Source organism: Oryctolagus cuniculus, chromosome 13 (genome assembly GCF_964237555.1).
Source record: "Oryctolagus cuniculus chromosome 13, mOryCun1.1, whole genome shotgun sequence".
NCBI lineage: Eukaryota > Metazoa > Chordata > Mammalia > Lagomorpha > Leporidae > Oryctolagus > Oryctolagus cuniculus.
This window is the reverse complement of record NC_091444.1, coordinates 103,729,909-104,014,559: the sequence shown is the minus strand read 5'-3', so window position 1 is coordinate 104,014,559 and position 284,651 is coordinate 103,729,909. Positions and strand designations below refer to the sequence as shown.

Here is a 284,651-nt window from a genome sequence, read left to right as displayed (position 1 = left end):
ATCCTGTCCTTTAAGCCAGTATTTTTAATATGATATCCCCAACTGAATAAGACAATTTTCCAAGACAAAGAGTCTCCAACTTAGGATGGTTTGAACTGTGATTTTCCAATTTGACGGTGGTATGAAGGCACTATGCATTTGGTAGAAACTGTGCCTTGAATTTGGAATTTTGAATTTTGATTTTTTCCCGGGCTAGTGTTAAGCTGTCTGATCTTCTCTCCTGATGCAGGCAGAAGTAATCAGGGCAGCTCCTGGTCAGCCTCTGAGTCCTCAGGACAAACAACTGGGACTCCACAGGTGTGTGTTGCTAAGCTAAGGTTACCCTAGGTTAAGTGGGTTCAATGCATCTTCAACGTGGCATATTTTCAATTTGCAGTGGTTTTAGGAGGACACAACCCCATCATAAGTCAGGGAGCACTGGTACTTACGTCATTTTTCTTCTCTATCACATTCAGTATATTTCTAAGACAACACTAAGAGAGCAGTGAATTATCCCTGATAAATTTTCTCTTAACATAGTGTTTTATAATTTTAACATAGTTAATGTTTTTATAATTTTAACAGAATGCTTACAATTAGTTTTTTTAAAAAAATGTTTATTTGTTCATCTTGAAAAGCAGAGTGACAGAGACTAAGCAAGAGATAGATAGATAGATAGATAGATAGATAGATAGATAGAAAAAGGGAGAGGGAGTGAGAAGTCTTCCACCCACCGGTTCTCTCCCCAAATGTTGACAACAGCCAGGAATGGGTCAGGCCAAAACCAGAAGGCTGGAACTCCATCTGGTCTCCCATGTTTGTGACAAGGGCTCAAGCCTGGAGTCATCATCTGCTGCCTCCCCAAATGCATCAGCAAGAAGCTGTATTGGAAGCAGAGTAGCCAGGGCTGCATCCCAGGCATTGTGATATGGGTTGCATGCTCTCCAACCAGCGGCTTAACCCACGGCGCCACATCACCCATCCCTAGCTTGCATACGTCCCTATGATAATGTTTGGGGGCTACTTCTACTTCTTTTATTTTTATTCTTTTGAGGTATTTCATTAGGACTGGTTGTCACTGGGTTTATGGTCCACCCTGATAATCTCAAAGATTACCTATATCCACAAAGACCTTTTTGTCCAAATAAAGTCACAGTCACAGGCTCTGGGGGTCAGGACCTGGACGTGTGTTTTTGGAGACTAGTTCCTAATGCAATCATTTTAGCATGCTTTTATAAAATGTATGTTTTTAGACTAACATAATTAAAAATATTAACTAGTCAACATATTTTACTGTTTACTTTGCCATGTTTAATTTGCTTGTATTTTATTTGGCGTCTTTACCTCAATATTTATGAGTAAGATGGGAATACAGTATTTTTTTGTGTTTGTTCTATCAAGGTGAAATAGTTGCAAAATAATTTGTTGATCCTTTAATACTTTCATGTGCCTTAGAAAAACTTGAATAACAGGAGTTCTTATTCCTTGTAAAATTCAAAATTTAAAAGCTCCATGGAGCCATTTGGAGCTGGTGTCCTTTTTATTAGAAAATTTAAATAGAGATCACATGATTTTAAAACAAGAAAATGCCACGGACTCATGTAAAGCCATGAGCACAAAACAGCATCTTAAATCCTCAGCTCCATCACCTGTAAAATGGGCATAATAGCAGTTACATGGTGTGACCAGGTAGTTGGTTTAGGTTTGAGTGACCTGGAAGTCCCTGCAAACCCAATGTGCCACGCAATCCCTCCACCTGTCAATCAAAAGACCACTTTTCTGGGGTGCAGCTATTTAATAAGGGACTTAGATTTCATCAGGGACTGAAAATATGGATGTTGAGCTCCACATGAAATTTATAGTGGTGTCATAAAATTCCCAGGTGGCTTCATCCACGTGGAGGCACCACCCCTTACCTTATAAAAGAAGCCAACACCCAACAACCAGGGGCGCTTGCTTTCTCTCCCTCTCTGCTCTCTCTGTCTCTCCGCAGGCAGTTCCAAGGCCCACTCAGCAATGCAGTGCAGAAAACTCAGCTGCTGCGGCCGCTAGGTCTATGTCACCATCAGCAGTGCTCGCCAGCCTCCAATGCCATGACAGACGCCAGTCCAGGACCAAGTTGTAGGCGCCCAGGGCAAGCTAAACTGCGTTTGTGTTAACCAGAGTCAGCCGGGAATGGCCTCCAGCCAGCACTGCGATGTTTCCTACGGGAGTGGGTATTTGGCACAGTGGTAAAGACACCAGTCGGAGTGCTAGGGCTCCGGTCCTGGCTCTGCGTCTGACTCCAGCTGCCTGCTAATGGATACCCTGGGAAGCAGCAGGTGATGGTCAAGTACTGGGACCCTGACACTCACGTGGGAGAGCCAGATTCAGTTCTCAGTGCCCGGCTTTGGCTGTTGAGAGCATGTGGGGAGTGAATCGGTGGATGGGAGCTCTGTGTCTGCCTCTCTCTCTCTCTCAGATGAAATCAGCAAATGATTTGTCTGTGATAGATCCTTTTTTTTTTTTTTTTTTTCAGCACTGGGTGCAGAGAGCTAAGTTTCCTCCCTATGCATGCCGTTGATACTTTCTCTGTCTAAAGCTGACAGGTGACTGATGCTGCTGGTAATTATCTCTGCATGTTAAGGGCTGTAGTCATAGTTTTCTAAAAATAAAGTTATTGTTCATGAGAGGTAAAAGTGCAGTTCCCTACTGAAAGTATTCTAGATTTCCAGGGCATTTGCAAAACCCCCAGCTCTGCTGTTTGTTAGCCTGTTTGACCTTAGGTGAATTATATAATCCCTCAGTCCTCATCTGTAGATTATGGCTAATAATAATTTTTATCTCATAGAAACATCATGAAAATGAAATGAGATGATGCATTTTAAGTGCTTAATAGCCACACTGTGTGGCCATGGAAAACACTGAATTAAAGCTTACTGTTATTATTTTAGAACACAAGTCTCCCTCTTTGAAATTGGTTATAAATCGAATTCCCAGGCCAAGTTATCTTTTTAGATGAAGTCTGCCTGTCCGTAACATTATTTTGTTATAAAATTCAGAATGGAAAGGTGTCTTGGTCTTTTGGTGTACCTTGAAAGATTCTCCTGGAAGTAGGATTGCTTCCACCTGGGGCTGGGCGATTGGCCAGGGTTCAGTTGCCAATTCTGATGCCCATGTCCCATTTCAGAGCACCTGAGTTTGACACCTGGCTCTGCTCCTGACACCAGCTTCCTGCTAATGCTCACCCTGGGAGGCAGCAGGTGATGGCTCAAGTAGTTGGGTCCCTGCCACCCACACGGGAGACCTGGATTGGGATCCTGGCTCCCAGCTGTGGCTATTGGTGCTTGTGGGCATTTGGAAAGTGGACCAGTAATTGGGGTGGAAGTCTCTGTTTCTGTCTCTCTCTCTCTCTCTCTCTCTGCTCATCAAAAAAAATTTTTTGAAAAAATAGATTTGGCCAAACCCAGACCTTCTGTTGGTGGTATAATTTAATGTGGCTAAAATGCATGTCTAGTTATATTCATCCTACAAGTTTCTGGCTCAAACTATTTTATGCCTGGCAGTGAAATGGAATTATAGGAGATGTATCTATTAGCCACCCCCTTGCTGTCTCCTTGGTTGCCATCCTTGGATGCTACTTGACTCATGGTTGATTGTGGGGAGCAACTCGGACTAGACTAAGTTACTGGAATTAAGACTTATTCTATGCATCTGCTCTCCCACAATATGGCACTGGGAGAGGAGGAAACAGCTTCTATGCAGCTGCCTCTTGCCAATTTGAGTGATGACCTCCAGGAGCTGATCCTGCTCCTGATTGGAGGAGAGCAGCGTACTCGGCGTGTGGGTAGCAGAGTTGGGATTGGTGGAAGAGGACTATAAAGGAGGAGAGAGACAACATGCACCGGGAACATCCACCTGAGGAACACCTGTGCAGCCCTCGAGAGAGCCGGCCGGCGGTGTGCCGCTCCCCCGCGGAAGTGGGGAAAGTGGCAGGGGGAACCGCCCTTCCACGGAGGTGGAAGGGACGGTAGCCAACCCGGGAAGAACCAGCAGCAAACCTGGGAAGGGCCGAGCAGACGAAAGAACAGTGCAGGGTCCTGTGTCCTTCCTCCACGAAGACGGGGAGCTGCATAATGGTGCCGTGACTCGGATATGAAGCCTAGGCAGGGCTTAGTGTCGTTCCTCCACGAAGAGGGGGAGCGACAGTTGATGATTCTCAAGGAAAGCAAAAAAAGAGCTTTTTTCCCAAATGCTTCCTAAAGAACCCAATCTACTGCTTTCTGCCCTTTAAATGGTTAAACACTAAACACCACGTGCAAGGCAGGAGGCTTACACATGTCCCTAAATCCAGAGTTTGGTGGAGAGGTCGACCCCTCAGCCATACTTGTGTGACTCCATTGGAGTTTTTTTTTTAAACCTATTGTGGGTTATTGTGGTGCCATGAACCCTAATAAGGGCCTTAATAGGAAAAGCCATGGAATGAATTGTAATAATCTCCTGTGTGTGCTGCACTCTCCTCACTCTGGGGCTGATACAGAAACCCATGTTGGAACCTACAACCAACAACAGTGTAATGTTCTCAGGTTGTTCACAAACACTGTGAATAGAATCTGTTCTAGTTCCCTTTTTATCCTGACTGAGAATGAGGGAATGGGCACTGGCTGCCCACTGCCATCTACTGCTCTCCTTCCCAGCACGGAGGGCTACACCGTGTGCCTCTCTTGTGGGTGGAGGAGTCCTGAGACTAGTTCACGAGAATAAGCAGAATGAACTGACCCAGAGCTTGTATTTGCTACGACAGAGCCCTTCAACACTCTTTCCCAATGTCCCAGTGACAGCATGAATGACAAGGACTGTACAGAAACTATAACCTGAAAAGAAATTAATAGAATTGATCCTAATTAACGTAAATATGCACAGCTAACTATCCAGTCCATCATAGAAGGACAGGCAGTGGTTATTTTAAACATTTTTTTTCATCTAATTTCTTTGTAGGTGTGTTTCATCCTTATGCTGCAATCATTCAACACAGTGTAATGTTTCCAGTGGCGCTCTATGCTATACATTCTTGCAAACTGCTTTTGAGAAGAGGGGCGAGATAAAATGGTAAGATAACGGATTCGTAGAAATGCTAGAGGAAAGCAAGCGTGTGAGTTGGCTGTGCAAGATGGGGTGTGATTGTAAGCACAGCTGCTCTGGAAATTCTCCAGGTGCAAGATGAGATGTTTACAGAAGCCTGGGTCAGTCTGCATTCCCAGAGGGAAGCGCAAGGGGGTGCCGGGAATTCAGAGTCTGCAAGGGGATGCAGCCCAAGAATGCTACCAAGAGTTTTTGTTTGCCTGTTTTCTCACATTCAAAATGTCAGAAAATCATACGGACTGACTTTCCCTGCGTGCAAAGTTGCTCTTGAGAGAAAGGACTTCAAAAAACTGAAGTCAGCCAGTCTGTCTCATTAATTCACTAGAAATTTTTCTAAATGAAGGGCATCCTGATGGGGTGCTATGGTTTGGTTGTGGTTAACACCCCCAAGGTTTAGGTGTTAGAAGTGTGAGCCCCAGAATGGCCAGATTGAGAGGTGGGGGAACCCTTGAAATGTGGGGCCTGGTGAGAGGGGATTCAGCGGGGACCACCCTGCGGGAGTGGCTGGCACTGGATGAGGTCTGGAAGAAAAGCTATTGCAACAAAGCAAGCCTGACCCTCACCATCTCTAGTTTTCCCCCTGCCATGTGATCTCTCTCCCCCCCTCCCCCTCCCCCTTCCCTCCCCCTCCGCCTCCTTCCCTCTCCCCTTCCTTCCCCCTCCCCCTCCCCCTCCCCCTGCCCCTCTCTCTCTCAAGTTCTCCATCTATGTGGTACCATCCTTCATTTTCTGATTGAGCCAAGAGTCCTCATTGAGGCCAGAAAGATGTGGCTTCCAATCTTGGATGTTCAGTCTCCAACACTGTGACCCAGAGATTCCTCTTTTTTTTTAAGACAGCCCCAACCTCAGGCATTTTGCTTTAGCAACACAAAGCGGACTGAGACAGGGGAGTTTATGGAGTCTCTGCTCACAAGGGAATTTTCTCTCAATGTAGGCTTCTACCTGCATTTGCCCATTGGAAGGCAGCTATGCTCACCGCTATACACCAATGCTAAGTTTGCTCCTTGCTCTTCAGTTGTCTCTGACCTCTTCACTCAAAACAAGTAAGTCTTGTGTGCCATTGCCTGGGAGGGTCTGCTAGGGGGCCAGTTTGTTGACCTAATGATCTCCTTTGAGACGAAGTGTCCATGACTGGCGGTCTCTCAGTTATGAGCTGTGCCAGCTGTCCGGGTAGGATCATTATTTTGACTGGCTGTATCTTCCCCATCAGAACAAGGCCGCAGGGCTAAGTGTGGGGGTACCATTGGGCTTTCAGGAGTCAATCTCATAATCAGCTTCTTAGGTCTAATTCTGAGGACTCATGGCGACTCATCCATCACCCAAGCCAACAGTTGCACTCTAAGTAGAAGTATTACTCAAATACCATGTTAAATAGCAATAAACTTTTTTTAAAAGTCTATTTGTAGATTCTGTCAATTTCCTTTTCTTTGTTTAAAGATTATTTATTTGAAAGGAAGAGTTACAGAGAGGCAAAGGCAGGGGCAGAGAGAGAGAGAGAGAGAGGTCTTCCATCTGCGGGTTCACTCCCCAAATGGCCACAATGGCCAGAGCTGAGCCAATCTGAAGCCAGGAGCCAGGAGCTTCTTCTGGGTCTCCCTCGTGGGTGCAGAGGCCCAAGGACTTGGGCCATCTTCCACTGCCTTCCCAGGCCATAGCAGAGAGCTGGATCAGAAGTGGAGCAGCTGGGTCTCAAACTAGTGCCCATATGGGATGTGGGTACTGCAGGCGGAGGTTTTACCCACTATGCCATAACACCATCCCCACAATAAACTTTTTATAGAGGAATTTTATTATTTATGTTTGCAGTTTGAAAAAAATGCTTCTGGAGTTTTGGTATGTTATGACATGTTTTTGTGGTTGATGGAATCTTTGATAACAGTAGCAGCAAGTGGATACAGTATTGAAATGCATCTGTTAATCTCCAAATATTCTGTCAGTCCAAGCTTTAATCTTCTGTCATTGGGGAAAATGAGATAAATGAGAGAACAAGGATTTTAGCGTCAATCAAATCTAAACTTAATTCCAGGCTACCATATTATCCTGAGTTTTATTACTCAATTATAAAATGAGAATAACAATATGCATTTCAAGGGTTTGGGGAAAGGGGCAGGTGTTTGGCCTGGTGAGCAGGATGCCACTGTCCCACATTGAAGCATCAGGGTCTGACTCCTGGCTCCAGCTCCTGATCCAGCTTCCTGCTAATGCAGAATCTGGGAGGCAGCAGTGGTAGCTCAAGTAACTTCCTGCCACATTCCTGGTAGAACTCAACTGAGTTTCCAACTCCCAGCTACATCTAGGCCCAGCCCCAGCCAAGACAGGCATCTGGGGAGTGAGCCAATGAAGAGGAGCACTCTCTCTCTCTCTCTCTCTCTCATTGTCTCTCTCTCCTTCTTTCTGGCTCCCAAATAAATACATTTTTTACATCCTAGAAATGATTTTGGGGAAGCCTTGTATGTTATGAAGATACTTGGAATGCCAAGCAAAACGTTTCGTTTTCCCAGCAGATCTTTTGTCAGACGTGAGTTGTGAGCGTGCGTGTTTATTTCACACGCATGTCTGTTGGACAGAGGGAAGGTCTCAATTCTCGCTGGCACTGGTGGAGTACAGCGCTGATGGAGGGTGCTAGCAGAGCAGGTCTGGGCTTGAGGTTAGAACCTTTGAAGAATGAGAACCTGACGGTCCAGCCCTGCAGGTGCGATGGTCGATGGGGAGCACTCAGGTGACAGCCTCCCAGCCCCTCACCTGTGCCTTCACACTTTACACCTCACTTTCCACACGAAAAGAGATGAACATTGAGACAAGGTAAACAATAGAGTTAACATCCCTGTGATGCTGAGATGTAATTTCAGATTCTTTTTTCTTTATGAATCGGTCTTTTTGATGCAATAATCAACTGTTTTGAAGAAATATTCAGCTTTAGAGATACCTCTCAGGTCATGTATTATATTAGTGATTGCTAGAACAACTGTATAGCATGCCTAAATTAAATTCGTTAAGCTATCTTTTTCAAAAAACCAAATTAAGTTCAACCTGCTATTTTTAACTAATCAAGAGCCTCTAAAAAATGTGTGTGTGTGTGTGTGTATGTGTGTGTATAGAAAAGTTCCTATTGTAAGTGCCTGTAATAGAATCTGCCTTTTAGGAAAAAATTATTACTATAGAGAATGATCATGGAAATGCCAGGAATTCTAACAGTGATTTAGACCTCCCTCCCATCTGCAGAGTGACCACGAAGGGAAGCAGAAGCTTGTGTGGGATCCCTGCTCCTCCACACCTGAATTTTGTGGCATTCCAGCTTGATTATTGTCAGCCTTTCTACACATCTGTCTGGTTAGTTTCCTGTGGCCGTCCCCGACTGGACTGGGGGAGAGAGTGGCTCTGGAGCTTCCACCCTGGATCTGAAAATCTTTCTGAGAGAAGCAGGCTCTTCTCCCTCACCAACAAGCAGCCCTGACCAAGGGATTAATTTCCACAACCATCTTATTATGACAGTCTTGTGAACCAGGGATGGTAGTCCTAACTGATTAAAACACAACCATCAATGTCTACTCTCTCTTGGGTTTCACCTTAATGTATGATTTCATGCATCTCCAATTCAGTCAGTTAGCTTCCAATAGCTCAATCGTGAGCCTTTCTTTGTTAATTTGGGTCATTTTGAATCATGTACAAGGGTATTTCAAAAGAGCTATAGAAAATGGAATTTAAAAAAAAAGAAAATGGAATTAAATGGTACGTTTATTTTGGTGCTAAAATAAATCTCTACATATGAGGGATCCTCAAAAAAAAGTTCATGGAATATGCATGGATGTCAAAATTTGTTTGCAACAAAATAAACATCATTTAATTCCATTTTCCAGAACTTTTGGAAGTACCCTCATTTGTGTTATTTTTTATAGATTTATTTATTTATTCGAAAGTCAGAGTTACTCAGAGAGAGGAAAGTCAGTGAGAGAGAGAGGTCTCCCATTCAATGGTTCACTCCCCAGTTGGCCGCAATGGCCGCAGCTGGGCCAATCCAAAGCCAGGAAACAGGAGCCTCCTCTGGGTCTCCCACATGGGTGCAGGGGCCCAAGGACTTGGGCCATCTTCTACTGCTTTCCCAGGCCATAGCAGAGAGCTGGATCGGAAGAGGAGCAGCCGAGACTAGAACCGGCGCCCGCATGGGATGCCGGTGCTTCAGGCCAGGGCTTTAACCTGCTGTGCCATAGCGCCGGCCCCCATATGTGTGTTATTTAATAAGGTTGAAGGAAGCTGTTTCAGAGAGAACTCCATCCCACTCTGCTAACTTCCTGTTTTAATTTTTGCTGAGGGACTGGAACGCTGGATTGCCCCTACCTTACTGTCGAACCCAGAGGGCCGAATGTTGCAGAGAAACTGATGAGAGGAAGCAGGCTGGTGTCTCGGAGTCAAACACAACAGTAAGAGAAGGGAAGCATTTGCTTTCTTTGAGTAGGAAACAGATAGTTTTGTAAAATAAAATAAATAAACCAAAATAAGCTTATCTTTTAATCTCATGTCCCCACAAACTTTTTGAAGTAAGGTGAGATTTATCAAAATCATACCAAAAAGAAACGAAGCATGATATCGAGACAGTGGTGTATAATTCGAGCAAATGTGTATTCATTTTTCATTTTCCACACGCAATGGCAGCACTGAATGGAGGAGTTTCAAGGTATAGTTTCAAGCAATCTGTATTTTCTTCTCTTTTTGGGTTCCTGAATTACATAAAGATTGTTACATGTCTGGGGCATACTGATTTAGGAGAGAAAAAAAAAATACTCTTCACCATCACGCTAATTTCGTCTTCCTTTGTCGCTACCCACCTGCCTGATTTCATTATGGTAGAAAGCTCCTGGGCTTGGCATTTTAGGCTGCGACACAGCAACATCTAAGTATGGGATCTCAAGCAGGCAGCCCCATCTGCTTGGCTGCTCATTTAACCAGAGGGAGGAGAGGCACCAGCTCCGGTCATCTTTCCGGGATGCTGGGAAGCTACTCCTGAGCTCCTGCCTCGACTTTTCTTCTACTTCGCTGAGGAGGTGAGTTACAGAGCTGACCTTTATGTTTGGAAGAGCAAGCCGGAATTCCTAGACATTCCAGAGCGAAGCGTGCCGCGGGGCTTATGTCCCAAGAGATGGGACTTGTTGTTTGGAGGGGACTTCGGGAAGCTCAGAGAATATTAAAGTGAATGTGATCTCACGCCACCGTCACAGGCCTGGGACATGCGAGCCACACAGGCAAGATGTCACTTAATGTACGTGGCACTCGGGTGGGAGAGGAAAGCTCATCTTCAAATTACAGGAGAGGAAGCTGGGATGCGGCCAGGTCAGTGTCTTATTGCAGATCACAGCAGGGGAAGGGCAGAGCTGAAGTCTGATCGGCAACGTCTCAGCGTGGTCTTCATTCAGACTCCTGTGCTTCCGAAAGCCCCTTTCTGTCTGGAATATCGAGATACCGCCTTGTTAAAACAGGAGTGCCACACTTGCTGGTACTCGGGCTTGCTGTTGGCACTTGAGGCACAACACTTGGTCATCGCTTATCCCTCCTAAGCCATACACCCCTCAAAGGCAGTACACCCCTCAAAGCTGTACACTCACTTACATCATAAGTGCTCCAACGAGAACTTTTCCCATCAAATGTTTGCTGAATGACTTGTGGGTAGGAATGAGGAAATGAAGGAAGGAAGGAATGTATAATTGTAAAAGCGTGAGTCTTTTTTTTTTTTTAAAGGATTTATTTAATTATTTGAAAGGCAGAGTTACAGAGAGAGAGGGAGAGACAGAGAAAGAGATCCTTCATGTGCTGGTTCACTCCACAAACAGCCAGGGCTGGGCCAGGCCAGATTCAGGACCCTAGAACTCCATCCGGGTCCCCCATGTGGATGGCAGGGACCCAAGCACTTGGGGCATCTTCCACTGCCTTCCCGTACACATTAGCAGGGAGTTGTATGGGAAGTGGAGCAGCCAGGACACGAAGCAGCACTCATACTGAATCCCAGCATGGCAGGTGACAGCTTAACCCACTGAGCCACAAAACTGGAACCCGTGCTATTATGTATTTATTTATTGTATGTTTTATTATTTGTTTTCTTTATGGTTATTATGTTATTCTTATTATGTTATTCTTTACTTTATGGTTTTTTTTTTTCTGTTTTTTGCTAGTGGATAGATCATTATTGGTTCTATATTTTTCTCCATTTGTTGGGAAATTGTGAATTCCAAATCCTCACATTTCTAACATGTATTTTTCTATTATGCATCTCACCATCTAAATCCACCTGCAGGGCAAGAACACTGCACACTTTTAACTTCTTCCAACTGCAGCTTGTTTTCTGAGACAGACTCCTTGTCCACTTCCGTGTGTTGATATCTTTCTGTAGTCCTCCTGCCCCTTGAGGCTCCGTCCTGATGCATTAGGTTGTGAGCCGATGGGGAGGAATGCAAGGTGCAGCAGTCCAAGAACCACCCTGAAGAGCACCACAGCTCCTCTCCTGCTCCTTGTGTTTCCATGAGCTGATCCTTCCTGGATGGCGTGTTTGATGAGCTGGGATTTCCATCAGCCGCATTTCCACATAGATCTGATCCCCGTTGGTTTTATATCCAGGACTCTCCCAAATTTCTGGTCCACTGATGAGACTCTTTGTATCCCTGTGCTTTTCAGGGGATAATTGTGATGGGAGGACATCACATGTGCTTGGGCTGCCCTGTTATCCCATCTTCATTTCACTTTGTGTCTCGTATTCTATAGCCAACCCTTATGAACACAAGTGTTTTGATTTTTTGCCCTTCGAGCTTGTTTATTCTATAGCTATTCTTGCTGAACATTTCTTTTACAATTTCTTTGTCTGTTTTGAAGACTTTCTGTTCCCTGAAGACTTACCTTGTCTGCACGTCTAAATACTAATATTCTCCTCCAGTGAATCCTTATGGTCCTTAACTTGACTCTATTATGAATAAGTCATAGCATAAATGAGAATTTAATATCTATGCATTTAGACCTTTTCAGAGCAGGATAACTTTGTATCTTCTTGTTATTTATTTATTTTTATTTGAAAGGCAGAGCAAGAGAGATAGAGAGATCTTCCATCTTGTTGGCACTCCCCAAATGCTTGCAACAACCAGGGTTGGGCCAGGCTGAAGCCAGCAGCCCAGAACCCCATCGTGATCTCCCACGTGAGTGATAGGGCATCAAGTACTTGAGCGGCCACCTGCTGCCTCCCAGGCAGGAAGCTGGATCAGAATCAGAGGTGAGCTTGATCCAGGCAGTCTGACATGGGATGTTGGTGTCCCAAGTGCTGGCTTAACCCTCAACATAGCATCCACCCCTAGCAATGCCTTCCATATAATAGGCAGAACATCTGTAGCTGGAAGTAAATTGATTTGAATTTTTGACCAATTCCTATCAATTAGGGACAGTTCATCTGTACAGAGTGCTTGGACTGATAGTTCCACGATCAGTTTATTAACTTTAGGTAGTGTTTTTTTTAGACCATCAAATATTTATCGAGAAGCACAAGAAAAAAAAAATTTTGCTTGTGACTTACTTTCATCCTTAAATTATACTGATGTCTTTGTCATACTCCCCACTTTTATGTTAAGAAGCCGAGAAGACTCTTAAAATAGTTCTCCTTTGCTCATCACCTATGGACATCAGCTAAGATCAGATATCTTCTTAAACAATGGCATCTACCCAGCACAGCACACACCCGCCTGCATCTCTCGCAGACAGCGCTGTGCTGACAAATTGCTGATTTATCACAGAGCTGCACCCTGATCTTTCACACTGCTCAACCTCATCAGGCGTCTTTCCATCAAAGTGTGTTTCCATGGTGACACACACCCCATCTGGCCATTGGGTGACTGTAACACAAAGGTCACGTGAAGGTTTATGACATTTGGATTTTGGATCACGTTTCCAAAACTACAAATTCTGCATGCTTGTGACATTTGGTTGCACTCAATTAATGTTTTCCCTGGCTGTACATGTTTGTGTCCAGTTGGATTATATTTGTCTATCGGAAACAAAAGTACCCAATGTAGCTGATTTTAATAAGATTCACAATTTTTTCTTCATTACACTTCTTTCCAGGAAATATTTTGTGTTTAAAAGGTGCCATAAAAGAAAATCATTGTGAATTGTATATCATTGAGATTGCTAAAAATATCTCAAACTGCCAAGACCAGAAAATTAATTATTGATTATGTTATAATGTTCTTTCACTTCAAAGAATAATTGTGCTTTGAATTTATATTTAAGTGGGATAACAATTTGTCAGCATGAACTGTTACCTTTTTATATTCACAAGTATTTGATGTGTGGGAGGCAGGAACAAATGTATTTACATTGAAATACAATCATTTGCATCTGAATCGGAGACTGTCTAAAAAGGAAAACCTTAAGCTTTTAAGAAAATGTTTAAAACTTTAGAGTCTTACAAAAAGAATTTTAAATATAATAAAAAACATAGCTGTTTCAGATAATAAGACTCAATATCTTAGAGTCCATCCTTTCCAAATATATCTATTTAAAATAATAACTAACATTACTGAGTACTTCCATGTGCCTGATTCTATTCTAAATAATAATATTCTAAGTATTAACTCATTTAATCCTCACAGCCACCCTAAGGAGTCTATGCTATATCTTAATATTACAAACTGATACACAGAGACTGGTAACTTGCCCAGTTACTGTTTAACTTTGAAACAGTTACAAGGTACAACCAGGACTTCTTTTTTTTTTTAAGACTTTTTTATTTTATTTGAAAGGCAGAGTTACAAAGAGAGGGAGAGACAAATGAGGAGTTGGGGGTTGGGAGGGGTGGTCTCCTATCCACTGTATCACTCTCCAGATGGTCTCAATGGCTGGGTCTGGGCCAGGCTGAGCCTGGAGCTAGGAGATTCATCTGGTCTCCCGCATGAGTGACAGGGTCCCAGGTGCTTGAGCCATCTTCTGCTGCCTTCCAAGGTGTGTTAGCAGGGAGCTGGATCAGAAGTGGAGCAGATAGGACTCTAACTGTTGCCCATATGGGATGCTGGCTTAACCCACTACACCACAACACTGGTCCCACGACCAGGATTCTAACCCAGGTGATCTGGCTCCAGAGCCTACATGAAATGGCCTGCTGCTCTCCTTATTAAGGAGATTCCAATCAAAACTCCAATGAGATTAGTTCTTCAGATTGAAGCTAAAAATTAGACTTCATTTGAAGGAATAAGTAATGCAAAGTAGCCATAAAAAGTCTCCAAAAAGAAGAAGAATAACTTCTCAGATATTTTTAAAAAATAGAAATGAATTTAAACTGCTACTTTCAAAATTATGAATTTATTTTTCACAATTTTCTTAAAAAGAAACCTAGGGACAGGTGTTGTGGTGCTGCAGGGTAAGCCAATATTGGGACTTCCAATCCAGCTTCCTGCTAACATGCAGCAGGTGATGGCTCAAATAGTTGGGTGCCTGCCACTCACATGGGATATCTATATGCAGTTTCAGGCTTTTGGCTTTGGCCTGGCTCAGCCCTGGCTGTTTAGGGAGTAAACCAGAATATGGAAGATCCCTTTCTGTCTTTCTGTCTATGTCTCTTTGTTAAATAAATTGAAAAATAAATAAGCAACATTTAGAATAGGGGATTGGTGTTGTGGCATAGCAGTTTAAACCACCACTTATGATGCTGGCATCCCATACGGGTGCTGGGTCAAGTCCTTGCTCTTCCACTTTTGAAATAGCTCCCTGCTAATGTACCTGGGAAAGCAGCAGAGGATGGCCCAAGTGCTTGGGCCCCTGCACCCATGTGGGAGATCATGAAGAAACTCTATGCTCCTGGTTTTGGCCTGGCCTGGCCCTGCCATTGTGGCCATTTGGGAAGTGAACCAGCAGATAGAATCTCTCTCTCTCTCTCTCTCTAACTCTGCCTTTCAAATAATAATAATAATAATAATAATAATAAAGTTTATCCAATGTTAAGTTGTTTTCAGTGCAGTGTCAATTACTCATCACACGGATGCAGAAGCAGGTGTGCTCTCTGTGTGTCCTCTTGACTGCTTAGGTCACACTCTATGACCCTCAGAAAGGACTGTTTCTCACTTGTGGGCTATATTTAATGCTTCCTTCTTAAGTCAGTTGCTTGAACAATAAAACACAGTTCTCAAAGGAAGCTCATTGAACGTTAGCTAACTTACCAGAGATTTTAATCAGAATTATTAATACTGAGTTGGTAGGGAAGTGTTCAAAGAATCCAGGCATACCAGGGGTCTCCAAAAAGTTGATGGAAGATGCAGACTATGAAAAACCTATGCATGGGTTTCAAAAATTTTTACACCCAAATCAACATGCTTTAAATTCTGTTTTCCATGAACTTTGTGAAATATTCTTGTACAGTAAAAATATTCTAGTAATAAATACAATTATGAGAATTTACCATAAATTTTAATTCAGTGTCAGTGTAGGGTTGTTTTGGGGTGGTGCTTTTGTTTTTGCTTGTGCTTTGCTTTTTTTGCTGTTTTAAGTGCTTTTAAACATGTCTCTTGGGGCAGATATTTGGCCTAGTGGTTAACATGTTGGTTAAGAAGCCCTCATCTCGTAGTAGGATGCCTGTGTTCAAGCCCCAGCTCCTTTCCCAATTTCAATGTCCTGCTGATGATGCACACCCTCGGAGCAGCAGTGATGGCTCAGGTAGTAGCGTCCCTGCTGTCCAATTGGGAGGCCTGGATTGAGTTTTTTGGTTCTAGCCACGGCCTCAGCCCAGCCCTGACCATAGACCATAGTGGGCATTTGGAGAGAGACCAACAGATGGAAGGCTTTCTCTCTCTCTCTCTCTGTCTCTCTCTCTCTCCTTCTCAACTAAACCAATGAACATTCTAAAGTCACCTCTCTAGCTATGGCTAGCTCCAGGAAATGAAGGTGTTAACTCTCCTGTAGAAGAAATAATAAAATGATTCAATCAGTAGCCAAAAACAACAAAATGCTGGCCTGGATAACATCCTTCCTCCATCTCTCTTAACTTGGATCCACAGTCAGAAAGATCAGGTGACTCCATTGGTAACAGCCAGCTAGAAAGTGCTGTTCTCTAGACAGATTTCCTGAACTGATCAGCACTACAGCAGCAGGTGTTAGGAGGGAGGTCAGCCATGCTGAAAGAGCCCCGTTTCCAGAGCCCATGGAAGCAGACACGAGGCAGCCTGTGTGTAGCTGACATGGGCACAGGCAAGGGGGAGTCTGCACAGGGAATTTCAAAGTGGGTGGTGTTTAGAGTCATAGTGGAAAATAGCACCGGCGCCGCGGCTCACTAGGCTAATCCTCCACCTAGCGGCGCCGGCACACCAGGTTCTAGTCCCGGTCGGGGCGCTGGATTCTGTCCCGGTTGCCCCTCTTCCAGGCCAGCTCTCTGCTGTGGCCAGGGAGTGCAGTGGAGGGTGGCCCAGGTGCTTGGGCCCTGCACCCCATGGGAGACCAGGAGAAGCACCTGGCTTCTGCCATCGGATCAGCGCGGTGCGCTGGCCGCGGCGGCCATTGGAGGGTGAACCAACGGCAAAGGAAGACCTTTCTCTCTGTCTCTCTCTCTCACTGTCCACTCTGCCTGTCAAAAAAATAAAAAAATAAATAAATAAGAAAATAGCAGGGACTGAAAGATTCAGAGTAGGGGGGCTCTTGAGACAAGACCAGGAACAGCAATGCAAGTCGTATTTCTAGAAGGACAATGGGAGTGGGATAGGAACCAGGAAGAAACAGAAGATGTGCGTGGAACAGGACCCGGGGTCAGGCTGAGCTCCTCCAGCCCATTCAGGTCCCTGTCCAGGTTGATCTTTGAGACATTTCTGATGATGAGCTCCACGAAGGGAGGCGAGGGACAGAGATATTAAGAGAAAAAGACGACAGTGGGTGATGGGAATCCTGGGAGGACCCAGAACCACCACCTGCCTGTCATGCGCTCAAATGTCTCATCATCAGACTACTTTTGGGGCAATTTTAGAAGACCTGTCAAAATAAACAGTATTTCCAGAGAAGTGCTTTATCGAGCCCCTATGAAGACAGCCATTAGCTTAGTTGATCAGATGAGCTGTTAGTTTCCAACAGAGAGAGTAAACTCCTGAGGGAATGAAATTCAAACATTTGAATTTAAAGAAGAGTGAGTTGCCGCACAGGCACTCTCATACAGACTGCAGATCAGAGAAAAGGCTACCTTGCATTGTCCATTTGTGTTGTCCTCTAGCCTGTGTACTTTGAGAATGCACTGCTTCCAAAGCATTTTTTTTTTTTTGGACAGGCAGAGTGGACAGTGAGAGAGAGAGACAGAGAGAAAGGTCTTCCTTTGCCATTGGTTCACCCTCCAATGGCCGCTGCGGCCGGCGCACCGTGCTGATCCGAAGGCAGGAGCCAGGTGCTTCTCCTGGTCTCCCATGGGGTGCAGGGCCCAAGCACTTGGGCCATCCTCCACTGCCTTCCCGGGCCACAGCAGAGAGCTGGCCTGGAAGAGGGGCAACCGGGACAGAATCTGGCGCCCCGACCGGGACTAGAACCTGGTGTGCCGGCACCGCAGGTGGAGGATTAGCCTGTTGAGCTGCGGCGCTGGCCTTCCAAAGCATTTTTAAGTGTATTATTTTATTTCACCCTCTAGTCCTATGGGCATATTTTATCATTTCTGTTTTAGAAATGGGGATGCTAAGATTTTAAATAATCCCCTTGCCCCCAAAGTAATGGACCTTGTACATGGCAGAACCAGAACTCAGACTCATCTGCATCTGATGATTCAAGGATTCTTCCAGGATTGTCTTCCGAAGTCCAAGAGGTGCTGATGGCTTCACTAGGGACGGTGTCTCTGGGAATGATGGGGGTGAGGGTGGGAAAATGCTTCATGCAGACAGATCAATGGCCAACCATTGTTTGGTGTGTGCCAGCCCTTATCGGAGTGCCGTCACAGACCCTGATGTAGCTTAGACTTTATGGGACTTGCAGCCTAGCATAAAAAAGACATTCAACCAGTAATGATAAAGAAAAGACACAAATAAGTATAACTTTACAGAGGATTGGAGATCAGGTACCAGATGGTGGCTACCATTGATGGAATGCAGACTTGTGCTTTGGGAACTGTCACATTTACTAAAGGAAGAAATAAAAAAATGATAGCGAGAGTGAAAGAGCATGTGGATAGGAAATTCAAGTGGAAGTACAGATTGGAAGGAGTGGGAAAATGTACTTAGCTGGGTTTATGAGCTGGGGCGTTCAGGGTAAGTTTGAATACCCAGGGAGAATTATCCACATAACAACCTGAGATACAGGTCATGTTAGGAAACTGGCGCAGTTGGCCGCTTGGCCCAGCTACCTGAGCCAGGCTCCACCCCCATCCTAATGGGATTGGCTGCTCCTGCTTCCCTGCCCGCCCTCAGGCAAAGTTTTAAAAGGGCCTGTTCCTGAACACGTGCTCTCTCAGTCCTTATCTCCTGCTCTCTTTTGGTTCCTCTCTCCAGCCTCCCCCTCTGGTCTCTTGGCTCTTGGCTCTTCTCTCTTGGCCCTTCTGTCCTGCTCTCTCTCGGTTCCTCTCTCTAGCCTCCTCCTCTGGTCTCTTGGCTCTGCTCTCCTCTCTCCTCTTCTCTGCTCTCTCTTCTCTCCTTGCTAGCTCCTCTCCTCTCTGTTTCTCTCTCTTATACTCTCTTTCCCTTCTTTCCTTCGCCGCCCCTTCACTCAGGTCTGTAGGTTGTTCCCCAATAAACCTTTCCCTTACTCCGGTGTCCGGTGTGCTTTGCGACGGCTAACATTAAGATATAACAGGTCAGGTGCCAGGAGCCAGAGAAAGAACCCCCGTCATGAGCCCGGGTGATAAGATAGATTAGCTAGGGGCCGGCGCTGTGGCTCACTTGGTTCCGCCTGTGGCACCAGCATCCCATATGGGCGCCGGATTCTGTCCCGGTTGCTCCTCTTCCAGTCCAGCTCTCTGCTATGGCCCGGGAGTGCAGTGGAGGATGGCCCAAGTGCTTGGGCCCTGCACCCGCATGGGAGACCAGGAGGAAATGCCTGGCTCCTGGCTTCAGATCAGTGCAACTCCAGCCATGGCAACCATTTGGGGGGTGAGCCAACGGAAGGAAGACCTTTCTCTCTGTCTCTCTCTCTCACTGTCTGACTCTACCTGTCAAATAAAAAAAAATTTAAAAAAAGATAGATTAGCTAAAGCAAAGGGTTCAAGGGCTCTCCTAGACGTGGTCTTCAATCTGCATGCACATCTCAGGCTGGCCTTAAAGGGCAGGAGAGCTCATGAGGGACAAACAAAGTAGGTAGCAGTACCTTGTGCGGGAAAAACTCAGCCCCCATTAAAAGCTACGGTCCCTCTTTTTGAAGGAAGAATAACAGCTAACATCCATTTGTTGATCCTGCGCCTGAGTCTATCTAGTTTAGTTCCCCTAATGACACTGTGAAGCAAGCACTTGAGGTCTGAGGAGGTCAATCAATTCTGAAGGCCATTTCCAAGGTCCAGACTCAGGTGAGGGCTTTAATGACCACCGCAGATGGAAGGAGGAGGAACAAAAAGGCATTTTCGGTTCCGCAATTCCTGGCACCCAGGGGGAGAATCAAGTTCCTTATTTTCTCTTGCAAAGACCAAATGTGTAACTTTATAGCCCAATGCTGTTGGAGGGGAAATGACATTAGTATATCTATCAGAGTCCACAGTGTTTTAAATGCATTTTGTCGGACTGAAAAATTAATTTATTTTGAAAGGCAGAGATTCAGAGAGAGATATCCCATGTGCTGGTTCACTCCCCAAATGCCCCCCAATAGCCAATGCTGGGCCAGGTCAAGGCCAGGAGCCTGGAACTCCACCGGGTCTCCCACATGCATGGAAGGGGCCCCAGTACTTGAGCCATCACCTGGTAGTCACCATTAGCAGGAAGCTGGAATTAGAAGCAGAGCTGGGACTCAAACCCACACACTCCACAAAGGGACTTGACTCATGAGCTCAGTGCCTGCCTCAACACCCTGATATTCTGAAAGTCATCTCATCTTCTCATCTTTGCACTTGGAGGTGCTCCATCTACTAAACTCCTCTCTGTGTTGTTCCCCTGATAGATTTGAAGATGGGGAGGAAAGAGGTTAGTATGCAAAAGGAGGCATCAGAAGATATCCAATACTGGAAACACTAGGCTTATCAAAAAAGGCTCTGGACGTATCTTTGAAGCCCGTGGGGAGTTGTGCCAGGACAACCAAATTCAGAAGGCAGAGCCGACTCTTCCCAGCACTTGCTCAAGTGGAGCATAACATAGGGCAGGGGCATTAACCTCTGCCCTCTCAGCTGTGGGACAGGAATAATCGGAATGTCATGGGCCTCGTGAGGATTTAACGAGACAACGCCTATGTGCTGCTCCCCAAACAGTGTGCGATGCTGAGTAAGGCCTCCAAACATGTTAGCCTCTAGAAAAAATGAAGTCCTGTCTACGAGAGCATTTTATAAGCCCCCAGTACCATATAAATGTGACTTATTTTTAGAGGCAGAAAAAAGGAAGTTGGCTCAGCATTGGATTATGAGTATGAAGGCACCGGGAGTCTCTTTCTAACTGAGATGTTGATATTGCTGTTTCTCTGTCATGCCTTTTCTATTCCATCATGCTTAAGGTAATAGTATCCAAAAGGCATTTCGTGTTTCCTGTGCAAATGTACCGCTGCAGATCTGGAGAATACAAGTTGTGTCGCAGAGAACAAAAGGGAACCTTTAAACATCAGAAAACCAGGAATCTCTCTGGCTTTGTGCCTCGTTATCTCCCGACTTTGTCAGTTTTCATTGTCAGTGCTGTTTCAGATGACAGTGGCTTCTGGACCCTTGCCTGCTGGCCACTTGAGAGATTAGGGGCCTCATTTTTTTTTTTTTAAGTCCACCGCTGTGTTGATTCCCAGCTATACAGTTACCATTTGTAAATCAGTGGAGCAAGAAATTAAGGACACCCTGGCAGCCCTGCCTATGGAACACCAGTAGCGATAGAGGTCTAGCATTGCCTTGCTACTGCCTCCCATCCGTCCAGCTCACGCACAAATAAGCATAATTATCTTAATCACCCTGAGGAAGTAATGAGGCGCGGCAGCAAGCAGATTAGGAGAGATGAAAGACAATCCCTGCACTCTAGAATACAAAAATGGAGACCTGCTCCTAATGCCTTAGTTTTGGGTTTTAGTTCTTAGGTTCATTTCTATTTTAATTTCTTTGCTGTCTGTGGTGATGCGCTGGCTTTGCTTTCCGGTGCAAGTTGTTTTGCCCAAATGACACAAGCTCAATAGGCACCAGAAGAGGTGGGGTAAGGAAGTCGGTGCGTAGTATCACAACTGAGCAAGCTTAGTTCTCCTCTGTGAATGGAAGGACCCAAATCCATCTTCTCTGTTAGTGAGAAATGTCCCCGCAGACACTCTGGGGATGTGTTCACTTGCTAGGGAGCCACCAACGTGCCTGTCTCCTGCCAGCAGGCCACAGCAGTCACTTACTGCCCCCTTTCAAGAATCCAGGGTGAGCAAAAACAGCCATGTGTGTAAGAAAATGTAGGGCCTTGGCACAATACCCCCAGGCTGACTCCAAATAGGTTCTTCAGTTGTGGGGCAGTCCATCCACGTGTTCTGGGAGCATTGACATGGAAGGTTTCTGATGTTGGGAAGTTATCTTAACAGGCATTCGAACCTGATGGAATGCTACAATGACGAAAACCTGAGGGCTGTGGGAAAACAAATGACAGACAGAATGGATAGCCCTGAAACCCTAGTACATGAAAATCTATTTTAAAATAGAATGTGGGTAGCGCAAGTATGTATCATTCCACAAGTTATGCTGCAGTGGTAGACCACTGGCTTGGCACTTGCGTTGTCTGCATCCCATACGTCCTACTCAGTTTTACTCCTGACTCCAGCTTCCTGTTCATGCAGACCCGGGAGATAGTGATGATGGCTCAAGGGCTTGGGTTCTTGCTGCTCACATAAGATAACTGAATTGGGTTCCTGGCTCTTAGCTTTGGTCCTGGGGCCACTGTAGGCATTTAAGGAGTGCACAAATGGATGGGAACTTTATTCCTATCTGTATCTCTCTTTCTTTGTCTTTCAAATTAAATTATGAAAAAATTATATTGGAAATTAGCTAATTACTTGGGACAACAAGCAAGAATTTCAGTTTATAACACATTCCAAATAAATTCCAAATGTGGAACTAAGCACAATTTTAAAAACCCAATAGAAACAAGAAGAAAATGATGTACAATAGTTTGATGAACAAGGACTTTCTGACATAAAAAATAACAGAAGATCATAAATTTTAGAGATTATAGATTGCAGAAATACATACATAAAGATGCTCCCAACAAATAGGTAGCTATAGGGACAAATGTTGGTCTGAACGTGTGTGTCTAAACAACTCCCCTTCTGTCAGTTTTATTTATGGAGAGTTTAAAAAAAATTTTTTTGAGAGGCAGAATTACAGAGAGAGAAAGGGAGAGAGAGAGAGAGAAAGAGAGAGAGAGAGAGAGAGAGAGAGAGAGAGAGAGGTATCTTCCATTCTCTGATTCACTCCCCAGGTGGCAGCAATGGTCAGGGCTAGACCAAGCAGAAGCCAGGAGCCAGGAGCTTCATCCAGGTCTCCCATGTGGGTGCAGGGACCCAAGCATTGAGCCATCTTCTGCTTTTCCCAAGTGCATTAGCAGGGAGCTAGATGGGAAGTGGAGCAGCCAGGAATCAAACCAGCACCCACGTGGGATGCCAGCACTGCATGTTAGGGATTGTCTTGCCGTGCGTCAGGCAAGTGAACAAAGCCTTGGGGGTTCTGTAGCAACTTTCCCAAGGAGTTTGCGGGTTCTTCTGCGACACACCTCCTCCTTGTTCTCTTTGGTCTTCTGCTGGTTGAATACATCTAAATATTGTGTTCCTATCATAATCAACCTTTGCTGTTCCTGATACAAAGGTCTAGTCTTCCCTGTACAAACTGAAGTCTCAACCATGAGGGGAATTGTTATGCTATACCTATATCCTAGAACATTATACATGTTTTTGTTTTGACAAGCAGATAACAACATGAGACGATTCTTATGGTATTATATTGCTTTAAAATAAGAATAAAGAGGTCATATAAGATGACAAGATTAATTTGGTTCTATATATGCATTTATAATTTGAAGGAAATAACATTTTAACCATGGTTATATCTTAGTAGTGTAATTATGGGTGATTTATTTTTAGTTTTCTTTCGATATCATGTCCCAATTTCCTATAACAATTGCTCATTTTTAATAATAAAACATTGAAATGGTAGCAGTAATCATATAAAATGATGTGGAGAGGAAAAAGTAGTTGGCTAAGGAGGAAGTCACCGAGGACATGAAACTCTGCTGGATGTTTTATAGAAGTGGGAGTGGGCAGAAGGCTGAGGGCAAGACTGCAAAGGAAGCTTTTTGCCTGGGACAGAGACCCTCAGCTGTGATTCTACTAAAATACAGCTTCAAGTCTCAAATGCCCTAATGGTGAACACCAGAAGAACTCTGGGTGACTGGGACAGATCTTCCTGCTGTCAACCTGGGTTTCTTCTTCCACAGTTGGGCACGAAGTTCAGAGACTGAGTGTGAAGCCCTAGCATGGTTGCTGGCACCCAATGCTTCCTGGCTGGTGATCTGCTTTGGCCACACCTCTGCAGGTGCAGGGACACCTGTGCAGCCTGAGATGCACAGAGCAGTTATGCCAGGATGTGGTCCCCCCCCCCCCCGCCCCCAGACCTGCTTTTATGCACACAAGTAGCCAGGAGCAGCTTGCAAGCCTTAGACTGCTATCAAGAAGGGGCAACAGATGTTAGCAGAAATCTGTGAAATCCAAATACTCAAGTTTCCTAAAAACAGAATTATTCACATCCTCAAACCAAAAGGATCTGTTCTTCAGAAAAATCCGTGCATCTAAGTGCCTTTTGCATGAATAAAAACTATGTGGAGAAATCCTACAAAACAATGTTCAGCATTGTGGACTTGGTAAGTCATTACGCTCTCTGTTCAAGGCCCAGCTTCAGCATATGTGGAAACATATTGGAGGCTCTGTTGATACCAAATATTTGCAGATTTTGGCTGACGGATGCTAAAGCAGTCATATGGCAGATGGTAAAGAAGTGTTCGCTGAAAGTACCCCGTGATGCGTGAGGATTGCGAGGGAAATAAGTTTCTCTGCAGAGAAATATTTTAATGTGTCGTAAAAACAGTAAAACAAAATGCCATCTCAAGAGGCTTGCATTGATTTAGCACATAGAAAAACTGTGTCAGCTGTGGAGTCAGGCTGTTTGCATTCAAAACCCAACAGATAGATCCCAGCAGAAGGTTTCATGGGACTTTGGACACTTAACTTAAACTCTGCAGACTTTGGTTTCCACAACCAAAAAAAGTAGTGATGGCCTCTTGGGGCTACAGTGAAGATTAAGTGAGATAATGTATGTCTAACATCTAACATAGCCCCTGGTCTACATGGACAATCTTTGACGAAAGTTAGCATCATCATTATTGTTGTTTTTAATATTGTTAATATAAGCGGTGGGTTCCATACAATTAATCTCTACCTGCTGTGAGAGTCTGTATAAATGTGCAGATTGAGAGGACAGAAGATGGAAAGAAAGATCAGAAGGTAAATGCTGGAGTCACTTCCCCTGCCACTGCTACCCAAGCCTCTTTTCTGTCCCAGCCTCCCCCACCCCAGTGACTGGAACGTTAACTGCTCTTTTACGCTAGCCGAATTGTCAGAGGTACTCAGAAAAGCTCCTCTCCCTTGCTGGTTGCCCAGCCCCTACCTAATCCTGCCATCATCTCCCCCTGGGTGTTGACAACAGCTGCTTACATCTTCTCCCTGCTATCACTCACAGTCCACACTAGCTCACAGTCCACACTAGCTCACGGTCCACACAACACCAGAGCCATCATGTCTCTCTCTGCCACTGGAAAACCTTCACCGATTTCCACCGTCCTACAGAGAACATGCAGGCCACCTTGCCAGGACCTCCAAGACCCTGTAGTCTGGCTGCTGATTACTGCATCATGCCTCTTCCAATCCCTCCCTTCCTCACTGCATTTCCTTCCTTGAACAAAACATGTTCCTAGTGGCTCCCAGCCTTTGCATGGATTACACTGCCTGCCTTTGACATGTCCACTTCTGCATAAGTACCTGGTCCTTTCCTGACCTTCAAGCCATAGCTTCAAGGTCACCTCTTCAGCCAGGTGACCTTCTCGCCTCATATTTTTCCCTAGGTGGTCACCCTGTCTTCAGTGTGCATAAAATAACTTGTGAGTAATTGACCTCACTTGTTTAGTTTTTTCTTTGTTGTTGTCTGCCTCTCACAAAGACTTTAAACTGAAGCTTGGGGTCATATTTGTCTTTTTCTTTTTTAAAAAAATTAATTTTAACAAGATACAGAGAGAGAAGGAGAGAGAGAGATTATCTTCTATCTACTGGTTTACTCTCCACTGCAACAGCCGGGGTGGGCCAGGTTGAAGTCAGGAGCCAAAACTCCATCTGAGTCTCCCTCGTGGGTGCAGGGGCCCAAGCACTTGGCCATTTCCCACTGCTTTTCCAGGCCATTAGCCAAGAGCTGGATCAGAAGAAGAGCACCTAGAACATGAACCAGTGCCCACGAGATGCCAGCACTGCAGGTGGAGGCTTAACCTTCTACGCCAAAGTGTTGGCCCCATATTTGTCTTTTTCATGTTTACACTTGCAATGCTTAGCTTCATGCACTATGCTGGGCACAGAGAAGATGTTTAGTACATGTGCGGCAGGGAAAAACAGGGAGACTATCTCGGGGATGTCTGTGGGGAGTGAACCAGCAGATGGTAGACCTCTCTCTCTCTCTCTCTGCCTCTTCTTCTCTCTTTGTGTCACTCTTTCAAGTAAATAAATAAATCTCAAAAAAAAGGAAAGTGGGGATGGCACAGCAGACCTAGCCTGAAACCCTAACTATCATCCACCTTCCTGCCCCACTCTATGATGTCTTCCCAGAGCTGAGAAAAAGGTAAAATAAACCACTTCTTGCTGATTAATTAATCATAGACTCAACACAACATTTGCATGTGCCTGAATGCAATTATTTTAAAGTATGTGTTAGTGGATGCAGTAAGCCTAATACACACGTCAAAGTTTCAACTTTATTTTTTAAAGTTGATTTATTTATTTGAAAGAGGGAAAGAGAGGGGGAGGAGGGAGAGAGAGAGAGAGAGAGAGAGAGAGCAAGCAAGCGCTTCCATGTGTTGGCTCACTCCCCAAATTCCCACAACAGCTGGGGCTAAGCCAGGCCAACGCCAGGAGATGAGAACTCAGTCTGAGTCTCCCACATGGGTGGCAGGGGCTAAGTACCTGAGCCATCACCTGCTGCCTCCCAGGATGCATATTAGTAGAAACCAAAACTTGAATCCAGGCCCCCCAATATGGGAGGTGGGCATCCCCAAGCGGTGGCTTAACCAGCTGGAATTCACTCCTGCCCCTGAAGTCTCAACCTTAGATGCGAGAATTGGGCTTACTTGGAGACAGAGTTTTTAACAAGATAATTAGGTCAACAGGAGGCTGTGTGGTAGGGCCCTGATATAATACCAGTGGTATGCTTATAAAAAGAGGGCAGTGGGACACGGATTCACCCAGAAGGAAGACCAACGAGAAGACCTGGAGAGAAGAGCGGCACCTGTGGGTCATGGATCGAGGCCTCAGAAGAAACCAGCACTGACCACACCTCGATTTCAGAGTTTTGGGAGACTCGGCATCTGTGCTCCATAATGGAAGTCTTAGTCAGCCGACACAGCAGACAATCATAAAACCTGGCAAAGCCTGGGGCACATCTTGGGAGGCCAGACAGAGGCATCTGCAGGACTCAGCAATATCTCCAGGCTGTAGGAAATCTCCCTGTGTGCCCCAGATTCTCTTCCCTATCTTCATTTCTGCTGTGTGGTACCTTGAGTTGATGGGTAGATTAAAAAAAAAAAAAAGATTTGCTTATTTGTTTGAAAGGCAGAGAGAGAGAGAGAGAGAGAGAGAGAGAGAGAGAGAATCTTTCATCCACTGGTCCACTCTCCGAATGGCAGCGATGGCCAAGGCTAGTCCAGGATGAAGCCAGGAGCCAGGAACCCCATCTGGGTCTCCCATGTGAGTGCAGGGGCCCAAGAGCTCCGGCCGTCTTCCTCCACTTCCCCAGGTACATTAGCAGGGAGCTGGATTGGAATTGGAACAACTGGAACTCAGACTAGCACTCATATGGGATGCCCAGTTCACAGTCAGTGGCTTAATCTGCTGTGCCACAATGCTGACCCCATGGTGGTTAGATTTTAGAGTATATCTCCTTTCATTTTGATGTTCTTTTCAGACTGCTCCCTTCTCCTATACCCCAAGGCCTAAGAAAATCTCTTGGCCAACCTCCCACTAACGGAGTCATCTAGCCCTTCCTGCAAGGGTAGACAGTTGGATGTCAGAAGAGCTGCACATGGCTTAGAAGACCTGAGTTACTAACTAGGGATTCATCACACTGTTTTTGTCCTGATTCTCCACTGACAAATTTAGCAATTAGCTTTTAGTGGGCTGATTCATACTTCCTTTCAGTGTAAAGCATTTGACTATAAGGTACCAAATATATTGAATTAACAAACGGAAAATATATGCACACATAGAGTTAAAAGATGTTTATTTCCCACAAAAAATTTTTAAATCTACATATAGTCATTTTTTAAAGATTTATTTATTTATTTAATTATTTGAAAGTCAGAGTTACACAGAGAGAGGAGAGGCAGAGAGAGAGAGAGAGAGAGAGAGAGAGGTCTTCCATCCAATGGTTCACTCCCCAGTTGGCCACAACAGCTGGAGCTGGGCCAATCCAAAGCCAGGAGCCAGGAGCTTCCTCCAGGTCTCCCATGCGGGTGCAGGGGCCCAAGGTCTTGGGACATCTTGTACTGCTTTCCCAGGCCACAGCAGAGAGCTGGATGGGAAGTGGAGCAGCTGGGTCTCGAACGGGCATCCATATGGGATGCCGGCTCTTCAGGCCGGGGCATTAACCCACTGCACCACAACGCTGGCCCCAACATACATATAGTCATTTTTAATACACATTTCCATGGACTTTTTCTATGGAAAAAAACATGCATGGATTCCAAACATTTTCGTACCTAAATAGACAAACTTTTTTTTCAAGGCTTTATTTATTTGAAAGGCAGAGTAACACAAAGAAAAGAAGAGACAGAAAGAGATCTTGCATCTGCTGGTTCTCTCCCCAAATGCCCACAACAGTCAGGGGTGGGCTAGGCTGAAGCCAGGAACTCCTTCCAAGTCTCAAACATGGGTGGCAGGGACCCAAGTACTTGAGGCCTCATCTGCTGCTCTCCCAGGCACATTAGCAGGGAGCTGGATCAGAAGCAGAGCAGCCAGTACTCGAATGGGCTCTCCAGTATGGGCTGTAGGCATTGCAGGCACAGCCTATGGTCCATCACGGTAAGTGACACCTCCCATGGTCTCAGCAACCCTTCACGGAACGCGGTAGAGCCTCCATCCGGTCTTTTCCAGGTGCTCTGATGATCGGGTCATTTCTGGGAACCTCCGAGGCTTCGGCCATCCCATTCCTGGATCCCTAAGGCAGCTTCGGGCAAGTGGGGGTCCGAGTCTCCTTGTACCAGGATGGTCACACAGCAGCTCGTCTGTGCTGCCTTGCAGCAAAGCACAGCTCCTGCTCCAGCAGCTCTCTGTGGCTTCTTGCCTCTTCTTGGACTCAGCCAAGGTCCAGGACGTGGTTGAATGACAGATTCCGCTCTGTGCTCCCCTCTGATGACTAAGGCTTGTTTCTGGGTCAAGCTTGTCACGACTCCCTTTTCCCTTAGGGGAAGCTGTCTCCCAGCTCCTGGTGAGAGGCTGTCCTGCAGGCTCCCCAGATTTCTGGATAGGAGCTGCAGGACCAGCCAGGGGCTTCCTGCCTCCATCCCCTCTCCCCACAGCCCTCATCCCAGCTTTATGGAGAGGGAGCTCCCAGAGAAACTGAAGGAAACTAGGCTGGTCCGTTAGGAAGAAGCTGAAAGCCAGCGTTACCGTCCTCTGGGTATCCTATGTTGCCTTTACCCCCGCTGTCTGATCTGATATAGGTCATCCAACCCCCGCCCTGTTCTTATCTCAGATTCTATCACTGTGGTTACTCTGTGGGAGAATGGCCCTGACACATCCTAGTTCTGCCATCAAAATACTCTCTACTCCTGAGGATTTTACGTCAGTTGGGTCTTCCCCTCAAAATCTGTGTTGCTCTCTTCTAACCCCTACCCAACTTCACTCAGCGCACCTTCGCATGGGGCGGGGGGGGGGGGGTGTTGAGAGCTCTTTAAAGTAGCAATAATCTATTTCCGTGCAGACCCGAAATAAAAAATGAACACTCATGACTGTTTTTAAATAAAATTTTTAAAAATATTTATTTATTTGACAGGTAGAGTGGTGGGGGGCAGGGCAAGGTGGGAGAGACAGAGTCTGTCTTCCATCTGCTGGTCCACTCCCTAAATGGCCAATGTAGGGATAGAGTCCCTAGCTTGCTAAATAAGCTCTCCTGGAATGTATGACCTTCTACACGCCACCAGCTCCCCTGGAATTTATGGCCCACTGCTTCCCACCAGTGACTCCCCACTCCCCGTGCCATCTCCTTTGTGTGGCGCTTCCCTCCAGTGCCTCCCTGTGCCATCCCCTTTGTGTGGCCTTCCCGACACATAACGTATACAGCCTATACGTTTAAATGAACCAATGAACATGTTAGGTCCCAATACCTTGCCATATAGAGAGTAAGAAGGTAACCTACGTAGGAGAAGACCTGCACCCTTGTAAGTGTGAGGCTATAAAAACCTCTCTTATGTAAACGAGAGGGCCTTTTGCCTGCGCACTGCTAAAGAGCTGTGTGCAGGTAGGGAGTCCCAGCCGGCTGGTAACAAATGCTTTTGCATCTGGGACTGTGCCTTGTGCATTGATTGGGAAATTCGGACACAACAGCCACGATGACCAAACAAAAGCCAGGAGCCAGGGACTCCATCTGGGTCTCCCAAGTGAGTGGCAGGGGCCCAGGCACTGGAGCCATAATTTGCTTCACCCCGAGATGCATATTAGCAAGAAGCTGGATCGGAAGCAAAAGAACCAGGACTTGAGCCAGGCACAGTAGCATGGAGCTGGTTCAACAGTGGAGCAGCCAGCATTCAAAGCCGCATTCCAACATGGGATAGTTGCATCACAAGTGACAAATTAAACCAATGTACCACAATGCTAACCCCTTACTGTTACTGTTTTGTATTTACAGGAGAAGGCTAAAGAGAGAGAGAGTTCCCTTTTGCTGGTTCATACCCCAAATGTCCACAATGGCTAGGGCTGGGCTGCGGCCAGAACCAGAACCAGAAACATGGTACTTAACCCAGATTTCCCGTTGGCAGCAGGATCCCAACTACTTGAGCCATCGCTGCTGCCTCACTGCTGGCGTTCAGGGTCTGCGTTAGCAGGAACCTGGAGTCAGGTTTTAAGCATTTACCCACCTACCTGGCAGTTGACAAAAGAAGGATCTGTTATGTATGACAGTTTCACAAAAACCTCTACAGTGGAGTGCAAAGGAGACGCGCACATGGCTAGGCCATTGGAGGAAGAAGAAGGACACAGCTTTTCCTTAAGGAGGTGGAAGCAGCGCGTTCTACCTGCTCTCAAGGTGTATCTTTTGTTTTACAAAGATGAAGAAGCCTTGATTGATCAGAACTTCTCAGGAATTAGTGTAGATTACATTAAGTCAAATCTCTACATGAGTAAGTGTTCCACAAGCTCATAAACTAGCTATAGCAAAGGCAAATTTAGGCAGTAGTTCATTAGGGCTTGTCTTTTAAGATTAGAAAAAAAGCTTTTGGCTAATAGTAAGTCTGTGTCATTTTTTTAAAAAGATTTATTTTATTTATTTGAGAGACAGAGTTACAGAGAGAGGTAGAGACAGAGAGAGAGGTCTTCCATCTGCTGGTTCACTTCCCAGATGGCTGCAATGGCCGGAGCTGCGCCAATCCGAAGCCAGGAGCCAGGAGCTTCCTCCATGTCTCCTATGTGAGTGCCGGGGCCTAAGGACTTGGGCTATTTTCTACTGCTTTTCCAGGCCATAGCAGAGAGCTGTATCGGAAGAGGAGCGGCCAGGACTAGAACCAGCACCCATATGGGATGCCGGTGCTTCAGGCCAGGGTTTTAACCCACTGTACCACAGTGCTGGCCCCAAGTCTGTCTCCTTTTAAAGGCCAAGTTGAAGTTTGTCAAGTTAGTATGTGGGCCTGGTCCTTCTAGGATATTTTGGAAAGTGTGTTCTTAATAAATAACTAAACTGAGGGCCGGTGCTGTAGTGTAGTGGGCTGAGCCTCCGCCTGTGGTGCCAGCATCCCATATGGGCACTGGTTCAAGTCCCGGCTGCTCCACTTCTGATCCAGCTCTCTGCTATGGCCTAGAAAAGCAGTTAAAATGTGGCCCAAGTGCTTGGGCCCCTGCACCCATGTGGGAGGCCCAAGAGAAGCTTCGGATCAGCCGAGTTCCGGCTGTGGCGGCCATTTGGGGAGTAAACCAGTGGATGGCAGACTTTTCTCTCCGTAACTATCAAATAAATAAATAAAATCTTTAAAAACAAATGGATAAATAAATAACCAAATTGAGAAGTGTAAAGATTTCCATTTCTTTAGAATAGCTGGAAAATTAATTAATCAATTAATCTGGGTTATCTGCATATAAATGTAGGTTGATGTGATCAAATAACAATTTTAAAGTTTTAATAGCACCTTTCTAAACATGTGTTATTAATTCTTGAGTAGAATAATATATTTGAAGTTATGTTTGATTTATTCCTAGAATTTCTTATACCTGGTTCTATTTTCCTGATTAAGACATTAATTAAAGAGCTCATTGCTCGCTTTGTACGAACACAGAAAAAAAGGGGCCTGATTGGGTGAGGGTGGATAGTAGACTTCCTACACAAATCTAGGGACTGGGTCAGGCTTGTATGCCCTGTCTTGGATAGCTATTGAGCAGGTGCTGGATCCCAGAACATCGGTAGCTGTGTGACACCGTCTCAGCATTCCTTCATGCCCAGGGCTCAGGAGAGGCAGCATAAATAAGCCCAAGGCCGTGGGGGGGGTCATGGGAATTGACGGATTAAAAGAAGGAGAAAGACCTGAAACCTTAAGATCAGAAATGGAGACCAGGAGCAGGTACTTAGCCTAGTGGTTAGGGTGCTGGTTAAGAAGCTCGTGTGCCATCCTGGTTTAAATGTCCAGTCCTGACTGCTGACCAGATTCCTGACCGTGCAAACCTTGGGAGGCAGCAGGAACGGCACAAGTAGTGGGGATCCTGGATTGAGTTCCCAGTTCCTGGCTTCGGCCTGGCCCAGCCTCGGCTGTTGCAGACATCTGGGGAGTGAACCAGCAGATGGAAACTCTTTCTGTCTCTGTCTCTCAAATAAAATTTAAAAAATAGTAACAGTAAAAATTTCAAAATGAAAAACAGCTCCACAATGACTGTGTGATGATATGGGTACTATTATGAAGCGTGAACTGGAGTTAATCAGCCGAGGCCATACAAGGACAAGATAGGGAATCCTAATTTATGCCCAAGTAGAACCCTTCAAAGTTATCCAGTTGCATTGGCACATGGATTAAGGGGAGAGCAATGGCACAGAACCGCAAGCCAGGAAATAAATTTTACTGCACTTCCTATCAGTAGGGAAAGGATGGAGGCTTTATGAAAGCTGCCTGGACAATTCACCAATATGAAAAAAAGAAATGAAAGGAGACTCCTTCCTCAAGTCATATCTAAAAATCAATTCCAAATGTGAATGACAAGGTTATAACAGTTTTAGAACATGTAGGGAAACATCAGAAATAGTTTCCAAATCAATGTGATATTTGTTATCTATCCCCATCTGACCAGACCCCTCATTTTCTCTATTTATAATGACAGTGGATGCAGAAAGTGTTCTTTTTAAAAAAAAAAAAAAACAGATTTTATTTATTTGTTTGAGAAGTAGAGTTACAGAGAGAAAGGGAGAGTCAGAGAGAAAGGTCTGCCATTCACTGGTTCATTCCCCAAATGGCCACAATGGCTAGAGCCAGTCTTCCCGGTCTCCCACGTGGGTGCAGGGGCTCAAGGACTTGGGCCATCTTCCACTGTTTTCCAAGGCCATAGCAGAGAGCTGGATGGGAAACAGAGCAGCGGGACACATACTGGTGCCCAAATGGGATGCCGGCACTGCAGGCAGAAGCTTAGCCTACAACACGGCAGCACCGGTCCCAGAAACTGTTCTTAAACACAATAAAAATCACCCACAAAGGTCAAGATTCATTATTAATAAGATTACAACTGTAATTTCAATTATCTAAAGATTTATAGAAAGAGTAGGATCGAACTCAACAAACTGGAAGAAGAGTGCAACACATGTAAGGACCATAAGATTTATACCCAAAATATATAAGGAATAGTTATAAAAAATGAAGATGATAAGCAAGCCTGTAAACAAATGGGAAAAGATATGAAAACACATTTGAGAGAATTGTGTCACAATCTGTCTCATATGCAGAAGATAAAACCAACTGCTGCAAATCAGCAATAGAAAAATAAATAATTCCATAGGAACACAGGCACAAGAAACGAACACCACTAGGTCCAAGTTTTGAAAAGCATAGGAAAATATATTCAACCTTATCGGCAATCATCACAATTCATGTTAAGAGCACGGTGACATTTTATCTCACTAATTTGGCAAAAGCTTTTTAAAAACCTGGTGATACTTGTGAAGATGATGATCATGAGAATAAGAGAAGTCTACTCTGCTGGTAGCTTGTAAAATGACACAATCATTTTGGAAAACAAATTTACATTTTCTTGGAACATTGAATAAGCCTACAGTTAAAGAACCAGAAATTCATCCTCTAAGCCTGTGCAGAATGGCGGATCCACAAAATGACAGAGCATTATTTGCAATGTGACATAATGGTGCAGTGACACACTACACAGCAGCTACGTAGATCACCATGGATGAATTTCACAAACATAATACAGTCACACACACACACACACACACACACACACACACATCACAGAAAGTATGAAAAAGCTTGGGAAAGTGGACTTCATCCAGATCCGAGAAACTAAAATGAAAAGCAAGCCATTGATAAGTCCCAAATTTGCTATAATGGTTAGTCAAGGTTGAGGTGACCTGGGAGGGAGGACTGAAATTAGCACATATAGGACACCCTGTGCCTTGAGGTGTTTTTCTTTTTGTTTTGTTTCCAAAGGTGTATTTCTTTTATTTGAAAGGCAGAGTTACAGAAAGAGGAAGGGGGAGGGAGAGAGAGGGAGGGAGGGAAGGAGGGAGAGAGAGAGAGAGATGCAGAGAGACGTTCTACCCATTGGTTCACGCTCCAAATGGTCACAACAGCTGGGATTGGGCCAGGCTGAAGTCAGCAAGCCAGAAGCTTCTTCCAGGTCTCCCATGTTGATGTAGCGGCCAAAGCACTTGGGACATCCTCTGTTGCTTTTCCAAGAGCATTAGCAGGGAGCTGGATTGGAAGTAGAGCAGCGAGGACTAGATCCTGCGCCCATATGGGATGCTGTTGTCATAGGTGGTGGCTTTACTTGCTATGCCACAGCACCAGTCCCCTCAGGGGTGTTTAAGATATTCTGCTTTTGGCCGGCGCCGTGGCTCACTAGGCTAATCCTCCGCCTTGCGGCGCCGGCACACCGGGTTCTAGTCCCGGTTGGGGCGCCGAATTCTGTCCTGGCTGCCCTCTTCCAGGCCAGCTCTCTGCTGTGGCCCGGGAGTGCAGTGGAGGATGGCCCAGGTGCTTGGGCCCTGCACCCCATGGGAGACCAGGAGAAGCACCTGGCTCCTGGCTCCTGCCATCGGATCAGCGCAGTGCGCTGGCTGCGGCGGCCATTGGAGGGTGAACCAACGGCAAAGGAAGACCTTTCTCCCTGTCTCTCTCTCTCACTGTCCACTCTGCCTGTCAAAAAAAAAAAAAAAAAAAAAAAAAAAGATATTCTGCTTTTTAAGCTTGGTAAGATATGAGTGTTGACTTAAAACTTTGCGCGCTCTCTCTTATTCATAGACATGTGTATAAATATAATTTTAAAGAAAGAAAAAACAAATTGGCAGTTTTTTGGCAGTAAAATTTTGAATAAACAGCTATACACTGAACAACTCTACATACAAAATACCTTCCATTGCATGGATATCACAGCATAAAAGTTAAGGGCCCACTCACCTGCTCCTACATTTTTTATGAATGATACAATTGGAACACTCTGGCCCAGACAGGCCATGGACTCAATGCACTGATAAGCACAAACTAACAACAGCTACATAGTCATCCATAAGATAGGAGTTTGAGAAGATTTCAACCTGAAATAGTCCTTTTTTAAAAAGAAAAGTTATCTGAGAGGCAGGAAGAGACTGACTTCAGGGAAAGAATTCCCATTCACTGTTTCCTAAATGCTTGCAACAGCCAGGGAGGGCCAGGCATTTCCTCCCTTCTACAGGCTTTTCCAAATTCACACGGAAGGAAGCCTGGGGACCACAGACCCATAGTGGTGGCCAGGCCACGGTGACCTGTGGCATGCCCCGTGAGTTAGCCTCCACTTGCTTTGCCCCTATGCAGCCTGTAGTTTGGGTTAAGACTAGCAGATTCTGTGGCCCAAGCAGACTCCTGAGGGTAAGACATGATTGGAAAACTGAACATCTAGTAGTTGAATTCTGGCCACTTCTAGAAAAGAGCAAGAGACAGCATTTGCAGCCGTGGCTGGTCAGGAGAAGATGCCCCAGTCAGAGAGAGCTCTGGGTCTGCTCTGGTCCACTCTGCTCTCCCATCTCTCTAGACTGAATCCCACGGGCCATTGGCTTGGCGCCACCCTGACCTTGTTTCCTTCCTTGACTTTGCGTGCCTTTCGTCTTATTGCATATCTTTTCTCAATCTTAAAGATGTTTTGTTTGTATTTGTTTAGTTATTTACTTATTTGAAAGGCAGAGTGACAGAGACAGGGAATATCTCTCATTTGCTGGTTCACTCCCAGAATGGCCACAAAAGCCAGAGCTGGGTCAGGCTAAAGCCAGGAACCAGGAACTCCATCTGGGTCTCCTGCATGGGTAGCAGGGGCCCAAGTACTTGGTCAATCTTCTTCTGCTTTTCCAGGTGCCTTAACAGGCAGCTGGATCAGAAGCAGAGCAGCCAAGACTGGAACTGGCCCCTGGTAGGAGGCTGCTGGTGTGGCAAGTGGTGGCTTAACGGGCTGCACCACAATGCCGGTCCTCTTTTCTTTTCTCATTTTTTTTAAAAATATTTATTCATTTATCTGGAAGGCAGAGTTAGAGGAAGAGAGAGAGAGAGAGAGAAAGAGAGAGAGAGAGAGAGAGAGAGATCTTCCATCTTCTGGTTTACTCCCCAAATGGCCACAACAGCACAACAGCTAGGGCTGAGCCAGGCTGAGGTCCGGAGTCTGGATGCTGGCATTGAGGTGGTGGCTTGACCCACTGTGCCACAGCTGCCCTCCTCCCCGCTTTATCATTCTTGCATTGCCAGATAGTGTGAGAGGAAGATTTTAAGCCCAGGGATCGAGTTTACTCCAGTTACTGCCCCATCATAGTTCCTCCCAGGCACCCATGTTACAAGCCCCTCTCTTCTCTAGCAGACCTTGTCCTGTGCACACCCATGCTCACATACACACTCTCTTACTGTACTGAGCGGTGCTGCATTGGACAGGCCAACGTTTACTTTATCCAAATACAAGGGTTTTAAATGGCAAGTCGAAATGGCATTAAAAGCTAAGTTTATTTTGGTGCAATGAATTTCAAAATCCACGCACTTTTTTTTCATAATATGCATTTTCTGTGAACTTTTAGAAGATCCCACTTATGCACGGATTTCGAAAATTTCTTGCACTAAAATAAGCCTAGCTTTTAATGTCATTCTCCAGAACTTAATTTTTTAATTGTTGTTTTTTGTTTTAGTCACTTTTAAAGGCATAGAGAAAGACAAAGAATCTTCCATCTGCTAGTCTACTACCCAAATGCTCACAACAGTACGAGTTGGACCAAGCCAAAGCCAAAAGCCTGGAACTCAATCCTGATCTCCAACGTGGATGTTAGGGACCAAAGTACTTGAGTCATCACCCGCTGCCTCCCAAGGTGGACAATAGCAGGGGCTGGAATCAGACGTGGAGCTGGCACTGGAACCCAAGTACTCTGTACCCAGTGGTGACATCCCTACTGTGCCAAGCACCCACTCCCATTCTCTAGAACCTTCTGAGGCATCCTGATAGTTACTCTCTAGATCTTTTGCCTGAGTCTCTGAAGACTGACAGCCTCTGTGCCCATGTGTGTGTTCCTGAGCCTGCCCCCTTTGCCATGTCCTGGGGCCCACTCTGGCTTCTCGCTTTGTCTTTTCATCCAGCTATTAACTCACTCAGCAAACAGAACTTTTTCCTGCGTTAAAGCACCCTGGACACAAAAATGAGCAAATGATGGCCTCTGCTTATTCTTTTTTTTTTTTTTTTTTTTTTGACAGGTAGAGTGGACAGTGAGAGAGAGAGAGACAGAGAGAAAGGTCTTCCTTTTGCCATTGGTTCACCCTCCAATGGCCGCCGCGGCCAGCGCACTGCGCTGATCCAATGGCAGGAGCCAGGTGCTTTTCCTGGTCTCCCATGGGGTGCTGGGCCCAAGCACCTGGGCCATCCTCCACTGCACTCCCTGGCCACAGCAGAGAGCTGGCCTGGAAGAGGGGCAACCGGGACAGAATCCTGCGCCCCGACCGGGACTAGAACCTGGTGTGCCGGCGCCACAAGGCGGAGGGTTAGCCTAGTGAGCCGCGGCGCCGGCCGGCCTCTGCTTATTCTAAGAATTTTGTGACCTTGAACGAAATAAGAATCATTGCTGTATTTATATGTACACACACAATTAAATTTATTTTATAAGCAGATTCTTTAGGATTGCCTATATTTGTGGATGTATGAGTATCATTTTAGAGCTATTTGAGGCGCACTGAGGAAAGCATTCCTGTTCTGGTTTTCAGGGCTAATTGGTAGAGATGTCAAACTTTCTAGGGTTGTCATTAGCCAGAATCAATCCCTTGGGAGTGATCAAAGTCGCATCTTAACTTCCAAGACTGGCTTAGAATTGGATCTCTCTCCTTGAGCCAGAGAGTCAGGTAACACTCGCTGAAGCACCTGTGCAGGTGAGTATATGGAACCATGGAAATAATCTTCCATATCACACTCATCAAAAGCGATAGTATCCCTTTTTACTTAAAGAATTTATCTTAGGCTTCAATCTTGATGTTTTGTGTCACCTAATTCACAATCTTAAAATAAATGCATGATCTAATTGATGATGTGTTATCCCTGCAGAGAGAGTACAACTCTGTTAATTAGTTTGGTTTTAAAATAATATTTAGAAGTCACATTGAATGCATGAATTACAGTCACCACATATACACTTTGATATAAACTAAGAAACAGTCTGAAGCAGGTAAGGCCTGTGAAGAAAATATTTTGAGTAGAAACTGCAGGTTACATTAGATTACTCTAAAGCTGAGTCCCACACTCATTTCTACATGTATTTTATTTCTTAATGCTTCTAATTCAGTCTCATGTTGACACATTATTCTTCCACTCTTCTGAATTATTTAATTAACAAAGTCCATTACTAAATGGTTCTCCATATTTTTCTTAATTAGAAGGTATTTTCAGATTGTTTATTTTATTTATTCATTTGTTTGTTGAGAGACAGAGAGACAAACAGCACTCTCATCAGTTAGCTAGCCCCATAAGTGCCTACAGTGGCCAGGGCTGGGCCACGGTGGAAGCCAGGAACTCCAAAGTCAATTCAAGTCTCCTGTCTGGGTGGCAGAGACTCAACTACCAGCTGCCTCCAGGGTCTGCACTGGCAGGAAGTTGGAACTGGGAGCCAGAGCTGGGACTTGAAACCAGTAATTCAGATTTGAGGTTTCTGAGATATGGGTGCACCAACCATGAGGCCAGACACCCACCCCTGGTTATCAATATTTAAAAATTCTCTTAGTGTCAGTTGATCAGACAATACACAAATGAACGGGACAATAATGTCTGATCATTTCATGTCTCACCATCTAGCCTATCTCTGAACACTGGTTTTGAAGTGATTTTTAAAGCTGATTTATCAGCATCTCAGGCATTACTAAAAGCAAATATTTTTTTAGGTGAATAACATTCATCCTCATTCCAGAGCTGCATCAGTTTCTGAAAGGGAGTGGAAGGCTCTCATATGCAGAGTTTCATTTTAAACATGCAAGTTTCATGCTGAACACAAAAAGAAAGATTGATTATCATTGTCATTTTCAGAGTTCAGTCCAAGAAATAAAATGTGGGGAGCATTTTGCTCTGAGAAGTTTTGAAAATGTGACAGATGTGAATGCTTTGGTTTCTCCTAGAGAGAAGATTGTGACCTCCATTTTCCAGGTGCCAGATCGAGAGGGAGAGAAAAAATTATGCCGCATTTCTCCAGCCCTGACAGTAGCAAATTCCTAGGGGGCAAAAGTCACCTTCGGCAAAATCATGAACTAGATTACATTTGTACCCAAACTTCCTCCATTTCTTGCATGAGTCTTTCTTGCAATTTCCCTGACTTTGGGATCTAGGATCCCTCACTTGAATTCATTGCTGGCTTCTACATCTTTAACCATTTTACTCCCAACCCCACTATGAAAACTGAGCATGGGGCAAACACTGGGCACCGTGTTTAAGACACTGCTTGGGATGCCCACGTGCCATAGCAGAGTGCTTGCAGTCAGGTGCTGGCTCCACCTCTGATTCCAGCTTCCTGCTAATGTGCACCCTTGACACTGATGATTCAAGGAGTTGGTTCCCTGGATTGAATTCTTGCCTTGTGGCTTGTACCCTGGCTTTGCCCCAGCTGCGCACGCATTTGGGAAGTGGATAGGAGCTCTGTCTCTCTACCTTTCTCTCTACAAACTACAACAAGAAGAACAAAAACACTAAGTGGTCTCCTATTCTCTCAGCACCTTCTCTCTGTCAATCAATTCAATAATTTTTAATCAGTGAAAACACCTTCCTCCTATAACACTGCAGCGCCTGGTGCTGTGGGAATAATCCAGGACTCTGAGCCACAGCATCTGTTTGAATCTTCTAGCCCTTGAGTAACCCACACCTGAGTTCCCTCACCTGTAACACAGGGATAACAAGATGGACCTCACAGAGATGGTGTAAAGTTAAACACTACATGGAAAGAATTACATAAATGATCTTATTAATCACTGATGTGCATTCAATCAAAGGCCTTCGATGACACACATGACAAAGGATTACAGAGTCTGTGATAAGCAAGTGAGAAAATATTTTGTGATATCTACAAAGTTCTCTACATTTCTATGCAGAGGTAAATTTATGCATTAAACAGTAATCCACTCTGCCACACATCTATTAGGACAGATACTGTAAAAAAGTAAAAATAGAAACAGCAAATGTTGGTGAGGAGGAAGAGAAACTGGAATCCTTGTACACCATCAGTGGGAATGTAAAATGCGTGTAGCCATTATGGAAAATAGTGTGATCATCCCTCAAAAGCTTAAAAATAGAATTACTATTCAACTTAGCCATCCCATTCCTGGGTATATACCCACAAGAACTGAAAACAGAGATGCAAAGAAAAACTGGTACCGCTGGAGTTAACAGCAGCATTTTTTTTTTTTTTCTTTGACAGGCAGAGTGGACAGTGAGAGAGAGAGACAGAGAGAAAGGTCTTCCTTTGCTGTTGGTTCACCCTCCAATGGCCGCTGCGGCCGGCGCACCGCGCTGATCCGATGGCAGGAGCCAGGAGCCAGGTGCTTTTCCTGGTCTCCCATGGGGTGCAGGGCCCAAGCACCTGGGCCATCCTCCACTGCACTCCCTGGCCACAGCAGAGGGCTGGCCTGGAAGAGGGGCAACCGGGACAGAATCCGGCGCCCCGACCGGGACTAGAACCTGGTGTGCCGGCGCCGCTAGGCGGAGGATTAGCCTAGTGAGCCACGGCGCCGGCTCTAACAGCAGCATTCTTTACAATAGCCAAAAGTGAAGGCAACCTGAGTGCCAGGCATGGATGCCTGGGCAAAGTATGGATTTTGATTTGCACTTGAATGTGTGTATATAATTGAATCTCACTGAGTCTTTAGGAGATTCTGACACACTCTACAACATGCATGAACTTGAAAGATCTTGAAATAAGCTAGTCACCAAAGAACAAGTACAGTAAGATTCTACTTCTATGAGGTCCCTAGAGTGGTCCAACTCCTGGAGACAGGTAGTAGCATGAGGGTGGCCAGGGGCTGGGTGGGGGTGGGGAGAATGGGAGTTTCTGTTCATTGGGTAGAGTTTCAGTCTTACCAGGAGAAACGAGTTCCCTGGATGGATGAAGTGCTTACTGACATTACACTGTAAATTTAAAAATTGTTAAAGTGCTAAATTTTACTACCATAATTTTTAAAGATTTATTTATTTATTTGAGAGGCAGGGTTACAGAGAGAGGGAGAAAGAGAGAATCTTCCATACGCTGATTCACTTCCCAGATGGCTGCAACAGCTAGGACCGAGCCAAGAGCCAGGAGCTTTTTCCGGGTCTCCCACACGGTGCAGGGGCCCAAACACTTGAGGCATCTTCCACTGCCTTCCCAGGAGCCTTAGCAGGGAGCTGGATTGGAAGTGGGGCAGCCTGGACACCAACCGGTGCCTGCATGAGATGCTGGTTCCGCAGGTGGAGGTTTTACTATGCCAAAGCACCGGCCCCTACTACAATATTTTTTAAAAGGCATTCAACCAATATGGCATATCAATGTCCTCCATTTCTTGTCTGAACAATTGTCTGTAAAGAAAGTATCTAAAAAACAAAAGAATGTCATCAGAGCCACCACTGTGGCGTAGTGGGTAAAGCCGCCAGCCACCTGCAGCGCCAGCATCCCATTTGGGTCGGGATCGAGTCCCGGCTGCTCCACTTCTGATCCAGCTCTCTGCTATGGTCTGGGAAAGCAGTGGAAGATGGCCCAAGTCCTTGGGCCCCTGCACCTGTGTGGGAAGACCTGGAAGAAGCTCCTGGCTCCTGGTCAGTCCCTGCCGTTGTGGCCAGCAGGGGAGTGAACCAGCAGATGGAAGTCCTCTCTCTCTCTCTCTGCCTCTCCTTCTCTCTCTATGTAACTCTGAGTTTAAATACGTAAATAAAATCTTTTTTTTAAAAAAAAGAATGTCATTAGAATTTGTTGGTAGGCAACATTTTTAATAAGGCAAGTCTTCTACACACCCTGTGCTCTACATAGTATAACTGCCTATAAATTGCTTCCACTCCCTGATCCACTACCTCGAAGAAGCGCAACCTTGGGTTAGCTCCTTAACCTCCTTTAGCCTTTGTGAACTCATCCGTAAAGTGAAAATGTAAATGTCTTTCTCATAGGGTTCTGCCAAGGATTAAATTAAACGCAGCACAAGCAGGGTCTGGCAGATGTATGACATGGCATCAGTGCTCACTCAATATGTCTATTTCCTTCTACAGAGAAGCTCATTGCAATGACAACCAATGGTAGCTATATCCATACCAGAAGGATAGATATAGATGGATGGGAGAAGGGTGGTCTCACTCTTTCTTTAGAGGGTGATAAGGACTTTGTAGCATACGTGTGTCCATTACAGAATCCTCTTCTTTTTGGTGCTACCAGAAGCAGTAGTTCCTGGGGCCAGGATTGTGGTTCAGCGGGATAAGCCGCCACTTGCAATTCCCATATCCCACATAGGAGAACAGCTTTGAGTCTTGGCTGCTCAGCTTCTGATCCAGCTCCCTGTTAATGCACCTAGGGAAGCAGCAGAAGACGGCCCTAGTACTTAGGCCCCTGTCATATGGGAGACCCAGATGGAGTCCTAGGATTCTGTCTTGTCTGGACCAGCCCCAGTTATTACAGCCATTTTGGGAGTGAACCAGTTGATGGAAGAGCTCTTTCTCTCGCCCTCTCTCTGGGTCACTCTGCCATTTAAATAAATAAAATAAATCTTAGCAAGAACAACAACAACGAAGATGAAGCAGCAGCAGTAGTCTTCAGTTTATCCAATCAGTGTGGTCCCTGCCCAGCACCAGCAGCTGAGCGAGACCCTACAGTGAGTCATTCAAACTACTTGCCCTGATTTGCTCAGCCTGAAAGATGGCTCTTCATATATTTTTTTAAAATAGCACCATAGATGAAACACTCCAGGGGGTGAAAAACCACATTCTTGATGGAGTTGGGTGGGAAAAAAATATGTTATGTCTTTGGAAAGATTCTCTAACTTCTCTATGGCACTGTATTTTGTTCCTTTTTGTGACATTGACTTAGCTGGTTTTCCTGCTTTTCAAAGCTATCTTGTACAGAATCTACTGCTCCCATTACACTAACCGGCAATGTAAATATTTCAACAAACTCTGGGGGATCACTTTACTCCAGCCTTAGGTAAATGTATAATTTAACACCACCAAGACAACTCACATCACCTCAACATTCGATGCCTCTCAGCAAATTAATTACATGGCAAAGAATTTTGCAAGATTTCAAAATCAGAAATTAGTTTTTGGTGCAATAGGCAAAGCTTTAACTTCATCCCAACCCTACGGACGCTCAAAAAATAACACACCTTGGGATTTTTAAGGGTAGGTAATTGCTTAAATTGAAAGCAAGGCAATTCTTCCACAGATGTACAAGTTCTGAATGCTGAGCCTATTAGTTAACTATTATAATAAGAGGAAAGGCTAATTGGGAAGATTCACCCTGAACCATGTTTGCCCTAAAAAGTCTATTTCAAGGTCTTTGACACTTAAAGAGTCCTTCCACATCCTTTTCATGGTGTCAAAGGAAGTTCACTCTGGAGTGAGATATGCAAAAGTCATTTTCTCTGTTACAGATTTTTCTCTCTCCTCCTTTTCCTTTTCTTCTCTCTCCCGTCCCTATCACCCCAAAAGTGCAGTATGTGTGAAAGTCTCTGACACACAAATAAGTTTTCACAGTAAAGAGCTGACCAGCAAACAAAGCAAGCATGCAAATGCTTCATTAAAATGATTGCTACAATTTGTCCTACAATTCACCTGTAATTGTCCAGCGTATTGCTCATTAGGACAGGGGGATCGGGTTTGAAAGCTGGGGCTCCAGTCTGCCTTTCAGCTTAGGGTCACAGGAAATGTGACACAGCGGGTGTCCTGCGTGGCAGCCCTCTCACCTGCTTGGGTCAAACTCAAGTAGGAGAGGTTCTCCAATGACAGAACCAGTCTCCAACGTGTGTTGGCATTGAGAAGGAACCAGACAATGGCTGCATGTGTCTTATTTTTGTACATTCAGTCATCTACCCCAGGAGGATCAGATTCACTGACACACTCAAGATCTTCCTGCAGGAAAAGGATATGGTTAGCATAAGGCAGTAAGTTCTCAGAACCCACAGACAAACCTGTAATTAGATTTCTGAAGAATGCTTAATGCTGGACCATGAAAGCATGAGGCATTCTACTTGTAAGTGGTATTTCTGAAGGGAGAATTTCCTATCAGTCTTGACTCTGGCTGCTTCTGTTTGCAAACGTACGCACAGTTTTAAGGTTTTCATGAAAGGGACAAACAGCTAAAACTAGTAGTTTCCATTTATTAAGTCAACAAGTGCCAGGACCTTACATACAATCTTGGCTGTGACCTTAATATCCTTTAATCCTCTGTGAAGGAATTAATCACATAGATCATTAATTGTACAAAGGATAAACGTCAAGGTTCTGAGAAATTAAAAGAATTATGTGAGGGGCCGGTGTTGTGAAATAGTGGGTAAAGCCGCCGCCTTCGGTGCCGGTTCGAGTCCCGGCTGCTCCACTTCCCAATTCAGCTCTCTGCTATGGCCTGGGAAAGCATTAGAAGACGGCCCAAGTCCTTGGGCCCCTGCACCCACGTGGGAGACCGGAAGAAGCTCCTGGCTCCTGGCTTTGGATCGGTGTACCTCGGGCCTTTGTGGCCATCTAGGGAGTGAACCAGCAGATGGAAGACTTCTCCCTTTCTCTCTCTCTCCCTCTCTGCCTCTGTAACTCTGCCTTTCAAATAGGTAATAAATTAGTATTTTAAAAAAAGAAATATGTGAAATTCAGCATGGGAATTGTGGTGTAGTGGGTTAAGCTGCTACTCCTGTGTCTCATACAGGAGTTCCGGGGATCAAGTCTGATCCAGCCTCCTGCTAATGCAGATCCTGCGAGGCAGCAGTGATGGCTGAGAACATGAATCCCTGGCACACATCTGGGAGATCCAGATTGAGTTTCGTGCTCCTGGCTTCAGCCTGTCCCAGCCCTGGTTGGTGCTAGCATTTGGGGAGCAAACCAGAAGATGGAACCATCTTTCTCACTGTCACTCTGCTTTTCAAATGAGTAAATACACTTTACAAAAAAAAAAAAAAAAAGAACTGTGCAGAACTCCTACATCCAGTGATAGAATGAATCTCAGTGATAAAAAAGGCCAACCTCTTTCTACGGAGCTATCAATTTTCCTGCCTGAAATAATTAGTATATTGAAAATGCCAGGAAAAGAGTTTTCCAATAAGAACACTGAAATCTTTGTATGAGAGGTTGATGATAATTATAACAATAATACAATTGCAATAATTAAAGCTAATATATGCTAATTATGTGTTATATACATGTAATATCCTGAGTCCTTATGTGAGAATTTTATTTAATCCTCAAAATAAATAATAATGTAGACAAAATTCTTATTCACCATTTTCTAGAGTGGTGTATTGAGGTACAGTAATAACACATATTATATGTTATTACATTATGCATTATAACATAATTATATAGCACATATAATTATATATTATATTATGTTCTAATAATCTCACTATGTTTAGAATTATTATATATCATATATTATATATTATGCAGATTATGTAGCTGATAGGTGTGATATATTATATATTTAGCATTTAATACTTGATATTGTATATTCAATGATGTTATTAAATATATTTCTAATTTGTATTATATTATATTGTATACTGAATATATTGTATATTCAATAAGATGCTCCTAAACATATATTTAGCATCTAATAGTTAATATATTCAATAAGATACTCTTTGTAACATAGTTACTAAACTGAGAGGGCAGTGGACCATATATTAAACTACATGTGTGCAGTGAATCCTATTTTTCTTTCTAAGTTGAGTTTTGTGTGAACTGGGCTAGGCAACAGGATGCCCAGATAGATGGTGAAGATGACTCCAGGTGTGGTGCTGAGTGCTTCTGGACGAGATTAGCATTTGCAGCAGCAGACTGCGTGAAGAAGCCCTGCCCTCTCCAATGTGGTCAGGCATCACCCATCCTGCTGAGGGTCCAGAGGGAATAGAAGGTGAGGTCCAGCTCTCTGAGTCGGAGCACCCACTCTGCTCAGATCTTAGTCCCTCAGATCTCACCTCCACTGATTCTTGGGCCTTCACACTCAGTCAGGGACTTAACACCTTTGCTCCCCTGGTTCTCCTGCTTTTGGGCTTGGTGAGAACTGCACCACTGGTTTTCCTGGGCCTCCAGCTTAAGGTGGCCACTATGGGACTTCTCAGGCTCTATAAACGCATGTGCCAATCCTTAATAAACCCCATGTTGTGTATATATATGTATATATAATATATGTGTGTGTGTGTGTGTGTGTGTGTATAGTGTATATGTGTATATATATACTGGTTCCCTGACTGTGGAGAGCCCTAACTCACAGAGGTGTTATAGGGGAAAACTCTATCCAAGTCAACTAAATTAAATATAGAATGGAATGACGTGGAAAGGAGTAGATAATTAAACCTTGCAGAGTTTTGCATTACAGAGAGTGGCTTTGAAGTGCTCTCACACATTTGTAGCACTGTTACAACTTTTCCTTCTATTTTGCTTCCTTACATATACTTCATCCTGAACATTTCCCACACCTGCAGCATCCTATTTGCTTGCCTGATTTTGCCTAACTATGTTGAGGAATCCCTAGAGATTATCTACAACATCACACTGTCAGTAGCATGCAAGAAACCAGGTGCCTGTTGGCTTCATAATTCCTTATACCCTTTGGACACAAGCATCTGATGCAGAGGATAAACCACTGCTTGGGATGCCCACGATTCACATCGGTGTGTCTAGGTTTGAGTTTTGACTTTGTTTCTGATCCAGCATCCTGCTAAGGCAGACCCTGGGAGGCAACAGGTAATGGCTCAAGTACTTGAGTCTCTGCCATCCAAGTGGGAGGCCTAGATTGAGTGCCTGGCTCCTGGCTTCAGTACAATAGCCCTGGCTATTGTGGGGATTTAGGAAGTAAACCAGTGGATGAGAGATCTCTCCCTGTGCATCTGTTTCTCTGCCTTTCAAATAAATAACATAAGTCAATAAATTTTGTAAAAATGTCTCACACTCTAGTATCTGATCACACATGGTCGGTGAATGTGTTGATAGTTCCATAGAGTTTAAAACACTCCAGACAACTGAATGGAAGCAAGAACTTTGCTCTGTGTTTTCAGGTCATTTCCTTCCAAAGCTGTTTCTACTCCATCTCCACTCCAACACATTGCATGTGTGTCTGACCAGTCCTCGGAGCAAATGTAGTTAATTATCCTGAGGGAGTTACAGAGGGATGTGTGGGGAGGGGACATCCAGGGGAGCAGGGTAGATACTAGGTTGTATAAATTCAAAATTGCTGTTGGTGAACTGCCTGCTCTTAGTGCCTCCTTCCTACACCTCTTCCATTTAGTGTAAGTGCTCAAACATTTTAAATCTGTGAACTCTTGGGGCTGGCATTGTGGTGCAGTAGGTCATGTTGCTGCTTCAGATACCCACATCCCTTATTAGAGTGCCTGGAATAAAACCCCACCTCCTCTTCCAACCCAGCTTCCTGCTAATGCACCCTGGGAGGCATAAGGTGATGACTCAAGTACTTGGGTCCCTGCCAACCACATGGGAGACCTGGATGGAGTTCTTGGTTCTTGGCTTTAGCCTGGCCCAGACCTGGCTATTGTAGGCATTTGGGTGAGAACCAGCATACAAAAGATTGATCTCTCTCTCTCGATCTCTCTCTCTTTTCATCCTGCCTTTCAAATAAATAACATTAAAAAAAAAATTGTGAACTCCCAGGGACAGTTCTGGAGAGAAGGTAAACCCTCAGGCTAACCATACCTTCCACTCAAGGGATGCAGGGGATTTGCTGTTTTGGAAGAGACACTGATCTTCCATGGAGTCTCAGTGTCTCTGTGCGAGTCTCAGTGTCTCTGTGCTCCATAGGCTCCAGCCGCCAGCTTAGCCCTGTGCTATAATTGCTATAGGGCCCAAGTGTCACCTTCTCAGTTGGCCCCGCCCTCACCATCCTACTTAAAATAGCAGCTTCCATTCCCCACCATCCTTCTTCCCTACTTGATTTATCTTTAGGTTTATCATCACCTGAAATGCAACATATTATATATTTTATTTCATCTCCACAACCAGACACGCTCTCCACAAGGGGGCAGGAGTTTTTGACAACTCTTATATTGTCATACCTCTTACATCTAGAACAACATCTGGTGTGGGGAGCAACTGAGACTAGACTAAGTTACTGGAATTAAGACTTATTCTATGCATCTGCTCTCCCACAATATGGCGCTGAGAGGAGCAAACAACTACGCAGCTGCCTCATCAGTTTGATAAGCTGCAGGTGCTGATCCTGCTCCTGATTGGAGGAGAGCAGCGTGCTCGGCGTGTGGGCAGCAGAGTTGGGATTGGCGGAAGAGGACTATAAAGGAGAAGAGAGACAACATGCACCAGGAACATCTGAAGGAACACCTGAGGAACACCTGAGCAGCCCCTGAGAGAGCCGGCCGGCGGTGTGCCGCTCCCCCACGGAAGTGGGGAAAGTGGCGGGAGGGGGCGGGGAGCGGGGGGAGTGCCGCCCCTCCACGGAGGTGGAGGGGCCGGCAGCTAACCCGGGATGGCGTCGTTCCTCCGCGAGTGGGGGAAGGGCAGCTTACCCGGGAAGGGCCGAGCAGACAAAAGAACAGCGCAGGGTCCTGTGTCCTTCCTCCGCGAATGGGGGAGCGACAATCTGGTTTACTGGAAACCCTTTATCGATATTTTCGAAAGAATTAAGTAACAGATAATTTCTTTCTTTCTTTTACTGAGGGAGGGTCAGAGAGAGAAATGGATCTTCCACCTGCTGGTTCAATCCCTAAATGGCTACAACAGCAGGGGCTAGTCCGGGCCAAAGCCAGGAGCCTGGGACTCCGTCTGGGTTTCCCACATGTGTGGCAGGGGCCCAGGTACCTGGGCCATCTTCTGCTGCTTTCCCAGGCACATTAGCAGGGAGCTGGAACAGAAGTGGAGCAGCCAGGACTTGAACCAGTGCTCATATGGGATGGTGGTGCTGCTGGCAGAGGCTTAATCTCTGTGCCACAACACAGGCTCCAGACAACTTATTTTTTAATTTCCTTTATGTGTACTGACTATAGGAGTAGGGCACATGGCTTTGGCATAAGGACATCTATCTTTATTTCCTGTAGAAATGGAATTGGGGTGTCCATGATTATAATTTTTAACAAAGATGATCACAATTTGTATTATTCGTGCAGCACTCATGAGTACCTTCCCAGCCGAATTCCCTGGAACCCCAAACCCACCCTAGAACTCACCAGGTAGTGAGTGGAATGTCCTGGTGGAACATGTACAAAGGGAAAAGGTCAGGGCCCTACCCTGGACTGTGCTACTAACTTGATATATGACCACCGGCAAGTAAATTAACCCAAATTTCCTACTCCATAAAAATACAGAGTTGAAGTACATGATGTTTAAATAACCTTTCACTTCTATTACACCTGCCATCCTCCAACCCAATTGATTTCACCAAGGCAAATGTCCAATTATAACCACAAGTATTGCCTCAATCCGGAGAGGGCTTAGAGACAAACATACACCCCCTCCCCCCCCCCCAAAAAAAAACCAGGAAAACCTCACAATAGATTTCAAATTTTTAAAAAGGCATTTTAGTTGTAAAATTTTATAAGATGGATGTCTGATAACTTTTTCCACTTTCTACAGAGGTTTTACCCACTATTTTTGTCCTCAAATTCTTGTCACTTTTCTTGACTCCCCCAAAATGAGCCCTATAAGCTTCTCTGTATTAAATTTTCCTGGAAAACATATCCTGAAAACAAAGCTTTTTAAAACTATGGCTTTAGTTTCAATTAAGAATCCAAACCAAACATTCTTAATCTGATAGTAATTATTTGGAATGTTATATTTCCCATTATGAGATCCAGTGGAAGTATCTGATATTAAATAAATTTAAGTTGAGGTAAGAAAAAAATACAAAAAAAGACTTACCATGTAACAATTAAGATATACTGCTCCGTTCTATTCATTCTATTGGTTCCTGAAACATAAACAGTAGGAAAATAAAGCATGTTTAATAGATACAAAAGGAGACAGTTAGTATCTACTTTATGAAAGTTCAACTTTCAATTAAATTACATAGTGAACCTTCACAGCTCCTTCTTCCCACACAATATAATGATGAGAGTTCAAAACTCATAGAGAAACAACAAGTTGGAAGACGTGAACAAGATCTTCAAATACAGTGTATTTTACAAACAACAATGCAAATCAGATCTTGGACTCCCTCTGCCCAGCAAATTTAAATAAAAGGATAAAGTTGTCTTTCAATAAGTCCATGGAAAATGAATATTATGAACAATAAACCTGCACGGGTTTTCACTTTTCTTTTTTGAATGGAGGGATTGATTTACTTATTAAAAACCAGAGTGACACACAAATAGAGAAGGGGAGAGAGAGAGAGAGAGAGAGAGAGAGATTTCCCATCTGCTAGTCCACTCCCCAAATGGCCACAACAGCCAGGGCTGGTTCAGGTCGAAGCCAGGAACCTGGAACTCCATCCAGGTCTCCCACATTGGCGATAGGGAACCAAGCCCTTCAATCGTCTTCTTCTGTCTTCCTAGGCATATTAGCAGGGAGCTGGATCAGAACCAGAGCAGCAAGGACTTGAACCAGTGCTCTGACGTGGGATGCCAGCATCATAAGCAATGGCTTAGCCCACAATGCCACAACACCAGTCCCTGAACTTTTTCATCAAAATAAACTTATCTTTTAATTCAGTCCTCCACAAGATTCCAGAAATCTCCTCATATGTGTAAATATGTAAGTCAGATCCTTTATAGGTCCTTAGGTTTGAGAAACTGGCAGAGATGGGGCAACCAGCCCAAAGTACCCCCCAAAATGATCAAGAAAACAGGAAGTCTACCTGTTCTAATAAGTTAGGAATGCAGACAATAGCTTAGATGATTTAGATAAGGTTAGTGATGGAAGAGCATGTGAATTTCAACTCGCTATCATTTACTTGTATATTGGTAATTTTCCATTTTGGAGTATAAACTCATATAGAAGGCAATTCTGCTAACTTTTTGCAATCATATATAGCAGAGGTTTTTTGTTTTAATTTTTATTTATTTATTTGAAAGGGAGAGAGAGACAGAGAGAGAGAGAGAGATTTTCAATTTGCTGGTTCACTTCCCAAATGCTCACAACACCCAGGGCTGGGCCAGGCAGAAGTTAGGAACTGTGAACTTCATCCAGGTCGCCCATGTGAGTGCAAGGACCCAAGTACTTGAGCCATCACCTGCTGCCACCCAGGGTGTGTTTTAGTAGGAAGCTGGAATCAGAAGTGGAACCAAGCCAGCAACCAGCCACTCTGACATGGCATTTTAACCATTGCACCAAATACCCCCCTGCAAAGAAGGGCTTTTCAATTAAATGCATTTGAACAGTTCTAGCACCCACAAGTACTCAGTGACTATTCATTGAGGGATGAATAAAAATGGAGAGACGGAATTCCTAAAATGTGCCTACTATAAAATGTCCAAGTGTATATCACACTGATTCTGGCGGTTGCTCTCTCCTAAGAAAGGAACCATCAAGTGTATCCCAACTGAGATTATAACAGAAGGGAGTGGGCTTTCAGCATAGACAGAGTAGGGAGAGAAAGTACAAGACAGTCCTTTGGGCCACGTGAAGTCTAAGCTCATTGTTTTTGGCCGATCACCAAGAAGCCAGGACATGGTGCTCCGATCATTTGAAGCTGTGTAGTTTCATCCTTGATTCCCCAAAGAGGATCATGCTCTGATTCTAACATTTACCAAAGTGGCAGCTTTTAGAATTTATGGTCTTAAAGAGGCAATTACTAAGATCGTGACCTTTGTGAAGTCATTTTTGATTCTGGGCTTCGGTTTCCTTATTAGTAGAGACTCATATATTTCAGGCATTTTCATTAAAGAGGAGTGTTGTGCATACAAGTGAGATCACAGAATGGAAGACAGAGAACTGTCAGATCCATAGGTACTGTCTCTTCTTACCTGAGAAGGTCACCACCCAGGTGTACCGTAAATAAATAAAGGAGTCTTCCTATAAAGCTTGAGGAATGCATACAACGATTTCTCTTACATCAAGTTGGGAGAGCAAAGTAGGGGAAACATGAGGAAAAAGTTAAAATACTTTAGGATGGAGAAGACCTAAGTTAAGGCAATACCAGTGGAATAGAGGAATTAGGATAAATGTGAGAACTGATTTCATGGGGCTGAAGTTCACGTACAGATATTTGCAGGGTGGGTTTTCTGAGGTGCAGAAAGCAAGAACTGGTGCTGTTCCTTCCCTTGTTTTGTCCTGGATCCTGGTTCCAGGTTAGGGTTAGGGTTAGGCTCAGGCTCTACAAGGGATTACAAGGTGCTGTTGGCCTACAATGTATGGTCTGATTCCGGACAAGTTCCTTCAGTTCTCTGAGTCCTTCGCGCAGGATTAGGTGGATGGGTTAACACTGGAAAACAGATGAGAGGCCTGAGCTGTTACTCAATCCCAATTGATTTTATTAAGATTTATTTATTTATTTGAAACTCAGAGTTACAGAGAGAGAGGGAGAGATCTCCCATATGCTGATTCTCTCCCCAGATGGCTGCAACAGCCAGAACTGAACCAAGCTGAAGCCAGGAGCTCCTGCTAATGTGCCTAGGAAACAGTGGAAGGTCATCCAAGTGCTTGGCCCTCTGCACCCATGTGGGAGGCCTGGATGAAGCTGCTGGCTCTTGGCTTTAGCCTGGCCCAGCCCTGGCTTTTGTGGCCATTTGGGGAGTGAACCAGCAGATGGAAGATCTCTCTCTCTCTCTCTCTGCCTCTGCCTCACCCTCTCTCTAACTCTGACTTTCAAATAAAGTAAAATAAATCTTAAAAAAAAAAGTTGCTTTTTTTGTGTGCAGACACTGGCTATTCTATTATTACTTCTTAAATTTTCCTAAATATGTCCTAAGTAGTCAGAATTACATTCAATAATATATTGATTCAGATTTGTTTTTATAAAAATAACTTGAACATTTGAAGTTATTTATATAATTGTAAGCTACTCAGTGTTTTTCATATTAAAAATTCACTGTTCAATTTCTAGATTTTAAAGATATTTTGTGAGGAAGGGCTTTGAATATGCTGAATGACCTTTTGACACTTATTCAAATAATCACTTTCTTTTTTTTTTAAACAGAGGCATTGAGAGGACTTGATGACTTCTGTTAGTTAATCTCTTCCATAACTCTTTTCCCATAAAGAACATCACGCTTGCTATACCCATCTAGATTATAAACGGAACTAAAGGACATTTGGAGATTCTCACAAATTTTTGAAAAAAAAAAAAAAAGTTTTATTTGAAATGCAGAGAGAAGCAGAGGTAGAAGAGAGAAAGGCAAGATACAGATATTGATCCGCCATCCCGGATTCCCTCCCCAAACGCCTGCATCAGCCAGGGCTACTCCAGGCTGAAGCCAGGAGCCAGGAACCCAACCCGGGTCTCCCACGTGGGTGGCAGGTGCAGAGCCTGGACTGGAACCCAGGGACCCAAAAATGGGATGGCTGTCCCAAGTGGCTTCTCGGCCGTTGGGCCAAAGGCTCCCCTCTGTGGGCCGCACCTTTGGAGGGGAAGCTGGCACAAGCCCTTGAGGTCCTTGGAGGCTGCTCCTGGGAATGCGGCCCACAGGGACCCACCCCCGGCAGCCCCCAGCAGGCCCGGGAGAGGCTCCCACTGAGGGCCCAAGCCCCGGCCTTGGCCTTGGGCCTTCTCAGCAGGCTGCCAGCCGGCCTTGGTCCCTGGGGGCGCTCTCACTACCCCCTTACCTCTCCGGCCTCAAACCCGCCCATCCTTTGGGGGGGCTGCGGGGGGCACTAAGCAGAGCCGGAGTCCCGGAACCTCCACGGCGGGCGCCGCGCCCCCTTCCCTCGGAGCGCGCACGGGCCAGGGCGGGACCCTGCGGGGAGCCGCGCGGTGACCCCCGGGGGCTGGACTGAAGGAGGAAGACTCCCCAGTCAGACCCCGGCCCGGAGCAGAGCCGGGACCCCGGACTGCCGGGCCCGCCCCCGCCGAGGCCACGCCCCCTCGGGCCACGCCCCCTCGGGCCACGCCCCCTCCGGCCGGCCGCGGCGTCCCCGGGGAGGGCGGTGAGGAGGAGGTGCCCCGGCTTCCCGCCCAGGTGAGGGTCGTCCCGGCGCCGCGGGACCCTCCGGGGGCGCAGCGGGCGCTTGTGGCCCGGGGAGGGCGCGGGAAGCTGAGGGGAACCGCAGCGAGAAGTTGAGCGGTGGGCGTGCGGCGGCGACCTGTGGCGCGGGCCGGAGCAGGTGGCGGGGCTGGGGGTCCCCGCGAGCCCGGAAGGCTCCTGTGAGGGGGGTTTCCCTATTTAGGGAGCGAGAACGCAGACGGGAGACGTGCGGGCGACCGGAGGGGCGGTCACGCGTACCTGCTCACCGAGCGCCCTGTGCTGTTCGCACCTGGCTGGCTAAAAAGTCTGTTCTTGCTAGGGTGGGGATTGGCCCTGAGCCTTGAGACGGTGGTGGAAACCCTAAAAAAAATAAAAACTCCATGGGTTTGGTTTGGGCAGTTTTTCGGGAGAATTACCTGGTTGTTGCAGCTGCTCCGAAAGTCTCGCACCGATCCTACAGCTGGGGGGTGGTTTCCGGCGGCGCGGGGCGTGCGGGATTGTGTGTTGCCTGCAAGGTGTGTTTGTGAAAGTGGGACCTCTGGCCCCAGACCCTGCCCTAAGACGCCCTGACATTTGTGGTGTTGCAGGCCCGGGCCGGCAGCTGCAGCCTGGACGCGGGTTCTGGGTCTCCGTGTCTTTGCAAGCTTTGCTAAAGGTAGGTGATCAGATTGGCAAGTTTTTTTTTGGATGGGCCAGGGCCCACATGCCAGGGTTTGACAGATAAATGAGGGTGCGTGTTACTCATGCTGTATTGATTTGGATTCCCTTATAAAAGATAATTGTTTTAAAATGGGAAAATGGAGAGATGAATAAGCTTTCGAAGATAACTTGGGCCTTATGAATATACTGATGTACTGCCTAGCGTGTGAAAAATTGCACTCATTTGTCTTGGTCCCTTTATAATATTATTGTCGGGGACAAAAAGAAATGCAATGTAAAAGATTCAATTTGGTGATCTGTAATACTAGTTTAGTATATCTGTCTATTAGCAGAGATTTTGGTCACATCATGCAGTGGAGAACCATCCTCCTGCACTTCTTTTTTCAACCATATCTTTTTTTTTTTTTTTTTTTTTGACAGGCAGAGTGGACAGTGAGAGAGAGAGACAGAGAGAAAGGTCTTCCTTTACCATTGGTTGACCCTCCAATGGCTGCTGCGGCCGGCGCACCGCGCTGATCCGATGGCAGGAGCCAGGTACTTATCCTGGTCTCCCATGGGGTGCAGGGCCCAAGCACTTGGGCCATCCTCCACTGCACTCCCTGGCCACAGCAGAGAGCTGGCCTGGAAGAGGAGAAACCGGGACAGAATCCGGTGTGCCGGCGGCACAAGGCGGAGGATTAGCCTAGTGAGCCGCGGCGCCGGCCCAACCATATCTTTATGTCTAATTTTTTGGGCATATATTCTTTGAAAAGTCACTTTTGTTTGTCCAGTCTAAAATATCTGAAGGTCTGTTAATGGCCACAGATAATTTTGGTTAAATAAATAAATATTGGGAAGTATAATTCTTTTGTGTAAATTTTATACATTTTTGATTTAAGGTATTTATCGTTCTAGTAATTTCTGCAATTTCATTTCCAACTTTTTATCTTTTTACAAATTAAAATCCTTTCATTCATTTTTTTCTGTGTATGGGGAGCTTAGCAAACTCCCTTTCCCAAGTCCCAGGAAACAAACTCGTTGTCCATCAAAGAGTAACTACAAGATGTCCAGTGGGCTTTCAGGTTAATTCACAGGAACGAGCTTGTCCCTTGGGGGACACGTGTGAGGATCTTCACACTGGGAAGCATAAACGTTTTGAATTGAAATCATCTATCATGGAACATCTAATTTTTGCCATGGACCGTGACTGGCGTGTTAAGCATTAGGACCTTCAATACTTGCTAATCCTTAATCTTCTGTTCTGAACATAGAGGTCACAGTAAGGCCTTGTGAGAAGTTTTTATTTTTCTTTCTGAGTATTGAGTGATAGAATGCATGCACAACTGTAAGCACAAGCCGAAGCCTGTAAGAATCCCAGACTGTGTGGACAGGCTTATATCTACTCGCCATTTCTTGGTAAAGAACGTAAGATTTTACGTAGAAGTCAAACACAGTCTGCAGGTTCAATTTGGCCTTCAGATGCATTTATTTGGGTCAACTCAGTTCTTTAAAACCATTGACTGTTTACCAACACTTCCAGGAGTTTAACTTTTGCATAATCCCCAGAGTCCTAGTTTTCCTGAAACACTGGAGGGCTGGCTGCAGCCAGAATGGGGCTGCCCACTTTGGATGGAGCCTACGCTGTAGGCACCAAGCGGCTACGCTCTGCTTATACTTCTTCAAGGCTGGCTGTACTCGTGCATTTTACCTCCCTCAAAGGCCCCTGTGGACGTCTGAGTTTCTGATTTCTGCCTGACCACATGCTGTACTAACTGTCACAGTTAATTGTGTGCCCCAAACTAACCAGTTTTCATCCTTAAAAAAATGGAGAGTAATCTTGTGTTACAACTAACAGTGCACTTCCTGTTAAGCCTAGGGTGATACATCAATGATGACAGTTCATACGCACTGGCACTTTTGACATTGATCCAGAGGCTTATCCTAGAGCTTACAGTGGTGTCTAGTAGTTGACAGGTTTTTGGCAGGGGTGGGTGGGGGAGGAGAGGAAGGTGTTAATAATGCCACTCTTTAAAGATTGATACGCTTTCTAGGAAAAGATAGCCTTTTTTTTCAGTCCCATTTATTTTATGTATCTATTTTTAGAAAAACAGATTTTTTTAAAAAAGATTTATTTATTTGACAGAGTTACAGAGAGAAATAGAGACAGAGAGAGGTCTTCCATCTTCTGGTTCACTCCCTAAATGGCCTCAATGGCCAGGGCTGGGATAGGCCAAAGCCAGGAGCCAGGAGCTTCTTACCAGTCTCCCATGTGGGTGCAGTGGCCCAAGGACTTGGACCATCTTCCACTGCTTTCCCAGGCACATTAGCAGGCAGATGGATTGGAAGTAGAGCAGCTGGGACTCGAACCAGCACCCATATGAGATGCCGGGCGCTGCAGGCAGGAGCTTTAACCTGCTGTACCACAGCGCCGGCCCCTATTTTAAACAAATACTTGTTTCCCATAATTACACAGGGAGAAATGGATGGCATAGAGCAGAATATATATATAAAGGCACATAAGTAGACTTTTTTCCTTCTCTAGTGAATATTTTTAAACAAATGGTCGGGAACAAAACATTGGCTTTGGCTCATTCAAAGTAGAGCCCACCTGCAACTGGGAAGGGCTTGTTTGCATTATGCTTTATTGGCTGTTACTGGAAAACCGGGAGGGAGGCATGTCTAGTCCACCTGCTCTGTAGTTTAACCAGATCAGAGATCGCTACAAATCTGTGTTTTCTGTGAGAAATGGGAGAAACTTGTCTGGGGACTCAACCTTGTAAAGCAAATTCCAATTTTTGTAGCCTTGTCTTGAGAAGGCTTGAGTTTCTTATGTTCATAATCACACCAGGAGAATATCTGTGCAGTTAATGAAAATGAGGGATGCCTTCCTGACAGGTGCAGCCGTATGTATGGTCCCGAGACCTGACTCTGTGTGAGAGCAGCACAAGCCAGTGTTTTAGGGGCCTACGGGCAGAGACGACAGCAGGTCCTGCAGATCAAAAGGGCTCCCTGTGTTCTTATCAGGAGGGAGCTGGAGCTGAAGTTACGGAGTGATGACAGAGAACGCGGAGTGAGTTTAGGGAGGTCAGAAATAGCCCCACCATTCATGGTCTGTAGCATGGGGTCAGGAAAATCAGATGATTTCTGTGTGAGATCATTGTTGCTACAGAGACCAGTTTTTTTGTGGTTGTTGTTGTTGTTGTTGTTGTTTTTTTTTTTTTTTTTTTTTTTTTTTTTTTTTTGACAGGCAGAGTTAGTGAGAGAGACAAAGAGAAAGGTCTTCCTTCCATTGGTTCACTCCCCAAATGGCCGCTACGGGTGAAGCCAGGAGCCAGGTGCTTCCTCCTGGTCTCACATGCAGGTGCAGGCGCCCAAGCACCTGGGCCATCCTCCACTGCACTCCCGGGCCACAGCAGAGAGCTGGACTGGAAGAGGAGCAACTGGGACTAGAACCCAGGGTACTGGCGCCGCAGGCAGAGGATTAGCCCAGTGAGCCACGGCGCCAGCCAAGACCAGTTCTGTAGCCCGTCTGCTGACATCCCAGTGTCTCTTCCTCAAAAGCAGGACTTGTTTGAATCCAGCGGTAAACTTCCTGCGATATATTTTCAGCAGGTGGAAGCAGGTGTGTTGCCAGAGTCTTCTAATAAGAGTCTACAGAAAATATAGGATGAGCGTTTATAAAAGTGAGAATCATGGTATTCAAATATTATTTGGTTATGAGTAAGACCCTCCGAAGCTTTCTCAGAGTGCTCCATATTATGGTGTACCTTACCTTACAAGGTGACTGAAAATGGTCTTCTCTGAATATGCTTTGCAAAAGTTAATAATTGATTGGTATTTGCATTATATTAGAAAGTGAAATATGCTTCTGTTCTTATATGAAGCAATTATCCATAAATGGTTTTTCTAGAACCTCCCATTGATAAATTTGGTCATTGCATATAAAAGTATTATAAGACACTTGGAGAGTGAGTTTTTGGTATTAACTTATGACTTATGTACTCTTCTTGAAGGTTATATAAGTTAGAAGTGTGGAGTTAGAGCATGAAAGCCTACTAATGCAACCAGTTCAAGAAAAATAACCTCTATTTTTTATTTTTCCCTACTGAATTATTCTAGGAAGTTTTCCACTTAACCTTTTCCACTTAACCTAATTTTATTGATGTACAGTTATTTTTTTACTCTGTTCTTATTAGTCTTTTCATCCTTAATACTGTTCATTTGTACCTTTTCTCTGGTATTTTTCTTGCTCAGTCTTGAAAAGAATTTGTCTATTTTCTAAAAAATTCTCTTTGAAGAGCTATTGTATTAATCAGTCCTCTAATATTATTGGTTCTCTATAATGTCTTTTTTAAAAGTTTTTCTACCCTTATCTTCCTTTTTTCTACTTTCTTTGGTTTTATTCTATGGTTATATAATTTTTTGCCTTTCTGTCTTTACTCTGGGTACTGATTTAGCTACATGCCATGCTTTTTAAAAAAATTATTTATTTATTTGAAAGGCAGAGTTACAGGGAAGGAGGGAGGGAGGGGGAGAAATAGAGAGAGAGAGAGAGAGATATCTTCCATCCACTGGTTCACTCCCCAAATGACCTCAACGGCTGGAGCTGGGCCGATCCAAAGCCAGGAGCCAGGAGCTTCTTCTGGGTCACCCTTGTGGGTGCCCAAACACTTGAGCCATCTTCTGCTGCTTCCTCAGGTGCATTAGCAGGGAGCTGGATCAGAAGTAGAGCAGCCGGGACTTGAACCAGCATCCATATGGGATGCCGGCATTGCAGGCTGTAGCTTTACATGCTACACTACAGTGCCGGCCCCCATGCTGTGCTTTTTGATGAGCTGTATTTTCATTATTATTTGGTTCTAGGTCTATTTTAATATATTCATTATATGTCCTCATTGTTGAATTGTTGAATAGTATCTTTTTAAATCATACAATCATATAGACTTTTGAAAATTATCTTTTAGTAATTCATTTCTTAATTTCATTTCAGTCGTAACATGCTCAGGAAGAATAACTTTTGTGTGTGTGGGGGATTCCAGAGGTATTCCAATACATCCACTCTAGCTTCTTGATGTTTATCTATCCTTAAAACCTTTTTTTTTTTTTTAAAGATTTATTTATTTACTTATTTGAAAGGCAGAGTTAGAGAGAGAGAGAGAGAGAGAGAGATCGATCTTCCATTCGTTGGTTCACTCCCCAAATGGCCACAATGCCGAAGCTGGGCCCATCCGAAGCTAGTAGCCAGGAGCTTCTTCCAGGTCTTCCACTGGGTGCAAGATCCAAGGGTTTGGGCCATCCCCCACTGCCTTCCCAAGTGCATTAGCAGAGAGCTGGATCAGAAGTGTAGTAGCCAGGACTTGAACTGGTGCCCATATCTGATGTTGGCTCTGCAGGCCTCTAAAGATTCCTTCTTTATCTTATGACATCCTGATTAAAATGTGCCTTGGTATGAGTTTCTTTGGGTTTACTTTGCAATTCCTTGAGCATCTTGGATTTGTAGATCCATGTCTTTCCTTAAATTTGTGAAGTTTTTAGCAGTTAATTCTTCAGATAGGATCTGTTCCCTGTTTTCTCTTTCTTCTCCTTCTTTAACTCCCAGAATGTATGTATCTGTCTTGTTGATGGTGTTCCATCTGTTCATTTTTCTTCATTTTTTTCACATAACAGTTGCAAATGAGTTGCCTTCAAGTTTACTGAATTTTACTTCTCCATGTTTTAAGTCTGCTACGGAACTCCTATCTGTTCAATACTCAGCAAATATATGGATCACCTTCTCTGCTCCAGTAACGGTTTTATAGAATTTGGGATACATTATTGAACAAATTGGACAGAAATTTCAACCCTCATGAGGCTTGCATTTTAGTAGTGGAGAAAATAAAGTAGACATAATAAACAGGAGATTATTTAGTATGTTAAGAGATAATAAGGGCTATCAAAGCAGGAGAAAGAGAATCATAATTGAGGATTGGGAGGCAGGACTGAGTAGAGAAGGGCAGCTTAAGATTTTAAAAAGGATGGCCTGAATACATACAACTAAAATATTAATAAAAAGAAATAAGTAAATATAAAAACTTTAAAAAGGTATTATACCATCTTTAAATATTTCAGAGAATTCACCTGTGGAAAAATCAGAAACCTGAATTTTTTGTGAGAACTTTTTAGAAACATTTGTGTATTTGAAAAGTAGAATTACAGAAACAGAGAGAGGGACAGAGAGAGAGAGAGAGAGGGATATCCTTCATGTGCTGGGTCTCTCACCCGAATGCCCACCACAGCCAGGACTAGACAAGGCGGAAGCCAGGAGCCAGGGACTCAGCCGAGTCTCCCACATGCGTGGCAGGAATCCAAGCACCTGGACCATCACCTGCTGTCTCCCAGGCACATTAGCGGAAAGTTGGATTGGAGGTGCAGAGTAGTCAGGACTCATGCCAGTGTGAGATGCTGGTGTCCCAAGTGGCAGCTTAGACCTGTTGTGCCACAACAGCGGGCTCCTTGTAAGAAATTAAAAATTAAATTAAAAATTAAATTTTTCTAAAAGGAAAAGTTAGTAATAAAAAACATGAGCAGGATGACTACAGTGGGCCATAGTGAGAAGGTGATGGCTGATGTATGTGGCTATGGGAAGAAAGCACTGCGGACAGAGGGGACAGACAGCCCAATGGAGGAAGAGCCTGCCATGTCTTGGAATGTCACAGGCCAATTTGGTTCTGTTAGGAAGAATTAAGTTCAGGCCTCCAAACACAAGCAGAGTAATTGCTGAGATAAATGTTAAGATCCTGAAGTAAAATGCTTTTATTTTTTATGGTATTATGACCTTTTTTCTATCTTAAAAAAAACATAGCTTAACTTTTAATAAATCATTTAGAAATGATGTCTTCTCTTTTAAAATGTAGCTTTGAAGTAGCTTTTCAAAATTATGATAAATATACATCTATCAAAACACATTAAATATGTATGTTGAAGATAATTGTTTGGCTTATATGATTGTATAATTAATAACTTACTTATGTTTTTAATTTGAGGGTCTAGGGGATTATATTCTGTGAATGCTAAAAGACTTGAAAAATATATGAACAGTCATTATCATATAATTATTATAGTCACTAAGTAATTAGTTATTTTTAGTTGCCAACAACTGTGACATATTGGTATTTAAAAAATTTTTTTTTCTCTTATTTGAAAGGCAGATAGATAGCCAGAGAAAAAGATCTTGCATCTGCTGGTTTACTCCCCGAATGCCCACAACAACCAGGACTGGGCCAGGCTGAAGCCGGGAGCCAAGAACTCCATCTAGGTCTCCCACATGGGTGCTAGGGTTACATAGACTTCAGCCATCACCTGCTGCCTCCCAGGGTGTACGTTAGCAGGAAGCTGGATTTGGAAGCAGAGCCAGGACTCAAAGGCACTCTGATGTGGGATGTGGGTCTGCTAAGCAGCATCTTAATCATGGCACCAAACGACTGTCACTGTTCTTAAACAATACAGAATCTTGTAGTGGAAAATGGGCAGAAGACTTTCTTGTAGTTAGTTCTAGGATTTCCTTACTGTATGATCTTAAAGAAGTCATTGTAAGTGGCTTCATTTTACCTACTAGTTGGGAATATTCATTGTTTTCTTCCACGTGGGATTTGGCAAGATCTCTTCTGATTCCAAAATGACTGTGATTATTGTTTTATAATGCACAGTGTAGTGATACACCGCCTTCAATATTTGTCTGACAGAGGAGTGACAAAGGGAAAATGGCATTTTAGACAAGCTCCTGCTCATTCTTAATTCTGCGGTTCTCTGTTCTGCTATTAAGAAGATGCCTCCTCCCCACTCGTTTGTTGTTTTCTGCTGTTTGTTCTGTTTGTTTGAACTGCTTCTTCCCTACACCTTTGCCTGATCACTTCAGATTTAACTGCTCTTCACCTGGGCTCCTAATCAGACTGTATGCATGCTTCTGTTGTCTATCAGTTTCCATAATATGCTAGTTACATATTTATTTATCTATGTGCTTTCTATCTTTGTGTTGCCATACCTCATCTAACTAGTGCACATTTGGTGTTCAGTTATATTTTTATTGAGTTCTTATGCCTATATTGAAAAGCCAAGTTAATCCCTGATAGTTAGTATATTAGAGATGAAATTTGTGTTCAATAGCATTACTGCTTGGAAGGCAGTATTCCATGTAATGAGTGCTTCTCCTGGATGAAAATTCCTGTTTCAGACATTTAACAAGATATAATTGGTCTTTTGCTGTAACATTTATTTTGTGTAGATGGCACCAATGCCGATTTGCAAGACTCAAGGAGATAGATGTAAGAGGTAGTTATCTTGTCACTGATTACGAAGTCATTACAGAGGATAATTATTACTGATTACTTCTTTGCATTTTGGATCAAAGGCACAAATTTTATAAAGAGTAAGTGTTCAAAAACCATTTAGAAGTGTTTTTATGTAGTGATAGAATTTTTAGGAGGCATGCATAGCCCTATACTGTGTGGTATGCCCTTAAATACAGTGAATCAGAATATGATTCTTTTAAAAAAAAAAACTTATTTATTTATTTGAGAGGCAAAGTGAGCAAGGGAGGTAGGTAATAAGAGAGAGAAAAAAGAGAAAGAGAGAGAGAGAGAAATATTCTGTCCTCTGGCCCACTCCCCAAATGGTCCCAATAGCCAGACCTGAACCAGGCCAGAGACAGAAGCCTGGAGCCCCATCTGAGTCTCCCCATAAATGGCAGAGAGCTGGATCAGAAGCAGAGTTGCCAGGATTCAAATGGACACTGATAAGGACTGCTGGTGTAATCAACAGTGGCTTAATCTGCTGCACCACAATGCCAGCTCCTAGAATATGATCATTTGTCTGGAGTTTTCATATCCTTTTCAGTTCTCTCTCATCATTGTTTGTCTCTTACTTTAAAGTACTTTTTTTAAAAAGAAAAATATTTATTTACTTATTCAGTGGATATGAATTTAACATCAGTTATAGGCCAAGCAAACAGTTAAGCATTATTAGGTTTGGAGGAGAACAACAGAGGTGTGATCTCTGTTGTCAGAATTAATGGATGAACAGACATTTGTCCATCTAGTCTGTGTTTGCTGATCGCCTACCATGTTCTGGACACTGTTCTGAGAATTGCAGATGCAGTGTGAAAATAGCGATGTCTGTACCCTCTTCCCTACCCTCATGAAGTTTACATTCTAATGGGCACATAACAGAGTAAGTGAGGAAGCCACATAAGGTGACTCAGGAAAGGCCTTTGTAAGAAGTGATAGCTGAGCAGACTAAAGGCTGAGAAATAACCAAAGAAAAGACACATGGAGGCCAAATGGCAATTGCCAAGGATAGGAATGAATGTACTCTGATGTGCATTGGTTTGTAGTGGTTTTATTTTTATTTTTTGGCTAAATTTATTTGAGAGGCAGAAAAGAGGGACAGTGAGAGCAAAAGGGAGAGTGAGAATGAGAGAGCGAGCGAGTGAGCGAGCAAGCATGTGTGTTCCCCTATCCACTGATTCATCCCCCCGATGTCTGCAATGACCAGGGCTGGGCTGTGCTGAAGTGCGAAGCCAGATACTTAATCTGGGTCTTGTGTGTGGGTGGCAGGAGCCCAATTACTAGAGCCAGCTCCTGCTGCCTACCAGGGTCTGTGTTAGCAGGAAGCTGGAGTCAGGAACCAGAGCCTGGAATTGAATCCAGGCACTCTGATGTGGGATCTTGGGCATCTTAATCAGCAGGCTAACTGTTCCAGTTTGTAGCTTCTGAAAGTGAGATGATTCAGAAATTTATTTCTGCTTCCTTTTTTTTCAATTAAAAAGTGAGGGCATCAACTGTGAAGTTTTATGAGAGGGGTTGGGCACTCAAGAGGCAACCATTGAAGAAAGAACATTGTGAGGAGAGAGATCACTGTGAAAACAGTTACTTCCAAGAACTGGGAACATACGCACCAGGCAGGTGCAGTTGGGTGCTTGGCAGTGTTGAAGGTCTCCTTGCAGATTTGCTGTCCTGAATTTCTCCAGCTGTGGGTGCAGGTGTGAAGACAGTAGAGGCCTTAACCAGATTTTTTTTTGTCTAGGAAAATGAGTGTTGAGGATATTTGAAACAATTCAAGTCATAGAATCCAGGCTAGGGACAGGAAAGGGAGCAGGAGGTTGAGGCTGAAGAGGGTTGATGAACGTCCAGAAAGTTGGGGATCAATGGATCAGTGCTGTGGGTAGAGTTGAAAGTTGTGTGATCACACAAGTGGATTTCATGGGCCAATAGCGTGGAATATTAATACATTTTTAGTAATATGTGCTTCTGTGTATGTGTAAACACATGCTAACACAGTGGCAATCACATTTTTAACTTAAAAGCAGTTTAGGGGCAGGTGTTGTGGCTTAGCAGGTAAAGCCACCACCTGCAGTGCCAGCATCCCATATGGGCACCAGTTTGAGTCTCAGCTGCCCCACTTCCAATCCAGCTCTCTGCTGTGGCCTGGGAAAGCAGTAGAAGATGGCCCAAGTCCTTGGGCCCCTGCACCTGCCTGGGAGATCTGGAAAAGGCTCCTGGCTCCCGGCTTCGGATCGACACAGCACTGGCTATTGTGGCCATTTAGGGAGTGAATAAATGAATGGAAGGCCTCGCTCTCTCTCTTCCTCTGCCTCTCTGTAACTCTGCCTTTCAAATAAATATATAAATCTTTAAAAAACAAAAAAGCCAGAGTGTCTTGGCTTTCCATGCCTGAAATACTCTCATGGGCTCTTCAGCCAGATCTGAATGCCTTAAGGGCTGATTCTGAGGCCAGAGTGCTGTTTAGGGCATCCGCCATTCTATGGGTCTGCTGTGTATCCCGTTTCCCATGTTGGATCGTTCTCTTCTTTTTAATTAGTATTAGCAGACACTAGTCTTGTTTATGTGATTCCTTTGACTCTTAATCCTTTCATTATGAGCAATTGTGAACTGAAACTGATCACTTTGACTAGTGAGATGGCATTGAAATGCCACCTTGATGGGATTGAATTGGAATCCCCTGGTATGTTTCTAACTCTACCGTTTGGGGCAAGTCATCTTGAGCATGTCCAAAATTAATTGATTTACTTGTTATTTTGGCACTATGGAGGTGCAGTGCAGACATTGATAATATCAGATACATAAGTGATACCTGATACCATTACAAATACAGTAATGATATCAAATGCTGATATTATTCCTAGTGATGTCCAAACCGACCTTGTTGATTGTGTTCTTATAATTGATCAATAATTTCAGCACTGTATCAGGTAATGGTGTTGAGTAGCTGCAGTACTGAGTGTTGTTGGAGTACAGAGGTGGGGCATGCAACCCGGAGTGGGGAGTGGTCACATTTGCAGGAAGTGACAGCTAAGCTGAGACCTGAAAGACAAGTAGGTGTGTGTTAGACTTTAGCAAAGACACCACAAGCAGAGGAGAGAAGGGTTGGTTGATATTAAGACCTTTATGCAAAAGGGGCCGGCGCTGTGGCGCAGTGTGTTAAAGCCCTGACCTGAAGCACCGGCATCCCACATGGGCGCAGGTTCGAGTCCTGGCTGCTCCACTTCCAATCCAGCTCTCTGCTATGGTCTGGGAAAGCAGTAGAAGATGGCCCAAGTCCTTGGGCCCCTGCACCCACATGGGAGACCTGGAAGAAGCTCCTGGCTCCTGGCTTCGGATTGGCGCAGCTCCAGCCATTGCAGCCATCTGAGAAGTGAACCAGCGGATGGAAGACCTCTCTCTCTGTCTCTACCTCTATTTGTAACTCTGTCTTTCAAATAAATAAAATAAATCTTTAAAAAAAAAAAAAAGACCTTTATGGAAGAAGAAAATGACCTGATGGAGCCAGGGTGGCTGGATCATAGTGGATGAGAGAAGAGGTGTTAAGAAACGAGGGTAGTAAATTAACAAAGCCATATTTTAAAGGAGCTGGTAGTTTATACTAAGGAAATGTTGTCCTAAAACTAAGAGAGAATGTGTTGATGAGTTTTGCTAAGAGAAGCAATGCAAAGCATGGTCTCTATTTAACAAGTGTGGGGATTGCTTAAATGAAGTTGAATTTATCATCTCTACGGTTCATTCTGAAATTCTTTGTCATGCTGAAATATGAAGAAGTCAATCAAAATGATATAAATATGGCTCTTAATCTGAAGGGAATTACTAGCATTTAATGTGGACTGTGTGAAACACAAAGCCCTGTTTATAAGGCATTGTGAGACTCATATTAATCTGTTTACCAAGAATTATTTATGACTCTGGAGTACTTCTGGTTGCCTTTGTCTGTCTCCTATTGTGTCTATGAAAATATGAGTGAATTGCCCGTGACTTCCTGTGTGCCATGTGGTATGCACAGTCAAATGCAGAGGCCGCTCTACCTTTTCTCTCCAGTGATGTAAGCCTTGGAGATGTTTCCGCTAATTGGGAAGACAATCGTATTTGATAACTTTCCTGATCCTTCTGATACCTGGGAAATCACTGAAACAATTGGCAAAGGCACTTATGGGAAAGTTTTTAAAGTACTGAATAAGAAAAATGGCCAAAAAGCAGCAGTCAAAATTCTGGATCCAGTTCATGTAAGTCATTTCCCCCTCACCTCCACCATTTTATTTTTAAAGTCTATGAGTGTCTTTGTTATTTATTCATGAAAGTGTCATTCTAAAACAAGTTAAAATTTGAAAAAAAAGGTAAAATCTGATTTGCTTAATTTTCCTGTTTATATGATTGTCATATATAATAAAGCACAATACTTGATGAATGAATGAATCCATCTACACATAAATAAATGCATGTCTCAACAGTTCAAGAATTGATTCGATATTACTTTAGCTTTTTAAAAAATTCCCCGTGTGTATCAGTTTTTCTGCAAATAGAGAGTTTTATCAAACCTTGTTTTAAATCTGTCAAACAAATTGTTAAGAATGATGTACTACTTGGTTTAATGATCTGTGACTATTTTAAAATTTGTTGTATATGAGTAAAATAGATACCTTTTCATTTGATTATTGTATATAGCCCTTGCCCATATTCCTATTGGACAATGGTCCTTTTGCTTTTTATTTGTTGCACTCGTTAATTAGTGGAGCATTAAGCTTTTGACTATAATACAACTTAAAAATACATTATCTCAAGAATTTTTTAAAAAATGAGAAAAATCTTAAACACCATAACCACATGGTCTAGACTAACCCTGAAATGTCGTCTTCACCAGTCATCCTTTTCTTCTTGTGTTTACTTAGGCTTCCAGCTGAATTTCTCTTAAGGCAGCCTGAAGAGGATTGTGTTTTAAATTCAGTTTCTTTCACAGAGGGGAATTGATTTCCAGGTTTTCTTCCAAGTTTCCAAAGCAGAAATGCTGTGGATTTACAATCAGGAAGGGTTCCTCCTTGTGTAGAATTAGACTTTGTGCCCAGTCCTACTGGTCTCTGCTTATGTGGGGCCCTCGTAGGGCCCCCACTGCTTTTTGGGGAGCAGTAGGTCTGAGAGAGGAAATGCCAGGCCTTTTCCCTGAGGAGATGACTGAGATTCTGGTTTCTGGGAATGCGAGCGGGCAGTGTGGGGTATCTTCATATCCCCACCTCTGTCTTAGCTCGTGGCTGAGCCATCAGGAGTTCAGTCATTGCACACTCTCCCGAATTCTACAGACAGGCTCCCGCCCGGGTGGTCCTGATGCAGGGGCGAATGGCTGCCAGGGGGACATCAGGGCCCTCTGGATCCTTGTCCCAGGGTGTTCACTGACAAGCTGCAGGATCCTGTGAGGCATGTCTGGGCTTGCTTGTTCCTCTTAGGATTGCTTTGACTTTGTTAATTTCTGCTAAACCCTTTGGAACAACAGTGATCCATATTTTTTGAGCGGAGGACAAAGGGCAGAGGAGATTTATTTATTTTTTTTATTTCATTTAATTGTTTTTCATTTTCTTTGAAAGGGAGATAGGAAAGACAGAGAGAGCGACACACAGACAGAGAGAGAGAGAGAAAGAAAGAGAGAGAGAAGGAAAGAGAGAGAGAATCTCTTCTGTCCAGTGCTTTCCTCCTCAAATGCCCACAAGAGCCAAGGCTGGGCCAGGCCAAAACCAGGAGGTTGGAACTCAATTCAGGTCTCCCACAAGGGTGGTAGGGACCAGTACTTGAGCCATCACTGCTGCCTACATTAGTAGGAAAGTGGAATCAACAGCGGGCACTCCCATATATGGGATGTGGGCATCCCAAGTGGCTTCTTAACCCATATGCCAAATGCCTTCCCCAAGGGAGGGTTTATTTTAAAGAAATAATTTATATACACTTGAGGGAAAAAAATGAAAAGGCTTAACTGATGTCAAAAGCCTTCATATCGGCCGGCACCGTGGCTCAATAGGCTAATCCTCTGCCTGTGGTGCCAGCACACCGGGTTCTAGTCCCAGTCGGGGCGCCGGATTCTGTCCCGGTTGCTTCTCTTCTAGTGCAGCTCTCTGCTGTGGCCTGGGAGTGCAGTGGAGGATGGCCCAGGTGCTTGGGCCCTGCACCCCATGGGAAACCAGGAGAAGCACCTGGCTCCTGGCTTCAGATCAGCGATGTGCTGGCCACAGCGCGCCAGCTGTGGCTGCCATTGCGGGGGTGAACCAACAGCAAAGGAAGACCTTTCTCTCTGTCTCTCTCTCTCTCACTGTCCACTCTGCCTGTCAAAAAAAAAAAAAAAAAAAAAAAAAAGCCTTCATATCCATCTTTTTGAAAATTTCCTACCATTTAAACTGAGGGAGGAGAGATTCAAGTTATATCAAGGTACCTGTCCTCTTTCCTCTAACCTTGCTCTTAGAGGCCCCAAGAAAAAGGACTTCTAATCCCCACTGTCTGGCCCATAATGAGTGTATCTCTCCCATTCCTTCCATTCTTGTTGGAGGAAAGAAGTGATTGTAATGAATATAGCCCCTATTCGTTCATTACTTACTTGTGTATAAGTAGGGTATACTTATCTTACAGATATTTATACTTACAAATCATTATAGTACTGTTACTGTAATGAAACATATGGATTTATAACTACAGTATGGGGGTGGGGAACCTGTTTTCTGCCAAGGGCCATTTGGATACTTATAACGTCATTTGTGGGCCACACTAAAGTATCAACTTAAAAGTCAGCCTGCTACAGGTTTATTGGATTTTGAGTCCCACTGGCGGTTGCCTTTGTAGGGCCAGACCAAATGATTTTTTTGAGCCTTGTATGGTCCATGGGGCGGACGTTCCCTCCCCTGCTATATAGTACCTTACTTGTTCCTTTGCTTTTATTCTTGTCACAGTACATATATGTCTAGCTAAGGATTATTAACTCTTCATTCATCATGTCACAAATGAAATTAAAATGTTTATAACTAAAAGATTATAATCTTAAATAAATCTAAATGTATCCAAGTATTTTTGCAATGATTAACTTTTTTTTTTTTTTATTAAAGCAGCCTTACTGTTATGCATCAGTAATTTTCTTTCCAATAAAGGGATCAAATACGCAAGGTAGTAGACTTGGAGTCTAGGCCTGGATTTCATACTAACCACCTCTGATTCTAAATTATCTGAGCTTGAGTTGGTTCCTTTACATTTAAAGCTCTGGTCTAAATTACTTTCTACTTCTGTGATTCCGTGGTTCTATGGAATAAACATAGACTTTAAATGTCACTCTAAGAGCAATATTTGTAAGGCTCCTGGTTTTGATTATTCTGTGAGTTGTTTCATAGATATGTGATTTTCTAGAAGTGTGACTACGTGGCTACCTGGCATTTTCACTGATAAAGTAGCAGCCTGCTGTACCTCCAGTGAATGAACCTTGAGTTAACATAGGGTTATATGCCATCTTTTATAATTTAGATTTTTCATTTCACTTTTTGAGAAAATTTATCACCTGTAGAACTGGTTTTTCATAGCTTCAAAATGTGCTTATATTCTAAAGAAACAAAATGAACCAATTCTAGTCCTAGATATTTTTATTTCAAATCCACAGCTTTGCTATTGTGATATAGCTAATAGAAGGAAGGAAAGAAAACCGGGAATAGTTTTTCTGATATATTTCATCCTAGTTGCATACGAAACAATGTACATGAGTCATTTCAATACAGAGTACCAGACACAGAACTATCATGATGTGCCTTTGACAGAATTAGATTCTATGTCAGGAATCAATACTGTTTCTTTGACATTTTTCATGTTGTCTCGTGTTTCTCTTTTCAAAACTAGGACATTGATGAAGAGATTGAAGCGGAGTATAACATCTTGAAAGCACTTTCTGACCATCCCAATGTGGTCAAATTCTACGGGATTTACTTTAAGAAGGATAAAGTCAACGGAGATAAACTCTGGCTGGTCCTGGAGGTGAGTTTCTGCACTGTTTGTGTGGGTGCAATGCTTGCCTGGGTGTGTCTGCAGCAGGGACAGCATGAACAGGTCCTCCTGTTTTCCTCCCCAGCCATGTCCTCAGGACAGTGCCATGCCTAGTTCTGGCCTTGTCACCTTAAAGTCATATCAAGAAATTAAGGAAAAACCATAAGGATTCTTAAAAATGTAAGGAAATAACTCCATAATAAGAACTAAAGAAACAGAGACTATTTTTCCTGCAAAATGCCAAGTGTAAGAGGGATTTCACTATAATATTTACTTATTCTCTTGTATTTTGTGCAGTTAACTTGAACCAAGGCCCTGTGCAGGTGCTGAGACAGCAGAGCTATAATTTATTTTTAAAGATTTATTTATGTATTTGAAAGAGTTACAGAGAGAGAGAGGGAGAGGTAGAGAGAGAGAGAGAAAGAGAAGTCTTCCATCTGCTGGTTCATTCCCCAGTAGGCTGCAACGGCTGGAGCTGCGCCAATCTGAAGCCAGGAGCCAGGAGCTTCCTCCAGGTCTTCCCACGTGGGTGCAGGGGCCCAAGGACTTGGGCTATCTTCTACTGCTTTCCCAGACCATAGCAGAGAGCTGGATTGGAAGTGGAGCAGCTAGGACTTGAACCGGCGCCCATATGGAATGCTGGCACTGCAGGCAGCGGTTTTACCCACTATGCCACAGCACTGGCCCCTATAATTTTTTTAAAGAGAGATCTTTGATCCACTGTTTCACTCCCCAAATGCCCACAGCAGCCAGGGCTGGGCCAGGATGCACCCACCACATGGGTGGCAGGGGCCCTAGTCCATGAGCCATGCACTTGCCGCCTCTCAGGGTGCACATTAGCCAGAAGCTGAGATAAAAAGTGGAGGGGCCAAGACTTGAAATAGGCATTCTGATGCAGGATGTGGGTGTCCCAAGCAGCGGCTTAACCACTGCACCAAATGCCCATCCCCATGGTTTTCTTCTTCTGTCCTTATTGGATGCTCATGACTTAACTACAGAGCCAGGTGGTTACATTTGTAGGGATCTTGGATTTACAGAATGGCGAGAAATTTCTGTTCCTTGTAAGTTATTCAGTCTATGTGTTTTTTGTTGTAGCACCACTAACAATCTAAGACAGTGCCACTTCAGGAAAAGAAATCAGTCAAAAAAATTAATCAAACGCTGTGAACACTGTAGCCAAGTAAACATATTTATTATCCCTGAGTTTGGGTAGTTGCTAAGTAGGAGGTGAGGAGTGTGCCTTTTTACCTTCTGAATGAGTGTAGCTTTGAACATTTGGATAACTCTCCCTGATGCAGGACTTCTAGAAGGCGCCCTGCTAAGGTGACTGCCTGTCCTCGGTGAATTCAATTTTTCTGGTTTTCATTGAACCTATATATTACTCAAGTGAGGTAATCATTCATTCTAATAAAATCAATTAGAACTTTCAAAAGCTGTGTTTTCCAAACTCAGTGACAGCAAATACCTTTATTTGACTCCTGTCACAGCATAGATTGGTTACATTCACTATTTTTTTTTTTTTTTTTTTTTTAGCATTAGATTGTTTCCTGTCTTTGGAATGTTCCATTGCTTTTCCTGAGAAGTGGCACTGTCTTGATCTGCTCGTGCTGCAATAATAACAAATCGCAGACTGAGTGATTCATAAAGAACAGAAATTTACTTTTCAAGGGTCTGGGGCCAGAGGGTTACCTGGTGTCTGGTGAGGTCTGGCTGCTCTCTGCCTCCGCCATGGTGTGGTGCGCTGCATAGTGCTCACATCGTGGAAGGCAGAAGGGCAGGGAGCCTCCTCCTGGGGGAAAGCCCTTTTTTATCAGGACCTCGTCCCATTCACAAGCACCTTCAGGGGTACCTGAGTAAGTCCTAGTTTCCTGAATCCTTCTACCTTTTAATGCTATCACATTGACCATTATCATTCAAACCATGGCAGCCATAGAAATCAGGTTCACACTGTACCATTTACATACTTTGTGTTCATGTTTTCAGATGTAGACTTTAAACGATTCTACAAATAATGGATATTGTTGCAGAAAAGATTTGAAACTATCAAAACCAATTTTCACGTTTAACATATGTACTTCACTTGTTTTTTATGTTTTTATTCCTGTGTTATCCTATTTTTATACCTAATGCAGATGAACTTAATCTGTTTTTATTTTTTCAAAATTAAATACATTTTCTTGGTTAATAGAATGTGGGTAATAGTACAAGGCTGATTGTAGGAAGTAAATAGAAAGGTGGATCCAGGGGCCAGTGTTGTGGCAAAGCAGGAAATGCCACTGCCTGCATCACTGGCATCCCAGATGGGTGCTGGTTCAAGTCCTGGCTGCTCCATTTCCCGTCCAGCTCCCTGCTAACGGCCTGAGAAAAGCAGTGGAAGATGGCCCAAGAGCTTGGACCCCTGACACCCATCTGGAGATCTGGAAGAAGCTCCTGGCTCCTGGCATTGGCCTGGCTTAGCCCAGGCTGTTATAGCCACTTGGGGAGTGTACCAGCAGATGGAAGATCTCTCTTTTTCTCTCTCTCTCTCTCTCTGTCTCTCTCTCTCTTTAACTCTGAGTTTTAAATAAATAAATATCTGAAAGAAAGAAAGAAAGATCCAGTGCCATGCCACCTTCTCTTGATGGATCCCTGCTTTTGATGTGCTGTGACTGCTGAACTAGGGAAAGTGTGGCTGAACTTCACCACTGTCTCAGCTAGTGACCATGCCCTTGATCTTGGCGAGACTGTCAACTGCACTTCTTTTTTTTTTTTTTTTTTTTTTTTTGTAACATGATAATGGTGGTTTATGGCATAACAATTAGTACAACATCACAATAGTTTATATGGCATAAGAATTGCTTATGATATCACAATAACAGTTTATGGTACCACAAACTGATTATGACTTTATATGTATGACATCCCATTGGTTATTTTTTTGTTAATTGATTATGAGATCACAATGATAGGTATATGATATAACAATGGTGGGTTATCAATCCTAGTTGATTGAGAAATTACAAAGATTTTTATGAAATTGCAATTAATTAAAACATAGCTTTATGTTATTTATAAAATTACTTTTTATTTCATAATAATTGTTGACTTTAAAGTGGTTTCAGTTTTATCATATTTGATTATAGCATCATATTGGTAGCTTTATGAATCACATGGAGGCTTATGATATAAAAGTATTGATTCATCATTTCAGAATTGATGATGACACCACAATGAAATTTCATGTCCACACAGTGGTCATTTTTGGAATCATGAATACACATATATTTTCATCATGAATATACTTCTGGAACCATCCATCCCCCTGTTGTAGTCTGGAGGTTGGCCATGCACCTGAGCTCTTTGGTATCTCTGCTGCTCACCTGGGTGGCGTCCTATTTCCTGGACCCTGTGGCCTTCTCTTTTCAAGTTTCCTTCTCCAATGTCTGCATCACGTTGTTGTGCGTGCTTCACTCCCACAACCAGCCCTGCTGATGTGCCCAGCCCATGAGTCCTTTCTGTTTAGTTTCTGTAGGGAACACACTGCCTCCTCCTGGTCCCTTCCCTGAGTGTGTGTGGGAGGCCTGCGCAGGGGCCTCCTGGATGCCGTTGTCTGAGAGGCGCCACGTCCTGATCACAGACCCGGGTTATCCCTTGTTTTCTCCCCTCCCTTCCCGGCTGTGTCTCTGCCTCCACTGTTCACTGGCCCTGTGAGGGCAGCTGTGCAGGTGGCTCCCAAACGGCCTCACTGAGGGCTGTACTGTGTGGCTCGCCCTGCATTGCCTGCCCAAGAAGCTCCCACCCTGCTCGCTGCCTCTCCCTGCTGCAAAAGTCCGTTAACATCTCATGCCCACCACTCTGCTTTTTTCTGTCCTCTTTTTCTCTGTGGTTTATACTTTTTTATTCCATCACTAATATGTTAGCGGAGATTCAGGGGCAGCAAGAGAAAAGAAACGTATGCTTCAGCTGCCACTTTTAATTGCAGAGCATCTCAAAATGTAAAATAGATTTTCATGACCCTTTTCATCATCTAAAGCTGCGTATTACTATTTTTTTTTTTTTGACAGGCAGAGTGGACAGTGAGAGAGACAGAGACAGAGAGAAAGGTCTTCCTTTGCCGTTGGTTCACCCTCCAATAGCTGCCACGGCTGGCGCACTGCGGCCGGCGCACCACGCTGATCCGATGGCAGGAGCCAGGTGCTTCTCCTGGTCTCCCATGGGGTGCAGGGCCCAAGCACTTGGGCCATCCTCCACTGCACTCCCGGGCCACAGCAGAGAGCTGGCCTGGAAGAGGGGCAACCGGGACAGAATCCGGCGCCCCGACCGGGACTAGAACCCGGTGTGCCAGTGCTGCTAGGTGGAGGATTAGCCTAGTGAGCCACAGCGCTGGCCGCTGCATATTATTTTTTAAAGCCCTAATTTTTAAATAACCACTTATAGCCTTTAAAAATCAGACAATTTACTTATGATTTCAAAATTCTATATCTGCAGTTTTAAAACAGTTTTTTTTTAGTTGAATCACATACAAAAACAAAATTAAACTTTTATTCATCTAAACTTGGTTACTCCAAATAATAAAATATTAATTAAGAACTTAAACTACATACCTTTCCTTAGTGAAGGATTTTAAAGATTTTATTGCATTGTTTGCAGTTGTATTTGAGATATGATGCTGTACAAATTCTTTATGTAGTCTTGAATGAAATTGTGCATATTCTTCAAAATGTTTTCTGTAATGCATTTTAATTTTTCTTCCATGGAGAGTAATTGGTGGATTAGCATTTAGATGAAGGTTTGGGTATTCTGTCTAATGTAGGCCTAACTGGGCAAGGAAATAAGGTATAAATCTTTGCCCAGAGCTTAAAAATATTGAGCGATTTATTATTGTCTTTTATTCCTGTCAAATCCCTCCACTAATTATACTGGAATTTCTTGGCAAAATCAATTGGAGTTGGGTGAGAAATGGAACTATTGGTCACGGTTAAAAACCTTTGTTTTTGTTTTTGTTTTGTTTGTTTTTTGAGCCAGGGCAGAAAAGGTAAATTCAGATGGTTTTGGAACATCCAGTACAGTGAAGCTGCACACACATGTAAGGAATATGTGGAGTCTTCATCGCTTCTTTGAGCTTTGTCCTGGTATTTCATTATCAGATGGAAATATTGGAAATATCCCCAGATTGCAAAAAAAAAAGTGTAGTTCAATAAAATATCAGAAACTTAATTTATCTGAATGTGTAAAAGGGAGGGTGTATAATTTATTGGCATATGTAAATTAGACTAATTACATATGCACATAAGTGGCTAGCTGCACAATTACCTGATTTATAAACATGAATAGTGCAGGTGCTGTGTTAGAGGCACTTTCAGAAAATTGGCATGTGGCGTCAATACTTTGTCCTACAAAATGACTGCTAATTATACCTTTTATCATAATGAAGCCCAAATAAATGATTTCGCATGAGGATACAGAAAGAATGGCCACAGAGCGGGTGATGTCACAGAGGGGGTGAGCCTTGCTCACAGGCTGGCCTGCTGCTGTGAATCCGCACAAGTAAGTGTACATACAGGATGCAATGTGCTGAGCAATGAGTGCAAGACCTCGTTAGGAGCCTGGCTAGTCAGGGAGGCTCTGCCAGTCAGCCACTTTTCACTGTGAAAAGTCATTTTACGTGTCTGAGGCCAACAGTAAATGGAAAACACATACTATGAAAAAACTATGCCTGGATTTCAATTTTTTTTGCACCAAATTAATCTTATAATTCCATTTTTGCATGCCTGTTTTGAAATACTCCTCTATTTCAATCCAAAGCGAAATCCTAGGAATAATGTTTTCCCAGATCTTGCACGACAGTCTGTTTGCTCTAGTTGTGATTTCGGATTTTTTTTTTCACTTTCTTTGTACAATCTTTTCTCTCTTGTGTTTTTCCTTCATTTTGTTAATCTGCAAGTGTCTGAGTATGACTGATGCACTAGACCCTGTTCGAGAATTATTTCCTTCGTAAGTGTATGTGTGTGTTCATCTTAGACTCTAGGTGCTGCCTGGGGCTTAGTACAAGAGCTGACCCTCTGGAATTCCCATTACAAGCCTGCATGAAACTGCTTCTGTGGTGGGAACTGCTCTTTTACAGAGTATCAGTGGGGGTTTGTAATGTCACTCAATGTTTCAGATGTTACTAATGTTACTGACATAAAGAGAAAACCAGTGCTTTTTGCTTGTTTGTTTTTGCTTATGCCTCCTTTCTAAATACCCCGCCCCGCTTTACTCCTTTCTGTGCGCTGCCACCACATCTCTTGGCTGAGCTTAGGAAGATGTGGGTGTGCTGCCTGATTCTGCGTGCCTGTAACTCCTGGTGTCTACTGTTGAGAATCCAGGATGGGGGAGGGCCCGGGAAGGTGAGAGGAGACTAAGTCTCTGTCTAGGCGTCTCACCCGAGACCATAAAACAGTGGAAACTGAGTACAGTTAGCCTCGCCTGGAGCGTTTGCTGCTGATGAACACAAAGGAAGACCTGAGATTTCCCCACAATTTCCGCTTTCCTGGGAGTATGAAGTGCTGAAGGAAATCTTGTCTTCTCCCCTAGGAGCGATTTGCTTAGTGTGCTTTCAGCCATAATGGAACCCCAGATCAGAGTTAGGACATTTCTCTGTTAAAAAAGCCTTTCTTTATCATCCAATCTTAGCTGTAATTGCGCCTTTCACGGTGGTGCTGCACACTGCCTTCCATTATTCATTTGAATTGGTCCTGATTTGTTCATTCTTAATAATGGCATTGCTTTCTCTCATTGCTTTCCAATTATAGCAATTTTTCTCTTTGAAATTATATCCCTTTCAGGAGATCAAAGACTGGCAATTACAGGTGGTATTTGAAAGCACAAAAAAATCCAGTAAATAGTCTTAAAGCCTCCCAAAGGCACATTGTAGGTCATCAAAGTAGTTTGCATAAACATAAAATACTACTTTCATATGTCATGAGTTACTGGCTTGTTCTTTTTTTTAAAGATTTATTTATTTGAAAGGCAGAGAAGACAGTGAGGGAGGGAGAAAGGAGATGGGAGAGGAGAGAGAGAAGTCTTCCATCCACCCATTCATTGCCCAAATGCCTAGAACAGTCAGGGCTGGGTCAAGCCGAAGGCCGGAGCCAGTGACTTCATCCAGGTGTCCCACGTGGGTGGTGGAGGCCCAGGTACTTGAGCAGCACTGCTGCCTCCCAGGATATGCAGTAGCAGGAAGCTCGACAGGAAGCAGAGGAGGCTGGACTTGACACTCTGACGTGGGGTCCTGGCGTGGCAAGCGGCGGCTTAACCCCCTGTACCACAATGCCTGCTTCCAGGGTGTTCCTCTTGTTCTGCTTCCATCCAGTTAGGAATGCTGAGGTCTGTTGCGAGGAAAGAAAACATACAATGATAGAAAGAAGGTGAGTTCAAATGAACCTGCCGTTTCTCATGGATCCATTAAGGTAATAACCAGTCCACAGAGGGGGACGTGATGCCCTTATGGACCTGAGTGTGTGTGAGGGGACTCGGGAAGCAGGGCAGGTGTGGGAACCCTGGCCTGTGAGTGTCTCTGATAGCACCACCTGCCCCTCCTCCCTTTGGCGATGCACCATTGCAGTAGAGACCAGCAGTGCGACTCCTTCTGTGTCCTTAAGCCTGGAACAGCCATTCCTAGCTCTCATACAAAAGGTTGTTATTTGGTGAATTTGTAACAGAACAGATAGCGTTCACTAAGATGCGTTTCATTTTATTTAAAGAGCAGGATGGAAAGGCAGTCTAAATATACTGCTTTGTAGTTTCCTCACCTACGAAATAAGCCATACATAGCTCTTCTGTGAGTATAGTAACTCTTTGTGCTTGCATAAAACAGCGACAAGTGCAAGTTTATAGTAAGTCTGCAGGGGAAAACACAGGATGACCACAGATGTCCTGCTACCTGATAAACTCATAGAATTTTGCTGTATACATTAAATATTTCTTCTGCTAAGTTACTTTCTCTTTGTTATAGATTTCTGGTTGATAAAATTACCAGTGTGTCATGTTGTTTTCCCAAGGATTTTAGTCTTTTAGGGTGCCTGAAAAGTTCTGTATTTTGGTTTAGTGATTGGTTGCCTGATTGTATACAATTGCCTAAGTGCGTGAAACGGTATTTAAGAAAATCAATTTTATGGCAGCAATACCTTAAAAATACTGCTTCTAGGCCGGCGCCGTGGCTCACTAGGCTAATCCTCCGCCCAGCGGCGCCGGCACACCAGGTTCTAGTCCCAGTCGGGGCGCTGGATTCTGTCCCAGTTGCCCCTCTTCCAGGCCAGCTCTCTGCTGTGGCCCACGAGTGCAGTGGAATATGGCCCAAGTGCTTGGGCCCTGCACCCCATGGGAGACCAGGAGAAGCACCTGGCTCCTGCCTTCGGATCAGCGCGGTGCGCCAGCCGCGGCAGCCATTGGAAGGTGAACCAATGGCAAAGGAAAACCTTTCTCTCTGTCTCTGTCTCTCTCACTGTCCACTCTGCCTGTCAAAAAATAAAAATAAAAAAAAAAATACTGCCTCTAGTTTACACATTAGAAAAGTAATCTGGATGGGCTGGCATTGTGGCATAGCTGGTAAAGCTGTTGCCTGCAACGCTGGCATCCCATATGGGTACTGGTTTGTGTCCCGGCAGCTCTACTTCCAATCCAGCTCCCTGCTAATGGCCTGGGCGGAACAGTGGAGGATGGCCCAAGTGTTTGGGTTGCTGCACCCATGAGGGAGACCTGGATGAAGCTCTTGGCTTCTGCATGGTCCAATGGTATCTGTTGTGGCCATCTGGAAAGTGAACCAGTACATGGAAAATATTCTCTCTCTCTCTCTCTCTCTCTCTCTCCCCCCCAACTCTGTCTCTCCCTCTCTCTTTGTAACTCTGACTTTCAAACAAAAAAATCGTCAAAAGAGAGTAGTGTGGAAATTTTATGCATTAGAAAATGTCTGTTAGGTGAAGGTACCAGTTTTCATTCAAGTTATCAGGATTTGTTGGAATCTAAAATTTAGGACATTAATATATGTTACTAAAATATTTAAGTTGATCACATCACATTTGGAAGAAGTGCCTTCTAGACCTTATGAAAAGATGACTTGTCATTGTATAAGCATCTGTGTATGTGCGTGCATAAGTTTACAAAAGTTAAGATTATCCATGGGTCACTGATTCTATAACTAGCAATCTCTTACTTTAGGCCAGCCATTTTAGTAGGTTCTGGGCATTCAGCAGGGAATACGGCAAGCTGCATCATTTACAGAGCTTACAGTCTAGTGGTGGGGAAAGATAATTTAGAACTAATATGCTAATTAAGTATACATATTTTTATTAGTGCTATGAAAAATCCAAATGGGTATGTCAGTAGACCTTTTGGGAAAATAACAGTCAACAGGGTCTATTGGAGAAGGGAATGTTTTAATCTGTTACCTGAAAAGCAAGCAGAAAAAAGAATAGTTTTAGTACCTTTATTTGAAACATCCTCCAAACTACTCTGGTGTTAAGAATAACACTGTCTTGAGCACACTGAAACAAAAACTCTAAGAATGGGGTCTTAGAAACAGTATTTTTATTTTTTAATTATTTACTTTTTTAAAAGATTGGCAGAGAGATACACAGAGAGAGAAACAGGAGAGAGAGAGAGAGAGAGAGAATCTTCCATATGTTCGTTCACTCCATAAATGGCTGCAATAGCCAGGCTGGGCCAGGCTGAAGCCAGGAGCCAGGAACTCCGTCTAGGTCTCATATAGGTGGCAGGAACTCAATTACTAGAGCCGTTATCCACTGCTTGCCAGGTGCGTTAGCAGGGGACTAGATCAGAAGTGGAGAAGCCAGGACTCAAATCAGTGCTCAGATATGGGACATGGGCATCCCAAACAGCAGCCTAACCCATTGTTCCACAGTGCCAACCCCCCAGAAATTATATTTTTAAAGTAAGTTCTGAAATCAGTCTTATCAAAGGGAAGTTTAGAAAAAAATGTCAGAGGTTCTCAAACTTCTATATGCATAAAAAACTCATCTGGGACTTCTGCCTCTGGCCAAGATAGGACAAGTATCAACAACTAGAAAAGTGGACAAAATGCATTTTTTAAAAATAACACTTTTCTTGGGCTGGCACCGTGGTGCAGTAGGTTTATCCTCCACCTGTGATGCCTGCATCCTTTATGGGTGCCAGTTCTAGTCCCGGCTGCTCCTCTTCCAATCCAACTCTCTGTTGTGGCCTGGGAAAGCAATAGAAGATGGCCCAAGTCCTTGGGCCCCTGCACCCACATGGGAGACCTGGAAGAAGCACCTGGCTCCTAGCTTCGGATCAGCACAGCTCCAGCTGTTGCGGCCAACTGAGTAGTTAACTAACAGACAGAAGACCTTTCTCTCTGTCTCTCCCTCTCAAATAAATAAATAAAATCTTTAAAAAACAAATAACACTTGGGGCCGGCGCTGTGGTGCAGTAGGTTAATCCACCCACTGCGGCGCCAGCATCCCATATGGATGCCCATTCTAGTCCCAGCTGCTTCTCTTCCAATCCAGCTCTCTGCTATGGCGTGGAAAAGCAGTAGAAGATGGCCCAAGTGCTTGGGCCCCTGTCCCCGAGTGGGAAACCAGGAAGAAGCTCCTGGCTCCTGGCTTTGGATCAGTGCAGCTCTGGTCATTGTGGCCAACTGGGGAGTGAACCAACGGAAGGAAGACCTTTCTCTCTGCCTCTTCCTCTCACTGTAACTCTACCTCTCAAATAAATAAATAAAGTCTTAAAAAATAATAACACTTTTCAAACACTGGAAGAGCACAGGCTAGGACTGTGACATTGAGAAAAGAAAGCAAGTGAAATAAATGCTATAATCCCTTCATCTTTATTCTTAGAGGCAGTTTCCAGTACACAGGCACAAAGGGGGCATTCCCAAGATGAAAGCTATCTTCCTCGACTGAAAAAGACTAGAAAGGCAGAGGTGGCTGGAATTAGCATAGAAGAGGGAGGTATGCAGGGAGAGATTTCTGAGAATTTATACACATAATCTAAATTAATGAAGGTCTGTGAGTGACACCCAAGTCATAGTACATAGTACATAGTACATAGTATGAGACTTCATGCAGCTGAGCAAAGAGCGCCCAGAGGAAGGATCGCTCGAGGGCAGTGATGTGCACAGCTGCTGGAGTTCAGGACTGGGAGATGCGTGTTACCATCAGCCAAAATGGGGACACTTTGTTTGATATGTGAAGCATTCAGCAGAGACTCCCAGGAAGGCACTGTAGTAGGGAAAGGGCTAAACTAGCGCTTGAATAGAATCTGTCTGAAAAGTTCACATTGACCCACAAGTAAATTAACTACCGACCAGAGCAAAAGTCAGCATTCACTCAGAGGACACTGGGTGATGTGACATGAGCAATCTCCAGCTCCAGTAGTAAACAACTGGATGTGTGAGGAAGCAGGAAGAGGTGACCCAGTATCAGAGGAAAAGTTGGTCAGTGGAGACGGAAACAGAAGTGACTGGTGCTGTCTGTAGCCGGTGAGGGCTTTAAGAACATTATGAATATGTTCAAAGATTTAAAGTAAACATATAATATACATATATAAGGAAAATATATAATGTGGAAAGAAATGTGAACTATCAACAAGAACTAAATGGAACTTCTAGAACTGACAAAAATATACTATCTACATCAAAAATAAACAATAAGTGAGTTGAATGGCAGATGAGACGTAGATGGAAAGATCAGTGAACTTGGAGACAGGAAAATTAAAGCTGTCCAAAATGAATCATAGTTATAAATATATATATATGTATATAAAATAAATGGGACAAGAGGTCTCTAAGAGCAATGAGACATTACCTTGTATTTTTTTAAAGATTTATTTTAAATAAATCTTTTATAAATACAATAAATATTTTATAAATAAATAAAATATTTTATTTTTTAAAGATTTATTTTATATGAAAGGCAGAGTTACAGAGAGGCAGAGACAGAGAGAGTGAGAGAGACAAACAGAGAGAAAGGTCTTCCATCCTCTGGTTGACTCCCCAGATGGCTGTAACAGCTGGAGCTGTGCAGATCTGAAGCCAGGAGCCAGGAGATTTTTGAGGGTCTCGCACATGGGTGCAGGGCCCAAGGACTTGGGCCATCTTCCACTACGTTCCCAGGCCATAGCAGAGAGCTGGATCGGAAATGGAGCAGCCCGGACTTGAACCGGCGCCCATATGGGATGGCGGCACTGCAGGTGGCAGCTTTACCCGTGATGCCACAGCACCAGCCCCATTATCTTGTATTCTAACATACGTGTAACTGCGAAATGAGAATGGTGGGGTGGAGGGTGGAAAATAAACACTGAAATAAAAAATGGCTGAAATGTTTCTGTATTTGATGAACACTGAAAAGCTGCAGACCTAAAAAACTGAAAAATCCCTCAAGTATGGTAAAGAAACCACAGTAAGATATTTCATAATTCAAATCCTAAAAACTAATCATGAGAGTTATAAGAGCAACGGGAGAGAAAAACAGTACATGTGAGGGTAATGGGTAAGAGTGGCCACTGATCTGTCATCAAATGCAGGGGCCTGACATCTTTCCAGAATGGAAAGAAAAGTGCTCCCAACTTAGCATTCTGTATCCAGGGGAGCTGTTATTCATAAACAAAAGCAAAATAAAGACGTTTTTATCAAGCAAGAAAAACTTATCACCGGAGATCTGCACTACAAAGAAGAGTTAAAGGACACCTTCCAGGCTGAAGGCAGTTGGCTCCTGCAAAAAAGGTGTAAGGGATACCAGCAGTGGTAAATGTAAGGCAGAATGCAAGCTTGATGCTGTGTTTTTCTTTCTTAAAAGACAGATCACTTTTACAACCAAATTTTAACTGGATATTATGGGGAAATAATGTACATAAAACTAAAATGTGACAGTAAGAGCAAAGGTACAGGAGAGGGAAGTTGAAAGTACACAGGTTGAAGTGTCTTACATTGTGTGTGAAGTGCTATAATATTATTAGAAGGTAGACTATGATCAGTTAAAGACGAATTTTATAAATTCTAACCACTCAAAGATGAAAAAATAAAGCTAACAAGCTAGTGGAGGACAAAATGGAATACTAAAAATATCCAATCCATATTAAAGTAGTAAAATAGGATAAAAAGAACAAAGAACACATACAGTAGATAGAAAACAAATAGCAAGATAGTAGATTTGAACCATATCATACTTAAGTTTAGATTAAATGAAAATGGTCTAGATTCTATAAAGGCAGGTGATGAAAAGCAAGATCCAATATAAACATATATGATACATGTAAAGATACAGATAGATTAAAGGGGAAAGATGGAAAACTGTACCTTGCCAACATTAGTTCTGAAGCCCTTTCCATGAAGAAAATGCCGGGTCCAGTATGTTCCCTGGTGAATTCTGTCACTTACTATTTCTGAGAGATGCAGAAATGTTGCATAGCTCTATCCCCTCCTCCCCATTTTTCATGTTATTGCTACACACAATGCATTAGTAAATAGTAGAACACATTTTCATCACTTTCTGTACTTTTATATATTTTAAAGCAACAAGAGAAAGAGCAAATACGGAATTTGTTATCTTAATGTCTTTATTTAACATTTCTGGCTCTTTTCCTGTGTTCTGATGAATTAACATCTGATGTCATTATTTAGATACAGCTTTGTTGTTGTCAAATACATTTACATGTATTGTAGAACCAACAGAGTATATTATTATAAACATACTGTATTCTGTATACATATTATTTACACATGTATAATCTTTATATCCACTTGACAAGAAAGAAATACACATTTAACAGTATGTCCTCATTCGCTTGTAATCAAGTAAGTACCTTTACTAGTGCTCTCTGTCTTTGTGTGAATTCATACTGCTCTCAGTGGTCCCCTACATTCATTCTAAAGAATTTCCTGTAGTGTTTTTGATAAGGTGGATCTACTAGCAAAAAATTCTCTGAGTTTACTTACAGGTGTCTTATTCCCCTTCACTTTTTGCAAGACAGTTTCTCTGATTGTCAGAGTCTAAGTATTTTGTCCTTGGGTACATCACTCCTCTGCCTTCTGGCCTACATTCTTTCTTCTTTTAAGTATGTATTTATTCCTTTAAATGGCAGAGCTACAGAGAGAGAGAGATCTTCCATCTGCTGGTTCACTTCCCAGATGGCTATCACAGCTGAGGCTGGGCCAGGCCAAAGCTAGGAACTTCGTCTAGGTCTCCCACATGCGTGCAGTGGCCCAAGTTCTTGGTTCATCTGCTGCTGCTTTCACAGGCCACCAGCATGGAAGTGGAGCAGCCAGGACTTGAACTGGAGCTCTGGTGAGATGCCTGTGTCCCAGAGGGTGGCTTAACTCACTGTGTCACAATGTCAGCATTTGCCCGACGTTGTTTCTGATGATAAATCAATTGTAAATCTAATTGGGGTTCCCTTGTATACATAAATTCATTTTTCTCTGACTATTTCAACTACTTTAAGATTTTATTTCTTACACTGTCAGCATTTTTATTATTATGTCACTGTGGACTTCTTCAGTTCATTGAGAACATCTTAGATTCATAGAATAATGTTTTTCATAAAATTTGGGGGATTTATACCTTTAATTTTTTTAAAGATTTATTTATTTGAAAGTCAGAGTTGCACAGAGAGAGGAGAGGCAGAGAGAGAGAGAGAGGTCTTCCATCCGATGGTTCATTCCCCAATTGGCTGCAATGGCCGGAGCTGCACCGATCCGTAGCCAGAAGCCAGGAGCTTCCTTCTGGTCTCCCATGGGGGTGCAGGGACCCAAGCACTTGGGCCATCTTCTAATGCTTTCCCAGGCCATAGCAGAGAGCTGGGTCGGATGTTGAGCAGCCGGGTTTCAAACAAGCGTCCATATGGGATGCCGGCGCCTCAGGTCAGGGTATTAACCCACTGCGCCACCACAGCACAGGCCCCTATATCTTTAATTTTTTTTCTGAGTATTCTCACTCCCTTTTTCTGGTACTGCCATGATAGAGATAATAGTCACCCTCATTTTTCTGAGACTATTCATCCGTCTTCATTCTTCTCTTTTCTTATGTTTATAATATTTATCAATCTGTCTTTAAGTTCACTGGTACTTTGTTCAGCCAGCTGGAATTTACTGTTGAACTCCTCTGGTAATGTTTTCAAGTTATTTTATAATGTATAAAAAATTGCCATATTCACTTCAAATGTAGACATTATGTACATACAAATGTATATTATTTTTCTTGAAGATATTAATATCACAGAGGAAGGAATTCATGACAATGATCATAACATGGCAAAAGAAGAATGTGTTATTTATATGGCATGACTCATTGAAGCCATATTTATAACTACATACAAAATGATATGACACCACACAACTTTTATTCTCTCTCCAGATATACATATATATATATAAAATATGTATATATACATGTCTATTTATATATAAACTTCCATAAATGAGGTAACATATGTGATATTTGTCTTTCCGGGTCTGGTTTATTTCCCTTAGCATAATTATCTCCAGTTCCATCTGTTTTTTTGCAAATGTCAGGATTTCATTCTTTTTTATGACACAGTAATTATATATATTATCTATATAATATTCTTTATCCATTCATCAGCTGATGGACACATCTAGGCTGATTTCATCTCTTTGACAATGTGAGTTGAGCTGCTATAAACATGGGAGTGCAGGTAACTCTTTCATATGCTGATTGCATTTCCTTTAGATATATTCTCAATATTTGAATAGCCGGGTCATATGGTAGATCTATTTTTAGTTTTCTGAGGCATCTCCATACTGTTTTCCATAATGGTTGTACCAATTTGCATTCCTACCAACAATGTATTGCCAGTATTTGTTATTTTTTAATTTTTGGAAAATAGCCATTCTAACTGGAGTCGAGTGATACCTCATTGTGTTTTTTATTTGTATTTCTCTGATATCTAGTGATCCTGAACATTTTTTCATTTTTTTTTTTTGGCCATTTGTGTTTCATCCTTTGAAAAATGCCTGTTCATATCCTTTGCCTATTTTTCAATGGGGTTATTTATTATGTTGCTGTTGAATTTCTTGAGCTCCTTATATATTCTGAATATTAATCCTTTATTGGATGCTTATTTTGCACATATTTTCTCCCATTCTGTCGGTTGTCTCTCCACTTTGTTAACTATTTCTTTGCTGTGCAGACACTTCTTGGCTTGATGTAATCCCCTTTGTCTATTTTTGCTTTTGTTGCCTATGCTTCTGGGGTGTTATCCAAGAAGTCTTTACCTTGGCCAATATCTTGTGACATTTCCCCCATTTTCCTCCAGTAATTTGATAGTTTCAAGACTTAAGTTTAGACGGTTGGTCGATTGTGAGTTGATTTTTGAGTAGAATGAAAGGTAGGAGTCTTGTTTCATACTTCTGCATGTGGAAATCCAATTTTGCCAGCATCATTTATTGAAGAGACTGACCATTTTCCAGGGAGTGATTTTAGCTCATTTGTCAAAAGATTAGTTGGTTGTAGATGCATGGATTAGTTTCTGGAGTTTCTGTTCTGTTCCGTTGGTCTGTACTGGCTGATTATAACAGCCCTGTAGTATGTCTTGAAATCTGGTATTGTGATGTCCCCAGCTTTGTTTTTATTTTTTAAGATTGCCTTGGCTGTTCAGATCTGGTCTTCTGTATTTCAACATGAATTTTATGATTGTTTTTTCCAGAAAACATCTTTGGAATTTTCAGTGGGATCACATTGAATCTGTAAATTGTCTGGGTAGTATGGACATTTTGATGATATTAATTCTTCCATTAATCCATGAATAACAAACACTTTTTCATTTTTTTGGTGTCTTGTTTTCTTTCATTACTGTTTTGTAATTTTCATCGTAGAGATCTTTCACATCCTTAGTTAAATTTATCGAGGTATTTACATTTTTTGCAGCTATTGTGTTTGGGACTGATTTATAAGTTCTTTCTCAGCCAGAACAGTGTTGGTATACAAGAATATCATTGATTTTTGTGTGTGTGTTTTATATCCTGCAAGTTGGCCAGTTTCTTTTAGGAGTTCTAAAAGGTTGTTAGTGGAATGTTTTGGTTCTCTATGTAAAAGGATCAAGTCATATGCAAACAGGGATAGTTTGACTTCCCCCTTTCTAATCAAAATCTCTTTGAATTCTTTTTATTGCCTGATGGTTCTGGTGAAAATTTCTAGAACTGTATTGAACAATAATGAGAGTGGGCATCCTTGACTAGTTCTGGATCTTAGTGAAAATGCTTTTAACTTTTCTCCGTTCAGTATGATGCTGGCTGTGGGTTTCTCATATATTGCGTTGATTGTATTGAAGTATATTCCTTCTATACCCAGTTTTTAAAAGGTTTTATGAGGAAAGGAAAGTAATATTTATCCTCTTTAGTATTCACTTTGCTTAATTTGTTTATATGTACATTTGTAAAAATGTATGCAAATTGAATGCTGTATAAGTATCATTTATTTCCATGTTCCTATTATTTATTATTTCAATGTATTATTTTTGGGCCTCAAGTTTGTTAAATTATGTGTTCAGAAATCTACCCATTTATTCTAGATTTTCCAAGTGATTGGCATATTGTTATTTGTAGTGATTCTTGATGATCTGATGATTATTTTTATTTCTATTGTGTTCATCATAACATTTTTCAACTCTGATTTTATTAATTTGAGGTTTCTCACTTTTTTTTTTTAGTTTGAGCCAATGGTATATCAGGTTTTTTTTTTTTTTTTTTTTTTTTTGTAGTTTTCAAAAATCTAGCTCCTCATTTCATTGGTCTTTTTTATCTTTTTCATTTCAATTTTGCTTATTGCTTCATTAATTTTTGTTATTTCCTTCTACTAATTTTGAGTTTGGTATGTTCTTGTTTTTCTAGGTCTTTAAGTTGTATTATTAAATAATTTATTTAATGCCTTTACAATTTATTGGTGTAGGCACCAATTGCTATAAAGTTTCTTCCTTGACATTGTTTTTGCTGTATCCTATAAGTTTTGATATGTTGTGTTGTTAACTTCATTTCTTTCAAGAAATTTTTTTATTTCTTCTATGACTCATTGTTGATCCAAGAGCATGTAATTTAGTCTTCATGTGTTAAATGTTTTCTAGAGTTTTTTATATTGTTAATTTCCAGTTTGATTCCATTGTAGTCAAAAAAGATACATGATATGATTTAATTTTTTTGAATTTGTTGAGATTTGTTTTATGGCCTAGCATATTGTCTAGCCTAGATAATGTCCCATGCACTGATGAAAAAATGTGTATTCTGCAGCTGTGGGATGATACTCTGTAGATATTGAAGTGTAGATTAGCTTTTTTGCTTCTTTGTTGATTTTTTTGTCTAGTTGATCTGTCCATTGATGAAAGAGGGACACTGAAGTCTTTTAATGTTATTGTATTGAAGCATATGTCTCCCTTTAGGTTCATTAACAGATATTTTGAATAGCTAGATGCCCAAGCAATGAGTGTATATACATTTACTATAGTCACATCTCCCTATTGAACTGATCCCTTAATCATTACATAGTGACCTTCCTTGTCTCTTTTAATAGATTTTGTCTTAAAGTCTATTTTGTCTGATATGGAAATAGCTTCTCCTGTTCATTATTTATTTCCATTTGTGTGGAATATCTTTTTCCATCCTTTCACTTTCAGTCTGTGTGTATATTTGCCGTTGAAGTATTTTTCTTGTATGCAGCAAATAGATGGGTCCTCTTTTTTAACAGTCAGTCTGTATCTTTTAATTGGAGAATTTAGTCCATTTACATTCTAGGTTATAATTGATAAATAATGGTTTGGTCCTGCCATTTTTCTGTGAATATTTCTTTTGTTTGTTCTGGATCTCTTTTATACTATTACAAGGAGGCTTTCTGCCATCTTATTCTTTCATTATACTGATTATCTGTCCCTGCTTCTGTGTGTAGTATATCAGTGTATAATATCATTTGTAAGGCTGGTAAGAAATTCTTTCAGATTTTATTTTTTGTCCTGGAAGGTTGTTATTTTATCTTCATTTCTTAATGGGAGCTTTGCTGGGTACAGTATTCTGGGTTGACAGTTTTTTCTTTAAGGACTTAAACTGTAACTCTCCATTGTCTCCTAACCTGTAGGGTTTCTGATGAGAAATATGTTATCAGTCTAATTGGAGATCCTTTATAAGTAACCTGGTGTTTCTTGCACATTATAGGGTCTTTTTTTCTTTATGTTTTACTTTTGAAAGTTTGACTAGAATGTCAATGGTGAAGATCTTCTCTGATCATGTCTATTTGGAGTTCTATGTACCTCCTGTACTTGGATGTTCATGTCTTTCTCCAAATTAGGAAAATTTTCTGCTGTTATTTCACTGAGCAAGTTTTCTAATCTATTCTATTCATCCATTCCTTCAGGAACTCCTAAGGCACATATATTTGGTCATTTGATGGTGTCTCATAAACCATGAACATGGTTTTTGGTTTTTCTTTTTTTTTTTTTAATCTATGTCAAAAGATTTGTCTTCTAGCTCAGATATTCTTGCTTCTGCCTCACCAAGTCTTTTGTTAAGACTTTCCATTGTATTTTTGTATTTAACATATTGAATTCTTCATTTCTAATATTTATGTTTGATATTTCCTTAATATATCTGTATCCCTGCAGAATTTTGCACACGTCATGTATGAATTTTCTTAATTCATGTGATTACTTCTCTGTGTTTTTGAATAATCCTACAGTCATTCTTTTGAATTCTTATTCAGGAATTTTGTCAATCATCTCTTTTTCACATTCTAAAATTTGAATATTTTTATGTTCTTTTTAGTGAGTCCTATTGTCTTCTTTGTTCATGTTGTATTTCTATGCTTATTTTTTTTTCAGGTTGAAGTTTATTTTTTTAATTTTATGAATATAAATTTCCAAAGTACAGAATATGGATTACAATGGCTTCCCCCCCATAACGTCCCTCCAACCCGCAACCCTCCCCTTATCCACTCCCTCTCCCCTTCCATTCACATCAAGATTCATTTTCTATTCTCTTTATATACAGAAGATCAGTTTAGCATATATTAAGTAAAGATTTCAACAGTTTGCTCCCACACAGAAACATAAAGTGAAAAATACTGTTTGAGTACTAGTTATAGCATTAAATCTCAATGTACAGCACACTAAGGACAAAGATCCTACATGAGGAGTAAGTGCACAGTGACTCCTGTTGTTGACTTAACAAATTGACACTCTTGTTTATGGCATCAGTAATCACCCTAGGCTCTTGTCATGAGCTGCCAAGGCTATGGAAGCACCCTGAGTTCACTGACTCTGATCATATTTAGACAAGGCCATGGTCAAAGTGGAAGTTCTCTCTTCCCTTCAGAGAAAGGTACCTCCTTCTTTGATGACCCGTTCTTTCCACTGGGATCTCACTCGTGGAGATCTTTCATTTAGGTTTTTTTTTTCCCCCCAGAGTGTCTTGGCTTTCCATGCCTGAAATACTCTCATGGGCATTTCAGCCGGATCCGCATGCCTTAAGGGCTGATTATGAGGCCAGAGTGCTGTTAGGACATTTGCCATTCTATGGGTCTGCTGTGTATCTCACTTCCCATGTTGGACCATTCTCTCCCTTTTTGATTCTATCAGCTAGTATTTGCAGACACTATTCTTGTTTATGTGATCCCTTTGGTTCGTAGTCCTATCATTATGATCAATTGTGAACAGAAATTGATCACTGGGACTAGTGAGATGGCATTGGTACATGCCACCTCGATGGGATTGAATTCGAATCCCCTGGTATGTTTCTAACTCCACCGTTTGAGGCAAGTCAGCTTGAGCATGTCCCAAATTGCACATCTCTTCCCTCTCTTATTCCCACTCTTATATTTAGCAGCGATCACTTTTCAGTTAAGTTTCAGCACTTAAGAAGAATTGTGTATTGATTACAGTATTCAACCAAAAGTATTAAGTAGAACAAACAAAAAAAATACTAAGAGGGATAACATATTAAGCTGCTCATCAACAGTCAGGGTGAGGGCTGATCAAGTCACCGTTTCTCATAGTGTTCATTTCACTTTAACAGGTTTCCTTTTTGGTGCTCAGTTAGTTGTCACCTATCAAGGAGAACAAGTGGTATTTGTCCCTTTGGGATTGGCTTATTTCACTCAACATGATGTTTTCCAAATTCCTAACAGGGATCACTTTTCAGTTAAAATTTAAACACCTAAGAACAATTGTGTGTTAATTACAGAGTTTAACCAATGGTACTAGAACAAAAAAAAATACTAAAATGGATAAAGTATTACATTGTACATCAACCGTCAGGACAAGAGCTGATCAAGTCACTGTTTCTCACAGTGTCCATTTCACTTCAAAAAGTTTCCCCTTTGGTGCTCAGTTAGTTGTCACCAATCAGGGAGAACATATGATATTTGTCCCTTTGGGACTGGCTTAATTCACTCAGCATGATGTTTTCCAAATCCCTCCATCTTGTTGCAAATGACTGGGTGTCGTTGTTTTTGACTGCTGTATAGTAGTCAATAGAGTACATGTCCCATAATTTCTTTATCCAGTCTACTGTTGATGGGCATTTGGGTTGGTTCCAGGCCTTAGCTATTGTGAATTGAGCTGCAATAAACATTAATGTGCAGACTGCTTTTTTGTTTGCCAATTTCATTTCCTTTGGGTAAATTCCAAGGAGTGGGATGGCTGGGTTGAATGGTAGGGTTATATGCAGGTTTCTGAGGAATCTCCAGACTGACTTCCATAGTGGCTTAACCAGTTTGCATTCCCACCAACAGTGGGTTAGTGTCCCTTTTTCCCCACATCCTCTCCAGCATCTATTGTTGGTAGATTTCTGAATGTGAGCCATTCTAACTGGGGTGAGGTGGAACCTCATTGTGGCTTTGATTTGCATTTCCCTGATTGCTAGTGATCTTGAACCTTTTTTCATGTGTCTGTTGACCATTTGGATTTTCTTTTGAAAAATGTCTATTGAGGTCCTTTGCCCATCTCTTAAGTGGGTTGTTTGTTTTGATCTTGTGGAGTTTCTTGATTTCTTTGTAGATTCTTGTTATCAACCCTTTATCAGTTGCATAGTTTGCAAATATATTTTCCCATTCTGCCGGTTGTCTCTTCACTTTCCTGACTGTTTCTTTTGCAGTACAGAAACTTCTCAATTTGATGCAATCCCAAATGTTAATTTTGGCTTTGACTGCCTGTGCTTCTGGGGTGTTTTCCAAGAAGTCATTGCCGGTACCTATATCTTGCAGGGTTTTTCCAATGCTCTCTAATAATTTGATGGTGTCAGGTCGTAGATTTAAGTCTTTAATCCATGTTGAGTGGATTTTTGTGTAAGGTGAAAGGTAGGGGTCTTGCTTCATGATTCTGCACGTGGAAATCCAATTTTCCCAGCACCATTTATTGAATACACTGTCCTTACTCCAGGGATTGGTTTTGGATCCTTGATCAAATATGAGTTGGCTGTACATGTTTGAATTGATTTCTGGTGTTTCTATTCTGTTCCATTGGTCTATCCATCTGTTTCTGTACCAGTACCATGCTGTTTTGATTACAACTGCCCTGTAGTATGTCCTGAAATCTGGTATTGTGATGCCTCCAGCTTTGTTTTTGTTGTACAAGATTGCTTTAGCTATTCGAGGTCTCCTGTGTCTCCATATAAATTTCAGCACCATTTTTTCCAGATCTGAGAAGAATGTCTTTGGTATCCTGATTGGAATTGCATTGAATCTATAAATTGCTTTTGGGAGAATGAACATTTTGATGATGTTGATTCTTCCAATCCATGAGCATGGAAGATTTTTCCATTTCTTGGTATCCTCTTCTATTTCTTTCTTTAAGGTTTTGTAATTTTCATCGTAGAGATCTTTAACGTCCTTGGTTAAGTTTATTCCAAGGTATTTGATTGTTTTTGTAGCTATTGTGAATGGGATTGATCTTAGAAGTTCTTCCTCAGCCATGGAATTGTCTGTGTATACAAAGGCTGTTGATTTTTGTGCATTGATTTTATACCCTGCTACTTTACCAAACTCTTCTATGAATTCCAATAGTCTCTTAGTAGAGTTCTTTGGGTCCCTTCAATAAAGAATCATATCATCTGCAAAGAGGGATAGTTTGAGTTCTTTCTTCCCAATTTGTATCCCTTTAATTTCTTTTTCTTGCCTAATAGCTCTGGCTAGAACTTCCAGATCTATATTGAATAGCAGTGGTGAGAGTGGGCATCCCTGTCTGGTTCCAGATCTCAGTGGAAATGCTTACAACTTTTCCCCATTCAATAAGAATTTGGCTGTGGGTTTTTCATAGATTGCTTTGACTGTATTGAGGAATGTTCCTTCCATACCCAGTTTGCTTAGAGTTTTCATCATGAACGGGTGTATTTTATCAAATGCTTTCTCGGCATCTATTGAGATAATCATATGGTTTTTCTTCTGCAGTCTGTTAATGTGGTGTATCACATTGATTGTTTTGCGCACATTAAACCATCCCTGCATACCAGGGATAAATCCCACTTGGTCTGGGTGGATGATCTTTCTGATGTGTTGTTGCATTCTATTGGCGAGAATTTTATTGAGGATTTTTGCATCTTTGTTCATCAGGGATATTGGTCTGTAATTCTCTTTCAATGCTGCATCTTTTTCCGGCTTAGGAATTAAGGTGATGCTGGCTTCATAGAAAGAATTTGGGAGGACTCCCTCTTTTTCGATTGTTCTGAATAGTTTGAGAAGAATTGGAGTCAGTTCTTCTTTAAATGTCTGGTAGAATTCAGCAGTGAATCCATCTGGTCCTGGGCTTTTCTTTGTTGGGAGGCCCTTTATTACTGTTTCAATTTCTGTCTCAGTTATGGGTCTGTTTAGGTTTTCTATGTCTTCCTGGTTCAATTTAGGTAAGTTGCATGTGTCCAGGAATCTATCCATTTCTGATAGGTTTCCCTGTTTTCTGGCATACAACTCTTTGTAGTAATTTCTGATGATTCTTTTTATTTCTGTGGTGTCTGTTGTTATGTTTCCTTTTTCATCTCTGATTTTATGGATTTGGGTCTTTTCTCTTCTTTTTTTAGTTAGTTGGGCCAATGGGATGTAAATTTTGTTTATTTTTTCAAAAAACCAGCTCCTCGTTCGGCTGATTTTTTGTAATTTTTTTTTATTCAATCCTGTTGATTTCTTCTCTGATTTTAATTATTTCTCTTCTCCTACTAGATTTGGGTCTGGTTTGCTGCAGTTTTTCTAGGTCCTTGAGATGTGCTGAAAGCTCATTTATTTGGTGCCTTTCCAATTTCTTGATGTAGGCACCTATTGATATAAACTTTCCTCTTAACACTGCTTTTGCTGCGTCCCCTAAGTTTTGGTATGTTGTGCCGTTATCCTCATTTACTTCCAGAAAATTTTTGATTTCTCTTTTAATTTCTTCTATGACCCATTGTTAATTCAGGAGCATGTTGTTCAATCTCCATGTGTTCGCATATGCGCTCGGGATTCCTGAGTTGCTAATTTCCAACTTCATTCCTTTATGGTCTGAGAAGCTGCATGGTAGGATTCTAATTCTTTTGAATTTGCTCAGACTTGCTTTATGGCCTAGTATGTGGTCAATCCTAGAGAAGGTTCCATGTACTGCTGAGAAGAATGTAAAATCTTTAGCTGTAGGATTGAAAGTTCTGTATATATCTGTTAGATCCATTTGGGCTATAGTGTTGTTTAAATCTACTGTATCCTTGTTGATCTTCTGTCCTATTGATCTGTCTATTTCTGAGAGTGGAGTATTGAAGTCCCCCAGTACTATTGTATTGGAGTCTAAGTCTCCCTTTAAGTCCCTTAACAAATCTTTTAGGTAAACCAGTGCCCTGTAGTTAGGTGCATATACATTGATAATTATTATATCTTCTTGTTGTATTGATCCCTTAATCATTATATAGTGTGTCTCTTAACAGTTTTTGTGGTAAAGTTTATGTTGTCTGATATTAAGATGGCTATGCCCGCTCTTTTTTCATTTCTGTTGGCATGGTATATCTTCTTCCAGCCTTTCACTTTCAGTCTGTATGGATCTTTGTTGGAAAGATGTGTTTCTTGTAAGCAGCAAATAGATGGGTTTTGTTCCTTAACCCAATCAGCCAATCTGTGTCTTTTAACTGGACAGTTCAGGCCATTAACGTTCAATGTGACTAATGATAAGTGGTAACTTTGCCCTGCCATTTGCCAAAGTTAAGTTCTAATATATGCTTTGAATTCCCTGTGATCTTTTGCTGTGAATTTTCCTTCCTTTACCTTCTTTCATATTGATGACCGTGTTTCTGTGTGTAACACATCTTTAAGCATCTTTTGCAGGGTTGGACGAGTGGCGACAAATTCTTTCAATTTCTGTTTGCTATGAAAAGTCTTTATTTTACCTTCATTCACAAATGATAGCTTTGCAGGATATAATATTCTGGGCTGGAAGTTTTTCTCTCTTAGTACCTGGGCTATATCTCGCCATTCCCTTCTAGTTAGCCTGGTGAACTCCCCCCCCCCCCCCACCGGGGGTCATTCCCTCTATTCTCCTCTTTCCACTTGCCTGCCAGTGTCTCGGGTTACTGAGGTTCGGCTCACCTCGCGTTCCAGCGCTGGTGTGTTGATTCTGCCGCTGGTGTCCCGAACTGTGGGCTCCCACGCTCTCCACGCAGGTCCACTGTGAATCACGCATTCTGGAAGAGTTTCTTCTGCTGTTTCTTCCCCTACTCTTCCTTGAACCTGCAGTATCTCAACTTTTATTAAACTGTCTCTCCCCGGACTATCAATGTGCTCCCTTCCTATTCCGCCATCTTGCCTCCTCCTCTATGCTTATTTTTACACATCTGGGGAAACACTTGTTGGTATCTCCTCTGGAGGCCTTGGTCTTGGGAATGTGCTTCTATGCCTTAGTGGAATGCCTGCACTTTCAGCTCCTGATTCCAGCTTCTTGCAAATGCAGACACTGGAAAGCAACAAGTGATGGCTCAAATTCATGGATCCCTGCCTCTCACAGTGAAGACTCAGAATGAGTTCCCATCTCTTGGCTTCAGCCTGGTCTATCCTTGGCTGATGTAGGGATTTGGGCAATGAACTAGCAGATGGAAAGCCACCATCTGTCAGTTTGTCTGTCTCTGCCTTCAATATAAGTAGAATTTTACAAATTTTTTAAATACATAAGCAAAATTTACAATTTACAACAATGTGATATGTTTAGTCTTTGGAGAAATTAAAGCCAATAATATATACTATTATATATCTACTTAAATGGGTAAAATTAAAAATTAATGAGATTGTTGGCCAAATTGAACTCTTACAGTATTGCTTATGGCAAGAGAAATGTGTAGCAGTGTTCTGTAATGTTACACCTGACATATGATTCAGAAGTTTCTCTTGTAGATATTTGCGTTAAATCAGTGTGCACCAAAAGAGTCAAACATGAATGTTGCTAGTATGTACATAAAATGAACCAGATTGAGAATTAAAAAGTGAATGTTTCTGCCTCTGTAGCTTCACACAGAATATTGCCAGACTAAGCTGAGGCCTTAGAACGTCCTTAAGGAAGCAAAACACAATGGAAGAACAGCAAATGTTAGAAGTTCTCACTACAAAAATAGCAGTTCTTTATCAGAAACTAGAGTAAAAAATGTTCTGTTTTTTCCCAGCATAGTAAAGATATTCAGAGAACTTATGAAGGCTCTGTTTGGAAGTGAGCAGCAATGCTGTGTTTATAGAATATTATCCCTTTTGATTTAAGTTTCATTTCTTTCATGTTTGATGGCAGTCAGGGTAGAGAATTCATTTTTAGTGCTGTGCTGTCATTTAATTAGTGTAGTTCTTGGTTAGGAAAATTGTACTTCAATTTTGTTTGATTAAGGAACATTAAGGGTCTGTTTTAGCATTGTGTTGCAGAGCTATGCACAAGGGTTCTTCAGGCTCTTATTATAAATTCCATTTTTAGTCTATCTTGGTGATTTAAAAACCCAAAGGCTGAGTGTGACATAATGTATTCACCCACTTGCAATTCTTTTAAAAGGAAAATGTACATTCATTTTCATTTTTAATGATCTATTGCCTAATTCAAGAATCCTTGCATTTCATTATATATATTTTAATCATTTGTATTCATTAAAAACAAATTCACACTTAAGGTTTAACATTATCTTATTACTTTTCTTTATATAGTAAAGGCATTTTGCTGTGCATACATTGTATCCAAGACTGTATTTGAGATTTTGCCAATTCTACATGAGCAATTATAGAGTCTGTGATCATGCTTGGAGGTTCTTTAGGAAGATTCTCAGCCACAAAAGAGTAGTGTGTAGTGTGTTCATATTCAGTGCCTACAGCCTGTTTTATAATTTTTGTGTTTGTTGTGCTCATCCTCTCCTCCCATTTCTTTTCCACTTTAGCTTCTCTTCTTGAAATTTCATTCAGAAAACCCTTTCTCTTCTGAACGTTAAGGCATGTGTCCTGCTTAGACAACACTCAGAAAAAAACATTCTCCACATGGGACAGGTGCAGGAAGGTGATGCAGGATGGAGGAAGAGGATCCTTAAGAACTTGATTCCTCCCAGGCAAGGAATACCTAGGGCCCCACCCTTGATGCCTCCTAACAGTAGATGCAACCACTATCAAGCAGACAAACCAATGCACATTCAATAGGGAAAAAAAGAACACAAAAAAAAGGCCATTTGTGATTTGTTACTAGTATCTTAGTAATTAAAATAATTGGGGGGTATTTTTTGCTCAGCGTAAATTAACAAATGAATGAAACATGTGAATTGGTCATATAAAATGTGGATTTTGTAGCTTTGAAGGGCAAGAGTCTAGATTTACACTGAGCCAGGAGTATTTTTAAAATCGTGGATATGTGTTCTTAACAAAATAGGTGCACGTCACTGCTTATTCCAGAGGGGAAGCAGGCCTCTAGCCAAAACCCTACACAAGGGAGCCCTTGTGGTTGCAGGACACAGAATCAAGCATCTGTCTCTAATTTCAGTTGTTGCGATCTCTTTGAAATTTGTTATGTTTTTGAGGGTTTTTTTGCTCTCCAATTTCTGGTTTCTAATTTGTGAGTCACCTTTCCTAATATGTAGCTAACAGAGTAGAAAGCACAGAGGAAATCAGGCTTCTGATATTTTCAAATATACTGTGTCATCTATAAGTAAAATTTCAATACACCTGACTTTCATAACTTATTCCATACAATTCATATGCTAAGTATATTTAATGATTTTGTTTGTTTTTCAATGCAGATTTTATCTTGAAAAAGGAAATGGCTTGGGCTTATTGGGAATATGAATGATGTTATATGGCTCCTAAGATTGTACTTTATTTGTAGGAGATAGGCAATATAAATTAGAACTTAAGTCAATTAGAGATCATATGTAGAAAATGGCCATCTTATTTGAATTGCTCATGTAACTAATAGCTTCTTAAGGAAATTTGTCAGGTGAAATTCAAGCAACAAAATGTAAATGTGGTGGAGACAGGTTGCTTGCTTTAGGTTTCTGTATTTATGTGTTCAGCTAAGTGAGTGTAGTCATCCCTTTAAGATACCCTTACTGTTCATAACTGTGGTTAGTAATTTTGATGTGTGCGGTCTGTTACTGTGGTTTCTTGCTGCTATTTTATTCCCTGAAAATGTCTCCCTGTAATTTTTTTCTGTGTAGCCTGCTTATATCTGTAACCTAGAGGATTATGAAATCACACTTTTCACAGGGTTCTTGGAGAATGGGCCTTCGCGTCTTTCCCCTCACCCTCAGTGCGACTTTAATTGATCTTTCTCTCTAAAGACAGCGTCTCCATCCTTGCATCATTGGAAACCCCATTTCCCCGCACCACCCGTCCTGAGGCTGTGCCTCCTGCTTCAGGAGCCAGCTCCGTGGCTCCTGTCAGATTAGAGTCCAGCGTCACTGCTTAAAATAATAATAATAATACAATCCTGCTTTGGCTGAAATAGATGTATTGGTTGTGAAAAAAAAAATCTAGTTAGCCTAAGTCTTCGTAGGAAAATGACTAAATCACTATCTTGTGAAGTTCACAAAATATTATCTCAGTTTGGAGAAAAGCCTTTCTTTGGAGTCCCACCCAACAAAGAAAAACCAGTGAGCATGGAGGAAGAACACATTCCCATTTGGATTATCTGTCCCTCCGCCACCCCACGCTTCTGTGTGGCTGAACACGCCGCACCCAAAGTAAATGCAGCAAAGCAACCTGGAGGAAAATGCCGGCCTGCATGACAGCGGATCCCAACCGCTCTGTTTTGTTTCTCTTCCAGCTCAGCATTACCAGTAGCTAGCTCTGTGAAGCTCTGCAGTACTTGGCTCAGAATTCTTTCATTTTCACATAATGAACTGCAGGGATAACCTACAAGCCAGGTCATTGCTGCTGGCCCCTCCACGGAGGGACATTGCTGACAATTTGCCCCGAATGGGTCTCTGCTGGAGCTTTCCTCTGCACTTGAGGATTTGTAGCAGCAACCCTGGCCTCTACATGCTGGCAGCAGCAGCCCTCAGCCCCTGGCAGAAGAAACATCTCCTCGCTGGGCATAGTTCCCCACCCCCCATCCCCCACAGCAACAGACTGACTGTCTTTGAAGATGCCTGGTGGCAGCAGCTGTCATTGTATGACACACCTTCTTGGCCATTTGCCTGTGCTATCAAGTCCATGAAGATTTACTGAATAGAAAGAAATAAATCGTGATTCTTCTAAAACCAATTCCCTTAACGAAAAGTACTATTAGGAAGGACACTTGCACTATACAAGTATCATAAAAAGAATATTTTCTGCATGGCAGGTCTTGGGTGCAGCAGTTTAGATGCCAGTTGGCATGCTTGCTTCTCATGCTGAAATGTCTGTTTTTTGGGGGGGACAGGTAGAGTTATAGACAGTGAGAGCGAGACAGTGAGAAAGGTCTTCCTTCCATTGGTTCACTCCCCAAATAGCTGCTACGACCGGCGCATCACGCTGATCTGAAGCCAGGAGCCAGGTGCTTCCTCCTGGTCTCCCATGCGGGTGCAGGGCCCAAGGACTTGGGCCATCCTCCACTGCCCTCCCTGACCACAGCAGAGAGCTGGACTGGAAGAGCAACCGGGACTAGAACGCAGCACCCATATGGGATGCTGGCACCACAGGCTGAGGATTAACCAAGTGAGCCAGGGCACCGGACCTTTTTTTTTTTTTTTTTTCTTTAAGATTGATTTATTTGGAAGGCAGAGTTACAAAAAGGAAGAGAGAGAGAGAGAGAGAGAGAGAGAGAGATTGAGATTGGTTCTTCGATCTACTGTTTCATTCCCCAAATGACTGCAATGGCCTGAGCTGGGCTGATTTGAAGCCAGGAGCCAGGAGTTTCTTCCAGGTCTCCCATATGGGTGCAGGGGCCCAAGGACCTGAGCCATCTTCTGTTGCTTTCCCAGGCCATAGTAGAGAGTTAAATCGGAAGTGGAGCAGCCAAGACTCGAACCAGTGTCCTTATGGGATGTCAGCACTGCCAGGTGGCAGCTTTACCCACTATGCCACAGTACTGGCTCCGGAAATATTTGAGTTCGAGTCCAAACTCCACTCCTGACTCCCATTTCCTGCTAATAGGCACCCTTGGAGGCAGCAGTGACAGATCAAGAACTTGGGTCCCTGCCACCCACATGGGAGATCTGGACTGAATTTCAGGCTTCCGACCTCAGGCCAGCCCATCCCTGCAGATCGCAGGCATTTGAGGAGCAAACCAGCAGATGGAAGATCTCAGTCAGCCTGTCTCCATTTCCCTTCCTATCTCTGCCTTTCAAATAAATGAAAGGAAATAAAACCTTTTAAAATAGAATATTTGAGTGTTAGAACCTCACTTATGTAAATATATGTTAGGTAAAAAATTCATCCATGAGTAGAATAATCAGATCATTCTGAGAGCATACTATAGAGGACCTTTGTTTGTACTGACTTGGATTAATGTTGTATGCACCTTCATTTTTATTTCAGGTCCTTTTTGTATATTCTTGACACTGACAAATAGGTTTTTAGAGAGTATAAACTTTATTTTTTAAAAAGTGAGATTTACAGAAAAATTGAGTAGAAACTACAGATAGCTCAGTCAACCTATTCCCCCATCCCACCCCTGTTTCACTTGTGACTACCTCCTTGCAGTAGTGTTGTACATTTGTTGCAGTTAATGAACCAATAATCATGCATTATGGTTCGCCAAAGCCCATAGTTTACATTAGGGCTCACTGTTGCTATTGTGTTTTTATGGCTTTGGACAAATGTGTAAATCCACCATTGCTACATTATACAGACTAGTTTCTCTGCCCTAGAATTTCTCTGTGGGGTGGACTTTTGGCTCAGCGGTTAAGACACCACTTGAGACACCCCCTTCCTATTTGGAGTGCCTGGAGCCAGGTCCCAGCTCCATGCTTGATATCAGTTTCCTGCACCCTGGGAGGCAGCAGGTGATGGCTCAAGATCTTGGGTCCCTGCCTCCCATGTAAGGGAATGGGTTAAGAGTCCCTGGTCCCTGGCTTCAGCCTGCTCCAGCCCTGGGGAGTGAACCAGTGGATGGAAGATTCTCTCTTTCTCTCTATGAAATAAATAAAAATCAGAAAAATAAATAAAAATCCCCTATGCTCTGCTCCCTACCCCAAATCCAATGCAACCACTGATTTTTTCACTGTCAGCAGTTTCCCCTTTTCCAGAATATAATTGTAGAAGTACAGTTTTTATGCTTTTCACATTACCTCTTTAACTTAGCAATATATATTTTGAATTCTCATTTTCTTGGTGACGGTAACTAGACTTTAATCTTAATTCAGTGTTTATCTTCTGTTTTTCGGACCTTGTGATTCAAGAAAATTTGCTACAATTGGACAATCATGTGCATCCCATCCCTCACACCATGGACAAACTGGATCACAGGCCTACCTGTGTTTAAAACTAAAAAACTGTAAAACTTAATAAATTACAGGAGGAAATTTTGATGACCTTGGATTAGACAAAGATTTATTAGATATGACACAAAGGGAATATTCCACAAAATTTTTTTAAGATGATACATTGTTCTTCAAAATACACTTAAAATAAAGGCAAGCCACAGACTTAGAGGAAGTATTTTTGAAACATCAACCCAATAAAGGACTTGTATCAGAATATATAAACACTCTCAAAACTCAGTAATAAGAAAGCAACCAATTAAAAAAGAACAAAAAATGTGGACATTTCACCAAAGAATAGATACAGATGGCCAGTAAGTACATGAAAAATAGTTAACACCATTAGTCTATAGGAAAATCCACATTAAAACCACAACATCATCTTTAGTCCTTAGAAAATTTCGCATTCAAACCACAGTGAGATACCACTATCATTTAGAATGGCTTTTTAAAAATCACCTTACAGTAAATCAAATGCTGGTAGGATGATGTGGAGCCATGGGAATTTTCACACACTGCTCGTGGGAATGTAGGATGGTGCGGCCCCTGTGGGAAACACTTATGTAGAAGCAGAGACAGTAGATGTAGGACCCCTAAGATGTAGCAGTTTTCACCCTTAGCTGTTTACCTAAGAGAAATGAAAACTTCTATTTCTGCTAAAACCTATATGTAAATGTTTGCAGTGGTTTTACTTGTAATTGCCCCAAACTGGAAGGAACTCATTTGTCTTTTCATTAGTAAGTAGACAGACAGACAATGTTTCCCCTATTCAGTGGGACACTAAAGAATCACCATTAACACAGCATTGACAAAAGAATGTGCAACCCCATATGACTCTGAAATTTGTTTTGCTCTCGACTCTTTCATTGACCAGTCAGTCGTCTGTAGAAAGTGTAGCCAAAGAGAGGCCACACTTTGCAGAAACAGGAAAAGGAATGTATTCTCTCTGCAGTGATTTTTAGGAATTTTAAAATTAGTTCTAAAACTTAGGCTCTGGGGCTGGCATTAGGGTAGTGTACAGGTTCAGCCACCACCTGCAGTGTAGGCATCCATCCATATGGGAACCAGTTCGAGTCCTGGCTACTCCACTTCCAATCCAGCTCCCTGCTGATGTGCCTGGGAAAACAATGGAAGATGGCCCAAGTGCTTGAGCCCCTGCATCCATGTGAGAGAACCCACAGAAGCTCCTATCTCCTGGCTTTGTCCTGGCCCAGCCGTGGCCATTGAGGTCATTTGGGGCTGACAGCAGGTAGAAGCTTGCTCTCTCTCTCTCTCTCTCTCTCTAACTCTGCCTTTAAGATAAGATAAGATAAGATGAGATAAGATAAGATAAGATGAGACGAGATAAGATAAAATTTAGGTTCTTTTAAGTCAGTGGCTTGTCTTTGAAAGAACCCCAATTTCTTTTCAGTCAACTGTGAGTGACTTGGGAGCCCCGATGCTAGGCCTCAGTAGAGGCCTTGGTTTCTGGCCTTGGGTTCTGTTTCAAGACGGCAATACTCATTTACGCAGTGAAAAGAGTGGCCCTCTGATACAGAAAGAAATGGGGATGTTGGAATGCTGGGCTGTACGTGTATCCTTATAGGAGGAAAGCAGTTTTCTTTGTAGAAAGACACCAGTTATAAATGTGCCTTGGTTTCCTCATCTTTAGTGTGGTAGCGATAATACTACCTCAAAGAGGGGCTGGCACCATGGTTCACTTGGCTAATCCTCTGCCTGCGGCGCCTGCATCCCATATGGGCACTGGGTTCTAGTCCCGGTTCCTCCTCTTCCAGTCCAGCTCTCTGCTGTGGCCCGGGAGGGCAGTGGAAGATGGCCCAAGTCCTTGGGCCCTGCACCCTCATGGGAGACCAGGAGGAAGCACCTGGCTCCTGGCTTCGGATCGGTGCAGCGCCGGCTATGGCGGCCATTTGGGGAGTGAACCAATGGAAGAAAGACCTTTCTCACGGTCTCTCTCTCTCTCACTGCCTAAGTCTATCTGTCAAATAAAAAAAAATACTACTTCAAAGAGGAGCAAGGTTTCACAGTGACTCATATAAATGGATTAAAAATGTACCAAACACAAAGTAGGTGCTCCCTACTTCTAGCTAATTATTATCTAATCCACAGTGTACCAGAGGAGTTCAGTTATCCCGTGAAATCTAATTACCCTATTAGAAAAAGCTTATTCCGTATTTCAAACTAGGATGCCAAGAACATACATGCTGTCACCTGTGTTTTCTGCCTTGAGTTAGAAGAGGGCCAAGAACTGATGACTGCTTTAGTTCTCAGGAACTAGTAGGTGCCAGCAGCAAGTGGGAAAGAAAGTCTGATGGCTCAGAGAGGAGAGAGACCACAGTCAGGAGCCCTAGGAGGAGGGCAAGCCTGAAAGCCAAGGCCAAGGATCAGGCCTCAGAGAATCAAGGACTCGTGGAGTCAAAGCCTCATTGGAACTTTCTTTTGGTCCAGGGCCACTTACCCAGCTTACATTCTCTGCTCACATTGGTGTTTCTCTGTTCTGCAAACCTGCAGCTCCTTGGAGGGTTTCTCGTGGGACTTAATGCTACCTGACTTTGGAGAACCCAGATGTGAACAACTCCCATAACTGTGATCCTTCCACTTTGTGTTCTATGTAAAGTCTTCTTGCTTTTAGGGGGTGAGGAAGAGGATGCTAAAAAGCTCAGAAAACATGGTATTTGAAAGAGTGTTCCAAAATATTATTGGTAATCTTTAATACACTCTGAGATTTTGTCAAAAAGGAAGAGGCACATTTCAAAATTAATGCACGTGTATCTAGGAATAGCTATGTACTGAGGTCATGGACTCCATTATGCTAGTAAATAAACTGTCAGAGATCCATAAAGCTTTAAGCTTTGGTTCCCAATTTTGGAATAATTACTTGTGTTCCCGAAGCTAGAAATCAAGACCATGCTTCTTCAAATCCTCTTCTAAAATGCAATTCATTTAAAAACTATGTGACTATAATTAACTGCAAGCAGGTACAAGTTTATGTCTTCATTTCATTTATGAAACCATAAAAAGCAAAAGATTAATTGTTCGAAACAGAAAATTGAAACAATTTCTTGGGAAGACCTTTTATACCAAAGACTTCAAGCGTTGTCCATTGTAACGTCTACCTTGAATGTTCTTTCCCAGCTGTGCAGCGGAGGGTCAGTGACTGATCTTGTGAAAGGACTCCTGAAGCGAGGGGAGAGGCTGAGCGAGCCTGTCATTGCGTATATTTTACATGAGGCACTCATGGTAAGGCCATCTCACTTGTTTGTGCGTTAATTATGAGGCTAGTCAAATAGAAAATACGGGTCCCTTTTTAGAAAAATAGCACTAATATGTATTTATTGACACAAGAGTAAATGCGAAATCTGAGATGTGTAGCATAGCCACTTCCTTTTCTCCCATTAGGAATCTATTCTCTTTGTATCAACAGGATGCTGAATTCTGCTCTGTATTTCTGAGATTGTAATAGCAATGAAAGCAGAAAATGTGGACTTTTTACTGTTAGTTAGGCTTTTATTTATCATTTTCTTAAGTATATAGAATGGTTTCTTCTATTGGGATCAATACATTTTTAAATAAAATATTTGGTAAAAGCTAAGGAGCATGCTGTGGTTTTGTGAATTTGTATTTAATCCAAAGTGAAAATGATACACTTTGATATGACTAATTCAATGTGAAACAAGTAAGAGTGTTTGAATGCTAATTTCACGTGGCTAATGGTGTTTCCTATTTATTTTGTACAAATGCATCATCTGAAAAATATTTTTTGTCTGATGCTTTAAGAGTCATTGTGTATTCCTCACCTTCTAGGGACTTCAGCATTTGCATAAGAACAAAACCATCCACCGTGATGTAAAAGGAAATAACATTCTACTGACCACAGAAGGAGGGGTTAAACTAGTCGATTTTGGTAAGTTTTGTTTAAAATGCATGAACTTGAACTGCATAACTACTTAGTATTATACAATTTGATCATTTTCCCACTTCCTTGCATTCAAATAGAGAAAAATGGTAAGCATTGAAAATAGAGAAAAATCTGTGTTCCATTCAAATGCAGAGCTAATTCACCAAATGAGAGATTCTCAGAAGAGTGACTTCTTCCATATCAGCTAACATGTGCCCATATAACACTAATGTGGCATGAGTAATTGACCTTCTCGAATGGACACCATCCCAAGTCACGGCTCTAAACCACTAGTGGTGTTCCCGTGGCCCTGGTTAGCTATTGCTTTCAGAGTGAGCACTTGTCCAAATCAGAGTTTTGATAAGTGAGCGGAAATCTTCGAGAGTCGTTTGCTCCCTCCAAGGATGGAGACACCAGGAAAGATGGGCTTTTTCTTCCTTGGGGCCCTATGTGTCTCCTTGTGATGCTGAACCTGTCCTGAGTGGAAAGGCCACTCAGAGAAAGACAGCTCCAGGGGGTCCTTGAGTACATGCGTGAACCGCTAAGTCCGTCAGCTTTGGCGCTCGCACCATCTCTGGGTCTTTTGTCACGTGAGCTGCTACATTTCTGTACTTACTATGCCGGTGTAGGTCCTTGTGTTACAAAAAGCACCCTAGCTGATAGCACTATTCTTTGTTGTAGCACTTATTGTCTCCTAGAGGTGGTGCTCTCTGTGCCTTCTGTCCTTGGATCCCTCCAACACTAAGTCCGTGGGAGTTTTCCAGGATATCTCAGGGCTTGGGTCAGTTGGCTCTGGCCTTCTCTTGCTCTACAGCTAGGTGAGGTGCTTCTCTGTATCTGTCTTGTGTGTTGTTTTTGCATTTTCCACCCAGTGTTATCATTCTCTGGTTTCTATAGATAGAGACTGATGGACAGACAGGGTCTTTGAGAAGTGGCACTGTCTGAGTTTATTTAGGTAGATTTAATGCTTTGGGTATAGCAATTCATTGACTGTGGCTGAGTGGACAAGTCATTCTTTAGTTTTCATTTCAGAAACTGATGCTAAGGGAAGGTTCGTTGATTGATTTTAGAAATTATTTTTTTGGCTAATCCTCCGCCTAGCGGCGCCAGCACACCGGGTTCTAGTCCCGGTCGGGGCGCCGGATTCTGTCCCGGTCGCCCCTCTTCCAGGCCAGCCCTCTGCTGTGGCCAGGGAGTGCAGTGGAGGACGGCCCAGGTGCTTGGGCCCTGCACCCCATGGGAGACCAGGAAAAGCACCTGGCTCTTGGCTCCTGCCATCGGATCAGCGCGGTGCGCCGGCCGCAGCACGCCGGCCGCGGCAGCCATTGGAGGGTGAACCAACGGCAAAGGAAGACCTTTCTCTCTATCTCTCTCTCTCACTGTCCACTCTGCCTGTCAAAAAAAAAAAAAAAAAAAAAGAAAAGAAATTTTTTTTTAATATCCAGATACATGGAAGGATTTCAAAAAGTTTGTAGAAAAATCGAAATAAAAGATATATTTCCTTTGATGCAAAAAAATTGAAATCCACCATAATTGCATTTTCCGTGAACCTGTTTTGAAGAGCCCTCGTACAGCTCTCTAGTGTTTGGCTTTGCCCAAGGACGGATAGAACATCTGCGAGGGCTGGAGAATTGGCACATGGTTTGAACACCTCAGCTGCGTTGTTTTCACCACCTGAGCTTTTTAGAACTGTTGAGCCGCAGTGATGCTGACGGTGAATACCTGATTAGTAACTGGGGTAGCCATTCGTTGCTCTGTGAGCTCAGAGCCAGGTATTTGCTTGTCTGACTGGGTTAAGGTGCTAACATGGACTTCTTGAAATTAAAAAAAAGTACTTTTCAATGCTCTGGCAGCAGGGCAGTTATTCCCTCTCAGAAAACAGTATTGGCTCTGCTCCAAAACAGACCAAATGAGAACTTGAACGTCAACTTGACATCTTCTAATTCCCTGGCTCTAAAAGGTGGGATGATAAACATGACTGAGATTGAAAATTATTAAAACAGGTATAAGTAAATATTTGATAAAGAGAAAGTTGGTAAACCAACAGCTCTGAGCGCTGTAACTACCCGGGGTATCCTTCAAATCAAACTACATTAAAAACATGCATTTAGATAATAAGGTGACCTTTTTATGTGACATTATTATAAAGTAGTCACAAGTTGGAGAGCTAATGAAATGAGGGCTTTGATTTTAGATGATTTGGTTTGTAGACTTGCCTGCCAGCAATAATTAGAAAAGGTTATTCACCTACTAGAGTATTTCTGATGTCTGATACTAAAACACTCTATGGTTTTATGTAAGATAGTGCTTATATTTCTGTTTTCCATAAGAGAACACAAATTCAGCTGGTCCAGAATTATTTGTAGGTTTTTATTTGAAATAAAACCTGAAAATGGTAGGGATATGCCTGTAGAGTGAAACTTTTAGAGGACAGAAAATAAATATATGGCAAACCATGAACTGCCGAGTCAAACTAGAAATCAGTTTTCTCATTTTCTGTTTAAATTGAATTTTCAGAGAAGGCCACAGCTGGGAGTAAAGGATTTTAGAATAGATTTTCTTTGAATTTCTCACTTCACAAAATACACTATATGCTCATGAGTGGATATTGAAAATCCTAGAGGAGTGGCAGGCACTCTGTCCTCAATGTGTCCAAAACAGAACAAAATACTCCACCTTCCTGGAATTCTGCTTTGAGACAACTGTACCTGCTCAATGCTCATGCCAGCTATCTCAGGCTCTCCCCTCGGTCTTCCTGTTCTTCACCTGCCACGTCTGAAACTACAGATGCTCCTTGACTTAGGGTGGGGTTGCATCCTGATGAGCCCACTGTAAGTTTAAAATGTCAAATAAAAAGGGCATTTGATGTATCTTACCTACAGGGGGCCGGCATTGTGCTAGAGCAGGTAAAGCCACTGCCTGCGATGTTGGATCCCATATGGTTGCTGGTTCATATCCCAGCTGCTCCATTTCCAATCCAGCTCCCTGCTAATGGGCTGAGAAAAGCAGCGAAAGATGGCCCAGGTGTTTGGGCCCCTGCCACCTACATGGGAGACCTGGAAGAGGCTCCTGGCTTTAGTTTGGCCAAGTCTTAGACATTGCAGGCATCTGTTGAATGAACCCACAGATGGAAGAGCTCTCTCTCTCTCTCTCTCTTTCTCCCCCATCTCTGCCTCTCTCTTTGTGATTCTTTAAATAAATAAAAAAATTATATATATATATATATATATATATATATATATATATCTGACCTACATATCATAGAGCAGCCTAGCTTACCATAAATATGGGTGAAGCCTCCCAACACAGAGCCTATTTTATAATAAAAGTTGACCATCTCATGGACATGCACAGGCGGGCATTCTGTAGACTTATGGGATGTGAAGACACAAAACATAGTATACAAAAGATGCTGGCAGCATACATGCACTGTGGAGCATCCGTTGCTCCTCCTCAGGGTCAAGGCGGGCTAACAGAGCTGCAGCCTCTGCTGGACCCCATCACTGCTGCAAAATAGCAGACCACGTATTGCCAGCCTGTGAAAAGACTCGATTTCAAAATTTGAGGAACAGTTCCTATCTCACGCATATGGCTTTTGTACCATCGTAGAGTCGAAAATTCACAAGTCACATCATCACAAGTCAGGGACCAACTATCTGTAAACATAAAACTTTGTTAAATATCCCCAGACTCCTCCCTTACTGCCCCTAGCCCAGTGCTAGCCCTCATCTATCATCTGGGCTGCTCTAGTTAGGTTTTCTGAACTCCGTGCGTTGAGTCTCATTCCTTTCCTTCCAGTCCTTTCTCTACACTGCGGCCAGAAGGACCCACATCAGATCCTGCCACCCCTGTGCTCAGAATTCCACGCGGTGGCCAGCGGAAGCCACTTAAGGAGGGCTTTTCTGCAGTCCTGCATGCTGGCACCTGCTGATCGCTGTCCTTCTTTCTAAACCTCTGTGTTCCTCAGGCATTACCCGCCCCAACCCCCATTCCTAACACCTGTTAGCCAGGCCACCCAGAGCCTTTTAGTACCTTCCATGCGCCACGGTCTTCCTCAGCCAGGGCTCTTGCACACACTCCTGGGGAAGAAGTGTGAAATTTATTATCATGCTTCTCTCTGTTGCCTGTCCAAGAACGTGATCTTCAGCCTGATGTGCCTGAGACACCCCCTGTCTGGAGGGAATTGAGATTTATTCCTGAAGGCATGCCAGAAAGTGAGTGAGGTCATATTCAGCTTTTAACCTCCAAAAAATAGGAATATGTAGCAGGGTTCAGACTATCTCCTGAGAAAAGTCTGTCTATATTGCTGTGCCTTCTCTTTAGCATATGACAGTGTCTCCAGGGATACACCTGAGAGTTTCATGGAAGACAGGATAGAAACATGAGGGAAGACTTTCCCATTTGTAGAGTAATTGTGGAAAGATGGGACAGAATGAGGCAGGAGAATGAGATGAGCTTTTTTTAAAAATTTTATCTAAAAGATAGAGAGTTGGAGACAGAAAGAAATCTACCATCTACTGGTTCACTCCCAAATGCCCACAACAGCTAAGATTGAGCCAGGCTGAAGCCAGAAGGCAGAAACTCAGTCTGGGTCTCCCATGTGGGTGGTGGGAAAGCAACTGCTTGAGCCATCACCTGCTGCCTCCCAGGGTCTACATTAGCAGGAAGATACAATAAGGGGCAGAGCTGGGGCTTGAACCCAGGACTCTGATCTATGACACTGGTGTCCCAGGCAGCGTCTTAACCACTGTACCAAATGCCTGACGATGAGGGCAGAGCAGCTCCCACCCTTGCTCCTTATACCACACTTGTTCCACCTTCCAGAAGCTTCCGAAGCTGCTGTAGTCTAGCCTGGGGCGAGCCCCCACCTTGTTCCTTGGAGATGCACAGTGATGAGGCAGATGAGGAACCCAGGTCAGCTTCCTCAGACCCTGCCATTCAAGTCCAGAAGCCCAAAAGTAACAGGGAATCGGGAGCGTTTCTCGAGGGGAGTTTCTCAGGGAACAGAGGTGTTGGACTGGGAGGCACAGAGCAGGTCACTGGGTCAGACCTAAATGGGAGCCACAGTCAGAACTCAGCATGTTCTCAGCAACAGCTAGGGCCAACCTGATCCTTAATCTGCAAGGAGGAACTACAAGAAGCCCTGCCTGTGAGAAGAACAGACCTCAGGAGCGCAAGCGCAGACACTGGTATGGGAGGCCACAGGGCCCCTGGCTGCCACGCCAGCCAAAGCCCTTGAGTCTGAGACTAGAGACCCACACTTGAGCACCTTGTCTCTTCTTCCTGCCACGGGGGCTTAGAAGCAGGAAGGAGGACTCCATCTGAGAGATGGAGCTAGCCCTCCATCTGAGAGATTGTATAGAGAGTGTATAGAGTAAATGAGTGGGCATTTGGCCCAGCCATTAAGACACTGCTTGGGACACCCACTTCCCATATTGGGATGCCTGGGTTCAAGTCCTAGCTCTGCTTCTGATTTCAGCTTCCCACTAATGTGCACCTTGGTAGGCAGCAATATTGGTTCAAGTACTTGGATCCCTGACACTCATGTGGGAGATCTAGATTGCGTTCGCTGCTTCTGGATTTGGTCTGGTCCATTCCCCAAGAATTGTAGGCATTTCTGGAATGAACCCACAGATGGGACCACTCTCCTTGTCTCTTGTTGCTATCTCTGTCTCTTTGCCTTTCAGATAAATAAAATTTTTCAGAGTTAACAGTAAATGTAATGGGAGAAGTAAACTACTTAGTGTAATTACTGACACTTTCTGATTCTGAAAATCTTTCTTGTGAAATAATAATCCCAGCTCATCTTTACTCAGTGCTATACAGATGGTAGGTGCTTAATCAATAGTTGCTAAATAATGAAAATTGGAGTTCCCAAACGGGTGCCTCTTTCTGTTTCAAAAAACACAAGTCCCTCACTGGAGTCAATGCAATGTTACTCTAAATGTCAAGTGACTTAATTACAATACATGTAAGATTTAGTTTGCTAACATTCACGATGAATGCAAGCTTTAAAATACCCTTTGTTCTTTTGTTAAGTGGAATACACCTTTGTAGAAAACCTCCAGACACCGCAGAGAGCAAAAGGGCGACTGAGCTTGCAAACATTATTAATGAAAAGCATTAGCAGACCCTGGTATATAATCAATCAATAAATAATATGACCTCCCAGGAGATAAACCTCCTTAAACAAGTCAACTAATGTCTGGAAAACAGTCTATACCTTGAATAAAGAAATGAAACAGCCTAAATTTAAAGGGCAGTTCTCGCTTCTCATTTCTGTGGGCTTCTCTCTGGAGACACTGGCTTCTAACAGGACACTTAACATTTCATTACAAAAGAACAGGAAGTACTTTTGGTGATTTATTCAGACATCATTCCGATGACAGAATATTTTATGGCTTTAAATCTGTTGCCCACATGCCCAATTTTAGACCAAGTCCCCAGTGCATGATGTAGGGTAAAGGAAGGTTGTGATTTATTGATTAAAGATATGTATTCTACCTACCTGCCTGCCTGCCTGCCTGCCTTCCTGCCTTTTGGAATAATTCAGAGCAAGAGCTAAACAAGTGTGGGGTAGGGGTGGAGCTTGGCCAGCATGGGGTGTGGGTCCCCGGGTGGCCCAGCAAGGGCATCCACATAGGGTGATGGTGGGTGACCCAGAGTGGGTTTTCAGAACGAAGTGAAGAAAGTGTCTGCACAGGGCCAGGGTGAAGACAAGATCGGTTCCTTGCCAACAAGGAAATATACTAAGGATGCTGAGAGCCAGGTTTCTTACTGCTAGTGAAGAGCATTACAAATAGGAAAAGGGAGAAAACTGAGTCCAATGGTGTTGGACTGGAATTGAAGTCATCTGTGTAGACCCCTGGTTGCCTATCTATATACAAACATAAAAATCCTGTGTGGTGTGGATGCTACATATGTGTGTGTGCACATTGGTATTACCTAGCAGTGTCCACCACTAGGGCCTGCAAGCCACAATGCACCTAGCTCTCAGTTTTTAAACAATTCTCAACCAACAGGGAACAGGGGGTCTTGGAGATAGGCTGATTTTATGGCTATTTAAAGTGAGCCTGGGCCTTACTAAGCCCCCAAAGAAAGGGAATACTCAGAAGACTGATGTAGAAGCCAACTCGAAGTAGTGCCCACTGACCAGATCCTGGAGAGTCTGAGCAGCAGAAGAATGAGGAATGCTGTGGTAAGGACAGTGATCCGTGGGGTAAACAGTTCACCGGTGGTGCTGGCGCTGTGGCAGAACTTGTTGAGCCACTGTCTGCAGTGCTGACATCCCATATGACTACTTACTCAAGTCCTAGCTGCTCCACTTCTGATCCCGCTCACTGCTGTTGTGTCTGGGAAAGCAGCGGAAGAGGACTTGAGTGCTTGGGGCCCTGCTACTCACATGAGAGACCTGGATGAAGTTCCAGGCTCCTGGCATCTCTCTAGCCCTGTTCTGACCATTGCAGCTGTTTAGGTAGTGAACCAGCAGATGGAAGTTTTCCCCTGCCTCTGCATTTCAAATAAATAAATACATCTTAAAGATTAATATTAAATTTACAGAGAGAAAGAGAGAGAATTATCCATCTGCTGGTTTACTCCCCAAATGGCTGCAATGGCAGAGGCTGGCCAAGTCAAAAACAGGAGCTTGAAACTCCATCTGGGCCTCCCATTTGGGTGGCAGGGGCCCAAGTACTTGGGCCATTATTTGCTGCTTCCCAAGCCCATTAGCAGGTACCTGGATCAGAAGTGGAGCAGCTAGAACTCAAACCAATGCCCCTTATGGAATACTGGCATTGCAGGCAGAGGATTAACCTGCTGTGCCACAATACCAGTCCCAAATAAATAAATCTTTATTTAAAAAAAAAAAGTCCATTGGTCCCTACTAGCGTACATAAGCATATGAATACATGGACACAAAGAAGCAAATGCTTCTGCTTACAGAATAATGCCAGTGAGAAGAGTAGCAGGAGTAATGAAACTAGTGGGTTCAGTTTTGATTAGAAATGAGATAGTTTCGGGGCCAGCGCAGTGGCACAGTGGGTTAAAGCCCCAGCCTGAAGTCCTGCCATCTCATATGGGTGATGGTTCTAGTCCTGGCTGCTCCACTTCCGATCCAGATTTCTGCTATGGCCTGGGAAAGCAGTAGAAGATGGCCCAAGTCCTTGGGCCCCTGAACCCACGTGGGAGACCTGGAGGAAGCTCCTGGATCCTGGCTTCAGATCAGCGCAGCCCCGGCTGCTGCGACCATATGGGGATTGAGCCAGCGGATGGAAGACCTCTCTCTCTGTCTCTACCTCTCTCTGTAACTCTGTCTTTCAAATAAATAAAATAAATCTTTAGAAAAAAAAAAAGAAATTAGGTAGTTTCATAGTCTGAAAATACCTCTGCATCAAATACTTGTTTTCTTATGTGAAAGGAAAAGGACAAGTTTGCAGAGAAGAATCCTGTCGTATACAACCATGAACCAAGTGATCAAAATGAACATAACTGGTCATGGTCAAATGAAAATAACACTCCACCAGAGAGGATGCAGGACATAGACTCAGCATCCCTTCTATGTACTCCTGCCAAACATAACACAAGGGACTATCCAGTAAGTTGAAATTTGAAAACATTCTATAAAATAAATGGCATAAAATCTTTTAAAACTGAAAGTCATGCCAATTCAAGGGAATATTGAGGGACTCCTCCAGATTGTAGGAGGTCAAGGAGAAATGACAACTAAATGCTGAACATGATCTTTTTGTTGTAAAAGTCCTAGTTGGACAGTTGATGGAATTTGAGTGAGGTGTGTGGATGAGTTGATGGGTCTACTTGATGTTGTTGGTTGTGTAGGGAGAATGTCCTTGTTTGCAGTACTAAAGTACTCAGATGAAGGGCCATCATGTAACCCATTTAGTCTCAAATGATTCATGAAAAATAGTACTTTGTTTTTTCTTTTGCTAACTTTTGTCTAAGATTGAAATTATGTCAAAATGAAAAATAGGGGTCAGCACTGAGGTGCAGTGGGTTTGGCTATTGCATGTGATGTCGGCATCCCATATGAATGCCAGCTCAAGTCCTGGCTTCTCCATTTCTGATCCAGTCCACTGCTAATGCATCTGGGAAAGCAGCAGAGGATGACCCAGGTACTTGGGTCCCTGCTCCCCATGTGGGAGACCTGGATGGAGTTCCAGGCTCCTGTCTCCAGCCTGACCTAGCCCCAACTGGTCTGTCTGTCTGCCTCTCTCTCTCTCTTTCTCTCTCTCTCTCCTCTTCAAATAAATAAAATAATCTGTTTTTAAAAATGAAAAATAAAACTATGGAGTACAGTTAGAGGCTTAGCATGGAATATAAAGTTATATATTACTTGAATATTATGAATTTTGAAAATGTAGGGCTAGTACTTTATAGAATAGTATAGTATGTTGAAAAAAGACTAGAGGGAAAATAATTTTTTAAAGTTTGCAGAGCTTTAGAATTTTCATACCATACAAGAAAATTGTCGCTCCCCGTCTTCGTGGAGGAACGACACAGGACCCTGCGCTATTCTTTTGTCTGCTCGGCCCTCCCCGGGTTTGCTGCTATTCTTCCCGGGTTGGCTACCATCCCTTCCACCTCCGTGGAAGGGCGGTTCCCCCTGCCACTTTCCCCACTTCCGCGGGGGAGCGGCACACCGCCGGCCGGCTCTCTCGGGGGCTGCACAGGTGTTCCTTCAGATAGATGTTCCCCTTAGATGTTCCTGGTGCATGTTGTCTCTCTCCTCCTTTATAGTCCTCTTCCACCAATCCCAACTCTGCTACCCACACGCTGAGTACGCTGCTCTCCTCCAATCAGGAACAGGTCCTACAGTTTATTGGTTGAACTGGAGGCAGCTGTGTGGAAGCTGTTTACTTCTCTCCCAGCGCCATATTGTGGGAGAGCAGATGCATAGAATAAGTCTTAATTCCAGTAACTTAGTCTAGTCCGAGTTGCTCCCCACAGAAAATGAGTACTTTGCTCAGTTAGAATATACTTTTGTACTTTGGGGAGGTGACTCTTACCTTGTTTGAAAATAAAGCCACTTAAAATTCTTTTTTTATATAAAACTGAACTTTGAATAAGTAGACTCCTTTAGAATTTTATGATCTCTCTGAACGTGTGGGCTCATGTGTTTTGAACTGAGCATGTTCCAAATTTGAATTAAGCTATTTAACACAGTAGATAATGATGTATTTTTAGTCAAAGGTTTTTGGTTGTAAGGACTAAGGAAGAATAAGATCCAATAGGCAACCTCATAAATAAGAACAGCGTTCAGGGGTCTGCAATGGGGACAGGAAAATGAAGGGCAACCAAGACTTCTGCTATCTCTTGCTTCTTGCTCTGCTCATCAGCCTCCCTGCCTGCCCACCAGCCTTTGGGAACTTCATGTAGCTCTTTAAGTCTACCCCCAAATAACAGCCTCAGCCTCCCCAGGCCATAGGCATATGGATCTTGTGCTAAGAACTAACCAACCTGGACTTTCAGCACCAAATGAAAGGAATTTCAGTAGTCCACACTGGGTCCAATGCCCACTCTGCATTCAATCAGTCAAGACTAGGCAGTAGATTCAGGCAAGACATTCTTTTTAACTTACTAGCAGGTGAAAGAAAAGAAAGCTTTTTATCTAGGGATTTTTTATATATATATATATATATATATATATGGGGGGGGCAACTCGGACTAGACTAAGTTACTGGAATTAAGACTTATTCTATGCATCTGCTCTCCCACAATATGGCGCTGGGAGAGGAGGAAACAGCTTCTACACAGCTGCCTCCAGTTCAACCAATAAACAGCAGGAGCTGATCCTGATTGGAGGAGAGCAGCGTACTCGGCATGTGGGTAGCAGAGTTGGGATTGGTGGAAGAGGACTATAAAGGAGGAGAGAGACAACATGCACCAGGAACATCTATCTGAAGGAACACCTGAGCAGCCCCCGAGAGAGCCGGCCGGCGGTGTGCCGTTCCCCGCGGAAGTGGGGAAAGTGGCAGGGGGAACCGCCCTTCCACGGAGGTGGAAGGGATGGTAGCCAACCCGGGAAGAACCAGCAGCAAACCCAGGGAGGGCCGAGCAGACAAAAGAACAGCGCAGGGTCCTGTGTCGTTCCTCCGCGAAGAGGGGGAGCGACAGTGTGTGTGTGTGTGTGTGTGTGTGTGTGTATAAACACACATATATATAATCAGATATATAGATATATATCATAGAAATTAAAATTTTGGAGCTATAGACTGATATCATTTAGTGCTACTTCCAAAGACAATGAGAAAAACTGACAGGCAAAGGAACAGTTTTTGAAACTAGAAGGGAAGGGGTAGACATTTGGCCTAGTGGTTAAGCTGCTGCTTGGGAACACCAGAATCCCATCTTGGAGTGCCGAGGTTCAAGTCCTGGCTCTGCCCCTGATTCCAGCTTCCTGCTAATGCACACCCTGGGAGGCAGCAGGTGATGGGTCAAATACTTGGCCCCCTGTACTCATTTGAGAGTCCTGGGTTGAGATCCAGGCTTCTGGCTTCAGCCTAGCCTAGCCCTGGCCATTGTAGCCATTTGGGGTGTGTGAACCAGTGGGTAGAAGGTCTCTCTCTGTTTCTCCTTCTCTTTCTGTAACTCTGCCTTTCAAATAAATAAGTCTTTAAAAAAAAAAAAAAGAACTATGATGTGTGCTCGGCTCCATGCAATACTGTACATATGTGTACCTGTCCATAGACATATAGAACTGAGTACTTGGACAGCTCTAGTTGCATCATTTGTTGTCCAAAGCCAAGGAGGGTACTGCAAGCAGTGGGATCTTGATGGCTTTAAAGAAAGCATCACACCTTCTCTACTAGACAACAGGTAAGACCTATCCAAAGGGCCCAATGTAGAGTCTGGTGGACTGGAGAGAAGGCAGATTTTTCAAGGGAAATCACGTGGGCACTGATAGAAGAGGTGTTTGGAATGAGCCAGTCAGCTACCTTGAGTCATCTTAACCTTGTCTACCATTTGCAGAAACATCAGAATTTTGATCCTCTTTAAATGCAAAATGTTGTGTAAAAGTGAATTTCCTAGTGGGAAGCAATATAGCCCTCATGAGATTTATTCAATAAATGTTGACACAAAAATCACAATCATTCTCAAAAACTATTTTGAGAAGAGTTGTGTATGTGAGGTAGTAGTCTTTTTTCTATGTCCACTGTAGAATATTCTATTTAATTTAATAGTTTATGTTTTAGTAAAATGCAAACAACATAAAATTTATTCTTTTAACCATTTTAAATGTACAATTAAATGTTGTTAACTATATTCATGTTATTAGCTGCCATCACTAACATTTTTCTGTAGAACTGTTTATCTTGCAAATCTGATTTTAAATACATTAAACAGTAACTCCTCTTCTCCCCTCCTCCAGTCCTTGGAGACCACCAATTTGCTTTCCGTGCCTGCAGTTTTTATTATTCTAAGTGCTTCCTATAAGTGGAATCATACATTACTTGTCTTTTTGTGCAGGCCTATTTCACTCAACATAATGTCCTCAACATTCATCCATGTGGTGTGTGTCAAAATTGCCTTCCATTTTGTGCTACAATACTATTCCTTTGTATTTATATAGCACACTTGGCTTATCCTTCCAATTATGGATGGCAAATTAGGTTGCCTAAACCTTTTGGCCATTATAAATAATGCTGCTATGAATGTGCGTGTACAAACATTTCGAGTTCATTAATTGTTCTTTTTAGCATATACTCAAAAGTGGAATTACTGAATCCAATGTTAATTCTGTTTTTAGTTTTCTGAGGAATCATTGTCTTCCACAATAGCTGTACCATTTACATTTTTACAAACAGTGCATAGAGTTCTGCTTTTTTTTTCCATCTTTGCCAACACTTCCTAGTGTTTGATTTTCCTAGTGTTTGATTTTCTTGATGATAGCCATCCTAAAGGCTATGAGTTGATATCTCTTTGTGTTTTTTTTTAAGATTATTTTTTATTTATTTGAAAGACAGAGTTACACAGAGAGGTAGAGCCAGAGAGAGAGAGGGGCCTTCCATCTACTTGTTCTCTCCCCAAATGGCCAGACCTGAGCTAATCTGAAGCCAGGAACCAGGAGCTTCTTCCAGGTCTCCCATGCAGATGCGGGGGCCCAAGCTCTTGGACCATCTTCTACTGCTTTCCCAGGCCATAGCAGAGAGCTGGATGGGAAGCGGAGTAGCCAGGACTGGAACAGGTGTCTGTATGGGACTTTAATCTACTGCGCCAGCCCCTTTCGTTGTGATATTGATTTGCATTTCCCTAACTGTAACTGAAGTCGAACATCTTTTCATGTGCTTAATACCCACTTAAATATTTTCTTTGAGAAATATCTTTTCAGATGTTTTGCCCATTGTTTAATCAAGTTGTCTGTTCTTTTGTTATTGAGTTTTAGAAGTTCTCTATATATTCTAAGTAGTAATGCCTTATCAGAATATGATTTGTGAATGCTTTTTCAACATTTTAAATGCTTTCTCAACACACAATTCTATGTGTTGCTTTTTTACTCTGCTAATAGTGTCTTTTTATGTCCTAAAGTTTTTACTTTCATAAAGTCTAGTTTGTCCACTTTTTTATTGTTATGACTTTGGTATTATATCCAAGAAACCATTGTGAAATCCAACATCTCCTATGTTTTCTTCAAGAGTTTTGTGGCTTTAGCTCTTATGTTTAGGTATTTGAGCCATTTTGAGCTCGTTTTTGTTGATGGGGTTAGACAAGATTTTGACTTCAATTTTTGCATTTGGCTAACCAGTTTTCCAGAACCATTGGTTGATTAAATTGTCATTTTTCTTAGGCTTTGGAATCAGGAAGTCTGAGTCTTCCAACTGTGTTCTTCTTTGTTAAGAACTTGCGGCTATTCACAGTCCCTTGATATTCCTAGGATTGGTTTTTCAATTTCTTTCTTTCTTTCTTTCTTTCTTTCTTTCTTTTTTTTTTTTTTTTTTTTTTTTTGACAGGCAAAGTGGACAGGAGAGAGAGACAGAGAGAAAGGTCTTCCTTTGCCATTGGTTCACCCTCCAATGGCCGCCGCGGCCGGCGTGCTGCGGCCGGTGCACTGCGCTGATCCGATGGTAGGAGCCAGGTACTTCTCCTGGTCTCCCATGGGGTACAGGGCCCAAGTACTTGGGCCATCCTCCACTGCACTCCCTGGCCACAACAGAGAGCTGGAGACGTTGTTTGGATTTCGATAGGAGTTGCCTGAAGCGCCGGCATCCCATACAGGCGCCGATTCTAGTCCCGGTTGCTACTCTTCTGATACAGCTCTCTGCTGTGGCCTGGGAAAGTAGTAGAAGATGGCCCAAGTTCTTGGGCCCCTGCACCCACATGGGAGACCCCGAGGAGGCTCCTGGCTCCTGGCTTTGGATTGGTGCAGCTTCAGCCATTGCGGCCATCTGGGGAGTGAACCACTGGATGGAAGAACGCTCTCTCTGTCGTTATCTCTCTCTGTAACTCTGTCTTTCAAATAAATAAAATAAATCTTTAAAAAAATATTAAGGTTTTCAACTCATTAACAAGATGCCTTTCTGTTTATTTGTATCTTTTTAAATTTTTTTTAAAGATTTATTTATCTATTTGCGATGCAGAGTTACAGAGAGAGGGAGAGACAGAGAGGTCTTCCATCTGTTGGTTCACTCCCCAAATGGCTGCAATGGCCAGAGCTTAGCCTATCTGAAACCAGAAGCCAGGAGCTCCATCCAGGTCTCCCATGTGGGTGCAGGGGTCCGAGCACTTGGGCCATCATCCACTGCTCTCCCAGGCCCCTAGTAGGGAGCTGGATCAGAAGTGGAGCAGCTGGCACCCATATGGTGCCACATCTGTAGCTGGAGGCCTATGCCAGCTATGCCACATTGCCAGTCTCCCTTTTTAAATTTCTTTCAGTAATATTTTGTAATATTGAGGGTATAAGTTTTTTTATATATAAGATTATATCACTTGTGAACAGATAACGTTTTCCTTCTAGTTCGGATGCTTTTGTGTCTCTTTCTGGCCTAATTGCTCTGAGGAGTCTAATATCATGTTTGAACAGGTGTGGCAGTGGAGGAGGGAGATCCTTGCATTACTGATCTGAGAGGAAACATTTGAAACTTTCACCACTGAGTGGTATGCTCACTGTGGCTATTCCTATGTGATTTTTATTGTACTGCAGTAGTTTTCTTTTATTCTTAGTTTGTTGAGTGTATTGTTTTTATCATGGGAAGGTGTTGAATTTTGTCAAATCCTTTCTCTACATCCATTAAAATGATCATATGACTTGTTTCTCTTCATTCTGTTAATGTGGTGTGGTGTGTTACATTTGTTGATTTTCATATATATTGGGCCTTCCTTGCATTTCACCTGGTCATAAGTAATCCTGTCATGTGCTGTTGAATTTGGTTTGCTAATATTTTGTCAAAGATTTTTGTATCCATGTTTGTAAGGAATATTGGTCTGTACTTATCCTTTTTTTGTAGTGTATTCATGTGGCTTTGGTATGCAGACAATGCTGAACTTATAGCAAAAGTTGGCACTTGTTCTCTCCTTTTTTATTTCTGGATGTTTGAGAAGGATTTGTTTTAGTTATTATTCAAATAGTCACTGGCCAAAGACTTGTCTTTTTGTGGAGATCTTTGGTTACTGAATCTGTCTCCTTACTAGTTATAGGTTTATGTATGACTAGTATTTCATTATGATTCAGTCTTGGTAGGTTGCATATTTCTAGAAATGTCTTCATTTCATCCGCATTATCTGATGTGTTCTCAAGAGCTGTTCCTACTACTGGCTTATCATCTTTTTATTCATACAACTTCAGTAGTAATGTCCCCACTTTCACTTCTGCTCCTAATAGCCTGAGTCTTCTGGTTTTTCCTTAGTGGACTGAAAGGTTTGTTAATTTTTTTTATCTTTTTGGAGAACTAATTTTATTTTTTAAAGGTTTTATTTATTTATTTGAGAGAGAGAGAGAGAGTTACAGACAGTAAGAGGGAGAGACAGAGAGAAAGGTCTTCCTTCCGTTGGTTCACTCCACAACAGCTGGAGCTGCACTGATCCGAAGCCAGGAGTCAGGTGCTTCTTCCTGGTCTCCCATGTGAGTGCAGGGGCCCAAGCACTTGCGCCGTCTTCTACTGTTTTCCCAGGCCATAGCAGAGAGCTGGATTGAAAGAGGGCAGCCGAGACTTGAACCGGCGCTCATATGGGATGCCGGTGTCAACAGGCAGAAGATTAACTTACTGCGCCACAGTGCCAGCCCCAGAGAACTAATTTTAGTTTCATTGATTTTCTCTATTGTTTTTTCCTAATCTCTATTTCAGCCATATCTTCTTTAATTTTTATTGTTTCCTTTCTTCTACTAATTTTGGGCTTAGTTGTTCTTTTACTAGTTCCTTAAGTTGTGAAGTTAGATTGTTGACCTGAGAGTTTTTTTTATCTTTTTTACTGTAAGCATTTGTAAATATAAATTTACCCCTTAGCATCATTTCATGGATGTACTATGAGTTGGTATGTTGTTGTTGTTTTTGTTTGTCTCAAGATATTTTATAATTCCTCTTGTGATTTCTTCTTGATCCACTGGTTATTTAAGAATGTGTTTTTTAAGCTCCACAGATTTGTGAATTTGCCAACTTCCCTTCTTTTAAATTGATTTTTAACTTCATCTGTGGTCAGAGAAGATAATTTGCATAATATCTATCTCTTAAATCGATTGAGACTAATTTGTGGTCTAACATATGGCCTTTTCTGGAAAAATGTTTCATGAGCATTGGAGAAGATGGTATGTTCTGTTACCGATGAGTGGAGTGTACTTTGTTAGATTTTGTGTTCTGTTACCGTTGGTGTGCTGAGTGTGTCTGTTAGATCTGCTTGGTTTATTATGTTTCTCAGGACTTCTGTTTCCTTACTTATCGTCTATCTGATTGTTTTATTTGTGATTGGGAGTGGAGTTATTAAATTCTCCACCAATTACTGCAGAATAATTGTCTGTTTTTCCTTCTTTTCTGTCTTTTCTTAATATGTTTTGTTGGTCTGTTGTTATTATATATATATAATTATTTATAAATATTAGATCTTCTGGCTGTACTGAACCCTTCATTAATATATAATGTCTTTCTTTGTTTTTTTTTTTTTTATAATTTTTTAAAAATGACACCTGTTCCCTGTTGCTCCTCTTCCAGTCCAGCTCTCTGCTGTGGCCCGGGAGGGCAGTGGTGGATGGCCCAAGTGCTTGGGTCCCTGCACCCGCTTGGGAGACCAGGAGGGGGCACCTGGCTCCTGGCTTCAGATCGGCGCAGCGCTGGCCATGACAGCCATCTGGGGGGTGAACCAATGGAAGGAAGACCTCTCTCTGTCTTTTTCTCTCTCTAACTCTATCAAATAAATAAAGAAAAAATTAAATTAAAAACGACACCTGATTTACCTGATATTAGTTTAGATACCTCTGCTCTCTTTTCATTGCATTTCCCTTGTTTGTGTCCTAAATCTAAAGTGAGCATCTTGTAGATCGTAGCATATGGTTGGATTGAGTGTTTTATACATGCGTGCTGCCAACCTTTTTTTTTTTATTTACATTTAAAGTTATTATTAATAAGGAAGACTTACTTGTGACATTTGGATATTTGTTTTCTATAAACCTTATAGCTTTTCCCCTCATTTCTTACATTATTGTCTTTTGTGTTTGGTTGATTCTTTTTGAAGTAAAACCTTAGCTCCCTTCTCATTTCCATTTACATACATTCTATAGCTATTTTCTTTATGGTTACAATGGAGAGTATATCTAATAGACTGAAGTCGTAACACTATGATTTTAATTTAGAACAGCTTAACTTCAGTTATGTACAAAAACTGCTCCAAACAGCCCTGTATCTATGCCCTTTCAGTTATTGATGTTACAAAATTACATTTTACATAATGTATATCTAAAACCATAAACTCATTTTATGTATTAATATCCTAAATTATGTAGGAAATAAAATGTGATATTCCAAACCAAATTGAAATAATGCTAGTTTTTTCAGGTAGTAAACGTTTAAATGTGTATCATCTCTTAAATTGCATAGGTAACAAAAATGGAGTTAAAGCCATAGTTAAAATAATACTAGCTTATACAATTGTCTGTATATTTACCTTTCATGAGATTTTTATGTCTTCATGCAGCTTCCAGGTCCTTTAATTTCAACCTACAGGACTCCTTTTATCATTTCTTGCAGGCCAGCTCCAGAGGTGGTAAACTCCACCAGCTTTTATTGACCTGGAATGTCTTAGTATCTCCCTCACTGTGGAAGGACCCTTTTACTGGCTATAGGTGTTTGACCGCTTTTTTTCTTTCCGCACTTTGAATACATCAGCCCACTGCCATCTGGCTTCCCAAGTTTCTGATGGGAAATCTGCTGATAATATTGAGAATCCTTTGTGTGTGTCACCTCTATGTTGCTGCTTTCAAATTTCACTCTGGGGTAGTTTGATTACTGTGTGTCTTGGTGTTGTGTATCTTTGAGTTTCATCTTACTCAGAGTTCATTATGCTTCTTGGGTGTTCATATTCCTGTCTTTCCTCAGATTTGGGACTCTTTAACCATTATTTTTTTGAATAATCTCTCTGCCCTCTTTTTCTCTTCTTCTGGGACTCCCCAATGCTGTGTCTGTGTGCTTGATAGTGTCTCATAGATCCATTAGGCTCTGTTGATTTTCCTTCAGTCTTTTTTTTCTTTCTGTACTACAGATTTTCAGTTGATAATTTCAATTGTAATATCTTGATCATTTCAATTGTGCTGTCTTATAATTTGCTGATTTTTTTCTTCTGTCTGCCTAACTCTGTTTTTCAATCCCTCTAATGTTTTTTTTTTCATTTCAGTTATTGTATTTTTCACCTCCAAAATCTACTTTTTGGTTTCTTTTTAGGTTTTCTGTCTTTATATTCATGTTTCTATTTTGTTCATACTTCATTCCCTAACCGTTTCCATATCGTCCTCCAGTTCTTTCTTTGTCTAGCAAGTCCATTCTCTGGTCTTTCTCAGGCATGATTTCTGTTAGTTTATTTTTCTCCTTTGAGCTGTCTATCCAATGTTCCTGTTTCTTTGTATGTTTTGTGATTTGTTGTTGAAAACTGAACATTTGAATCTAAAATATCGTTGTGGAAACTGATGTTTTTGTTGAAGTGTAAATTTAAGATCTACTTAGGCCTCATTAAAAATTGTATTTATTTATTATTATTTATTTATTCATTTGAAAGTCAGAATTACAGAAAGAGGGAGGGAGGGAAGGAAGGAGAGAGGGAAGGAAGAAGGGAGGGAGGCAGGAAGAGAGACAGACAGACAGACAGACATCTTCTATCTGCTGGTTCACGCTCCCAGATGGCCACAACGGACAGGACTGGGCCAGGCTGAAGCTAAGAGACAGGAGCTCCATCTAGGTCTCCCTTGCGGGTGGCAGGGACCCAAGCACTTGGGCCATCTTCTGCTGCTTTTCCCAGGCCATTAACAGAGAGGGGGATTGGAAGTGGAGCAGCCAGGACGCAAGCAGCACCCATAAGGGACGCCAGCGTCGTGGGCAGTGGCTTTACCTGCTGTGCCACAATGCTGGCCTCTTTTGAGCCTGCACCTTTCCCTCAGTGTGTATGGTGTACAGTGACTTTCTAAATTCTCTTAAATATGTGGTTGCTTTTAAATACTGTAGACATTGATTCCCCAGTGTAAAAGACAATAATGCAGGTAAGTGGGATTGGGGGAGGAGAAAAGAAACAAAGTAATTCCAGCCCTTTAAACCTCTAGTAGTTGCTGTAGCTGTAGTGCTAATTAAATAATTATGTCAGATGTGTCTGATCAGGTCGTAAGCAGTCTAGTTCATTATAGTTTTGAAGTAATCATCCTAAGAGTTCTTATTATACAAAACCATGCAAAAATTTTGTGTAGGATTTTCCAGAAAAACAAAACCAACAGGATGTGTATGAGTGTAGGGGAGTATTTATTTTAAAGAACTGTGGCTTGGTGATTCCAAAATCTTCTGCCTGGACAGCAAGGAAGAGTTTCCGTGTAAGCATGGAGGGTCCGTGGCAGACTTCCTTCCTGCTAGGGAAGGAAGAGCCATCTTTGTTCTAAGAAAGCCTCCAACTGATTGGATATGACCCTCTGACATTATTGAAGGTCATCTACTCTACTCACAACTCACAGAGGTAAATGTTAGTATAATTGAAAAAACAGCTCCACAGAGTCATCTACAAGAATATTTGGCCAATATCAGGGACCACTGTTAGCCCGCCTGCTGGTTCATTTCAACCCTCATGCTATCTTAACCCTCATCAACAAAACGACAACAGTAGATGATGTAAATGCACTTTATGTCTGCTTTATGTTACCAAAATTATTTATTTTTACAACTTCAATTCTCACTCCTTCAGTATTTTGTTTTTAACAACAATCCCATACTTCTCCCTCTGCTCCACTGATGTGTCAAAGGTTTTGTTATATGGTTGTAGCAAGTTGAGTACCCGGAAGTTGCCTCAGGAACTGCACATTTTGTGTTTCTCCCGTCTTCCTATGATCATGCATGATGTCTGAGTGCAAGTAGAAAGCATGCACATTTCTCTCCCTGGAAACAGAACTTACGGCATAGAGAGCAGGGTCCACTGGGCAGTCCAAGAAACCTCGCTGGAAGGGCCTAAAATAGCCTGAAATTTCCCTAGCAAGGCAAAATACCAGGAGTCATTCACACAAGTTCCTATGCTGTTGCTGCGGCTGTGACTTGGGATGGATCAGTGCCATCGCTGGTCTTCATTCAGCCTCCCCTGCCTCTTCCCCTCTGGCCTCCTGTTCCTGTCTACATCCCAGAGATTTTCCACTCTTCAGCATCTTCTCTCTGGAGATGATGATGTCTCTGTGCCAGGGTGACTTATCCCACCAGTTACTCTCTGGGACAAGTCATTGCCCTAATCTTCACTCCCCAATTCATACTTTGGATCCCTATTGCCTTTTTTTTTTTTTTTTTTTTTTTGACAGGCAGAGTGGACAGTGAGAGAGAGAGAGACAGAGAGAAAGGTCTTCCTTTGCCGTTGGTTCACCCTCCAGTGGCCGCCGTGGCCGGCGCGCTGCAGCCGGCGCACCACGCTGATCCGATGGCAGGAGCCAGGTACTTCTCCTGGTCTCCCATGGGGTGCAGGGCCCAAGCACTTGGGCCATCCTCCACTGCACTCCCTGGCCACAGCAGAGAGCTGGCCTGGAAGAGGGGCAACCGGGACAGAATCCGGCGCCCCGACCGGGACTAGAACCCGGTGTGCCGGCGCCGCAAGGCGGAGGATTAGCCTACTGAGACGTGGTGCCAGCCCCTATTGCCTTTTAAAATAGTTGATGTCAATCATTTAAAACCAGAATATGCATTTTCCTATCTTCTTAGCTACTTCTCATGTGAGAATTTATCCTAATATCAAAATGTCATTTGGCTGCAGCAGGGTGATTTTTCTCTCCCACTTAAGTTTACTAACCTGAACCTGGACAAATTGGACATTATGACCATAAAGTTGCCTCTGAAGCTCTTAAAGTCATGAAGCTGTTTGGTTGTGTTCATAAAATTACCTTGAGGCTTAATAGGCATTGTAGAGGCACTGAGAAAACAGGAAAGTGGATAAATGCTGTTTGTTCTCTGTCACTGTCATAGCTGGATGTTAATCATCTAAGACTCGATTTCTTACTCTACCTAGATGCATCTTCACTTATTTCAATCTTTTTATTTTTCTTTCTTCGCATTCTGGGCTGAGGCTGTCTGTTTACCATCCAGTTGCCCCCACAGGAACTGTGTATAATCTTTCTCTAAGGTGCCACTAGATGCTAAATGGTACATGAGATTCCACGGATGCTGTAATCCATTACCCTGGCGCTCTTCGACAAGGGGTGTGAAGGGGGGTGTTGGGTCAGAAGCAGAGCAGGTGGGACATGCACTGGTGCCCGTGTGGGATGCTGGTGTCACAGCCGGCAGCTTTACTGGCTAGGCCACATTGCCAGCCCTGCAAGAGGGCCTTTTCAGAGCAGGGAAGTCACGGAGTGAGAGCTCATGATTTGGGTCTAGCCTATCAAATCCAGAGAGGTCAAGGGTCAAAGGTCAAGGGCACTATGTGTTCAGAGGTAACCAGGCCCTCTGCATGAAGATCTCTCAAGATGAGAGACCTGACTCCGAAGTCCCTGACCGTATTGATGGAATAACACGATGGAAATATTTGACTATAGCGCTGCATCCTAACCCTTCAGGATTATACTCTCTCTAGAGGACAGAACTGATTCGGTTCTGACGTGAGCTTAAATAGATGTAGTTTATTGGAAGCTTGTGATCAGATCAGGTGTGATTTGTCCTTAGTTGATAGATGGAAGACAGTTTATGCATACTCACAATTAGGTACTACACGTCTAATACCGTATAAACCTTTCTTAAATTCACTGGAATTTGTTCGCAGGCAAGAGGAGGAAGAGGGAGGGGAGGAAGCACAGGAGTCAAATAATGACATGCCGAAACACAGTGAAGAAAATGGTGTAAACTGTGGACCGCCAAAGGGAGAAGAGATTGTTATGATACAAGTAGATGAAAAGTCAGCGTGGGGGAACGGGGTTTAGATCTAAGTGGGATTTGGCTGTGAGAAGTAGGAATTAGAAGGGCAGTTCTGGGCTTGGCTATGCAGAAATCCTGATCTAGGACCCTTCTGGGTGAAGGTCAAGTGCATGGGCAGCTTAGGGGGAGTGGAATTATTGTACTCATTTTTAAGAAAATGTATAGCAACTGGTGTCTCTTTATGTGCATAATTAATGCAAGAGGTAAGTCTCACGTCTCTCTTCCAGGTGTGTCCGCACAACTCACCAGCACCCGGCACCGTCGGAACACATCTGTGGGAACACCGTTTTGGATGGCCCCTGAGGTCAGATAATGTTTTCACAAAGACAGACGTAATATTTGATTCTGTCTTTCTTTTTCATGTGGATGCTCTCTCCATAAGTGTTTTGGAATGTACCACAAGAAACTGCCAGTTGTATAATTTTTTAAAAAGATTTTTTTTATTTGACAGGTAGAGTTACAGAAAGTGAGAGAGAGACCGAGAGAAAGGTCTTCCTTCCATTGGTTCACCCCGCAAATGGCCACTACGGCCAGAGCTATGCCGATCTGAAGCCAGGAGCCAGGTGCTTCTCCTGGTCTCCCATGGGGTGCAGGGCCCAAGCACCTGGGTCATCCTCCACTGCCTTCCCGGGCCACAGCAGAGAGCTGGACTGGAAGAAGAGCAACCGGGACTAGAACGCGGCACCCATATGGGATGCCGGTGCTGCAGGCGGAGGATTAGCCTAGTGCGCCACCGTGCCAGCCCCAGGATTTGTTTTTTTTTTTTTTTTTTTTTTATTTAAAAGGCAGAGTTACAGAGAGAGAGAGGGAGAGACAGAGACAGACAAATGGCCACAAGAGCCAAAACTTAGCCAGACCAAAGGCAGGAGCCAGGAGTTTCATTTGGTCTCCCATGTAAGTGGCCGGGGTCCAAACACTTGGGCCATCTTCTGCTACTTTTTCCAGGTGATGAGCAGGGAGCTGGATTGGAAGTGGAGCAGCTGGTACATGAACCAGAACCTTTTGGGGATGCTGGCGTTGCTGGTGGTGGCTTTACCCACTATACCACAATGCCAGCCCCAAGATGTGCAATTTTAATGTGAGATTTTTACATGTGTGAGAGAGGCATGGTTAGGGTAAGATACACACTAAACGGGCTGAGGATGAATATTTGAATCAATGAAAAGTTGAATGAATGAGTGAATCACATGTGGTAAAGAGAAGCTACCTAGAGCTGTTGTTTTTCACAAGTCTACTTTTGGTTGTTTAGTGTCTGTCCATAGCAGTGAATTGACATTGGATGATCAAATTATCACAGAAATATGATGAAAGCCCCTAGCCTATATTATTAGATCAGGCCCAGGCCCAGGAGCTATTCCAGGAGTACCTGTATTGAGTCACTGGACCTGGGGACTGTGCTGAGCGTTAGTGTATTCTTTTCTCTGTTAACTTTGGGAAGTTGTAAATAAACTGTCACAATACTGGAGGGAAAATTTTTTAAGGGTCACATCTCCCCACAGTCGCTATTAATGCTCAGTCCTTTAAATTACATTTATCAATAAAGAGTACTTATTTTTGAAAATGCTATCTATACCCATTGAGAAAAGCTCTGCTATTTATCTACTATTTTCTAGGGAGTGACGAGAGGAAAAGTGACTCAGATACCATATTAATATTGCAAAATCTTATAATTAAATTTGTTGGAGGATTAAATCATGGTATTCTGTTTCTGTTTGAATGCTAATTTAATTATTACTTGCAAAAAGTTGAAAAATGTAAACAATATAAAATACAGAGTGAGGATATTTTATGAAACTTACAATGGATTAAAAAACTTTTTTAAAAGGAGTGCATATTATAATAAAAATAAGAAATGGGACCAGCATTATGGCATCATGAGCTAAACTGCCATCTGCAACGCTGACACCCCATATCAGAGCACCGGTTCCAGTCCCCACTGCTCTGCTTCCAGTCCAGCTCCCTGAAATGTGCCTGGGAAAGCAGCAAAAGACGTCCCAGTGCTTGAATCCCTGACACACAGATGTAACTTTGGACTCCTGACTTTGACCTGGCCCAGCCCCAGCGGCCCAGCCATGTGGCCATTTAGGAAGTGAACCAGAAATGGAAGATTCTCTTTCTATCCCCCCTACCCCAATCACTGTGTCTTTTTGATTTTTTTTTTAAAGATTCATTTATTTATTTGAAAGTCAGAGTTACACAGAGAAAGAGAGGCAGAGAGAGAGAGAGAGACAGAGAGAGAGAGAGAGAGAGAGAGAGGTCCTCCATCCGGTGGTTCACTCCTCAATTGGCTGCAATGGCTGGAGCTGGGCCGATCCAAAGCCAGGAGCCAGGAACCTCCTCTGGGTCTCCCACATGGGTGCAGGGGCCCAAGGACTTGGGACATCTTTTACTTCTTTCCCAGGCCATAGCAGAGAGCTGGATTGGAAGTGGAACAGCCGGAATTCAAACCAGCACCCATATGGGATGCCGGCACTGCAGGCAGTGGCTTTACCTACTATGCCACAGCACTAGCCCCCAATGTGTCTTTCCTATTTAAACATACATACATAGATAAATCTTTTTAAAAATATAAAATGTAGACTTATAACAAAAACAAAATCAAATAAGAGAATCTCAAATGAGAATTTCTAGAGTTTGTGGATACACTTCTAGTGATTTTAAAACATACAAATTTATTAAAATAGGAGATTACTATATCAAACATTGCATTTTGTCTGCATATGTCAACTAATATACTAATAAGTGATATAATTATATAAATAATCCTCTAGCTTTATGTTTTGCTATGTTAATTTATGGTAGTGAAGCCTTTATTATATCTTTATCACTCAGTAAAAATCTTCCTTAATATTAATTACTAAACAGTCATTTTTCTCACAAATGGGCTTAGTGCACCAATTGATATTATAGAAAACAAGAAAGATTCTGTTACATTTTTTTCAAGCTGGCTTGGAAACATTTGTTCAAAATGTTTGCCTACAAATTATAGTCATCTCTCTACAATAAATAACTTGTAATCTTGAAGAACATATTTTGTCTAATTGGCTTTCTGGTTAATCAAGATACCCCATTTCTACCACCTCTGTGTTATAAATGACAGAGAGTTATAAATTTCAGAGAATCGGAGAGCAATAAGCTAAACAAATACAAATATAGTCACCCTACTGATAAAGGAGCATTTCAATATTCTTACAGTTTCATAGGTAAGCTTGCTATCATTTATCAATTAAATTATGTTATCAATTAAAAAGTGAAGTTCTTGATTTGGCATTTTTTTAAAGATTTATGTATTTACTTGAAAGTCAGAGTTATACAGAGAGAGGGGAGAGGCAGAAGAGAGAGGTCTTCCATCCGATGGTTCATTCCCCAGATGGCCGCAACATCTGGAGCTGTGCTGATCTGAAGCCAGTTGCCAGGAGGTTCCTCCAGGTCTCCCATACTGGTGCAGGGGCCCAAGCAATTGGACCATCCTCCATTGCTTTCCCAGGCCATAGCGGAGAGCGGGACTGGAAGTGGAGCAGCTGGGTCTCGAATCAATGCCCATATGGGATGCCAGTGCTTCAGGCCAGGGTGTTAACCCACTGCACCACATCGCCAGCCCCTTGATTTGGCATTTTTAAGTTAGATTCTACTGGGGCGGTGCGGTGGTGCAGCGGGTTAAAGCCCTGGCCTGAAGCACTGGCATCCACTATGGGTGCCGTTTCTAGTCCCGGCTGCTCCCCTTCTGATCCAGCTCTCTGCTATGGCCTGGGATAGCAGTGGAGGAAAGCCCAAGTCCTTGGGCCCCTGCACCCATGTGGGAGACCTGGAGGAAGCTCCTGGCTCCTGGCTTTGGATCGGTGCAGCTCTGGCCATTGTGTCCATCTGGGGGAGTGAGCCAGCAGATGGAAGACCTCTCTCTCTCTCTGTCTCTACCTCTCTCTGTAACTCTGTAATTTTCAAATAAAATAAATCTTTAAAAAAATGTTGGATTCTGCATCACAGGTGGTGTTTTCCTGTTATGTAAAGCCATCCTTCCCACACTGGAGTACATGTGTGCCAAGATGAAGGGGACATGGGAAATCATGTATTCCGAAATCAGGACGCCTGAAAGCGGACAGTGTTTATAATGACTCTAGGACAGCAAACATAAATCAAGAATGCTCCAGGTGAACTGGAACATAAATTCACTAAGCCTATGGGGAGATGTTTCTGGACCACAAATGGGAAGCTATAAAATAATGCATTATCCTGAAATAGCAATTTTACTGGAAAAAACGTTGGTGGAGCAAAACACATTAGTATTATGCTCAGGCAGATAAAGATGTACAATAGGCTGGAAAATTCTTCTAAATGGATTTAAAAATTTTTAGTGTCCTTATGGGGAGGTAGTTCACACGACATGCAATTCACTCATTTAAGGGGTTAGTGCCAGTATTCGGGTTTTTTGTGTCTGTTCAGAGGGCTGTGCAGCCATCACCACAAGCTATACTTAGCTTTTGTTCCACTTAAAAGAACCACAGTACTCCTGACTATCACTTCCCATCTGGGAACTCCCCTACCCCAGGCAACAATTGATCTGGTTCCTGTCTCTATGGACATTCATATAGTATTTTTTTTCCTTTTTTTTTTTTTTTTTTTTTTTTTTGACAGGCAGAGTGGACAGAGAGAGAGACAGAGAGAAAGGTCTTCCTTTGCCGTTGGGTCAACCTCCAATGGCTGGCGCACCGCGCTGATCCGATGGCAGAGGCAGGTGCTTTTCCTGGTCTCCCATGGGGTACAGGGCCCAAGGACTTGGGCCATCCTCCACTCCCGAGCCACAGCAGAGACCTGGCCTGGAAGAGGGGCAACCGGGACAGAATCCAGCACCCCAACCGGGACTAGAACCCGGTGTGCCGGCGCCACAAGGCAGAGGATTAGCCTAGTGAGCTGCAGCGCCGGCGACATTCATATAGTCTTACAATGTATAGCTGTATATGTCGCTTCTTTCACCTAATGTAATATTTTCAACATTCATCGTGTTGTAGTGTTTATCAGTCCTCCTTCTTAAGGACGAATAATATTCTATTATAAATACAGGCCACATCATGTTTGCCCCTTCATCAGTCAGTAGGCACTCGAGTGGTTTCCATGTTGGACAGTTACTTGAGTTTTTAATGTAAAACCTGGCACTCCCGTACTTGTCTTGGTTCTTCAGGCTGTGCTTTCTGGTTGCAGCAGTTCACTGTCACGTGGTATTAAGAACCCTTGGAGGCTGGTGCCACGGCTCAACAGGCTAATCCTCCACCTGTGGTGCCGGCAACCTGGGTTCTAGTCCCAGTCGGGGCACCGGATTCTGTCCCGGTTGCCCCTCTTCCAGGCCAGCTCTCTGCTGTGGCCCGGCAGTGCAGTGGAGGATGGCCCAGGTCCTTGGGCCCTGCACCCCATGGGAGAACAGGAGAAGCACCTGGCTCCTGCCATTGGATCAGTGCGGTGCACTGGCCACAGTGCGCCAGCTGCAGCGGCCATTGGAGGGTGAACCAACGGCAAAGGAAGACCTTTCTCTCTCTCTCACACTGTCCGCTCTGCCTGTCAAAAATAAATAAATAAAAATAAAAAAATAAAAATAAAAATAAAAAAGAACCCTTGGAAAGGCTGAGAAACCCTGCATAAGATGATGTCCTCATCATCCTGACTCTGAGCTGGAAATTATGTTCTCCCTCTTTCTCTTCTTTCTCTCTCTCTCTCCCCCTCCCTCCCTCCCTCTTCCTTTTCTCCCTCCCTCCCTTCTCCCATTCTCCCTCCCTTCTTCTGTCATCATTCATCTCTATATGCGCATATATACAAGGGTACTTCTAAAAACTGATGGAAAATGGAATTTTAAGTTAAGTTTATTTTAGTGCAAAAATTTTGAAATCATATCAACAGGGGATATTCAAATCATTAAGAAAGTTCATGGAAAATATGTTTTATGAAAAATTAGGAATTTATTTCAAAACTCCTTGCCCCCAAATAAACATTTTTTTACCTTTTCATTTTTATTGAGAGGTACAGAGATGGAGAGAGAGGAACAAATAGAGAGTGCTCCCATCTGCTGATTCATTCCCCAAGTACCCACAGCAGCTGGGAGTGGGCTGAGTTGAAGCTGGAAGACTGAAAGTCAATCCAGGTTTTCCACCTGGGTGGTAGACACCCAAGTGCCACTACCTCCCAGGGTCTGCATTGGCAGAAAGCTGGAGTTAGGAGCTGGAGCTAAAACCCTCTGAAGTGGGACTCGTCAGATCCCTAGCATCCTAACTACCAGGCTGAGTGCTTTTCAGCAGTTTTCCCACTAAATTTTTATAGTATAATTTATTCTGTTATTGGTCTTCAAATGCTGAGAAACTCATTGATTCCTGGCCTTTTTTTTTTAAGATTTATTTATTTATTTGAAAGTCAGAGTTACACAGAGGAGAGGCAGAGAGAGAAAGAGAGAGGTCTTCCATCCGCTGGCTCACTCCCCAATTGACCACAACGGCCAGAAATGTGCCGATCCTAAGCCAGGAGCCAGGAGCTTCTTCCAGGTCTCCCATGAGGGTGCAGAGGCCCAAGGACTTGGGCCATCTTCCACTGCTCTCCCCGGATATAGCAGAGAGCTGGATCGGAAGTGGAGTAGCTGGGTCACTAACTGTCACCCATATGGGATGCCAGTGCTTCAGGCCAGGGCGTTAACCAACCACACCACAGCACCAGCCCTGCTCTGGCCTTCTTTATTGCCTGTGAACCAGGCAACCAGAACCAGAATGTTACCAGCAGCGTTTGCCTTTAGTTCTCTGGCTTCTTCCTCTTTAGCATAACCATTTTATACGTGTTGTGTTACTATTGCTTTCTTTTAATGTTTTTTAATCTCACTGATATGTTTATATTTAAACTGTTTCCTGCCATTGCTCTTAGAATTAACTATAAATAAAGATTTAATTTCAGGGTCTGGCGCTGTGGTGCAGCAGGTTAACACCCTGGCCTGAACCGCCAGCATCCCATATGGGCACTGGTTCGAGAACCGGCTGTTCCACTCCCCATCCAGCTCTCTGCTATGGCCTGGGAAAGTAGCAGAAGATGGCCCAAGCCCTTAGGCCAACTTAACATGTCATCATCCAAAAATCATTTTTATTTTTATTATGAGTTGGCATTCACAAAATATAAAAGTTCTTAAATGCAAAAAATTAGTTTTTAAAACAAAGTTCAGTTTTATTCTTGTGATCCTGAATTTTCACAATCACAATCCATCTGTATTTGTATTTACACATTTATTCTTAAAAAGCAAAGTAATTAATATAAAATTTTTCCTATATGATACTTACAATATCTTAAAAACAATTTCTCCTTTTTTCTTATCTCTCAATCTCACCCTTTGATTAGTGACATATTTGTCAACTTTGAAGTTATTTCTGAAGGAAGTAACTTCTTCCGGCTCACAGTTTTGGAGGTTCCAAGTCCAAGATTAGGCAGCCCTATTTGTCTGGCATCTGATGAGGGTGGAAGATGGCTGCTCACATGCTGAGGGGGGATCACATGGTAAGCCAGGAAGCAGAGAGGCTGAGTGGACTCAGCTTTTATAACCAACCTTTCCATGAGAACTACAGGCGCCAGTTCTAGTCCCGGATGCTTCTTTTCCGATCCAGCTCTCTGCTGTGGCCTGGGAAAGCAGTGGAAGATGGCCCAAGTGCTTGGACCCCTGCACCCACGTGGGAGACCTGGAAGAAGCTCCTGGCTCCTGGCTTCAGATAGGCTCAGCTCCTGGGGAGTGAACCAGCGGATGGAAGACTTCTCTCTGCAATTCTTTCAAATAAATAAAATAAATCTTAAAAAGAGAGAGAGAGAGAGAGAGAGAGAGGGAACTACTTCCTGAAAGCACAGCCCACCATGACCTAATGTCCCCCACTTGTCCCACCTCCCAGACACCATGATGGGGTCAAGTTTCCTCCCTCCCAGTATCATGAACTTAATGACTTGGGGCTAAACACCTGCTGGAGTTGGAAGCTACACCATAATCAAACCGTGGAATGTGACATGTTTTTAAACCTGGTTGCAGTTTTACAATTTAATGCCATCCCAACAAAACGATTGATAAATCATGAAGGTTTGTTTTTGTTCAGTTTGCTTTTCTTTTATGAATGACGTGAACCTTTTTGTATTCCTCCAAACTTGTCACATTCCTCACTTAGATATTCCTGTCTTCTGGCTGTCAGCGACGACCAAGACCATCTAACCTGGCTGACTACCCTCAGTTTATTTTCCTTTAGTTTTTTTTTTAAATAGGAGAGAGAGAGATCTTCCCTCCATCTACTGATTTGTTCTCTGACTGCCTGCAACAGCCAGGACTGGGCCAGGCCACAGTTAGGAGTTGAGAACTTGATGTGGGTCTCCATGTGGAGAACAGGGACCCAAGTACCTGAGCCTTCATCTGCCACCTCCCAGGGTGCACGTTAATGGGAAGTCGGAATGAGGAGTAGAGCAGGGATTCAAACTCGGTCACTCCAGGATGGGATGCAGGCCATCTCCAACAACTTAACTGCTCTGCCCTACTTCCTTTACTTTTAATTCCCTAAAGATTTATTCTTTGTCTTTGCCCAGGTGACTCCATTCCCTCATTGAAAGGTGACTGACACATTGATTAGTTGTGCATTTATTTGACTCATCTCTTTCTATTTGGATCATTGTTTCTTTCCTCTTTTCGTTTTGGAGTTTCAAAATTATTCCTTTCCATGATCTTCTTATACTTTCCCGTATCCTTGGAAACCTGCTAAGGTAATCTCTGCTCTCAGAATAAAAATACTGCTAATATTGATTTCTTATTCTCCTGGTACATTCATTTTGACTTGTAACTGTCAAACTTCATTGGCTTAAACCGTAAGCTTTCCTCTTATCATGCACTACTTGCTTAAGCCACCATCTCATTGTTTCCCATAGGTGATTGCGTGTGAACAGCAACTGGACACCACTTACGATGCTCGATGTGACACGTGGTCCCTGGGTATCACTGCCATTGAGCTGGGTGATGGGGATCCTCCACTAGCCGACCTGCATCCCATGAGAGCGCTCTTCAAAATCCCAAGGTCAGACCACTCACGGTTCTGCCTGATTCTCTTCCTCAGTCACAGAGTGGTCAACATGCCCACCATGAAAATATTCACATTCATTCCAGCAGTTGCATGCCACGGAATTTTATTCTGCTTCTTCTGAGACCCTGTATTTATTGAGTAGTAGCATTTCCCTAAGTTAAAGAACTCTGGCTTGATTATGAGTATGTCTTCCTGTCTTGACTAGGATTTGACCTCAGAATATAACAGTTTTTCTCATTCCTTATCTACTTGCCAGTGATTGAGAAAAACACCCTGGTGCATAGTCAACACCAGTGACTTGATTCACTTTGCCTACTAATTTAGTAGGGTTTTTGTTTTTTGGGTTTTTTTACTACTTGCTAAGACTTCTCTATGTTCATAAACATAAGTAAGAAATATTATAATAATTGTATTTATATAATGTATATAATATTCATATAATTATATAAGAAATATTAAAATAAAATTATAGATAAAATATATCAGTAAAATAGTAATGATTCTAATACTCACATAGGAGTTTTTTGGATAAATTAAAATAATACACTTAGAAGAAAACCCTCTTTGGAGCTGTGACAAACTTCACTCTCTGTGTAGACTTTTCGTTGTGTGCACCAACATGTTTTCCTCTGCTTATCCTATTAAACACTGTTTTGTATTTGTGGATAGTTCCTAGGTATTTGAGAAAACTAATATTCTGAACAGATTACCTATCTTTATCACAGGTGTGTTATTTTCCTTTGAAAATAAGACCTGCTTCAGGGTTCTGTCTGGTATCTGAATTCTAACTGATAGCACACGCTTGAGCTGGGATGAAAGGGACCCAGGGCGTGGTGCCAGGGTAGATGATCAGATGGTCCAGTTTGTCACCACACTCTCCTTCACACAAATGTTGTGGCCCTGACTCCTATGAAACTCAGAAGCAGATATATAAAGCTCTGACAGGGAGTGTTCTAGTTCTAGAGAAATAATGCCAGTTTGTTATATTCATTTCCACATAGATTCATTGGGAATATTTCCATGTAATTAAATTACTATAAGAACAAAGCACTGGAATTTGTTGTTAATTTAACTTTGGGTTTCCTATCTGATGTGTGTGTTCCAGATTATACCTTAGATATATGTCATCCATTACATAACAATTTCAATGTTATGTCCACTCATACTATTTGTAAAATATTCTACCTATGTGGTAAGTGGGGGGACAAGGTTACTGAAAAGAAAGGAAAACCCTTGCTCTGCCAAGTTCAAGATACTTCATTAAATTTAAGGAAAGCATAAGACTGGCACTGGGGCACAGTGTATGCCACCACCTGTACACTGGCCTCTTGTGTTGGAGTGCTGGTTTGAGTCCCAGCTGCTCCACTTCCAACCCAGCTTCCTGCAAATGCATCTGGGAAGGCAGCAGATGAAGACCCGGTTCCTTGGCCTCTGTCATCTATGCACGAGACCAGCTCTGAGTTCCTTGCTTCAGCCTGGCCCAGCCCTGGCTGTTGCAGCCATTTGGGGGGTGAACCACAGGATGGAAGATACCCCCCCACCTCTCTCTCTCTGCCTCCCTCTCTTCCCCCATCTCCATCTCTCTGCTTTTCAAATAAATAAATCTTTAAAAAATAACGTGATGAAACAGGAAAAATAAATCTGTTTTCCCTAACGACTATTGTCATTCAGTACGTATGATGAAGCACTGTGCTTTCTGAGCCATGTTAATTGGGGTTCAGACCACTATACTGACTCTGGGATTATTGTTTTTGGTGATGACAGCACATACAGGAAGGACGACTCCATCAGGACATCACCCCTGGGTAACGTGCAATGGGCAAGGTCGTTATGAAACTGTATCATGTGGTTACTTCTTATGATTTCTTTTTTCAAAAAAAATAGATTTATTTATTTGAAAGAGTTATAGAAAGACAGAGAGCCAGAGCCAGAGTGAGAGTGAGAGTGAGAGTGAGAGTGAGAGAGAGAGAGAGAGAGATCAATCTTCCATCTGCTAGTTCAGTCCCCAAATGGCCACAATAGTCAGGACTAGGCCATGTTGAAGCCAGGAGCCTAGAACTCCTCTCCCATATGGGTTACAGGCCCGAGCACTTGGGCTATCCTTCACTGCTTTCCCAGGTGCATTAGCAGGGAGCTGGATCGGAAGTGGTGTAGCCAGGACTCCAACAGGCACTCATATGAGATGCCAGCATCGCAGGCCAAAGGCAGCAGCTTAACCCACTATGCCACAATGCCAGCCCCATTTTTTAAATTTCTGTACCAGTATGTCTCCACAATGGAACACTGAGGATACTAACTGTACGAATATACAGAAGAAGGAAATCTGAAAAGCTCCCAGTTATAACCATTCTGAAATCATCAAACTTCATTGTTGTAATCAAAGTAAGCCAATAAATCTCACAAAAGGAAATTTTCAGGAGGCCAAGAAATAAGGCTGTTGGAGAAAAGCATTGCTTCTTTCAATGTGCAACTCAGCGGTCTTCAGATAGTCCTTGGAGTTGTGGGCGAGCTTCAACATGACGCAGGGCACTGGAGGAGCTGCACCTCTGCGTCACGAGCCTGTGTGGACTGTGGGGAGCAACTGGGAGCAACTCAGACTAGACTAAGTTACTGGAATTAAGACTTATTCTATGCATCTGCTCTCCCACAATATGGCGCTGGGAGAGGAGAAAACAGCTTCTACGCAGCTGCCTCTTGCCAACTTGAGTGATGACCTCCAGGAGCTGATCCTGCTCCTGATTGGAGGAGAGCAGCGTACTCAGCGTGTGGGCAGCCGAGTTGGGATTGGCGGAAGAGGACTATAAAGGAGGAGAGAGACAGCATGCACCAGGAACATCTAAGGGGAACATCTATCTGAAGGAACACCTGTGCAGCCCCCGAGAGAGCCGGCCGGCGGTGTGCCGCTCCCCCGCGGAAGTGGGGAAAGTGGCTAGGGGGAACCGCCCTTCCACGGAGGTGGAGGGACGGTAGCCAACCCGGGAAGAACCAGCAGCAAACCCGGGAAGGGCCGAGCAGACAAAAGAACAGCGCAGGGTCCTGTGTCGTTCCTCCACGAAGAGGGGGAACGACAGTGGACTGCACATTAATTCCATGATAAGCTATTTAAGGCGTAGTGCAGAACTGAAGATAAAGTATCCCCATCCTGCTAATGAAAGCAAAGTGCTGTTAGAATGAACACGAAGCAGCACTTCAGCCAATTCCGCCATCACGGCTGATCAGTGCGGCGTGATTAGAGTGAGTCAGCCTCCTTTCAAGTGAGGCTCCTTTGCATCCATCAGCGTGCCAGAAAGGAAAAGATTTGCTCAGCTTAAAATGAAGCGAATTAATAGCAAAATCTTTTAAGTGGTATTCAGAGCTTTGTAGCAAATTGTGTGTTCTGGTTCCATACTTTGTAGCACTTTATAACCCTTGCTTCCTGCCATGGGTGCAGTGACAAAAGCATCCCAACCCCTGAAGCCGTCTCCTCCCTGCTCTCAACAGCTGTCCTTGCAGATCACCTCTCGGCACCCACAGCATTCCCCAGACACTCTCTGCAGGACTCCTATGGGAAAATGTTCTCCCCAGTACTCATTGTTTCCATTCTGCTCAGTGTTGATGTCTTCCCTTAGAGCTTGCAAACAAAAGCAAGCTTCTTTAAGAGGGAGAGGGGGAATCATTGAAGGTACCTGCGTTGTTGATCAGCAGGTTAAGCTACTGCTTGCAACTCCAGCTACTCTACCTAGCTTCCTGTGGCCAGAAAGCAGCAGAAGATGGCCCAAGCACTTGGGCCCCTGCTACACACATGGAAGACCTAGATGGAGTGCCAAGGTCTTGGCTTTGGATTGACCCAACTCCAGCCATTGCAGCCATTTGAGGAGTGAACCAGTAGATGGTAGAGCGTGCTCTCACACTCTCTCAGATAGGTAAATAGATAGATAGATAGATGTATATATATAGATATATCTTCCTCTCTCTGTAACTCTCCTTCTCAAATAAATAAATCTTTAAAAAAGAATGAACTATTGGAAACATTGGATCATATATGAAGTGTTTTCAGAGACACAAGAACCTGCCACTTTTTTTTTTATAAAAAATGATTAATCACTAATTACTCATTTTTGAATTGGGAAATGATGTTGATTCTTGATTATAACTGGCAGAACCTTCAACTGCAGCAGTGCCTAAATTTTTGGAGCTCAGTCTCCCAGTGTACACAATCCAACCTTGGCTCTTCTTTTTCCTAGGAATCCACCCCCGAAACTAAGGCAGCCTGAGCTGTGGTCTGCAGAATTCAATGACTTTATCAGCAAGTGAGTAAGGTGGAGAAACCATCCACTGTGACTTTGAAATATGGTTTTTACAGCAGCGCCACTGCACATCTCGGACCCTTCCCATTTCTTCTCTGTTCAGCAACCCCAGAGGTTTTCATTACATTCTTTGAAAGAAGCATCCATTGGGTCTTCCAAATGTCCAGTGAATTTGTCCTTGTTCAGAGCATGGTGTCAGGGTCCTGTGTGTTTACGTACCCATAGCTCTGTTTCTATGCTTGCCTGTCACCCCCGGACACGCTCCCCAGCCACGCTCCCCAGCCACCTGCCTTTTGTCAGTGTCCCATCACCATCTCCACTTGCTCAGCCATAATCTGTTTGGTCGGTTGCTTAATTTTCCAATTCTTTGCATTGTGAATACTCATCACAATGAGAACCTTTTCATTGCAATTGGTGAATCAGACAATCATATCTGTAATATGCCTATGCCTGTGAAATTCAATGAACATTTAAATGGGATGAATATTTGGCCAAGAGCTTTCCTCCACATGACTGAATAGCAACTGGGAATCTGCTGTTTCTAGAAATCTGTCTTACAGACCTTCTTCACAGTTTTTATTCTGCCTTCACCTTAAATAGATGAAGTGATGGATGACCGACCCCTGGTTGGTCAGTCAGCGAGGGGTCAGTAGGAGGTAATTTGCCAAACTCCACAAAGGAAATGCGACTCTCCCACGCGATTTGAGACATGTTGCTAGCTGTCTCTTTAATAGAATCCAGCTCAGAGCATGTGCTAGTGATGTTGTCAGGTGAAAGCGTAGGCGTGAAAGATCATCAAGCCTCCTTGTGTTCTCGCAGACTCTTTTCTCTCAGCCTCTTGGTAGAAGATGCTGAATATACTAAACAGATGTGGCCACATCCGCCAGTGGATGGAAGATCTCCCTCTTTGTCTTCCCCTCTGTCTCTGTCGCTCTGACTTTCAAATAAATAAATCTTAAAAAAAAAAAAAAAGAGAGAAAAATCTCAAGTCTGTTCAAATCCTCCTCCTGAGATGTTGATTCAGGTGCAGTCTCTGGCCTTATCCTTTCGTGTGAATATTTTCTGGGTTAAACCTGTAAAGAAGTGCATTATGCATTAATCCATCCTCAAAAAACACCCGACTTGAGTTTAAACATCCTCGGAGGATTTGGTCTCGTCACATGACTTAGCAGTTTTCTCAGATAGAAAGAAATAGATCGACTGAGAAGCCTTTGAAAGGATTCATGGAGGGAAAGAGAAAGTTTGAATGATTTTAAATAAGCATAGAAGCTGGAAGGACTTCCTTGTCACTTGTCTGCCTGCTGACTTCCGGCTGACGGTAGAGACTGTATGTCATTACCCCGTGCACTAATAACAGCCACCGGGAGACTGGGAGGTGATGTGCAGTCAGCATTGTGGCCGCATCATCCCTCACAGATGTGCGCACCTCCACAAGCAGGTGCTTCCTCATGGATTGTGGCTGAATAATCCTGAGATGTGCCTGGGCTGACCACTTGTGAGGAGTGTCACTCTCCCGTGTTAGTGTTTCAGGAAGGTGAATACTAGTTGGAAAACTCTAACTTATTTAAGAATCATGTGTTCCTTTTTGCCAGTGCAGGTGCTTGACTAAAGACTATGAAAAGCGTCCAACAGTGTCAGATCTCTTGCAGCATAAATTCATTACTCAAATCGAAGGCAAAGATGTGATGCTACAAAACCAGCTCATGGAATTCATTGACATTCATCACCGTGTGGGAGGCACAGAAAAGGCCAGGTAATCAGGTACTATCTTGACCTCACAAGCTCTAAAGAGCTTTATAATGCCGTCGTTGTGTCAGTCAAAAAGTAAATGAAAATAACACATTGAAGTGGCCTGGTTGTGAGTGAGAGGTGATGGAACACTTGCGTGCAGAGTGAGTGTCCCATGCGTGTGGCTTTCTGAAATTGGTAGAACTCTTGGCAGCGTATCTTCAGCAACTCCATCAGAACGGTGAAAGTATTATTCTTCAATAGACGATGAGTACTGGTGTGTGTTTTCTTATATATTTTGCTGGCCTGTAAAGTTACAGTCGTCAGATTTGGGATTTTGGCAGTATGACGTGTCTTTCCCCTGATTAAAATGTGTTTTTAAATTAGCTTTAATCTCTTTATACTTACAATTTGGATTTTGATAGTATATATGTTTATTGTAGGAAACTCAGAAGATAAAGACAAGTACACAAACAAAATTTAACAGATAGAACATTTTAATCTATAACTTGTATCTTTGTGGTTTGGATATATATTTTAAGAAAGAAATCAAAATAATATTTATATGTGTTCTGGAGCTTTTTTTTCTTTCATTGGTTAGTGAATATCCATGTCAGTAATTATCCTTCTGCCACAAATTTGGTAATAGCTACACGGTATTCCCCTGCCTGACCAGTCAATGATGCATTTAAATAATCTTCTATTATTAAACATTTAGATTGTTCCCAATTGTTTTTACGCTTAACATATAGCACTGTAATGAGCAGAGTTGTACACAAATCTTTATAGTTTCCTTAAGATAGATTCATATAGATAGTATTGTTAAATCAAATACTAGTGTTTTGTAATTTAAATTCACTGTTAAGAATCCTATTAGCTTCCTATCAAGAACGTATCACTGTTAGGAGTTGGGAGAAGTGAATAGAGAATAGGACAGGGCTTATTTGAATTCCTGTTGTAGATTTACATATTGAATCTCTGTCTCTTTTTTTTTTTTGGTGCATATTAAGGACTGGACACTGTATATGGACTTTCTTTTCTACATGATTTTATAGTAACTCTTAGAAAAATGTTTCCTGACAGCTCATTTTCACACCAGAGAACTGACATTTCAGAGGTTAACTGACTTGTGCAAGGTTGCACAGGTACTGAAAGACTTAGCAGGGACTCAAACCCTAATCCCAAAGCCCAAGCTTTATGCACATGAGGGACTAACCTAAGACTGTGGAGGATCCTGGGACACCTATGATAACATATACACTTACATGAGTTTCCTGCCTTGCTAGAGAAGCAGAACTTACACACCTTCCATGAGAAAAAATGAGATCTCTGTGTGAGAAAATGAAGGAAACATAGTGAGGAGTGGTCATAGGCTCACCCCCATCCCCACAGTGAGGGGCGGTCATAGGCTCACCCCCATCTGCATGTTGATATGAGTGAATGCAGTTGCATGCTCTAGCATAACCCTGTCCTTCCTGAAACAGACAAGAAGCATGCAGGCAAAATAAGCAAAAACTGAGATGTTAACGTTGTGTAGGGGATCTGAGATTTTGCCCTACTTGAAGTTAACAGGTTGGCCTTCTAGCTTCATGAATACCTGCAGAAGACATAAGACTCCTGGCTCAGGGACAAAGGACTTTATTACTCACAGCTAAGCTGACAGCATGAGTGCTATGTTCACATTGGTTGTCGCTGCCCCTAAGACCTAGAGATAGTGTGGAGTGGCCTAGATGGGTGCAGTATGCACAGTGGGCTTGCCTCATGGCTGGAGAGCCCTGAGCTTAGGAAACTAGTCTTCTAAAAGAGATGCTATCAAACTTGTCCAAAGTTTGCACTGGATATGTGTGTGTGTGTGTGTGTGTGTTTATCAGGAGAGACAGAACACATACATACACACACACAGACACAGAGAGACAGAGAGAGAGAGAGAGAGAGCACTCCCATCTACTGATTCATCCCCCAAATCCTACAGTGGCTGGAGCTGGGCTATACTAAAGCAGAGAGTCAGGAACTCAGTCCAGCTCTCTGTCAGCAGGTACCCAGTCACTTGGGTCATCGTCTCTTCCTGCGTTGGCAGGAAGCTGGAGTTGAGGCTGGAGCTGGATGCTGAACTCAGGTACTCTAATGTGGAACACCAGCGTCTTAACTGCTAGAGTAAACTCCTGCCCAAAGGGATGTTATCTTTACCATCCAGAACAGCAAATAAAACTACCATCTATCCTGGAGAGAGACAGTATTTTTTAACTTGCAAGACTGTTGGCTGCACACACATCGTGGAAAATATCATCAGGAACAACATCTAATACAAGACCTACAGAAACACGAGAAACCCAGAGAGAACCATCTCCCAACAGTCAAACATTATAAGAAGTCTGGTGAACTACACAGATTTATACTCTACATTTGGTGCTGCTAGTTCTAATGACCAGAGTTTAAAGAGGCAGGTGTTAGGCACAGTAGTTAGGCATGGTGCATCCCGTATTGGAGTGCCTGGGTTCAAGTCCTTACTCTGCTTCCAGTCCAGCTTCCTGCTAATGTTCAGCCTGTGAGACAGCTCACGAATTTCAGGTCCTGCTGTTGTGGGCTGGGTTGGGCCTAAATTAATATCCCAGGCTCTTGCCTTTTGCTTAGATGAGAGTTCTAAGTACAGGCACTAACATGGCATGCAGCATAATGAGGTTTATTTACAAAGTGAGAAGAATATACAAACACATGAGAGCTTCATTTAGACAGAGTGGGCCAGGAAAGGTCAAAAGGGGGAATTTCATACTCTGCTTTGCCTGTCCTGGGTCCGTGAGGTGGAAAAGAGAGAAAACGCGCCCTCCTCTTACGAGCTTTGAAAAGGGGAGTGGTTACATGGTACTGCCCCCAGGTCCCAGGGGAGGGGAGCTGCATCTTGGGGAGGGGTCCTCTGATTGATGATAGGACTACATGGGGGTGGGATAGGTGTGGCCTCCAGCTCATGAACTTAATCTATCTCCCCAACTTTTCCCATCTCACTGCTATCTGATGGAAAATCTCTCTTCTCACTGTCTGTGTGTATCCACCTGTCTCTCTGTCTTTCATATAAACAAAAATAAGTAAATAAATTTTAAAAGATTATAGAAAACTACTATATATTAGACACCAACTTAGATTCAATACTTTTGATTTTGGAGTTGTGATGTGTGTTCTTGTTTATCCTGTTAAAAATTCAGAATATGGGGCCGGCGCCGTGGCTCAATAGGCTAATCCTCCACCTTGCGGCGCCGGCACACCGGGTTCTAGTCCCGGTTGGGGCGCCGGATTCTGTCCCGGTTGCCCCTCTTCCAGGCCAGCTCTCTGCTATGGCCAGGGAGTGCAGTGGAGGATGGCCCAGGTGCTTGGGCCCTGCACCCCATGGGAGACCAGGAAAAAGCACCTGGCTCCTGGCTCCTGCCAGGATCAGCGCGGTGCGCCGGCTGCAGCGGCGGCCATTGGAGGGTGAACCAACGGCAAAAGGAAGACCTTTCTCTCTCTGTCTCTCTCTCTCACTGTCCACTCTGCCTGTCAAAAAAAAAAAAAAAAAAATTCAGAATATGCATCCATACAAGAACAAATTTCCTTACTCAATTATGGGAAATTTGCAGTAATTTTTCTTTTAGATATTGATCTTATTCTTTTTATTTTTTTCTCCTGAGTGGCAAATGTTGGAACTTCCTACTTTAACTTGCGTGTCTTATAAATCCTCTTTCACTTTTGTCACCCATTTATCAATCTTTTAAAATTCTGGGTAAATTCTTCAGATTTGTTTCCTATGCACTAATTCTCTCATGGAACTGGACCTCGTCTAGAAGTCACCGTATATATTGATGTTTATGCTAATTCTATATCAACGTCTAGAATTTCTTATAGTTCTATCTTTATAATCAAGTATTATTTATTCATATCTTATAAGGTATTCATATATCACATAAAGTCCCACATCTAATAAGGAATTGACAGCTTGAACCAGGGACTTTGAACACTGAGTAACTGGTTGGGTAACACTTTAGTTTATTTTTCGTTTGTGAATCCTTTGAAATATGTTGCAAAGTTGTCTTATGTTCTGGCCTGAAAACTATACATTCTGGGGCAGGAAGGCTAATTGCAACAGAACCACAAACACAGCCGGTATTTCTGGCCTAAGAAACAACTGTATTTGTGTGACTAAGTCCTTATAGATATTCATATCATGTAAGGCACAAATAAAGAATAAATGGCTAAAAAGAGTTGAAACAATGAGAAATTCCAGATATGAAAATGGAGATGTTGATACAGAATTGGCATACAGATCCATATACAGCTGACATTTTGTATCTGGTTATTCATATCTGACTATTCATGTATGGCTAATTTCTTTTTTATAATGTAACTCCATTCTTTTTCTCTTTGACCTTAAAGATTTTTTTAATGTTACTTTCAGATTTGCATTTCAATAAGAGTGACTTGTCCTGATTATTGAGCTCATTCTTTTACTTAATATATGATTTGCTTCTGTAGATGAGCATTTTATCTGCTGTCTCCTATCCTGAAAGAGGGTGCTTCTGTTTTGTTTTCCCTTTCCCTCTGTGTTCTCTTTTGCTTTGGGTGTTTCGCCCTGACCGCAGTCTGGCTTATAGATTCCCCGGTCCAGAGTGCTACTCCCCACCATGATTTGAAGGATATTGATGACCCAGGCCCTGAGCTGGTGGGAAGTGGACTCTGGGTCTGTGGTCCATCTTGGAGTCTCAAGCACTTGACTCCATACCCAAGGAAGCAGGTGCAGGTGTTTTCCAGTCTTCTTTCCAGCTGAGGCATCCCACACATCCAGTCCCGTTCTTCCCACACGCCGAGGTCATGGCCTTCCTTGTGTGTGGGGTGATTTCTTTCCTTTACCCTCCAGTCCTCTCCTGCCCATTTCTGGTCCTGAACGTGGAGTCAGCTTGCAGTTTCTGCCCTCTGACCCAATGTGTCTGGTCTGTTAGGTCCACTGTTATGCTCATCTTGTTGTAGGAAACAAATTTGTCTTTTTAATTCTATTTTTAAAAATTAAAAAGTTTTATTTCTCATGAGTTAAAGAAGAGTTTAAAGCGTTAACTACCGCACTCCCTTGACCACAGGTCTTAGACCAGCGTCAAAGGAAGGGGAACAATTTTCCTGCCCTCGGCGTGCATAGACTCATCTCACACTGCTGAGATGGACTCAGACAAAAGAAGAGACTCAGCTATGTCCCTGGCAGCACACTGGGCAAAGACATCTTTTTTTTTCTTTTAAAAGGTATTTATTGTTTGAAAGGCAGAGTTACAGAGAGACAGAGGGGCAGAGAGAGAGAAAAAAGTCTTCCATCTGCTGGTTCACTCCCCAAATGGCCACAACAGCCAGAGCTGTGCTGATCTGAAGCCGGGAGCCAGGAGCTTCTTCTGGGTCTCCCACGCAGGTGCAGGGCCCAAGCACTTGGGCCATTTTCCACCTCTTTCCCAGGCCATAGCAGAGAGCTGAATTGGAAGTGGAGCAGTTGGGACTTGAACCAGTGTCCATATAGGATGCTGGCACTGCAGGCAACGACTTTACCCACTATGCCAAAGAGCTGGCCCCCAAAGTCATCTTCTTGAAGATCATGCAAAGCTCTTTGATTTGTCACAGTTCTTGACATTGGAAAATTGATAAAAAAAAATCTGATAGTACTAAGTCAACATTGCTAAATGAAAGCTGAGATTGTTCAGTACATGGTAATAACCTTCAGAATTGAATTGAAATATGTTCCTGGTGGGATGATTTTTTAAAAATTAATGTTCAGCTGTAAAGAAAATTTTCCTTTTTTAAAAAAGAGATTTACTTTATTTATTTGAAAGGCAGGGAGAGGGAGAGAGAGAGAGAGAGAGAGAGAGAGGTTGATTTTCCATCTGCATGTTCACTCCCATAATAACCACAACAGGTGGGCCTAGACCAGGCTGAAGCCAAAATCCAGGAACTCCATACTGGTCTCCTATGTGAGTGGCAGGGACCCAAGTAATTGAACCATCATCCACTCTCTTCTCAGGTACAGTAGCAAGAAGCTGGATCAGAGGGGGAGCAGCCCAGGACACAGACAGGCATTCTGATATGGGATGCCATTGTCAGAGTGAGGATGCGTGTATGCATAACACCTGCCTCCATGGTGCACTCCTGAAACCATGGGAACGCATTTTTGCAGGAGTTAAATTGACTGTGTAGGAGTGCAGACTGAATCAGAAGACTTTGAATTATAAAATATTTTAAAAGAACAGTTCTACTTTTTGATTCTAGTATTTTAAAATATTCAATTATCTAGTTTAATGAGAATAGATACAAGTCATTTGTAATTGAAATGAACTGTTCAGCATTCTTGACTAGAACAGTTCAAGCCAATGTAAAAAGAAAAGCAATTGAATGAAAAATAGGAGATGGCTCAGAGGTCAGAGAGTCAGGCAGAAGGCCAGGCTTGGGCGTGAAGCAAAGGGAGCTGGGAGTGTCCACAGCCAGGTCGTCCGTGAGAGCGGCTGGCTCAGAGGCACCCCTGATGCCATCCACCTACCCCTGACTTTTCCCCAGCAGCACTGGTCTCTTGAATGCCACACAAAACTCAAAATAGTTGCGAGCTAACTTAGAGCTTTGTGTCACTCCCAGAAGATTCTAAGTCCCTGCCTGGGCCACCTGATTTTCACTTCCACACTGCAGGGGAAGTCACGTGGTGAGAAACACCTGCCCCCACCTCTTTCCAGTTCTAGGGGGAGGCAGAGCTCCATGCCGCAACCAGCCTGGGATTTCTCCCCATGTCAGCGGCGTCTTGTGAGCTGCTGAAGCAGTGGAAGGAACCCATCACAGGGAGTATTTAAACAGGTTCTTGAATGTTTGCCCCAAAACTATTTTTAAGCCATAATTTGCATGCCTTGTAAACAAAGAAAAATCCTATCCCAATATCTGCTTGAATGAGAACAAATCTCAAATTAAAATTTCTTTCGGTTGAAGCTGTATTGTTGGCATGTTACCATTTTAAATTTCTTTGTGTTTCTATACAAAGCAAAATAGCTTTTAATATTTTACTTGACCTCAATATATGCTAATGGTGATTAACTTCGCTGTATATCAGTTGTTATGTTTTGCACATAATTACATAGACAAAAAGGGAATACTTATAAGGTTTGGTAACACAAATATAGTTTTCCTTAGACCAAAAGTGCCAGCTGCGCTTGTGGCTCTTTTAGAATCAGCCTTCCTGCCGCAGAATATAAGACAATTTTAGACATATCTCAAAGAATTCACAAATGAAAGACAAAGTAAAATGTTACCCAACCATTCTGTGCTTGAAGCGCCTGATTTGAACTGTCAGTTCTTTATTAGGTATGAGACTTTGTGTGATGTAAATTTGCTCAAATAGGGCCTTGGTTTAACAAAACTGAACAAAGAAAAGAGAAAGCAGGAAAATCAATAGGAAGTAATAATAGGGTTCTTTCAATGCAATACAATGCATGACGCCCTTGTACTTCTATTTTCTGGGCAAGACAATTTTTTCCTAATGGTTGTGACTCTATCATGGTGAGAATTACTCACATTATAGAACATTTGCCCCTTTTTCTTAACATATGAGACTTACAAATGCACCCCCAGCTGCTTTAGAAACAGCCATCTTTGCAGTTCCTATCTCTGCCCAAGTGTTGCAAAGAACCTTCAGAGTCACCATTTCTGCTGTGGTTTAGAGGCAATTTGAGTCCTTATTCGTGCAGACATTTGAATCTCACAGTCATAAATTAATGGTAAAAGGGTGAAAACTTACAGAATTTAACATGTGGTGTAGTCTGGAGGGAGGTCCTTAGGTCGCTGGGATGTGCGCTCAGAGGGCAGCCTTCATGAGAGAGTTGTTGTAAAAGCCAAGTTGGGCTCCTCTCTCTCTCCCACCCCCTTCCTCCTTCCTGTCTTGCTATGTGACCCTGTACACACACTGCCATCATGGCTCTATCAGTGAGCAACACAGCTACTTTTTATCTGTGATAGACAAGGTAGGCTAGTGGCTGGAGTTTGAATATGCTGGGATGAAGAACCTATTGAGAAGTATTGGTTTCTATGTTTTGTGGGTTTTTTTTTTAAAGATTTATTTATTTATTTATTTGAATGGCAGAGTTAGAGAGAGAGTGAGGGAGAGGTCAGAAAGAGAGAGAGAGAGAGCTCTTCTATCCACAGGTTCACTCCCCCAAATGGCCACAATAGCCAGAGCTGGGCCAACCCCAAGCCAGGAGCCAGGAGCTTCTTCTGGGTCTCGCATGTGGGTGCAGGGGCCCAAGCACTTGGGCCATCTTCTACTGCTTTCCCAGGCCACAGCAGAGAGCTGAATTGGGAAGTGGGGCAGCCAGGACTTGAACTGGTGCCCATATGTGATGCCAGCGCTACAGGCAGCAGCTTTGGTCACTACACCACAGCACCAGCCCCAGCTCTGTGGGTTTTAAAAAAAATTATTTGGAGGCCGGCGCCGCAGCTCACTAGGCTAATCCTCCGCCTTGTGGCGCCGGCACACCGGGTTCTAGTCCTGGTCAGGGCGCCGGATTCTGTCCCGGTTGCCCCTCTTCCAGGCCAGCTCTCTGCTGTGGCCAGGGAGTGCAGTGGAGGATGGCCCAAGTGCTTGGGCCCTGCACCCCATGGGAGACCAGGAAAAGCACATGGCTCCTGGCTCCTGCCATTGGATCAGTGCGGTGCGCTGGCCGCAGCGCGCCGGCCGCGGCGGCTATTGGAGGGTGAACCAACGGCAAAGGAAGACCTTTCTCTCTGTCTCTCTCTCTCACTGTCCACTCTGCCTGTCAAAAAAATAAAAAATAATAAAAAAAATTTATTTGGGGTGTATATATGAATTCGTGCAAGTGCTTATATGGTAAGTAAGATTTTATTCTAGAAGATTCCAATCTATTCTTAGCTAAAATAAAAGTTAAGAGTACTCATGGTACCAGAAGCAGCGGCAGGGCTGCTCGCCTCTCAGGAGAAGACAAGAGTTTTGACACAGAGAAGTCAGGTTTATTCAAGAGGTCGGCAGCCTGAGGAGAGGGTGGGCTGTCCTGTCATGAACACTCTCTCCAATTTTCAGGCTGGCAGGAGAGCTGTTGAAGGGAGCAGAAAGAGGAGGTACATGGAGGTCAGGAGCAAAGCGTCAAAGAACAGGGCCAGCTGAGTGCTGGCCGCCAGCCAGGCAGCAAGAAGCTGGTTGGCATCACAGTGGTTGTGTTCAGCTTGCAGTCGTAAATCCAGTCCTCAGGACATGCTGACTGGAGCCCGATTACCTTTGCAACCTCAGCCAGCTTTCTCAAGCCGGGTTTCTGTCATCCTCAAGCAGGCCTCATTTACCTGTTTAGTTAAACATCAGTCTTACCTGCTAAGTTAACCGTCAGTCTGATATGTTGCACAGTCAGCATTAGTTTTGACAAGCAAAATGGAATTATTTAAGCTACGGCTACACTAGAAGGAAATATCTCCTGAGGGCTGGTGCTGGTGGCTGCATCTGTGCACGGTGGAGAACTCAGGGACCAACACACAAATCGGAGGGGGATGGATACAGAAAGGACCCCTCTGGGACCATGATAGTAGGAAAAATAATGATAACGTACCCTTTCCCCTGAAATGTGTCCTTATGCCTGTCTTCACCATGTCCCCTCCTGGAAAAGTTCCCAGAATAAGAGCTAAATAGCTTTTAAGGATGGTCTCCAGGAATTCGGAAAGGAATAGGCAATAAGTGTTCCCTGGAGAAGGCCACACGAGTACCTCTGCTGCTGAGTAGCCCTAACGGGATCTAAATAAACAAGAAGAGGAGGTGGCTGATGTGCAGAAATAACAAAGAAATTTAAGAGTAGTTTTCATGGAGGCTGCACAAGGAGACAGAGCGAGGAACCATCACATTGGCACAATCTGCCATCCGTGTTGACTGACAGTTCTGGACAGAACGAGGAGCAAGTGGGGAGACACTGCCCAGGACTGTGTCGTGCAGCCGGGGCCAGCACTCACTATCCTAACACCTGCTTCATTCCTTGTGCTTATCATGCCACTGCCTTCTTTCTTTATTAAAAAAAAATTCTTTTCATTTTATATATATATATATAAAAAAGAACAGAGATCTGCTATCTGCTTGTTCACTCCCTTGAATTCCTGAAACAACCAGGGCTGGATAAGACCAAAGCTAGGAGCCTGAAATTCCATCTGGTTCTGCCATATGGTAGCAGGGACTCAAGTACTTGAACCCCATTACTGCTGCCTTCCAAAGTGTGCCTTTACCAGGAGATGGACTCAGCAGCAGATCCAGGTCCCAAACCCAAGCACTCTCACGTGGGATGCAGGCATCCCAAGCAGCATCTTACCTGCCACACCAAACCCCTGCTCCTTCTTGTTTCCTCTGAAGAATAATCATGCAGTCGTACATTGTTATTGATGGAAGGGAATGTTTAATATGGTTCTGGATTTTAGAGATCAGAAAACTAAAGCCCAGAGAGATTAAATCTTGTCTTCTGAGACAACATCCAATTAATGGCCAGCCCAGGGCCATAATTCAAATATGATTTCCAGACCAGTGCTTTTACAGGTTTCTGTATTCCTCACTAGTAATAAAAGTTAGGAGACACAAAACTGATGATGTAGCCAGTTTTGTATGTCTTTTGGTAAATGGGCACTGTACGCTGAAATTTTAGCTCATTTCTTTGATGTGCTGCAATTAGGGTTTGTGTTACCACACAGAATATTCAGTGGTCAAGGAATATTCTTGGTTCATGTTGTCCTAAAGATATGATTTGTTTACTTAAGCGTGTGCTCTGTGGAAATGATTGAGTTAAAATGGCTATCTGATGAATAGCACCCTTGATGTGTTTGGGATACAAGCAATAGGAGCTAGATTTACATTCTGTGTTGACTTGGGTGTTCATGATCCACATAGTGATCTTTGCATTTCTCATGTAAAGGTTCCCTCATCTGTGTGATGCGTTTAGAAAAAAGGTTCCCAACAAGGGCCAACAACACCACACCCAGAAACAAAGTCCTGTACTCATTTGCTTTGATCTTCCTACTAGAATTTACACTGCACAGTGAGGCTGTGTTTAGCTTTTTGTTTAATTCATGAGCTCTATGAGGGTCCTTCAAAAAGTTTGTGAAAAATGGATTTGAATGTAAATTTATTTTGATACAGAAAGCCATTTTGAAATCCAAGCCACTTTTTCTTCATAATATGTATTTTCCATGGACTTTCTAAAGACCACTCCTACACATGGATTTCAAACATTTTTTTCACCCAGATAAACTTATCTTTTAATTCTATTTCCGATGAATTTTTTGGAGTACCCTCATATGGTATCTGTTTTGCACTCTTTGGTTTAAACATTGAAGTTTAAAATGGCAAATCCAGGATGAACATTTGACACAGCAGTTGGGATGCTGCTTGGAAGACCTGCATCCCGTACCAGAGAGCCTGCTTTAAGTCCTGGCTCCTCTGCGTCCCACCCACCTTCCTCTAATAGAGCACACTCTGGGAGGCAGCAAGTGATGGCTCAGGTGGTTGGGTTCCTGCCACCCATGCGGAAGACCCAGATCGAATTCCTGGCCCAAGCTTGGCTGTTGCAGACATTTGAGGAATGAACCAATGGATGGAAGATCTCTGTCTGCCTGTCTCTCTGTCTTTCAAATAAAGTGAAAAGATAAATAAATAAGAAATTTAGAAATAAATAAAATGGCAGTCCTCAGTAGCCACCAGCACGCTGTACTGATGACTGTATTTCTCCTCTCAAGGCTGACTTGCCCATCACTCACTGAGACCCAGACTGGCCCCAGGCATTGTCTTTCCTTTCAGCCATGCAGTATTCTGTCCCTGAAATCTCCCTCTCTTCATTCAGGAGTACACTGCAAAACCAATCTCCCAGTCCATTCCCACAGTTCCACACATGTGTTTACATTGTCTTCCCTCTGTGGTCGCACACCCACACGTTGTGCTTCACATCCTGCGGTTGACTAGCTCTGTGTCTGGCCAAGTTGCTAAACTTCTCAGACTCCATTACACTTATTTGTGAAATGGGAACACCAGTAACACCTACCACATAAAGCATAAAAATGAATGAAACACCTACAGAGCACAAAGCACATGTGAACGTTAGCAATCACCATGTCTTTGTGGTTAGCTAGGTGCGCTTGTATTTCATGACTCTGAATCGTCCTTGTGTCTCTAGAATCCGGTTCCAGCACTATGCATGTAGAAAGTGCCCAGTAAATACATATGACATTGACCTGAAGAGTTTGGGTTGAGATCCAGAATAGATATATCTGATTTGGCTCTTCATAATCAACAGTCGCAATTTAGCTCTTTATTAACTAATTAGCTATTTATTACTTTAATATGAAAAAAAACAGAGATGCAGTGAATATGGAAGATTTTTGGAGGTGGAGGGAAGAAGGGTTTAAAATGTGGTTTTTATTTTCTAGAGAAAACCTTTTTTTATAGTTCTTTTTCGTGATTCCCTTGCTAGATTAGGGGCAGAAGCAAAAAGAGGACTTGGAGAAGCATGACATTGACAGTAGCATCTCATTCATTCCCGAAAGCTCTGTGGAGCTGCATGATGGGGTCAGGGTCCTTTCTCGAGAGCTGCACCACTGAGACACAGGGAGCTGGGCAGAAGGACTGTCAGGGCCTCTCAGCTTCATGTCTGTGCTGTTGAAACTTATTCATGCAGCGAGACAGTCCAAGGGGAAGCATTGTGTTCTCCAGGTGTGTGATGGTGGAAGTTAGGGACTGAATGGCTCCTTCCCTTCCATTATCCCAGACTTCTTACAACGGATACAGGTGATCCTACAGCTTTGGATCTCATGAGATCTATCATCTAATGATGGCTCATGAGAGAATGTTGTATTTTCTGTCTGAACTCTCCAATTATGGGGTTTGTAGTCTCATGACTACTGTTCATTTGAATATTTTACTTTAATTTTTAATTGGTTTATAACATATTCAAAGGTATATGTAGACAAAATTCTAAGAACATAATGATATTCCCTTCCTCCCTCCCTCCTACCCTCCTTCCTTTCCCCTTCTCTATCTCTTTTTGTATTTTTAGTTTTTGAGATGACATATTTTAAATGTACATTACAGTAAAAAGGCATAACACTTTACCAAATAAGAAGTTTAACAAGTGAAAAACAAAAAGACCCTAGTTTAGTGGGAATATAGACAATGGCTATAAACAATAGTTGAATGGAAAAATGACCATTTCACCCATGTACAGGAAATTTTAAAGTAATAACAGAGGGGCCAGTGCCGTGGCGCAGTAGGTTAATCCTCCGCTTGCAGCGCCAGCATCCCATATGGGCACCAGTTCTAGCCCCGGCTGCTCCTTTTTCAATCCAGCTCTCTGCTGTGGCCTGGGAAAGCAGTAGAAGAGGTCCAAGTCCTTGGGTCCCTGCACCCACTTGGGAGAACGGGAAGAATTACCTGGCTCCTGGCTTTGGATTGGTGTAGCTCTGGCCATGTGGCCATCTGGGGAGTGGACCAACGAAAGGAAGACCTTTCTCTCGGTCTCTCCCTCTCACTGTCTGTAACTCTACCTCTCAAATAAATAAATAGAAAATCTTTTTAAAAAGTAATAACAGATCATTAAAACTATAGTAACATAACATTCTTAACCATTGGCTTGACAAAGGTATAAAACAAAACTTTACAAAATTATATTTTCTGCAGTACTGATATACAGAGATTTCTTTTTTTTTTTTTTTTTTTTTTTTAAGTTTTAGCTCCCTCATATAAGGAGAACATGTGATATTTTCTTTCTGGGTCCATCTTATTTCACTCAACATGATGTTCCTCCAGTTGTGTCCATTTTGTTGCAAATGGTAGAATTTCATTCTTTTTTTATAGCTGAAAAATATTCCATTGTATATATGTACCACATTTTCTTTATCCATTCATCTCCTGATGGACACCTTGGTTGATTTCAAATTTTGTCAGTTGTGAACAGTGCTGCTATAAACATGGTGGTTCAGGTATCTCTTTGCTACCTTGTGTTCAGGTCTTTTGGATATATAACCAATAGTAGAATTGCTGGATCAAATAGTAAATCTGTTTCTATTTTTTTTTTATTTCCACACTGTTTTCTGCAATGGCTGCACTAATTTACATTCCCACCATCAGTGTGTAAGTGTTTCCCTCTGTCCACATTCTCACCAGCATTTGCTACTCTCTGTGTTTCGGATTTTAGCCATTCTCATAGGAGTGAGGTGATAGCTCATTGCGGTTTTGATTTGCATTTCCCTGATGGCTGGTGATGTTGAGCAGGTTTCCATATATTTGTTGGCCACTTGTATTTCTTCTTTTGAGAACTGTCTGTTGAAGTCCTTAGCCCATTTCTCAACTGGATTGTTTTTTTATTATTATTATTATTGAGTTTCTAAGTTGCTTTATGTTATGAATATTAATCCTTTGTCAGATAGGTGGTTTGCAAATATTGTTCCCAACCTGTTGGGTGTTTCCTCACTCTATTTATTATTTCCTTTACTATGCAAATCTGAGTTTCATATACTCCCATTTGTTTAGTCATGATCATTTTTTAAAAGATTTTATTTATTTATTTGAAAGGCAGAGTTACAGAGAGAATGAGAGAGAGGAAGAGAGAGAAAGAGATGTCTTCCATCTTCTGGTTCACCCCACAAATGGCCGCATTGGCAATGGCCTGGCCAGGCCGGAGCCAGGAGCCAGGAGATTCCTCTGGTCTTCCACATGGGTGCGATGGCCCAAGGATTTGGGCCATCCTCTGCTGCTTTCCCAAGCACATTGGCAGGGAGCTAGATTGGGAGTGGAGCAGCCAGGACTCTAACTGGCATCCATATGGGACACCAGCACTGTAGGAGGTGGCTGTACCCACTTTGCCACAGCACCAGCCTGTCTTGTTGCAGCAGTGGAGCTGGCCATTACTCATGTGTTTGTATTTCTACTCCATCTGGACCTGCCTCCATGCATCACTGGTCTCTGAGACTGGTAGACTGAACTGTGCTTTGTTCTTCTCTGCTTCTTGAGTCTTTTGAAGGATTAATGAACTTTAATTTATTTATCAGTGACCTTTGCATGTTACTTGAAAATCCAATCAAGAAGTACAAATAGAGAGTTATAAGGAAATCATTGGTTATTTTACTAATGGTATTACCCATTTTAGCTACATTAAATGGACTTCATTCTTTACTTGCTTTAAAAACATTTGTGGCTGGTGCCACAGCTCACTAGGTTAATTCTCTGCCTGCGGCACTGGTACCCCGGGTTCTAGTCCCAGTTAGGGCACCGGATTCTGTCCTGGTTGCTCCTCTTCCAGTCCAGCTCTCTGCTGTGGCCCAGGAAGGCAGTGGAGGATGGCCCAAGTGCTTGGGCCCTGCACCCCATGGGAGACCAGGAGAAGTACCTGACTCCTGGCCTCGGATCGGCGCAGCGCCGGCTGTACAGCCATTTGGAGGACGGGGACCAACAGAAGGAAGATCTTCTCTCTGTCTCTCTCACTGTCTAACTCTGCCTGTCCAAAAAAAAAAAAAATTCGTGAATTTTTCCCTTGATACATAATTATTCTGTTTATTTTTTGACAGGCAGAGTGGACAGTGAGAGAGAGAGACAGAGAGAAAGGTCTTCCTTTGGCCATTGGTTCACCCTCCAATGGCCGTCACGGCCGCGCGCTACAGCCGGCGCACCGCTGATCTGAAGCCAGGAGCCAGGTGCTTCTCCTGGTCTCCCATGCGGGTGCAGGGCCCAAGCACTTGGGCCATCCTCCACTGCACTCCCGGGCCCCAGCAGAGAGCTGGCCTGGAAGGGGGGCAACCGGGACAGAATCCGGCGCCCCGACCGGGACTAGAACCTGGTGTGCCGGCGCCGCAAGGCGGAGGATTAGCCTAGTGAGCCGGCGGCACCGGCCGCATAATTATTCTGTTTAAAGAAGCACTTGAAAGTTACAGCATTTAACGTCATGGTATAAAATACCAAGAATCCAACAAATATATGTACTTCAAGAGAAAGAAAACACATTTTGCCAGGGCTGGCATTTGGCACAGTGGTTAAGTCACTGCTTGGGATGTCTATGTCCCATATTAGAGTACCTGGTTTGAGTCCCGACTCCTCCACTTCTGATCCAGCGACCTGCTGATGCACACCCTGGAAGGCAGCAAATGATGACTCAAGAACTTGGGTCCCTGCCACCCACATGGGTGACCTAGACCCAGTTCCTGCTGCTGGTATTTGGAGAGCAAAACAGTGGATGGAATATCTCTTTCTGTATGTCATCCATCTGTCAAGTAAACAAAAATAAATAAGTAAAAGTGCATTTCACTAAAAGAAACAAATTTCCTGAAAAATTCTGATGTACAGTCTTGGGCCTTTTCTCTTACAGGTGTTAACCATTAAAAAAAAATTACTGCAGGGACAGTCATTTTGCCTAACAGTTAAGGCACCCATATCCCATGTCAGAGCACCTAGGTTTAATTCCCCACCTGGCTGCCAGCTCCCAGGGTGTATATGACTGCTAATATACACCCTCAGAGGCAGTGGATGATGATTCAAGTAGTTGGGACCCTGCCACCCACATGGGAGACCTGCATGGAGTTTCTGATCCTGGCTCCAGCCCTGGTCTAACCATTGCCACATGCATCTGAGATGTAAGCCAGCAGATGAGAATGCTTCTCTCTCTCTCTCTCTCTCTCTCTCTCTCTCTCTCAAAATTAAAAAAGAAGAAGAAGAAGAAGATTAAGATTACAGAGAGAAAGCACATTCCCCCCTAAGGGATTATCAAGAGCCTTACTGTGATTATAAAGTCTGCAAGAAATATCACAAATATTGCCCCTTTGTGTCTTTCCCTGCAAATTAGCAATGGCCCAGGATTTGACTGAATCCATTTTTGCTCTTGTTGCCATACAAAGAAAAAGACACCTTTGGGTAGAATTACATTCACTATTGTGTCCCGCAGGACACATCTGAGAGCAGATGAATTTTTTCTTTTCATTCTCTCTCTCTCTCTCTCTCTCTCTCTCTCTCTCTGCAATGAAACAAGATATATGAATTGGATATAGCACAGCGGAGCTGTTTTTCCTGAGCGCCATCACATTTTTAATCCTCTAAATAGGTCTTTGTCACCGTGTCAAATGCCTTAGTGAGAGAATGTATTGATATTAACTTACTGGAAAAACTTGTGCTTTAAAGTAGATAAAATGTTTAGCCATTCTTTGGACAGGGGAAGGGGAGCGAAATATTTTTAAGGATCATAGTGAAGGTTTAGAACAGAACGGCTCAGTCTTTGAGTAGAATTCAAAACAACATTTCCTATTGCTGTGCATGCATGCACTATCTATCTCTGCCTGGTCAGATGCCCTAATCTTGTTTGCGTCCTCATTTATTTTTCTAATCTCTGCAAAAAAAAAAAAAGTGCAGAGAGGGAGGACTGCACTTAATAAAAGTTTGGGGTTGGAAAGGTTTTTTATTTACTTTGAAGTTAGATAATATACGTCTATGTAGATAAAGCTGAATTTTTTAAATGAAAAATCTGAGGTCAAAATTTTCCATGTTTTATCAGGAAGAGAGAGAGAGCAAGAGAGATTTAAGTGTGTACTCAACCTGGTCAACTGCAGGCTTGGAAATAGAAATTTGGAATAGAAGAAATTAGTTCAAAATGCTCATGAAAAATATGCATGGGACCGGTGCCGTGGCTCACTTGGTTAATCCTCTGCCTGCGGTGCCGGCATCCCATATGGGTGCCAGGTCCTAGTCCTGGTTGCTCCTCTTCCAGTCCAGCTCTCTGCTGTAACCCAAGAAGGCAGTGGAGGATGGCCCAAGTGCTTGGGCCCTGCACCCGCATGGGAGACCAGGAGGAGGCACCTGGTTCCTGGCTTCAGATCAGCGTAGCTCCAGCCATAGCGGCCATTTGGAAAGTGAATCAATGGAAGGAAGAACTTTCTCTCTGTCTATCTCTCTCTCACTGTCTAACTCTATCTATCAAAATTTTTAAAAAATGCTCCTTTAATAAAAAAAAAGAAAAATATGCATTATGAAAAAAAGCCTGCGTAGATTTCAAAATTTTGGTATAAAGAACTTATCATTTAATTTCATTTTTCCACAGATGTTTCCCAGACCTTCTTGTACTATTATTTATAGTTAATTTTATATAGATTCAAAAATACTATAGCTTCCCCTAAAAGACATTACATATGTGGTATATGTACAAAGGGGCTTCTTAACATCTGTAGAAAAAATGGATCTGAAAGATAAAAATAAAATATATAAACTTTCTTTTTCAACGTCAGCTCTGTCAAGTTCAAGCCATTCTTGTAGGCAATGACACCAGCCCTGTAATCCATCCCCAGAGAACTGAGTCCCGGGAATTTAAGCATGTCCATGCAATCATTCTCACATTGTTAACTGAAGATGCATGAGTGCCCTTTAAAATATTTTTTTAAATTATGAAATGAAAAGGAATCAGAAGGAACCAAATAAGGACTTTAAGGGGGACACCTAATGATTTCCCATGGAAGCTCTTGTAAAATTGCCCATGGGTGATGAGAGGGATGAGCAGGGGCATTGTCTTGCTGGAGACACACTCTCTAGTGAGGCTTTCCTGTGAGTTTTTCTGATAAAGCTTGGGTCATTTTCTCAACCACTTTCCTGGTAAGCAGATTTATTGTTCTTCAGCCTTCCAGAAAGTTAGCAAGCAAAATGCCCTGAGCATCCCCCAGAACCTGTAGCCCATGATTTTTGATCTTTTTTTATTGTTTTTTTTAGAACGCTTTTATTTAATAAATATAAATTTCATAGGTACAGATTTTGGAATATAGCAGTTCTTCCCCCCCATACCCTCCCTCCCACCCCCACTCCCATCCCACCTTCTACTCCCTCTCCCATCCCATTCTTCATTAAGATTCATTTTTAATTATCTTTATATACAGAAGATCAGCTCTATACTAAGTAAAGATTTCAACAGTTTGCACCCACACAGACACACAAAGTATAAAGTACTGTTTGAGTACAAGTTTTACTGTTAATTCTCATAGTACAACTCATTAAGGACAGAGATCCTATATGGGAAGTAAGTGCACAGTGACTCCTGTTGTTGATTTAATAATTGACATTCTTATTTATGATGTCAGTAATCACCCGAGGCTCTTGCCATGAGCTGCCAAGGCTATGGAAGCCTTTTGAGTCCACAAACTCCATCATCATTTAGACAAAGCCATAAGCACAATGGAAGTTCTCTCCTCCCCTCAGAGAAAATGACCTTAGATCTTGACCAGGCTACTCGTGCTTTGACTGGAACACTTCCACCTCTTGTAGCCATTGCCCTGATTGTACTTTGTCTTCAGCACTGGACTGGCAAAGCCATGTTTCATCTTCTGGTGCAAATTATTTGTAGAAAAGCTTCAGGATCTTTATCCCACTGGTATAAAATTTCCATTGGAAGCTCTACCCTAGTGTCTGCAGCTGCTCCACAGTTTTGGTACCCATTGAGTGGAAAGTTTGCACCACTTTAGCTTCTCAGTGAGAACTGTGTAAGCTGAATCAGGTGAAGTATTTATGATGTTGGCCATTGCTCCGGCTGTTAATCATCAGTGTGCTTCAGTTAGGGCATGAAGAAGATGGATTTTTTTCCTCACAATTGAAGTGGATGGTCTGCCCCTGCAGGCTTCCTCCTTAACATCATCCCATTCTTCTTACAGCAGATAATTCATTTGTAAACTACTGATTTCTTTGGGGCATCGTGCCTATAAACTTTTCATAAAGCTGCACTGATTTTACCATTCTTCCTCAAAGCTTGACCATAAATTTGAAATTTGTTCTTCCTCCAATTTTAGCAGAATTGTTATTGCTCTGAGAGGGGCTATTTTTAAACTGTGTCTTATCCTTCTTAGTGCCTCAGACTAGGTATCTACAAAAACAGAAATAATATATAACAAAGAGATGTGCCCAGATATGGCCGCTGAGCCACAGTTCGCTGACTCTGACAGGCGAGAGACCTTGAGACAATGCAAGGGACTGGAGGGGAGGGTGGCAAACTTTATCAGTGGTCTGTGGCTCAAAAAGTAGAGATTGCTTTTAAAATATTTTATTAATCAGCTTTCCATTACTACAAGCAAATACTTGAGGGAGCTAACTTAAGAATAAGGATGTTTTAGTTCCCAGTTTGGAGAGTCAAGTCCAACATTGAGTGGCCCGATTGATTTGGCCTCTGTGAGGGTGGTGATGGCAATGGTAGGGTGCATGTAGAGCATTGTGTGGCGAGCCAGGAAGGAGAATGAGGGGCTTGGCCTAAGCTCAGGCTCTTATAACCACAACTGGCCTGCCACCTGTTTTTGTAAATGAAGTTCATTAGCACGCAGCCATGTTTATTCATTTATGTGTTGTCTGTGACTGTTTTCATGCCATAGCCACAGGGCCAGGGAGTCACAACCCACACTGTATGGCCTGCAAAGATGAAAATTCTTGACCAGCCATTTTCAGACTATGGAATCTTGGTTAAGGTAACAAATGGGCACAAAGCACTGGAGAAAAGTAAAATTTAATAAGTGGTGCTGGTGTTGTGGCATGGCAGGTTAAGCCAGCCTTTTAAATAGGTAAATACATAAATAGAACTAACTTAACTATGACAATAACCATGTTATTGTGTACAGAATACTATATAGGAATATGTCAATTACATATATAAGTCCTTGGGTTTCATTGATTTCATATGCTTCAATGTCCATAGAGAAAATTGTGGAGAAATTGCTATATAGATATTAGAATAAATTATGGGCCTAGGTACATAGCTAACTTGGGACAGATTTACATCAGCTTCCGTGTATCACTTTTCCAACCTTATCCCTCCTTCCACCATAGCTGCAGGCTTTACGAACATGTATTTGAGTCTGTAGTCCAGAAAAAAAGCACATCTTTAAAGAAGCACATGGGAAGAGGAATGGTTCTGTGAGTGAAGAGTGTGATTAAAATATTAGTGAGGCGGCTGGTGCTGTGGCACAGTGAATGGGTTAAGCCATTCTTTGTGGTGCTATGATGCCATATCCAAGTGCCAGCTGAGTCCTGGTCATTCTGCTTCCAAACCAGTTTCTTGCTAACTTGCTTGGAAATGCAGCAAAAGATTGGTCAAGTTGCTGGATCCCTGCTGCCCATGTGGAAGGCCTGGATGGAATTTTTGGCTCCTGGCTTTGGCCTGGCCCAAACCTGGCTGCTGTAGCCATTTGGGGAATGAACCAGCAAATGGAAGACTTCTCTCTCCCCCCTCATTTCTCTGTCACTTTACCTTTCAAATAATATTATTTACTTTGAAAAGCAGAGAGACAAACAGAAAGGGAGACACAAAGAAAGAGACAGACAGAGAGAGATCTCACATCCACTGTTTCACCCCCCAAATACCTGCAACAGCCGGGGCTGAAACCAGGAGCCTGGAACTTCATCCAGGTCTCCCAAGTGGATATCAGGGACTTAATCACTTTGCGCTATCATCGCTTACTCCGAGGAAGCTAGAATTGGGAATGTAATCATCCTGGTACCCCAAATGAGAGAAGGGTGCCCCAAGGAGCATCTCAGCTGCTCACCAAATACCCACTCTCACCATCACTTCAAAACTGCACACTTGGCAAGAGGAATCAAAGTGCAGAAAAATGAAAACTAATTGTCCAGGGCACACCAGTGAGAGCCAGTCACTCCCATTGGTGCTAGTAGTTAGTTGTCTTTGTTACTGGAATTTAAAGATGAATAAGGAAACTAATAAAAACATTGGTTAGATTTATGTTTAACAAGGGATTGCTCTACTGGCCCAGTGCTATTTACAGGAGTATTTTTAGCCAAAGCAAAAGCAAATAAATCTCCATTCTAACAGTACAACTAGTAAGGGGTCAGACACCCGCGGTTGCTTCTCCCTCCAGTGGAAGGAGCTGAAACGCATGGGAAGCTCTAATAACCACCCCAAACAGTGTTCGTGACCTTTGACAACACAGAAAGAAAACAGCTGCAATCTGAACCAATGTCTCTCCAGTGTTACAGAGTCAATGAGGAATAGAAGCCGTCAGTAAGCTGTGCTTTTTTTCCCAAGTGGACAGAAATCAGATGGAGGGATTCTACTTTGCTTTCTCCAAGTCTTACAGAGAGTAAGCACTTCATCAAGTCACAAGAATGTTAACCAAATCTGTGAAATGAAGGCAAAAAGAAAATACTAAACTTGAAACATACATGTACACTTTCTTTAAGCATCTCAATTATTTATAGCCAAAATAAAAAAATAGATTTTCTTTGGTTTCACAATAGATGAATATTTAGCAACAACAAAATTTTTACTTCTTTACCCAAGAAATATATTTTGAGCACCCACCATTTGGGGGCTCTGGTCTAGAAGTATGGGGTATATCAGCAAATAATTAAAAAAAAATGCTTTCTTGGTGATTCTGTTAGTGGAGATGGGTGGGGTAGGTTCTTGTCTTCGTGTAAGAGAGAATTCAGATGTGAGACAGAACAGTGGTAAGCAATGTAGCAAGGTTTATTGGGGTAGGGTATCTGTCAGAATGGATGGAACAGAATCTGAGAGAGTGCCCAGTCACTCAGACTGGGGGAAAGCAAGGTAATGTGGTTAAGTTGAGAAAATACACCTGGCAGGCTAGGTGGGCAGCTCAGCAGAGAGCTGAGTGCTGTATTAGACTGAGGCTTATAAGGGAAAGGGGTCAAGTTCTTTCTGCCTTTCTCTTTCCTTTCCACCTCCTCCTCCAGGAAGAAGGTTTTCCTGAGTGTGAATTAGATGAGAGGAGGACCCAAGGTTTCACTACTCAGTGCTATCAGACTGGGGAGCCCACCCCGTCAGGGCAGGTGAGCCTCCCCTAGGGTGCCTGCCTTGGAGGAATGATTTTGATGCTCCATGTTATCAGGCCAGGTAACCCATGTGGTGCTGAGGAGAGAAGATTCGCCTGGGGAGCTTTCCTTGTGGGAAGGCTGAGCCCACCTGTAAACTTAGCAGGGTATGGGCAGGACTTGGAAGGATACAATACGGGCTGCTTCCAAAGCGAGCTTCTGCAGATGCTTGGGTTTCTTTAGGCCCCTGTCATACACATAGGCTAGTTTCTAACTTCCTAACCCTAACATGCCTGTGGGAAACCTGAGACTATACATATAATAAATAAAATGGTGAACACTAAAGAAATACAGCAGGATAGGAAGAATTGGGAGTCCAGGGAGTTGGAATTGCAATGTTAAAAATGGTTGTCAGGACTTCTTCCTTCTGTCTAGTTATGACTGACATTACATAGTACACACATGTATCCAAGCATCACCTAGCACCCCAGCAATATGTCTAGTTTTTATGTGTCTGTTAAAAAAATTTGTTTTTAATGGCAGCTCAGCCCTCACAACCTAGGAGCTAATTTAGCCTGTCACTCTGGGTCTGGAGATGAGGTAGTATAGGGCCCTCCAGGCAGAAGTGTGCTGAGTACTGGACGCAGTGCCAGAGGCAGTGTTGGGAGATGGGGGTAGGGGAGGCTGAGGCAGTGTGGGGTGGGAGAGACAGATTCCTCTGGCTCTAACTTTGAATGGTACAGGGAGAGGTGCTGATCAGAGACCTGACATTTCTGACTGCTATTTTTAAAAGATCATTTGCACTGATTGCAATGATCCAGATAAGAAGTCATGTTGGCTTAAAGATCAAAGTTAAGAACAGTGGAGCAAATTATCTCAGAAATCCACATTTAAGGTTTCATTAAATACTCGCTCTGAGTTAGAAGGAGGGCAGAATATTGTTCAGTTCCTCTCACCCATGTATCTCCTCTGTAGTCCAAGGCCAACTTTCTAAGCTGCTCTTACCTGTGCTGCAGGTTCCTCACTAACACCTTCCTGGTAGTGGCCCCTGCATATTAGCAATGTGAACGTCATCAGTGTCCCTAACAAAGCTGTTGCCATGGAGAGTGGCGGTCAAAGCCTAAAGAAACTATTGATCACTGTTTTCAAAATTTTTTTTTCTAGAAAGCAAAGAAATGGAACTTGGAGGCACCTGGAAGGGCAAGGAGGGAAGTTTGTTGATGTTTGAGAGATGGGTGATATAATAGGTGAGGGAGAAAAACAGGCGACAGAGGCACGAGAGAAGAACCAGTAGGCGTTATGTCCTTTGGTAAACGAGAGGGAATGGAAGCTGATGTAGAAAAGAAGCGGTTCACCTTGGCAGATGGAGCACTTTATTAATAGACTTAACTTTCTAAGCAATGAGAAACTATGAATGCTTTCTGAGTGGATGTGGCTCCTAATAATCCTCGTAATTACTTATCCCTTCACTTTTTTACCAGAGGACAAATTCAGACGCTTAAAGGTATGTCCCAAGATAAACACTGACATTACAGTTTCCCACAGAATAAAGGGGTGTCCGGAAAAGTTTAAACAAACCTGGTGTCTGTCTCAGCAGCTTCTCCAGTCATCACGCTTCATCAAGATCCTTAGGCTATATTTAAATTCACTTCAGTGTTTCTTTTTGAAAATGAGTTTTCTAATGCTTTAAATCGATTTTACAAATGCATTCAGCATTTTGAACTTTTATAATATGGCTTATTTTGTATTCCTGCTTAATTTCATTGAATAATAATTTTTCAAATTACTATGTCTTGAACATCAAATGGCCTGATACCAAATCAAACAAAAGGGGAAATACAATGAATTGAAATCAGGCAGACTCACCAGTTGGTAACAGATTAAGTCACACATAAGAACTTAGAGAAAGCTTTAAAACAAATCAAAGATAGTTCTTGATAGGAATTATTGGCTCTTTTGATCACCCATGAAGTAAGTGTCAAATGTCGTATTTTTTCTAATGGAGAGGGAAAAAGTGAACAAGAAAGACCAAATATATTAGGACATTTTCTGTAAATGTCATTGAATTAAGTAAATAGGTTTATGGAAGTTTTTCAGTCTCATGCGAATCTAAAACTTACTTCCACTATGACCAAAATTAAGTTCTCAGCAGAAGCAACAACAACAACAAAACAATCTAGTTAGCTGTGTAAAGGGTCTAGACAGAGTTTCTCAGGAGTTGAAATACAGATGGACAATGAATAATTGAAATAATGCTCTGTATCACAAGTCATCATGGAAATGCAGTCAAAATCGCAATGAGGTATCATCTCACCGCAGCTACAATGGCTGTTAGAAAGAGAAAGTGGACAACAAGGGAATCCTTATACTCCGTTGGTGGGAATGCACATTCATACAGCCATTGTGGAGAATCATATAGAGATTCTTCAGAAAACTAAAAACAGAACTGCCATGTGACCCTGCTATCCCACTTCTGCGAATATAACCCAGAGAGATGAAATCAGCATATGAAAGAGATGCCAGCACATGTATGTTCATGGCAGTACTATCTGTAATAGCCAAGATTGGAGTCAACCTAGATGACCATCAAGAGATGAACAAAATGTTATATTTATGTGCGATGGAATAATATTCAGTCATAAGAAAGAATGAAATCCTGATATTTGCAGTACATTGGATGGAACTGATCATTATATCAGATGAATAATTCAGACACAGAAGGACAAATGCTGTGTGTTCTCTCTCATGTGTGGAAGGTTAAAAAATATTCAACATGAATTTAGAATAATGATTGCTAGAGGCTGGGGAGGGTGAGGGGAGGGAGGACAGAGGGAGTTTGGACAACGAATACCAAAGGGCAGTCAGAAGTAACAAGTTCTTGTGTTGGGTAGCACAGTGGAGAGACTAGTTCACAGCTGTCCACTTATACTTCATAAAGAAGGGAAAGAGGAGCAAAGGAAAGGAGATGAAAAGACTGGCCCCTCGGTTTACTTGGCTTGTTCTCGGTATGTGTTGAAATAGTGCACTATACCCCACGAAGATGTACAAATGTTATATGATAATTTTAAAAAGGTACATAAAAAATTCTTGAATCACAAATGGGTTTTCTCCACAGACACGAACGGATTCACACCAAGAAAGGGAACTTCAACAGGTCCTTCATTTCCCATCTAAAGGATGTAGATGATTTAGCAACCCTAGAAGTTTTGGATGAGGTAAGAATTCAGTTTAATTAAACTTAGACATTATAAACTTCTTTTAAAAATTATGACAGTGATGTGGGCAGGGGGTTCCCTGAATAGCATCCACAAGTTTCATGCTTTCTTTGACTCAACTTCCTGATAATTTCTCCTGCCAGTTTTATAGATATAATTCACATCTTTTCCAGATTTTTCCAGCCTAGTGCCAGGTATTGTTTTAGTTGTTGATGATGATGCTCAAATGGTAGAGGTGTGAGGTCCCCCTAGCATAAGTTGTAAGGTCACTAATCTTTCTTCAAAAACTCACTCCGCTTGCAGCTTCCTGTGTTTTCCTCTCCTGTTCCAGCTCTCAGTGCAGTGCCCATGTCAGGAACCCTCTTCCTGGGATCCCTGCTCCCACACAGCTCACCTTTGAGGGCAGTGAATTCTGCTGGGGACTCCTTATTCTAACATCCTCAGAAATCTTTCAAGCATCTCTTGGGAAAATGCAAATCCAAGCCAGTAAATCATAGTCTCAGTTTTCTTTCACCTCTTCCCTCTTTATCACAGACAATCAGATAATTAGAGAAATAAATGGCTTCTTTTCAGTAAAAATGAGGGCTTCTCTCCTTCCTGATGAATAGCTCTTTATTTTTCGATCTTTCTAATACATGCCTGAGCATTTTGTGCAGAAATGCAGCAAATCAAGAGATGTGTTCTGAGTAGAAGTAGTCATTTGGTAAGGTTATAGTCGTGTAAACAACTCAAGTGTTTCCTCAAAAGTCTCTCTCCCAAGAACATCAGACATCCTGAAGTCAGACAGTGTTCCCAGGTCGGCGATCACTGGCACCTTTGCGAATCCTAAGGCATCACGTTTTCCGATGACATGGACTTGGAGGCCAGAGGACTCCAAGTTTCACTAGTCGCCTTATTTACCAGTATGTTAACACATGGAGTACTGGGTTTGCTTCTTTCTGTTGTTTGATTTTTGCCCCACCCCATTTTTTCGCCTGGGATCTTTTGCTCAATTTCTGACAATGGATTCATGTACCCATATTATTCACCAACTATGGAAGTCACTCTCCTGGTTTTTTCATGCTGCTTTCTAAAGCCAAATGTCTGAGCAGAAGACTAGAACATTCCACAAAGCCATTCGGTCCCCTTGATAAGGAACAAAATCCCATTTACTTCTTCCTTCTTTCTCTTTTCTGTCTTTCCTGGGGTTTTTTCTCTTCACCTACTGCGTTTACTTATTTTCTAGAAAGTGTTATGCATGTGTCCCGTATGTTACAGGGACGATTATAAATGACATCCCCTATGACATAGAACATGTCTTTGGAATAGCAGGAAACAAATGCCATTCCTCTGTAGATCTCAAAACCAAAGAAAATGTCCATCAAGTGAACTGGGACTTACAGATCTGATGGTACATTTCTTCCTATCAATTTGTCTACTTTTTAATCCTTGGTCCGGATTCCAGATGTTTTATTTGTTCTTGCTTGCTTTTCAAACTGTAGTTGATCACCTCATGGTTTTTAAGTGAGAGAAGTGATGTATTTTGGTTACAGAATACCGTCTCAGAGCACCTTGAGAAGTGTTATTCCAGAGATCAGATATACATCTACGTGGGAGACATACTCATTGCCCTGAATCCCTTTCAGCATTTGGGTCTTTATTCTACAAAGGTATGTGGCTTGGCTGTGTTCTCTCACTTCATACCAGTTACTCCACTCTTTGATGGTTAATTTAAATGGACACCAATAAAAATTGTTCCCAGTGCTTTGAATGAACAATTTTATAATTACTGTTAAAACTTATAGGCCGGCGCCGTGGCTCACTAGGCTAATCCTCCGCCTTGCGGCGCCGGCACACCGGGTTCTAGTCCTGGTCGGGGCGCCGGATTCTGTCCCGGTTGCCCCTCTTCCAGGCCAGCTCTCTGCTGTGGCCCGGGAGTGCAGTGGAGGATGGCCCAAGTGCTTGGGCCCTGCACCCCATGGGAGACCAGGAGAAGCACCTGGCTCCTGCCATCGGATCAGCGCAGTGCACCGGCTGCGGCGGCCATTAGAGGGTGAACCAACGGCAAAGGAAGACCTTTCTCTCTGTCTCTCTCTCTCACTGTCCACTCTGCCTGTCAAAAAATAAAAAATTAAAAAAAAAAAAAACCTTACAGATAACTAAACTAGGAGATGAAGTTAATTGGGTACCATTTGTGATATTCCTTTTTCTGAAAATATCTCTCAGAATGTTAGTAATATCCAGTCATTAGTCCCTAGTAACTGCTCTATGCTGTATGTTCTATCACTAAAGCAGTGTCTAAAAAAGCGTGTACTTAGCATCTGGCCAAAATGGTATACATTTAGTGTCTCCTTCCAAAGCAAGTGAGGGAAAGTCAAAAGTATCATTACATTGTTTGTGTAGATGTAATAAGACATACTTAGTGGCTGTAAATTTTTGATATATTGTTTCTTGATATATTGATTGACTTCATTGAAATCACATAATGTGTGTTATGAATGTGTTTAAATTCTCAATTATTCAATGCTTAATGGTTTAAATACAATATAGTATTCTAGAATTGAACTAGGCTGCTTTTTGTTTTTAATTAGACTCTTCCTCTCCTAGATATTTATGTGTTCCAGAAAGTCATTTAACTGCTTAACAGTTATTTAAAATTTATTTATTCATCCAATTTGTTTATTTTAAAGGCAGAGGGAGAAAGAGACATACAGACAGATAGATATTGGTTCACTTCCCCAAATTCCCACAACAGATAAGGTTAAGCCAGGCTGAAGCTGGGAGCCGGGAATTCAATCCAGGTTTCAGCTACTTGAATCATCCCTGGGTACATGTTAGCAGGAAGCTGGGATGAGGAGCAGAGTCAGAGACAAAACCCAGGCACCGTGTTACAGGCCGAGTGGCATCTCAGCTCCAGCACCTAATGTCCACCCCTTACTAGTTATTTTTAACATGTGAAAAAATACATCTCTGTTATCCTGTATTGCCTTAAAACTTACAAAGAGAGTGGTACATTCATGAGGCTGGACCTAAGTTTCAGAAAAAGGTGGGTGTTCATGCAGTACTGCTCTCAATTAACTGTGTAACCTTAAACCCATTGAGAGAATGCGTTAAATGCAGTGAAAGGAAAGAAGTTGCAGACATACCTCTGACATTATATCTAGTAGTGGTCAACAAAATGATACCTGATTATCTTTTTTATAAAATATCTCTTTATTAAAGAAATATTAACATTTTGAAGTCTGAAGTTTGACTTTAAAGTGGTAGGCAGAATCTTCTAAATTCTGCTGCCAGAGTGATATCACATCATTTTTATATCATATCATGTTTCTGGGCTATTTTATGTCAGGTTTCTGTTTTCCATAAGCGTGCATGATTTGAGCATATATGTATATGTGTGTGTGTGATGTGTGTGGCATGTATGTAATAATGTTTTGGTGGTATGAAATAGCATTTTTATTTATGTTTTTCTTTAAAAATCAGAAGTAAATCTGTAAGTTAAATAAAAATAAGAAGTCCTGCAAGGCCTACTCTCTTTAACCCTTAGCATTCCAGACTCTATATTGGTGCCAAGAGAACTGTGAACCCCCCCCACATCTTCGCAATGGCTGACCTAGGATATCAGTCTATGGTAACATACAGTTCTGACCAGGTAAGGGAAGCCTCGCAGTTTTGGATGTTCTTGGCCTCATGTGTGTCGACTGAACTCTGCGGGTTCCATCTTCTCACGTGTCTGTTCTCGCTGGGCAGTGCATCGTTATCTCTGGGGAAAGCGGTGCTGGAAAGACAGAGAGTGCTCACCTGTTGGTCCAGCAGCTGACGGTGCTTGGGAAGGTACAACTTCTCTTCTCTGTCCTAATAGAAACACTTGCTTTATGTATAAATTTAACACAGCAGAGTAGATTAATGTTCACTAATTCCCACATTTAATAATGCACAGACATTACAAAGCACAATGTTATCCAGATCGTTTGAACAGTGTGTCTCCCAGACGTATTCAGCTGCAGAATTCAAGCCTGAATATTTGTACTAAAACCAAAAAGTCAAAGATTCACGTGACTAACAGGAAGTCGGGGCTGGTGCTGTGGCACAGAAGGTTCAGTTACCGCCTGCAGTGCCAGCATCCCATGTGGGCACCGGATTGAGGGCTGGCTGCTCCTCTCTGATCCAGCTCTCCGCTAATGTGCCTAGGACAGCAGCAGAAGATGGCCAAGTGCTTGGGTCCCTGCCATGTGGGAGCCACAGATGGAGCTCTGGAATCCAGGCTTGGACCTGAACCAACATGGGTGATTGTGGTCATTTGGGGAGGGAGCCAGTGGATCTCTCTCTCTCTCTCTTTCTCTCTCTCTTTCTCTTTCTCTTTCTCTTTCTCTTTCTCTTTCTCTTTCTCTTCTTCTCTCTGTAATGCTGACTTTCAAATAAATACATAAATTTTAAAAAATAATAGGGAAGTGTTCTGATAACATTAGGTAAAGGGAAACCTCATACTAATTAACAGGAGATTGTTCTGATCTATACAGTAAAACAGAAGAGAAAGCATTCTTTCCAAATCAATCAAACCACATAAATTTGACCACTGTAAGTCAAGCATATTGTGAAGGTCTCCTCTTGTGGTCTTGCACTTTGCTTTACATTTGTACCAATAGGACTCAGTGTTCTGGGTATGCACACCATAACATGACGTGAAACAGAAGTTGGAAACATTATGGTTGACCCAAGCATGTTGGAAACTGAGACTGGACATTACTATACCCAGTGCGTGAATTGCACTGAATGGTAGAATCGGGCTAAACTGTGGATGGTGGCCAGCAATTTCCAAATTACCAAAAACTGATCAATTGGTAGAATCTGTGATACCAAAATTAGTATTTCCCTCTCCAGGAATTTTGTACCCAGGGCAGAGAAAACTTCTGTAATTGAAGAATCAACCAAAGAATTTCACTCTCAGGGTCAGATCGCTCAGTTGATCCTGGTGTCCTTTGAGAGTTTAAAATATAACAGGCAATACAGAAAGTTCATACCCTGGATACTGAGGACATTCCAGCTTTACTCATCTTGTTAGGCAAGGCTTCATAAATGTGATTTTCCTTTTAGCTCCAATGTGTTGACTGAATGCTTTCTTTACTTTCTCTTATTTTGTTGTTAGCAGGTTAAAAGAGAGTATACAAAAGTCAATTGTAGGGCCCCCGCATTGTGGCAAGGGTTAAGCTGTTGCTTACAATGCCCACGTCCCGTATCTAAGCACTGGTTCTATGCCCTGCTGCTTCATTTCCTATCCAGCTCCTTGCTAATGTGCCTGGGAAAGTTACAAAGGATGGCCCAAGTATTTGGGCCCCTGCCACCCAAAGGTGATACTTGGATGGAGCTCCAGGCTCCTGGCTTTGGGCTGGCCCAGCTCCCGGCCATTGTGGCCATTTGGGAAGTGAACCAGCAGATGGAAGATGCCTCTCTCTCCCCCCCCCCCCGCCCCCTTCTTTTTTCTGTAATTCTGCCTTTCAAGTAAAAAAAAAAATTAGTTGTATTTATATATTACATGTGAGAGTGCTTCAGAAAGTTCTGGAAATTGAATTTAAAAAGAAATTTACTCTGGTCTAGAAACTTTTTTTTAAATATTATTTTATTTCAAAGATACAGTGACAGAGAAAAAGGGAGAGACAGAGGAGAGAGAGAGAGATCTTCCATCGCTGGTTCATTCTCCAAATGTCCACAACAGGTGGGACTGGGCCAGGCAGAAGCCAGGAGCTCCATCCAGGTTTCCCACGTGTCTTGAACCTCAGTCTGGCTCATCCTACAGACTCCACTCTAGCCCTCACCCTGTCCATCACAGTAATGCAGGAGCCCTACAGGGTGTCCACCTCAAGCCCCAGGTCTTCCGTGGCTGCTTGTACACCTGTGTGCCCAGTGCCTACATCAGTTCCTTTTACTTCTCTCAGGTGGTCTGGGTGTGGGGGCTATGGTGGGGCCAGTGGTCTGGGAGGCATTACAGGCATCACCATTGCACATCTATTAAAAAGGCTAAATTAAGAAAAAAATCTGGCAGTACAAGGTGCTAACAAGGATGTGCAGCATATTTTGCTGGTGAGAATGCAAAATGATACAGTCTCTTTGGAATACAGTTTGGATGCTTCATATAAAGTTAAACTACATTTACCACACAACCCAGAAATCTTACTTCAAGGTATTTATCCAAAGGGAATGCACAAAAACCTACAGATGAATATTTATAGCAGCTTTGTTCAATACTCCAGAAAGTGCAAACAACCAAACTAGGAAATGGATTAACAATCTTTAGTACAACCATTAAAACATCCACTCAGTGCAATATCACTCAGTAATAAAAAGGATCAAATACTGATCCAAGCAGTGAACCTTGTTGAATGATACTTAGATGATTCTAAAATCATTTTTGCAAAGTCACAGCAGCCAGAATAAAAAGACTAACGTAGTGTATGATTCCATTTATATTCCATTCTTGCAAATTGAAAACCACAGTGGCAGAAGCAGATCAGTGATTGTGAGGAGGTCGGGGTAGAAGGAGAGGGTGACTGAAGAGGGTCACCAGGCCATCTGGGCAGCTGGAGGAATAGTTCCATATGTGGACTGAAGTGGGGGTTACATGATTGTACCTTTTAGTAAAAACTCACAACTGCCAACAAGGGGTGACTCTTACTGTGTAGGTCAGACCGTATTTATTTATTTATTTATTTATTTTTTGGACAGGCAGAGTTAGACAGTGAGAGAGAGAGAAACAGAGAGAAAGGTCTTCCTTCCATTGGTTCACCCCCGCAAATGGCTGCTATGGCCAGCACGCTGCGCCGATCCAAAGCCAGGAGTCAGGCGCTTCCTCCTGGTCTCCCATGCGGGTGCAGGGCCCAAGCACTTGGGCCGTCCTCCACTGCCTTCCCGGGCCACAGCAGAGAGCTGGACTGGAAGAGGAGCAACCGGGACAGAATCCAGCGCCCCAACCGGGACTAGAACCCGGAGTACCAGTGCCACAGGCGGAGGATTAGCCCAGTGAGCTGTGGCTATTGTGGGCATTTGGAAAGTGAACCAATGGATGACAGTGCTCATTTTCACTCTCCTCTCCTCTCCTCTCCTCTCCTCTCATCCCTCCCCCTCTTTCTCCCCTCCCCTCCCCCTCTCCCTCCCCTCCCCCTCCTCTCCTCTCCTCTCTCTTAATAAATTATTTTTTTTAATTTTTTTAAAGATTTATTTATTTTACTTGAAAGCCACATTTACACACAGAGAGAAAGAGAGGCAGAGAGAGAGAGAGAGAGAGTGAGAGAGTCTTCTATCCGTTGCTTCACTCCCCAGATGGCCACAACTGCCAGAGCTGCGCCGACCCGAAGCCAGGAGCCAGGTGCTTCTTCCCAGTCTCCCACATGGGTGCAGGGCCCAAGGCCTTGGGCCATCTTCTACTGCTTTCCCAGGCCATAGCAGAGAGCTGGATTGGAAATGGAGTAGCCGGGTCTCCAACCGGTGCCCATATGGATGCCAGCACTGCAGGTGGCAGCTTTACCCGCTATGCCACAGCACCAGCCCTCAATAAATATTTTTTAAAAAGAGAAATTCGGGAGTCAATGCTGTGGCATAGTAGGCTAAGCCTCCACCTGCATTGCCAGCATCCCATATAGATGCCAGTTCTAGTCTCAGCTGCTTCTCAGATCCAGCTTTCTGCTTATGGCCTGGGAAGCAGTGGAAGATGCACCCGAGTGGAAGAACTAGTAGAAGCTATAGCTTCTGGCTCCGGCTTCAAATCTACGCAGCTCCAGCCATTGCGACCATCTGGGGAGTGAACCAGCATGGATGGAAGACCTTTCTCTCTGTCTCTCCCTCTCTCTGTCTGTAACTCTACCTCTCAAACAAATAAATAAATCTTTTTTAAATATTTTGAAAAAAAGTTTATTGTATTCAAAAGTAATTTTTCAGCCCGTGAGAGTTTCACAGGCATGGAAAGCCAAGACATTGTGGTAAAAAAAAGATGACCTAAATGAAAGATCTCTGTGAGTGAGATCCCAGAGGAAAGAACTGGCCATCAAAGAAGGTGGTACCTTTCTCTGAAGGGAGGAGAGAACTTCCCCTTTGACTATGGCCTTGTCTAAATAATGTCAGAGTATGTGAACTCAAGAGTCTTCCATAGCCTTGGCAGCTCATGACAAGAGCCTCGGGTGATTACTGACGTCATAAATAAGAGTGTCAATTGTTAAATCAACAACGGGAATCACTGTGCACCTGCCCCCCATGTAGGACCTCTGTCCTTAATGTATTGTACTATGCGAATTAATTGCAAAACTACTACTCAAACAGTACTCTATACTTTGTGTGTCTTTGTGGATGCAGTCTGTTGAAATCTTTACTTAGTATATACTAAGTTGATCTTCTGTATATAAAGATAATTGAAAATGAATCATGAAGAATGGGATGGGAGAGGGAGTAGGAGATGGGATGGTTGCGAGTGGGAGGGAGATTATGGGGGGGAAAGCTACTGTAATTCAAAAGTTGTACTTTGCAAATTTATATTTATTAAATAAAAGTTGAAAAAAAAGTAATTTTTCACAATATTTTTAAGATACTAACATTCTCTCTCTAGGCTAACAACAGAAGCCTGCAGGAGAAGATTCTGCAAGTGAACAAGTTGGTGGAAGCCTTTGGCAATGCCTGCACAGTTATCAATGACAATTCCAGTCGGTTTGGGAAATACTTAGAAATGAAATTTACCTCTTCTGGAGCTGTAGTGGGAGCACAGATTTCTGAATACCTTCTGGAGAAGTCCCGAGTTATTCACCAAGCCATGTAGGTTCACGTCAATAACTATTTTCTGAGAAACATAAGTGTAGCTAATACTTTTGTTCTAATAGTAAAATATCTGTTTAAAGTTTTTATTTATTTATTTATTATTTTATTTATTTATTTATGTGAGAGGTAGAGTTACGGGGGGAGAGGAGGAGAGAAAAGTCTTCCATCTGCTGGTTCACTCCCCAAAAGGCAGCAATGGCCAGAGCTGGGCCAATCTGAAGGAGCTTCGTCCAGGTCTCCCATGTGGATGCAGAGGTCCAAGCACTGTACCAGGCCTTCTATTGCTTTCCCAAGCTTTAAGCAGAGAGCTGGATTGAAAGAGGAGCAGCCAGAACTCGAAGTAGTGCCCATATAGGATGCCGTGCCACAGGTAGAAGCTTAGCCCACCATACCACAGCGCTGTCCCTAAAATGTCTTTGTCATTCAATAAAAATGTGTTGATCACTGACAGTGCCCAAGGCATAACTTACGCAAAGAGAGTCCTCAGCACTGCCCTACTCTCACTTGTGTTGCATCCAGTGGAGTAATTAACGCCAAACTTCTCATGCTACCAGATAGAAAACCTAAGTCCATCATGGAGCTACTCACAGGATACATTAGAGCAAGTTCTGAAGTACAAAAGAATATATTTCTGTACACGAAAACCCAGGTAAAATATAATCAGAAATAACTGGGTCAGGGCCTGCACCGTGGCTCACTTGGTTAATCCTCTGCCTGCGGCGCCGGCATCCCACATGGGCACTGGATTCTGTCCCGGTTGCTCCTCTTCCAGTCCAGCTCTCTGCTGTGGCCCGGGAAGGCAGTGGAGGATGGCCCAAATGCTTGGGCCGCTGCACCCGCATAGGAGACCAGGAAGAAGCACCTGTCTCCTGGCTTCGGATTGGTGCAGTGCCGGCCACTTGGGGAGTGAACCAATGGAAGGAAGACCTTTCTCTCTGTCTCTCTTTCTCTCTCTCACTGTCTATAACTCTACCTGTCAAATAAATTTAAAAAAAAAAATGAAAAGAAATAAGTGAGTCTTTTTATCCTTTTAAATGTTAATGTTTATAAATAAGTCTTTATATTAATCTTATTCTTCCTAAGTTCACACACAGGAATCAAATAAACCTCAGGAGTGAGCATTATTATATTAAACTTCAAGTTGCTACCTGATTTAATCCATCAATACTATTCATCACATTTTTATATTAGGATGAATGAGTTCCTTTTGGTGATTTTTAGTTGGATGACAAAATTATTCCCCTAATGATTCCAAAATTTCTTTATTATCTTTATGAGGAAGCTGTAGTTGACATAGGATGTCTACCTTGATGGTTATAAATATATTGTGTGCATATATGTATGTGTATGTGTTACATTTTCTTTTAAAGTGTAGCAAGTTAGAATCTTCCAATTTTCTTAGGTTGGCTTTATGCTAAACATACTCTTCAATGTTGTAGGACTATATATCATGTTAATTTTTTTAAGATTTATTTATTTGAAACTCAGAGTTACAGAGAGGGAGAAGCAGACACAGAAAGAGATCTTCTATTTCCTACTCACTCCTTAAATAGCTGCAAGGGCCAGGCTGGGCCAGGCTGAAACCAGGAGCCAGGAACTCCATCTGGATTTCCCAAATGGGTAGCAGGGGCCCAATCACTTGAGCCATCTTCTGCTGCTTTCTCAGGTGTGCCAGCAGGAAGCTAGACCAGAAGCAGAGCAGCCGGGACTCAGTCGGTGCTCTGATAAAACATGCTGGCATCGCAGGCAGTGGCTTAACCCATTGGCCACTGTCATGTCAAGTTCATGTCATGTACTAGCACATGATCATAGTAGTACATCATTCTATCATATAAAAGCCTTCAAATTTGCTATCATTCCATTCATGAATAAACTGTGATGATAGATAGCCTGAGGTCCAGGTCCCAAGTGCAGCCCTCACTGTGGAAAGTAACCCGTCGCTCCTCAGTTACGTAAGGAATACTCATTACATGAGCATGACTTTGAACTGTGGCTCCACAAGGTGTTAGTCCACCTCGAGTCAGGCAATTAAACCCTAAAGACACTTACAGGATCTTGGTTCTGCCATTTCCTGTGGGTATGACTTGAAATACTTAACCATCCTGCACCTCAGTTACTCAGCTTTAGAATGGAAATAGCATTGACATCCACCTGTCAATTAAGGTAATGTCTGTTTAATACTGAGCACAATGAGTAGCTCATAGTAACAATTCCATAAGTTTAAGCCAGTACTAGTAGTAGTCGTAGTCGTAGTCATAGTCGTAGTAGTAGTAGTCATTGTTGTCATAGTATTGAGTGCTGTAGATTAGAGATAACATCCTAAGCATAGTACCTGGGATGATGAAACACGTCTAATAAACAGCTTCTATGAACAAGGTGAGCCTAGTGCCCAAAATATAGTAGGTTCACACATAGCTTCCTTTGCCACCCATGCCTAGAGGGTGTCTGAGGTTTTCCGTCCCAAAACCATTGTGCTCTCGTAATTGTACAAGTCTCTGTTCAGCACTTTGAGAAAGAATTGCCTGAGTAACTTGTAGATATTTCAGTGAGACCACCGTGTTGAACGAGCCAAGGGCATCACTCACCACAGTATGTTCTGTGGAGTTGAGTGCTGGACTCCAACAGAAACCTTGTGAGTGGTGCCCTCTGGAGTCACCCAGTGAAGACCTGGGTTTTTTGTTTTTTTTTTTTTTAAGATTTATTTATTTATTCTTGTAAGGCAGAAATAGAGATGAGAGAGAGAGAGAGATCTTTCATCCGCTGGTTCACTCTCTAAATGGCTGCAATGGCCAGAGCTGGGCCAGGCCAGAGCCAGGAGCCAGGAGCTTCTTCTTGGTCTCCCTCATGGGTACAGGGGCCCAAGGGCTTGGGCCATCTTCCCCTGCTTTCCCAGGTACATCAGCAGGATATGGGATGCTGGCACTTGCAGGCAGAGGCTTAGCCTTCTGTACCACAGCACTGGACCCAAAGACTTGGGTTTGTAACCATAGAAACAATCTTGTTAATGTCGACTGAAATATTACAGGATGCATTCTAAAAAAAATAGCACAATTAGAGTTATATTAAAGCATCCTACGAACTGAGTACATTTTCTCTCCCAGCTGGCCTAAAGAACTAGTTTATTAAGGGAAAGAACTTTCATCTCCAAATTCACAATCAGGTTGAAATGTAATTTGTTATAATTTGAACACACCTGCCGTATAATTTATAATGAAATAGTTTTTCCACTTTTATACCATTTTTTCTTTTCCTTACTTTGAGTTGCATTTTTAATTCTAGAGAAACATTTTGGTACATTTAAGAATGAAATAGCAGACATGTTATAGAAGAATTCTCAGTAGGTGTGTTTTTAAATTATAAATTTGTTTCTTTATTCCTACTTGAGAGTCAGAAAGAGACAGAGCTCCTTTCTGCTGGTTCTTCCCCAAATGCCTGCTTCCAGGGACTCCATCCAGGTCTCCCACATGGTTGGCAGGGACCCAACTACTTGAGCCATCACTTGCTGCCCCCCAGGCTCTGCATTGCTGGGAAACTGAATCCAGGTATGGAATCCGGGCACTCAGATATGAGACACAAGCATCTTAACCACTAGGCCAAACGCCCACCCATGATTATAAACTTAAGTGGGATCTGTCATGATATTGAAAGGAAAGAACCAGTCTGAAGGCTTTAACTGAGAAAATATCTACAAAGGCAGAAAGGGCATTGAAGAACCAGCAATCAATGGCAAGATGGCCTTGGACTACAAAGGGTGAGGACCCAGTGCAGGGGGAGGCAGCAACACGGCAGAGCCTGGTGACAGCTGAGGCCGCTGCCTTGAATACTGCAGCCAGATGTGGAGAGCAAGGGGATAAACACCTGACCCTGCAGACCCCTCCCTGTGCCTCCGATTGGCCGAACCCAAAAGTAAGCCAGAGGGCAGAGGAGCTCAGGTATTGGAGTCTGCACAGGTTGCCCTTTGGGGGTCGTGGAGCAAAGCAAAGAAGAGTGGGGGAGAGTAATCTGAGGGGCAGGGTCGAACTCAGACAGGAACTTAAAATGAACTTAACCTTTAAAACAATATTTATTTATTTGAAAGGGAGAGGCAGAGAGAGAGAGAACTTCAACCACTGGTTCACTCCCCAAGTAGCCTCAATGGCTGAAGCTTGGCCGATCCAAAGCCAGGAGCCTGGAGCTTCGTCTGGGTCTCCCATGTGGGTGCAGGAGCCCAAGCATTTGGGCCATCTTTGGATCAGAAGTGGAGCAGCCAGGACTAGAACTAGCACCCATATGGGATGCCTGCGCTTCAGGCAGCAACTTTACCCACTATGCCATAGCCCCACCTTTTTGTTTTTAAGAAAATGCATCTGCCCATGTTGTTTCACCCCAAACTGAGACCACATATATTTTGTGATAACTGTTTTGATATTGATACTATCTTGGGACTTAGGACTTTAATCCTTTTTTTTTTTTTTTTTTTTTTTTTGACAGGTAGAGTTGTAGACAGAGAGACAGAGAGAAAGGTCTTCTTTCCGTTGGTTCACCCCCCAAATGGCTGCTACAGCCAGGAGCCAGGAGTTTCTTCCTGGTCTCCCATACGGGTGCAGGGCCCAAGGACTTGGGCCATCCTCCACTGCACTCCCGGGCCACAGCAGAGAGATGGACTGGAAGGGGAGCAACTGGAACTAGAACCCTGCGCCCATATGGGGTGCCGGCACTGCAGGGGGAGATTAACCAGGTGAGCCACGGCACTGGCCCCATAGTCCTTAAGTGTGGATGATTTTAAAGAAGAGAATTTAGGGCCGGTGCTGTGGCGCAGCGGGTTAACTTCCTGACCTGAAGCACCGGCATCCCATATGGGCACCAGTTCGAGTCCCAGCTGCTCCACTTCCGATCCAGCTCTCTGCTATGGCCTGGGAAAGCAGTAGAAGATGGTCCAAGTCCTTTGGCCCCTGCACCCACATGGGAGACCCGGAAGAAGCTCCTGGCTCCTGCCTTTGGATCGGCGCAGTTCCGGCCATTGCGGCCAATTGGGGAGTAAACCATTGGATGGAAGACCTCTCTCTCTCTCTCTCTCTCTCTCTCTCTCTCTGCATCTCCTCTCTCTGTGTAACTCTGACTTTCAAATTAATAAATATAAAAAAAGAAGAGAATTTAAAAAGAGACCACATAATTTCAAGAAGAAAATGAGCACATCGACGGCAATGCTAGGTCATTCCCATAAATATGAGCAGTAACTTTCCACTGCAGCTTTCTCCTGTCAGCTCAGTTCCCTTCAGCAGGCATCAGTTGTATTTCTCTCCGACGCTCACCCTTCCTGGATTCCATGGGGGCAGACCTGGTGCTCTCTATTGAAGAGGGAGTGCCAATAGACTTACGGAGCAATGACTCTGTGTCAGGTATTGCACCTTGCATCCTTCAGGCATTAGGCTCTTGTAATTCTAACAGAAATATGACTAGGCATTTTCACAAGGAAACTAAGAAAATTTTAGAGTACAGGTATTTTAGAATGTTCATAGAAGCATGTAATTAGAAGATGAGCTTATTTGGGTGCAAAAATATTCTGAAATCCTTATGTAGGCAGTGTCTTCAAAAAGTTCATTAAAAATGCATATGATGAAAAAAACTATGACTGGGATTCAAATTTTATTTCTATCAAAATAAATTTATCTTTTAATTCCATTTTTTCCACAAACACTTTGAGGTACCCTCCCAAATTACCTAATATCAAAAAGCTGGTGGCCGACGTCGTAGCTCAATAGGCTAATCCTCTGCCTGTGGCACCGGCACCCCAGGTTCTAGTCCCGGTCCAGGCGCCGGATTCTGTCCCAGTTGCCCCTCTTCCAGGCCAGCTCTCTGCTGTGGCCCGGGAGTGCAGTGGAGGATGGCCCAAGTGCTTGGGCCCTGCACCCCATGGGAGACCAGGAGAAGCACCTGGCTCCTGGCTTCGGATCAGCGCGGTGCACCGGCCGCAGCGCGCCGGCCGCAGCGGCCAATGGAGGGTGACCCAATGGCAAAGGAAGACCTTTCTCTCTCTCTCTCTTTCTCACTGTCCACTCTGCCTGTCAAAAAAAATTTTTAAATAAATAAAAAGCTGGTAAGGACTGCGTTGGAGTTAGAATTGTCTCTGTTTGACGCCAAAGTTCACCCTTCATTCATGAATTCCGTCATCCATTTGATAAATGTTTCCTGAGTGCCTGTTGTGTGCTAGGCTCAGGAGATATAAAGTCAATAGGAGTGAATTCTGGTAGGGGCCGGCGCTGTGGCACAGCAGGTTAAGCTACCACCTGTTTAAAAAGTGAATTCTGGTACTAAAGTGGCTCCCAGTCTCCTAGGGAACTCCATGCCTGTGGACAGAGCTTACTGATCACTCCCAGGAAAGCAGCAAATGCCTTCCTCGCCAGGGTGAGCAGGTGGGTGGCAAGGGGGTGGAGTGTATTCTCAGAGAATAAAAAGCCTTGTTTTATGAATACCCTTTGGGGCCCTAAGAATGAAAAATTTCAACCTTAGCTTTCCAAGAGCCATTGCTGTCTGCTTTCTCAAAGATTCCCAGGTTTGACAGGTGAGTGAAGGTAGTGTCCAAGGCCGGGGCTGCGTATTTGGTCCCCAGGTTCACCAAGGCTGGTGAACACACATGAGACAGCCCCAGGGGCCCTCCTGCAGGTGACTGAGTGAGACTCTCAAGAAGTAATAGGGGATCCACCAGTAGAAATGGGGCCAGAGTCAGAGCAGGACCATGTGGTAACTTGCTGGGTCCCTGTCTGTGTCCCCAGGTTGTTCTGACCTGGGAGCGCGGATCCCTTGAGCACATGCAGGAGGCTGGTGGTGCACTGTGTTCCTTAATTGCAGCTCTCACGTCCCTCATGAAGCCAGATAGGAGATGGCTGGACTTTGGAGGGGTCTTCCTGTCCTGTTTCCTGAACTCCATTTATCCACTGAAGATCAGTGTATTTCCCATGGTACCTTTAGGGCTCGCCAAATTATGATTCTTCATAAATGTAAATGAATAATTAAGGAGAAATGCACCCATTTTGGGTGTCTGCATTAGTGAGCCACCTCACTAACGGTCCATTAAAGATGTGCCACATGGGGCAATGAGTGTGGTTTCCTTAGAACAAAGCCAGCTAAGTTACGGGCACTTTCCTCATTCTACGGGGAGACACGGCAGGACCTACAGTGAACTCCTGGGTTGGGTCCAACCTTGCTCTCAGGCAATGTCTGTGTATGTTGGGGAATCACTGGACTGCAGACAGCAGCAGGAGCCGCCCTTTGGCTTAAGACCCTCCTGGTTCTCCTGGTTATCTCGTTCCTAACTTGCTGAATTTTTCTGCTCTGACTTGGGTTCATCCATTCATTCCCCGGCTGTGTGTTTACCAAAGTTCTACCCCCAAGGCTTTTATCTCTCTAGTTTTGCTTGACAATTGGTTCTGACATCCTGGGCACTAAAGATAGTGCTGTGTGATTGACACCCAAAGATGTGCTTTTCTCTCTCTGCTAAGGTCTCTTTTCCATTTCCAACTGCCCAAAACCCAAACATCCCGAAATGCAGCTGAATACTTGTCCCACCCCTGTTTCTTGCCTGTAGCCCTTTCGTTTTGCAATGAGCCCATTGGCTTCCCTTTATGTAAAACCTCCTACTCTCCCTTCACTTTCTGTGTCTAAGTACAGTCACCTACCATGCAAGGACGTTTTGGTCAACAGTGACCTGCATGTGCAATGGTGTTCCCCCAGGGTGATATCATCTGGTGTGTTGCAGCCACCCTGTGACAGTCACCCAGTGGCCCAGCCACATGACAATGTGTGCGGCTCTGTGTCCCCTCCCTTCACTGATGCACCACTGCACATATGGAGATGTCCCGAGCTCACCTCTGTAATCACTTTGTCACCTCTCTCTGCTTTCTCTTAGTCCCCTCAGACCCACACATTTGGAAGATTTAGATTTCCTAGATGTCAGCTCTGTTCTGGACTTGGGAGAGTCTCGGCTAGGAACACACACTACTCGAAAGCACTGTTACTTTTCCCTTTTGAAAATACTCCCCTTCCGGTGCAAACTGTTGAAATCTTTACTTAATGTATATTAAACTGATCTTCTGTTAAAAAAAAAAAAAAGAAATTATCAATTCCCAACTTGACTCTCACTGGGATTAAACATGACAATAGGTCTGATCTGATTTCATCATCATTTAAAAACTCACCTATTATTTTTCACTTTATGTTTCTGTGTGGGAGCAAACTGTTGAAATCTTTACTTAATGTATACTAAGCTGATCTTCTGTATATTAAGAGAATCGAAAATGAACCTTGATGTGAATGGAAGGGGAGAGGGAGTGGGAAAGGGGAGGGTTGCGGGTGGGAGGGACGGTATTGGGGGGAAGCCATTGTAATCCATAAGTCGTACTTTGGAAATTTATATTCATTAAATAAAAGTTTAAAAAAAAAGAAAAGAAAATACTCCCCTTCCTTTTGAAATACTAACAAGAACGGAAACCTGTGCTGTGCACTTGGGCAGGTTCCTCCTACACTTTCAGATGAAGTATTTCTACTTTTAACCTTCAGGGAAGACCCAATGAAGTGCTTCAATAGTTATTAATGTGACATAAACATCAGTGCTTTGACGTTACTGGAAATCTACATGGAGCGTGTGTGAAGTCTTTAATGAGTACCTGTTAAAAATTGTCCTTGTGGAGCGGCAGTGGGTACAGGAGTTAAGGTGCCACTTGGGAGGCCCGGATCCCCTATCAGAGGACTTTGCTTCCGCTCCAACTTCCTGCTACTGTACTTGGGTCCTTGCCACCCACATGGGCTCCTAGATTCAACCTGGTCCATCCTGACTGTTGCAGGCATTTGGGGTGTGAACCAGCAAATGAACACCTCTCTCTCTCTCTCTCTCTCTCTCTCTCTCTCTTGTAAAATGAAAATTAGTACATAAATACTCTTGTAATCAATTTTAGCAGAACCTAGAATCGAAACTAGAGATGATAACATAGAGCAACATATGTCCTAAAATGCCAAACACCTTTTACTATATCACTGGAAAAATAAATATATGTGACCATATTGGCGTTATTATTGATTCTGAAGAAATATTCTGTATACTGAAGGAATAAATAATTTCCAAAGAGAACAAAGTTAAAATCTCCATCTGCACTGAGGTCACTGCCTAATATACAGGAAGAGAAGACTTAGGAAAGTTTTTAAATCCTTTCTGATCTTTTAAGTAAAATAATTCATGTGGAATTCAGCGTAGTATAAAGTGTGTTTTCTTTAATTCATGTGGGATTCAGCGTAGTATAGAGTGTGTTTTCTTTCTGTTCCTGTGCTTCAGGTGGAAAAGCATCTGAAGGCTCCGTTGTTCAGTAAAGACATCAGCTTGGTTATAGTATTTCCTTTCCTGAAAGTATTTCACTCCCTTAAGTTCCCTAATGAAGTCGGTGAGGGGTGCGGGCGAGACCCGGGAGGGTTCATCTTGGGAGTGATGAGGGGCAGGGGCCTGGAGCTGAGCGCAGCCACCATCCAGGGTAGCAGGGAGCAGAGTGCTCATGACAACCACACAGGATCTCAGGGCCCAGCCCTGTGATCGCACTCAAAGCCTAGTGATGGAGAGTTTTATACCAGCTGAAGGGGGAGTAGCCATAGAACAAAGACAGCAGGGCCTTAGGGGTTGGGATGTTCTCCTTCATTTAACCCTGCTCCAGCCCATAAGCCTGCTGATGATGGAGTGAGTGGCCAAGCGGAGGTCCAGGGCCACCCTAAGACAAGAGGAATCCACAGGGATGACGAGAGGAGATGCCCAGGAGAGATGCAAGCAAAGCTTTCCCGGGTAGGCACCCAGGTCCTGAAGATGAGCAGGAAAGCAGGCCTCAAGCAGGGGCTGGGGATATGGGAAACTGCAGAACAGGAGGCTCATGGCCTACTTAGAAGAGAGCCTGAAGCTGTGGGCTGTCCCCAGAGCCCACGTGAGGCAAGGGAAGACATGAAGGAAGGAGGTGACTGAGACTCTGTGATCCAGGAGTGATGTCGTGGGACATCCTGAGCTCCTGACCCACTAATTGTGATCCACCCTCGTTCAATTACGTTTCTCCAGTTATTGCTCAGTTGTGTTACTCCAACGCCTGGGAAGTGCAGCTGATACTCAGACCGCAGGGTCATAGGATTTGGGATTATGAGAAAGATTGCTCATGCAGGGAAGAACATGGGAGCCCCAGAAAGGCGGCGTGGAAGTGGGCTCTAGAGTCAGGCTGACCTGGTTTGAATCCAGTGTGGTCATCAGTTATGCGACTTTATGCAGAGGTTGCTCGCTCTAAGCCTTTGTTTCCTTGTCCAGAAAGTGAGGAAACCATGCTTACCTCAGGAAGTTATGGCAGACAAATGAGATAATGTCACACTTAGGCTCATTTGTTATTGGTTTCATCTTCTGCCTGCTCCATCCAGCTTAGGGATTTTTGAGTGTTCTGCTCTTGCTGTATTCTCGGTGCCCAAAACAATGCCTGGGAGTCAATTACAAGTATATATTAATGATTCAAACAAAGTGCTCATCATGAGGTCTGAAATTAAATGACTGTGGCTTTAGTTGATGACAGGAACAAGCACAGAAATTCAAAGGCACAATACAGCACTCAGGGGGGCCCACATCAACACTCACAGCTGTTGTCCTTCTGATAATTATATTGCAAGCAATTTTAGCAATTAATAAATAGGCTCACTAACCACCTTACTGAAAGTGTCTTGTTTTACCAGTGGAGAAAAAAATTTCCATATTTTCTACTACATTTATGCCGGTTTGGCCGAGAAGAAGAAGCTGGCCCTGTACAAATTGCCCGAGAGCAGACCTCCCAGGTGAGCCACCAGCTTGCACTGTCATGAATGAGACTTTCTGCTTCACTTTAGATTCTTATTCTTTTGCATTTTTTACCTTTCCTTTTGTGATTTTTTTTTCAGGTACCTACAAAATGACCACCTCAGAACGATACAAGACATGATGAATAATAGTTTCTATAAATCCCAGTATGAATTAATCGAGCAGTGCTTCAAAGTCATAGGTTTTACGATGGAGGTAAGTGCGGAAAACGTGGAACTCTTCAGGGAATCTGTCTATCATTGCTCACGATAAGAGCACTCAATGAGTGATATTTTGCCAAATACTTAACATGGCCTCTGCTCCTGGGGCCTTTCTGATGCTGAGTTTAGGCACCTTTCTGCTTCTTCTGTGATGATTATCTATCCACATTTTTCTTTTCTTTTTGGGTTATTTGTATTTTGCTAAAATATTGTTATTTTCATGCCATGGATTTGCATGAATTTTACTGAATTTTCTCATACTTTTTTTTTTTTTTTGACAGGCAGAGTTAGACAGTGAGAGAGAGAGACAGAGAGACAGAGAGAAAGGTCTTCCTTCCGTTGTTTCACCCCCCAAATGGCCGCTACGGCCAGTGCGCTGCACCGATCCAAAGCCAGGAGCCAGGTGCTTCCTCCCAGTCTCTCATGTGGGTGCAGGGCCCAAGCACTTGGGCCATCCTCCACTGCCCTCCCGGGCCACAGCAGAGAGCTGGACTGGAAGAGGAGCAGCCGGGACTAGTACCCGGTGCCCTAACCGGGACTAGAACCCCAGGGTGCTGGCGCCGCAGGCGGAGGATTAGCCTAGTGAGCCATGGCGCCAGCCCTGAATTTTCTCATACTTTTAATGTGTCCTCTATCTCTGGATTTGTTTCCTTTTTCATTCTAACCATGGATACATTTTTTGACCATGGCTCTTTTTTTATCTTTAATTGAACTTCTAAAGGGTTTTCAATCTATTTCTTTTCTTTGTTTTTTGTTTTTTGGGTTTTTTGTTTGTTTGTTTGTTTGTTTTTTTGACAGGCAGAGTTAGACAGTGAGAGAGAAAGAGACAGAGAGAAAGGTCTTCCTTCTGTTGATTCACTCCCCAAATGGCCGCTACAGCCGGAGCTATGCTGATCCGAAGCCAGGAGCCAGGTGCTTTTTCCTGGTCTCCAACGTGGGTGCAGGGCCCAAGCACTTGGGCCATCCTCCACTGCACTCCCAGGCCACAGCAGAGAGCTGGACTGGAAGAGGAGCAACCGGGACTAGAACTCGGCGCCCATATGGATGCCGGTGTGGCAGGTGGAAACCTAACCAAGTGAGCCATGGCGACAGCCCCTCAATCTTTTAAAAACAAAGGGGTAGGGGTGGTGGCGTGGTGGCGTTGTGGTGTTGTGGCATAATGGGTAAAGCCAATACCTGCAACACCAGCATTCCATATGAGCACAGGTTCATGTCCCAGCTGCTCCATTTCTGATCCAGCTCCAAGCTAATGGCCTGAGGAAAGCAACAGAAGATGGCCCAAGTGTTTGGACCCCTGCTACCACCACCACCACCCACCTAACCCCAGCTGAAGCTCCTGGCTCCTGGTTTCAGCCTGTCTTGGTCCTGGCCATTGCCGACATCTTGGGAGTGAACCAGTGGATAGAAAATCTCTCTCTCTCTCTCTCTCTCTCTCTCTCTCTCATTTTCTCTCTCTCTGTGTGTGTGTGTGTGTGTAAATGTGACTTTCAAATAAATAAATAATGTTTTAAAAATGTTTAAGGCAAAAACAAAACAAGTGGATGTATTTACCTATCCTATAAATGTTCTCATTATCTGTGTTACCAATTTTGGTTTTATCTTTATATTTTTATTAATATAGTCATTTGGTTTCCCTTGTCTGTTTCCTTAAGGAGAATACTTTGTTCTTCTGTTTTTGTGTTTTTTTTTCTTATTTACCAATAGATTAGAGCTCTAAATCTAACCCTGAGTAATAAAAATGTCCTTCCTCCCCTGGACAGTGCTTTAAATGTGTAACTAAATGGCTTGTTTAATAGGGATTCCCAAAGGGTTTTAGAGAGGTTTTCAAGCCTGGCTCGTAGCTGTTTACTGTTTGCTGTGTTGATTCAGATCTTCTGGTAAGAGAGATCATTCTCAATGTCAGTCAGGCTTTTAGAAAAACCCTTTCAGGAAAGTACTGTGCAATGTGTTGAGTTTTTGTAAAACATAATTGCTGCAGCTTTGAACGACTAATTTGTCCATGGGAGAGGTTTACTGAGACTCCTTGAGTTATCAGTTAAGAGCTTAAGCTAAAAAAAAAAAAAAAAAAAGCCAAATTAGTCTCAAAAACTTTGGGAAGTCTTGTCAGCAAGATATAAAATATAGATCTGCTGACAGAAATGAAACTTTACAACAAACCTTCAAATTCTGTGCAGTGTGGAGTTACTGAATCTCATCATTTCATCACCCACTTTTGTAGCACTGTCCTCTAAAATGGACTGCAAGAACCTGTAGTTCCCGGAGCCATTTTTCTACTTACCAGAAAGTAATATTTCTAAAGATGCACGTGTTCTTGGTATAGAGAGAAGGTTGCTGGAAAAGGGATTTTCTGCTAACACGGGACATGTGCTGTTGAGCCGTGATGACAGGTGGTCTCCCGGCCTTGCCTTCCTTCTGGAAGCTTCAGTTCTGTCTTGGATATCCTTGCTGCCGGCCTGGCAGGAGGTGCTCATCCCTAGGAAATGAAGTGGGCCCTGTGCCCAAGGGGTGAGGCTGGAGATGGACAGGCAAGTGGCGTCTCTTTTGACTTGACATTAGAAGCCTGCTTTCCTGGGGAGTGTCTAAGTAAACCCAGGGAAACCGTTGTGCTTCAGAGTCCTAGAGAACTTGAGTGAACTTGAGCGTTGATGCATTCAATGACTTTGAGGCTGTGAAACAGAACAAAACTCCATCATGTAATAAGATCTCTGAAGGCTCTTTGGGAAACTTGCAGACACTGCCCTTTGGTGAGATACATTACCATGAAGAGCTTTCTCCAGTGAGACAGGGCCAGTAGGGGGATCTCATTCCCACCACCACCCACACATGCCCTCAAAAGAATCCACAAAGACTGGCAGGATGACTGGACTGTTATATGGACACCAGAGAAATTGTTTGGCCAACAGCATTCCTGCTTCACAGTTGGGATAAAAAACAACTGGACCAAGTGGGACTTGGACAGTTATAAGATCACTCATTGCTTGGGACTCACTGTGAATCTGTCATGTCAGGGTTGGAGCGCTGTGTGCCGTTGTCACACTGCGTGCTCTGGGTGCTGGATATGGGGACTGGACTGAGATCTGAGCTGTTGACCTTCCCTGACTGCCTTTAGGGAACATGCTCTGAACTATAGGTTTTGGAGTCAGATGTGATTCTGATCCATTTCAAGAAAATAGGTATTTTTAGGACTGGTGAGATAAATGTGTTTGCAATGGCTTCAGCTCTGGGAAAGGGACTCCCTGACTCAGGAGTGCGAGTCCCAGCCATATTCTGGGAGGTTCATGACCTCCACCAAGAAATGCAGCCGAGCTACAGGAGACACGCCCAGGAGGTTCCAGATGCCAGTGTTGCAAACATCCCATCTCTTGCTCTAACTCTGAGGTCCCGAGTATCAAATATGACCCTTAAGTCTTTGCTCTTGTTCTAACTCAAAAGACCCAGATCTTGTGTGCACCTGAGTTTCAGCATACTGTAAACCCATCCTAGATTAGCTGCATCAGGAATAAAATAGGATATTCTCTGCTTTGTCTGATACTATGTTAAGTAGCTTAAATCCAACCATTCTAGGCCATGGCTGCTTCCAGACGCATCTTCGATACTTCCCACTGCAAAATCAAGTTCGAATGTGGCTCCTCCCCTTCCCATGTCATTTCCTGTGTCTAGACTCTCCTAAAGCAGGCCCTCATCTTGCCACCTGGAGACAGCTGATTTAAGCACCCAGAGTATCCCAAATCCTGGAGTAGAGCCAATTTATTTGGATTGCAGAGAATAAAGAGCAAAGTAGCATCCACAGTTTTTCTCTGCCCTTGGCCATCAGATCAGTGTTGCTCGGGACGGTGGCCTGGCTCTGTTGGGTGCCAGGTGAAGGGAACACAGGAGAGGCAAAAGGGACCTCGACTCTGTGCACCCATCAGAGCAGGCCCTGCCGTGAGCAGGGGCTGGCACTTCTTTTCCCTAGCAATTTTTTTTATCAGATTTCTTTACCATTTCACTCCCACTGGAGGTTGCTATCTTAGCAGCAAGGATTCATTTTTAATTGGTTTGTTTACTTCTGAGTCCCACTCCTTAGAAGCAGTGCTTCCCTTAGATTTGATGCAACTGCATTCTCTTGCTCGGAACAGTAATGTTTAGTAACATTCAGATGAAACCAGTTTTGCAGTTTGCATCGACTGACAAATATAATTCACTTATTTCAAAGCATATGTTCTAAATTTAAACATACTCAGGGTTTATTGAACATGAAAACACATGGCTTAGGATACAGGGAGGTACAACATCTGTTTTCCGGAACTGAAGCACAGCTACTGTGAGATGTGAGGGGACTTGCAAAAGTTCATGGAAAACGGAATTAAAAGATAAGCTTATTTTGGTGCAAAAAAAATCATTTTGAAATCTGCATAATTTTTTCATAATATGCATTTTTCATCAACTTTAAAAAATATCTGTATTTATTTTCATCTGCTTGAAAAGCAGAGCAACGGAGAGACCTTCCATCTGCTGATTCACTCCCCAGACGCTGGCCACAGGCCAAAACTGTAGCCAGAAATTCTATCCAGGTCTCCCATGTGGGTGGCAGGGACCTCATCACTTGAACATCATCTCCTATCTCACAGCATACATTAGCAGGAAGCAGGATTAGAAGCGAAGTGGCGGCCAGCGCCGTGGCTCACTAGGCTAATCCTCCGCCTTGCAGCACCGGCACACCGGGTTCTAGTCCCGGTCAGGGCGCCGGATTCTGTCCCGGTTGCCCCTCTTCCAGGCCAGCTCTCTGCTGTGGCCAGGGAGTGCAGTGGAGGATGGCCCAGGTGCTTGGGCCCTGCACCCCATGGGAGACCAGGAGAAGCACCTGGCTCCTGCCATCGGATCAGCGCAGTGCGCCGGCCGCAGCGGCCATTGGAGGGTGAACCAACAGCAAAAGGAAGACCTTTCTCTCTGTCTCTCTCTCTCTCACTGTCCACTCTGCCTGTCAAAAATAAAAAATAAATAAATAAAAAAAGTGGCCGGCGCCGCGGTGCAATTAAACTGAATTCTGTTTGTGGCCTTTTTGCCCCAGTCCTGAATTTTTTTATGCTATCTTGCTGGCCTTCTTAGGTAGGTTCTTTTCCAGTAGCTGTTTCAAATTCATTTTGGAAAGAGGCAGCTTTAATGTCAAGGCCAGTAACCTCACGTCCTGTACGTGTGGCATGCTGCTGTCACAGTGCACTGTGGTACAACACAGAGTCTCTTCCTCTGCCCCTTCAGTGGTGTCGACAGCACCCACAGTGTCTGTGCTCCTTTTAATGCCTCCAGTTCTCTTGGTCCTTCTGTGATTCAGCACAAAACCAAAGGATGGCAGGAAACCAAAATCAGATTGAAATTTCTAAACCTTTCAAACACAACTTACTAAGCCATCTTCCATTTAAAATAAATTATTAGTAATTTGATGATCCAACTCATTAAGAAAAAATAAAATTCGAGAGCCAGGCATTTGGTCCAGAGGTTAGGACAGTGCTTCGGGTGCTCGCCTCCCTTATCATAGTGCCTGGGTTCAAGTCCTGGCTCTGCTTCTGATCTGGCTTCCTGCTAATGTGCACCCTGAGAATCAGCAGGTGAGGGCTCCCTCAGGTGCTTGGGTCCCTGCCACCCACATGAGATGCTGGAATGAGTTCCAGGTTCCTGGCTTCAGCCTCACACAGCTTTGGCTGTTGTGGACATTTGGGGAGTGAGCCAGCAAATGTGAAATCAGTCTCTCTCTTGCTCTCTCTCTCTCTCTCTTTTTTTTTTTACAAGCAGAGTGGACAGTGAGAGAGAGAGAGAGAGAGAGAGAGAAAGGTCTTCCTTTTGCTGTTGGTTCACCCTCCAATGGCCGCCGCGGCCAGCGCGCTGCGGCCGGCGCACCGCGCCTATCCGAAGGCAGGAGCCAGGAGCCAGGTGCTTTTCCTGGTCTCCCATGGGGTGCAGGGCCCAAGCACTTGGGCCATCCTCCACTGCACTCCCAGGCCATAGCAGAGAGCTGGCCTGGAAGAGGGGCAACCAGGACAGAGTCCGGCGCCCCAACCAGGACTAGAACCCGGTGTGCCGGCACCGCTAGGCGGAGGATTAGCCTGTTGAGCCGAGGCGCCGGCCTCTCTCTTTCTTTCTCTCTCTCTCTCTCTCTCTCTCACACACACACACACACACTCTCTCTCTCACACTTTTTTCCCTTCCTCCTTTTCTCCCTCCATCCCTCCCCCTTTCCCTTTCAAATAAATATAAATAAATTAAAAGAGACTATGTGTGAAGAATGGGGAGGGGGCAGCATATGCCTAAACTGGGTATGAAAATAATGTGAAAGTCCAGGGCCCTCTAAGGAGTCTGGCTGCTAGCTGTGGAAAGTAGCTACAAATGGGAATGGGGAGCAGAAAAGGCACAGAGACACAGAACCCTTCTTTGTGTGCCTTGGTAAGAAGCTAACTGTCCCCAGGGGAATAGGAGCCATCGAAGGATTTTAACTAGAGACTTGGATGGTCTGATTTGCCTGCTAGAAAGATCATGGAAGCATGCCTGTGAGTCCAGCTCTGACCCTGGTCCTGCCTGACAGATGCGAAGCTGTATGCCAGGAGTTCACCTGTGAACTGTCGGCAGTGTTCACTCAGGAAAGACTATTTGCAGTCACTTCTATTTGATTCATTCACTGTGTGAGCGATTTTGAAACCAGGTCTCCAGTTTCTGCTTGATATTTGATATTCTGCTTAAACATATTTTTATTTGTTTTGTGAATATACTGATCTTTGCGTAAGAATAGAAACAACTTTCAGTTTTATGTTCACTTAACTCATAAATATAACTTTAAATTGCCCTAAACAGCCATAGCCAATTAAATTTTGTTCAATGTCTGACGCTTTATAAAACTACAGTGCGTCTCAGTCTTTTGAACATTTCTAATGACTGACAGAGTGGGCCTATAAAGATTGATGAGCACTTACTGAACTTTTTAATCACTTAACTAAATCTCAAGCACTTAAACCTAATAACCTGGAAATCTAATAAGTCAAAATTATTAACAGAGTAAATCAAGGTTTTTTATGCACTTGAAGGCAATTTACAATCAAATTATGTTGTGCTTTTCAGATTAAAACCATAACGGGCAGATATTTGACAAGGAAGCTAAGACACCATTTAGGACACCTACATCTCATACCAGAGTTCTTGGGATTCAGTCCCAGCTCTGCTACGGATTCCAGCTTTCTGCTCATGCCTCCCCGGGAGGCAGCACCTGATGGTTCAAGTACTTGGACCTCTACCACCCATGTGGGAGACCCAGATGGAGTGCTAGGCTCCTGGCTTCAGCTTAACCCAGCCCCACCTGTTGTGTGAATTTGAGGCGTGAACCAGCCAATGGAAGCTTGATCTCTGTCTCTCTTCCCCTGCCTTTCAATTAAAATGAAAATAAGTAAAAATGTTTTTAAAACATTAAAACGATTAGTATAACATCAAATAAGTATTTAAATCAAGTCACAAGACTGATTGTCAGGTTAGTACCATGTCTCTAATACTATCTTAAAGGTTTTACACATTTAAGAATTAAACCCATTCTTTATCCCACATTTAAGAATTAAACCCATTCTTTATCCCACTGTTGTGTATCTTACTCACAAATTTACCCCTAAAGGCACCAATACTGTATTAGTTTGCTGGGACTACCATAACTCCTCTGGCTGGGTGGCTAAGCTACAGATGTATCTTTCACAGTTCGAGGGGCATGAGAACATGATGTCAGCAGGGTTGGTTCTTTCTGGGAGCTCTGAGGGAGATTCTGCTCTCTGCCTCCTTCCCAGCTTCTTTCTGGTGGCCATCATTGCCATTTGTGGTACTGCAGACATGTCACCCCAGCCGCTGCCTTCATCTATCTTCATGCACTGTCCTTCCTGGGCGCGTCCGTCTCTTTGAATGGCATGTTCTTTTAAAAGGACGCCAGTCACATTGGAAGAGGATGCACTCATCTCGGTGTAACGAATTACATCTGCAATGACCCTACTTCCACACAAGCTCACATTCTGAGTTCCCGGGGTTTAGGACTTTAATACATGAATCCAACCCATGACAGATAGTATAGATTCTATTTACTCCAACACTTCTTATTTTTATCCTTTCCAAGAGTTGTGAATTGAGGCTGAACATTTAGGGCCATTTTGGGGATGGAGAATTGGAGACTTTGTCCAGGATCTAGATCCTGCCTATTTCATCTATCCATCCGTCTATCCATCCATTCACCCATCCACCCATATAGCCAACCATCTGTCCACCCTCCCACCCACCCATCCCAGCCATCCACCTGACCACCCCTAGAGGGAAGGGAATAATCATTTGAGTTAAGTATAGTATCTGAGCTTTAATGAATGTAGCAACACGAAAAAGAAAATAGAGGATTATGTCTCCTTTCTGTAACTCACTGCACCATAAACACTGTTGGAATAATGTCTACAACTGCTGTAGATTTCCTGACAAAATTCCCTCAGTAATTCTAAGAAGAATCTATATATGTGAATCTATATGTGTATGTGTATCCATATATGTGTATATATTTCTGTGTATGTATATATCTAAATATCCATGTATGTGTGTATACATAAGTGTGTATGTGTATATATCCATATATGCATATCCATGTTTATGTTTGATGCACCTTGATGCACCATAAAAATTTATGTTAAGAGGTAATAGCTACTATAAACTCTAAGCTGTAGTCCCATATATATACTTATACTTAACTGTATACTTAACTATAACTTATACTATACTTAAACCACACAGACCCTTTGGTTTTGGTGTTTATATCTCTTGAATGTTTTCTGTCTTAACTCTCCTTTATCCACACATCTCACCTTATTTCCATAAGACCTCAGGGAAATTTATACCTGTGGTAACAACCATACACAGTTCTACAGGTCCATGTGAGTAGATTTATAAGTGGCCTAATAAATGAGGAATTTCTACTGCGGAGGAGAGCACCCAATTTCTATTTTTTAATTCATTTTTGCATTTATAAAGTATTTTAAGCATTGCTGGGTAACAGGCTCCACACTTACCTCTAAAGTTAAAATAATGGGGACAGACATTGGTACAATGATTAAGATGCCCCTTGGGACACCTACATCCCCTATCAGAGTGCTTGGGGCTGAGTCCTTGCTCTGTTCCCAATCCCAGCTTCCTGCTAATGTGCACCTGGGGAAGCAGCAGATGATGACCGAAGTACTTGGGTCCCTGTCACCCATGAAGGAGACCTGAGTTGGGTTCCTTCTTATCTACTGGCTTAGTCCTGGCTATTGTAGGTTTTAGGGACTGAACTATCAGATGGAATATCTCTGTCTCTTTACCTTTCAAATAAAATGACAGTAAATAAATAAAGGTAAAATTAAACTAACCAGTGAGGCCAAGCCTGGTTAGATCATTGTCTTCTTGGATCTCTCAGTCTGATGCCATAGTCGGCAAGTTGTTCCCCTACTGGTCCCACAGCCATAGCCACTGTCTTTCTGTCCTCACAGGGAGCATGATGTAATGTTTCTGTGTGTGTTTCAGCAACTTGGAAGTGTGTACAGTATACTTGCTGCCATTTTGAACATTGGGAACATTGAATTTTCTTCTGTGGCAACTGAACACCAGATTGACAAGAGCCACATTTCCAACCACGCAGCCTTGGAGAACTGTGAGTAGCATCGTCTTCCCTCTGAAACTCTCAGAGTCTTCTGACCATACATGACCATGTGTGTCCATACATGGCCTTGAGTGACCATAAGTGTCCATTTGTGACCATACATGACCATGTGTGTCCATACATGACCTTGAGTGACCATAAGTGTCCATTCGTGACCATGCATGTCTGTATGTGATGATGTGGCCCTTTTGTGACCATCTGTGTCACAAAAGGGTGATTTTAAGAAATAAGCGATTGAACTTACATGGAATCCTTACAAGAATATTCAGATTGGGGCCAGCACTGTGGCATAGTGGGTAAAACTGCCCCCTGCAGTGCCGCCATCCCTTATGGGCGCCGGTTCAGGTCCTGGCTACTCCACTTCTGATCCAGCTCTCTTCTATGGCCTGGGAAAGCAATAGAAAATGACCCAAGCCTTGGGGCCTTCACCCACATGGGAGACCCGGAAGAAGCTCCTGGCTCCTGGCTTTGGATCGGCGCAGCTCCAGCCGTTGTGGCCAATTGGGGAGTGAACCAGCAGATGGAAGAACCCCCTCCCCCCCATCTGCCTCTCCTTCTCTCTATGTGTAACTCTGACTTTCAAGTGAGATTTACACTTTGAGAAACAATGACTTCAACAGCCTTTGTCTTGACTCTTTAGGAACAGGGTTTTTTTTATATACTATTTGTTGAACTCTTTACTTAACAGAGTTAAACATATGTGTATAAAGTCAATTGAAAATAGGTCTCAGTAAAAAATAAGAGTGGGAATAAGAGAGGGAGGAGGAAGAGAGGTTAAGAGTATGGGTGGGAGGGCGGGCACATTGGGAAGAATCACCAGGTTCCTGAAGTTGTAATTATGAAGTATATGAAGTTTATAACTGTAAAGCTGTATAGTTCTGCATACATTCCTACAGACTAATACTTCTAAAGGTACAGTTTAAAAACTTGCCATGAGACCCCAAGTCCCATTCAGCTGGGTGGTAAAAATACCATCTTAAGTGGTAAAGTGATCATATGGGTAGGCTTAAGGGCCTGGTAATAATAACAGAATTAAAAAGGAGTGAATGCTCCAACATGGGAAGCAGTCCACACAACAGACTCATAGAATGATAATAGCTTTAAATAGCACTCTGACCTCAGAATTATTCTAAGACTAAAAAGCATAATAGGCATTCTGCTCTGGCTTAAAAGTCCACGAGAGGCCGGCGCCGTGGCTCAATAGGCTAATCTTCCACCTTGCGGCGCCGACACACCGGGTTCTAGTCTCGGTCGGGGCGCCGGATTCTGTCCTGGTTGCCCCTCTTCCAGGCCAGCTCTCTGCTATGGCCAGGGAGTGCAGTGGAGGATGGCCCAGGTGCTTGGGCCCTGCACCCCATGGGAGACCAGGAAAAAGCACCTGGATCCTGGCTCCTGCCATCGGATCAGCGCGGTGCGCCGGCTGCAGCGGCGGCCATTGGAGGGTGAACCAACGGCAAAGGAAGACCTTTCTCTCTCTGTCTCTCTCTCACTGTCCACTCTGCCTGTCAAAAACAAAAACAAACAAACAAACAAAAAAAAAAAAAACAAAAAAAAAGTCCACGAGAGCATTTCAGGCATGGAAAGCCAATACACTGTGGCAAAATAATGTCCTACATGAAGGTCCTCAGTGGGTGAGACCCTAATGGAAAGAAGTGGTTATCAAGGAAGGAGGTATTTTTCTCTAAAGGGAGGAGAGAACTTCCACTTTGCTTATGGCCTTGTCTAAATACTGATGGAATTTGTGGATTCAAAAGGCTTCCATAGCCTAGGCAGCTTATGTCAAGAGCCTCGGGTGATCACTGACATCATACATTAGAGTGTTAATTGTTGAATTAACAGCAAGGGTCACTGTGCACTAATTTCCCACGTAGGACCTATCTTCAAAGAGTTGTATTATAATTATGTCTAGGTGCTCCCAAAAGATGTATTATTCTTGGGTGCTTCTTTAAAGTTAATTACATTTCCAGAAGAAGAAGAAGAAGGAGAAAAATTAACTTCAAAATGCAATGACTTTGAACAGCCCTTGAGGAACAGGGTTTTTTTTTTTAAATTTTTGTTGTTTTCATGCAAATTGTTGAACTCTTTACTTAGTATAGAGTTGATCTTCTGTGTATAAAGTTAATTGAAAATGGAGAATGGGCCTGGGAACGGGAATGGGAATGGGAGAAGGGGGGGAGGTGGGAGAGTAGGTGGTAGGGTGAGTATGGTGGGAAGAATCACTATATTCCTAAAGTTGTACTTATGAAATCTTTATTCCTTAAATAAAAGGCTTCTTTTGGGGGGGGCGGAATAAATTTAAAAATTAAAAAAAAAATAGACATGTAATTCCAAACTGGTAGGTTTTGCACAACCACTTATCCTGAGTAGATCAATTTTTCAGTCATTTTCTCACAAAAGAAGCACATCCTGGTATTTGCTTCAAATTAGTAGCAGCATTTGTTGAATAATTCCAATGATTTAAGGTTTCCCACTAATATATTTCAGAGGCATATCTTTTTATTATTCAGAATATACCCTATTATTTTATTCTTAGCATATGCCTCCATAATTTCAAATTTGTTGTAAGTTTCATTCACAACCTAGGGAATCCTCATACACTTTTTTTTAATAAATTTTTATTTTTGTTTTTCTTTTTCTTTGAAATGCAAAGAAAGTGAGAAAGAGACAAAGACTGACAGGCAGATAAAGATCTTCCAACTGCTGGTTCACCTTCCAGATGCCCACAGCAGCTATGGCTGTACCAGACCAAAGCCAGGAGCCCAAAACTCATCCAAGCCTCCCATCTGGATGGCAGGGTCCCAAGTAGTTGGGCCCTCACTGCTGCTTCCCAGGCTGTGCACTAGCTAGAAGCTAGGTCAGAAGCCGAGGAGCCAGCACTCAAACCAGGCACCATGACATGGGATGTAAGAGTCCCAGGTAGTACTCTAGCCACTGTTTCAAACATCCACTCGCAAATTTTTATTTGTATGTTTGTTTCTTAATTTGTAGTCACTCAGGTGTGGGATGAGATGATTTGGGGTAATTTCAGAGAGACAAATGCCCACCACCTTGGTCCAGACCTGTCTTTCCTATTCTTGTCATTCCTGCCCTATTGTGTCTCTGGAGCCAGCTTGGTAATAGCAGTAGAACAAGCATCTGAGGGAGTAGTCATGGGCATGTACCTAGAATCCGGGAGGCAGTCTTCCCAAGTGGTTTGGATTTAGCACTGGTTTTGTCTATTCTATCCCATAAACACCTCTCAAAGCTGACCACCCATCTTTATCTCCATCATCGTCATTCTTATCCAATACATCACCTGTTACCTGAACCCAGTACCCTTCCAGTTGTTCCACATCAACAGCTGGTCCTTCCAGGCTGTGCTCAGTTCTTTTAGAAAACCCTCAACATCTACCATTGAGCTTTCTTCAATCTGCTTCTTGCCACCCTCTTCCCCCTCCCTCTCCTTCCTTCCTCTCTCCCAAATTTCTTAATTAGCTTTCTGTTTCTTCTGGATCAAGACCATCAACACGAGAGCTTGTTTTACAAGGCATTATACTTAGCAGTGTATCTCCAGGCATACACTCAGTAATTATGTCACATGAGTGAACGGTGTGGGAACAGAAATAAATGTAAAGGGCAGTGGGGGTCAGTATTCAGAAACAGATACGAGTAGAATGATCAAAACTGGCATTATACCCATAGCAGGGGCCCAAGAATTTAGGTCATCTTCTACTGCTTTCCAGAATGCATTAATAGAGAAGTGAATCAGAAGGGTAGCAGTCAGGACATGGACTGGCACCACAATACCAGTTCCAAAAAATTTAATATGAAACTAAAAAGAAGTATGATATGAGGCCCATGAATGTCAAGATAAATTGATGCTCTTTTGTCTATATATTGAAGAAGGTACTTCAATTACTCGTATATTTGTTTGGGTATACTCATGAAGTCTAAGTAACATACTAATATAATTTCTGCGTTTTGAAAATAGCTATAGGGTTGTACTTTGGCAAAGCAGTTAATACTCCACTTGGGATGCCCACATTCTTTATCAGAGTGCCTGGTTCAAGTCCTGGCTCCTGTGTTTCTGATCCAGCTACCTGCTCAGGCACATCCTGTGAAGGAGCAGGTGATGGTTCAAATAATTGGGTCTTGGTCACCCACGTGAGAGACCTGGATTGAGTTCGAAGCTCTTGGCTTTGGCCTGGATCCATCCTGGCTGCTGCAGGCATCTGGGGAACAAACCAGCAGATGGAAGATCTCTTTCTGTCTCTGTCTCTGTCTCCCTGCCCTTCAAATAATCTGAAAATAAATAAAAATTTTAAAAAGAAAAGAACTATATAATCATGATATCAAAACTATACCAAATCTATTCCTCATGTCTTTAAGTTATTAACATAATTCAATGCAATTGTGTTTGACACCACATAAACAACCATGATCTCAGCCAGTTGGGTTTGCGTTGTGTGCAGCAGCCCAACTTTTACAGTGGAGATAAATAGAGAAAACTGATCAAAAAGAAACTCAGGACTAATGTGGAATAGGAACTTATCGTAAAATACACACACACTTTTCTCATGTCCTTTAAAGAAGGCAAACTAAGACATTTTCAGTTTTTGATAGTAGCCTCGTTGCCATATTGCCTTCTGACCATACACCTGTTTGTTTTTTAGCTGCTTCTTTGCTTTGCATTCAGGCAGATGAGCTGCAAGAAGCTCTCACCTCCCACTGTGTGGTCACTAGAGGAGAGACAATCATTCGGCCCAATACTGCTGACAAAGCCGCTGACGTCAGAGATGCCATGGCTAAGACGTTGTACGGACGTCTGTTCAGCTGGATAGTCCATCGTATCAACAGTTTGCTGAAGCATGACACGTTGCAAAGGTAAGCACTCCCCAGGTGCTTCATGATGTATAGTTTATTATCAATTTGTGTAAGTCCCTTTAAGAAGGATTCTAAATGGTATAATTTAATTATCAAAATTATCGTTCGATAAATATGCTTCATTTCCTAATGGTACTACCTCAAGATGCCATATAATTATAAAACTTTTAAATTGCTGAAACAGAAAAAATATGGCAAATAAAAGCAATAGAAAGTGAATTTTTTTCTATGGAACAGCTTACTAGTAATTAATAGGTTCTTTTAAATAGAAGGTGTACCATGAAGTATATACCATTTTATGCCTGTATAAAAATTTCAATTTACCAGTTCTTTGATAAATTTGAATTAAATCTTGAAGAAAAAGGAAAACTTTCATTTTATATCTTAACACTGACTGTAACCCTGGAGGATATGATGACTTAAAATGAAATTTGATTTAGAAATGCACTAGATAGTGGTGGATAATAGTAAGTGGTAGAGCCAGGATATGAGCACTTTGGTTATCTGACTATCCGTCTACAGCCTTCCTATTCCCTTATCATGGAAATAAAGATAATCGAAGCCATCATTGACTGAGGGGTCCCTATACTCCACAGATTATGCATAGTTGAAAGTCCTTACATTTACATCTAAAACTTTGTTATACCATAGATTCTACCTTTTGTATAATACTGCTTGTGGAAAAGCGACCTGGATGCCCACGTAAGATCACCTTACTCCTACATGCTTACTGGACATAAAAGACCATTTTATGAATAGTTCAAGTATGCAGTTTATCATTACTTTTCCACTAAAATGTGTATATGGCATTCAAACTGTCTAAAAGATTATCCATGACTCCCCAAAATTCTTAACTCTCTGTCCCTCAAAACTATTCCTTTCTGAACTGTAGCCTATCTACATCAAGCCTGCAAATCACCATGTAATTTACCCATTGTGATTTAATGGTCAAACAGGTTGATGTTCATGTGCGGCCGTCTATATGACATGAAGCATTTGTGTAAGAATATAAAAATTCTTTTTTACATTGGAAATCTGGGTCCTGGAAATCCCATTGAGTGGGACTTTTCAGCCTCTCCACTACATGCTAACTTTCTTTTCCATACACTAACAAAAACTTCCAAGTCCTACAGTTCAAAAACTTTTAGAAAGAGTTGAAACAACTAAAACAAGATCATCTGCAGTATTTTAGTTAAATTCTGTCGAGATTTGCATTGAGATTGTGGGGTCTCTGCCCTGTGCCTAGCTCTGCCACTGACTTGTTGTGTCACACTGGGAACTCCCCATTTGCTCTCTGCTTCTTTGGCTGTTAAATAAGGGCATTGAATGGCAAATCCATAAGCTAAATTGATGCTGGGTAACTTGGGATCTTTTCAGAACCTCCTGAAGAATGTGTCCATCACAACAAGATTTTTTTTTTTTCTTTATGGTGAAAAAACATATATTTAGAATTAGCCAGCTGGACTCCGTTCAGATGATCCCAATTTTGTTGGCAACGTCCAGAGCATCATAGTCCGGAGCCAGCCGCACATACGCCTTCTTCTCTCTGTCAGGTCTGATCAGGGTGTTGACTTTGGCCACATCAATGTCATAGAGTTTCTTCACAGCTTGTTTGATCTGGTGCTTGTTGGCCTTGACATCCACAATGAACACCAGTGTGTTGTTGTCTTCTATCTTCTTCATGGCTGACTCCGTGGTCAGGGGGAACTTGATGATGGCATAGTGGTCAAGCTTGTTTCTCCTGGGGGCGCTCTTCCGAGGGTATTTGGGCTGCCGTCGGAGGCGTAGCGTCTTGGGCCGCCGGAAGGTGGGGGACGTGCGGATCTTCTTCTTCTTGTGGCTGTGGACGCCTTTCAGCACTGCCTTCTTGGCCTTCAAGGCCTTCGCTTTGGCTTCGACTTTAGGAGGGGCAGGAGCTTCCTTCTTCGCCTTCAGCGCCATCTTGGTGAAAAGGACAACAAGATTTTTATGAAATGGTTATATTTATACACATACACCAAAACCCTGCACACAGGAGTGACTCCCGATGACCCTCTGAGAGCCATTAGCATTTGAAGAATCCCTGAATTAGATGTCTAAGGTCCCTCCTGGCTCTAACCCAATTGTATATAAAAGGTTAAGTATTTATCCCTGTAAGGTAAAGAGATTATAAAAGAATAATAATTGTGGTTGAACCAGAATGCGTTTTTTAAAGACTTATTTTATTTGAGAGGCAGTGTTACAGCCAGAGAGCAAGAGAGACAGAGAAAGAGGTATTCCATCCACTGGTTCATTCCCCAAATGGCTGCAACAGCCAGAGCTGGGCAGATCCAAAGCCAGGAGCTTTATCCGGGTGTCCCGCACGGGTGCAGGGACCCAAGCACTTGGGCCATTTTCCACTGCTTTCCCAGCCCACAGGCCACAAGCAGAGAACTGGATCAGAAGAGGAGCAGCTGGGACACAAACCAGCACCCATATGGATGCTGGCACCACAGAGAAAGGTTTAGCTTACTATGCTACAGCACTGGCCTTGAACCAGCATAAATTTTAACTAGGCATGTTGCCTCCTAAAACCTCATAGAATTACATTTGCTATTGGTAACAGGGGCCAGCTTTTCTCTGTCCATCTTAGCCCATCTTTAAAGTGCTGTCCCCACCTGTGAACACAGAAAGCATCCTTTATCCTGTAGTGCGCACTTGGGACTCTTTCCCAAGTCACTGCTGCCCACAGCATGAAGTCTAATGTATACTTCCTCAATGGTGAACACAAACAGAGCTTGTATGCTTTCCTTTTTTTAAATCCACATGGAAATAACTACAATTCGCCTACTTCTTGCAAGAAGAACAAACTTAATTTATCTGAAAAACAGACAGAGACAGGCAAAGAGCTGCCATCTGCTGTTTGACTCCCCAAATACTCAAAAAGGCTGGAACTGGGAAAAGGCCAAATCCAGGAGGCTGGAACTCAATCCAGGTCTCCCATATGAGAGACAGGAGCTCAACCATATAAGCCATCACTGGTGCCTCCCAGAGTCTACACTAGCAGGAAGTTGGAGTCAAGAATTGGAGCCAGGTATTGATCCCAGGCTCTCTGATATTGGATGTAGGCATGTCAACCTGCATTTTAATTTTTTTTTGACAGGCAGAGTGGACAGTGAGAGAGAGAGAGACAGAGAGAAAGGTCTTCCTTTGCCGTTGGTTCACCCTCCAGTGGCCGCTATGACCAGTGCACTGCGGCCGGCGCATCGTGCTGATCCGAAGGTGCTTCTCCTGGTCTCCCATGGGGTACAGGGCCCAAGCGCTTGGGCCATCCTCCACTGCACTCCCTGGCTACAGCAGAGAGCTGGCCTGGAAGAGGGGCAACCGGGACAGAATCCAGTGCCCCCACCAGGACTATAACCCTGTGTGCAGGCGCCACAGGCGGAGGATTAGCCTATTGAGCTGTGGCGCTGGCCAACCTACATTTTAAGCAATACACTGAACACTTGCCTCAGGAACAAACTATTTTATCGAGTACTTAACCTTTAGTGAACAGAGATAATCATATAGAATAGCAGGAAAAATATGCATTTGAAACATTTCATTGTGAAAATAATGGTCAATTGTATTCTAAAAGTATTTCATTCTAAAATAAATCTCTAAATAATTATATCTTTCTCCAGGTTACCATTTGTTCCAAACTTTAAGATTATAAGCAAGTAATCCAAAATTAAATAGCAATTCTTTAGAATAATTAAGATCTTTTTCATACTATTTTTTAAATTATTCTCCTAAAATGAAATGCAAAATATGCTCTTAAGCAGAATTTCTGTTTTCCTGGTTCAGCTTTTATTGAATGTATCTTTGCTGTGTTCTCAGTTTTAATGAGTCTGTCTCTATGATTCATGACTGTTTCAGGGCTTTGATTTGTGCTTGCAACCCAAAGGGGAGAAAAATGTCTTTTTTCTGTATAAGTATGAGGGGATTTCAAAAAGTTCATGGAGATGTGCAATTAAAAGTATGAATTTATGGGAGCCAAGATGGCGGAATAGTGAGGACGTGCACTGATAGTCCGGGAAAAGATAGGTTAATAAAAGAGGAATTACAGTAATTACAGGGAAAGACTCAGGGGGAAAAATGCAGAGGAAACCCTTCTGGATCTAGTGGATGTGACACAGACGACCAGCGGGGAGAGCAGGGACGCCCATGGCTCCGAGTCCATACATCGGCGCTGGAAGGGGAGGTGAGCTCAGTAACCCAAGACATTGGCAGGGGAAACGGCGGACAGAGCCTAGAGGGAACTGGGCTTGAAGCCCCGCTGGGAAAAGTTCACCAGACTGACTACAGGAGAGAAGAGAAGGAAAAAAAAGGGGGGGGGGGGGACTGGTACGGAGGAGTTTCTCTTTCCGCCAACCTTGCAAAGGCGAGCAAGAGACAAAGAGCAGGCGCCACTCTGGATATACGTAAAAGGTGTGCGACCTCAGCACAGTGCGCGACCTCAGGACTGTGCGCGACCTCAGGACTGTACGTGAACTCAGAGCTGAGCGTGACAGACCTGCGCCTGCCCTCGGTCAAACAGAAAAACCTGACTCTGGGGGGGTGAAATACCAGGAGGTTAGGATTTAGTGAAAGGGTAGAGCTAATGAACTGAGGCGGGAGAAAAAAGAGATGGTGGGTGAGAGAACTCACAGAGGTCACGTGAGTACTCTCCAGGGACGCTACAATTCGGTAACCTAGGCAACCGGGTGGGACACTGCAGGAGAAATTGAGCCCGCACTGAGGGAAGAACAGATTCTTTGGGTGGTCTGTGGGAAAAAGCAGACGAATGATATACACATAGAAGCCAGAGATCAGAAGCTAAATGCCATCAATTCTGCCCAGCTGTGAGGTATTACTTCCCTCCTGAATAAAAAAATAAATAAATAAATAAATAAGAAAGAGATTTACCACACCTAACCTGAGTGTGTCACCTTTGGCACACCCTTAACCCTGAAGAACTAAGCAGAGCTCTCTAGCCACACCCATCTCAAGCCTCCAAGGCTCCTCCAACAGCAGACAGTCCACTTAACACAAACATAGTATAAAAAAAAGAAAACACCACAGTGAGGGAAGAATTCACAATGCCAAGCAACAAACACAAAAACTGAGGGAACAAGATCAACAAAGACAATATGACGCCTCCAAATAAACAAAACACCCCAAGCCAAGATTATGAAGATGATGAGATAGAAGAAATGCAAGATACGGATTTCAAAAAATTTATGATAATAACATTTGGAAGTTTTCAAAAGCAAATTCTTGAACTACAGAAATCCTTATTGGACAGGATAGAAAATCTCTCTCGTGAAAATGAAATATTAAGGAGGAATCAAAATGAAACGCAGAAACTAGTAGAACAGGAAAGTGTGATAGTGAAGAGAAATCAAAATGAAGTGAAGAACTCAATAGATCAAATGACAAACACATTAGAGAGTCTAAAAAACAGAGTCAGTGAGACAGAAGAGAGAATATCGGACTTAGAAGACAGAGCACAGGAAAACATACAGTCAAACCAAAGAAAAGAAGAGGAAATTAGAAATCTAAAAAATATTGTTGGGAATCTACAGGATACTATTAAAAAAAACCAACATTCGAGTTCTAGGAGTTCCTGAAGGCATGGAGAGAGAGAAAGGATTAGAAGGCCTTTTTAGTGAGATACTAGCAGAGAACTTTCCGGGTTTGGAGAAGGACAGAGACATCCTAGTACAGGAAGTTCATAGACACCCTAGTAAACATGACCAAAAGAGATCCTCACCATGACACATTGTCATTAAACTCATCACAGTGAAACATAAAGAAAAGATCCTAAAATGTGCAAGAGAGAAACGACAGATTACTCTCAGAGGATCTCCAATTAGACTCACAGCAGACTTCTCATCAGAAACACCACAGGCTAGGAGGGAATGGCGAAACATAGCACAGGTGCTAAGAGAGAAAAATTGCCAGCCCAGAATATTATATCCTGCAAAGCTCTCATTTGTGAATGAAGGTGAAATAAAGACCTTTCATAGCAAACAGAAATTGAAAGAGTTTGCCGCCACTCGTCCAGCCCTGCAAAAGATGTTTAAAGATGTGTTACATTCAGAAACACAGAAACACAGCCATCAATATGAAAGAAGGTAAAGGAAGAACACCTACCAATAAAAGAGCATAGGAAGCTCAAAGCATATACTAGAAAATATCTTTGGGAAAATCGCAGGGCAAAGTCACTACTTATCAGTAGTCACATTGAACATTAATGGACTTAACTCTCCAGTTAAAAGGTACAGACTGGTTGAATGGATTAAAAAACAAAACCCAACTATTTGCTGCTTACAAGAAACACATCTTTCTAACAAAGATGCATGCAGACTGAAAGTGAAAGGTTGGAAAAAGATATTCCATGCCAACAGAAACCAAAAAAAGCAGGTATAGCTATATTAATATCAGACAAAATAAACTTTAACACAAAAACTGTTAAGAGAGACAAAGAGGGGCACTATATAATGATTAAGGGTTCAATTCAACAGGAAGATATAACTATTATAAATGTATATGCACCTAATTACAGGGCACCGGTCTATTTAAAAGATATGTTAAGGGACTTAAAGGGAGACTTAGATTCCAATAGAATAGTACTGGGGGACTTCAATACTCCACTCTCAGAAATAGACAGATCATCCAGACAGAAGATCAACAAGGAAACAGCAGATTTAATCGACACTATTGCCCAAATGGATCTAATAGATATCTACAGAACTTTCAATCCTACATCTAAAGACTTTACATTCTTCTCAGCAGTGCATGGAACCTTCTCTAGGATTGACCACATACTAGGCCATAAAGCAAGTCTCAGCAAATTTAAAAGAATTAGAATCATACCATGCAGCTTCTCAGACCACAGCGGAATGGAGTTGGAAATTAGCAACTCAGGAAACCCTAGAGAGTATCCAAACACATGGAGACTGAACAACATGCTCCTGAATGAACACTGGATCATACAAGAAATCAAAAGAGAAATCAAAAACATTCTGGAAGTAAATGAGGATAACAACACAACATATCAAAACTTATGGAATACAGCAAAAGCAGTATTGAGAGGAAAGTTTATAGCAATAGGTGCCTACATCAAGAAATTGGAAAGGTATCAAATAAATGAGCTTTCAGCACATCTCAAGGACCTAGAAAAACTGCAGCAAACCAGACCCAAATCTAGTAGGAGAAGATAAATAATTAAAATCAGAGAAGAAATCAACAGGATTGAATCAAAATCACAAAAAATCAGCCAAGTGAAGAGTTGGTTTTTTGAAAAAATAAACAAAATTGACACCCCATTGGTCCAACTAACTAAAAAAAAAAGAAAAGAACCAAATCAATAAAAATCAGAGATGAAAAAGGAAATGTAACAACAGACACCACAGAAATTAAAAGAATCATCAGAAATTACTACAAAGAGTTGTATGCCAGCAAACAGGAAAATCTATCAGAAATGGATAGATTCCTGGACACATGCAATATACCGAAAATGAACCATGAAGACATAGAAAACCTAAATAGACCTGTAACTGAGACAGAAATTGAAACAGTAATAAAGGCCCTCCCAACAAAGAAAAGCCCAGGACCAGATGGATTCACTGCTGAATTCTACCAGGCATTTAAAGAAGAACTAATTCCATTTCTTCTCAAACTATTCAGAACAATCGAAAAAGATGGAATCCTCCCAAATTCTTTCTATGAAGCCAGCATCACCTTAATCCCTAAGCCAGAGAAAGATGCAGCATTGAAAGAAAATTACAGACCAATATCCCTGATGAACATAGACGCAAAAATCCTCAATAAAATTCTGGCCAATAGAATGCAACAACACATCAGAAATATCATCCACCTAGACCAAGTGGGATTTATCCCTGGTATGTAGGGATGGTTCAGCGTTCACAAATCAATCAATGTGATACACCACATTAACAAACTGTGGAAGAAAAACCATATGATTATCTCAATAGATGCAGAGAAAGCATTCAATAAAATTCAACACCCTTTCATGATGAAAACCCTAAGCAAATTGGGTATAGAAGAAACATTCCTCAATATAATCAAAGCAATTTATGAAAAACCCACAGCCAACATCCTATTGAATGGGGAAAAGTTGGAAGCATTTCCACTGAGATCTGGTACCAGACAGGGATGCCCACTCTCACCACTGCTATTTAACATAGTTCTGGAAGTTTTAGCCAGAGCCATCAGGCAAGAAAAAGAAATTAAAGGAATACAAATTGAGAAGGAAGAAGTCAAACTATCCCTCTTGCAGACAATATGATTCTTTATTTAGGGGATCCAAAGAACTCTACTAAGAGACTATTGGAACTCATAGAAGATTTTGGCAAAGTAGCAGGATATAAAATCAATGCACAAAAATCAACAGCCTTTGTATACACAGACAATGCCATGGCTGAGGAAGAACTTCTAAGATCAATCCCATTCACAATAGCTACAAAAACAATCAAATACCTTGGAATAAACTTAACCAAGGATGTTAAAGATCTCTATGATGAGAATTACAAAATCTTAAAGAAATAAGTAGAAGAGGATACCAAAAAATGGAAAAATCTCCCATGCTCATGGATTGGAAGAATCAACATCATCAAAATGTCCATTCTCCCAAAAGCAATTTATAGATTCAATGCGATGCCAATCAAGATACCAAAGACATTCTTCTCAGATCTAGAAAAAATGATGCTGAAATTCATGTGGAGACGCAGGAGACCTCAAATAGCTAAAGCAATTTTGCACAAGAAAAACAAAGCCGGAGGCATCACAATACCAGATTTCAGGACATACTACAGGGCAGTTGTAATCAAAACAGCATGGTACTGGTACAGAAACAGATGGATAGACCAATGGAACAGAATAGAAACACCAGAAATCAACCCAAACATCTACAGCCAACTTATATTTGACCAAGGATCTAAAACCAATTCCTGGAGCAAGGACAGTCTATTCAATAAATGGTGCTGGGAAAACTGGGTTTCCACGTGCCGAAGCATGAAGCAAGACCCCTACCTTACACCTTACACAAAAATCCACTCAACATGGATTAAAGACCTAAATCTACGACCCGACACCATCAAATTATTAGAGAACATTGGAGAAACCCTTCAAGATATTGGGACCGGCAAAGACTTCCTGGAAAAGACCCAGGAGGCACAGGCAGTCATAGCCAAAATTAACTGTTGGGATTGCATGAAATTGAGAAGTTTCTGTACTTCAAAAGAAACAGTCAGGAGAGTGAAGAGACAACCAACAGAATGGGAAAAAATATTTGCAAACTATGCAACAGATAAAGGGTTAATAACCAGAATCTACAAAGAGATCAAGAAACTCCACAAAAACAAAACAAACAACCCACTTAAGAGATGGGCCAAGGACCTCAATAGACATTTTTCAAAAGAGGAAATTCAAATGGCCAACAGGCACATGAAAAAATGTTCAAGATCACTAGCAATCAGGGAAATGTGTCTGAAAATACACTGTAATCCATAATCTGTACTTTGCAAATTTATAATCATTAAATAAATTTTAAAAAAAGTATGAATGTATTTTGTTGAAAGATTTTTTTCATAATACATAGAAAACATATGTTATGGAGAAATTATGCCTGAATTTCAAAATTGTGTGTGCAGTAAAATAAACTTACAGGTTTTTAAAATATTTTATTTACGGCCGGCGCCACGGCTCACTAGGCTAATCCTCCGCCTTGCCGCGCCGGCACACCGGGTTCTGGTCCCGGTTGGGGCGCCGGATTCTGTCCCGGTTGCCCCTCTTCCAGGCCAGCTCTCTGCTGTGGCCAGGGAGTGCAGTGGAGGATGGCCCAAGTGCTTGGGCCCTGCACCCCATGGGAGACCAGGAGAAGCACCTGGCTCCTGCCATCGGATCGGCGCCGGCCGCGGCGGCCATTGGAGGGTGAACCAACGGCAAAGGAAGACCTTTCTCTCTGTTTCTCTCTCTCTCACTGTCCACTCCTGCCTGTCAAAAAAAAAATATTTTATTTACTTGTTTGATATGTAGAGTTACAGAAAATGAGAGAGAGAGAGAGACAGAGAGAAAGGTCTTCCTTCCATTGGTTCACTTCCCAAATGGCCGCCACAGCCAGAGCTGTGCCAATCCAAAGCCAGGAGCCAGGTGTTTCTTCCCAGTCTCCCACATGGGTGCAGGGGTCCAAGGACTTCAGCCATCTTCTACTGCTTTCCCAGGCCATAGAAGAGAGCTGGATTGGAAGAGGAGCAGCCGGGACTATAACCGGTGCCCATATGGAATTCCGGAGCTGCAGGCGGAGGATTAACCAAGTGAGCCACAGCACCAGCCCCAACTCATAGTTTTAATTCTGTTTTACCACAGATTTTTGCAGTCCCTTTTTATATCAGAAGGCAAGAGTGATTTCTGGGGTACCACAAAAATATTGTTCCATTTCCATATTAAAATCAACATTGCCTCCATTATCTTTATGTTCTATGGAAAGAAACTTTTTCAATTAAGATTTCACTTTCAATGTGCATTCTAGTGGTGGTAGTTTCTTAGCTTGGTCAAAAATGAGAACTTGGAGCTACCAGATTTGCTTTACTTCCTAAGTCAACTATCAGAACTCAACATGCTACTTTAATTCTTCCAGTGGAAATGGAGATGAGCTGAACATTGGCATCCTTGATATATTTGGCTTTGAAAATTTCAAGAAAAACTCCTTTGAGCAACTGTGCATTAACATTGCAAATGAACAGATTCAGTATTACTTCAACCAGCATGTGTTCGCGTGGGAGCAGGTAAGTGGAGGTTCTTGCTACAGAAATGCGTGCATGTGTGTATTCCATGCAGACTTGTGCAGAGGAAGCAGGACCTAAACCATCAGTTGAGAATGTTAAACATTTAAAAAGACAAAGAAAAACATTTTATTTTCTCCATGTCCATAGTAAAGACAGAAATGAAAACAAACAAACAAAAAACTAGTACGAATTTGGTGTCACTTGTCACTTTATGTTAAATGACCTCTGTTGAAAATCAATCCACTCTTCTTCAAAACTTAGCAAGTCTAAGTCCTTGCAAACCAAGGAATTCCTGGTGAAATGTAAGTAAACAGATGTGTCTGACAGTTTCTCTTTCTGTAGACTGCATAGTTGAAATTCTATTTGAAATTTCAATATCCATCTAAAATGCATTAAACTTTTGAATTCCAGTAGCTAGGCAACAGAACACAAGATAATGGCTTTGCTGCGAACGCCATGAAACGGTAATTTTGTCAGAGTACAACGTGTAATTTCTGACTCAGCTTCAAGAACATTCTTCCTTAGGAAAAAAATAAGAGGCTCCACTGAATTTCATTTGCCTCTACTGTAATATAAAAATTACCCAAATTATTTTATTAAATCTGAGTCATATTTGACTTGTCATGTGTCTCATTGAATAATATTAATTTCATGGTGTTTATAGATCAGAACTGTTTTTTTTTTAAGTTTGAGATAAATTAGAGTTTTATTCCAACTGTTCAGGCTAATTAAGGGTTTATCTTGAAATTACACTTTGAAAATATTGGTCACCAAAGAAAACATTTGGATGTTGACATTTTGTAGACCAAGAAAAGGACGTGAATGTAAGACTTTGTGTTTGTACAACTTCCTCTGGTTCCATCAGATGTTCACTCCTTCCCTATCCCCCCTTCCTTCTGCACTCTTCTCCCATTGCTCATATCTATGATGAAATCTCTTTAAATCTTAAAATGAAGCAAAGAAATCTCTGAAACTCTTGTCCACTCTGGCCTCTCTGCAACCTTGACCCTTTCTCTTGATCCCACAGCCAAGCTCCTTGAAAGTATGTCTGGAACTCCATACATTGCACTGACCTTTTCCTGCCCTGGGTACACTGAGCCCATGGCATCTGGCTCTGACCGTCCCCCACCCCTGGAATGGCCCTTCCTAATCTCACCCATCATTAGTGCAACTTTTTTTCCTTTCTCACTACACTACACGGAGGTAAAGGTCATGTTTAATTCTTTGTGTTCTTTCCGAGGCTGTCATAAAACAAGTGCTCAATATGTATTAAATTAATGGCTTCCTTTTTATGCCTCACAATACTCACAGAGAGAAGTGAAATTTTTTTATTTGAACATTTGGGCATGAGTCGATTAGAATTCCCTACTTTCTGGGACCAGGTCCATCCTTGTGTGTCTGCTGTCTGATTAAGTACTGACTTACACTGGTAGACCGCCATTTTCTTTGGAGTTTGGGGTTAGAACCTGGTTTCATTGGGACTGCTCTTAAACTAAAGAGATACGTTTCTGTCATTGCTGCTTTTCACTTTTTACAGAGTGTTACATTTGCAAATTGCTTTGATTGATAGCTTTGCGTCCCACCCATGATCCTAATGCTCCTAACTCTCTTCCCTTCGGGGCTTGCCACTGAATCTCTTCTGCAAGGCCCTCTAAAACACCCTTAAGAGGCTTTCAAAACAAAACCACTCACAGCATCCACTCCCCACCACCAACAACATTAAAAATTCATCTCGAATGCAGGGTTAGGAGGGCACTTTGAGGAAGGAAAGCCCTCCCCAATCTTTCCAATCACCTCCCTGCAAGTCCCTGCTGCACAGCCTTGTGGGCCAGATGTTGGCAACTGGGAATGAACCAACAGATGAATGTAGGGTCCAGTCAATGCAGGATTAGTCAACCATTGTCTCAATTTTCACTCTGTCATTCCTGCAAAGGCAGGAAATGTAAAATGTAAGGACTGCATGTATTAGCCATCACAGACGACAAGCACCCTGGAACTAACTTCTGTAAATGAGAAACAGCTGTTAAAAGGAATCATTCATGAAAGTCATGATCACACTTTGTTGGTCCAAGGTTGGACCTGAGAGCACCTTAGTGTCCTGGAACCCTCAGTGCCCATCAGCAAGATGTAGAGTTTTCACATTCGTGGGACAGCCCAATCATCTGGCCACATCTCAGCCAGACACAAGGCTTGGACATCTTCCTTAATGAAACACTTCAGATTGTGCTTAGACAAAGAAACATTATCTTTCTTGACAGTTCTTGACATCAGAACACGAATAACGGTCTCCTGAGAGTTTTGCCTTGTTTGGCCTAATTTCAGTTTAGTGTAATATACAGTGGGATGCTTCAGCACCATTGGTTTCATAGATATTTTAAATTTTTTCCCATTGCCTTCCATTCAAAAAATAATCAGTAGACTACAGTGAAATATTTTTAGTCAAAGAATTTACGTTGGTGACCTAGTCTACAGCTTGCTGAGTAGATAGTTTCATATTTCTTCAAATGGTTGCCTCCAATTAGTTGTCTTACTTTTGAAACATCTTCATAAGTCTAAGTCTAAGTCTAGGAAATAGCAATTGCTCTTATCTGCTCATTGGCAGCTGTGCCTCTTGTATCTCCTAACAACCCACTTTTCTGTTGACATGAATAGATGCCCCAGACTCTCTTAACCAACTTAGAGCATCCAGAACTTGTATCCCTCCTTTTGCCTTGTTATCCCATAAATCTCCAACAGTTTTAATTTTTGTAATTTTTTTTGTCTTACTGAAAAATTTCCAAAGATTTGTCTTCTAGCTTGGGTATTCTTTTCTAACTCAGCAAGTGTGTTGTTAATGCTTTCTACTGCATTTTTTATTTGATCTATTGAATTTTTCATTTCCAATATTTCATTTTGATTTCTCTTTAAAATCTCAGTTTCATGGGGAAAATTTCCATTCACGCCATGTATGGATTTCTTTCATTCATTGATTTGCTTCTCATTCTTCTGAGTAATCCTGTGACCAATCTTTTGAATTCTGTTTCAGGCTTTCCATTAGTCTTCATCTTCACATTCTAATGGTGAAGTGTTATTGTGTTCCTTTGAGGGCATGGTGTTGTCTTAGTCTTGTCTCTTGAATTTCTAGGTTTATTTTTAGGCATCTGTGGAAATACTTGTTAGTTTTTTACTCTGGTCACTTTTATCTTTGAATTATGCCTCTGTGGCTTTGTATAATGTCTACTCCAACAGTAAAAACCAGAAGTGTGTGCTGGGTGTGGCCAGGGAGCTCTGGGTGGGGCGAGTATCCAGGGTGACACCCAAGATGGGTGTGACGGATCTCCTCTTTTGTGTATCAGAAGGGAGGGTTTGATTACCTCTGTTGGCGTATTCACATCCTCACCTCCTCTCTTCCAAGGTGATCAATGCCCACAGGTTAGCCCACATTGGGAGCAATACTCTTCCGCACTGCCATAAGAACCGCACAAAGGATCTGTGCAGTCCTCAGAGAGAGCAATTGAATTTTACAATTGAATTTTAAGGTCTTAATGATTCTTCCATATTTTAAAGTTTACAATGCATGCATGATGCATTTATACGGTGGTCCCCCTCTCCTTCAGTTTAGCCTTCTGTGGTTTCAGTTAACCATGTTCAACCATATTTTAAAAATACAAAATGGAAAATTTTAAAAAATTACTTCATAAGTTTTAAATAACTTCTTTTGCAGTATGCTATTATAATTTTCCCATTATCCTAAATTTCTTTAACTGTGTCCAATTTATAAATTAAACATTATCATTGGTATATGTGTGGGGTCTTCAAAAAGTCTATGGCATATGTATATAATGAAAAAACTTTGCATGGTTTTCAAAATTTGTTTTGCACCAAAACAAGCGTTTGTAGCATTTGGCATTACTCGGACTGTCAGTCTTCCGAGACAAGGAAGACAACTGCAATCAGAAATTAACACACACACTCAGTTTGTTATCTGCACTGTTACCTTCTTTTAACCTGGAAAAACACTTTTCCAAACAGCTTCTGCATGGGCAGCTGTAATCAGCTCTTCACTGTGCCCCACTCAGCCTTGCCTGGGTACTCTAGTCCCTAGGGTCTCTCCAGCCATGTTGGATCAGGTCCCCACATAACTTGAAGAACTTGAGTTGTCATTCTCATGGTAGAGAGGAAGGATCATAAATGGATAAGCATGCTAGAAACACTGTGAAAATTTCTAGGGCATGGTAGAGTGCACAGAGTGACCAGTGGAGAAAGGGAAGTCCCTGAATTCATTTGAGAGGTGGAGAAGGTCTCCAAGGAGGTGAGACTTAAATGATGACAGTTGACCTTGACTGGTTACTAATTTATGTTGAGCAATTTATGCTTAAACGTGCAATTGCTGCAGAAACCACGTGGAAGCTGGCAGCCTCTCTTCCTAGAGTGATCGCCCTTCCATGCTGCTCTGGGAGCCCAAGGGCTGAGTGTGGTCATTGAGAATCTCTCCAGGCCTGAATTTTTAAGCCTGCTTTGTTGGCCACAGCCACGGGGGAGAATCTTCCATGGGCTCTGTTACTACTATGTCCTTTCACAACTCACACTCAACATGCAATAAAAAAGAAGGAAGATCTTGACTCTGGTATGTGGTTTCTTAACCTCTAAGCTTTCTTATTTCAACTTTTCCTTGATGGGTATTTAAAATGATTATTCATCTAGCCATTTTCAAAAGGAAATTCAGGCAATCAGAAGAGAGGAAGTCTTCAAAAAGTTCCCAGGATCGGCCGGCGCCGTCGGCCGGCGCCGTGGCTCAATAGGCTAATCCTCCACCTTGCGGCGCCGGCACACCGGGTTCTAGTCCCGGTCGGGGCACCGGATTCTGTCCCGGTTGCCCCTCTTCCAGGCCAGCTCTCTGCTATGGCCAGGGAGTGCAGTGGAGGATGGCCCAGGTGCTTGGGCCCTGCACCCCATGGGAGACCAGGAAAAGCACCTGGATCCTGGCTCCTGCCATCGGATCAGCGCGGTGCGCCGGCTGCAGCGGCGGCCATTGGAGGGTGAACCAACGGCAAAGGAAGACCTTTCTCTCTGTCTCTGTCTCTCTCACTGTCCACTCTGCCTGTCAAAAAAAAAAAAAAAAAAAAAAAAGTTCCCAGGAAATATGGGGCCGGCGCCGTGGCTCACTTGGTTAATCCTCTTCCTGCGACGCCAGCATCCCATATGGGCACCGGGTTCTAGTCCTGGCTGCTCCTCTTCCAGTCCAGCTCTCTGCTGTGGCCCGGGAGGGCTGTGTAGGATGGCCCAGGTGCTTGGGCTCCTGCACCCGCATGGGAGACCAGGAAGAAGCACCTGGCTCCTGGCTTTGGACTGGCGCAGCACTGGCAGTGGGAGCCATTTGGGGAGTAAACCAGCGGAAGGAAGACCTTTCTGTCTGTCTCTCTCACTGTCTATAACTGTACCTGTCAAATAAAAAAAAACAAGAAAGAAAGAAATATGTATTATGAGATAAATAAGCAAAGATTTTTTTTTAAATGCATCAAAATAAGCTTATCTTTTCATTCCATTTTCTGTGAATTTTTTGAAGTTTCCTTGTACATTAAATACGTCAGTTTTAATGCAGGTAATAGCACTACTCACCTCTGCTTTAATGGTATTTTTTAATGTGCACAGTGGAGCAGAGGATTTTTGAGGAACTGTGAGCTTTGTTTCTTCACATCTGCTTAAAAGCAAGCATTTTGAGGGGCCATTATTGGGGTGCAGTGGGTAAAACCACCACCTGCAACGCCGGCATCCCCCATGGGTGCCGGTTAGTTCTGGCTTCTCCACTTCCTATATAGCTCTCTGCTAGTGGCCTGGGAAAGCAGTGGGAGATGGTCCAAGGAGTTGGGCCCCTGACTCCCATGTGGGAGACCCAGAAGAAGTTCCTGGCTCCTGCTTCAGACTGACCCAGCCCTGACCATTGCAGCCATCTGGGGAGTGACCCAGCAGATGGGAGATTGATATTTCTCTCTCTCTCTCTCTCTCTCTCTCTCTCTCTCCCTCTCTCTCTCTCTTTCTCTGTGTGTGTGTGTCCCTCTCTCTCTCTGTAACTCTGCCTTTCAATTAAATAATAAACAAATCTTTTTAAAAATCATTTTGAGATCAAGACTGTTGTAAAGATACATAATACATTGTTTTGGGCATGATCACGAGTACAGTAATAGCATTTTGTGCCCCGTTGGTTTCTCTGGGACCCTATACTAGCAGGGGAGCCTGTGGTTCTCCCCATCACTCATCTCTGCCTAGTGTGACCTGTCCCAGAGGCATCTGGTGAACCTCGACACAAATAGAAGTGACGGATGCATCAGCTTAGACCTTGACCTTCCGTGCTTCCTCTGTAGAGTCTACAGAGGGTCTTTTGAACTTTGCAGTTGTGATTTAAGCTATTACATGCTGTCAGCAAAATGTGTCCCACAGTAAATAATTCTAGGGCTGTCTGCTTCTCCCAAGGTCGCCTTCCGATGCGAAAGCTGTGAAACTGCATGACATTGTGTTCATTTTCTTGTATTAGATAAGCCAAATGGTTTTCAGATCCTCAACTTCTTAGACGAAGGATTCTGTCTAATTTGTATGCATTGGATGTTGTTTCATTTTTGAATATGCATTTATTTTTCCCAGTGACACCTTTGAAATAAGGCTCCCACCATAGTTTAATTAAAGGTATGCAGCTTATCAAATGCCCCATTTGCCATTGGCTAATATCCAGAAATTGCAACAAATGAACTTTCTCTAAACTCCCGTGGTCTTTGAATGTAGCATCTGCCTATCTTATGTTGCTTTGTATTTTCACGGTAGCGGTTACATAATCTCCTGAGAACCTGTGACCTCCCTACACAATTGTCACTCACTGTCAAGTCATCATTCAGAGGCCACGTGTGTCCTCTCTGGTACAGACCACAGCCAGGGTGGGGTGCAGCATGACCACCAAGTCGCAGGAGCAGAGCTGGAACACAGGTCCTCACATCCCTTTTGTAAAACAGATCATTGGCACCTGTGTTGTGCCAGCACCACAACCCTATAGTAATCGTCAAAGGCTCATTATTTTTATTTCGTACGTCTTATATTCAATGGCAAATGATAATTAATGTGCCATATATTTTTATTCTGTGAGATGGGGAGTCTTACCTCTACTTAATAGATGAGAGAAGAGGAGCTTATAGAGGAAGACAACCCCAGTGTTTAAGCATCAGAGCCAGGCATGAAACTATGTGTATGTGGCTCTAAATCCATTGATTTGGAACCTATGACCCACCACTGGGTAGTGAGTAGTAGTCCACCCTACTAACACCGTAAGCATCTGAAAGCTTGACTGAAAAGCTGTGTAAACACTCTCAATAAACCCAGTGGGGAAAGAAAGTGCAGTGCTAAGATACACCTGACTAATATGACATAAATTCCAGAACATAATTTTATTACTTCTCATTACTAATGTGCTCTCCACGTCATAAAACTTGAGAAATATATAATTCTAGTATAGAGACTAGAAATCCTTATATGACCACCCTGTGAGTATAATCCATGCTGACTTTAATAAACTAGTAGTTCTTTTTTTTTTTTTTTTTTTTTGGACAGGCAGAATGGACAGTGAGAGGGAGAGACAGAGAGAAAGGTTTTCCTTTGCCACTGGTTCACCCTCCAATGGCCGCCATGGCTGGCGCGGCCGGCGTGCTGCGGCCGGCACACCGCGCTGATCCGAAGGCAGGAGCCAGGTACTTATCCTGGTCTCCCATGGGGTGCAGGACCCAAGCACTTGGGCCATCCTCCACTGTACTCCCAGGCCACAGCAGAGAGCTGGCCTGGAAGAGGGGCAACCGGGACAGAATCCGGTGCCCCGACAGGGACTAGAACCCGGTGTGCCAGTGCCACAAGGCAGAGGATTAGCCTAGTGGAAAGAACAGGTCTTCAAAGAAGGAGGTACCTTTCTCTGAAGGGAGGAGAGAACCTCCACTTTGACTATGACCTTGTCTAAACAAGATAAGAGTCGGAGAACTCAAGAAGCTTCCATAGCCTTGGAAACTCATGACTGGAGCATAGGGAGATTACTGATGCCATAAACAGGAGTGTCAATTTGTAAAGTCAACAACAGGAGTCACTGTGCACTTACTCCTCATGTAGGATCTCTGTCCTTAATGTGCTGTACATTGAGACTTAATGCTATAACGAGTACTCAAACAATATATTTCACTTTGTGTTTCTATGGGGGTGCAAATTGTTGAAATCTTTACTTAATGCATACTAAACTGATCTTCTGTAAAAAAAAAAAAAAAAAAAAAAGAAGAAGAAGAAGAAGAAGAAATTATCAATTCCCAACTTGACTCTCACTGGGATTAAACATGACAATAGGTCTGATCTGATTTCATCATCATTTAAAAAATCATCTATTATTTTTCACTTTATGTTTCTGTGTGGGAGCAAACTGTTGAAATCTTTACTTAATGTATGCTAAACTGATCTTCTGTATATAAAGAGAATCGAAAATGAATCCTCATGTGAATGGAAGGGGAGAGGGAGTGGGAAAGGGGAGGGTTGCGGGTGGGAGGGACGTTATGGGGGGGAAGCCATTGTAATCCATAAGCCGTACTTTGGAAATTTATATTCATTAAATAAAAGTTAAAAAAAAATAAACTAGTAGTTCTGTGCTCAGAAAAATAAATTAACAGCCTCCACTTAAGCGCAATGTCATAGGGAGAAATTTATGGTAATACAAATAAAGTAGAATTTTCATCAGTAACTGCCAGGTTGTGTGCAATTCACCAAGTTTCAAGCGAATTTTTCTGTCTATCATGACCTGTTACAGAATGAATATCTCAATGAAGATGTTGACGCTAGAGTTATTGAATACGAGGATAACCGGCCCCTCTTAGATATGTTTCTGCAGAAGCCAATGGGTTTACTCTCCCTCCTTGATGAAGAAAGTAGATTTCCCAAGGCTACAGACCAGACTCTCATAGGTGAGTTTTCAGCTGGGTGTGTCTGCGTGGTTTTAGGAATACAGTCATGTGATTTTAATTGATTTTTTAAAAAATTATCTGGCATTCGGGATGTCCAAGAGATGCCCATACGCCCGTGTTTGTTGTAGCACTGTTCACACAGCCAGGGTGTGGAGTCGACCTGGGTGCTCTGTTGGTGGATGAGTGGATAAAGAGCACCTGGTTACCCCTACACAGTGGAATACTACTCAGTCATAAAAAAGGATGCAGTCTTGTTGTTTGCAGCAGCACAAATGAGCCAGGAGGACATTGCGTCAGCACAGAAGGAAAACTACTGCATGTTCTCACTTCGGTGTGAAAGCTTAGAAAGCTGGTCTCAGAAGAACAGGGATTGTCAGAGGCCGGGAGGAGGAGCATGGGCCATGGGTGCAAGGGTGCAGCTGGGTGGGAGGGGTAACTGGTGATGACCTGCAGCACCGGGAAGTCACTGACTGAACAGTTAATCGTGTGTCTCAGAGCAGCTAATGGGATTCTGCATGTTCCCAACACAAGTGATCAGCGTTTGAGGTGCCTGGTATGCTGCTTATCCTGGTCTTACCTGTTGTGTACATGCGCTGGAATACCACGCTGGACCCCATACAGATGTATGATTGTATGTGTCAATTATGAATAAACACACACGTTACTGTCTTCAAAAAAATTATCTGGCATTAAAATGGCAGTCAGAAAGCCTGCATGTAAGACTTAAGAGGAAGTTTTGAATCTGAAAATAACTTAGACTGGTGAATATTGAGTAAATAATTAAAAATGTGTTTGGATATTGTACTTCTCCTTACTTCATAGAAGTACCCCAACTGGAGGATCTTGGGTTAGAAATGACCTTAGAAATTTCTAAATTAGAAAGTGTTGGGTAAGGGCTGGCAGTGTGGCACCGTGGATTAAGCTGCCACCAGCAATGCCAGCATCCCATATGCACCAGCTCCAGTCTTGGCTGCTCCACTTCTGATGAAGCTCCCGGATAATGCACCTGAGAAGCACAAAGTACTTGGACCTCTGCCAGCCTTGCAGGGGAACCAGATGGAGTTCCTGGCTCCTGCTTTGGGCTTGACCCAGCCCCAGCCATTTTGGAGTGAACCAGTGGATGGAAGATTGGTGTCTCTATCTGTACATTTGTCTTTCAAATAAAATAAATAAGTTTTAAAAAAATTGGTGAACAGGGCGGAAAGACCTAGACTTTTGGAAAGATAGCTGACAGGCAGGAAAAACACTGTTTCTGTGTTATTCAAGTCATTTATTTATTTAATCGAGGCAAATAGCCTCAAATGCCTTAATAACCTTTCATTTACAGTACATTAATAAGTCTCCATGGTAATAATCCCAAGTCATCAACGAAAGATTAAATGATTCCACTTTTTCTGTTTGAGGAGTGTATAATGTTATTAGAAGATTAGTATCCCAAATGATTCAAATGAAAATCTTATGCTACTTACATTTACAAAGGAAAAAAACTTTTGATTTTTCAAATATCTGAAAAACTCATTTAAAATTTTTTTATTTGGAATGCAGAGAGAGACAGACAGAAAGAGTTCTTTGATCCACTGGCTCACCCCTCGTATGCTTGAAACAACCGAGGCTGGGCCTTCCCAAACACAGAGGCCTGAAATCCAAGCCAGGTCTCCCAGGTGGGTGACAGGGACCCAGCTACTTGAGATACCACCTGCTGCCTCCCATGATAGAATTCGCAGGATGCTGGACTCAGAAGCAGAGTCAGGAATTGAACCCAGGAACTCTGTGGTAGAATGTGGACATCCCAAACTACATCTAACTGCTGCACAATGCCTACCCTGAAAAAGATTATTCTGTGATGCGGAACATTGTGTTTCCTGATGAGAAGAGAGTGGTTGTGCGTAGTAAGTGCTTGTAGAATCTAAATTCACATTTTTCTCTTTTCATGCTAGTGACAGCCAGAGCCTGTTTCTTACCACTGCTTCCAGTGACCTATGGACTCGTGAATTCTCACCTCTAATTGCACAATACTAGATGGACAAGAAAATAACTCAGGGTTGTGACAGCAGTCACCTGATTGTCCTACAAGGAACATTTTGATATCAAATGTATCAAAATGTAGGACATGCAGTGACACATTCTCTGAAGGTGGTAAAAATTGTTATAGAGGGCCGGCGCCATGGCTCACTTGGTTAATCCTCCACCTGCAGCACCGGCATCTTATATGGGCACCGGGTGCTGGTCCCGGTTGCTCCTGCTCTCTGCTGTGGCCTGGGAAGGCAGTGGAGGATGACCCAAGTGCTTGGGCTCCTGCACCCGTGTGGGAGATTGGGAGGAAACACCTGGCTCCTGGCTTTGGATCAGCATAGCTCTGGCCATAGCGGCCATTTTGGGGGGTGAACCAATGGAAGGAAGACCTTTCTCTCTGTCTCTCACTGTCTAACTCAATCTGTCAAATAAATTTTAAAAAAAGACATTCAAAATTGTTATAGAAATATAACTGCCTTCCTGATCCTGTTGTGCCAGTTAAATAATCAACGGTAATCTGGAGATCCTACAATAGAAAGGAGAGCAAAATACCAAAGGTTTTTATTTTTAAGATTTATTTATGTATTTGAAAGGCAGAGAGACAGGAGAGAAAAAGAGATGTTCCATCTGTTGGTTCACTCCTCAAATGGCCACAAATGCCTAGGCTGGACCAAATCAAAGAAAAGTTTTCCCACATGGGTATCAGAGGCCCAGATACTTGGGCCATCCTCTGCTGTTTTCCCAGGTGCATTAGCAGGGAGCCAGATCAGAATTGGAGGAGCTGGGATTTGAACCAGTGTTCCAGTGTGGGATGCTGGCACCTCAAGCAGTAACTTAGCCCACTGTACTATAACACCAGCCCCAAAACCAAAGTTTTAGGCTCCAGGCTTGACATCAAACAAAATTCTGTAGCGAGTGTCAAGTAGTTTATTCTCTCTATACCAAATGTGCCTGACCAGGCACCTGTGAATCACCTGGGAACTTGTTAAAAATGTGAATTCTTGGATCCCTCCCCAGCACTGCTGGGGGTGAGCCCCAGCCACATGCCTTTTAACAAGCCCTCAAGATGACTCTGATGTGTGGGAGGGGTGAAGAACTGCTGCTGCACATCAGAATGGGGTGGGAGATGCTCATGGTCTTGGGGTTGACTTTACCATTTAGAATTCTATTCCAAATCTTCCTAAGCTGGCTATATAAAATACTCTGTCACTGTTGAATGCATGGCATTCCTTTTATGGTGAAAGAAATGATTCAGACAGTATTTTTTTGAGGTTCTCCTACATGCTTGATTTGGGAGTTCAATTCTTTTTCTACAGAAAAATTTGAAGGCAACTTGAAATCTCAGTACTTCTGGAGACCCAAAAGAATGGAACTTAGCTTTGGAATTCACCATTATGCCGGAAAGGTAAGCACTCTTAAGCATTACACTGAGTTTCTTTTTAGGCTTTTACTGAATAAGAAGGATCGTCAACTTAAAACTACAATGGAGGCAAAGGCTCTCCAAAGAAAAGCATTCACTGGGGAATGAATGACAGGATTATAATCTAGGATACTTGTACCATGTCAGAATATGGGCCTATCCAGGGAGACCCAAGAAAACAAGTGCTGTGGAAGGTAAAATGAGAAAGGTCCCTGTGTGAGAGCATGTTTTCTGTTGCTGTAAGAACACCTGAGGGGTCAGCACTGCGGCACAGCAGGTTAAGCAGCCACTTGCAATGCTGGTGTCCCATGTTGGCGCACCAGTTTGAGGCCCAGCTGCTCAGATTCCAATCCATCTTTCTGCTAATACACCCGGGAACACAGTGGATGATAGCCCAAGTGCTTGGAACCCTGCCACCCACATGAGAGACCCAGATGGCTGTTAGGGACATCTGGGGAGTGAACCAGTAGAGGTTCTCTCAAATGAATGAATGAATGAATGGGGCCATGTGGGGAGTGAATCAGCAGATGAAAGATCTCTCCAATAAATTAATAAATCTTTAAAGAGAATGCCTGGGGCCGGCGCCATGGCTCAGTAGGTTCATCTTCCGTCTGTGGTACCAGCATCCCATATGGGCGCTGGCTCTAGTCCCGGCTGCTCCACTTCTGATCCAGCTCTCTGCTTGTGCCTGGGAAAGCAGTAGAAGATGGCCCAAGTCCTTGGGCCCCTGCACCCATGTGGGAGACCTAGAAGAAGCACCTGGATCCTGGCTTCAGATTGGTGCAGCTCTGGCCACTGCGGCCATTTGGGGAGTGAACCAGCAGATGGAAGACCTCTTTCTCTCTCTCCCTCTCACTATCTGTAACTCTACCTCTCAAATAAATTTTAAAAATCTTTAAAAAATAGAGAGAATACCTAATGCTGAGTACTTTATAAACAAGTTTTTTGGCTCAAAGTTTAGGAGGCTGAAACATCAAGATTTAGCACCCCTATGGATTCAGCCTCTAGTGAGGGCCCCCTTGGCTACATCACATCATGATTGATGGTGACATGGGCTGGGGGTGCCTGTGATAGGAAGGATCACTTGGTGAGACAAGGGGCAGAGAGCAGAGAGGGCCACTCTTGCTCTTTCATAGCAGCCCACCCCTAGGGGAACCAGCTGGGGTCTCACAAGAGCTAGTTAATTCAGTACCTCCAATGACCTAATCACCTCCCTTGAAACCACCTCTTAAAGGTTCTACACTGGGGGCCAAGCTTCCAGCACATGGACTGTGGAGAGTAAAACTCTTTCCAGAGGCTGGCGCTGTAGTGCAGTATGCTAAGCCTCCCCATGCAGTGCCTGTATCCCATGTGGGTGCCGGTTTGTGTCCAGTCTGCTCCTCTTCCAATCTAGCTCTCTGCTAAGACCTGGGAAAGTAGCACAAGTGCTTGGGCCCCTGCATCCATGTGGGGGACCTGGAAGAAGCTCCTGGCTGTTGGTTTCAGATTGGCTCAGCTCTGGCCGTTGCAGCCATTTAGGAAGTGAACCAGCGAATGGAAGACCTTTCTTTCTGTCTCTCCCTCTCTCTCTAACTCTACCTCTCAAATAAATAAATAAAATATTTTTTAAAAAGAGTTTTATAAAACCCTCCATCCAAAATATGGCAGTTACTTAATGGGAAGCAATTCTCCTTGGCTACAAGGACCAATAACAAGGTGGTGTCTTTCCAAAGTTTAGTAGGCAATTGCTGGGTAGGTGTCTTCATAAACGTATTTTTTGTGCAAGCTCACGATGGCCTTTGTGCAAGATCGTAGTTTCTGTGATAGTTCTTGCAATTGGACCCCTCCTTGTAATGGCCCCCTCATTTCTTTTATTAGGATTTTTCTCTAAGATCCACTGTGGGGGCTGGTATTGTGGCACAGTGGGTAAAGCCACCACCTGCGACACTGTCATCCCATTTGGGCAAAAGTTCAAGACCTTGAACTTCTGACCCAGCTCCCTGACAATGATCTGGGAAAAGCAGTGGAGGATGGCCCAGGTGCTTAGGACCCTGCACAGCCACATCAGAAACCTGGATGAAGTTCCTGGCTCCTGGCTTCAGCCTGGCACAGCCCTGCCCTATATAGCCATCTGGGGAGTGAACCAGCAGATGGAAGGTCTCTATGTCTCTCCTTTCCTGCCTCCCTCCCTCTATCCCTCCCTCCTCCCTCCCTCTCTCTCTGTCTCTCTGTAACTGCCTTTCAAATAAATAAATCTTTTTTTAAAAAAAGATGCACTGTGAAGCTGGAGAGGCTCACATTCTCAATCAAACTGTAAAAGAAATCTTTGAAAATCTGTGTGTCCCTGTGCTCAGTGCAGAGTGAGTTCTCAGCAAATACTTTTTTTTCTTTTTCTTTTTTCTTTGGACAGGTAGAGTTATAGACAATGAGAGAGATAGAGAGAAAGGTCTTCCTTCCATTGGTTCACTCCCCAAATGGCTGCTTCGGCCGGCACTGCGCCAATCCGAATCCAGGAGCCAGGTGCTTCCTCCTGGTCTCTCAGGCGGGTGCAGAGGCCCAAGCACCTGGGCCATCCTCCACTGCACTCCTGGGCCGCAGCAGAGAGCTGGCCTGGAAGAGGAGCAACCAGGACAGAATCCGGCGCCCCAAAAGGGACTAGAAACCGGGGTGCCGGTGCCACAGGCAAAGGATTAGCCAAGTGAGCCGCGGCGCTGGCCCCAGTAAATACCTCTTGATGCTATGTTGATGGTGTTGACACCGACTGTGGTCATCTGACCACGTACTTTATCACCAGGTCCTCTACAGCGCAAGCGGGTTCTTAGCTAAGAATAGAGACACTCTTCCAACTGACATCGTGCTACTTTTGAGGTCCTCGGAAAACAGTGTCATTCGGCAACTTGTCAACCACCCTCTGACAAAAACAGGTAAGGAAATGTCCTTTAAATGAAAGGTCCTTCAAATCCAACTTGTCTTTGTGACTGTCATTCTCAGTTTTTCATGTTTGTTTTTAACTCATTAAATATTTATTTGTGAGTATCTTCGTCCATGGATCATTTTGAGGAAATATAAAAATAAATTAAACAAGGTAGATTTTTATTAAAGAAAAACGCTCACCAGAAAGTACGGTAAAATCTTGCTACTTGTTATATGAGCTCAAACTCCTCCCAAGAGTTTAGAATCATCTGATTATCTACTGTTTTCAGGAGAGGGGAGGCTTTGTATAGTTCTCTGAGGTCCTGTTAGTTTAATGAGCTCTGGTTAAAAATTCTAAAAAGAAAAAATAAGGAGGCAGGCATTTGACCTAGTCATTACAACACTCACATCCCATATATGAGTTCCTGGATCCGATCCCAGCTCCAGCTCCCAGTCCCAGCTTCCTGCCAGTGCAGACCCTGGGAGGCAGCAGGTGATGGCTCACATAGTTGACCCCTGCCACCCACGTGGGAGACGTGCTGACTGTATCCCAGAGAGGGCTTCCTTCCTGCATCTTTGTCTCAGGGCCAGACTTGTGCAACCACAATGAGAAGGATTTGCCAGAAGAATTTAGGCTCTCGTTATCACCTTAGAGGCTGGAGAAGGGTAATAACCATTCTGAGGTCACATTGAGTTGGGGAGGTTTGGGGACACTACTGTTAGAATGATAAACTCTGGGGTTGTGAGTTGTTGGGTTCGTTGCGTTTGGTGGGTCTTGGCAGAGCAGTGAAAGTGAGCTACGTTCCCAGGGCCTGCCTTGTGCCACGTCTGTTACCCCATTTCATCAAAATTCTGCAAGGTGGGCAACATAATCCCCGTGTCACGGATTTCAGCTGCAGATCTGAGACTCAGTGGCCCAAGGGCAACACAATTTAGAAAAAACAGCTGGGATTTCAAATCCAAGTCCTTCCGGCTTCCAAGAAATGAATCTTTTCACTAAACCATCATTATTTCACTGCCTTGAGTTGTGAACATTTGTGTAGGCCCTAGTGTGAAATCCGCATTCCTGAATGCTAGATTGAAAATGACCATTGTTCACACTTGATTTGCTTATAATCACTTCATGGGAATTCATGATCCACAGTTTTTTAAGGTCCATTGTAAAGTTTGTCCTGGGTTTAAGAAAATCTCAGATGTCATTTAGCACAAAATAATAAGCCAAGTTGCTCCCTTCACCATAGTCACCTCATAGCCTCTCACAACAGGAAATCCAACACTTCCCTCCATCTTTTCCAGTTTGCGAACTGGAGGGCTTTTTCTTGAATTTAAAATTTGTTGGAAATTTCCACATAATATTAGTATAGTACTAAATTTCTCAATCAATAGTTAACCATGCACTTGAGTATGATGACTGTGGGGTTGATTGTGCACATCTTAACATTTAAGTAGATGGGGGAAAAAATCCTGCAGCCGTTGAGGACCTGAAAATGTGTTTTAGTTTTATCTGCATTCCGTAGGTAATCTGCTACATTCTAAAACCAAAAACAATGTGAACTACCAAATGAGGACTTCAGAAAAATCCGCCGACCTGACCAAGGTAAGAAAATACATTTTTGGTGGCTATGGTCTGAGACTCTAACCTTCACAATGGCAGTATTTGTGTGTGCCCAAAAGTGAGCAGCTTTTCCTTAACTTTTCTCCGTTTGATCTTTCTTTTCTTTTTAAATTAGCTACTTATGTTTTGTTCCTGTGATTGCTAGTGGTTAAAATAATCTCCATTTCTGATATATTCCTAACTCTTCTTCTGTAGTTATTTTTAAATGTTACACTAATACTAATAGAAATGTGTTATGGAGGCCCGGAGATAGTCGCATTCTATGCAAGGTCAGTTAAAATTCCAGTGAAACTGACAAAACAGATACCATAAAATAAGAATATCAAAGGCATCTTGCTGTTTTCAGTGTTCAGATGCATAGACTGGGACAGGTGTTTGGCCTAACTGCCAAGATGGCAGTTAGGATGCCCAAATTCCATTTGCAGGTGCCTAAGTTCTGTGCCCACTTCCAGTCCCTGAGTCCAGCTTCCTGGGAGGTAGTAGTGATGGCTCAAGTAGTTGGGTCCCTGCCACCCACCTGGAAGACCTTGGTGGAATTCCTGGCTAACAGCTCCAGCCCCGGCTCAGCCCTGGCTGTTGTGAGCACTGGGGAGTGAACCAACGGGTGGGAGCTCTCTCTTTGTCTCCTTGTCTCTTTTTCTCTCTCAATAAATAAATGCATGTTCTCAGATAGCCTGAAGGAAAGAATCAGCTGCTCCCTTGAGAGCCTGAGTGCAGCAGGTACTGAAGGTCCTGTCTTCCTTGGTCTTCCTAGGGAGAAGCTGGAGAAGGCCCCCGTCATGGCCGAGAAACAACCAACATGAAAACCCAAACCGTTGCCTCATATTTCAGAGTAAGCTGGGAAATTGTGATCTGTCATGACTAGAGATGTTATTTATCCTAAATGAGTTACAGATCAAAACCCCGTAGCCAATATCAGGGTGGATGCCACCAGCCGAAGAGAATGTCGCCTATATTGCATTCACTGTGTGATAGATTCAGGGTATGTTGGGGTGAAATATCAAGCAAACAGCGATTTGTTTACTTGATACATTGCCTATAAAAATACTGCATCCCGCATCAGGCTTCATGGGGTACTGGTTAGAATTTATCCATAGAACCAAATGCACTTCTACTAGAGATAAACCTAAGAGGACTTTAAGTGCAATGCTCTGATAACTACCAATTCTCCTTCCTGCTCCTGAAAGAGATGGGGTGAGGTTGGGTGCACCTGCACGTGCATCACCCGAAAACCTGCAAGAAAACATAGAGCCCAGGTAGGATTGGGGTGAGGGAACAGTGACCAGGGAAACAATGCCACAGAGGAATCCACTTGGCACCGGACCCAGGCGCCTTCCTTCCTGGGATGATATGGGACAGAGGAAAGAAAAAGAAGTATTTGATTTTCTCTTATCATTGGTTCTGGTTCTTTCTGATCTCTCCTGACGTATTAACCAGCAACAGAAATGAAGGAAATACCACCAAAAACATGGGGATTATTAATAATGTAGTTTGATGTGGGAGAGAGAGAGGAAATTGGACCACATTTACTGTAAGTCTTCAGAGAATATATGCAGCTCTCTAACAGAATCAGGAAAGACTTTCTTAAAATGTATGAGCACTTGTATTAAAAACTCTTGAAGTCCTCGGCTCAAAGCAGACAGGGCTCGCTTAATCATCCTGCAGTAGTGCCTGGTACGTTTCTATGCTTAAAATCTCGGGCTGCTGTTACCTCCACTTCACATCAGATGTACAGTGAGGTGGAATCACTGACTGTTTACAGCCAGATTATTTCCTGCTTTTAAGTTAGTTATCCAGGACCATTATCATGCGACCATTGTTGGAGTGTGTGTTTAAACCTGATTAGTTCAACAAATAATCTCAATCTTTAAGCTGAAGTGAAAAACAATACAAGATAATTCTACATGGTATGTAATGTGTTTTTGAAGGTTATTTTTCATCCCGCAGACAAGAGTGAACATGGTATAGTCCTATGCCTTTGTCTGTGAGAAAAAGCAACGCCTTAACTAATAGTAAGCACCTGCTCTGAAAGCCAGCCAACGCCAATCCACCTTTGGGTCACCAGTGCATGGCAGATGTTTGTGTGACTCACGGAGCGATGATTCACAGATTAATGTAATGAAAGAGGGCTCCAAAGCGGCAGGCCCAGCTGTTTGAGTCTCGGTGCCCAAGAGCAAGTCTGCAAATGCAGTGCCTTGTTGACGGTCCCTGCTCAGTATTTGTTTTGCACTGGCTTTGTGCCTGGCAGCCTTTGTATTTCCAGCACAGAAAGAGATCTGTTCATTAATAGCCATCTATGTCCATGTATCCCTGCCAATAAACGATGATCCTGGTCCTTGAGGTGCCAGCTTTCTGGGATTCCACTTTTAGCTGGACTGTGATTATCCTAATATGTTGTATAGTATATTAGTTGTCCAGCAGTCAGCTACTGTTTTCATAAGGTGTTGGTGCAAGAATTTTCATATCTAGGTGATTAAAAAACACCCTTCTAAAATAAATAAGGAAAGTATGAAAATACCCCATAAATACATACAGTTGAAGTAGGCATATGGCCTAGCAGATCCTGGTTGCAACAGCTGCGTCCTACATTGGAATACCTGGTTTCAGCTCCCAGCTGCACTCCTGATTCCAGCTCCCTGCTAATGTACAACCTGGAGAGGCAGTAGATGACACTTCAGATAACTGGGCTGCTACCACCCACATGGGAAAACTAGATTGAGCCCGCAGCTCTTGGCTTCATTCTGGCCCAGTCTTAGACATTGGGACATTTGGCAAGTGAGCCACTGAATGAGAGCTCGCTTTCTCTCTCTCTCTCCTTCTCTCCCTCATAATCTCACTGCTTTTTAAAATTAAAAAAGGTACAATTATTAAATGTTAATCAAAATTTTTAAAAGCTTGTGGATATAAAAATGTTAACTAACTCATTGAATACATGTATTGAATTATCACATAAATATGTATGATCAATTTCTTAATTTTTTAAAAAGGATGATGAAATTAGAGCAGATGAGAATAAATGGATACTGCTTTGCATTTTGTTTTATATCTGTATCCTATATAGTAAAATCTTTTTATTTCTCTGTCATTTCTTTTTTAAAATAGTTTAAATCTATTTTTAATTTTTTTTTTTGTTTATTTACTTAAGAGACAGAGAGAGAGAGAGAGCAAGCTGACCTCTACTGTTTCATTCCCCAAATGCCTGCAATATCTCTGGGCCAGGCCACAGGCCAAAGCCAGGAACTCAGTCCACATCTCCCATGTGGTTGGCAAGGACCCAATTACTTGAGCCATCAAATGCTAACTCCCAGGCTCTGCATTTGCAGGAAGCTGGAGTCAATAGGATCCAGAGCCAGGAGTCAACCCCAAGCACTCCAGTGTGGGACACAGGCACCTTAACCACCCCCCTCTTTATTTTAAACTTGGTGATGATTCTTATTGTGATTAAAGTATTTACTTGTGTGTTTTCCATAAAGAAAGAGTTGGACAAAGACATTAGTGTATGAGTTGGATTTGATTGTGTGCTTAAATATTGTAATTTGGCAAGTTTGCCAAAGAGGATGTAATTACTTACAAATAATATAGAAAACATTTTTATCTATGAAGTAAACCCAACTTAAGAGTTTATAGGCAAACTCTTATTAGCTAACTTCATAGTTATCGCCTCTATATTTTTATAAATCTAACTTTTAAAATATACTCTAACTCAGATTTCCATTAAATCGGATTTCCCTCCATTTACTGTGATTAGTGTGAGCATTTGTAACGTCCATTACTCAAGTTTTATTCTTATAGTAAAAGGCTTGTGTGTTTTTGTATGCTACACAGAGAAGTTTATTTTTGTTGCAAATTACAGTATTCCCTGATGGATTTGTTATCTAAAATGGTAGTGGGCCAGCCTCATTTTGTCCGTTGCATCAAACCAAACAATGAACGTCAAGCAAGAAAATATGACAAAGACAAAGTTTTGCTGCAGCTTCGCTACACAGGAATCCTGGAAACAGCAAGAATTCGAAGGCAAGGGTACTCGCATCGCATACTTTTTGCCAACTTTATCAAGCGGTACGTGGATTTCTTTCTCAGTTTCCATGGTATGATTTGAAAACAAATTCTTCAGAAGAATTGGAGGAAGGAAAGTAGAAAATTATATAGGTGTTTGGGAAGGAGGCATTTTGTTCACGCAAATGACAGGATGGAGAAGGCAACTCTTAGTTGAGGCTGGAAAACCATCGCCAGCTCCCCTAAGTGGTAGCCTAGGACATATGTTGGAGGCGTCCAGTCGAGAGGCCTGAGCTTCTGCATTGAGAAGTTGAAGAGTCTGGGCTCTCGTTCTAGCTCTGCCACTCATTAACTGACCTCAGCCTGTACCAGTGATCCTTGAAAAAGGCACTGGGCAAGGCTTCGAGGCATTTTTGGTGGCCATATGTCCTGGAGGGATGCTCCTGGCATCCAGTGAGTAGAAGCCACGGATGTTGGTGACCATTTATTCTGCAGGTGCAGGAGAGCCCAACCTGAATGTAAACAGGACTGTGGCTGAGAAACCCTGGTCTGGATTGCAGCTTCCTTTTCCTCATCTACTCAGTCTGCCATGACTACCCCCTTGGGACTGTCACAATGATCAAATGGTAGATTGTCAGGGCAAGCGTTTAGCCCAGTGGTTAGGACCCTGCTTGGGATGCCCACAACCCATACAGAATGTGTGGTTCCAGTCCCATTTCAAAAATAATTGCAATGTTATAACTTGGACTCTAAGGAGAACTAAACCTTTTGTCTAGATGATATTGTTGAAGTCCTGTGCAATTATACAGTGGCAGATTGATCCATGATATGTAAGGGGTGAGGAGGGGCACTAAATATATAGAGAATACATGAATAGCTGTTCTGAATACTGGCAGTTCTAGAGAGAAAAGATTAAACCTTTTGTCTGTCACTAATTTGAAAGCTTTTGCCCAAATTGACATAGACTTTTAGAGAAGCAGGCCATTTGCGGAGGTCTTGTGGAGGTGTAAATAGGACTCAAAGAGCCTCCCTCTGTTCTGCCTCAGCCTTTAACCGGCCCTTCTCTTCCAGTCTAAAACGCCTCTGACTCTTTGTCTGTTCTGTTGCCAGTTAACTCTTGTTTTATGACAAAGAAACGATCTTAAAAGATGCCCAACATGAACTTCACACACAACCCTTACACTAAGAAGCCACCATAGTTAGCTCCATTTTCTCACTAGGCACTTATATGGTTTGACTGTTACATCTCAGATGCATAGTATTTCCAGAAGTTCATGGAAAATGAGCCCAAAAATTATTTTATTTAAAAAAAAATTTTAAATCCATTCATAGGTTTTTGTAATTGTCATTTTCCACTTTCTTTATTTTAAAGATTTATTTACTTATTTGAAAGGCAGGGTGACAGAGAGGGGGAGACAGGGAGAAGGAGAGAGGGATGGAGAAAGAAAGGGAGAGAGGGAGAGAGGGAGAGAGGAAGAGAGGGAGAGATCTTTTATCTGCTAGTTCACTTCCCAAATGGCCACTGGTTCACTCCCCAAAGGGCTGTGCCAGGCTGAAGCCAGGAACCAACAACTCCATCCACATCTCTCATGTAGGTGTCAGGGGCCCAAGTACTCAGGCCATCTTCTGCTGCCTTCCCAGGCACATTGGCAGGAAGCTGGATGGAAAGCAGAGCAGCTGGGACTTGAATCAGCAGCACTCCATTTGAACTAAACACTGGTCCCTCCACTGACTGTAGAAGACCCCTTGTATGCATGGATTTCACAAATTCTCCCCTAGAGTCTTTTCATTTACATTTATCTTTTAATTTCTCTTTCCATGAACTTGCTGAAGTCCCCTCATAGAACCAGAACTTCTGAAGGCAGTAGTAGAATAGGAAATACTCATGCCTTGAAGTCAGCTGGTGTGAATCCCATTCTGTCACTTTATTACACGTGTGACCTTGTTCAGAGTTATTTCCTGTACATTTCAAGATGTACTTTTCTTGGCTGGCAGTGTGGTGTAGTAGATTAAGCCTCCACCTGTGGCACTGGCATCCTATATGGGCTCCAGTTTGAGTCCCAGCTATTCCACTTCCAACACTTCCGATCCAACTCCCTGCTAATGCACCTGGGAAAGCAATGAAAGATGGCCCAAGTGCTTGGGCCCCTGTCACCCACATGGGAGACCCAGAGGAAGCTCCTGGCTCCTGGCTTCAGGTCCACACAGCTCTAGCCATTGCAGTCCTTTGGGGAGTAAACCAGCAGATGGAAGACCTCTCTGTCTCTCCCTCTCTCTGTCTGTAACTCCACCTCTCAAAAATAAATAAATAAATAAATAAATAAATAAAATCTTTTAAAAATCCTGAATATAATGTTTCAAAAAAGATGTACTTTTCCTCATCTGCAAATAAGAATGATAATAATATTATCCATTTGATATGTGGTTTTGAGCATTAGATGGGATCATATATAAATGTATTTCAAACTGATTTTTCTTCCTTTCATTCACTTCCTTCTCCAGTAATCTTCGTGGTTCTGCCTGAGGGCCTCATGGCTTCTTTCAATTCTTTCCTGCATGACCTTTTCCTTTTTTTTTTTTTTTTCTTTTTGACAGGCAGAGTGGACAGTGAGAGAGAGAGACAGAGAGAAAGGTCTTCCTTTTCTGTTGGTTCACCCTCCAATGGCCGCTGCGGCCAGCGCACTACGCTGATCCGAAGCCAAGAGCCAGGTGCTTCTCCTGGTCACCCAATGGGTGCAGGGCCCAAGTACTTGGGCCATCCTCCACTGCACTCCCTGGCCACAGCAGAGAGCTGGCCTGGAAGAGGGGCAACCGGGACAGAATCCAGCGCCCCAACCGGGACTAGAACCCGGTGTGCCAGCGCCGCTAGGCGGAGGATTAGCCTAGTGAGCCGCGGCACCGGCCGAACCTTTTCCTTTTATAGATGAATTAAATCAATAGAGAAAAATTCCAGCGAGAGACTTCGAGTAACTCAAGAGCTCAACGCTGATGGAAGATATGTGTCCGGTGGTGGGAAGATTGGGTAGAATTAGATCAGTTTCCAGGTTTTGTGTGACTGTGGAAGAGAAACAGAAACTCCCCCTCTACTTCCTCACTGCAGCCCCCTGCTTTTAGCCCCAGGGAAAGGTTGCTTTGTCTATGTTTTGTTTTCCAACGTTAGAGTTTTGCAGAGGGTTCAGTATTGAAAACCCATCAGGACAGGGAAGAGCGCAGCACTGAGATTTCTACAATGGCCTAGTCTGGAACTGATTCACCCCAGAGCTTCTCTGAGAACACTTGAAGCACCCCAGTGTCGGGTCCAAGGTTCTCTACCGCACCCCAACACAAAGCTTTCCAGGGCTCACCAGGCCACTAGGTTATCAGACCTCTGCACAAGTCTAACTAGCCCTGCTCCCATTTCCAGGTACTATGTTCTCTGCTACAAGGCCAGCGAAGAGCCCCCGGTGAGCCCCGACACCTGTGCTACCATTTTGGAAAAAGCTGGTCTCGATAACTGGGCTCTTGGAAAAACAAAGGTAATGTTTTCATGAAGTTTTTGTGAGAGAAATGAACAATCACGCTGCATTTACTGAGATTTAGAACATTTCACAATGATGGAAAATAGGATGGATTTTTATGTTGCAGAGTCTCCAGCTTTAAATAAGGAAATAATAAATTCATAAAGATTTATTTCTTCTTAAACCTGCAGCACAGTTGCTTTTCATAAAAGTTTAAGAAACAAGAGAACAATTTATCTCAAAGGTTTATCCAAGAACAAGGTAAACTTGATAATGTACATACTTTACATCAAACACTATTGAAAACAGACTGATGCACTTTCTCTATTTTATCACCACCAAAAATAGTCCAAAAGCTGTAGAGGATTATAGTGATCCAATAGGATTCCTGTTTTGTTTTGCTTTGTTTTGTTTTTCCTAATTCTTAAACCTATCTCTCCAATGAACTTGAAGTTTAGGTGGGGTAAAATATTCCCCATTAACTACTGGATGTGCTATGTGTGTATATTGCTGTGTTTGCCTTAGCCTTGAGAACCTGTGAGATCTTAGCTTCTTTAATAATCCCCTGGAGAATAAAGTAAAAAAGCATAGCCTGCCTTGAATATAGAAGTAAGGCAGTTGTCTGGGTGGAGAAAGGATGCATCAGGCCTCAGGATTTCCTCCTAGCATCACAGTGTGGGGATAGGAAATAAACAGCAGATTGGGTTGCTTATTCATAGCATATCAGGGCCACTTCATGTTTCATAGGGAGTGCAAGGAAAGGTGCCAGGCTCAAGTGAAGAGATGCTCACACATGAACCATGGAAGAGTAACTGCGTGGGCCACACCATAGAAGTAAACTGAAACAGACTTCCACATTTGCCAGGAAATTGATAGGACTTGGGTCTTGGGTGTGAGAAGCATGGGCAAGAATTTTCATAATGCCCAGATGAGCAGTTAGTCCTGTAACAATGTGAGGGCTAAAGAAACAAAGTCTGTTAGACCCAGTGTCCTACATATTCGGGAATCCAAATTTACTTTAGGATTTCGTGCTGGGAGACTCTGGGCATTAAAAAGACATGTAATTGAGTCACGCCATTCTCTGGTAGAAATTCACAAAGTGAATTCCAATCAGGAATTTCAGGACAAGGGTTTGCAACACACGCCTAACATCAAATGGAGTTTTAACTCATAAAAAAAGCCCTTTGCATTCCAGTTCTGCATGGTATCTAAGTAGCATTTTAAAACTATTTGTCTTTCCCCACTTCACCTTTTCCATTCATTAACATGGATAAAAAGTATTTAATATAAAAGCATTTCTAATGCCATGCCAAAAAAAGATGACCTTTTTAAACAAGATTGAATTTTAAATGAATTGTCAACAGCAGAATGGATTAAATATATTAACATCTAGAGTCCTGTAGAAATTAAAATTGAATTCATCAAAATCTCTAATGCTAAACTGTTTGCCTCTGGTGCCAAGCTTTCAAGTAATGGAACACTGAGAGAATTCTGCATTCCCATGACTCAAACATAACATTTGAATTTGAATCTTGATGGATTCAATAAACTCTTTGAGGTGACTTTTATTAGCAAATGTAGCAATTAAAGGAAAAAACAGGTAAGTGACTCCTTGGGTGGGGGATGTGAACCAGAGCTGAGACTTTAGGATGAGAACATTGTGTAGGCTGATTTGAGAATGATCGGTCAGACCTCCATTTCTATGACTGAGAAAGCTGTTAACTGCATCTGCCTGGGCCTCTGGCTGCCTTATTCCCTCCACTGCCTCCACTCTGAGCCCACGGCAGGCACAACTGCATCATAGAACTTGATCCACGCTTAAGGAATGAACTAATACAGCTATAACCATCCAAAGTCTTACCAGTGTATTTGTAATGCTTTTACATTTAGGATAAATCATTGTCTTTGAAAAATGAACGCATAAAAATTAGCTCAGACTATCTGAGGCTAAAATGACTGAAAGAGCTTAAACACTCTGCACTCTTACTGGTTCATCCAACAACCTGAAAATTCCTTGCTATGAATAAGCAACCTGAACCTGATTGGTACCTTCTGTTCTTTGCAAAGAAGGGTTTAAATCAAGCAGCAAAATCAGTGCTGTCCTAACGACTTAGAAGCCAAAACAGCCAAAGGCAGTGATTTCCAAAACCTCAAACGATTTAGAGCACTCCCTCACATCTGGGTTCCATGTTTTGTGTTTTACTTGTGTTTTATTTATTTATTTGTGCTTTACTTCACTTCCTTTAAGGTGTTTCTTAAATATTACCATGTGGAACAGTTAAACCTAATGCGAAAGGAAGCCATCGACAAGCTGATTTTGATTCAAGCCTGTGTCAGAGCTTTCCTGGGTTCAAGAAGATACAAAAAATTCCAGGAGAAAAGGAAAGAAAGTGCCATCGTCCTACAGTCAGGTACCCACCCACAGTCTCACAGTGTACTGCTCGGATATGGGTGTGAGATCAGATCTTAGAAGACCTCTGATACACAGACCCCCAGCTTCTCTGTAGCCGTGTATTTCTTCCCAGATGCTGTGGCCTTGAGACTTCACAGCAGTGATTGACACTTTTAATATCTGAATATTCAATAAAACTGTATTTACCTTTTGAATAACAATTTGTTTTCAATATAATCATTTTAAAATTATCTGTCAAGGATGAATGAAACGTAATTGACCTATTGTGCGAGATAAGACAAGCAATTGAATTCATTGAAATCACAAGAATCATACTATTATAATTCATTGGGCAATAAAATGTTTCCTACTTTATTCCAAAGGTTATAATTTTTGACAACTCAATTAAGTCTATTTTGTTAAAGGGCACCTGTTTCTTTCCATTAACTATAGGGAAAAATATTATAATACGATAATATTTATGAAAGTGTTTTTCATGGCTCATGTGGCAGAGAAGTGTGACCTCAGGTGAAGTCAGGCTGTTTACAGTCTTTTGTTCATTCTACTTAGCTAAAGTTTTCTGTGTTTTTCTGAACAACTTACCATGTGTTCCACTATAGGACACCGTCCTGACATAGGGACTATCAGGAAATACAGATGGGTTCTGTGTTACCTTGCAGAAATTAAGACGAGAAAATTAATTCAAGTTCTGAACTATGTCTGGCCCCAACAATAATTGGATAAAATGTCCCAAATTTAAACAAGGCTAATTCAAAAAGTTTATGGAAAATGGAATAATTAGGGGCAAAAAATTTTAGAGATCCATGCAGAGCCTTTTCATAATATACCATTTTCCACGAGCCCTTGGAAGACCCCTAGAATGAGTGGATTTCCTAAGGTTGGGCATCAAAGTACACTTATCTTTTCATTTCACTTTCGATGAACTTTTTGAAGTACCCTCATACTTACATAATAAGGGCTTTCTCCCTGGAAGAGCTTAATGTAGTGAAAAGGAAAATAATTATTGGTCAAGTTTACGCAAATGAAGCATGCTTTGTCACCAACTGCGCTCGTCTCCATCATCTCACTGCTCCTCAGTATGAAAGATAGGCTAGTTACACTACTGCTATAGCTTGCCATCTAGAAGAGTCTTCTTAATGAATCCCATTTTTATAAACCTGGTCTACTTGGCATCCTTAATTTCATTTGCCTCTTCAACATTCATGGGAAAAACCATTTGTTTCTGCTGGCTAAAGGAATGTTGTTTTATTTCTCAGGATTAACACTGCTCTGGGCCTTGTATATTTCAGTGGCAAGAGGACATCTGGTCAGGAAACAGAGAAGAGAGATTGTCAACGGAAAACATACAGCAGTGACCACCATCCAGACTTGTGACCAGGAGTTTGACTACAGGAAAAACTTTAGAAATAAAAGGTACAACGATGCGCATTCTTGCATCATCTTGATGTACTGGTTTTCCAAATCTATCAGGTTGTACAAAAATGTCCCCAGTCTTTCTCATATCTTACTCAGCTCCTGACACTGATACAGCCAATGTCCATGAACACCTGGGGCCTTCTTGGGATCCTCTCCTCTCTCCTCTCTCTTCTCTCCTCTCTCTTCTCTCCTCTCCTCTCCTCTCCTCTCCTTCTCTCTTCTCTTCTCTTCTCTTCTCTTCTCTTCTCTTCTCTTCTCTTCTCTCTCTTCTATTCTCTCTCTTCTCTTCTCTTCTCTTCTCTTCTCTCTCTTCTATTCTCTCTCTTCTCTTCTCTTCTCTCTCTTCTCTTCTCTTCTGTTTTCAAACATTTATTTTATTTATTTGAAGGGCAGAGTTACAGAGAGAAGGAAAGAGAGGGATCTTCCAGCCACTGGTTCACTCCCCAGATGACCATAACAGCCAGGGCTGGATCAAGCCAAAGCCAGGGGCCAGGAACCACATCCAGGTCTCCCATGTCTTCCACTGCTTTTCCAGGTACATTAGCAGGAAGCTGGATGAGAAGTGGAGCAGCCAGCACTGGAACAAGTGTTCATATGGGATGCCAGTGTCACAGGTAGCAGCTTAACCTGCCGATGCTGAGTTCCTTTTCTGTTTGGGAACTTGGGTAGATTCTCATTCTGATGACCCCATTTTCCTTCTCAAGTTTTTCTTCCTTGGCTTCTCTTAGGCTTTTATCCACAGCACTGCTCCCAACGCTGAGTGCCCTTAGCTTATATATCCTCCACTCCCCACATTTAAATCCTATTCCACATCTAAATCACATCTCTGGGAACCTCTCGTTCATTCCCATGGCCATTATAGCCAATATGCCCTTGACCTTTAACAGCATCTCCAGCTGTTCTTCCTTCTTCCGAGCCATCAGATCTGTCTTTCCAGGCTTGTGTTCGCAGATCCACTTGAATTTACCGTGGAAAGTAGGGATAGACAGATCAGTGAGACAAAATTCTAATGCTCTTATCACTCACAGTATCGTGGGAGAAAGTATACATGACCAATAAGTAGATGATTCTAGTGATATAGGTTAGCTAACATGCAAGGATACAGTCAGGCCAAACAGGTGGGGACCTTGCCTTTTTGGGTAGGGATTATGGGAAGGGAACAAGACCTGGATTGTGTACAAGTGGTGAACAGTGAACTGATTAAAAGATGAGTAAGTGGCTCTCTGGGAGGTAAAGATCATTCCAGCCCCAACCCCAGTCCCTTGTCTTGAACATCAGAACTGGCCATGGGGAGAGTTAAAGAATGGGACAGCAGAGGAAGTGGCCTGCTTCTCTCCCCACACACCCACCACTGCCTGGTCCTCCTGCCAAGAGTGGTCTCCTAGCTGGTTTCAGGACCACCTCTTCCCTCTCACCCACACTCACCATGTGTCACTAGTTTCCCTGTTTGACAAGCATGAATGTTATGTACTCTTTTGAGTTTTTTTTTTTTTTTGGTGTGTGTGTGTGTGTGTGTGTGTATGAACTTAGAGGCCTACATACACAAAGTGTTCATGGAAAATTTATGTTATGAAAAACTATGCATGAATTACAAGTTTTTTCTTGCACCAAAATAAACCTTTCTTTTAAGTTCCCTTTCCTACCAGCTGTTTGAAGTATCCTCCAGTGGTCTTTGCCTACAAGGATCCAAATAATTTGCTTCTTTTTTTGAAGATACATTTATTTCTCATAAAGACAGAGTGACAGAGAGAGAGGGAAAAACAGAAAGAGATCTTCCATTGATGAGTCACTCCCTCAAATGGCTACAGCAGTGGTTGTCAGGAGACTAGAGCTCCATCCGGGTCTCCCACATGGCTGACAAGTACTCAAGTACTTGGGGCCTCATCTGCTACCTTCCAGGTGCATTGGCAGGACGCTGGATTGGAAGCACAGAGCCATGGGGACTCAAATCTGGGTATCCAATTTGAGGTGTGAGTATCCCAAGAGGAAGCCTAAACCACTGCACCAGGACACCCACCCTGATTTGTTTATTTTTGTTGCTGGTTGTAGAATAGTCCATCAGGCTTCAGAACGACTGTGTGCCTGCCACAGGAGCAGGAGGTGATGCTGCCTATGACTACATCAAGAGTCAGAGAAAAATATTAACATTGCAGATGGAAGAAAGAGTGACTGGTTTTATTCCTCCCAGAAATTACCACTTCTGTACTTTGAATTATTGCTTGTAGACTTTATAATTAACAAGGAAGTGTGATGTTTCATTAGATACTCGTTTGCTACCATCTTTTTCCAGAGAGACACCAGGATTAGCTCTCAAGTTAGCAGACATAAAGAACCTACTCCATACAGGATCTGCTTCAAGGCATAGGAGTGTGTACAAGAGAGAAGAGAGGTCTTCCATCTGCCAGTTCACTCCTCCAAATAGCCACAATGGCAGGGAGCTGGGCCAGGCCTAGGCCAGGAGCCTACAGCTTCATCCAGATCTCCCAGATGGGTGGCAGGGACTCAAGGTCTTGAGCTATCCATCCTCTGCTGCTTTCCCAGACACATTAGCAGGGATCTGGATCAGAAGTGGAGCAGGCAGGACTCGAACCGGTGCTCATGTCAGATGCCTGCGTTACAGGTGGTGGCTTAACCTGCTGTACCACAACACCAGCCCCCAGGTGTGATTTCTTTACTCCATCTGAACTGTGTTGCTGCAGTTAGTGTTCTGTCTTTGGCTAGAAAAAAAAGTTAGAAAGTATAGTAAACATCTTATCATCAGGTTAAGGGGAAAGATATTGGCAAAGGAACAACTCATTACGTGATCATCAGCTGTGGCAAGGACAGTCTCTTTCCTTTAATTTTGAAAGATATTTCCTGTGATAAGACGTGCAGTGCTTATTAAAGTACATCAGCCTAGTAAACACACCTGCTCACTGATCTCACTCTAGGCTGTACTTTCCCCAGCGTCTTCTCACTGTAAGTTCTTTGCTTTGAAAACATATATTTGAAGGGACTAAATTCCTAGAATTTTTAAAATTAGGCTTGAGTTTTCTTTTGTAAGCTTATTTATCTATTTGTATTTATTTGAAAGGCAGAGAGAGAGAGGAATCTTCCATTTGCTGGTTCACTCCCCAAATGCCCACAATAACCAGGCCTGGGCCAGGCTGAAGCCAGGATCCTGGAACTCCACCCAGGTCTCCCACATGCATGGAAGGGGCCCCAGTACTTGAGCCATCACCTGCTGGCTCCTAGGATGTGCATTAGCAGGAAGCTGGATCAGAGGCAGAGGAGCTGGGACTTAAACCAGTATCTGATATGCACTGCACCATAGCCCAAATTCCAAAAAGTTTGCTACCTCATTAAATGAAAATATAGTGCTTCTCATGCTGGGACGTTTCTCATTCTGAGTGAAAACTGGTTTTCTCCTTACTTGCATGGCCTTCACGGTTTGGGTTAGAGAAAACATTTTGGGAAACCCTTAGGTCATGTGACTTGATAACTTTTTATTTTGGAATTTCTATATTCCTTTTGCTTTTCTTCCAGCAATAGGTTGCACAAAGCTATGGCCAGGAGGAGTGCTAAGCTCCAGTTCCCTGTCATATATGCAGATGTGTTTTTCACAGGGAGTCTTTCGGGATGAAACAAGCAGAGGACACAGTCTTTTCTGAGGAACCCGCCATCCCAGCGCCACGTGAGAGAGGGCCCGCGTCTATAGTGACAACCTCCACGTTCAAAGCCCAGGAGGAGGCCACCACTGCAGGGGAGCAAACCAACAGAGGATCTCCAACTCAGAACAAAATGCAGAGTGCGTGTGGGGAAGAGGCTAAGCGAGAGTCGTACGTCACAGGAAACCTCAGCCCCAAACAGAACATCAGAGACCAGGAAGAGATCGGCCAGCCCAGGAGGGCAGAGAGAGAGGGCGCCGAGATGCAGAATCTCTCTTGGAGGTTCGCAGAGGATGGGAATGTGGAAGATTCAAAGGCAGCACAGGTGCAGAGAAAGGGCGCACAGGACGTGTCGAGCTACCCAAGGCTTGGGCCAGCCGGGAGTGAGACAACTTTGGAAGCTACTCCCAGCCAAAGGCCTCTGTATCAAAACGCAGAGAGCGAGGAGAGACTCTGCCAGAGGCATGGGACAGCCCAGGAGGCGCAGGCAGAACCAGCAGCCCAGACCCAGGAGGCAGACCGAGCGGCCATGTTCATTCAGAGCAGATACCGTGGCTACAAGAGAAGGCAGCAGGTCCACAGGGGCGGGGCGTCCCCTCCTGGGAGCCCAAAGGCTGAAGGAGCAAAGAGCACTCACAATCTGTATTCCTCTTCCACAAAGTGTGGGGAGTCCTGCAGCACCAAGACCAAAGAGGGCAGAGACGCAAAAGCGGTGTCAGAGAAAGCAGCCTGGGATGTGGTCACCTTCTCAAAACAGGTCTGTCGCGTGAGAAGCTTCATTTAGGATTAGACATTCCGCTCCCGCTCTCTCTCCTTCCCTAAGAGGACTTCAGAAAGTCTGTGGGAAATGGATTTAAAGCATAAATCTATTTTAGTGCAAAAAAAAAATCTGAAAGCCATACATAGTTTTACATAATCTGTATTATTAATGAACTTTTTAAAGATTCCTCCTCATAGACATGGACCTTAATACATGTCTGCATCAAATTAAACTCATCCTTGAGGTGGGTGTTTGGCCTAGACGTTAAGACAGCTATATCCCGTATCATAGTACCTGAGTTCTAATCCCAGCTCTGGCTCCTGCCCCCAGGTTCCTGCTAATGCAAACCCTGGGAAGCAGTGGTGACTGCTCACGTAGTTAGATCCCTGCCAACCATGTGAGAGACTTGGATTGCAGGTCTCTGGCTTTGGCAGGCACTTGGGGAGTGAACCAGCAGATGGGAGCACTCTCTCTCTCTTTCTCTCTCTCTACATCCCAAATAAACAATAATAAAATTATTTGAAATAAACTTATCTTTAAATTCCATTTCCCATGAACTTTTAGATGGACTCTTGAACTTTCTCTTGGGTAAAATGAAAGTTTTAACTAGACAGCCTCTAAAACCCACGCATCAGTGGTTGTCAGTGGTGTAGGAACTAACGGAAGATCAGGTCACGGGAGGTTCCTCTAACACCCCTGGCCCTGAACTCTGCTCCGTGTATCTGTGGCTGCTTGGCCCACGAGGAGGCCACATAACTGTTGCCAAACCCCATCTCAGTGCTGGAGTCATGGCTCAGGCTTCTCCAACTTCCAGCTGTCCTGGAGTTCTGCATGATTAACCTACCTAGCTCCATTCTGCCATTGAGTAACTTACCTAGCCCTGTTCTGTCGTTGACTAACTTACCTATTCTTTATATATTCTTATATATTCTTACCTGTTCTTTATATATATATATAAACTTTATATATATATAAATATATATATATATATAAAACTTCCTGCTAATGTACATCCTGGGAGGGAATGGAAGATGGTCCAATTACGTGAGCCCCTGCCACCCACATAGAAGACCCAGATGGAGTTCCAGGCTCTGGGCTGTGGCCTGGTCTAGCCTTGGATTTGGAGCCACCCAGGGAGTAAAGCAGCAGATGGAAGATTTTCTCTCTTTCTCTCTCTTCTCTCTCCTCTCTCTCTGTCACTGTACCTTTCAAATAAATGTGAAAGGAGAGGAGAGGCAGAGGGAGAGGGAAGGGAAGAGGAGGGGAGAGAAACAGAGAGAAAGAGAGAAAGAGAAAGCTGGATGGCCAAATGGCAAAAGGGGTGGGGCTGTCAGGTGAGGAGTTTATCTTGGTAAAAAGGTCAGGGTGTGTCCTGGACAGGAGGCGCCTGAGAGTGCCAGGGGCTGTGGCTAAGGAGTGAATCAGCCCCACTGTGTTCCTGTCCAGCTGTCTGAATTCTCGTCCTTGATTTAATCTGATACATGGCCTTCTCTTTAGATATCAAAGTTATCTGAAGACTATTTCATTCTGCAGAAAAGAGTGAATGAAATGATTTTCTCACAGCACCTGAAGCCACTTCATCTGGGTGTCTATCCCCACAAGGCAGTTAACAGACGAGTCTCTTCCCAGCTGTGCCTCTCAGGTAAAACTCTGTAGTTAGGACTTCCTGCAGGGGATGGAAGCGCCAGGTCCTTTCCTTCATTTTATTAGTTCCCCACCTTGTTCTAAGGCAGGTTTGAGGTAACCACGGTCTGTCGTGGGGGGCACTTCTGCTTCATTCTGTTTCTTAGAAACACATACACATTTTTCCAGAATGTTCTACTCACCTCCTATCTTCTCTGACTTCATTCTCCTCCACTCTCTTTTCCTTTTTTCCCATTTTATCCGCTACAACTAGAATTTAACACACAGGAGATAAGGAGGGTGGTGGAGAGAAGGGGCCCAGGTGCAGACTTGAAAAGAGAGTGAGCATGAACAGGTGAAAGATTTCTATATCTGCAATCATGAGTGTGAAGTGTGCAAGGTGCACAAACCCCAGTGCATAAGAAATATCATTATTAAGTGCTCTTGTAGCCGGCGCCGCGACTCAATAGGCTAATCCTCCGCCTTGCGGCGCCGGCACACCGGGTTCTAGTCCCGGTCGGGGCGCCGGATTCTGTCCTGGTTGCCCCTCTTCCAGGCCAGCTCTCTGCTGTGGCCAGGGAGTGCAGTGGAGGACGGCCCAAGTGCTTGGGCCCTGCACCCCATGGGAGACCAGGAGAAGCACCTGGCTCCTGCCATCAGATCAGTGCGGTACGCTGGCCGCAGCACGCCAGCCGCGTTGCCATTGGAGGTGAACCAACGGTAAAGGAAGACCTTTCTCTCTGTCTCTCTCTCTCTCTCACTGTCCACTCTGCCTGTCAAAAAAAAAAAAAAAAAAAAGCTCTGTAGTCCACCTCAGTCACACTCCACCTTCATCACACTTTATCTGGAAAATCCAAGACCAGCTTGACGGTTTACCTGGTACAGGAGGAAGTGGAAATGCCTTATCATTTCATCAGTTATCCTGCTGTGTTATTTGTCCACAAAGTGGCTCTTTGTGCCACCCCCTACCTTGCTGCCGTCCCCTGATGGCTGGCCCTGGCCAGAGCTTCTTCCTGTGACACAGAGGGCTTAGCATCTCAGAGCTGGGGGCTTCTAACTTCAGGTGTTGCCACAGTCTATGTCCAGAGCCTTTTTCTGATGGGGCAGGAAAGAGGAGGGAGGTGCCTGGCAGAGCTGGTGAGTGAGGTAGAAGTGTGCAGGAAGCCAGGCAGGGCCCGGTGTAGCTTCAACCAGGCCACAGTGGGAAGCAGAGGTGGAGGCGGGGACCAGTGTCCGGAGGATGGGGGCTGTAGTGGCTGAGTGCTGCCAGGACTTCCAGTTCTGAACATCTCAAGGACTCTGAGTAGGCCTGAGAAGCAGCAGAATTGTACTGGAAGTCCAATGAGCTTGCAGTATCCTCTGCCTGCCTTTGTTTTTTATGGATATATGAATTTTGAACCTCAGTTCTTAGTTCACACAAGAAGGATAGGAACTCAGAAATACTTCTTTGACCCTTTGGTTTTAGAAGGAGAATCCTTTTGTTCTTTGCTCAGATGTAAAGGTTGTCGATTCTGGTCTTTTTTAAGGTGAACATCTGAATTGTCCCTTATCCTCAAGAAGAGCAGAGAAAGGGCCTAAGGGAGGCCTTGAATGGCCAGAAGACACGGGGACGGGTGGGGGCAGGTGAGGGTGAGGGGACGGACCTGCAGCACAGACCCAGGAGTAAAACAGGAGGCTGGGGGCAGAGCTTAAGCAGGATAGGTTACCACTCAGAGATGCCATGAGCAGTCCAGAGCTCCGGAGCACACAGCCCCTCCCCGTTTATGGCAGGGAGCTGCAAAACTCCCCTAGCCCCACCTCCAACTTAGATGTAGCCTGGGGAGAAACATAAAATGACCACGTGCACTCAAAAGGCATTTAGAAAGTGGCTGAGTTTAACAAGGGCTTGTTCAACAATGCAAGAAAAGTGAAAACGAGCACTAAGAGGTAGAAGCTAAGTCTACTTTTAGGAAAATTAAGTTAGGGTTTTGTCTGCCTGGGCTGTTGTCCACAGTACCCCCTGTTACATACAGATGGCAGCATTTTTAGACCATTCTGGTTTCCTCATTTGAGTGGGCTTTGGTGTTGTGGAGGGGAATCATGGAGGGCCAGAGATGGTGATGGTTTGGATGGGGTGGTGGTCAAGACAGGGGCTGCAAGCTGGTATATTCCAAAGGATTTGGTAATTGGGCACACGAGAAAGCAGCAGCAAGGGTTTTGCCATGCTCAGTCTGGGGTGGATGGCCGAGCTGGTGCCTGCAATGGGGAAGAGCCAGTGGAGTGTGGAAGATGGGCTGGGTTCAGGGCATGCTGAGTCTGAGAAGCCCTTGATGAAGGCAGACAGCGGCTCAGGTGGGCAAGTGGACACCAACATGATAACTAAAGCTCTGGAGATGAACCGGCCCAGGAAATGAGAGGAGAAGAGAGCCGGGTAACAACCCAGACACACGAGGGACAGAGCAGCAGCCAAGGCAGCGAAGGAAAGCCAGGGAGTCCAGAGCCCCAGAAGTCCAGGGAACAGGGTTTGTTGAGAGGACATTATACAGAGATGCTGGGAGAGCAAGCAAGAAGAGATCCATAAGAGAGCCATTGGGTCTCCTATTCATTAACAGCTACTGAATTCCACAGACAATAGCTAAGTATCAGAACAGACACAGATAGAAAAGGGAGGTGCAAATGATCATGGGGCTAACATTCAGGAGATTCATACCCAATATTTACAGTTATAATCTATGCTGATTCATTTTAATGATCTATTTTTTATCCTTGAATAACTTATAAATATGTATTGTATAATATTGTTCCAGCTATTCAAACTAAGGTCACAAACTGGGCCAGATAGGACCTGATTGATGTTAAATCATAGTAGATCCAGATCCATTATTGTCCTGTGGGTACCTTGGCTGTTTTGCTGCAGTGTAGACGAGCTCCATCCTAAATTTCACACTCTTAATTTTCTTTTTAACACAGCCTATGTTTGCCAATCCCCTCACCACATTTAAGCAAAGGATGTGCACCATGCATTCTCCATTATCTTAGTCTAATGATCTTCCCACAGTTACCTTTCTACACCTTAGGGTCAGCAGGTGCGCTATTGTTGGGGAGAGTGGATGATCAGTATCATAGTCTGGATGGCTTTACCTCCAAAATTATTTCTCATGTAGAGTTCTGTCTTCCTCAAGTAGATGATTGTTCAACCCTTTGCAAGTAGTATCACGTCATGTTGTCTACACTCATGTATCCGTCACACAGCAGAGATTCAGGAACTGCTTATGAATAGGCTAGAAAGCTGCCTAATTTTCTCTGTGCCTCAGAGTGGCCAGTGGAGTTGAAAGTTTACTTTTTATCAAAACAAAGCTGGTGATGTTACCTTCTATAAAGGCTCATTCATTTTCATGTATTGTGTGATTTTGAACTCCATGGTGAGAGCAGCTGTTGCCTGTCTCCTTTCTTAATCTGAATTCCTAACCATGGGCCTGGAGCCTTGAAGAGCAAGCAGCCATCCCCACCTACCAAGGAAGAATGTGAACAGACTTAGCCAGCGTGGGGTGGGCCCCATTAGCCCAGGTTCCACAGGTCCCCACTGCCACACAGTTCCTCCCCAGGGAGAATTTCTTCTGACCCAGCTCCCTGTTAATGCACCTAGGAAAGCAGCAGAAGATGGTCAGAATGCTTGGCCCTGCCGCCCATGTGGAAGACATGGATGGAGTTCCAGGCTCCTGGCTTTGTCCTGACCCAGCCCCGGCCATTGTGGCCATTTAGGAAGTAAACCAGGGTATGGAAGATATCTCTCTCTCTGTCTCTCCCTCTCTCTCTGTAACTTGGCCTTTCAAATAAATAAATAAATCTTTTTAAAAAGAGAGATTTTGAAGGATAAATATTAAATAGAATATATCTGTTGAAGAATTACCTCCAAAAGTCTCCCAAAATTCATAGTGCTTTAGGTAAATGCATTCTAATCTCAGGGAAGAGATAATTCCCATATTATGTGATCTGAAGACTAAAAATATAGAACATAATCTACTTTATGAAGTTCGCCTCTCAGAGAACCAGAGTCTGACAAATAACATTTTTTTAAAAAGCTATGTGTCAACCCCAGTTATGGGTTTGGAAACAAAACTCCTGTAGGTAGAGCACTAACCAGTGAAATGCAGCATTATATTAAAAGACTGATAAAAAAAAAAAAACACTAGGAAGATACATCATGTCAGATATCAAAAGAGAAATGGCATCTTGAAAAATGCTGAATAGTTTCCAGTAAAATCCAACACCTGGTGCTGATGGGATGCACAACTCGTGTTAACCTAAAAACAGAAGGGTATTCCCTAGCAAATGGAGGAAGCCAGTCCTCAGCACCAGCACCAACTATTAAACACTGGAAGCTGCTCCACTAAGAAGCACAATGAAAATGGGGATGATAGTAGTGCACTTTTTATGTTATTTGGGAATTTCTAGCTGATGCAATAGAACAACAAAGAGAAGTTTCTAAGGTAAATAAATAAACAGAACTATCCAAAAGGGAACAGATAGGATTGGAGCAGTATTACTAGATAACATGGAATTTACCTTAAAAACACAAATAGGAGCCAGATTCAAGTCCTATCTGCTCAATTCTGGCTTTCCACTTCCAATACAACTCCCTGCTAACGTACCTGGGGAAGGCAGCAGATGATGGCCCAAGTGTGAGAGCCCAGTGGAGTTCCAGGCTCCTGGCTTCAGCCTGACCCAGCCTGACCATTGCTGCCATTTAGGAAATGAATCAGCAGGTAGTAGATCTCTTTGTGTATGCCTCTCTCTCTCTCCTTCTCTCTGTAACTTTGCATTTCAAATAAATAAATCTTTTTTAAAAATAAAGAGTAAAACAAAATAATTAATACTGGCAATAGCCGTCAGTAAGGATATACAGATATTAAATACAGATAGGTACTCTTTTCCATAAAAGTTATTTTGGACAAAGAACAAAATAGTAAGCAAAAAAATGAATACTTTGAAATAAAGCTAGCAAGAAAACCACACAGTGAGAAAAGGCAAAGGCTCTGTAATGGAATGATAATGTTGTAAGCATGACCATGCTAACATTAATTTCTAGATGCAAAATGTCCATGAGATTTTCTTTGGAATGTAAACAGATCTCCCTAAAGACTGTACATTTCAGAATAAATGAAATAATTGATTGAGGCCTTTCCTTATAGATAGTAAAATGAATAATATAATGTTGTAATGATGAAAACCATATTCATCTGTTATAAAAATCAATCATAGATTAATGGAATAGAACAACTCTAAAACTGACCTACTTATAAAAACCTATCATTTACAAAAAGATATATCACAACCTAATAAGAAATGGATGGGTAATGCTTAAAATTGCTCTGATTTGGGGAGAAGAGATAACATATATTCTTACCTTATGCTGAATACCCAAATATTTTCTTGATCATTAATCATTTAAATGGAAGAAAAACCAGAAGAAATCAGATGCAATGAACTGAGTATTTCACAATCATGGCTGAGAAAAGTATGATCAATAATAAGTGGAATTTTACAAATAAAAACACTGGTAGTTGTGGATTCTAAACATTAAAACCTTCTAAAGAGTCAAAAGCATAATTAAGCATTGAAGAGCTAAAGAAAAGTTAATTGAAATATGTAGAACAATCCTAAGAAGGGTTAATATGTGTCATGCAGAAGAAGCTCTCATAAATCATTAGGAAAAACATTAATACTCTTAGTGGGAAAATGGACACAAAACATCCATTTATTTGCAGAAGAACAAATGCAGAGGCAAATTAGCATAAATACAACCACCCAGGGAATTTTAAAAAATACAAATTAAAGCAACTTACTGTTCTTATCAAAATGACAAGTATGAAAAAAAACAGGGTTGAGAATATGGTAATTATTTCCAAACAATGATGAGACAGCAAAGAGTCAACATGTTGGTGTGACTTGGCAATATGTAAAAACACAACAAAACAAAACACTGCAATAATGTGTATGTTGTTGACCCAGTAGACTATAATGAGAATATCGCTTAAGGAAATAACCAGCACTGAAAAATAAAAATCATGTCCACAGGAAGAAATAAAACTGAACAATAGGAGAGTGATTACTAAGTAATGACATAGTCATATACGGAGTATTAACAGCTCTTAAAATTCATTTTTCAAACAATAATCTTAGCAAACTGCTAGCTAATCTAACCACAGGATAAAATACTGCAGAAAAGAGACTGGATGGGGACTGTGAATAGGCAGCTTCCTCTTCCCACCCGTGAGGGGCTCGTTAGGAGGTGCACCCAAGCACAGAGTTCTGGACCACAGACAAGAGGCTCACGGCAGTGGAGAGCACTCCCATCCCTCACCGACTTCACTTCTGCATCAAATTAGGAATCAGAATGATGTGATTGCAATCTGGTGTAGCTCATCCATGGCTACTCATGGAAAGACTCAGAATCTAAGACACAGCCTTATCTTTTCCTGTCTCTGACTCCCTTTCAAATAAATAAATCTTATACTGGTATATTTCACCAAACCTTGGTAGGAACCTTACCCATACCATGAGCAGAGGGCAAGGAAAACTAAATGTTATGCCTTTAAAAATCACAGGATGTTCTGTTCTGTGTTTCTAAAAGTCCAACCTAAGAAAATGACCATGAACAGTCAATCAATACTTTTTTTAAGTTGGCAATTTGGGAAAAATTAATGTGAGTTTCCAGGTAAATTAAGATCAACATTATTTTGAAGACCATCCAAGATGTAATTAGGCCTTCACTGTCACCCCTGAGTTTCCCGTATTCTCAAGGAAAGTAAGTATGTGTGGTTATGGTTTAACTGTACTCACTGTCCCACGGATGGTGACACAAGGAGCTCAGTGTTCTGCATGAGACTCATTGTTCCCAACCAAGATGGCGCGCTCAAGACCAGCACCAGCAGGCACATGTTTGTGTGTGCCAGTCATGGCGCCCTCTTATGGTGACTGAGCACAAAATTGCTGCATGGTTGGGATAGGGCTAGAACCTGAACCATGGACTTGAACAAAACTAAACAAGCTTTTAACAACTCCAATCCATGACTTCAGCCCAATAGAGAGGACAGAAGTGAGGGCAGATAGATAAGTGCTCACGTCCAAGACACAAGTGGTAGCTGGGAGGGTGCCTCTGTCGGTCTAACACCAAAGCAGGCCTGCTTTATCCTCCTGTTCCCCTGTGACACACCAGAGACAGAAGAGGCAGCCTGAGGACAGCATCTCACCTACACCCGAGAGTGTCTGAGTAAAACTAGAAGCTGAGCTTTGAAGACTCCAGGTCTTAATGTAAAGTACCCAAGTCAGAGAGTGGCAGGAAGCGGAAAGCCCGTGATGAGTACTGTAGTGAGCTGGCCCAGGGGCACTGGTCTCCAGCGGGGTGGGGGAAGAGGGGAGGAATAGGATGTGCAGGTCAGGACTGGGGTGGGAGCTGGTGCCTATTGAGAAGGTCAGTGAAGATAAATCAGACCCCCAGGACAGTCAAGCTAAGTGTCAGGGACACTGAGCAGTGTCTGTAACTCTTTACCTCGGGTCAACTCGAGAGACTATAGACACCACCCGCTAAGTGCAAGAGGTTGAATCTGGGAGGACCACAGGAGTCAATGTAGCCACGGGAGCAAAAGGAGTGAGGCTGTGTAAGGCAGAGGGGAACGCAGAAGGCAGGCTGCAGCCACGACCAGGCGGAGTCTGCCTTGGACACCCAGTGAGAGCAATGAGAGGTCCTCCCTCCCAAGGTTTCCCGCAGGTCACTGTACTGTGTGAAGGTCACAGACTGTCAGGGGGAAATGGAGATTTGCAAAAACTCAACGGTTGTTTGCGTAAAGACAAAACTGCAACAACATAAATGCCATGACTGTCCTGTTCGTATCTGATGTAGACATGGGATACCCTCCGCCTGTATGCTTAAGTGACATTGTACAGTTATCAGAGAAGTGGGAGTTACAGTGAAAGCAAGTATTGACAAAGAATTTCAAATCTAGCTTCTTTCTTCTCAATGCAGTATACTGAGCTGTTTGCCAATTCTTTATCCAAAAAAAGGTACCTTTCTGATAAAATGGAACAGTGAAATTATGGTCATTATTACAATATAAATAACGATCTTCCCTCTGGCTATTCCATATAGCAGTAACCTTTACAAACCAATATTTATCTTGCACATCACACAGAATAGCCACGGACCTAATTCTGTTAGTGCCAACATTAATATGCTGCAGATAATTTGTGATTATAAATGTTTATGTCACTTTTGTAATTAAGGGGTTAGGATGACTTGGCAGACAGTGTCCCCCAAAGGAACAAAAACCCAGACAGTCGTTAGAGAGAAAAACAAACTTACGCCTCTAGAATATTTGTATGCTGAGCAGCTCCTGAGAAGTTTGCTCTTGTAACAACAAGCACAAAATAGTTGGAAGAAACTTAAGCTGAGCAATCAGCCTTTTAAATACATTCATCAATCATTTCACTTGCTCGCTGCCTGTGTTGCCTGCCACTTTCTTAAGCGAGATACTCTGAGAATGTCAGCTCTCCTGTGGCAGGCATTCAGCCTAGCATTTAAAGCACCCGCTTTTCATATGGGAGTGCATAAGTTCAACATATAACTCTGGCTTCTGACTTTAGTGCAGACCTGGGAAGGCAGTGGTGATGAATGAAGTCTTTGGGTGCCTGATGCTTTTGGGAGAGACCTTGATTGAGTTCCTGGCTCTTGACTTCATCCCAGCCTAACCCCAGCCCTATCCCTGGTGGGCATTTTGGGAATGAATCAGCATAGAGAAGTGCTATTTCTCCTTCCCCCTACCCTGCCCTTATCTCTCTCTCTCTCTCTCAAATAAGAAAATAAATAATTCTTAAAATAAATTTAGAAAAAAACAGTATCAGCTCTCTGCTGTCAATTATCCTGACGAGGAAGACAAGTCAATAAACTAAGATTGTGCAAGTTGCAAGAATTAATCAGAAATTCCAAAAATTCAATGTATTTGACATTTTACTCTATAATATTTTATATACAAATACATATAACACATTTTTATATAAATGTGACCATACCATACATTCTAGGATTCTCTATAATGCAAGAATTTTTTGTTTTCTTTTTTCCCTGTTTTCTTACATCAAGGGAACCTTATAAAACATGTATTTTTTCACATTTTGGGGAGGTATGCATACATGTACTTATATGCACATAACACAGATTTTTATTATTTTATAGAAATAGAAATAGGGTCATAATATAAACACTTGAGCAACTTGCTTCTCTGACAGCATGCCTTGACAGGCATCCCTGCACATCATAGCTCTAGTTCACTCTATTTTTATTAGCAGATGATATTTCTACTTGTTTTAGGGGTGTGGTATTATAATTCAGTACATTTATACATAAGTAATGAACGAATCAGAGTATTTAACATTTTGGCCTTTTCAAATGCTATCATTTCTATGTGTTGTGAACCTTCAAGATCTCCAGTTATTTTAAAATGTATAATTAATTGTTATAGAGTACAGTTATGCTGTTGGACTAGATAACATTGGCACTATTGCCCCCTCTCCCACCACGGTGTTTTGGTCCCCATTATGCACTCTCTCTTCCCCTAACACTTCCTAGTCTCTATGACCCCTAGTATGCTCCCTACTTCTGCTGTCTACTTCTGTGTGGTCAACTTTCTTAGCTTCCACAAGTGAGTGAGAACATACAGTATTTGTCTTCCTGTGCCTGGATTATTTTACTCTATGTAATGTCCTCCAATTCCATGCTTGTTGCCACAAATGACAAGATTTTGTTATTTTTGTGACCAAATAATATTCCATCATGTATATATAATCACTTTTTTTATTCTATTTGCCCATCAACATCTCAGCTGATTCCATATCTTGACTGTTGTGAATAGTACTGCAATAAACATGGTGCACAGTTATCTCTTTGACACAGTGAGTTCATTTCCCTTGGATATATACCCAGTACTGGGATGACTCATTCTGTGTAATGCCTACTGATACTCCCATTGGTGCATCACAATAACTATATAACTTTTCCCCTATTGTTAGATAACTCACTTTCTCTCAACTTTTTCCTCCATGGGAAAAAAATGTGATGGTAAACATCTTTGGGAAATGATCTTGTATCCTGGGGTTTTACTTAATTACTTTTTAATAACACCTGGGTGGAGTTATTGAATTGACAGTTAGTTTTGGTTTTGATTCCTGAAAGGACACTGACCATTGACCTCTCCTTCAACACTGGTGAGAATACACCTGTTGGGACCTCCTTGCCAGCCGTGTGGTCCTTCCTTATGGTCTTTGCTAGTGTGTGTGTGTAAGAGATATCTCGGCCGGCGCCGCGGCTCACTAGGCTAATCCTCCACCTTGCGGCGCCGGCACACCGGGTTCTAGTCCCGGTCGGGGCGCCGGATTCTGTCCTGGTTGCCCCTCTTCCAGGCCAGCTCTCTGCTGTGGCCAGGGAGTGCAGTGGAGGATGGCCCAAGTGCTTGGGTCCTGCACCCCATGGGAGACCAGGAGAAGTACCTGGCTCCTGCCATCAGATCAGCGCAGCGCACTGGTCGCGGCGGCCATTGGAGGGTGAACCAACGGCAAAAGGAAGACCTTTCTCTCTGTCTCTCTCTCACTGTCCACTCTGCCTGTCAAAAAAAAAAAAGATATCTCATTATTGTTTACATTTTTATTTCCTTGTCTGCTGGTAAAATCAGATGCCTCCTAATGCTTACTAGAGTTGCTCATCTTGAATATTTATATCTTTTTCCCATTTTTCTGATGATCAGTATTTTTGCATTTATTAGCACTCTGTATATTAACAATACCAACTCTGTCATCTATGTTGGGAATACAGTTTTTCAAGTCTATCTTCTATCTCCTTTACCAAGTAAAAAATTCCACCTATTTTTAATAGGCAGATATGGCTAGTTTTTATGACTTTTGAGTTTTGATTGACATTTATACTCCTAGATTGTCCATTAATTACCCTTGATTTTCTTCCTAGAGGTTTTTTAAAAACGTATTTGTTATATTGAAAGGCAGAGTTACAGAGAGAGGAGAGACAGAGATCTTTCATATGCTGGTTCACTCCCCAAAATGGCTACAACAGCCAGGCTGGGCCAAGCCGAAGTCAGGAGCCAGGAACCTCCTCCAGACCTCCCACATAGTACAGGGACCCAAGCACTTGTGCTGTCTTCTGCTGCTTTCCCAGGCATTTTAGCAAGGAGCTAGATCGGAAGTGGAGCAGCCTGGACATCAATCGGAACACCAATCAGCACCCATATGGGATGCTGCGGATAGCAGTTTAACAGTGCCGGCTCTTCTTCCGAAGTTTTATTAGTTCTTTCATTTGCATTTGTCTTTACAGAATTGGGAATTTATTTTGTTATGTGCTGACAATAGTGATCCAGTTCGCAAAGTGTACTGAATAGCCACCGTGCACTAGCACTGTGTGTCTAAGCTAAAATGGAATGGAGCCTCTTGGCATCTCCAAGCACCAGGGACAAGGCAGCAGGACACCAAAACCCACATCATGATCCCCAGCATTCAGGAAGTCCTGGTGTCTGTTGTGGCACGCCAGGCTAACCTGCTGCCTGTGGTGCTGACTTCCTGTATTACAGTGCCAGCTCGGCTTCCCATGCAGCTCGCCACTAATGCACCTGGGGAGATAGCAGAGGGTGGCCCAAGTACTTGGGCCTCTACCACTCACATGCAAGACCCAGATGGACTTCCAGGATCCTGGCTTCAGCCTGGCCCAGCCCTAGCCGTTGTGGCCATTTGGGGAGTGAACCAGTGGATGAAAGATCTATCTCTGTCTCTCTCACTTTGCCTTTTTTAAAAAAAAAAAAATTATTTATTTATTTGAAAGGCAATGTGTGTGTGAGAGAGAGAGAGAGAGAGGAGTCTTCCATCTGCTGGTTCACTCCCCAAATGGCTGCAACAGATGGAGCTGGGCCAGTTGGAAACCAGGAGCTTCTTCTGGGTCTCCCGTATGGGTGCAGAGACCCATGGGCTTGGATCATCTTCTAACTGTTTTCCCAGGCCATAACAAAGACCTGGATCAGAGGAGAAGCAGCCTGGACTTCAACCGCCACCAATATGGGATGCTGGCACTGCAGGCGGCGGCTTTACACGCTATGCAGCAGAACCAGTCCCATGATAAAAGAGAAAATGTGGGCTGGCACCGCGGCTCACTAGGCTAATCCTCCGCCTGCGGTGCTGGCACACCGGGTTCTAGTCCCGGTCAGGGCACTGGATTCTGTCCCGGTTGCCCCTCTTCCAGGCCAGCTCTCTGCTATGGCCCAGGAGTGCAGTGGAGGATGGCCCAAGTGCTTGGGCCCTGCACCCCATGGGAGACCAGGAGAAGCACCTGGCTCCTGGCTTCGGATCAGCGCTATGCGGCGGCCACGGCAGCCATTGGAGGGTGAACCAACGGCAAAGGAAGACCTTTCTCTCTGTCTCTCTCCCTCACTGTCCACTCTGCCTGTCAAAAAAAAAAAAAGAGAGAGAGAGAGAAAGAGAAAATGTGGGATTAGACTTTACAATAATTTTCCAAGGCTTCCATAACAGAATGCCTCCGACTGCATGGCCTAAACAATACGAATGTATTTCCTCACAGCTGAGGAAGCTGAAGTCAAGAAAATCAAAGCGTCAGCAAGGTGGGCCCCTCGGAGGCATCTCCTTGTCCTACAGACGACTGTCTTCTCCCTGTCTTCACACAGTTGTCCCCCTCTGTGTGCATCTGTGTCCTACTCGCCTCTTCTGAGGACACCAGCATGTGGGATTCGGCCTCGCTCTAACCGAATCAGCTCAGCCATACTCTGACATTCTGAGTACTGAGGATCAGAACTCAGTGTGAATTAGCAGGGACTCAGCTCATCCCACAAGAGGTTTCCAGCACCTTCGACAGCCAGCAAGTACCTTGGAGGTTCGGTGAGAAGGGAGCAGATCCCTGGGCAGTCCGTGGAAGACAGGCATTAAAGGGTGAGCAAGATTCCAGTGGGAATGCAAGCAGCACTTCCATCAGAAGATGGGCATAAGCAGCCGGTAGCTTTACACATGGTGTGTCAGGATTGCAGTGGCCAGAGGAGATGATGGTTGACAGCCAGGGGGCAATGGGAGACAAAATTGAAACTGCTGAGTTTGAGGAGTTTAAGCTTGGCGAAGGGCAAAAGAGGCATCACCATAAGTTTTTAAATGATCTTTCATTATCAAAGTGATTTTTTTAAATTTATTTGACAGGTAGAGTTATAGACAGTGAGAGAGAGAGAGAGAGAGACAGAGAGAAAGGTCTTCCCTTCTTTGGTCACTTCCCAAATGGCCGCTACAGCCGGCGCTGCACCTATCCAAAGCCAGGAGCCAGCGCCTCTTCCTGGTCTCCCATGCGGGTGCAGGGGCCCAAGCACTTGAGCCATCCTCCACTGCCCTCCAGGGCCCCAGCAGAGAGCTGGACTGGAATAGGAGCAACCAGGACTAGAACGGGCGCCCATATGGGATGCCGGTGCCACAGGGGAAGGATTAATCAAGTGAGCCACGCCACCGGCCCCTCACAGTGATATTTAAGGACAAACAGTCTGATTTTCATTTGTGAAATAACGCCTGGAGACCAGAGTCTTGATGATCCTGCCACAAGTATAAGATGAGTAGCTTGGTCCATAAATGAGAAAACAATATGGCGGGTGAACATTAGATGTGCCAAAGAAGGGGAAAAAACAAAATTAGCAGGAGTTGATGTTTGCTTGTCTATAGGAAGTGGAGAAGAGAGAGGAAAAGTGACGGCACGTTTTGAATGTGGGAGACATACACAAGGGTGCTGTTGAAGCTGTAGTGGATGGCGAAGAAAGATGACCGCTGGGTCACTTGAGTCCGGGGGTCTGAGATGAAGGGGATGGGAAGTCAGGGCAGGAGCTCCTGTGGAGGGGAGGGTCCAAGGGAAGCTACGCCTCACCAGTCATCAGTGTGGCATCATCCATGGAAGCAGCGAGGAGCTGGGAGCCAGACGGTTCAACCCAGGAGGCAAGGGGAGGGTCCGTACTCGAGCACCAGCTTATGCAGTGCTCACCTGTGTCGTGCACTTGCTTCAGTGCTGGGAACACAGTGAGACACGGAACAAAGTGCCTGCCTGCCGTCAGAAACCACATGGCCAGTCCTGCGGGCGCAAGGTGGTCGATGATGCCTGGGGGTGCGGAGCTCAGAGCTCATGAGGACAGATAAAGGGCCTCTGGGTTTGCCAGCGGAGTGCCCTCGTGACCTTCGGGAAGGCATTTGCAAGAGTCTCTGTAATAGGAATCAGATTGTAGAGGGAATGTCTGATGAGAAAATTGAGCCAAGATCAAGAATTCCTTAACTCTCAGAATCTTTTTTCATTCTCCTGGCGTTTATTCAGAATGATTCCACCTTCAATTTAATTAATTTGTGTTACAAAGTAGTGTTCTGCTGTTTTAAATGGACTTTAAATCATGTTAAAGTCAAGTTAAAATGTAGTCACTGGCCACTCACAAATGTTTCCAAAATCATTGAGGGCATATAACAGTTTGATATAATATTTGTATATGCTTCTTGCCATTCATATGCAAATGAGTCATATAACTGGATATGACCAATACATTTTTAAATGACAAAACTTTTCAAGAGCCAACAGAAGCCATTGAATAGTTAGCACTGGGAGATAGACATGATAAGCAAGGAGAAAAAATAAAATAAAATACCACTGTTTATAATAATGGCAGTAATCCAGGTGTTATTTTCTTTTTTTTTTTTTTTTTTTTTTTTTTGACAGGCAGAGTGGACAGTGAGAGAGAGACAGAGAGAAAGGTCTTCCTTTGCCGTTGGTTCACCCTCCAATGGCCGCCGCGGTCGGCGCGCTGCAGCCAGTGCACCGCGCTGATCCGATGGCAGGAGCCAGGAGCCAGGTGCTTCTCCTGGTCTCCCATGGGGTGCAGGGCCCAAGCACCTGGGCCATCCTCCACTGCACTCCCTGGCCACAGCAGAGAGTTGGCCTGGAAGAGGGGCAACCGGGACAGAATCCGGCGCCCCGACCGGGACTAGAACCCGGTGTGCCAGCGCCGCAGGCGGAGGATTAGCCTAGTGAGCCGTGGCGCCGGCCCTCCAGGTGTTATTTTCTTTCCTTGTGCCTGTTGTGGTCTCCCAGGAGACCCAGAAATGGCTGAGGTATTGAGACTCTCCACCTTCTCTGTTCCTGCAGACTAGGTGGAGGGAGAAGAGGAGAGGACCCCGGCTGTGAAAATGCTTTCACTCCTGTCTCTTACTGATCTGCACTAACAAGACCTCATTAACAAAGGTCTCATTTTCTCTTGTTTTATTCAAAAAAGGATAGCAATGTTGATTGTGGTGATGTTCTCTGATTAGCATTGTCCCAAGCATCACAATTCTATGATCTCCGTTGCCATCTAGAAATTCCTCCAAACTTGGGAAGTGTGTGAGCTAGATAGTAATAGTATATTAATGTTGCCGGCGCCGTGGCTCAACAGGCTAATCCTCTGCCTAGCGGCGCCGGCACACCGGGTTCTAGACCCGGTTGGGGCGCCAGATTCTGTCCCGGTTGCCCCTCTTCCAGGCCAGCTCTCTGCTGTGACCAGGGAGTGCAGTGGAGGATGGCCCAAGTGCTTGGGCCCTGCACCCCATGGGAGACCAGGAGAAGCACCTGGCTCCTGGCTTTGGATCAGCGCAGTGCGCCGGCCGCGGCAGCCATTGGGTGGGGGGTGAACCAACGGCAAAGGAAGACCTTTCTTTCTGTCTCTCTCTCACTGTCCACTCTGCCTGTCAAAAAAATAAAAATAAATAAATAAATAAATAGAAAGTTAAATATCCGTGAGTCTTCCATCCTAGTTCAAGCTAATTGACATTGCCAGTCATGATTGTTTGTGTATAGTAAGTATTCAGTATTCATTGATCTGACTAGATCTGACTTGATTTGGTTTGTGTGGCTAGGGACACTTGTGTTTCTCTGTGTATTTGTACATCTGGGGACTAGGAATCATCTGTGCCCCTTTATTACAAGCATGAGGCTCTATTATTGCCCTAAAGTCCACCTGAGAAGCATATACTCTGGTATCTGCCAAGTGTAGCTGTTCTCCTATCAGCACCCAAGCCTAATTCCCTCCCTGACCCTGGCGTATCTGCCAAGCACACATTCCTGCACAAATGCAGTCAGTGGATGGGGTATTCGAGAACCATGAAAAGCAGACAGAAATACTCAGTGAGAGGCCTCCTTGCTCTGTGCACATAAAGCCACTTGTAGCAAACACAACCAGCCAGCATGCAGGTCATCAGTGGTACTGCAGCTTGGAGAGCCTGACCCTACTGACAGCAAGAGCAGAAGATGGTGAAATGCATTCACTCTCGTCCCACGCTTTCAAGTCGGGTCTGAAAACTCTCATGGTTTAAGGTCCTAAGTCTTGGTGAAGGAATAGGTTAGGCTTTTAAAAAAGAGGCAGCCCCCTTAGGGGCTGGCGCCAAGGCTCACTTGGTTAATCCTCCGCCTGTGGTGCCGGCATCCCATATGGGCACTGGATTCTAGTCCCAGTTGCTCCTCTTCCAGGCCAGCTCTCTGCTGTGGCCCGGGAAGGCAGTGGAAGATGGCCCAAGTGCTTGAGCCCTGCACCCGCATGGGAGACCAGGAGGAAGCCTGGCTCCTGGCTTCAGATCAGCATAGTTCTGGCCGTAGCAGCTATTTGGGGGCTGAACCAATGGAAGGAAGACCTTTCTCTCTGTCTCTCTCTCTCTCTCTCTCTCACTGTCTAACTCTACCTGTCTAATAAAAAAAAAAAAAAAAAAAAAGAGGCAGCCCTCCAAGGAAACAGTGTCTTCGTTTGGGATGCAACCAGGAGGTGGTCATGAAACTGGGACTGTACAGTGCTTGCATGGAGGGGTCCATATGTGAGTCTGGTGGGGCGGGGGGGGGGTGCAGCAGAGGGCCTATGAGCTTCATTACCTTCGGAAAGCCATTCCTGGTAGTTCTCTCTCCTCATCCCTCCTCTGAACCACAGTGCCCTGTCCCGCATTCCTTTCCTTCTCTGCTTTTCTTCCCCTTAGCTCTCGAAGTCCCAGGCCCCAGACAAAGGGAGGAAGGCAGGTGACAAACATGACAAGGGTTGGCTGGGAGAACAAGAGGATGTCCTCCTTCCCCCAGCCTCAGCCCCATCTGCATGTCCATAATTCCTGGTTTTCCCCAAAAGAGAAAGCTCACATGATGACAGTCTTCGCACCTGAACACCTGTTTACCATCACCCTCCTTCCAGGTATCTCTAAAGGAGAGGAGCCAAGACTACTGAGGCCCCCACGACGACCCCGGAAACCCAAAACATTGAATAACCCTGAAGATTCCACGTACTATTACCTACTCCATGTAAGTGACGCGCTCGTACTCTCTGCTGGGAGCTATAGCATCCACCAGAGGCCAGAGAGACAATAGTGCATGCATTTGGCCTATCACCCATGCAGGCCCAGCGAAACAGAGACCAGCCCAGTTTCCTTGTCACTGCCTCCCCCTCCCCCCAACTATCTGTTGGCAGACACTGCTATCTGCCAGCTCCTCTTCCCAGGGCCCGAACCTCTCTCCTGGGTCCCTGCTGTGTCCTCCCAGCTGTGTTCTCTGCTGACCATTCCTCTGGTCCAATATGCCAATATCAGTCCAACCAAAGGCGTCCATGGTAGCAGGAACCACAGGGATTTGGAGAGAGAGACATTCAGGTAAAAGGGTGAGAGCAGAAGAAAGGAAGGCAAGTGGAGAAGTCAGCACTTACTGAGCATCTTTGACGGTCCAGGCTTGGAGTGAGGCGGGCTCACACCCATTGTGATACCCAACTCTACGAACAAGCCCTACGGGGGTATCTGCATCTCCCGGATCAGGATTCTGAGACCCAGTCGGGCACATCTTAGCTGTCGGCTCTTAAATATGTTGGGGACCCCTGCCCACTGACAACCTGCAAGCATGGATACTCACTGTGGCACCCCTGCTCGCCTGCCCATCCTCACATAGCTGTTCTCCCTGAGTGCTGCTGTCCCTCACTCAGTTTCCCAGCCCAAGAACCCAGGTGCCTCCTGGTTCTTGCTCTCTTTCTCAGACCTGATGGGAAATCACTTGCCCTAAACTCTTGAGTCTTCCTCCTGTACGTCAGACCATGGTCATTTCTCACCAGGAGTAGTCCAGGCCCCCACCTCAGTCATCCCTCCCAGCCTGCACCAGAAAACTTCTCTAAGCCGTAAACTTGATCGTGTTCCTCCCACAATCACCTCTTGAAGTGCTCATCAGCTCTTTCAGTCTAAAGTCCAGATTCCCTCCAAGGCCTTCGTCACTGGACTCGCTGGACTCTGCAGGCCCCTCTCCCAGCCCACAGTGTCCACTTACACCAGGGAGCAGGAACAGGAAGCTCTGCCCAGGAGCTGCGACGCTGTGTTCCCGAGGCCTTTGCCCTGTGGGTCCCTCTGTGTGCCACCCTCATTCACAGGTCCCCAGCACCACAGTGAGCGCTCAGCCCTCCTCCACACCCTGCGCTGAAATCCAGAGAATTCGCTGGAAGTGCGTTTCCCACCTCCCAGGCAGAAAATGAAGCTGGTGTTTGACTTCCAAGTCAGCCATTCTTTCCTTTCTGGTTCTCTACTCCCTGAGTGGTTTCTTGTTTCTCAGAAGTCTGCTCTCCCGCTCAGGAGTTTCAATCTCACATTCTCTTGCCCTCTCCTCTCCTTTGGACAACCCCATCAGCTCCTAGAACCTCCATTCCTGCTGCCTTCTGGCTCAGCTCTCTCTCTAGTGCCAGATTCGCATGTCAAGCTGCCTGAGGCTGCTTCACATATGTTACATGGATGCACACAGGTTCTGTGTACATACAGAGGAGCCACCAAAAGTTCATGTTTGAAATGCATATTCTGAAAAAGCTGCATGGATTTCAAAAAAAATTTTTGCACCCATGGGGACAGTACCGTGGCGTAGTGGATAAATCCGCCCCCTGCGAGGCTGGCATCCTATATGGGTGCATGTTTCAGTCCTGATAGTTCCATTTCTTTTTTTTTATTTTTAAGATTTATTTTATTATTTATATGAAAGTCAGAGTTACACAGAGAGAAGAGAGGCAGAGAGAGAGAGAGAGAGGTCTTCATCCGCTGCTTCACTCCCCAGTTGGCCGCAACAGCCGGAGCTGTGTCAATCCGAGGCCAGAAGCCAAGAGCTTCTTCTGGGTCTCCCATGTGGGTGCAGGGGCCCAAGGACTGGGCCATCTTCCACTGCTTTCCCAGGCCACAGCAGAGAGCTGGATCAGAAGTGGAGCTGCATGGACTCAAACCGGCTCCCATATGAGATGCTGGCTCTGCAGGCAGCGGCTTTACCTGCTACGCCACAGCGCCTGCCCTGGTAGCTCCACTTTCGATCCAGCTTCCTGCTAGTGCAAGTGATAAAGCAGCAGAAGACAACACAAATGCTTGGGCCCCTGTACTCACGTGAGAGACCTGGATGCAGCTTCTGTCTCCTGGCTTTGGCCTGGCCCAGCCCTGCCCATTGTGACCATTTGGGAAATGAACCAGAAGATCGAAGTCCTCTCGCTCTCTCTGTCTCTCTCTCTCTCTCTCTGAAACTCCACCCTTCAAATAATTTTTATAAAAAAATTTTGCACCCCAAAATATTTATATTTTAATTCCATTTTTCCACATTTTGGAATATCATTGTATAAACAGAATGACACAGGGTGTGGTCTTTTGTGAATGCCCAACTTATTTTACAAAGCTGGTAATGGGGCCGTTCTCCCGACTTCTCCCTCTTCCTCATCTTCCACATCCAAAATTCTGCCTCTTACGTATTTGTGCAGTGACTGTTTGGCTCCAGAGCCTCCTCCAAGCATTTCTTACTGTGTTTCTGCATCATGCCTCTCACTGCTCTCTTGGTCTCTGGTTGTTCCCCTTCTCACTAACACATCGCCGCATGATAGCCAGAGTCATGTTTCTAGAAAGTTCTAGAAAGAACATGTGATCCTCCCCTGACCACACACACACACACACACATAGAAAGCCTTTCAGTTACCTCCCACAGTCCTAAGACACGAAGGTCAAAATCAAGGGCTGGCTCACCTTCCCACTCTCAGCCCTTGACACCCCCTCTCCAGGCGCTCCATCTCAGCAGCCTGCATTCTTCTTCAGGTTGCCCTTAAACACGTGTCCTTGCATGTGTTCTCTCCTCTTCTGTCTTTCCTGATGAAGGCACCCTTAGCCTTCCTGATTCTTCCATATCCCAAGGGAGCTCTCCCTCTGCCCTCCATGGGCAGTCCCTATTTCCTGTCATGCCCTTTATCCCACTAAAGAGTGATTGATGTGGCTTCCATGGTGCCGGGGAGTTGGCCTGTTGCATTTAGCCTGACGTGTCATAGGCATGTAATGAATATTTGTTGTACAAATAAATGCAATGAAACAAAAGGGTGAAATACAATTAGGAGTCAAGACAGGTTGAAACTTCAGATATCTACATTTGACAGTTGCTTTAAAAATCTTCATGAGAAGGGGCTGGCACTGTGGCACAGCAGGTTAGGCTGTCGCCTGCAATGCCATCATCCCATTTGGGCTCAAATTTGTGTCCCAGCTGCTCCACTTCCAATCTCTAAAAATACTGGAGAAAACCCTGAATATTTACAAGTCATTATTAATTGCAATTTTTGTTATTATCTTTTACTTTTATGATGCTAGCCAACTTAATATCTGCAATAGGGTTTCCACAATTATGATGCTTTCATTTTTTTCAAGATGAGTGCAGTATCTGCTTTCTTATCATTAAAACACACATATTCTTACAATATGTACATTTATGAGCTCAAATATATTGAGGTAGCACACAAAGAAACACACTGCTAATGCCACGATACAAGAAAACAGTATTACTTTGTATGTCAGATGAACTAAAGTGCCATTTTGTGATTTTCCAGTTGAAGTATTGATCAAAGGATATTTAATTATTTCCATACTAACGTATTCTGATTTGTGCCTTGCTACATAAAGTTCTCAGGCATTGTGCAAATTAAAATGTGCATTTCTGTGCTGCTACTTTTATGCCATAAATGGGTTTCTTTGGGAGTAGGAAGTCACATGGCTGTTCTTTCTGTATACTGTAAACTTGCTCTCCTTATCCACCCATCTTCTTTCCCTGTACAAGGATAAGAGGTAGGCAAGACATCAAAGCAGCCTAATAGGCTTAAATCACACGTGGATTTGTGACAGAGAAATGAGTTTCCCAGAGAATTTTACAATTTGCTCCCATTTACAGGTAAAAATCCTTCTGAAGTCATATCTATATTGGTCACCTTGTGACAAACTGTTTTTTCTCATGTTGAATGCAAAGATCCATTTCGATATAGGCCTGCCTGATAAAATAAGCACAAATTTGGGGTAGGTGTTGTGGCACAGCCAGTTAATCAGCTGCTTGGGATACCTGTGCGCCCTGTCGGAGTGCCTGAGATCGAGTCCCATCTCCACGACACCTGGGAGCACAGCTCTAGTGACTGGGTTCCTGCGACCCAAGTGGGAAACCCCAATGAAGCTCCTGGCACCTGGCATCAGCCTGACCCAGCCCTGGCTGCTGCAGCCAGTTAGGGAGTGAACCCCCAGATGAATGATCTCTCCCTCTTTGACTCTCCCTCTCTGTCTCCAACACTCTGCTTTTCAAAGAAACAAATACATTTAGAAAAATCACAAAATATAAAATTTGAGTAAGTTATATTTCCTAAGATTTTTTTTAAAGATTATTTTCTATTTATTTGAAAGAGTTACACAGAGAGAGAAGGAGAGTCAGAGAGAGAGAGAGAGAGGTCTTCCATCCCCTGGTTCATTCCCCAATTGGCCACAATGGCCAGGTCTAGGCCAGGCTGAAGCCAAGAGCCAGGAACTCCACCCAGGTCTCCCACGCAGGTGCAGGGGTCCAAGCACTTGCGCCATCTTCTACTGCTTTCCCAGGCCATAGCAGAGAGCTGGGTCGGAAGAAGAGCAGCTGGGACTCAAATCAGCATCCATATGGGATGCCAGCACTGCAGGCAGCAGCTTTACCCGCTATACCACAATGCCGGCTCCTCCTAAGATCTTTAAAATAGTGTGTCCGCTTGTTTATACTTGTTTATTTGTAACTTTACTTTGTAGGAATCAATGCATTTATATACCAACATTACAGTAGTATCTCAATTACATTATATTAAGATCATAATTTTATATAGATCTTTCGAATTCCTCTCTTCCCTTTAGAAGTCAATCCAAGAAGAGAAAAGAAGACCGAGAAAAGACAGGTAATCATTGCTTCTAGATTCCAACATGCCATCTCATTCACACAAATATATAAACCCCCACGTTCAGATTCGGATTTAAAATCACCTATTTTATGCAGACACATTTGGAAAGCAATGTGCTCTCATGAATTTAGGTTGCACATATTTAGCTCATGTGTAATTTATAAACTCTTGCCTGCTGGGTATCTATTGCCCCAGCACACGACAAAGCAGGCACTAAGAACTCCAATACATTTTGAATGAAGTGACCTGTGCTGATACAGACTTTGGCTTTTCTTGGCCCGTTGAATGGTGTTAACTGAGCAATATGAACACAGAGACAACCGTGAACTTTCTTCTCCCAAGCTCCTTTTTACTTTTTGTCCTTCAGCACATGGTAAATCTCCTGAAGGTGAGGTTTGTGTTACCGACAGGTATGGCGTGCTTAATCTCATAGTATTCTGCCTTTCTCTTAGTGGCCAACGGTCAGTGTAAACCCAGCTCTAGACCAGCCAAACAGGAACATGGTAATCACTGGCTCTTCTAGGGAGTACTAGTTCAGTGCCAAGTTAAATGAGATGGAATCGGAAAAAGCCACCCCAGCAGCTACTGCTCTGGTCAGGTTAAGAGAAGAGAATTTTGCTTTTCGTCTGAATCTATGGTGTATGCTGGTTTTGCATGTTTGAGGACCTCACCCGTTTCTCTTAAAATGTGCATTTCTAAGTATCGTGTACACTGAAGTGAATGGAAAAGGACACTGATGCTGTGACACGTTTATGTATCATTTACAGTCAGGGGAAACTATTAGATCTGGAAGACTTCTATTATAAGGGATTTTTGACCAGCTGCCCTGCACCAAGGGAACAAAATCCTAGTCTCAGAGAACAAAGACCGCAGCGAGACCTCCAGAATCAATGTTTTAAGGCGAACGACAGGTAATAAACTCAGTTTAAAGTACGGCATTTTCAACTGTATACTCACACTTTCAATTGTTAAAGCAATGTCATTTTATTACAAGGCATTCTTACCAAATATTGCATTTTATGAGTGATAGATTGTTTAAAAGTAAAATCATAAATATTATGGTTAGGTAATGACATCATAGTTTTTCAAGAAAAATTCCAATTTATTTCTGTTCCCCTTTTTAAAAAATTCCAATTTATTTCTGTTCCCCTTATAGCTTAGTTTGAGTGATAAATTATATGGTTACTCTATCTAATATGAGCACTAATAATCTAATATCTAATAATGAGCACATTCCTAAAAATCTATGTTCATGTTCTAAAAAATAATTTTAAGCACTTGGTTTCTTTTTTTTTTTTTTTTTTTTTTTTTTTTTTTTTTCTTTTATTTAATGAATATAAATTTCCAAAGTACGACTCATGGGTTACAATGGCTTCCCCCCCCATACCGTCCCTCCCACCAACAACCCTCCCCTTTCCCACTCCCTCTCCCCTTCCATTCACATCAAGATTCATTTTCGATTATCTTAATATACAGAAGATCAGCTTAGTATACCTTAAGTAAGTATTTCAACAGTTTGCTCCCACACAGAAACATAAAGTGAAAAATAATAGATGATTTTTTTAAAATGATGATGAAATCAGATCAGACCTATTGTCATGTTTAATCCCAGTGAGAGTCAAGTTGGGAATTGAAATTTCTTTTTTTTTTTTTTTTTTTTTTTTACAGAAGATCAGTTTAGTGTACATTAAGTAAAGATTTCAGTCGTTTGCACCCCCATAGAAACACAAAGTGAAATATACTGTTTGAGTACTCGTTATAGCATTAAGCCTCAGTGTACAGCACGTTAAGGACTGAGATCCTACATGAGGAGTAAGTGCACAGTGACTCCTGTTGTTGACTTTACCAATTGACACTCCTGTTTATGGCATCAGTAATCTCCCTATGCACCAGTTATGAGTTTCCAAGGCTATGGAAGCCCCTTGAGTTCTCCGACTCTTATCTTGTTTAGACACGGTCATAGTCAAAGTGGAGGTTCTCTCCTCCCTTCAGAGAAAGGCACCTCCCTCTTTGAAGACCTGTTCTTTCCACTGGGATCTCACTCACAGAGATCTTTTTGCCAGAGTGTCTTGGCTTTCCATGCCTGAAATACTCTCATGGGCTTTTCAGCCAGATCCGAGTGCCTTTAGGGCTGATTCTGAGGCCAGAGTAGCACTTGGTTTCTTAATTAAGCTTGTGATTGTTCAGAATCAGTGATATCAAACCAAAAAATATCTAGGAGAAAGAGTTATAGAGAAATTCCTATTTTGGATTTGATTTCTCATGTTGTCATCGACTTTGTGACATTGGGTAACTGGTTTTGTAGCTGATTTATGACTTTAGAGGTTTTTTTGTTCTTTCTCCAAAAAAGATTGTGTGAAGTTTTGAGATTGAGGGCACAAAATAAGACAGGAACAGGTGTCCGAGCAACAGAATCCATAACTGGCAACCAGGAGCTGTTTGTCCAGGGTCCTGAGTGGACGCCCTGGCCACCCAGGCCACCCAGACTCCCTCCTGTCTATTTCACAGTGGGTTGTGGTGCTTATGGAAAGAGGTTTGTGAGTCGGACAGGTTTAGAGTTGGATCCTGATGCTGCCGCTTCATCGTCGGATGGCTTGGTTCTGTCACCTGCTTCTCTAAGCCTCAGTGTCCATTCTACACAAGGATTTGCTACTAACTTCCTGCCTTGAGCAGAGATGAAACGAAGCACTAAAGCACCTAACGGTGTATTGTGTGTGACCCAGGAGGGTGTTCCCCACACGGTGCCTGCTGTCACCTTTCTTTGCTTTTCCAGAGTCTGCCTGAAATATGATTTCTGCCCCTTGTCTCCGAAAAGAAGACGAATTCTTCCGTCTTGGGATCACGAACTATACGTAGCACGTTGGAGCTTAGGAACGTTCTAGGATAACCACAGAGCTCTATTCTGGAGATCCCCACGTGCCAGGGAGATTCAGTGACGTGGCCCAGATCCCAGGCTGACGTCGTGAACTCAAATCCAAGGCTTTTCCCTGGCTGTCCTGCTCCCGTCCTAACAGCCACTCTCGCCCCTCTCCTGGGTATTTTTACCTTCCTCCCCAGCCCCTCACCCCCACCCACGACAGCCACACATCTGATAGAAAAGCTGTGACCCCTGCCATCCCACCTGGTGTCCCGGTGAGGCCTGGGTGTAGGTATTTAGCGTCCACTAGAATAAGGATGCTGGCAGCTAGCCCCAGGTTAGGGCTTATTCAGTGCTAGGCACTGTGTCATTATCTCATTTAATCCACACAGCGACATGAAGCAGCTCCTATTATCACTGCATTTTATGGCTGAGGAGCCTCAGTTTCCCGAGTTAAGGGGCTGCAATCAGTCACCTGGGTTCCAAGTGCGGAGCTGGATTTGAACACAGGCCTCTCTGGGTTTATAGTTGCTGGCCTTCATCTCTATACAGTATTGCCTCTCTCTGCAAAGTACAATGCTGGGCATTGCAGGAAGTCACATAAGGAAGTTGTGGTCCTTGTATCCAAGGAGCTTGATGCTAGAGGGAAAATACTGAGATGTAACAAAGCTGAACAAGGTAGCTCCTGGGGGATTTTCTAAACTAAGGACGATTGTAGAAACAGATGGGTCCAGTGCAGCCAGTAAACCTTGATAGCATCCTGAGCTTAAAATGCGAAATAAAAACAAAACAGGAAAACAGCTCTAAAGGACATTTGCAACTAAACTATATATTGGAAAAAGTTACCACACAAATATCTGTGCGTGAATACACACACACACACACACACACACACACCCCAAGCACATACTGGCATCAACCAGGAAGATATAAGTAGGACCTGGGAGAAAGGGATAACAGCAAGTAGGAATTGAGTGTCTCAAGAATTTGATAAAGATTGCCTACACTATGGCATAAGTCACAAATACTGTATTTTGATGTTTTGAAATAGGTATATAGAATGACAGTAACATACTCATTACCTCACATACTTAGCATGTTTTGTTTGTTTGTTTGTTTGTTTTTTGGACAGGCAGAGTGGACAGTGAGAGAGAGAGAGAGAGAGACAGAGAGAAAGGTCTTCCTTTGCCGTTGGTTCACCCTCCAGTGGCCGCCGCGGCTGGCGCGCTGCAGCTGGCGCACCGCGCTGATCCGAAGCCAGGAGCCAGGTGCTTCTCCTGGTCTCCCATGGGGTGCAGGGCCCAAGCACTTGGGCCATCCTCCACTGCACTCCCTGGCCACAGCAGAGAGCTGGCCTGGAAGAGGGGCAACCGGGACAGAATCCGGCACCCCGACCGGGACTAGAACCCGGTGTGCCGGCGCCGCAAGGCGAAGGATTAGCCTAGTGAGCCGCGGCACCGGCTCTTAGCATGTTTTTGTGGTGAGAACCCTGTCAGCAGTTTTCAAGCACTGACTGCATTGTTATTAACTACAGTCCCCATACTATAAAACTGACCCTTGAACTTATTCCTGCTCTCTGACGTCTGTGCCCTTTGGGCAATACTTCCCCAATCCCCTGCCTCCCTAACCTCTGTTAAGTACCTCAACTCTGCTTCCACGAGTCCGTCACTTTTCGATTCCACCTGTAACTGGGATGGTGTGGTATTTGTCTTTCTGCGCCTGCCTTATTTCACCTACCGTAATGTCCTCCAGGTCCATCCATATTGGCACAAACGACAAGATTCCCTTCTTTCCTAAGGCTGAATAGTATTCCGTTCCGTACATATGCCATGTTTTCTTTATCCCTTCATCCACTGATAGGTAACTAGGCCATGTGAATAACGCTGCCGTGAACATGGGAGCTCAGAATCTCTGCGAGACGCTGATTTCACTTCCTCGGACTGTATTCCTAGTGGTGGGATTGCTGGATTATATGGTAGCTCTATTTTTATTAGTTTGAGAAACTTCTGCTGTGGGTTAGGTTGGGCCAAAATTAATATCCCAGGAGAATGGTGAGTACAGGCACAAAGATGGCATGCAGTGTGATAAGGTTTATTTAGAAAGTGAGAAGAACACATAGGTATGTGGGGGCTTCATTTAGGGTGAGTGAGCCAGGGAAGGCAAAGAGGGGGGTTTCACACCCTGCTCTGCTTGTCCTGGGTCCACGAGGTGAGGAGAGAAAAGGAAGCCCCTCCCCCTTCACTAGGCTTTTGATTAGCTTCAAAAAGGGGAGTGGTTATGTGGTGTTGCCCCCAGGTCCCAGGGAAGGGGAGGTGCATCTTGGGGAGGGGGTCATGTGATTGACTACATGGGGGCGGGGTAAGGTGTGGCCTCCAGCTCATGAACTTAATCTAGCTCCCTGACTTCCCCCACTTCACTTCCATGCTGTTTTCCATAATGACTGTACTAATTTACATTCCACCAACAGTGTGCAAAGTTCTCTTTTCTCCACATCCTCACCAACACTGGTTACCTTTTGTGTTTTGGACAAAAATTAGCCATTCTTACAGAACTGAAGTGATATCTTGCTGTGGTTTAAATTGACATTTCCCTGATGATTAGTGATGATGGACATTTCTTCATATACCTCAGGGCCATTTGTGTGTCTGCTTTGAGAAGTGTCTATTCAGATCTTTTGTTCACTTTTTAATTGGGTTATTTATTGTCTTGCTAATAAGTTATATGGTATCTTTGTATATTTTGGGTCTTAGCCCATTATCATATGCATGATATGCAAATATCTTCTCCCATGCTCTAGGTTTTCTCTAAACTTCAGTATCATTTCCTTTGCTATGCAAAACTTTTTAGTTTGATGTAATCCCATTTATCTGTCTTGCTCTTGTTATCTGGACTTCTGGGGTCAAATTAAAAAACACATTGCCCAGCACAATATTATGTCTCTTTGCTCTTATATTTTCTTCTACTACTTTCATGGTTTTGGGCATTATGTTTAATGATTTAGTATTAATCATTTTCAGTTGGCTTCTCATACACGATGTGAATCGTATTCTTCTGCGTGTGGATGTCCGGTTTCCCCAACGCTGTAACTGAAGAGATTATTCTTCCCCTATTGTGTGCTCTTGGCATCTTTGTCCACAATCAATTGACCATACGTGTGTGGGCTTCTTTCTGAGTTCTCTCTTCTCTCCCATTGGTCTCTGTGTCTGTTTTGATGTTAGTACCATGCAGTTTATCATAGCTTTGTAGTAGTTTTGACATCAGGTCGTGCGATGCCTCCAGCTTTGTTCTTTTTGTTCAGGATTGCTTTGGAGCTTTTTGTGGTTCTTTGCACATTTTAGGATTATAGGATTGTTTTTGTTTTTTCTACTTCTGTGAAAAATGTCATTGGAAGTTCATCGGGATCTCATTAAGTTGTAGATTGCTTTGAGTAGCGTAACACTGTAGCGATATGATTATTCCCATCCACTGCACCTTCTTCAGTGTCTTTCATCTGTGTTTGTTATTCTGGTGCATTTCAGTGAAGGAAAGCCAGTGTCGGGCAATCAGTGGCTGCAGAGAGGAATCAGAATGCAACAGGAGGCTGACAGCTCCTCTCCTCCCAGGATGGAAGCCGTGGGGTCAATGCGGAGCAATAGTGAGAGTCGTAGGGCTGTTTAGGGCAAACCCAGCTTTCAGTTATGGTGGGGAAATAGAGAGAGGATAGAATAGAGGGAAAGCAAAATGGAGCAAGGGCGCATTAATTACAAGATAGGAGAGTCCCAAAGGAGGCCCCAGCAGCAAAGAGGCAGAGGGTTGCAGCAGGGAAACTGAGATTCGGCCCACTGGGCTTCGGTTTGAATCCTCACTCCTCACCAGCTCTGTCAACTAGAACCAGTCTGTCTCACCATCTCTGCATTGAGGATAAGAAGGATCTAAGGCCTGGCAGTGTAGTCCTTGGGATTATAGATCGTGTGTGATGTATGTGGCAGGTGGGTTCCTATTCAACATTCTTGAACTCTCCTACAAGAGAACTCAAGGCAAGAACCTAAAGTAAGTGACCCTCCCATCCATAGCCATCATGACCCCGCATGGAAAGCTTCATCAAGTACCCACTACCCTGAAACACCTTGCCAGCGGTTTCTTTGTCTTCTAACTCTCCATTCTGAGTGGACCAGAATGAAGGCATTTTCCAATAGCAGGCAAAGTTCTGGCCATTCTAGTCATCATCATTTTCATACATCTGCCCCTTTCTCCCTCAATTTTATTCAACTAGCAAACTCTAATGCTGGTTAAATCCCAACTTTCTCTGGCTGGTGCTGTGGTATTGCAGGTAAAGCCGCCTCTTGCAGCACCAGCATCCCCTGTGGACACCGGTTCAAGTCCCAGCTGCTCCTCTTCCAATCCAGCTCCCTGCTCATGGCCTGGAAAATCAACAGAAGAGCCCCAAATACTTGGGCTCTGCCACCCATGGGGGAAGCCCAAATGAAGCTCCTGGCTCCTGGCTCCTGGCTTTGGCCTGGCCTAGACCCAGCCATTGCAGTCATCTGGGGAATGAACCAGCAGATGGAAGATACCTCTCTCTCTCTCTTTGTCTCTTTTCCCTCCCTCTGTCTCTCCCTCTCTCTCTGACTCTGACTTTCAAATAAATAAAAAGCAAATTTCTTCCTATTCCTGCCCCAGAGTGCTGAACCTAACTAGAGAAAGCTAAATCTAATAATCTCACTTGAAATTTATGGTGCACACCTTAGGCAGACTCTTACTTTGCAGTATTACATTTCCCTTAAAAATCCATTATCCCTTGGGGCCGGCACTGTGGCACAGCGGGTTAACTCCCTGGCCTAAAGCGCCTGCATCGCATAAGGACACCGGTTCTAGTCCCAGCTGCTCCTCTTCCAATCCAGCTCTCTGCTATGGCCTGGGAAAGCAGCAGAAATGTGGGAGACCCAGAAGAAACTTCTGGCTCCTGGCTGCAGATCGGCGTAGCTCTGGCCATTGTGGCCATCTGGGGAGAGAACCAGTGGATGGAAGACCTCTCTCTGTCTCTACCTCTCTCTGTAACTCTGTCTTATCAAATAAATAAAATCAATATTTAAAAAATCCATTATCCCACTTTCTCATTCTACTGTTAAGCATTCTTGTCTCCTCTCAAACCTCAAACTTCCTCACTCTCAACTGACAACCTTCTTTCCTATTTAACTGGGAATATAGTAGCAGAAACCAAACATTGCACTCCCACCACCAAATCCATCCATCTTTCCACTGCTTACCTGTTTCCTTCCGCTACCATACGATCGATGACTTCTCTGGCTTTCTACCTAAGGCCAAAGCTTCCCCTTGTGTGCTAAATCCAAGTTTCCACCTGCTCAAGAATATTGTCATGCAGTCATCCCCCCTCTCTCTCTGCTGCATCTTGAATGTTCATTCTCTTTTCCGAAGCATGTCTGGCCATCTGCAAACATGAGGCATGGCTAAGACGGCATCTGGGCCACCTGCATCCCACATCAGAGTGCCTGGTTGGAGTCCTAGCTCTGCTTCTAATCCAGCTTCCTACTAATGTGTACCCTGGGAGGCAGCAGGCAATGACCCAAGTATTTGGGTCCCTGCTACCAGTGTAGGAGACCTGGATTGGATTCCCAAGTCCTGGCTTCAGCCTAGGCCAGCCTTGTGAGAACTGGGGAGTGAACTAGAAGATGGGAGATCTACCCCACTCCCTTTCTAATAAAAGAAATACATTTTTTTCTAATGCCCTTGATCCGGTCTCCCTTCAAGGCTACCCATTTTTCCGTTCTTTGCTATATTACTAAGTGAGGAGTGGTGAGACTGTCTCCTTCATACCCACCCTCCCCATTCTCTCTCACACCCCTTCACTCAGGTTTCCATCCCCACGCCCCACGGAAACTGCCCCTGGCCAGGATCACCATGGTCTCATTTTGCCGTGTCCCATGATCGAGTCTGTCATCCTCTCTTCCTCTTAGCAGCATTTAATGCCTACGATTACTCTATTTTTCCTCTTCAGACTCTTTCTCCGTTGGCCTCCAGGGCAGGACTTCTGGCTTGCCTCCTGCCTCATTGGCGTCTCCTCCTTAGTCTCCTCCACTGGCCATCCATCATCATCTTGCTGATTTCTCAGGACTGGAGTGTCCCAGCTATTTGCTTTGTTCACTGAATACCGTCTCTGGACTTGGAATTCCTGCACTGAAATCTCTAACCTAGATCAAACTTCATACGATTACATCCCAATGCCTGCTCAGGGCATCCTCTTAAACCCTAGTACGTTTCTCAAGCTTGGCATAACCAACACACACACACACGTGCTCCTCTGTCACCCCTCTGTCACCTTCCTCCTGTCATTGATAGCAACGTTTAAGTTAAAAGTCTTGGGGACACTGCTGATTTGTTTTCTATACTGCACATCCAAGCCCTCAGCGAACTCTTTGAGTTCTACCTCCTGAACATCCGGCCAAGTCTCCCCTTGTGCACTCCAAGCCCAGTTCAAGCCATTCTCGGTCTTGCTTGGACTATTGTAGGATCAGTTCAGTTGGCCACCCGACATTACTCTGGCAGCCAGATCCTTTTATGAGACATTCGTCCGCTCAGAATCCTTCAATGTTTCTATTGCTCTAAGTAAAATTCAAGTCCTTGGGGCCGGCGCCATGGCTCTCTTGGTTAATCCTCTGCCTGAGGTGCCGGCATCCCATATGGTTGCCTGTTCTAGTCCCGGTTGCTCCTCTTCCAGTCCAGCTCTCTGTTGTGGCCCGGGAAGGCAGTGGAGGATGGCCCAAGTGTTTGGGTCCCTGCACTCGCATGGGAGACCAGGAAGAAGCACCTGGCTCCAGGCTTCGGATCGGCACTGTGGTGGTCATTTGGGGAGTGAACCAACAGAAGGAAGACCCTAAAAGAAAAAAAAAATCTAAGTCCTTGAGGTAGGGTGAAAGTGCCAATTCATCGGCCACACTGTCCCCTCCTTTCCCCCCACCCCGCCCCCTGCTTACTTCTTCCAAACAACCACCGTGACCTCCTTGCTGGTCCTTGAACACAACATGTGCACCATACTCTTGGACCCTTCTGTTGGTTGATCTGTTATCCTGGAATGAGTAACCTTTCCCCAAGCAATCTCATGGCTGGTTCAATGTCTTGTCCTCCATGTCCCCATTCAGAGTGGTTTTACTTGAGCGCCCTCTACAAGGAAATAGCTTGTACACACACACATACCCCATCGGCCTTCCTCCACTACCCTTAATTTTCTGTGCAATGCCTCTCATCATCTCATACTTTTAAACTGTCTATGGTCCTCTGCCAAACTAGACCATAAACTCCATAAAAGCAAGCACTTTGGTTCTTCTGTCACCTGCACTGGTGCCTGGCCCTTAGCGTACCCCACAACTGAATGAGTGAGTGACTATAGCTGCAGAGCAGGGAGCACCCCACCCCTTGCAGGGGTTCACAGCAGTGAGACCAGGAAAGATGACCTGGCAGCCTCCTTGAAAACTGTTGAAGGTTTGACAAAGTTAGCAGGGCAGGGGGCTCCTGTGTGGCCAACACAGCGGTTGGGTCCGATCCGGGAGAGCACTTTTAAGAACTATTGGGACTAGGCCGGCGCTGCGGCTCACTAGGCTAATCCTCCGCCTTGCGGCGCTGGCACACCGGGTTCTAGTCCCGGTCGGGGCGCCAGATTCTGTCCCGGCTGCTCCTCTTCCAGGCCAGCTCTCTGCTGTGGCCAGGGAGTGCAGTGGAGGATGGCCCAAGTCCTTGGGCCCTGCACCCCATGGGAGACCAGGAGAAGCACCTGGCTCCTGCCATCGGATCAGCGCGGTGTGCCAGCCACGGCCTGGCACAGCGGCCATTGGAGGGTGAACCAATGGCAAAGGAAGACCTTTCTCTCTGTCTCTCTCTCACTGTCCACTCTGCCTGTCAAAAAAAAAAAAAGAAAGGAAGGAAGGAAGGAAGGAAGGAAGGAAGGAAGGAAGGAAGGAAGGAAAGAAAGAAAGAAAGAAAAAAGAACTATTGGGACCGTCTTTAAACACACAGCGGTGGGTGGCTACCTGGACACTTGGAGTTCTTGTTGGCCAGCGTGTTAAAAATGAAGACACTATCATGCATATTTATCAGTTGTGAGTTATCTGCACCCAAATGAAGTGCGTTCCCGGCTACACGTGGTGCTTTGCTCTCTCACCCAGACACAGGCATGGGATTCTATTTTCAAAGCTCGCTAAGAGGATTAGGGAAGCTGCCGCTGTCTGTCATTCTGATGTTTGGATGGCGCCTGCATTGAATGCCTGTGGTGGGTGGGATGCTCTGTGTGCCAGGCGCTGCTAACTTCATGCGCACCCGTCTCGATCGCAGGTGCTGGGTGGCAGAGATCCCCGACGAGGGGGACAGCGGGCCAGCAGCCAACCCCTTCGACTACAGGAGGCTCCTGCGCAAAACCTCCCAGCGCCAGCGCCTTGTGCAACAGTTGTAGCCCAGCCGCTGGGCGGCCGCAGCCCTGGAGAAAGAGTGGAGCTTGCAGGGCCTTGGGGGCGAGGGGAGGAGCCTCAGGCGCTGGCACCACCAGGCATTGCAGCCACGACCTTCGGAAGCAGCCTTCGGAAGGAGGAGAGCTGGGGGCCCTTGGGAAAGCCGCACCCCGCGCCCTCCACTGGGACCAGGCCACCGTCTGGGGCATCATCTGCCCTGGCCCACAACACCTGTCTTTGCTCACTTGTTGGCCACTCCTCTGGGGACCCGGCAGCCTCGGAACTGTCGCCAAACCCTTTCCTTTCGGGTGACTTCGATGATTTCTTCTTTCTGGGAACGGCCTCCCCAGGCCGCGGGCCACCCCAGGGTGTGGGCGTGAGCAAGATCTCCAGATGAATGTCACCCCAAGCGGGGCTTTCCTTTGCCTGGGTTATCTGGGTTACCAAATAAAGGAAGTGCCTCGGAAAGCTCGCGACGTCCCCTTCCCTTGCGGGGACATTCCCTCGGCTCCACTCCGTGCCCATGGCTGCGCCCCAGTGTGGCCTTGCGGGACATTCCCTTGGCTCCACTCCGTGCCCGTGGCTGCGCCCCAGTGTGGCCTTGCAGCGACATTCCCTCGGCTCCACCTCTGTGCCCGTGGCTGCGCCCCAGTGTGGGGGGAGGGGGAGTCAGGGCATTTCCGCCTCCAGAAGGGAACTTCCCCACCCCCAACCCCTCTCGTAGGAAACTCCGCCTCTGAGACATAAAACGC

General features: G+C 43.4%; 2 protein-coding genes across 3 annotated transcripts; one reads left to right on the top strand and one right to left on the bottom strand.

The window, feature by feature from the left end:
• Positions 1–54,574: 54,574 nt before the first annotated feature.
• MYO3A (myosin IIIA) lies at positions 54,575–284,383 on the top strand. Of its 2 annotated transcripts, XM_017347628.3 has the most exons (35): positions 54,575–54,629; positions 55,223–55,290; positions 67,637–67,821; positions 71,447–71,581; positions 106,569–106,673; positions 107,238–107,337; positions 130,124–130,200; positions 138,804–138,949; positions 143,179–143,244; positions 144,839–144,994; positions 170,868–170,967; positions 172,500–172,616; positions 174,494–174,598; positions 174,697–174,780; positions 179,537–179,739; positions 190,459–190,557; positions 190,660–190,774; positions 200,314–200,440; positions 205,102–205,312; positions 215,955–216,102; positions 224,900–225,053; positions 228,383–228,471; positions 231,260–231,389; positions 232,896–232,975; positions 233,748–233,825; positions 236,847–237,052; positions 240,393–240,504; positions 242,735–242,897; positions 244,189–244,312; positions 247,921–248,719; positions 250,220–250,364; positions 267,595–267,701; positions 272,564–272,604; positions 273,375–273,518; positions 283,787–284,383. In XM_017347628.3, the coding sequence occupies exons 3-35, from the start codon at positions 67,654–67,656 to the stop codon at positions 283,902–283,904; spliced, it is 4,752 nt and encodes a 1,583-aa protein (XP_017203117.3). In that variant the 5' UTR covers positions 54,575–54,629; positions 55,223–55,290; positions 67,637–67,653; the 3' UTR covers positions 283,905–284,383. The 2 variants fall into 2 exon arrangements, with proteins under 2 accessions (XP_017203117.3, XP_069912219.1); XM_070056118.1 differs by lacking the exons at positions 170,868–170,967; positions 172,500–172,616; positions 174,494–174,598; ... (20 more) ...; positions 273,375–273,518; positions 283,787–284,383 and having other exon boundaries at positions 144,834–144,976.
• LOC108176709 (large ribosomal subunit protein uL23) lies at positions 206,752–207,267 on the bottom strand. Its single transcript, XM_017342180.3, has one exon. It carries the CDS (start codon positions 207,251–207,253, stop codon positions 206,783–206,785), a length of 471 nt encoding a protein of 156 aa, XP_017197669.2. The 5' UTR covers positions 207,254–207,267; the 3' UTR covers positions 206,752–206,782.
• Positions 284,384–284,651: the final 268 nt, after the last annotated feature.

Coding starts and splice junctions, on each gene's coding strand:
- MYO3A (XM_017347628.3), top strand. CDS start 67,654: ATGTTTCCGCTAATTGGGAAGACAATCGTATTTGATAACTTTCCTGAT. Junction 225,054..228,382: donor TACAGACCAGACTCTCATAG/GTGAGTTTTCAG, acceptor CTTTTTCTACAG/AAAAATTTGAAGGCAACTTG. Junction 244,313..247,920: donor AAAAACTTTAGAAATAAAAG/GTACAACGATGC, acceptor TGTTTTTCACAG/GGAGTCTTTCGGGATGAAAC.
- LOC108176709 (XM_017342180.3), bottom strand. CDS start 207,253: ATGGCGCTGAAGGCGAAGAAGGAAGCTCCTGCCCCTCCTAAAGTCGAA.